Source organism: Syzygium oleosum, unplaced genomic scaffold, assembly GCF_021117445.2.
Source record: "Syzygium oleosum isolate NSW1041296 unplaced genomic scaffold, Sole_v2.1 Sole_v2.15, whole genome shotgun sequence".
Taxonomy (NCBI): Eukaryota; Viridiplantae; Streptophyta; class Magnoliopsida; order Myrtales; family Myrtaceae; genus Syzygium; species Syzygium oleosum.
This window is the reverse complement of record NW_026607499.1, coordinates 3,129,871-3,379,397: the sequence shown is the minus strand read 5'-3', so window position 1 is coordinate 3,379,397 and position 249,527 is coordinate 3,129,871. Positions and strand designations below refer to the sequence as shown.

Sequence of the window (249,527 nt, the reverse complement as noted above, 5' to 3'; positions counted from 1 at the left end):
GGAGCCGAAAGGTGATTCGATGCGAGGAAGTCAAACACCATCTGCGTTTCGACACTACTAAAATTTGAGGGAACCGAAAGGAAATAGATTTCGACCAAAACAAAGAGGAAATAGATAACTTAAAAAGAAAAAAGAAATATCGAGACCGAAGAAACTTATATATTCGTTCCAGTCGAATTACCCATCTCCAAAAAAATTAGACAAGAATACGGGTAATTGTACCTTTTTCTCTTTATTAAAAATGGCCTTTTTTCAGATATTAAAATAATTAATATCACTTCGACCAAAAAAATAAATAATTGATATCACAGATAATCCTTTCTCTAACAACAGCTGCCTTATTTCCTTTCCATAGATAAATATATATACATACATACATATATATATATGCCTAATTTAAAAAAAAAAGAATCAACTTTAGGTCGAGGGACAATTCTGGCCTGAACTTTTTTGTCCCGTAAAAAAACACCAACTTTAGGCCGAGTGGCAATTGTGGCCTTAACTTTTTTTTTGTCTTATAAAAAAGCACCAATTTTTACTTAAATCATAAATCTGGCCTCCATTGACTTAGAATCATTGATTATTCAATTTGACTGTTCCGCCTCAGCAATAAATCCACGTGGCTTGCTAACTAGATTTAAAGCACTATTCACTGTCTTATTCTCTGAGCCACAGTTTAAAGAATAACGGCGAAACTGTTCGTCTCATTCACTTTACTGACAAATAAAAAATATCTCCAAATTGGATTTCTCTGGGCGGACTTCGTTGTAATTTGAAGCTGTAGACCACCGCTCGTCGACAGATGCCATGGACAAGATCCGCCAAACTCACCACCATAACCTTTTTTCTTAAACAAGGGTGACTTCATATAGAAAGTCAACAAGGAGCTCGGGGTGAAAGTCGGCGATTTTTTATAAGACAAAAAAAAGTTGGGCCCAGAATTGTCACTCGACCTAAAGTTGGCGTTTTTTTACGAGACTAAAAAAAGTTCGGATCAGAATTGTCTCTCGACTTAAAGTTTATGTTTTTTTTTTTGGAATTAACCCTATATATATATAACGGATAGAGGCGAAAAAAAAAGAAAAAAAGGAAGACGAAGCCCTCCCCGCGGAGTCCCCCAACCCCCCAATGCCTTCCCCTCACGCGCCGCGTTCCGATTCAATCAATCTTATTTCCGCGCAGCGAAATAAGAAATAATAATGGCGGCTTCGTTTTCCCTCCCTTTTTGAAACCCTTAAATCTCCCCCCTCCCCCCTTCCCTCCTCCTCCTCCTCCTCCTTCCCCCAAAACCCTCCCCCAAATTCCTTCAGAAACCTTCCAAAAATTCCCCTCCTCGAAATCGCCGATCGATCCCTCGCCCTCGCCCGCCGCAATTCCGCCCCTCCCCGCCGCCGTCCCATGGCGGAGCTCCAGCCCCCCGAAACCCTAGACCGCCCCGCTCCCCCCGGCCCCCTCCTCCCCCGGCGGATCCCCGGCGGCCGCGGTCCCTCGCCACCCCCGGCGCCGGGCGGCGACGGGGAATCTCCGGACGAGATGGAGGCCGACGGCGGCGGCGGCGGCGGCGGCGGCGCGTTTAGCCCGCGCGCGCCGGACGACGGGGAGGGGGAGAAGGAGGTCTCGCCGGAGGAGAACCGGTACGGCTGCTACAGGCGGCCGGAGCTGAGCTGGTGGTCGCCGTGGTGCCCGCGGAGGCGCCTGATCTGCAGCCCGCTGCTTCTCCCGGCGCCGCCGGTCCGTGAGATCGTGCCTTCAGGAGTCGTACGTCGTTCGAATTCACTTTTGGAAATTTTCTCTTCCTGTGATCTTTGTTAGTAAGAGTTTATCAGGATTTAGGAGGCTCGTTCTGGAGTTTTGAGTTTAATGCTGCGATTTGGTCTTCTTCTTCCGTTTGTGTCGGAGTTGCTGCAGGGCGCAGGGCTTAACAATTTGGGGTTCACGTGCTTTTTGAATGCGGTACTGCAATGTCTCACTCATACCGTTCCGCTTGTCCAGGCGATTCGCGGCTTTGACCATGCCGATCCGTGCGATCGTAAGTTTTATGGTCTAGTTTCGTTGACTGTTCGATGTAGTGAATTTGTAATTTGTTCGAGCAGCCATTGAGTGATTGCAGTTTTGGAATATTCAGGAGGCAGAGAGGGCTTCTGTGTTCTATGCGTTCTGCGCGACCACATCGAACTTTGCATATCTTCTTCTGGCAGGATTATCTCTCCATTCAAATTAGCTCACAATCTGAACAGTATCCTTTCCCGCCCATTGCGTAGTTGCTGCTTCCGTGTTTCCTCTACTTTAGATAGTGCTGCTAATATGGAAGTGTGGTTTTGAGTAATGTTAGGGGTACAAGGGGTAAGAAATCTCATTTGAAAGGATATGTGGCCACATCAATTGAATATTTAAACAAGTGGACTTCCTTTTGCACCACTTTCACTAATCTCAACATTCAAATCCGATCTTGTCTCTTCTTTTTATAAACAGGATAGTAAAAACTCTCTGTACCCCTAGTATTTAGCATGTTTTGTCGCTGCAAAGCTGGAACTGAGTCACGGACAGCTACCACTTTCCACAGTGGGAAGCTTAGCATTAATAAAATTGTGGTACTGTGATTCTTGACTCGAGAACACCAGATATATCTTCTGATTTTCAGAGGTATCAACAGGAAGATGCTCATGAATTCCAACATGCCTTGTTGGATAGACTTGAAAGGTGTTGTTTGGATTCAAAAGCAGAGGATGAAATGTCTACAAGAAGCAATGTTGTGGATCAGGTTTTTGGCGGTCGTCTCGTAAGCAAAGTATGGATAGGAATTTGCTCATTATTTCATTTTTCCTTTTGATTTGAATGCTGCGATTTTGTTATAGTTTGGTTGGTGACTCTGTACAATACTGTCTACTACAGCTACAATGTTGCAGTTGTGGACACTGCTCCTACACCCACGAGCCCCTTATTGACCTGAGTCTGGAGATTGAACATGCGGACAACCTTTCAGCTGCTCTAGAATCTTTCACTAATGTAGAGAAGATCGAAGATCCTGAGACAAAGTTCAGATGTTCAAGCTGCAATCAAGAAGTATCGATGGAGAAGCAGCTTCTGTTGGATAAGGAACCTTCAGTTGCTGTATTCCATTTGAAGCGATTCAAAACTGATGGTTTTAATGTTGAGAAGATAGATAAGCACATGGATTTTCCTTTAGAGCTTGATTTGCAGCCTTACACTGGTGGCAGTCGGGATCACAATGTGAGTATTGATCGACTATTCTTGCTGACAAATTTTCTTAGCTAGACTTTTGGTTGTCGGTTCTACTTGGTCCTTTTCCATTAAAAAGTTCTGGTATTTTGGGCTTTACCTGAGGCGACGTCTTATGCGTGTCAGTTGAGTTTCATCATTTGGCCTAGTGGATGGTTATGTTTAATTAAGATGAGAGATCCTGATGGATGATACATTCATGTGCATGATTTTCTTTTGGGCGTTTTCTGATAAATATTTGTTATGCTATAGATAAGGCTTTCCAACTTCCAAGTATAAACCTTCTATTCTCTTGCTTGCCATCTTTCTCTGCAACAGGTGGAATTCAAGTATCAACTCTATGCTATTGTGGTGCATATTGGAATTTCACCCACTTCTGGGCATTATTTTAGCTTCGTTAGGTCTTCTCCAGGGACATGGCATAGGTTTGATGACGCTGAGGTACTTCATCATTTTCTTCATAAATTTAGTTTAGCTAACATTTGCTTCTTATATCCGTAATTTGTTTTTATTTTTGGCTTAAGTAGTGTTAACTGTGAACTTTGCCAATCAATCTCTCCACCATCTGCCGCATTCGCTATAACCCAACTAGGGACAAAAAAGCAGATGTGCCTATACATTGGTCAAAATTGACTTTTATTTTAACTGTTTGGAGGAAGTTGTACACTTCCTTAATTGGTTAAATGCGAAAAGGTCATGCATAGTTAATCTTTTGTAGGTCCAGAAGGTCCAGGAGGATCTTGTTTTAGCTCAGGACGCCTACCTTCTATTCTACACAAAGCAGGGGACACCTTGGTTTTCTAGTTTGATGGAGGCACAGAAACCACATTTAAATCCAGACTTGTCTGATGCATCACCCACATCGGTGTTGGATAATGTGGATGTACCTTGCACTTCATCCCCTGGCATGACTGATACTGACAAGCCCATATGTTGTGAACCTTCTCGTGTTTCTGATGAAGATACCGCCTCATATCCTGGTAATGGTTCTGGGAATAATGGCCTTGGTGAAGTTACAGGTGCTGCGGTGGCTACTTTTCCGTCGTTCGATCACGACTTGGGGAAAAATGAGGTGGTTTATGACTTTGGAGATGATATAGCCATGTTCGATGCTCCTTTGAGTTCTGATGAGCGTACTTGTCATGTTGAAACTTCATTTAGCGGTAGGGGAGAATCCACAACCTCATTTGGTGAGAAAGTCTGTGAGCCTGAAAGTCAGGGTCTGGTGAACAATGATGTTTTTCGTCCTCTGACGCCCTTGCGATCTCCATCTCGCAGTCCCGCATCTCCAGATACTTATGCCAGGAAATCATCAGGTAAGGGATGGCTGATTCTTCAACAAACTGTAGCAGATAAAGAATAATTTGCTATAATAAACTGCAGCGCATGATTATCTTATCAATTCATTGTTTTCAGGAGCAAGTGATGGAAACTCGCATCTTCTGAAACCAAATCGGTCAACTTGTAAACAGCAATTGAGTAAAGCTTTGGACGATCCAAAGCGAAGGGAAGCTATTCGGTACATAAGGAACATGCCTTCTTCAAGGGGTCTTAGATTTTACCATGCTGTGCTGGGTCCGCAAAGTCCTGGTGCTTCGAAAAAGAAGATAGACAGAAGAAGAATGAGAGCATCTCCTTGTAAGAGGACTAGCCCTCCGAGTGCTCGCCCCAGGTCTAGTCATGTGCACTCCGTTGCAGCTCGAAGTCGTTGATAGCTTGGGTTGGGGAATTTTGTCCGAGAGCTCTCTGACTTCTAAGGTGATGCCAAGTGGGCAAGGACCAACTTTTCTTATTGCTATTCGGTTATATGTTCTTTTTCTGTTATTGAGACAGTAGGCTGCTCTATGTGGCATCTTATGTATATGCTAACTGCTGCATTGGAAAACCAAAGTAGTTCAAAGTGTCAAACTGCGAAAGAGAACTTGCCTGTCCCTTTTCTTTAGTTGGATATCACAAAGAGTACTTGGTTCATAAAGTTGAGAATAACAAAAGCGTTAGATGCTGAATTTGATCGACTGCATTGATCGTGTGTGGATCCTAGAGTGGTACTGCTGGTGGATGAAGCTCGCGCCCTTTGTTTGTCCTGCCGAAAGCAACGTCAAGTGCTAAATTGCAGGCGTTGCCTCAATGCAAGCGCTGTTTCCATTTAGGATTGAATTGATGACGGAAACAAAGAATTGGGCTTGTGCCCACCTGGCAAAACTGCAAGTCGAATATCATTCTTTGGCTTTTTGATTTTTTGGATAGTTTTGGTTTCATGTTCCGTGCAAAGGTCCCAGGCATGCGAATGCTGCATACCTGTTGGGTGTAGCTTGTTGTACGAGTGAAAGAAAAAGGGGAACTAGGGGCGGCTAATAAGAAGAAATTTTAAGTTCCTCATTAACCGTAAACACGAAATGAGATTACACATCCATGATTAGCAGATACATCTCGTCTCCATACAATAGATTAATAAGTTGACCAACCCTCTTCTTCACCAAATTAATCTTGTTTTTGCGGTTATTTATTTGGCAAGAAAAGGCTTCCCTCTTAGCATGCGATAACGCTTGTGAAAGCATTCTCAAGGAATGTAGCCACCGCCATGGCCGCCACCTTCCCCGCTGCCAGCACCACTGCCATAAGCTGCTCCACCGCCACCATAGGCCCCTCCACCGCCTCCACCAGAGCCGCCGCCGCCGCCTCCGGCATGTCCACCAGCGGCAGCACCCCCACCAGCTCCTCCTCCACTGCCATATCCACTACCAGATGCTCCCCCAGCATAACCTGCTCCCCCTCCTCCACTCCCTCCACCACCTCCATATCCGCCAGCGCCGGCTCCTCCAGCACCATAGCCACCGCCGGCACCACCTCCTTCTCCGCCTCCAGAACCACTGCCTCCAGCGCCAGATCCTCCACCTCCTCCACCGCCACTTCCGCCGCCGCCTCCTCCAGCATAACCACCTGCACCATATCCGGCACCACCTCCTTCGCCACCCCCACTTCCATATCCTGCGCCATGTGCGCCTCCTGCACCGTAAGCAGCTCCACCACCGCTACCGCCACCGCCACCACCACCACCTCCTCCAGCAGCTCCTCCATAGCCCGCACTGCCACCCTCTCCACTGCCACCACCACTCGCATATCCCGTCACACCACCTACAGCACCATAACCGCCGCCTCTCCCGGCTCCACCTCCACCACCATAACCAACAACAACAGGAGCATGTCCCACTGTCTCAGGAAGAGTAAGAAGAGCTCTTTTGGCGGAACTTATGCCCAAAACAGACACTAGCACAAACAACGCAATGCAATAGAATTTGTAGGTAGCCATGGGAATGTGTATTGAAATCCCACAACCTTGAGTTCAAAATGCAAGAACAAGGGAGGTATTTATAAGCATATCGATGGGGTCCAAAAGCGCGTTTTCACTGTGTAGTGGTTGAAGCACATGGAAAAGAGAAGCCCCACAGAGCAATGGATGGTCCAATACAGGGAAAAAGTCTCAAGTATCATTTCACTCTTTGCACCCTCTGCCAACAGAGGACCTAATGCTTAGTGTGTTTTTGCTGTCTCCCACATTGGATCGTCATAATACATACCATGATGTACACGCATTGTTTTGTCCATCCAAATTAATGGGGCAAGCAAGTGTTAAATTACCTTATCCTTCATAAAGATTTATGAACCAGCTTTAGATAGGATGGATATCTGACAAGGAATAATCCCTTTTCACACCTGTGGCCGAGAACACACCACAATGCATGCTTGTATCAGAGTTTGTATATGTACGAAGGTTGATGGGGTGCAACGACACAATCAGCTAATTCTGACGAGTTGCTGAGCACTTCTTGCATGATTGAATCTACTGTGTGCGGTTTCTTAATGCATTATATGCTCTCTTAACGGTTTCACACATGAACTTCATGAGGAGATGATGATCAAGTGTAGTGTACTGTCCAGAGCAATAGCCTTCCAAACTATTCATATATTTTTCTTTTGTTCTAAAACCAAACTTGAATGAATCATGAAAAAGTTTATGTTTAAAAACCCATGTTTGTTAATGTTTCTGGAAGGAAGTTTTACCTTGCTTGTTAACTTTGTTCTCTTAAGCTGAATCGCCATCATCAGACCTACACTAATCGCGTAGAAGAAGACATAAGTTGCCTGCTTAGTTCAAATCACGTGAAGGATACTTGCGTTGTTTGAATGATTATTTATGCTCAGGATTTGTGGATTCTGAAGTGGACCACATTGGTTTTGTAACACTAATTAATGTACAGGATAAATATATGAATTTTGTGCTGATCGCAAACCAACTCAGATATCAGGATAGCTGATAATCAGAAGATGGTTTTCATATAAGAGTCCTTCGTTTGTTATTGTAGCACAAGATCTGTCTCTATCAGCTCATTTATTTACATGAATAATCGCTTGTGTTGTATTAGCTCAGTGCAATGATTTGAATTCAGCGTTCTTGCTGCTCCTCAGTAACAGAAGTCTGATGGCATAAACCTAGCTATATGAAAAGATGCAAAAATACATCCACCATTCCTTCAATCCTATAAGTTGTTTGGTTCAAAATAATGGATGATACTGAAAAATTAATCAGCGTAATGAAAAGTTGGCAACCGTTGTATATCTATGTCTATGAAAAGGATGCAAATTGCATGGCTGGATGAATCCAGTATGAAGCTGACCCGCTATTCCTGTAGTGCTATTGGGATTCGGGCAAAAACAGTTGATTATTTCAAACTAATGGATGATACCAAAAAATAAATCAGAAAAATGGAACAGGAACCATGACGATTCATCAAGGCAATAAGTTTAAACTCTCCAATGTGGTATTAGGTCAGCCTGCCATGTGATACAATCGATTGGTGTTCTCAAGTATGATTGTGCCATCCAACCAAGCATTTATCTGTGCAACAACGTTAGCTGATATAGATGTATAGCATACATAAGCAGTCGCAAAATGATATTATTCTCCACAGCAGCAGTGCATCCATGTAAGAGTACTAGCCCTCCTAGCGCTTGCCAAAGGTCTAGTCATGTGCACTCTGTTGCAGCTCAAACTCGTCGATAGCTTGGTTGGCGAATTTTGCCAAGTGGGCAAGGACCATCATCTCTTATTGTTCTTGGGGACTTAATTTCGGTATGGAGACATTAGGTTGCTCTAGTTGGCATCTTATGTATATGCTAACCGCTCCACTGGAAAACCAAAGTAATTCAAGTTTCAAAGCTGAGAGAAAGAACTTGTCTGTCCCTTTTCTTTAGTTTGATATCACGAAGAGTTCTTAGTTCATGATGGTGAGAATAACAAAAGCATTAGGTGCTGAATTTGATCGACTGCATTAATCGTGTGGATCCTGGAGAGGTACCGGGGCCGGATGAAACTCGTACCCTTGTTTATCCTGCTGAAAGCAACTTCAGGTATTAAATTGCAGGCATCGTCTCAATGCAAGTGCTGCGCAATCACTTGGGCCCGTGATTTGGAAACTTTCATTGAGGATTGAATTGATGACAGAAAACAAATATGAGTTTGTCCCCAACTGGCAACATTGCAATTTGAATACCATTCTATTGACTTTTAATATTTTGGATAGTCTCGGTTTCATTTGCCGCGCAAAGGTCTCAGGTTTGCGAATGCTGCATAAAGGTCCTGTCCTGATCATTCTTGAACTGAAGCGTTTTGGTGTAGCTTCTTGTGTAAGTGAGAGGAAAAGGCAAACTAGGGAAAGCTAATAAAAAGAAATTTAAATTCTTCATTAAACTTAAACACGAAATGAAATACACATCCATGATTGGCAGATACATCTTGCCTGGATACAATAGATTAATAACTTCACCAGCCTTTTCTTAACCAAATTAATCTTATTTTGGCAGTTATTTATATGGCAAGAAAAGGCTTCCCTCTTAGCATGCAATGACCTTGTGAAAGCATGCTCAAGGAATGTAGCCACCGCCATGGCCGCCACCTTCCCCGCTACCAGCACCACCGCCATAAGCTGCTCCACCGCCACCATAGGCCCCTCCACCGCCTCCGCCAGAGCCGCCACCACCCCCTCCGGCGTGTCCACCAGCAGCGGCACCCCCACCAGCTCCTCCTCCTTTGCCATATCCACTACCAGATGCTCCCCCAGCATAACCTGCTCCCCCTCCTCCTCCACTCCCTCCACCACCTCCATATCCACCAGCGCCGGCTCCTCCAGCACCATAGCCGCCGCCGGCACCACCTCCTTCTCCGCCTCCATAGCCAGCACCTCCAGCACCGGATCCACCACCTCCTCCACCGCCACTTCCACCGCCACCTCCTCCGGCAGAACCACCTCCACCATATCCGGCACCACCTCCTTCGCCACCCCCACTTCCATATCCTGCGCCATGTGTGCCTCCTGCACCGTAAGCAGCTCCGCCGCCGCTACCGCCGCCGCCGCCACCACCACTTCCTCCAGCAGCTCCTCCATAGCCTGCGCCACCACCCTCTCCACTGCCACCACTGCTTGCATATCCCGTCACACCGCCTACAGCTCCAGAACCGCCGCCTCCCCCAGCTCCGCCTCCACCACCATAACCAGCAACAACGGGAACATGTCCCACCATCTCAGGAAGAGTAAGAAGAGCTCTTCTGGCAGAACTTATGCCCAAACCAGACACTAGCACAAACAACGCAATGCAATAGAAATTGTAGGTAGCCATGGGAATGTGTGTTGAAATCCCACAACCTTGAGTTTGAAATGCAAGAACAAGGAGGGCATATATAAGCATATCCATGGGGTTCAATAGCGCGTTTCACTGTGTAAAAGCATGGTCGAAGCACATGGAAAAGAGAAGCCCCACAGAGCAATTGGTGGTCCAATACAGAGATAAAGACTCGAGTATCATTTCACTCTTTGCACACTCTGCTAGTAGAAGACCTAATGCTTAGTGTGTGTTTGCTGTCTCCCACATTGGATTGTCATAGTACATACCATGATGTACATGCATTGTTTTGTCTATCCAAATTTATGGTGTAAGCAAGTGTCAATTACCTTATCCTTCATAAAGATTTATGAACCAGCTTTAGATATGATGGATATCTGACAAGGAATAATCCCTTTTCACTCCTGTGGCTGAGAACAAACCACAATGCATGCATGTATCAGAGTTTTTATCTGTACGAAGGTTGTTGCAGTGCAATGACACAATCAGCTAATGCTCAAGAGCTGCTGAACACTTCTTCTATTATTAAATCTACTGTATGAGGTTCCATAATGCATCATATGCTCTCTTAACAAGTTCACACATGAACTTAAAGAGGAGATGATGATCGAGGTAGCCTATTGTCCACAGCAAAACTCTTTCAAACAATTCGTGTCTTTTTTCTTTTCTAAAATCAAACTTGAATGAATCATGAAAAAGTCTACGTTTCAAAACCTTCATTTGTTAATGATTCTGAAAGGAAGTTTTAAACCTTGTTTGTTTGTTCTCTTAAGCTGAATTGCAATCGTCACACCAACACTGATCGCATAGAAGAAGACATGAATTTCACATACACTCACTATTGTGATCGTTTCTTTAGTAATGTCAGCAATACATCAAGTTGACTGCTTAATGTTTTTTTCGAATCACATGATGGATACTCGCATGAAAAAAAATTGATTAAATGATTATTAATAAAGAGGATTTGTGGTTTCTGAAGTGGACCACATTGATTTTGTAACACTAATTAATGTAGAGGATAAATATGTGAATTTGTGCTCTCATTGCAAACCTTCTCAGATATCAGGATAGCTGAAATGATAATATGGTTTTCATGGAAGAGTCCTTTGCTTGTTATTGTAGCACAAGATCTGTCTCTTTTAGTCTCATTTATCAAATGAGTTATTGCTAGTTTCGTATTAGACCAGTGCAATGATTTGAGATTCAGCAGTTTTGCTGCTTCCCAATTACTTGTTTCCAGAAATACAATGAGATCAATAGAAGTCAAACAGCATAAACCTATCCATAGGAAATGATGCAAAATTGCATCCACCATGTGTTTGGGGAAAAGTTGTTTGGTTAAATTAGAAGAATGGACCATACTGAAAAATAAATCAGCATAATGAAAAGTTGGAAAGCATAGTTAATCTATGAATATGTAATGGATGCAAATTGCATGGCTTGATGATCCAGTATGAAGTTGATCCACTGTTCCTACAACGTTATTGTGATTGAGGCAAAAATAGTTGGTTAAATCAAACTAATCAATGATACTGAAAAATAAATCAGAATAATGGAAAGATAGGAACCATGAAGGGTATGCTTTGATTCATCAAGGCAATGAGTTCAAACCCTCCAATGTGGCTATTTGGTCAGCCTTCCACGTGATACAATCATTTAGTTTTCTCAAGTATGATTGTGCCATCCAACTAAGCATTTATCTGTGTAACAACTTTAGCTGATATAGAGGCATAGCATACATAAGCAGTTGCGAAATGATGTGATTCTCCATAGCAACAGTGCACGCATGCAGCAGCAACTTTTCACCTAATACAGGCAAAGCAAAGAAGAAAACGCCCATGTGGGAATGTGATCTCTTAAAACCAGTTCTCATGCCTAATCCCACAAGTTCACAAGACATATCTTATGTCGACTCCGTTATGGAAAAAGAAAACTACAAGCCACGCTAGAATGTGATCCTCAGTGGAAATGCAATACCTTCAGGAAAAATTATCAAGAAGAGCCTCAATGTAGAGCTCATTAACATATCCTGTCAGATCTAATCCCTCTATAAAAAAATTTGAGCCAGCGGTTCATGAACTTGTGAGATATCATTTATGACTTATCTATTGAATATCCTTGCTCACATCCTATAATGTCCAGTATAGATATGTCTTATTCTAAGTTCAATTACAACAAGATCTTGTTCAAGTTATGTCTTATAACTCGAGAACAGATATGCTTGCTAAGTACCAATGTCTACTACTCCATTGCCATTGATTAGAAACCTTAGCAAGATCCAATAAATAGGAGATGAATACAAATTACCCCTTTCTCAACTTTCTCACCGGGAGAAAGAAAGATTGAATAACGACATGGAATCTCTATACCACTTCTGATTTAATTTCATTGCTCCTTCTTTGGTTCTTTCTGTAATCAGCCCACTTCATTTTGGGTCCTTAGCTAACTAAAACGCACAAAATGCAGTTTCTCTTTTTCACACTAAATCCATAATTGGAAGCACAAATTTTATCCTTCTAGAAAACTTCGCTAGATTATTTCTTCATTTGGGAAATCAAATTATAATAACAATAGCTAGTGGAGGATCACATGCATGGTGGTCTTAAGAGTCTACACCACCCACATTTGTTCTCACGTGAGTGGGACCAAATCCTTCTCATCGTGTGCATTTAGTGGTCACTTTTTTCTTTCTTCACGCTCGGGAGGGAGGCCAAGAAGAACATTCTTTTCCCATTACGTCACCTGTGATGTCCACAAAATAATAATGTCGATGTCTACTTTATTTTTATTTTTTTTGGCCTCACCCAAATGTTTCCTCTTTGTGGAATCCAGATTTGATCTTGAAATGTAAGCATATGAATACGAAGAGAAAAAATATATATATATGTGAACTAGAATTCTTTTACACTCCAAAATCTCAGTTTTTGGCTTATGATCTTCGTGTTTACTTCTAACCACAGGCCTTATTGTCCTAAGTTTATCATTTGGTTTGTTTCGATAAGATATTGTCCTACGTTTATCATGATATCAGCTTTCTTGAAGTTAGTTGTGATATTTGTCACAGAACTTGAGAAATTACAATTCATTAATGAATCTGTCAAAATGAGGGGGAACAGATGGTAGGCAATGCCGGACCATTGAAACTAAACGAATGGCCAAAGTTTGTCTTGAAAGCCCAAAAAATAAAAAGAATCCCTTAAGTAAATGCCTTTATGCTCATTCTGAAGTTTAAACACTACTCACCTTTCCGTTAGTTCCCGACAAAATTCATGCTCATACTGATCTCTCCTCTGCAGTGAACAGCTGATTTGAAGCCTCGTCCAGTTTTTGCAGTTACATATTTGGTATCAGTCGATCCGGTTTTGCGCAATTCACAGTCATTAAACATCATTTTTTTGACTGGCAAGGGCTTTTCAATGTTTTCTGGTCAGCCATCGATGATTGTGGAGTTGATTCCTACCCCAAGGAACTCATATTTGAGCGGGAGGGGCTACGGTGGAGGGTGGTTGTGCTAGTTTACCTCCATGTAGTTGGCTAATTATAGTCATGCCCGTAGGTTACCAACAAAAAATGTAAAAGTTACTATTGCATCGTAGTTCCATGAATGAAAACCCTGAGAGTCGAATTGCCGCGTGTAGACTGAAGCCATTGGCTTGATCAATCTCATGATACATCCGATCCACGCCTGAATATTTTCTGGAACACCCACAGGTTCATGGTTCAGGTCGGAGACAGATTGGCGTTAGAGAAGTTGCACTTAGCCTCTGTACTCCTTTTGTCTTACCGCATAATCTGACAGACATGAGAAAGTGAACTTGCCAGTACAATCTAAGGTGCGTTACTACGTCAGGTGTGGGCTAGGATCGCAGAATCGTGGATTCAAGCTTCTCAAGTTTTGTTCTTCTCGTACCTCGATGAGAAACATAAAAGTGTCAGTAGTCCCCTCATGGACCCGATACAGTACATAGGGACAGGGTCAATGGTATGCCCCCACCAAAAGCGTCCTTCAACTTAGTGAGTCCCAAAGAGTGGAATTACGGACACCGAATGGCCCAGCACATATGGTAGCGGGTGTCAACCTTTATACACGGCACAAACGCCTCGTACTGCATCACCAGTTAAGTTTCACATAAAACTTATCGTTTGCAATTGGCGAAACGGCCAATATATGGGCCTTGCCAGAAAACACGGTATAGCATAGCAGTGGTGGTAGTAGTACCTATCTGATTGTAGTAGTAACTACCTCGATGTGTCGGTAATCTTGTCAATGTGCTATTATAACTGTGCTAGTATATTCCTAAGAAGAAGAACCAAAGGACACGGGACCATACAATTTAACTTGACAAGAAAGCCAATCTCAGTACAACAAACATGTAGGTCAACTAACAGGAGCTTAGATATTATCTTCTCGGTTTTACAAGCTTCACCTCTATCCACAGACATATTGTTGTTATCAGCTGTTTACTTACATTAAGTCATGAAGCAGGGCAATCAGTCCAGAGATGCATGCATTTGAATCAAAACAAACCGGAGAGCCTTAGAGTATGATTATTGCCTGCGGAATTGGAGGAAGAGAATAGAGGGGTTAGGGAGAGAATTAGCTAGTTGGGGGCGAGGCGATATCCCAACCTAAAAGAGAATAGAAAAGTTTTGAAAATGATGTGTTAAGCGCATTATCATGATAAACACAATCTCAATATGTTCAAAGAATCTTTACTGCATCATCATTTTCCAATTAGCTAACAGAATGCAATTCATATGAAAGAGAGAGAAAAGAATTGGCAGAATTGTTAAGTCTTTATGTTCTGTTACTTTGCATGAAGCTTCAGTTGTAATCAGGGAGAGTCTGAAACAGCTAAATCGCCACAATCTTCTCTTTTGGGCAAGACAAATAAGTTAGAAGGCTCTTGTTCCTTTCACATGTAGGCTGCCTTAAGTTTCTCAATTGATGCCCATGTCTCCGCCTGTAAATTGGTTCTTCAAGAAAGAGAATGGCAGAATCAGATATTATGACCGGAAGAGAAACACCACATAAATTGTTCACATCTGCCAATGGTCGAGGCAATGGCACTACTTGAATGGAGACACTTAGTCAAGATTTCAGACACAGAAGTACTTGCAACTAGAAAAGATGCAAAATGATGACTTTCTTTTCTGCTGCAGCATGAGAATCTGATGATACCCATAGCGAGTATGTTGATCAGTTAAAGGAAACAATTAGAATCAATATGAGTCAACTCTAACTGCATTGAGAAGGGAATCACACGTTAAATTTCTGCTATGGCAGCCAAAATCCTAGAGGTCTAGATGGATTCAAATGCCACAGGCCACAGGGTGTAACAAACAGATTCTGATGAAGGTTTAAGTCTTTTCTCGAGAAGTCGTCAGCGTGGACATTGAGTGATGCGATGGCAACAAAGATGAATGTTTCGTGCTTGGTGATATCGGACAAAGAGGCAGCACAAAAAAGGCTTTCCAGATTAAGCGCGCTTAATCTGGAATAAAGTGATAAAATGACAAGAGTAACGAGGCAAGGAAACTCCCCATGATTCCCTCCCAAATTCATTCTCCTCTCACTCCGTCTTGGTTTGCAAGGAAGGGAACAGCAAATGAACGCAATGTTAATTCATCTAGAGGAGAATAGACCTACATTCCATGGAAAATACTGCAAATCAAATGACATAACCAGCCACTATTGATCCAAAGAAGCTGCTTTTTTTCTTTTCTACTTCCGTTTTCAGTCAGACAATAATCTTGAATCTCTGCTATCACATTGCACCAGGAATGTCCATAAAGGAAATCCCATAGCATGATTTCGGTGCCCATGAGCTCAGAGCATCTGGGCTTGTCCCAGACCACTTTGAGGCTCTGTTTAAACTCACAGAAAGTTTTGACCCAAAAAAAAAAAAAAAATCACAGAAAGTAGTTGCTCTGCACTAAAAATCACCATTCTCAATTTGTCAGTTACTCAGCAATTTCTTCGCCTTACGACCTCATGATCAGAGAGTACCACAAGTTACAGAGTTCGACCTTGCAGGGCTCAATATGTTAAGCAGCAAACAAACTAACTAACATAAACCATTCCTAAGCACGTATTGCCAAGAGAACAAAGAAGGAAAAAGAATAAACAAAACACGATCACCTCAATCAGACCTCAATCAGGAGAAGAAGACACGAACTCTCTCACACTCTCCACAAAGCTCCAACCTTTCGGCCTCTCCGACCTCTTCACGTACTCGCCCGCGCACTCGCGCGTGTACTCGCTCAAACCCACCTCCCCTCTCCTCCGCCACAGCCCCTCCCCGAAGCTAGCGTGCGCGAAATACGCCTCCGCCTCCGCCGGGCCGCCGTCGCCCTCCACCTCTATCGGCAGCCGCTCGTAGTGGCCGCGCCCGATGCCCTCCAGCTCGTCGACCCGGGAGAGGCCGCGGGGCGAGACGGAGAAGAGCTCGCCCCGGACGCGGTGGCCCCGGCCGGGGAGGTTGACGAGGAAGGGGATGCCGAAGGGGCCGAGGACGAGGGGGTGGGGGAGGCGGGTGACGCGCGGGCCGAGGGGGACGGCGTCGCGGGAGCGGATGAGGTCTTCCATGAGCGGGTGGTTCGGGAAGCCCCGCTTCAGCGTGCCGTACGTGAAGATCAGCGAGTGGTGGTCGCACGCCATCGTCGCCATCGAAGCATGCACACGCAGCAGAGGGAGAGAGAGAGAGAGAGAGAAGGAGATGAAATGAGGGTTGACTGTTGACTATTTGTTGACTATTGAGTCGAGATCAGACGATTTTGGGCCGGAACATGGGCCGGATTTTGGGCCTAATGATATTTCTTTTTATATGATGGGCCTCATGATATTGAATTGTGAGGTCCAAGCTGCATGAAACAACATCATGACGCCTCCATGATTTAGGCGTTTTCGTTAGGGTTCGCGAGAAAACTGGTCTCTTCATGGCTAATCCGGTCAAAAGGGTTGGTCAGATTGAAAATAGTGCGACTCAAATTGACACGTATTGATCATTCTTTAGGCAATACGATTTTAGCGAGTCAAATCCGACTCGGACTCAAGCATAACCGACCCGGCCCATATTACTAAAATACAATCATATTTAACCAGACCAATTAAAACCCTTACCCACCACCCTCACGTTTTCAACCTGGACTTGTAGCGCAGCACAAAGGAGGACTCGGCCTTCTCTCGAAGAATCTGAAAATTGTTGTACACAATCTATCCGGGCCCAACGCAATTCTCGCCATTTGGAATTTGGAAAAGCACACCCATCAGAGGATCTCATGTTTATTTGGGTGTAGCCCTTTGAGTCGACAGTGTCATCTACGATGTTTACCACAGACATTGTGAGATTTTACGTGCTCCAACATTACCATGCCCAGATTGATGAGGATGACAAGATTCATGGTGAATCGAATTCGCTATGATGATTACAAAAAAACACCGGATTAGCGACGGAATTTGCGACGGAAAACGTGGAAAAATCCGTCGCAAATCGAATTTGCGACGGAAAATTCACAAGTTCGTCGCAAATTTGCGACGAAAAAGAATTCGTCGCAAAATTCGTCGCAAATTTGCGACGGCACATAGTCCGTCGCAAAATTCGTAGCGAATATTCCGTCGCAAATTTGCGATGAACTTTGTCCGTCGCAAATATCCGTCGCAAATTTCGTCGCAAAATTTGCGACGAACGTTTGTTCGTCGCAAAATTCGTCGCAAAAATCCGTCGCAATTTCGTCGCAAATTTCGTCGCAAAATTTGCGACGAACGTTTATCCGTCGCAAAATTCGTCACAAAATTTGCGACGAACGTTTGTCCGTCGCAAATTTCGTCGCAAAATTTGCGACGAACGTTTGTCCGTCGCAAAATTCATCGCAAAAATCCGTCGCAATTTCGTCGCAAAATTTGCGACGGACGTTTGTCCGTCGCAAAATTCGTCGCAAAATTTGCGACGAACATTTGTCCGTCGCAAATTTCGTCGCAAAATTTGCGACGAACGTTTGTCCGTCCGTCGCAAAATTCATCGCAAAAAATCCGTCGCAATTCATCGCAAATTTCGTCGCAAAATTTGCGACGAACGTTTGTCCGTCGCAAAATTTGCGACGAACGCTTGTCCGTCGCAAAATTTGGGCCGAACGGTTGTCCGTCGCAAAATTCGTCGCACAAATCCGTCGCAATTTCGTCGCAAAATTCGTCGCAATTTTCGTCATAAAATTCGTCGCGAATTTCGTTAGCAAATTCGTCGCGAATTTCGTCGCAAATTAGTGACAAACTTTAATGATAACAAAATTCGGCTTAAAATATTCGTCGCTATTTTTATATCATTTCGGCCATAAATTCTTGTCCATATCAATCAAAGGAGACAATGATATATAATTGAAACAGAAAAACGAACAAACCATAAATTCTGACAAACCAGCCACAATGACATATAATTGAAACAAATAACAGAAGGAAAGTTGTAGAGTCTTACATGATACTATTTGATATCCAATATTACAATACAGTCAAAACATGAACTAAGAGACGGGACAACCATAAAAGATGCAAAAAAATCATACAGAAGAAGACGCGGCTTTGGTACGATGGCAGGACACCAAAAGTAGTCACTTTTGTCAAGACCTGAGGAAATATCGATACATAAATCAGTCCAGAATATAAAAAAAGCGTTTATGCATGGATGTGGAACTAGGTGTAAAATAACAAAAGGGTTAACAAAAATACGTTTAGGGACGAACATAAATGTTCTTACATATGAATATGAGTGAAATTATGAAAAATCAATATTATGAAGCAAGCTTACCCCCGATTTTGAGAAATTTAACTAGAAAGACCGGAGAAAATCTTCATCATCATCAGCAGCATTCTCGGCATCAATGTGTTGGTCATCATTGTACCCATCACCTACTGGATTGGCTGGAGGTACAGGAGGATCGCCATAGCGATTGATGTTAAGGTGTTGCATAACGACTCTCATTTGTTCTTCCAAGTTTTGTATTTGTTCATCCTTCTTAACAAGTAAATTATTGAGACGATGCACTTCTTGGGTCAAATTCTCGTCTGGTCGTGACTTCCTTCGACCAGTCCCAGTGGATGATGAACTTCTAGGACCATTCGGCATGAACATCCTTGATAATGATCCCATCCCAAATATTTTCCCTTTTTTCGCCCCACCCGTTGCCTCCATCCATAATGCCATATTATCAACTGGTGGCCGGGACTCAGGACAATCATCACTACCACTAGCACTGCTCATTAAAAGTTCATCATATTTTTCCTACATTAACAATATAGATGAAAATAAAATCACTATATATATATCTACCGAAAATATTGAAAGCATTCACGGTTTTCATTATAGTTTACATATAAGCCAAAGTATAACCTTACATACCTTAATAGCTTTTGCTCGATCGCCAGTCCATGTCTTATCTTTCTTTTGAAATGTGCGTTCAAATATAGCTGTAAATGTCGGTTCCGTCCCCAATTCATGTGCCTACAAAATGTAAACATGAGTAATTGAATTAAATTAACTGATAACTCATTTAATAGACTTACCATTCGTTTGCGATGCTCCGCAATGTTGATAAAGCCCCCAGCATATGTGGCTGACCCATCACTAGAACTAGAAGATCGATTCTTCTTATTCCGCTCACAGAGTTGCCGACTCTGTTCAGATGCCCAAAATGTCTTAATTGCCTCCCAATTGTCAGCTGTAAAGAAAGACGGCTTCGTTTGCTTGCTCTTCGCTCTATTCATGACATTTCGCATAAAATCACTTATTTTCTTATCGAAAATTCTTCTCATTTCATTGTCTTCCGATTCCTCCCACTTGAACTTCCGCTGCAATGAATAAAAACACAAATTAAAAATTATTATGATGATTACATATCCATAACCATGCACCAAACAAATATAGACAGATTTTGTAAAGTTCATGTCAGGGAAAATATCTGGTCCTTTAGGTATCGAAAACTACGGAGTTGTTCTGGTCCCTTTACATCATTCTTGACCGTCAATATACTACACCACACTTAATTGGTGAGAAAATAAAATATGTAAAACTTACCTTGAACTCATTCCACCACATTTCTTTCACTTCTTGTGGAACATTTCTGTAAGTAATATACTCTCCCATCCAAAAGTTTCTTACTATTTTGTTCAATTCCCTTACAACAGACGGAGCATCCGTGAATCTGCATTCATATGAATATTGTGCAACATGGACAATTCAATTGACATCAATATCTAAAGCCATAAATATTACATATACTAAAATAAAAATGAAGTACTTACGAATCTCCAAATGGGCATATGAAGAATCGGTTATCTTCTTGACCTATGTTTCCGTCAAAATTCGATTGTTCCGCCGAATAATGGGGTGGAACGGAAGGAGATGGAGCTAAAGGAGATTGAACTGGAGAACGTTCAGTTCGCATGTGGCCAAGTCCCGTAACATGTTGTTGAGCGTTGGAGGAAGGGCCAACGTGTCCATATTGTGACGGACCATACTGTGGTTGAGGGTTAGATGCCGGGACAGGGGAAGAGGAAAGGGCCGGGGACGAGGACGAGGAAGAGCCTTATCTTCTAGGCATGTGACCTCCACGTTTAAACTGACAAGTAGGAAGGTTATGCGAATATGTACAAAACTATTGACACGTATTCCGAACACATAATGATGTACATGACGAAGCTTACCATTTTGATGGAAAGACTGAGAAAATGTTTCCTTGAAATGAGCCAATGTCGAGTGTTTATGACGTGCAATTTCCTACAAACAAATATACTATGAATCCCATTCATTTTGATATGAAACATCAATGTATGAGCACGACTTGGGTGGCTACAGGTATTAAACATCACTATATGAATCGCATTCATTTTGATTAAATTTTTTTTTACAACGTACAAAAATTTAAATTTCACTGAAAGTGGGTGGCCACAGGTATTCTGATTCATTCTGTACAGTTTTGTAAGAAAAAAATTATTATTATTGCAAAAAAAAATTCTGGGCCCTAAAAAAAGATTTCACTAACAGTTAGTGGCCACCGATATTCTAAGACATTTTGTAAAGTTTTGAAATTTTAAAATTATAAGCATTTTTATATTATTATTTTTTCATATAAATTTTTTTCGTGAAATAAAAAAATTTGTCCATACTAAAATTGGGTGGCCACAGGTAGTCTAAGCTATTAGGTAAAGTTTCCAACATTTTTGTCCTTATTTATTTTAATAGTTTTTAGGGCACGTTAAAAAAATTAAATATAACTAAAAGTGGGTGGCCACAAGTATTATAAGTCATTCCGTGAAGTTTTGAAAATTTTTAAATTCTAATTTTTGTTTGGCCATCTAAAGAAATTTACATTTCTAGGCAATTCTGTGCAGTATTGAAATTTTATATTTTTTTAATTTTTTTTTCACCCAAAAAAAATAAAAATTTCCTTCACAATGAGTGACCACATTTATGTTAAGCCATTTTATAATGTTATGGAAATTTTTCATTTTTTAATATATTTTTCCCCGGAACGTTAAAAAATCTAAATTTCATTGAAAATGGGTTGTCACTATTAATTTTTGCCATTTTGTGATATTCTGAAATTTTTGTTTTTTAAAAAGTTTAAAAAACTTTTACGGTCAAATTTCATATTTGTTGCCAACATATACCATTGTTGGCATTTTCCGTAATTTTCCTTGATTTTTTATAGAATTATTCAATTTTCAAGCATTTTCTGTGAAAACGCTTAATCAATCAACTTATCGTCATTTAACGCTTAATCATCCACATAATAGACAAATTAACCAGTCGACCATTGATCAATGCCACATGCAATCCTGAAATCGACCAGTCATTTAGCCAACGAAAAGTGACCCTAGATAATCCTTAAACAAGTCCGACTAATTACCTAATTATACTAACTAGGGTTTAGAGAGTTGCTTACTTGGTTCAAGGACAATAAAAATCGGCCGATAGAACAGTGGCGGTCCCGGCGCAAGCCTGAGCTCAAATGGTGACTAGTCGGCTAGGTGCTCGGCCACGACCGGGAGAACGACGGCGAAGCTCGGCGGCGACGGCGTCAGGGGCGGCGACGGTGTTGGCGGCGACAACGGCGTGGGGGGTGGCGACGGCGTCGGGCCGACCGGCCACAGCCTCGGCCGGCGACTAGGAGGCGGGTGGCGGGCCGGGTCGGCGGCGCACGGCTGCGCCGGCGGCCAGCCGGATTTGGCGACGGCGGCTTGCAGGCATTGGGACGCGACGGCGGGGGGCGGGGCGACGAGGCGGAGCTAAGGGGCGATCGGCGGGGGGCGGGCGACGGGCCTACAGTGGTGGCGGCGAGGCGGGGCGGGCGACGAGGCAGTGGTCGAGGGCGCGATGAGGCGGGGGGCGGTCGGCGAGGCGGGGGCGAGGCGCGACCGGCGGGGGGGGCGACCGACCGGGGGCCGCGGGCGGCGGGGGGCGACCGGGACGGGCAGTGGGGGCCTCGCGTGTCGATCGGGCGACGGCGGGGGCTCATGGGGCCGACCGGCGACGAGCGGCAACGGCTGGGCGGCGACGGCGACGGGCGGGGGGAATGCGCAGATCTGGCGGGGGCCGACGTCGGGAAGGGGTAATAACATGTAAATTTGCGATGGACGCCCACGTCCGTCGCAAATTTGCCACCGACAAAAATTCGCGACGGAAAAATTAATCCGTCGCAAATTTGCGACGGATTAATTTTTCCGTCGTAAATTTGAACGGTAACAATTCCCTCCTAAATTTTGCGACGGACAGCTGAGCCCGTCGCAAATTTGCGACAGACTCAACTGTCCGTCGCAAATTTGCGACCGACAGTTTGGTCCGTCGCAAATTTTGCGACGGAGTGATTTTTCCGTCGCAAATTTAAACGGCAAAGTTTTGACGGCAAATTTGCGACGGACTCAGCGGTCGGTCGCAAATGTTGCGACGGAAATCATAGTCCGTCGCAAAATTTGCGACGGACGGCTGAGTCCATCGCAAAATTTGCAACGGAAATCTTAGTCCGTCGCAAATTTACAATGCATTTTTTTACGCCGAAAATTTCGAGCGGTAAAAATCTCATCGCAAAATCAACTATCCGTCGCAAATTTGCAACGGACTTTCTATATTGGTCGCAAATTTTGCGATCGACAATAAATTTCCAGCAGAAATAAAAATTCGTCGCAAATTTGCGACATAAAAAAAATTCCGTTGCAAATTTGCGACGGATTAAATTATCCGTATACAATTTCGAACGGTACAAATTCTCTCGCAAAATTTGCGACGGATAGCTTGAGTCTGGCGCAAATATGCACATACTACATGAACGTTGTAAATTTGTGAATTTTTTTTTTCGGTCAAAAATTTAGCATCTCATTTATTTGGGTCCTAAATTTGCTACATCTTTTTTTCAATCAAAAATTTAGGCATCTCAAATGTTGCAATAGAAATTAGAATATCGGAAATGTTAGGGCACGTTAATAATGTTAGACTTGTCGGCATTTAGGGACAAAATTTCGGACGATCAATTAAAATAAAAAGAATAATCGACAATAACAATAATAACAAGAACAATAACGATAACAACCAAAATAGCACCTGTAACATTAATAATTACACATCTGTAGTGTTTTGTGACAAAAATTTTAATCTTCGTCCTCGTCTTCGTCCTCGTCCTCTTCCTCGTCCTCGTCTTCGTCATCTGTCTGAAAATCAGATTCTGAACATTCTTGTACATTTAACTCGCAAATTTCAGTTGGCTCCACATCTATCATTGCTCCACACGGATCTCGTAAAGTTGGTATGTTATATTCCTCAATTTCAACCGTGTTAGACACTTCCTCCTGTTGGTAGGCTCTATCCGTCCAGTGTTCCTCGATTTTTCTCCGTGCTTTGATTTTACATACAGCCCACCAATCAGCTTTGTCACGTTTCAAACTAGGATATGATGCATAACATATTTGAATTGCTTGTTGTGCCAAGACAAATGGTTCATACTTCATATACCTTATCTTGTGATTTATTTCAACCAAATTGAACTTCGTATACACCTTCATTCCTTTGACGGGGTCGAACCACGTGCATTTAAATAACACAACCCGCATCTTTAATGGTCCAGGGTACTCTATTTCTATGATTTCATCCAACAAGCCATAAAAATCATCTTTCGAACTGTCACCATTGGATGACCAAACAGACACACTACTATTCATTGTGGATTTTCCTATTCCATATTCTTGAGTATGAAAATTATATCCATTTATGAAATATGCTGGCCAACTTCGAACTCTTAACTGTGGACCCCATGACAGATAATGTAGCAATCCTTGCCCTCCAATTTCATCATAATTACTGTGAACCTAAGGTTATACATGCAAAGTTAATAATATATATTTAACTAAATGATGTATATAATTTTAATAACGTGATTTTGATCCATAGGCAACTTACATATGTCTTGAACCATGCTGCAAATTGTTCATCGCACAAACGGTCAAACTCATTTGGTTGTAGTCCAAACATTGAAGTTTGGAAAATCCTAATATTAAAAACCATATCATTATTAGCAAATATTTGACACGCAAAACATATATTTACAAATTTACAATTACTTGAAGTATGGCTCGACTTCTGGACAGTTCAGTAAAATATAAGTATGGGCTGCATGAAGTTCTTCGCCTGATAAGTAACGAAACTGACATCCGCCGCTTGGTCGACCCAGATAATTGAAAATAGAGAATGCTGTGCAATTGGGATCAATGGGGCCCTCATCATTTCTGCCTGCTCTCCGCCTCTTGCATTGAACGTGCGGCTCAAAATAGTATGATGCAAATGTCGTCACTTCTTCCACAATATATGCATTACAAATTGAAGCTTCAACATGTGCCTTATTCTTCACTTTTTTCTTCAAATGATATAAGAATCTAGTTGAAATAGAAAGAAGCTTATCGGGACATATTATATGATAAACTCATTTGAACTGTATTTTAAAGAAAACATTACCTCTCAAATGGATACATCCATCGAAATTGGACGGGATCTGCAACTTTGGCCTCATAAGGCAAGTGAACTAAGAGATGCTCCATCGAATCAAAAAACGCCGGAGGAAATATCCTTTCTAAGTTGCAAAGAATAATTGGAATATCTCTCTCTAGTTTTTCCATGTGCGATGCTTTTAACACTGTCGAGCAAATATCATGGAGGAAATTACTTAATTCTGTAATGGCGCCCCATACAAAGTTCGGTAAAACTTCCTTCAAAGCTATTGGAATTAGTCTTTCCATCAGGATGTGACAATCATGACTCTTCAAACCTGTCAACTTGCATTCCTTCAAATCAACACATCTCCCGAGGTTCGAAGCATATCCATCGTGAAACCGCATGATTTCAACCATTGACAAACAACTCGCCTCTGCTCCTTATCCAATGTATAAACTGCTTTCGGTTTTGGTCCCCTGCTGCTTGCATCCACAGCTAGTATTGGCCGATCGCAAATATCTCTCATATCTTTTCTTGCGTTCAAGTTGTCTTTTGTTTTTCCGGCGACATCCATCACAGTATTTATGATATTGTCGAAAACATTCTTTTCTATGTGCATGACGTCAAGATTATGATGAATAAGATGGGCCTTCCAATATGGTAGATCCCAAAATATACTGCGTTTTGTCCACTTATGTGTACTTCCGTACTCAAAAGTCGTGCCGTGCGGGTTTTCAACAACAGTTGGAAAGTCCTGCACACGCTCCCAAATTTGATTGCCAGTCAACCTCAATGGTGGACGCGTTCTTTCAGTCCTATTCTTGCTGAACTCTTTCTTATTCCTTCTGAAAGGATGACTTGGCGGTAAAAATTGTCTGTGACAGTCAAAATAGCTAGGCTTCTTTCCATGTTTTAATCTAAATGACTTTGTCCTCTCCAAACATATCGGACATCCTAAGATCCCAGCTGTACTCCATCCAGATAACATTCCGTAAGCTGGAAAGTCATTTATCGTCCAAAGAAGGGCAGCCTTCATAACAAATGTTTGATCGGTAGAAACGTCATACGTAGGGACACCTTCAACCCATAGCCGTTGTAACTCCTCAATCAATGGTTGCATATAAACATCTATCAACTTTTTCGGATTTTGCGGCCCTGTCACGATCAATGTCAAAAACATATAAGGTGTCTTCATGCACATACCAGGTGGAAGATTGTACGGCGTTAAGATAACTGGCTAGCATGAATAATTTTTTCCTGTTCTCCCAAATGGAGCAAATCCATCGGCACAGAGACCTAACCTGATGTTCCGAGGCTCCATTGCAAACTCAGGGTATGTTCTATCAAAATGTTGCCATGCCTCTGCATCTGAAGGATGACACATTAGACCCTCTTCTGTTTCATGATTTGCATGCCAAGTCATGTGTTCAGCAGTGGCTTTAGACGCATAAAGCCTTTGCAATCTGGGGATTAAGGACAGATAAAACATTTGCTTGCATTGTTTACGCTTCTGATTACGACCCGGCCTCCTGTTAATCTTGTACCTAGGTTGGCTACAGAATTTGCAATATTCTGCATTTTCATCATCTCTCCAATATATCATACAACCCCTACTACATACATCAATCCTTACAACCGGAAGACCTAAGTTGTCCACTAGCTTTTTCATATCATAAAAATCACTTGGCATGTTGTTATCACGAGGCAATGATTCCCGCATTACTTCAACAAAAGAGTTGAAGCAATCCGCAGACACATTATGCTCTGCCTTGATATTTAATAGTCGGGCTGTCACCGATAACTTAGTGTGGTCCTCACAACTTGTCCATAGAGGTTCATCTGCTGCTTTCAAGCATCCCAGAACTGATTAGATTGAAAAGTTTCATTATACACATTCTCCTCAAAACCCGTTACTCCTATATCTTCCAATTGTGAAGCATGACTAGTACCCACTTGTTCACGTGTAGGAGTAAAACTAGTACTTGCATGATTTGCTTTTGTGACAAAATTATAACTAGCTGCATCAATCACCATCCTCTCGTATGGGTTCAATTGCTCATAATAGCCACATTCTTCCCTAATTGAAAATTGGTCACTTCTTCCATATCCTTCATCAGATATAAATGGTTCACCATGGGAAGTCCAATTATAATAGTTCGGAGTAAACCCAAATCTAATAATGTGTTCTCTAACTTGATCACACACAAGAAATTTACCATTACCGCACTTTTTACACGGACACCTTAACTTATTTCCATCCATAAACTCATATTTACTACTAGCAAAGTCTAAAAATAGTTCCAATCCAGTACGAAACTCATCTGTCAATCCTTGACGTCCAGGTAAGTTCTTATTATACATCCAAGCCCTTTCTCTTTGCATTGTGTCTGTATTAAAATAAAAAATTCTGGTAAAATATTTAAAATATCATATCTATTGTTGTTAATTAAAACCATAAAATTTTGGAAATTATAATTTATGTTATTCACGCAACAATTAATATCAAATTGCAAAAATAGAAAAAACTACAATGTAAAGAAGACTTACCCAAATATTTGACTGAAATATTTGTAGGAGAAAGTGATCAATTTGATGAGAATTGCAACGTCCACTTGGATTGCGAGACCTTCAATTAGGCACATACCCAAAAAAGAATAATCACTTAAGAATCATTTTTTAATAATTTTTAATGTGCGATGGAAACGGAATGTATCCGTCGCAAATTTGCGACGGAATTAGTTTTGCGTCGCAAATTTCCGACGGATACTCAACTTCGTCGCAATTTGTGACGGAATTTTCATTTATTCATCGCAAATTTGCGACGGAAGACTATTTCCGTCGCAAATTTGCGACGGATACTAAGTTCCGTCGCAAATTTGCGACGGAATTTTCATTTATTCGTCACAAATTTGCGTCGGAAACTATTTCCGTCGCAAAAAGGCGTGGCCGTTCGGCCTCATCCAAAGGCCGGCGAGGTGGCCGGTCGTTAAACCGGTGATGCAGATACAAAAAAAAAACAAACATAAACATATATTAAAAAAACGGAAATTACAATGCAACGACGAATAGTCACGAAGCTAGCTACGGCACTTACCGGTACAAAAGCTTCACCGAGATTAATATGTGCGTGCGCGGATTTTGCTTATTTCAGACAAACGAAAGAGGGAGAAAAACGAGAGAGAGCGAGAGAGAGCGAGAGTGAGAGATAGGGTTGGAATATCACGGGCTGATAAACTACGAATTTGCGACGGACTTACAATGCCGTCGCAAATTTGCGACGGATTATATTTTCTGTCGCAAATTTCGACGAACAAATGTTCGTCGCAAATTTCCGTCGCAAATTTCGTGTTTTTTTGTAGTGATCATCCTCACCATGACAAAAATGTCAATACCTCGTTTGTATGTCAGCATAAGAGCGAAGGTGAAAAAACAAAAAAAACAGAGAGAGAAATAGATCAAAAGCCTTTTTGATGTCCAACTTTTTTATTCGATGCACCCCGCGTGCAGCATCGGAGATTCGCTATGACATCCATCGTGCAATGGGATATATGGAAGCATGTGGTTGCAGGTTTTCCGTTCTACATAGAACGATATAATCTGAAGATAAGATGCGATTTCGAGTGTCGTGTGAGGTGTGAAATGAAGAAGAATCTCACATTCTTGGTTACAGGAAAAATCGAGCGAGCGATAGTGAGTTCTGGGCTCCTTTTGGATCATTCTCCTGTTACGAAGATATCGAAGTTCTGCCATGCTAACTAAATAGTGGTATTTAGGGGAACGAGAATTTGCTTTTTAAAAGTCATTGAGAGAGAGAGAGAGAGACGGGGTTCCTACCAAATGTCGGAAGATGTGTATTGTTAAAAGGGAAGACAAAGCAAAGACAATTAGATCCGAATCTTAGCCTATTGTTATATCATCATGGTATTTTGTCCAAAGAAGGGCCTCAAAAACTGTGGATCGGAGACAGCACCATCCGAAGCCTTTGCAATAATCAAGACATTGGAAATCTTCGTATTCTTGGGGACCACCTGATCCATGCATGCAATGTATTCATCGTCCCTCCAAGCTAGTTTACAACTGAGGCAGGTAGGCTATAGATTAGATGCATTTCCGGCTTATTAAATTTTACCTATAACTATTTGGAATTCAAAGCTAAGTGGAATCTGCTTGATCTCCAATTGGCGTCTTGACATAGATTCGATAGAGATGTTGCGTCCTAGTCATTTGACTCGTTGGTGTGTGTGTATATATATTCATGAAGATCTGCCTTGTCATTTTCGTCCTGTAAATACTAACCTAGACCTAATTCCCTACTCTCGATATATTTTCTATAATATACCTAACTTGTCCAGGGCGTGGGGAGGAAGACATCAATGTGAGCTTTATATGAAATTCCATAACTCATAATGTATATCCGATTGGAAATCCTCCACGCATCAAGCAGCTGAGGGGCGGCGGCGACAACGAAGATGGAATGTATTTTACGTCGCGTTTGGTCTCTCAATGGCGACCAAACTCTTGTTCCACCCCCCGTTGCCCGGCTGATGGCAATGAACTCGGTTTCCATCGGGGGAGGGTATTTAATAGAGACGAAACTATTTTCGTCGACAGAAAAGTTCGTCGGCATGATCCTACTTTCTCGTGGCAACGCTGATTGCACTGTGCGGGACAAGATTTCTTGAGAATATAGACACCATACATTCGATTCTTTAGGGTTCGGAAACCGATGGCTGGCCTCGGGAACTTCATGAATCCTACGAGTTTCGCCCCTAGAAGCACTCAATCGTGCTCTGCCCCTGTCTCCCCTCTTTTGGGTCATCCCAAGATCGTAACTTCGATGCACCCAAAACCTCCCAGCATAGTCGGAGATGCTTTCGCTTGAATAATTGCACACATGCAATCCGTCTAAAGCACGTCGGGAGTGCTCTCGACTTGTTGGAAACCCTACGAATTTGTCGATTCAGTGAATGGCGGATCTTGAACTGTGCTCACTCTGGCCAGGTGAAACTAATGCAACTTGACATATAATTATTGATCCCCGTGTTCGGAAGATGCATTACTTGATTAGAGTGCTCGAACCTTTATGTGCAAGATACGCCAAATCTCTCAGGCCATAGAAGGTCGAGAAGATTGAAGAAAATCTCAAGGTACAGCTTAACATCATGTTAGGAACATGTCACGTCTCTATAATATAGAGGATTAAGTTCTAAGCAGAACTTTCTCATCACTTCAATGCAGAGTTACGATAGCTATTAGTCCCTATTATCTGTGAACTGTGATTGATTACGAGACGGCATAAAGGTTCAAACTCGTAAAGATTTAGTCTTATGTTATTTTGTTTTTCCTAGTCCTTGAAGTTCGATCTTTCAAGCAAGTAAACAACTTCTTTTTGGGGGGGTCTTTTCAACGAAAAGGAGAGGTCGAAATTAAAGCATCAGATATTAAAAGATTAAGGTGATATATAGGGGATTGGGACAAACAATGTTGACCGAGGATGTTGTCTCGTTGGATCTGTGCTGAGATATCAGCGTACTGATTTGCTTCTCGAGGACACCACACAAACTTCAAATCTGCAAAATCTTGGGACTGTATCTGAAGATAAGGTCCAGTACCATATGACATTTCTTTAAGGTTATTGCACGGCATATCTAGGGTCATAAACAATATTTCTCCTTTATCTGGGTTGAACTCTACGAGAGATGATGATAAAACCAGCAATGGATGATCGCCATCAACTTATCATGATGGCTTCTCATAGAGCTGCGCGGCATCAAATACAAAAAATTGAAGAGAAGGAGATCCAAATTCGCCAGTGCCTCAAACGCGATCTACGGATTATGACACACAAATTTTCACACTATTAGCCTAACAGAAGAAAACCCTGATCTCGAATCTGTCGCTCTCCCTCTTGCTCGTATTGTCAATGGAGTGTCGAGGCTGTGTGAGCACCATCATTCGTTGTCAATGAGTTAGCTGTTATCGGCGACGACGAGATCTATCTGTTTCAGGCACAGGATATGGAGGTTGATGCTCCTCTGTGGTCGATGAAGGTCAGCGTCATGACAAGCACCTTGATGTCATCGCGAACAAGCCAGACTGCATCCATGGTGCTTTGCGAGAGAGAGAGAGAGATTAGGACCTTTAATGAGGTGTTGCTTGCTTGTTAACGTGGTGTTGATGGAGACTTTTCGAAAGAGAAAAAAGGAAAAATTAGACCCCAATGGCTCACAAGAAGTGGCATGCATCGAGCCAAAAGAGAAGTCCGATCTCAAACGATTAGCTCATACCTACGTACACCTAATTCCTACTCCATACGCACTCATCCCTCTTCTTTTCGAAGGTACACAATGCTTTGAGTCAAGAACAAGCTACAACTTTACAACTTGACATGCTATGGAATGCACCACAAGAGTAAGATATATTCAGTTTCTTGTTGGGAGTATACATCAAAGATCCGATACCTTCACCAGGGAAATCGTCAAGAGGGAGACTGTCGGAGCTTGTCAACATATCCAGTTGGACCCACTTTCACTCAAAAGCTTAGGACTAACTATGATATATTAAATGCTTCGAAAACATCAATCTTTTGATGTGAGATTTTTCTTAAAGTGGTCTATTCTCCCTTAAGTGTTGCTACACTACAATGCCTACCTTCGTCCCTAGTCTTTTTCACCGGACCACGAGATTCCATTTTGAAGATATTCACCAAATATTGGAGCAGATTGGGGGCCCACCAATCCACTATCGGTTCTAACATCATCTGAGCCCCTACCCGCCTTCACTTAAAATCTTAAGGCAATATGAATTATAGATAAAATTAATATGTTAATTGCTCCAAACCACATATTTTCTTCAATGTTGGACTTTTTCTAACATAACTCACATGTACATTTCAACACTATTGCCTTGAGATACGTGATAGGTGCATCAGTTCGCGAGTGACAAGTCCATCAATCCAAGAATTCATTGCTCTTTTTCAGAAAAAAAGAACAGGATAGCATATGATAATTGAGATGTTGTACTTGTAGCTTCTTATAGGAAACATGATTTTACTGCAATGCGATCTCACCAAATCATTGTTGCGTCTGTCTCTCTATCATCTGACCAATTTCCATGGAACCAATTCTAGCAATGAGCTTCCAGTCCGATCCTAGCAATTCCGCTCCAAAATCGGAATTGTCGGTTCTATTACAATTGTTAAGCAAACAATTTAGTTCTTCCAAAGAGTCAATCTCCTAAGAAAAAACCGTTTTCTAACATGGTATCGGAACGCAACAATAGTTCAGATCCTTGCACTCCGAACATCCGCTCCCATTGTTATGTTACATGTATCCCCCCTTTCATATTCGTTTACTATCCTCGGCCGCCGTTCGATGAAATCGAGTTCATATTTTACATCTCACGAGTAAAACCTATCTTATTTGTTTTGGGGACTTTAGGAAAAACATAAACGTCGTAGATTTTTAGATGAACCGGTTGCACACTCTCCATCGAAGAATCCATCATTTTGCTCAGGGTCGGTTGAGAGAAGGGTGAAGCCAGTCGTTGCACAATTGAGAAGGCTTCCATCTATTGCAGTTTTCAGTGCGAAAGAAGGTAGTCAACTTTTCTTTTATTTATATTTTTTAAATAAGAGCGAGCAAAAGGAGTCATCCGGATCAGGAATCGCCCGGACCAGCAGAATACAATTATTATATTCCAATATTGAGGTGAAATGTACATAGATATAGATAGAAAGATGGATAAGTAAGTGAGAACTGAATTAATGGGATCCATTATGTGAAAGCTAAACCAGGTGATGAGGACCTGTCTTTGAACTTTCCAAAAGTATTCAGCTTCAAGTGCCGGTCCCCCTCCCCGGATCGTTTATCCACCGTCCACGTGTAGGGCGGGAAGAGCGACACGAGGTCTATCCGGAATTTGAGGTAGGGGCCCCACGCAGGGGGGGGAGGAACAGCTCATGTGCGGGGGTGGTGGGGCGGGGGGGAATGTCCCACCGTACACGTGAAGATGTCATCATCTCCATTTGGTCGCACCTTAAAAAGCTGTTTGCTTTTGGGAAAAAGTCTTTGTCGTCGTTGGATGTTTCGGACATCTCAACTCCTCCTCCTCTCCCACACGCTTTGTTTCGGGACACGCGATTTTTTTTAGCACCCGAAGACTGACGATATAAAAAAGGAATAATGATTGCAAATAATTTTTAAATTTTAATTTAATATATAATGTGATTTTTAAAATTTTAATTTATTCAATATAATTTTTGGAGTTTTAATATGTTCGATATGTTCAAGTAGTCCCTAAATTATATAAAAATATTTAGTATCGATATTGAACATTTTTTATATAGTTCAAGGAATAAATTGAACATGTACCAAAAGTCTAGTGACGATATTAAATAAATTAAAAATTCAAGGAGTACATTGTACATTAGGCTAAAGTTCTATAATTGTTTATGTCATTTTCCTATTGGAAAAAAAATGAGTTTGTGCTTTTATTGTGGAATTATGCTGGTGGGATGTATTCATTCTTTTGTGTGGTTCGATCATATGCACAGTACATTGCCAATTCTTCGAACCATTGAGTGCAAGTGATTCTATGTTTGAGATGGTCACTCGGGATTCGGCACGCGTCAATAGGATCAATGAGATATTTCATGGCCCGGAGTTTACCTATCTAGAATGAGTTTCTCGGTTGTGATGGCATATTATCTTTACCACTAGGTATGAATTTATATGTTTCATGTTTTTAATAAGTGAATTGATAGTTTGTTGTGGTTGAAAGTTGTCGAAACCATGAATCATCGGATGGCCCATTTTCATCGGTGCAAAATAGATCAACGGCGTGTCTTAATATCATGGCACATGCACTTTGACTGCTTTCTAACTCGAAATACTTGAAACTTTCGTGGCATATCATTATTGACACTTTTTTATTCGCATATTCTTTTTTCATAATTTTCCGAGGTTTACGTGATATTATATAATTCATGGTCTGATGGCGCAAAAGTACTTATTGCTTTTAATGTAGTGCGAACAAACACACCTTAAATGGTTGAACATTTTAATCACCAAAGGCACCTTATACTACGTATGCGAATTTCCATGTAACCTTCTATGTCTCGTGAATCTTGAATTGGGAAGGCGCAATTTTCTCTTGATTTCGTCTTCTTGAGCTAGATTTCGGCCACCGGAACCAGCATAAACAAGATTCAAATAGTGAATTATCCCAGTAATCATGCATGTCCGTTTTACTATCATTAGATGAAACTCGCTATGAATTCAATTGCCTATTTTATATCATTCAACATGACGCGGATGCATAATCCAAAACCGGTCACCATCTTTTCGGAGAACTTTTTGTTAGCCAAATGAAAACCAATACCAATCCAAGACGACTTTGATCTCTCGAGCTGATCATAAGTTACATGATGAGTGTGGGGAAATTTCTAAGAAGCTGCTACTATTCATGAACCGCCAAAAGAAAGTGACAAGGGAAAAAGAAAAGGAAAAAGAGGACAAAAGGACCGTCGACTTTCTGCAGCCAAGATTTCGCATTGATCTTTTGATTTATTGACTTTTGCAAGCGTTTGATCTAACAGCCACAACCCACACACATTGTATTTGTCGTCTCTTGAAAGGGAAAAACGTTGATATGTTTTCGTCATTATAATTTGATCTTCATTCGATACACCGGCAGCTCGAGAAATAGTTATTTCAAACAAGATTCAAGAGCTTACGTGAATATAATTTTTCATCGCGATAAACGAATTCGTTGCGTTTGTAGACGAGAGTTTAGTTGTATGACCATCTGCTTGAATGATACTTTACATGGCCGGTGTTCCGTGATTGATTGGCGGGGGGCAATTTCCTAGCAATTTCAAGAGCCTGGCAACTCAAATTCTAGAAGGGTTCTCGTTATAAGTGCACAACTTTTGGCTCAGCTTCTCATTTTTAACATCAATAGAAATCATATGGAATATACTTGATGAGATACATAAAAGTCAAGCTCTTCACAGATCATGTACGGGCAAATGTTTTTCGCTTCGATGAATACAAGGAAAAATTACACCATCAGTCTCAAACTTATGGTACGGACACCAAATCAGACATAAACTTCTTAATTTTGCGAAATTTAGTCTCGGACCTTTTTACGAAATTTCAATATAATCCTTCCAATCAATTTTCACCGGAAATCGCCGACGTAGTGATCTAGTCATCGCCGGTCGTCCTACGTGGCACACTGCCACGTCAGCGATTTCCGGTGAAATTTGATTTTCCACTTGAGGTCAGTCATTTGCTGGGAAAAATGTCAGAAAAGCCCAAAATATATTGCCAATTTAGTCCTAAACCTTTTTTTGTGCCAATTCAGTCCTAAACCTTTTGTCTTTGTGCCAATTCAGTCCTTTCGGCTAATTTTGATTTTATTTTGCTGACGTGGACGCCGTTCGGCTTATGCGGTACTGTCGGCAATGACATGGACAACTTTTAATAATATTTTTTGGATTTTTTATTTTCTTATTTTCTTTTTATTTTTTATTTTTTTTCCTTTCTTCTTCCTTCAGCCGGCTAGGTCCCTTGCCGGCCTCTGGCGAGCCCCGTTGGCCACTGCTGAGGCTTGTCCTTGCCAGATCCGGCGAGGGCGATCCCCGCCCCCCCAGCGCGAGGCCACCATCACGGCCATCCGGCGAGGTCAAATGGTCGCGAGGCCGATCTCGCGCTGGGCTGGCGAGGCTCGCCCTCGCCGGCCATGGATGAGACCCGACCTCGCCAGATGGCGAGGGCTCAAGCCTTCGCCAGTGGCCGTGAGGTCGCAGGTGAGCCTTGCCAGCGGCTAGGCAAGGCTCACCATCGTCATCGCTGGCGAGGGCGAGCCTCGCCAATGGCTGGCAGGGCTCGCCAATGGCCGGGGGGGCTCGTCACCTCGCCGGCCCTGGCCTCCAGCCGGTTGTCGGATTGGCGACAGGTTGGAGGAAGAAGAAAGGGAAAGAAAAGAAAAGAAATAAACAAAAAAGAAAAAAATTTGAAAAAAATTAAAATATTATCAAAAGTTGTCCACGTCATCGCCGGCGGTGCCACGTAAGTCGGACGGCCTCCACGTCAGCAAAATCCGGCTAAAATTAGCCGGAAGGACTGAATTGGCACAAAGATAAAAGGTTTAGAACTGAATTGACACTAAAAAAAAGTATAGGGCTAAATTGATACCAATGTAATAGGTTTAGAACTTTTCTGACACTTTTCCCGTCATTTGCTAGAAGGAATACATTGGAACTTTCCGCAGAGGTTTATGACTAAATCGGTAAAGTTGAAAAGTTTAGGATCAACGAAAGACTGTTTGGGCAATTTCTCCGAGTATCCAACGAAAACCATCGGCAAGGGAATAGATAACTTTACAAGTCGATTCAATCTGTCATTGCAATTTCAACTTCCTTTTTTAGGGTTTTTGGTACTGTGGCAGGGTTTGGTGGGTGTTCCCTAAAAGCAATTAGAGTTGTGAATCTAAGCCTAACCTACGCGGTAGATCACCTTTCGCTAGACACCAAGATTCCTGCTCGTGTGTTTTGGCTGCACGGGTCTCGTCCTTTTGGTCCCTGCCTTTCGTTTCTTAGGCCAGGGATGTATCTGGCCATGCATGTTTTTGTTCGTTAAGATCTAATTTGTCCGGTTGAAAGAATAGCCACAAGATCACATAAGTCCATGCACATGCAGCCTTTGGTCCCATGTCATGGACGGACTACTCTTCGAAAGATATTCAATCGCTTAAGAGGTCAGTCCAACTATACCTACCGAGACATCGATTCGTTCGGATCTAAACCCATCTTTCCTTGAATTAAGTTGTTTGGAGCGATCGGGTTTTCTAAAAGAGTTTTCCTATTTCTTGAAATTCACCTCCTGCGCGAGACGATCTCACCGGGTCGCTAATTTCTAGCACGTGCTTATACTGAAGAATCACCTCGCATCTTGCTTGGCTGTGATGGGCAGGCCTTTCACGTAACGTCGAGCTAAGGGGATTCCCGATCGGCGGCGGTTTCGTAATTATGACTCGAACCCAACACCCGATGGTGGGAACACTCCCCCTCGCCCGAGCAATTAGGCCACGTATCGGGTTTAATTAGACCCAAAAAACAAAATTGGAATTTTTCCAAGCAACATCATCAGCAACATTGACTAGCACACTGAAATCGCTAGCCATGTCCAAATATTCTTCTTTCCTCCCCTTTGATTTTTCCCCTGTTAGGGGTAGGGTTTGGTGGTGTCGTTTTGCGCCATGTCAGCCCCAACCATAACCGGAAAAGAGCTGTTAACCACGTTGGCGTCGTGATCAATTTACAAACTAAGACGAATTTGAAAACGAAGCGAGAGTGTCGTACATGTTATGGAAATAAAAATTGGATTTGACAGTTAAGATCGCCGAACCGTAGAGTCACGAATCCGATTAAACTAAACGAGGAAGAGATCCTCCGGCGATTATTCAGAGGCTTATCATCTTACGGTCGCCTGCTTACGATTTTAATACTGACCGAAAGAATAGAAGATTAGCCTCTCTGCATGTGCAAAGCCGTAACGTCGGAGCAGGTCTCCGGAATAAGATAGCGCTTTCAGACATTAAACAAAACACGGCGCTTACAGGTACGCAAGTGCTTAGATTCTGCCGAGGCTTTTCACGAAGTTTTAGACTTTAAAGTATGTTAATGGAATGGTATGGCTTTTTAGTCAAACTGGTGTTTGAAAACGCGCTGTCGTTTTCGGCTTTTCTTCGTATTCGTGGCAAATCCAGTTCTCGCATATTGGTCGGTAAAATATCACATGTTCTCTCGGGACCATCATTGGTCTCGTATTGCTCGATCAGAATGGAATGGATGTCCATCCTATCCAAAAGGCCAAAAAACGAAAAAAAATAAATAAATCGGAGAGACTAAATTTAATTAAATTGTATTTCCTCACGGGTCCTTACGGATTTCCTTTTTTTTTAGTAATTTCTTTTTTTTGGGGGGGAAAAGTCATAGATCTAGAAGCTTAAAGTCAAATTGCATTATTTGACCAATTGGTGATTGACTTCAAGCTATAAATTCAAAGTACAACTCTTACTAAAGAAAAGATTTTTACACTGCACATATTGAAATTGGTATTCCTTTTGACACTAATTGAAAGTTCCGCGGAAATAATTAAGCAGGACATGCTCCCAGGCAAGCTGCTTTACAAGTTGACGACTCCGACTCCCGATGCGACAGCAATATCTAAATCGAAAAGCTAATGCTCGCAACAAATCTTAATAATGTACGCATGTTCAAACGAAACAGATCGCTGTCGAAACGGCCCCTTAGGGTTGCAGGAGAAACCCCTCTTCTCCTGCTCGGTTGGAGGCTTGCAAATTTCAGGTCACACTCTCATCAATCATATCTTGATCATTAGTCCCATCCCACACACAGACACACGCAACCACTTCAGAACAAGGGATTGACAGGGAAAGGGAAAGGGAAAGGAATAGGAGATAAAAATCAATTATTATGTCCCATAGATAGATCTCAAGGTGGTGTTGATCCGAAGCTCATAAACCACATGATGGGCGCTTCAGTGCGTGCGCTTTGCTGCTTCTCTTTTCCGGGGGTGGGAACTGAAATCTGGGCCAAGATTTTCCACGGAAACTCAAGTGGGGGATGGACTGCTTTTTTGGAACCTCACGTCAATCGGGTGGGACATTCACACCATCATTTGCATCCGATTGTCAAACCATGAAGGGCCCCAACCACGTCAAAAAATAAATTAGAGATCGATGTACTTGTTAACAAAGACCCTTTAATGTTTAGCGGAATGATTGAGGCGTAAACCACTTTAATCACAGCCTCATGATGTGCACTAATAGCCGCCCAGCCGACTGCATTTATCTCCCCCGCCAATGTAGACTTTCAATGCGTGAATGCGCTGAACTTAACGCTGGACCACTGAAGAAAGCTGGACCACCCAAAGCGACCACCCCCGCCCCCCCTTCCTTTTCTCAAGTAAACTGCATAATTCAGCAATCAATGCGCCTTTCAAAACACCCATGGGGCTTAGGCATGTAGATTTGAAGTCTGGTGGAAGTGGGTACTTGGTTGGACGTGAATCTTCCATAAAAGGAAGCTAGGAGGAAATCCCATTTTGACTCTGATCGATATAGACCGCACATGGGATTCGCCAAATCCATAATCACATGTCGGGGACAATGGATCCATATCCATCCAACGAGGGATCCATGTTCTTGAACTCCAGTTTCAGAGAGAAAACATGCAAATTTCAAGCAACAGAATACGAGAAAGAAAGAGAGAGTCTGGGCATGACACGATTCCAATCAGCTGCCAAATTTCTGGACAAATATGACGTCGACCCTCGATGGATTCTATCAAGTACAGTAAATCCCATGAGGTTCTGATCTGATGATTCTGATCAGTGATCATCATCAATTGAAGAACTCTCGATCCACGGGCTCGTGAAGAGACGATGAAGAAATGAAATGGACGAAGTGAAATGAAAATGAAGATGTTATTGCCTTGCCTTTGGGGATTTCGATATCTATGTCTTTGTTAGCATCGCGGGTACAATACAGCAACGACCAGCATCGATCTTTGGAAAACTCGTATTATATATGTAGGAGTTTCATATGATTTGATCAACTTAATGTTGAACGAAGATTCAACCTCTGTACAACGGCGACCGCTCCTGGCCCACCACCTTCGTCATCTTCGACTGCCGGAACACCTTCATCGGGCTCGGGAAATGCCAGCTCCTCCCCTTCGCCGACGCGGCCCCGCCGCCGAGCGGGAGCGGGTTCGACATCACCGCCACCGACCTCGACTTCCTCATCATCGTCCTCCTCTCCTCCGCCGCCGCCGCCGCCGCCGCATCAGAAGATTCGCCCCCGCCCGGGCGCTCCGCAGCCTCAGCTCCGGGTCTCCTGCTCTTGTCTCTCCTGAACAGGCCGAAGAACGACGGCGTCCTGTGCGGCGACTCCGCGGGCCGCTGGTGTGGGCCGTACCCGTCGCCGACGCCAACGCCGACGCCGATGCCGATGTCGGCGTCCAAGTCCCTCACGAACTTCGACCTCGACCGGAAGAAGGAGACCGCGACGGAGCGGGACCGGCGGAACGAGGGCTCGGAGTCGATGAGGTTGGAGACCTTCCCGACGGCCCCACCCCCGCCCCCGCCCCCGCCCCCGCCCCCGCCGCCCGAGTCGCCGCCGAAGAAACGCGAGAAGGAGGAGGAGGAGGAGGAGGAGGAGGAGGTGGCGGAGGCGCAGCAGCTGCAGGGGCGGAGGCTGGCGCAGTCGGGGCAGAGGCCGTCGAGCCTCTCGCGGAGGCACTTGGGGCAGATGCCGCTGCGGCGGCGCCGCGTCGGGTGCTTCGCGCACTTCCACACCTCCTCCTCGTCCACGTACATCATCGCCATTCCCTCCACCTTCTCCATCTTCCCCTTCGGCCTTCTTGACTCGAGCTCCGTCGGCGGATCGTTAATGGCGGCTCGTTCCTCTCTCTCTCTCTCTCTCTCTCTCTGTTGCCTAATTCGGCCTTCGATCGGTGTGCGCGCTCGTGTGCTCGAAGTTTTTGTGTGCGATTTTTTTGCTTGTGTTTGTGTGGGTGGATCGTGCGAGGACGAGGTTTATAAGAGTGGGGGGATATGTTGACCAGGGTTGGGGACACGAGAGCCTCGCGAGTTAACCGTGGTTAGGTCGTTCTGCGTTGGTAGGCGTTGGATTTGGGTAATTCCCCGGGGGGGTGGATCGAACGACGCGTTTTGCGGAGCCCTTTTCTTTTTCTTTTTCTTTTTTCTTTATTTTTAATTCGGTTCTTCGGAGTCGTGGGAGTTCGTCGCGGACTAGTGAAGCGGAATTGACTGGGGATTTCGGGGGGGTTGGAATTCTACGGGATACGCCACGCGGGGGGGTTCGATCGGGTCGGCTAATTGGGTCGGGCGTTTCACACGTGCGGGAGAGCGAGGTGAGGTCTGAACAGGGGAGATGCTCGGGAAATGGCCGAGGGAATGGGACCCGTCGCGGGGTCACATCTCGGGCTCGTGCTGGGGTCTCCACGTTGTTTAGGGCACTCGAGTTTATTACGTGCCGTCCCGAACAAGTCACTTATCGCTGTCTTCGGGCTTAACTTCCAACTTAGTTCACCTAAGCTTCGGCCCAATCGTCTCTCGGGTCACATTCGCCTGGTCGAATCGACAAGGCTGCTTGTCCATTGGTTAAGATTCGACGCCATATAACTCGAGAATCGTTTAAGAAAGCATAACGTGATGCGGATGTTCCTCGTCGAAATTTATCAAGCATGTCATTATCCTAGGCACAATATTACTCGAGAGTATTAGAGATCGGTGTTGTCTCTACAGCAGTACATTATGGTGGCCCGATTTTGTCATTAATCAGGTTATCTAGTCAAAATAAAATTTAGGATATGATAAAAAAAAAAACTTCTATCCAATGTTTGATGCCTGGCCAATATAAGATAAAGTCGGATATATGAGAGATATAACCCGGATAAAATTTTCCTATACGAGAGATGCGATAAAAATGGATATGATTATTAATATCCATAATATAAAAAATATTTTTCTCGAATAAAAGAACTTCTTAAATTATTAATATTTTAAGTATATTGGTATAATTTACTATTTAATAAAATTTTATTAGAGAACGATGGAAGGGAAAAAGGAAAAAAAAAAAAGAAAAGAATTAAAAAAAGAGAGAGGGAAAACAACAAAAAAATAAACCACAAGTAGGCAAGAGTGTCGTGAGAAATTCTTGCCATCTCCGTTTGTGCAATATTTAGCTGTATTTACACTGATATACGATTCATACCAAACAATGGACAAGATAGGATGTGAAAATATTCGGTTTTCTTATTACGATTCATCGAACAGTGGATATGACATAGCAAAATCCCCAGATTTCATATCCAATCATATCCAGTTCTATCCTGTCTAGAAATCTAGACGACCCAACACGGCCAAATATGATATTGGCCTCTTAATATTTCCGAACGGGGCGAAGAACTAGTTCGTCATCATAATAGCAAATCGACCGATATTTAATTTTCCAAATCTTGGTCCACAGGAACGAATTTCCAGCTATCCAATTCGTTCCTCCTTTCGATTAAATTAAAACAAATGAGGGGAGATAGGAGCAGAGCGGAGTCAAAAAGGTGAGGAAGAAAAAACTCGTGAGGAAGGGGGGGAGGGGATTTTGGCCGTTCCCGTCAACCTGCTCGCGACAATTTCCTAGTTATTGAAGTGGTCCTTTTCACACGGAACGCACATCCTCAACCCTCGTGCATCGCACATAAATCTTTTGCTGAAATTAAAGAAGGGAGAATGCAATTCTTAAAGTCTCCGACCCTCAACTTTTCTAGAAACTTTGCTCCCCTTTTTGGTGGGGGGTCAAAGAGCGCACAAATTTGACGAGGTCGCTTTTGTAGCTTCGGCCGTGGATGCGCCGTGCGCTGCGCGTTCCCATCTCCGGTGAGATGAGAACGGACCAGTTAAAGCTCGAATGACCCGTTCATCGGTCCCCTTCTCCCTTTGCCTTTCTTGTCAAGCTAATCGAACCGTTCCTTTGCTCAGTTTTGCTTTTTTGGCTGAAATGCTGAGTTTTGGACGGGATCGAAAAAGCACGTGTCGCGTCGCGTCGCGTCCCGTCCTTACGGGTCCGGGATGATAACGTGCTCTGTAAAGTAAAGCTATCGTATCTACCGGAGAAAGGCTGACGAGATCGCATCGGATTTCGAGCATGTGTGTATACAGGAATTATCGAAGATTCGTGTGCCGTTTATCTAGAATGTGGGACTATTTTACGATTAAAAGGGTGAAGAAAGGTGGACCAACGTCGATGATCCCCTTGGCGTTGTCGGAATGGACAATTCAAACCGTAGCCACTGCTCGTTGTGACTGACCCCGTGACCGCTGCACCTTCGTGTGCAAATTGGTATGAAAGTCCGAATTAATCGTACATTCGGTAACAAGCCGAATCTACGCTGCGAATGTATCTTAATTTTCCAGAGTTTGAGGAGTGACCGAGGGATACGGAATGGTAACCGAGGAGGCTCCAGACCATCTAGGACTAAGCCTTATTCGACTCGGCTAACTACCTTAGCGGGGACATCGACTTGAGCAGAAGTTCAACCACGTATCCGTCTCTCTCCTACTTCGTGTAGCGATGGCATGCCGTGCTTATCCCTTAAGGTATATGCAATCCACGACTCCGCCCATTCTAACGGTCAAGGTGTATTAGATTCCCACCGATCGAGACTCATACCTATGCGGATTGAATGAAGAATTGCGTACATGTCGCCGACGTGTACGCAAACCACGATCACTATCCTAGTAGCCAGCAGAACAACATGTACTCCATTTAAATAACCAAATTTGTCGAGTATCAACATAATCAAGATTAGGGTTAATTTCATTCATAGCAATTAATACTTATATAGAGGACGACTGTTTCAAAGTCCAAACTCAGCCGAGCGTCCAACAAATACCGCCCCGCGTGCGTGCGTGCTTAATGGAGTCAAAATGGTGTGTGGTTTATGCATCAAGAGTGTCAAATAAAGTGTGCTCTTTTTCTCTCTCGGTACACAATGCTTCGGACCAAAAACTCATTTGGTCATTAAACCATGTGGACCGGCGGTCCGATTTCTGCGTTATAGTTACGTGTATAAACTAAATGAATTTATTAATGATGGAGTGGAAAATGTCAGTATAAACTGGTTGGCTGCAGCCAGAAAACAAATGGGTTGATAAATAAACAAAGAATTAATAAATTGGTTGGTCATCATCCTTCCCTGCCCCTTTGATTGATTCCATGTTTTGATAAAGAGCAGACTCTCCTTGATTCACGGGCCAAATAACCATTACGCAAGGGACTAATCTGCGCCAAAAAGTCAAGAGGAGAAAACGGTAAATTGACTAAACGAAAAATTTGACTCCTTTTTTTTTTTTTTTAAATATTTCCTTCGGGCTGAAAAAGGAATTCCACGGGCAACGGAATTTTGGATCATGCAAGCAATTGATTACAGTAAGTCGTCGTCGCTTGATAGATCGTAAGGACCGGGCGGATCGATTGGTACATATATATGGATGCGAGCGCGAATCTCATATGCAAAACTAAGGGACTGTTTAGTTTTGCGTCCACCAAATTATTCGTATTTTGTTTTGTTTTTTTTTACCAAAACAAGAGGAATTTTCGATATTTTATATAAACTTTGGAAAGATTTGAGGTGATTTGTGGTGGCATGAAGTTGTTTTTTTAAAGAAATTTAAGGTGTTTTTACGTTAAAATCCAATGTTATTGTGTCTTCTATGGTTTTATTAGGGGCATATTTGGGCCAGCACAGGGATCAAACAAGCCTAGAGGTTTGTTTTGGGCTCTGAAGTGGTCTTTTAGTTCATCATGCCGTGGGCTCGTGGGTTTTCTATCCGACCCGAAATAGGAAACAGGATTTGGGCCCATGGACACTTTGATTTTCCAGATTTAATGATTTTGTTCCACTGAAGCTAGCGATTTATGTCGACGTAACTGACCAACCACATTGTGCGATCGGCGAATACCCGAACACGGCGAAGCCCGCGACCGACGTAGGAAGGGGAGTCGAACATTGGTTTACGTCTGTCGCCGCACATCCTGTCACCCTGATGGCGCGACACGACGATACCTCCACCGTGCTCTTGCTTATGAAATACGCATGACCGAAATTCATCGTTATATGCATTATATTTAGAGAAAATGGTACAAATGATCTCTGAATTTTGGCCAAATGTGCAATACGGTCTCTAAACTTTTAATTTTTTTTAATGTGGTCCTTTACACTACATGAAAATGTTTAATGTTATGTAAGAACTTGAATTAGTGGAAGGATAACGTTAAACTTTCTTATGTAGTTCAGGTGCTAAGTTGAACATGTACTAAAAGTTCAGAGACCACATTGAACAAAATTAAAAGTTTAGAGATCACGTTGCGCATTTAGCTAAAGTTTGGGTATCATTTGTGTCATTATTCCCTTATATTTATAGGTCAGAATACATTGAGCAACCCCCATTTTCTTTCTTCCGAGACGAATCGACATTTTCAGCAGACAAATCTCCAAAAAAAGAAAGGAAATGAAAAAGAAAAAAGGGGGAAAATGGGTCGCCATGCTCCACTCGCCATCCCTTTCCGACGAGATGCACGCATCGAATTATTAACCATCGTATCGCAAAATTCCAAAACTTGCAATCGTATCGAAAGATCAGATGATGTCGGAGCACTTCCCCTCAGCGCAAGTTCATTTGTCGTCCATCAAATTTCCCGGCATTGAACCCAAATCCACTCCTCCTTTCCCCTTCTTTCTTGGTCAACTGTACGCGTCATGATGCAACGAGTGAACGTGGCCCTTTGCTTCGCCACAACTTCGTGGCAACTTACCATTGTCATACGTAAACGAAGTGCACGTCATCGGATTGGACCGGACGGGAAGAGAGAGTGAGAGAAAATTGTAAGCTCGATTCGCGCTAGAATAGCCTTTGCTAACTATGTAGAAGAAGAACATCGAGTTATACGTAGGATTAGGCGCACGAACACAACGAAATAAAGAGTAAATGCGAAAAAGAGAGATCGTGACACAAAATTTTATTATGGTTCGCTCTTAAATTAGGGTTACGTCCAATAGGAAATTCCACTATAATTAGCATCCCTTGCCTCTCTATTGTAACTCTCAATAATAAGAGAAAGAGATTTATATATGCAATAGCTATTCGTGGGCCCAAGCCCAAATTACCAATAAAATACGAGACTCCCGTGCATTCCTGTCGATGAGGAGTACGAACCGCACTCCAACACATAGTCCCGACAGATTCGACTCGATTAAGGAGTCCAAGTACCAAGGTCCCTCCGAAAGCGACACGACAGGAATTGTCTTGCGGCGATGATAGGTTTTAATTCGATTCGAGCGAGAAGAGAATAGTGCAGCCGAAAAACCATCTCAGTATCATCAATCGTTCTGGCATTAAAGTTAATTAGAAATTGGGTTTTGGGAGCTTTGAGAGTATCGTGGTCTTCGGGGGGGGAGGTGGCGACGGTGGTGGTCGTGGGCACGGGGCGGTACACGGTGGTCCTGTTGACTTGGAAACGCCGTGCTCGCGGGTGCGGGGGGGAGTCAACCTTGCAGTTTCCACGGGGGCCGCTTCCGCGCAACTTGCTGGTCATGCCTGGCGTGCGGTTGACCGCCCGCTTTTCGGAAGCTTCGCTGTTGACTCGAAAAGGGCGGGGGGGAAAGGACAAGGCAAAGGTAAAGACGACATGATTCACTTCCGAGCTTGGAACCCAAAGCTAAAGGACCGATTGAACGATATCGCCCCGTCGCAACTCTTAATCCATGTACAAATTGAAGAAACTCTAACAAGCTTCGCATGATCCGTGGCCTTCTTACATCCGGCGCGAATGCGAAAATCCCTTCGTGCGATCGATGCTCTTATCATTTTTCCCCTTTCTGTTTGCCGGAATTTTCTGCAGTGGGAAACAAAACTATGAATAGAGTCATTATGCAGTCCGATGTTATAATCTGCCTCCCACCCGTGTTGATTAACAAAGGGGAGTCAGAGATAAGTATGATTTCGAGCTTGATTAAGAGCACTTTTGGACCACCACGGCCTTTTGCTTTTTGAGAACGTTTGTTCAATCATACACGATAGTCATTGAAAGAAGTTGGTCATGTCTACGTGCACTTTATCCTCTTCCATTTTCTCCACGTACGAAATCCACATTTCGGGTCGCATTGTTTTCTCCTCCCCCCCGCACCCCCCCGCCCTACCCTACCCTAACGCATTATGCGGCCGCAGATTAGAAATGTCTAAATCGTGGGAAACAATAATTTCTCGGGCCTCATTTGAAATCACATTCATCCTTCTCTCGACGCGATCGACGGCTCTCGACACCGCAAAACATTCTCGAAATGAGGTGGGGAAGAAGTTATTAGTGTTGCGAAAGTATCGTGGCTTGATTTACATGAGCTTGTCCCTCGAGGAATGCTTCATGCCTACTTTGGGGAGGTGGGCTAGGAGATTGTCCGAAAAATCCTAAACTTATCGCACTTTTGCCAATTCAATCCTGGACCTTTTAATTATGTCAATGGGAAAATGACATAAATAGTCCCTGAACTTTGACCCAATGTGTAATTTGATCCCTGAATTTTTAATTTGTTCAATGTAGTCCCTGAGCTTTAACTTAATGTTCAATTTGGTCCCTGAACTTTTGATTTGTTCAATCTGGTCCCTGAACTTTTAATATGTGTTCAATTTAGTCCTTGAACTATTTGAAAATGTTCAATATAGTCCTTTCAGTAATTCAAGTGCAGGAACTATATTGACCATTTTCATATAGTTCATGGACTAAATTGAGCACATATTAAAAGTTCAGAGACTACATTGAACACATTAAAAGTTCAGGGACCAAATTGCAAATTAAGTCAAAGTTCAGGGGCTATTTGTGTCATTATCCCTATGTCAATTGAGTACTAAACTTTCACTTTTTGACAATTGAATTCATTCGGTCAATTTTGATTGGAAATCGCTGATGTGGATGCTGTCCGTCTAGCGTGACGCCGCCGTGAATACTTTTTAATAATATTTTAACATTTTGTTTCGAATTTTTATTTATTTTTTAATTTTTCTTTTCTTTGTCCTTTTCTTTCTGTTTCTTTTTTTTTTCTACCCTTCTTTCTCTAGCCGATCGCGACCTAGACGAGGGCCGGTGAGGTCGAGCATTGCCCACTCAAGGCGAGGCCAACCTCACTGTCGCTAGGTTCTCCTGCGCCTAGGGATGGCGAGCTTAAGGTTAACCTCGATGACCAGAGAAAGAAGGATAGAAAAGAGAGAGAAAGAAAAAAAAAATTAAAATATTAAAAAAAAATTTATTTACACTAGTGCTGGTCGTGTCACATAAAACGGCTGACGTTCACGTCAGTGATTTCTAGCCAAATTTGATCGAATTGATCAAATTGACAAAATGTGAAACGGTTTGGGACTCAATTGACGAAATTAAAAGATTTACGACCGAACCGGCGAGAGTGCAAATGGTTGAGGACGTTTTTTCCTTGAGGGACAATCCGCAAAGTGCTTGAAAATGTACAAGCACGCGCGAGAGAAGAATATGGGATCCGTGGGGGTGATGGAAGCCCAACCTGTAGTACTTCTTTTTAAATATCTGAATTTCTGAAAAAAGAAATTCCAGAAGCGACGATGCTGTAGTTTAGGAAAGAATCGTAGAATCTTTATTGAGGAGATTTATGATGCGGTCTCTCTCGAATATGTAAATTTATGCTGTCACCATATCTCGTCCCACTGATATTATTCTTGACCAATGCGGATTCGGCCATATCTCGCTCATTCGATTTGGATTAGTCTTTGCATTTCTGCATTTTTTATTATAAGAAAGAGTAGAATGAGACCACCCGCCTGGGTGGCGCTGCTGGAAAGGACACTCTTCCTCTCGTAAAAGGTTGAGTGTTCGAATTCCGGGCGCCGCAGGGTGACTTAACCGGTGCACGTGTGTGGTGGCTAGCACGTGTCGACCCCAGGGTTTACCTGTCGGCCGTGCGGGGTTCCCTGGGTTACCACAAAAAAAAAAAGTAGAATGATGGAAATAAAATGGTTGACGGGTACGATTGATTTGGCAAATGAACATTAAATTCGACATTTTGTGTTGGGGGGGGATCCCGATTCGAATTCGAAAAAAGGGTTTTGAGATTTCAGAAATCGAAATAGGGTTCGCTCGATTGCTTCCGAGATTACAATTTCGTGCGCCGTTCGATAGTGCGGGGGATGTCTCACGGCAACACGTACATGGTCGGCGAAAATTTGGTCGTTGTTTTGGATTTGGTTTATGTGCAATGGAGACGTGACTTGACCCGGACGTGCTGTGTAACGGGCCAGCTCTCGTCCTCCTGATCGAAGTCCACCTCCCGATCCGGTCACAGCCGGACCATCCGTGCTGGGCCAGAACTAGAACGGCGGAGGAGGGATTTGCGAGAAATTATTTTATAAAAAAAATGTAGGGACTTTTTTTTTTTTGTAATTAAATGATAGATTAGGGAGAAAAAAAAATCAGATATGTCGTGTGATTCTTGGGATCAATTGGATTCACAGGGAAGCAAAAAGGTGTTCAATTATATAATGTTGCCAAAAGCAGCTTGACCCCTTGCTGCCCAATTCAATTCCTGAAGTTTCAAAGAACTTTCTGGCTCGTAAGCTTCCTTTTCACTCGAATATCTTGATGTGCGTGGGCACACAAAAGGCCACATGCATTGCTTAGGTAGCAAGTAAATCCGACGACATCAATAATATCATCCCGAAATCCGCACACACTTCGAATTATTATTGAAGGACGGAGTCGATACGCGGTACAATGATTGCACGCCGAACTTGGTAAAAAGACGTCCGTAATCGCGTGCGAGGGTCGCGTGGACCGGAACTCTCTCCGCGACCTGGTTAATCTGGAGCGACGGCTCTCGCTCGCCTCAGGAGCTCCGTTCGACCGAAGGGGGATTCGTACCGGTTCGTCGGCATCACCGATCTCCGCTTGCCCTTGCGCTAGCCCGATGCTATCGAGTGTGATCTCGTACCGTCATGATCAATTGGTCAAAATATGCTAAGAACACGTGGTTTTGGATAACGTGTGCCTTGGCCCAGCTTGTTGTTTTGAGATGATTAGGATGTGTCGCCGGAGTTATTCCAAATGCGTAGTCACGAAAATTCTATGTTATCTTCTTGCCTAGCCGGCTAGGCACCAAAAGTCATCGGCACAATTACACGTGTCGGGCACACGACGGTCTCAACTTGCTAACCGATTACATCATCATGGACTGACAATAGTAGAGTCCAAAAGCAGGAATTTTGTCTGAGGTTGCCATCCCATTTTGTCCAAGAAGTTTTGATTAGAAGCGGGCATGTAGCTTGACCATATGCTAACCTTGTCGAAACTTTAGTTCAAATGGTTATAAGACAAGTTTTTGAATTTGCCCTTTTGGTTTAAATTCACCTCTCGTTGTGAATTGCCTTTTGTGTTTTGGTTCCCGAATCTTTCGAAGTCCGACACAGAAACTCGAGCCAACAAGTGAAGGAGACTATACGCATACAAAGAGCACGTAATTCCGATGGACGAGCGACACGGGATGCTTCGACACCGTCGTCTCTCACGGGCGAGTCGGACACGCGAAATTTGACGAGGGGGGGAGGGGGGGGGGCGCAACAGCAAAATAAACTGGACTACACACATGTATATAAAGAATATATAAATTCTACCGATTAAGCGACGCGGGATACTTTTAATACCGGTATAGCACGCCGAGGTTGTCGTTTTATGTACCCGTTCAAGAAACGCGGCGAGATTAAAACCAGACGAGTGAGGTCACAACACGAGCAGGACCCCGTTGGAAGGAAAGCTCGGGATCGAAGGCAGGATTAACAAGTCGCAAAACATGTGGGAGACATGGGGGAAGAAAATGAAGCCGGAGCTCGTCCGGCGAATCGAGGGCCGCCACGCGGGCGCGATGCCCCCGGCCGGCCCGGTCGCTGTCCTGAGAACCGACGGTTGAGCGTAATTAGAAAAAAGGGGGCTAATGGCCCAATAATGACAACATATGGTTAAAGAAATGGGGCGGGGGTTGGAATATCTGCATAATATACGGAGATTAAGACTCGGAAATTAAACCCCATCTTTACCATAGGAAAAAAAGCAGAGGAGGAAGGCGAGTTTGGAGTTCCTTGCACCAAACGCATCTCCTCCCAGGCTCGGGTTCGGGCTCTGGCTCGGTCTCAGGTTCGGTTGTAGACTTTGAGCAGATAAGAACGACCACTGCTTTCTCTCCCTCCTCTTCTACAAGAACCCATTCTCTCTCTCTCTCTCTCTGTGATACAGCCTCCCCACTTTGCTCTTTGAGTTCTCTCTCTCTCTCTCTCTCTCTGAGACAGAACACCCATTCTGCACCTCCAGACACGCCTCTCTCTCTCTCTCTCTCTTTCTGCAGTTGCAGTGAAGAACAGAGCGGCCTGATGCAGCATTTCAAGCTGGCGATCGAAAACCAGGATAGCGCTGTCTGGGAAATCAAGCCGAAGAACAGGCGAATCATGGTACGGGTTCGTGTCTCTTCTCTGCATTTCTCTCTTCTTTCGCGTTCTCGATGTGCCTGGTCGTGTTGGGTTGTGATAAAAAATCGAATCTTTTTTGTGGCTTAAAGGATGACGGCCGCCTCTCCTATCACCAAACCCCTGTTCTTCTCTGCTGTTGACTTGTCCTCTTGACCATTTCTCAATCGCTTTTTTCGCGTTACATTGAATGTTTGTCTGTTGCCGATTATTCGCTGGCGAATGGGGGCGGTTTTGATGAATTGAATTGGGTGTGACGATCGTGCTCTGTTTTGGTTGTGCCTGAAACAGGGAGGTGGAGGTCCCGAAGAAGAAGACAATAATAGGTGGCCGCCATGGTTGAAGCCTCTGCTCAAAGAGAGGTTCTTCGTGCAATGCAAGACGCACGCAGATTCTCACAAGAGCGAGTGCAACATGTATTGCTTGGATTGCATGAACGGCCCTCTCTGCTCTCTCTGCCTCGCTTCTCACAAGGATCATAACTCAATACAGGTACCACAAATCATCTCCTAAAACCGTTCTCGATTCCACTATTATAGATTCTACTCCTTTATTAATTTGAGCTGCACTATTTCATTCTTTCAAGTCAAACCTTCTTTATTTCAGTTTTTCTTTTTGGGAAGTGTGAATTTCCCCTGTTTTTGTCCTAGCCGTTTTCTCCATTTGGGTTCTGCAATGTGTTTTTAAGTTCAACTCTACCCAATTGTGTTTTTTTTTTTTTGAGAAAAAAACGAGTCAACAAAATCCTGTACGTCCTCAAAAAAGTAAACTTTCTGCTGTTAAATCTTCCTTGAGCATTGCATAGTCGATCTATCTAAAATTGTCAATGTGTAGCTGAGAATGCCAAACATTGAAGCCTTTCAAACCCATTGTCATAACCTTCAAGTTTCAGCCGAAATCGTAACAAACTTGTGATCTTTTTTGTGCAACATCAACAGATAAGGAGGTCGTCGTACCATGATGTGATCAGAGTCTCGGAGATTCAGAAGGTGTTGGACATCACAGGGGTTCAGACATACACCATAAACAGCGCGAGGGTCGTCTTCTTGAACGAGAGGCCTCAGCCCAGGCCTGGCAAAGGCGTCACCAACACTTGCGAGGTGTGCGAGCGAAGCCTCCTCGATTCCTTCCGGTTCTGCTCTCTGGGCTGCAAGGTAATCTCAAGTCCCCTGTTTCTCTTTTTCATTTTCTTTTCTTTTTCCCCATTTTTTCCCGATGATACCCAAGACAAATCTCAACAAAAATTGGGAAGCTCAGAGAGCGAAAGTGTGATCATTGCCCTGAATATTGAAGAAAACTTTGAGGAGTTTTTCTCCATTTTTCCAAATTTGTAAACTTTAACTACCACCAGTTGAACCTTCTGGACGAAAGAGAAGATTGATGATGGAAAAGAGCGTCTTTTTAAAATCGCAGGGGTACAATCTTCAAATATCAAGAACCGATTCTCTCAATGAGACCGATCGGTTGCGAGTCTTGTGACTAATCTGTGATTATTGTGATTTCCAACTATATTGATCGATGTAATTTTGCTCAAGAATTTTAGTTAGGCGTACACAAGTCCAGCAGTAGTCACCCAATTGGGTGTTTGGTTTAACTATAAAGTTTGACTCTTTCACCCCCATTGCCCAAGCTTTAGTCCCCGTCCTTATTCAAAGGTCATTTTCCAATTTACTTTTTCCGGACTCATTAATGAAATACGGCAATTGACGCGTCGAACCCCATGAACCGCAGATTGTGGGGACATCGAAGAATTTCGTGAAGGAGAAGAAGAAGCTCAAGAGGGCTTCCATGGTGTCCAACGACGACTCTGAAGATTCGTACAGCAGCAGCAGCCGCGCGGCCCACGGGCGGCGCAAGGTGAGCAAGAAAGTCCAGAGCTTCAGCCCGTCAACGCCCCCTCCAACAGCCCCGAATCACAGGATCGCCAAGCGGAGGAAGGGGATTCCCCACAGAGCCCCAATGGGGGGATTCATCATAGAATATTAGCCACACCCCCCCCGGGTGCTACTGATGATGATCATAGCCTTAGAAGAAAACACAGTCCCTCTTTTCTTTGGTCGTTTACCTTAGAGCTGTGTGTGTATAGAAGAAGCACGCCTGAAGATGGGAGTACAGTGAAGAAACGAGGCGAATAAGAAGAAATAAAACGCCGGCGGCTGTAATGGTGAACTGGGAAAATGTCGTCGGATAAGAAGAGTTGAGTGCAGGATGAAGCAGGAAACATCATATAAGATCGTATGGGTTGCTTTCTTTCTTTCGTTTCTGGTAATCTTTAGAGTGGGTAATGTAAGACATAAGTTTTGGCACAAATGTATATATTGAAGTGTTTCCTCCGGACGTGTAGGAGGAGAATGTGAATATACAGCTGCAGCAGCGAAGTGATTATGCGAGAAAAGAAAGCAAAAAGCTTGTGATCTCAGTGCTGCGAAATTGTAAATTCAGCAGTTTCCAACTTTCCATTTTTAGGATCTTGCTGTTTTATTTTTTTTCCGTTTTTACCCCAAAGGAACGTCGTTGTTAACTTCAATGTGGCCGGTGGCCGCACGGTGGTGAGAACCACCGGCTGTGGCGGGTCCCACGGCGGCGGAACGTGCGGAATGGGGGTTAGAAAAAGGGGTGGTTGTCGGCTTCCTCGGCGTCCTTGGGATGGGACATGGCCACTATAAAATGCTCTGACAGGGGTGACTTTTGTGGAGTCTTATGGCGTGTAAATGTTTTGCAGGTGGCAGCTGGTCAAGAGGAGGAATTTTAAGCAGCTTATTACTTTCTTGGGCAAATATTTTATCCTGTAAAAAAGATTTTATCCTGTAAAAAAAGAAGAAGAGGAAGAAGAAAATTCAGAGCCCATTTATTTTCAACTTCGTTGAAAATAAAAAGTCATCTGCTTCATTTCCTGTCAAATTTTAAGACATAATCCAACTTCTAAAGACTACCAAGTAGCAAAGATTGAGTTGACGTGTCAATATTTTTGCTTCATGAAAGGATCTCAATTTTGCATTAAATAAAACTTAAAAGATGCGAGTCAGCTATAGTAAGGTAGCAACCAAATAAGAAAAAGAAGTATGATATCGCAAATATCTAATAAGAATTTCGGCCTTCCAATCAAGTGCATAAACATTTTTCGTTTAATCAAGTACCTTAACTATTCAAATGTGGGTCACTACAATGTTATGTGATTTGCTGATGTGATTAGCAAAAATTAAGCCAGATATTGACTAACTTGTCTACCGAGCAGAAATTACGATTTAAGTATACTGGCCGATGAGCGGGGAGAGCATGCTGGCTTGGACGGTCTTGGCCATCCAATTCGACTCTGTTGACATGACACCATTCGAAAGAGGCCACATCAGGCGCCGATGTAGACAACCGACGTAGACAACCGACGGTTATTTACCGGTGTAATTGCCCGATTCGGCGTTTTCCATCTACATCGGAGGTCTGACACCGAAGCATTGGAAAAGTGGAGGTATTTTGATCGGTCATAAAAAAAAGAAGAAACATGGTAAAAAGGGGGCAAAAGTTAGGTACTTGCAGTTGCCATTACCCCCAAAAGAAGAGGAGTTATGTTCCTAGTAAAAACCGATTCCAAGTGGGTACGCATGGAAATTGCGGGTCTAACATCAATGCGTCCAAGTGTGGATCAGACATAAGTGAAGCATCTTCGTGGGCATTAACTGTAACCAAACCTGCATCTGTCGGTAAAAGAAGAAGATGGCCCAATGCCTACGGGGGTGACTCGAGAAGACGCACCTTTCTTGGCACGCCTCGTGAAGAAGATGCATCTTTCACTTCGGACATATCGCCGGGCCAAACACGTTTGTCGTGGTTTGGTTGTGGGAGCATCCGTCGCCCATATGAAACACGTGCTTTCCCACTGTTGCTGGACTTTCACATCATCGAGCGCTAGCAGTGGAAAGATTCTCTTTGGCTCTCCAAATTGGTACTTCTTCCAATCATTCCTCGTGGGAGTAAGAAATCGGGTCACTCTTGGGTCCGTTTCTATTTTCGGAAGATTATTTTCCGACTTTCCGATGTTTGGACGGCGAAAGATTGATCGATTTATGGAAAACGTTTTCCATGAACTGAAAATAACGAGGTTAGATCGAAGGAAAATAATTTTCCATTCTGACAAGAATGAAATCACTTTTTCCCGAACCGCAAAGTAAATGAAAAGTTAACAATTTTCCCTAAAAATGATTTCCATCAAAAATATTTTTTTTATCATGAATTTTCGGTGAAACGAACGCACCCTCTACTTAAAATGAAAATCCGTGGCTAGACAACTTGATCAGTCTATCGATAAGTTCTACTCAAGACTACTAATCGACATCAGTAGCTTTTTATCTCCCACTAATCTTAAAACATATTTGGCCTAAGCTGATCTAGATGGAACAGAAGAAAGAAGAAGAAGAGATTTTTGGTGGAATTTCTATATTGCTAACTATTTGACACGTTGTGTAAAGCCGGGTAATTTTTTTCAACGCAGGGAGCTATACATACTCGTACCTCCGCCCGTGACGAAAACTAACTGCAACAAAGAACGCAATACATATTTACCGGCAACTATCTAGATCGTTTCGGTTCGTGAAACGGACGGAACCGGAAGCACGCGCTCCGTTGCTTCGGAGAGCCATGACTTCTAACCAATCGCGTCGGAAGTTCTACACGTCGAGTTACACTCCCCCAGATTAGATTTCACGCAATACATATTTACCGGCAACTATCTAGATCGTTTCGGTTCGTGAAACGGACGGAACCGGAAGCACGCGCTCCGTTGCTTCGGAGAGCCATGACTTCTAACCAATCGCGTCGGAAGTTCTACACGTCGAGTTACACTCCCCCAGATTAGATTTCACGCCTCTTCTTTCCGATCGAAAACTGTACCGCCGCGGCACCTTGGCACACGAGGAATCGAATTGCAACCGCACATCACATGCTATTGACATAAGAAAAGTTAGTCGAGATACTCTGATATCAAATTCCGATGTTGCGTGACCAATTGTAGGATTCACTTTTCCTATGTGTAAGGTGGGCAAAGGAGGAGCACCCACTAGAAAAGGTTAGTGGGGTAGGATGTGGATCTCACTCTCCCATCCATCCCTCCCTGTATGCTTCTCAATTTGTGCTTATCGCCTTCTTCCCTTTCCCATCCAAAAAATGTCCTCATCTTCCACTCTTTTTCTTTTTCCTTAAATTTATTCCTAAATTTAAATAAAATAAAATAAATATATCGATTAAAAAAAGAAAGAAAGAGAAATTGGGTATTTTGCTCTGTGTTTTCTTGACCAACGCGTGTACTCCATCATGCCTCGTTCTCTTTGATTGCGCACCCTCCATCTGTCCCCCTCGCTCCAAATTAAAAACCAAATCAAAGGGGGGGCGAGGCAATCGCGGGTCACGCCACTCCGATCTTCAATCGACCTTTGCCTACGCCATGACGTCATATTGTGGTGATTGCATACTAAATTCTTTCGATTATGTGACGTCATGTGAACGGCCAAAAAATAATTAGGAGGAGGCACCTTTCGTGCCCACACCATGGTGATGGAGATGCCCTCCTTTTGTTTTAAGCGTTTTGTCAATGCCATGGGAAGGTCACCAACATTTACCTAACTTCCTATTTCCGCAGGGGCAGCATTAAATATGCGGTAACGCCACATGAGCCCTCCTAGAATTGCTCGGCTCGGCTTGACTTGACTTCGTCTTCCGCTCTCTCTCTCGACGGCGAAAGTCGAATCCGGAACGACCCCGCCCGCAAAGATTCGAAACCGGACGACGGGTAATCGCTCGGTGAATTTAGCAAACGCGTCGGAATGAATTTAAAATCTTGAAGTGACGGGTTTTTGCGCGGGTTTTGTTAGAGTCGATGGTCCGAACTCATTTCATCTCATCCATTCGATGCTCTATGTCGTGATCTTAGTCGAAGGACCTAACATTATACTAGTATATTCGTTCAACATAGGGCATGTTTTCCCACACGAAGATAAAGCATGATGTGAAGTAGAGATAAGTATGAACTAGAGGCACCAGCAACTTTAATAAGATAATTATGCCAAAGTGGACATAAAATCTTTTGGTGACGCCAAGCTCCTCTCTCTCTCTCTCTCTCCACCGTAGGCCGCCCTCCCCTCCATTAAAGACGAAACCATCAGTTGCTGTAACACCCCAACTTGGCGGGGCCTCCTCGGGCATGGTGTTTGCTTGCTTGGACTCTTGTATGAATAAGAAAGGGAAAAGAAAAGAGAAGGAAGTTAAGAAGAAGGAGAGGATCAGAACAGAGGGGATCGATCACGATTGTTTTTGGGGATCGCTTTCGCTTCTGTATTAGAATATCATCTGACCAGACCCAAAGAGATATTTCAAGGGGAGGCAATATCTCTGGCCTATAACTATCACTGTTTGCTCGACCCGCCTTTCGGTTTCGAGACATGGGATTGGTTCTTTCGCCATCGCTTGTCTCAATTTCCATTTCCTCGTGCGCCCCGGTCGAGAAACGGGTCGATGTTAACGCGATTCGGGAAGACGGACGCCGGAGGGTGGAGCTAGAGGATTCGCGAGGAGTCGTGTTCACGTGAAGTAACCGAGATGGTTATACGACCCGTGTGGTACTTCTCCTGCTTTGACATTGAACAAGCAAGCCAATAGGAGGTGTTGTGAATTGACTATGAAGAGCAACGAGAAGATGAATTTGGAACCCCCGGATGTTGCTTGCATTAGGAGGTCTCCCCCAATAAAATAATTTGTTCCTTCACGAATGTTTTTGGGGCCCCGTGGGCTACACGAGTTGGTCCGAAGCACAAAGCCCGTGGTTCCCTCTACAGAATTCCCCAAACAAGGTACCAAGGTCATGTCAAACCCTTTGTGGAAAGTCAAAATCATGAATTCAACATGAAAAAGAAAACCCTTAATTGTTATAGCAATGATGCATCATGCAGTCGTACATGATTAGTAGAACCTAAGAGACATCAAATCAAAGATTATGATCCCTAGAATGATACCAAACATGCCTTTTGGACCCGGAAATGGTCCCTCTGCCTAAGGGAAAGAAGCCTCGTGACCCTTGAGAAATCTCTTTTAGCGAGGCTATTCCAGGGCAATGCTCTCGAAAGGGGGCATCGTTTTCAGCCTTATTCATATAAGCAAGATAGCCCGGACCACCTGCACAATGAATGCAAGTATAAGGGGCAGTTATGCATAAGGGCATGGACACATGAGACTTTCAGGGACCTTGCGTGTTATGCTTAACCATAAAATGGAAGCACTTGGATAAACCGAAAAGCCAAATTGAGGAGCTCTACGTCGTTTCATTTTACTTAAGATGTGATGGACAAAATCAATCGACAAACTCAATTTGATTATAGATGACACTTGTCTTTCCTTGAACTATGATTAAGTTGTTTATGGTAAGATAAGTCGCAACCAAAGGGCATGTCGGCATGGGTGATTCGATTCGGAGTCCATCACTCGTACCTGTACTGATCCAATAGTCATATTTTGAGCTCATATACGTCTGAGGACGAAGCTTGGGCCACAGTCGCGGGTCGCTGTTCTCGTGGATGAAGGTCAGTTGATTGCTCCTCCCGGTTTTCTCTACAAGGGAGATGAATCTCCAACCTTCGCATGCTGCTGATGACGACGATTGAAGACCAACTTGGTTCGGTACCCATCAATTCTGGCACATCATTGACTCTTGAGTCCTTCATGTAAGAGAAGATATTTTGACATGCCAGGCACTGAATTCGAACTCAAGTCCTCTCTCTACTTGAGAGAATTTATTGCCCCTGCAAATTCTGAATATGATTTGGTGAGTCTTCTTTAGTTCTTGCCATGATGGCAACTTCTTATTACGGTGACTTGCGTTCGTTTCGGAATAAATTTACTATCGAAGATCATCTTCCACATTCTTCCGGCGTTTGAATTACAAGGACGGGTCGACCAAAATTCTTCTCATAGTCAACGGAAAATTTATGTTTAAACTTAAACTCTGTTCGTTCCATAAAAAAATGTGACGTTTTCTAGAAATTCATTTCATTTCTAGAAAAGTGACAATATTTTTTTGTATTTGGCTGAAATCTGAAAATGAATTAGAAAATATTTTCCGCCTTTGGGTATCTAATTTGATTTTCCTTGAGAAAATGACAAAAAAATTAAATTTTTTATTGTTAATTTTCTTTTTTCCTTTTCTTTCTTTTTCTTTTTCCTTCTTTCTTGGCCGGTCGACAAACGAGGGACGAGCTCACCCTAAGCTAGCAAGGCTCGACCTTGCCAGATTTCGGTGAGCTGGGCAAGGCTCTCAAGGTCACCAGAGCCTTGCCAACCTCGCCTTAAATGGCGAGGCTCGAGCTCTCTGGAATCTGGCAAGGTCGAACTTTGCCGACCTTAGGCAAGCTCGTCCCTCGCCTATGGCGGTTGCCGACGGTCGCAGTGGCCAGCAACCAATTGAAGAAGAAGCAAAAAGAAAGAAAAGAAATTAATTAAAAAATTATTTTATTAGAACAAATATTTTATTAACTAAGAACCCGAGCTCGAGCATTGAAGACTCGAACATTATCTTCGTGGACCCGGGTCTGAGTGTTGGGGACCATAGCTCGAGCATCGACGACCCGAGCACGACCATTATGCACCCACGCTCAAGTGCTGAGACATCGAGCATGAGCGCCAGGGCATCGGGCTCTGCTTGGATGGACCCCGGCATGGGCACTAGGGGCTGGCCCTCGATGGACCTAGGCCCGGGTGTCAGAGACCTAGTCCTGGACACTAATGTTGGGGTTTCCATGCTTAAAATAGAGTTTCGAGTCCAAGTGTCGATACCTAGTCATATTTTGGAAAATGTTTTTCGATTTTCAAAGAATAAATTATTTTCCTAAATTTAAACATAGATATTCCATTGACTCGGAAAATACTTTCCATTGACTCATTTTCCTAAGCAAACCAAATGCTAGAAAATGATGAAAGTATTTTTAGCCAAACAAACGGAACCTTGGAAAGATAACATCATTTTGAAAAAATTAGAGATATTTCCAAAGTAAAACTAGACTCCGATTGCTCGGGCTCAGGACCCCAATGGCTGGGGCTGAGACGCTTGCGGCAGACCTAAGTCCTCGACGCCTGAACCTAGGACAGTGGTTGTACTTGAGACACTTTCTCAAATGTGTGTCTTATAATTTTCTCATCACAAAATGACTTCCGTATTATTTACAAAATACAGCCATATGCGGGAAAAATAACTTTACTTGAAAATAAGCTCCTTTGAAAATATTTTTCAATACAATTCATTTTCCGTGAAACAAATGGAGCGTAGTTTTACCTATTATCGCCCTCTTCTGTTTCTTTAGCTTGTGTGCTCATTTCTTTGAGGATTTTCTCATTATTGGTTTCTAATTGGTGACTCCAATGTTCTGCAATTTTTTTACTAATCTTATGGGCCTTAAGAGACATCACTTATGTTGACTTTTGGCCCATATTTTCCCACGAGCTCATCAAAGGGAGTTTCAAATGTTCAATGGGCTTTTAGCATTTGTTTACGGTCTAAATTGTGGCCTTTTGGGTTTATGTATGAAGATTGAATTCACATTGGACTTGTTCTCTAAGCCATTTAGCCTGTCAATGTGCTCTTTGGGGAAATTGGATTCGGCCCAACATCACTGATTCTGAATTTGTGCATTTTGCTGGATTTTGAGCCCTTGACATACGAAGGTTCTTGAAGAAAGGCCTCGGAGGTCTCTTAACTATTACAAAATGTTCGATCAGGTCACTCGACTTTTTTTACGTGCAATGGAATCCTTAAATAATCTGTTTTTCGTTCGAGTTCATCCTCTATAAATGTTGATGTGGCCATTAATTGTCGACTTGTCATCTTACATACAATACCACATCAACAAAACATCTATCTTTAAGAAAAGAGAAAAAAATCAAATCTTAGAGTTTAGGCATGGGAAGCTGCAGCTGAGGAGCCGACGTCCCTCGCGGACTTGAGCGGGAGCTGCCGCCGCCTTTGCCCCGAATAAGAAAAGAGTGACAAGGTATGCGTGGGCGGAATTGCACTTCCCCTGTTGCATCAATTCAAAGATTAACAATTTTATCCGATCAATATGGAGAGAGAGAGGCCCTCGCTCAAGATTAACAACCGGTGAAGTCGCAAGGCCCGCGACCTCGTCGCCAATCGGAGTTGCGAGGGTCACGACCTCGGCTCTCTTTTTCTCTCTCTCATGACCCAATTGCCAACAAAAAACAATACTGAGAAGGCCCGGTTGAGCAATTTGCAACGTTTCAGGTAACATCCAATGTAAAATTACCTTCTGTTCAGGACCCGACCAGACTTAATAAAAAGGCGGATCCGGGTCATACACGCGCGTCTGATCGGGTTCGGATCGGAGCGACCGTCTGAAAACCGGGCCCGCCGTCGGGAGCCACCTGTGCTCCCCGGCGTCGCAGCCGCAGAAAGACACCGGCGAAAGGATCGAACCGTCGGCGACGACGACGGCTCAGCTGTGGCCCCGCAAATTTCTCTCAAACCCACTCCTTATCCTCTTTCGCTTCTCTCCGAACCGCTGGCAATGGCGACCCTCGAAACCGCGCTCTCCATCTTCTCGGGCCCGTCGTCATCTCCTCTCCACCCTCGCTCCCCTGCGCACGCCAAGCCGCCGGCCTCCGTCAAGCTTGGGTTCCCTCCGGCGACCCCGCCCTCACAGTCGTCGAGTTCGCCCCGCGCGCAGCTTCGCCATGCACCCCACAACAGGCGAACCGGGAGACCGTGCCTCGAGCTGTGCTTCGCGGTCCAAGAAGCGGCGGCGGAGACCGAGGCTGACGAGAAGACCCAGGAGCAGAACATCAAGAAGAAGCTTTACGTGGTCAACTTGCCCTGGTCACTCTCCGTCGACGACATCAAGAACCTGTTTGGCCAGTGTGGCACTGCCAAAGACGTCGAGGTTTTATGTTTTTTTTTTGTTCTTTTCATTTAGGCTGTCGTCTCTTTCTGTTTGTGAGCTTTGTTCTTTTCTCTTTTCAGTTTGAAACTGAACTGTAGTAGGTCTGCGTTGCAGATTATAAAGCAGAAGGATGGGAAAAGCAGAGGCTATGCTTTCGTGACAATGTCTTCAGGAGAAGAAGCTCAGGCTGTCGTTGACAAATTCGATTCATTTGTGAGTTGTTGCAACATATGTTGAAGCTTCTCTTTGAATATGCACTCATGCCCCTCTTAGTAATCTTGTCTGTAAAATCTGAAAAATGACTTTGAATTGAGAAGATCAGTGCGCCGTTGAGGATTTTTCCTTGAAGACAATGGATGCAGATCATGTTGTCATTATAATTTGCACTATTCTTGTTGTGTTGAGGTGACCCGATCATCACTATGAGCGTGTTTTCAGCTATAATTTGCATTGGTCTTGAAGTCAGATAGTTGCAAACTGAATAGTCACCTCGTTAAAAAATGTCGCCTCCTTTTAAATTTAGTTTCACACATCGTAAGTTCACTTCCTTATATTGGATGTGTCAATGCAGGAAGTCTCTGGGAGGATTATCAGAGTAGAGTTTGCAAAGAGATTTAGGAGACCTCCTCCTCCGCCTCCACCTAACGCTCCCTCCCCTAAGGAGACCCGTCACAAGCTTTATGTGTCTAATCTAGCTTGGAAAGTTAGATCGACACATCTTCGAGAATTGTTTTCGGAGAACTTTAAACCCGTGTCAAGTAGAGTGGTTTTTGAAAGCCCTTCTGGTAGATCTGCCGGCTACGGATTTGTGTCATTTGCCACCAGGGAGGAAGCTGAGGCAGCAATTTCTGCATTGGATGGAAAGGTAATGCCTGAGCAAAACTATATGAATAGTTTCAAGTGTCATTTTTGGTTTGCTAATTGTTGTCTATGTGTGAATAGTACATTACATGACAGCATCAACTGGTTCACTTGGGTATCATATTCATGGAAGCTACTTCATAGCAATCATTGTTCCATGAAATGTCATTTAAGTGCATTCTGTCAGTAATTAATTAGATATACGTAACTGCCTTGGTGGTAAATTATCTACTGATGACCAGAAAGATATGCTCCTCAAATTTATAGTTCGACTACGCCAGAAATGGAATATCAAGTAAATATATAAAGTCACCCTAGGAGAGTAGAGTAGATATAAAGACTATATCTTTCCTGAGGACATTCACCTGCTCTATTACATGTAAAACTACTCATAAGTATACCACCAGGTTTATAATGATTTTTTTTGTGTCTGTAATTAAGGGCAGTGAACTGATCTCTGAGACCATAGAAGGGTCTTGATATTGGAATGTGGATGATTTGTAACATTGAAGAGCATTTAACTGAGTAACTGAAAGACCAGTGTATCTGGAATTTGTGTCCTTCCAGTCCTTTCTGGAGATAGAAAAATAGATAAACGTGCCATTTTTTTGTCCCTTTCGTATTTTCTGTTTTATGAACTCTTTATATGATAGATCACGCCTGTTGCTTTAACCATTGTCCCGTCAGATTAGCTCGGTGCCTGCTCATATCTTCATAGGTGTATGAACAAGTGAATAGCATGTAAAGATTCAGGTGTACATAGATGATGTTATTCAGTTTACTTAGTAATGTTAGCTGTTCTTTTGATTGGGACTCATGATATGAACTTATCTCTCTGGCAGGAATTGATGGGTCGTCCACTTCGTCTAAAATTTAGCGAAAGGAATGCTGCCGAATCTGAAAGTGGAAATGAAGGGGAGGAAACTTCCGAGGGTCAGCCTGATAAATCATGACCTGCTTTGCTGATGTGAAGTTCAAAGATCATTAACCTGCAAGCATTATTTTATTTACATCTCTTGTGAATATAGCACGGAATTTCCTTGGTCTGTGCGTTTTATAGACTCATCACTTCTTGTATGGAAATGTTGCTTAGAGAAGTCGTGATTCTTTTGTGTTTCCTACTTTTTTTGCTTACTTTAACAACTTAAGCTGAGATCAGGGCAGTGCAGCTTCCCCTAGTCTAGACTGCACTTGTTTGTAAATCACACATGAATTTCGATATAAAAAGATCCCGTATGCCGAAACCTGGCTGTCTTTTTAGTTGGATTGTAGATTTGTCAGCATTTTTAACATTCTAATGGAATCATCTTTGCACGTTTGTTATAAACTTGCAATGATTACTCGCATGCAACTATTTTTCATTCAGAAAAATTGGAGAAGTGCTATAGGGAAATTTTGTTTTGTGAGGCAATTTGTCTCAGTGCTAAGGCATTCGCACCAAATAATCAAAGTTCCTTTCGGATCTTCTTCTTTAATCAGAGAATAAGATTAGATAGCCAATGAAATAGACAATATGTGGGGCAGAAGTTGAATGGTTGAGGTGTAGGACTGCAATATAGTACAGACGGATCCAAACCTGGCTTTCATTTCTCATCCATCCTCTTTGTTTTTTTTTTTACCCCACTTTTTGAGAATTTGGTTGAACTATTTTCCTGACTTATTGTTTCTGCTCCATGAGCTACATTAGAATAATATATTTCATGTCATCATTCTAATCAATACTGACTTTTAGTTATAGCCTTTAAATTTTATCGTGTGTTTATCCTCTCAGACAAACCTCTTATGTAGACATATTTTGTCGTCACGAACTTCCCCTTTCTTCATCTTCTCTCCTTTGTTTAGCCACTTTAATCCCATACTTGTTGATTGATGAGGTGGAAGCCTTATCTGTAACTGTAATTTACTAATTTCATGTACTTATTTGGCATCCGTTTAAGTTCGATCGTCTTATGCTATTAATGGTTGTTAATTGTTTGGTGAACACTGGTTTCTTGTTGCCAGATATAATTTTTGTGTGTGTAGAGACTTGAATTTACACACACAAATATGTCGGTTTGCTTTTAGGTTATGAACTGAGGGTAGATCTCGTGTCATCTTTGCAATCGCAATAAACCACAGCATCACCACTTAAATTGATACACAGATGTCTTCTTCTTTCACTGATCCTTGTGGTTGCGAAAAATTGTGCTCCGGTCTTATTTGTTCCAGGAAAAAAACAAGCATCGAGAATTTTCCAATTGTCTATGGGGTGTGGATTGCATGCCGTTGTGCAAATCCATAGACATCAGAGAATCAAAATGAATGTTCACTTCTTGAATTTACCTCTGAGCAGGAGCTTCTGTCAGGCATTGGGATTTGAATGTACTTCTGCAAAAGAATGAGCATAGTTGCGCTGCTTCTCAATCTTCAACTAGCATTCCCAGGAGGCACATAAAAGAGCACAATTTTTTAGGGTTTCAATTTCTTGGAGAACCGGAAAAGCAATGTTGGTGACTGCACCGATGACTTTAGCAAGCCTGCTGTTGACTGATTATTGAAGAGTTTTTCGGCTTTTTTTGACACCCCACTTTGATTTACTTTGACTAAAGCTTTTTCTTTGCTGGCCGAGATGTTGTCTGCTCTCTGGTGATTTTTCTTGTTAACTGGCTGTAGTTGGCCTTAATGGTCAAGACATGTTCTGCCTTTTTTCTGTGGCTTTTGTCAATTTCAAGTTTGATATTTGTCTGCAAATTCAGCTACCTGGATTCCACGGTTGTTTAGACCTGGTCCCCAAAGCCAAATCTTGGAGTTGGGGAACGAGGGTATCAATCATTGGGATGAGCATTTTTGCCTTTCACGAGTTCTCGTATGGACCCGGCGCATTGGAGCTGATTATATGCAAGCAACTTTGAATATGACGAGTCTCATGTGAGGTCATATGATTTAGCAGTTCGAATGTGCTGGGCGAGTGACATGACTTTCATGGGCCATTCCTCCCATTGTAAATCGTTTGTCCTTCTACCAACCTGAACATCCTTTGTCTGATGAAAATGAACGAAACTACAGTATAAATGCACAGAAATAGGAGATGCAATCTCTTGAGATTATAGTAGTTCCCATGATCTTTTAAATCAGATATTTATTTTCTAGAGAGCCCTAAGCAAGAATTCCGATGCTTGCTTGCACTCTCCTTTTGGCTGGTGCAACTACCTTGACGGCACTACTTATCAACTAGAGCAAGATGGTCTGTCAATCTTGGTACACGTTTAAGCCTATCAAATTCTGATTGATTCCCATTCTGTGCATGAAGAGATCGATTTCATAATTACATGTTGGTGTCAGCTGGCTTCGGACAAGCATATGGAAAAGCATTGATTGCTTCAATAAAATCTTAACCATCAACCCTCTCAGTCAACAACAACAGACCAATATGCTCAAGAAGAAAAGAGAAAACAAAAAAAAATTAAAGCTGCAGAAAAGAGAATGAGGTTGAACAAGAAAAGGAAAAGGGTGGAATGAAGTGAACCCTCCTCACTAGAGACCACTTCCCTCTTCAGCTTCACATCTCTCTTTTTTTTCACTGCTTTCCACGCCTCTCCCTATTTGTCTCCTTTTTCAACACCACCTTCTAACTTCTTTTTTTTGTCTCTTTGAACAAAGTTTCATTCCTCCACATATAATCTTGCCCTGTACTTGCCCATTCTTGCCAGCCTTAACCTACACAGCTTCTCTCACAAGCCAAATCAGCAATTTTTCTTTTTGCAGCTTCTATCTCATTTCTGATCAGGAACCCACCATCAGAAAGCCTTCCAATCCACACCCACTTCTCAGGTAAGCTTTTCTCCATCAACTTTTATCTTCATATCCCATTTAAATCTCAAATGTAAAAAACTTTCTTGTATTTGCAGTGTCCTTAACCTACAGACGCTCTCCTGATATTCCCAAGTCTTCTTTTTCAGGATTAGAAGTGTCATCTAGAGTTAACACATATTTCAGAATCTCTTTAGCTTCTTATGGGGTCTGTGGGAAACCCAAAAACTTGGGTACCATTCACATACACAAACACAAGAGACTGTTCACAGGGCTTTTGCAGTGTGTACTGTCCACAGTGGTGTTACATCGTCTTCCCGCCGCCGCCGCCGCCGCTCGATTTCTCGGATGGAAACTCAGGTCCTAGACTCTCCCCTCTTGTGATTGCGATAATTGGAATCATGGCAAGCGCTTTCCTACTCATGAGTTACTATGCCTTAATTTCAAAGTACTGCGGCAACACTGAGAATAGGAGGAGAGAGGACCAAGAGCCCAATGCACAATTAGAAGATGATCACAACCCGGCGGTCCACGAGCCATGGCAGATTGAGACAATTGGATTGGACGAGGCGGTGATCAAGTCAATCACGGTGTGCAAGTACAGGAAAGGTGTTGGGTTGATCGAAGGGACTTGCTCGGTTTGTCTCAGCGAGTTCGACGAGGACGAAAGCATAAGGCTTTTGCCCAAATGCACACACGCGTTTCACATCCCATGTATCGATACATGGCTCAGGTCCCACTCTTCTTGCCCCCTGTGTCGTTCCGACATAGTTTTTGTCAGTGCTTCACCAGTTCAATTACCTTCTTTGGTGGCTGAAAGTTATCTGGGTGATCGTAATTGTTCTTCGGAGGGAAGCCAACAGGTAAATGAAAGTTCAGCTGATGCACAAAATTCAGAAAGGCTTGAAAAGGAAGAGGAAATAGCAAGCGTAAATCCTGCATCTCGTAAGAGACCCTTTCGAGTTTTTAGTGATCTAGGGTGCTGGGAGAATAGGCACACTGTAATTGAGATAGGCGACGAAGGTGTCAGACGGATAACAAGATCTGTTTCGATGGATCATTCATGTCAGACCCTGGTTACGGTTGCTGATGTGATTCACCACCCAGAAGAAGAAGGCCTTCCTGTCGAAAAATTCTTCAGTGATGCAGGATCATCAGAGCCTTCATTAGGAGAGCTAAGCAGGTCTGGCCGCACTAGAAAGCTCTTGGATTGTCTAATGGGCCCGGCGTCGATGAAAAGATCGTTTTCAAGCGGGAGATTGCTGCTGAGCAGACAAGGAAATGTAAAATCTGCAACCATTCCTAGTTGATAATCATCTTAAGACAGAGTCTAAGTAAGTCGTCGATTAGATCTGCTCTGCCTGAAGTAAAATTTTAATGGTCATGGTACATTTTACCTGGTAAAGCATAAGTTTGGAGATCCGACCAAAGAAAGAAATTTTGCAAGAGAGGATGTGCCTCCATATGAAATCTACTTTGATGCTCTATTTATTTTACTTTCTGTCATGATCTTTCAGGTGATTCACATTTCTAGTGCTTGAATTAGTCCGTCGATGCACACAATTTCTTGACAACGAACTGCATTGGATAGTTTAGATTCAGCCAACTTTGTTGATGAACCAATGTACTTATGCAGATTAAAGATTCATGATCATTTTATTAGTTTGGTTTTTGAGAGAGGAAGGTTTAAGTCGTCTTTTTGTACCAGAGTCTGTTTATAGCCATTGCAACAGTTCTTATCATTTTGCCAAGAAAGAGACAGGCAGCAATGCAAAAAACCCCAGACATTCAGATAATTCAACCTCCATTACGTACACAATAGAGATAAGCAGCAACAGTAAATGTACATGTACAAGCACAGAATCCTACTCTTGTGAATTCTTCCTAGAATAAACTGTCGGTATGTTTTCCTTTTCCCATATCAACCTGATAAAAGTTGAACTGTCAAACAAGAACTATCGTGCTGAGCACGACCCATCTGCTGCCAACATTTTCCCATGAACGAGCTTCAGGTCGTGATCCAACATCGCCATTGCTTCATCCGAGGCTAAATTTAAAAAGAAAATATCTCCTCCCCATTGAAGAAGCTCTTCAGGATGATCTACTGCTATGTATTTCGGTTTCGCAACAAATATCTGTACTATCTTCCTATTCCTAATCAAAACGGGCAAGATGCCCGAGCAATCCGTGTTACTCGGCCTTCGATAATTCCACTAGGGAAATGAGGCAAGGAAAAACACTCTACAATTCGAAACCAGAAACTTTTCATTCTTGTTGCTGGCGCATCGAGCAGCCCGGCACGTGACCAAATCGACCGTTGCTCAACATGTCTTCGTGACCTGAGAATTCCCCGAAAGTTATGCAGCTTCCGGTGTGTCCCCTGTTAATTTGGACCTTTACGTGGTCTTGCAACTTCAACATGTATTTGTCGTCGTCTACTTTGTTCCTAGCTAACGAATGCCCGGTCGAGTGCGACCGCGAAAACTTCTCCGTCTTGCAATGCTCTTGTCCTGTAATAACGACAGGATCGCTACTCCCTCCTCTGCGTTCCTCTTCCTCGCCTTCCTTAATATCGATGCTAACCGCGCCCTGAAAAGAAGCCTCCTCATTTTCGCGGATGCTTCCCATGGTACTATCACGAGGAACCGCGACCACAGGACGCATTTCCGACAACTTGCTCAGGGGCAAGTCCAGGTTCCCCCGACAGACGGGGCACGTCTTGTGGGACGTGAGCCAAAGATCGATGCACTCTTGATGAAACACGTGGTAGCAAACCGTCAGGAGGCGGAGGACGCTCTCGTCCTCGAACTCCGCCAGGCAAATGGCGCACTCCAAGCCGTACTTCTCCTGCCGGAAGTCCTTGATGGCCGAGTACACGAAGGTAGGGAAGGCCTGTATGAGGGACGGGTCGAGGCCATCGCTGGCCCCGGCCGCGCCCCTCTGGTTCCCGGAGGGGCTCTGCCTCAGGTTCCAGGGGCTGAACAGGTTCTCGAAGAAGCACCTGCAGAAGAAGATGGAGAAGAAGCCGACGAAGAAGAAGACGAGGAGGACGACGGTGAGGATGATGGTGACGGGAGGGGATGCGTAGGAGGAGGTCTCTAGGGGAGGGGGCGGGCCCGACATTGCCTGGAAGGGCGGTGCTCGGCCGGAGATGGGTTCGTTCCGGCCTCGGCTCTTCGCATGGGACGAGAGGACGGGAAGGGAAGAGGGGGGGAAGACCACCGGCGTGTCCTCTTGTTTTGGAGGAGTTTCCACAGTGACTGTTGTTGTGGGGCAGCCGTTTAAGGGGAAGTTAGGACGAGAGAGAGAGAGAGAGAGAGAAATGAGGAGGAATGTCGAGGAGAGGGAGGAGGGAGATTAGCTTAATTTGGTGGAGGGGACGTGGCGAGGTTGGTTTGATGTCCATGGCAGGGAATGATCATAGCAATTGAGCGAGTCGCTTGTGTTGAGAGGTGGTTTTCTTGTGGAGTGCCTGCCAAGATTTTACTTAGCCACAACCACTTAGCCACAACCACAACGACAACCCCCCCATCGCCGGGGGGTGGAGTTGAATCGACAATCGATGCATGTCCATGTTGTTGTTGGTGTCGGATCATATAGAACTAAACTTGGGGGTGGTTTCTTGTGCCACGCAATGTTAGTGTCGGAGTACAAGGTAGATTGTCGGATCCGATTGAACCGACCCTGTTTCAAGGATGGATGGTGGGATGGTCGGGAAAGATTACAAAAAAAGTCATAAATTTATTGCATTATTGTCAATTCACTTTTAAATTTTTCAATTGGGCTCATTTAGTCATAAACCTATTGCATTTGTGCTAATAAAGTCCATCTGGCCAATTTTAATTGGAAATCGCTGACTTGGACACTAGTCATTTTACGTGGCACGACCGGCGCTAATGTTAATAATTTTTAATTATTTTTTTCTTTCGTTTTTATCCCTTCATTTTGGCCGAGGAGGGTCGTCGGCCGATGGCAAGGACCAAGGAGCCCTCGCTGGCCACTAGCGAGGGCCTTCGTGGCCCCATCGACTGCGGATGAGGCGACGCTTGCCCAGATTTGGTGAGGGCTTGTTGGCCCTCGTCAACCAAAATGAAGAAAAAGAAAGAAAAATAATTCAAAAGAAAAAATTCAAAAGAAAATTTCAAAAAATATTAAAAATTATCCATGTCAGTGCCAGTCGTGCCACGTCGGACGGCCGGCATCCATGTCAGCAATTTTTTTATCAAAATTAATTGGATGGAATCAATTGACACAAATGCAATAGGTTTAGGAATATATTGGCCAAATTAAAAGGTTCATGACTGAATTGACACAAATATAATAGGTTTATGACTTTTTTAGTGCTTTTTCCTAAGATGATCTCAATCAAAAATTATTATAATCTTGTCCAAAAACCTCGAAAGCGTCATATGGTAAGCAACTTGGAATTCAAAATAATCAATTTTTTTTCAGGGAAGCCTTCGCAATTCGTGCGTATCGACTACAATGTCTCGTGATGTCATTCTCATTGGAGAAGCGCTCGCGAAGGGAAAAAAAAAAGAAGAGAAACCAACGCGCTCGACTCAATAATTATCGATCGTGAATATATTAGATCTTAGAATTGAGAAACTTTTGATCACTTCACATGCGATTTCTTCCATCGGTTGAAATTTTCATGATACGTGCGTAAGAGATGATTCATCGGGTAATCGTGTTCGTTCTCATTTTGTTTCTCTCAGATTATTTCGAAAAGATGAACGGGTGTCCATTTGAAAGGAAAAAGAAGAGAAGACCCATTAAGCCCACAGTTGAAGCAGCCCGGCCTCAAAGTCTTCCTCTAATTCTCTCCCGTCTGAAGTTCATGCCCTTATTACGACCACCAAAAAAAAAAAAAAAAAAAAATTCATGCCCTTTAAAAAAAAGAAAAAAAGAAAATAATATAAATAGTTCATAAATTTTAACCCAACATGCAATGCGGTCCATGAACTTTTAATTTGTTGAATACGGTTCCTGAACTTCGCCACAATGTGTAATGTAGTCCATGAACTTTTAATTTGTTTAATGTGGTTCCCGAATTTTAGCTCAATATGAAATATGATCCATGAACTTTCAATTTGTTCAATGTAGTATATGGACTTTTGGTACGTATATGTGCAACTTAGTCCTCGAATTACATGAAGATGTTCAATATTATTCTTAATATTGTTCTTCCATTAATTCAAGTTCCAGGGTCAATATTGAACATTAAATTAAACATGAACCAAAATTTCAAAAATCATATCGAACAAATTGAAAATTCAAGAATGTCATTACACGTTGGGCTATAATTTAGGGATCAAATTGAACAAATTAAAAATTTAAGGATGATATTGCACGTTAGCTCAAAGTTCATTGGTCACTCGAATCATTTTCTCAAAAAAAAAAAAAAATTTCATGCCCTTCTCCTCCTTCGGCACTGCTCTCCCGGGTCTGCGATTCAAGTTGCGCCATCGTTGCAGTCGATCCCAGGTAATCAATCATCCTAGGCTTTCGATAGTCTCCGACGGCGACGATCTTGGCTTGAACGACGCTCAAAAGGCTTCAGGATAGCTCAATTTGTCATTCGTCCGACCGAGCAGGAGCTCTCACGTCATCTAAAGTTCAATCCCTCTTCTGTTCCTCTTTGGTCGAGAGTATACTTTGACGTTCGGTTGTTCTTCGCATGCCCTCGAACTTGTTGATCTTGTCTCTCTCTCTCTCTCTGCCAACGTCTAGATAACCATCTCACGTCGTATCGTCCGCCGATTCATCGAATGATCTTGTCTGCCGAACCTATCGCATTCCACGTTCACCACCTGTTCGATGTATTGCCTCAGAGACATTAGTATTGATTCGAGAGTGTGCTGTGTGTTATATGTACGTTACTGCTTGATATATTGAGCTGGCGACATAGCTGCCGATCCACCTCCGTCGGGCTCGCGGCGATTTACCCTCAATCCACAACCATGACCACCGCGTCCTCCGCCGCCGACCGGCCGAACCCGCCGCCGGGGCTGATCATCTCAGCCACCGAGCACGTCCGCCGTTTCCTCTCGTCAGCGTCCCACGACCCGGACCTCCCGGAACAGCTCCGGAACCTGGCCTCCGAACTTTCCTCGCTAACCAATTTGCCTTACAAGTCGCTCCGGGAGATATGGATCGCGTCTCGCCCGGAGGCCCGACCGGGTTGGCCCCGCCTGCTCTCCGGGTCCCACTTCGTCTTCACCAGCCCCAAGCCCAGAGAGAAGGTACCATAGCTTGATTTGAGCGCTCTTGATTCGTGTCAGATGATGTGAAAAATTGATGGTGTTTATGTTTTTCGCATGTTCAGGAGTGCGTGTTACTGTGAAGAAAGCTTGCATTTTGTTTATGGTTGTTTATGTTGGTGTTAGAATTTCGATCAAAATTAGCTGCTGAATTGGGGTGATTGTGTGAAGAGGTTGATCTTTCTTGTGATTGCATGCTAGGAGTTCCAAAAGGAGTGATTGGTTGAAGAATTGAGGGTGAAATCGGTAGTTACAATTATGCTTTAGCTGGTCGATGGCTCTGTATAGTGTATAGCATATTAATTGCAACCTTGATTAGATACTATTTAATGATATCTGTGATTGCTGATGCCGATAAAACCAGATATAGGAGAATCTGTGAAGAACTTTAGCATTTTTTGTTGGTTTATTATGTGGGTGTTGGCACTTGATTAAGTTTTAGCTGATAAATGGCTTTGTTTGATAGGGCATAGCTTGCTTTGTGATGATCTGTTTTTTGGTTGAATTATAGAGTGAAGAGTTGAAGGTGAGATTGAGGAAGCTTTCCGAGATGGCAGAAAAGAAAGAGTACGAGGAGCTTGTGAAAGACATCACCCCCAAGAAAGACACCAATGAGCCCTTCTCTTCCTACAAAGATCAACTCGGGTTTGGTAACGATCATCTCTGCATCTCTCTTGATTTGAATGAATGGGGGTCGGGGCAGAGGGATAGTAGATTAATCCTCGAACTCAAAGATATGGTGGCTGTTCAGTCCGGTGATGTAGCAATATAGCTACCCCGTTTCACTTGCTTCCTGTTGACTATGTTTGTTCTCTTTTCCATATGACACTTCTTGATTAGTAGCAACGTGTTTTTTCAATTCCTCCTTCGGAACGAATGTGCCTGTGTGTTGTAAAAAACCACAAGTGTTTATCCTTATGACCCAGTAATGCCACTTATGCAGGTTGCCAATATATTCGTGGGGAATATGGTTATTTGTTCCTGCGCACGTGTGTCATGGTTTGCATAGTTTTTTCCATACATCTGCATCACGATACTTACGTAACTTTCGGAAACATGGTAATTTGTCTCTGCGCAGGCTTACATGTTGTGCTTACAATGTTTACTGGATATTTGCTTGGATATGCTGCATTCAGAGCATTATTCGGCCACAGTCCTGTAATGGTATGTTAAAACCGACCATCATGGATTCTTATGCATCTTAGTTCTCAGTTTGCCTTGTCGCTTGTGTTTTCTCTAAAAAGCAATTTCTTCGTGTCCTATCCTACTTACGAGGGACTTGTAATGTCCAGAATGCTGCTGGTGGAATTCTTGGATTGGTATGTGGAATGCTCTTGGAGACCCTTCTTTTCATAATTAGGACTTCAAATCAGGATTTGAGACCTCCCTCTTCTGCTTCAAGGACAAAAAAGAATCAATAAGATTTGGTCCGACGAGCCAAAGAGGTTAGCCATCTAATCGATTCCTCTTGCTGATGTTTGTCTTGTTGAGGCGAAGCAAGTGCTCGTACCATTAGGGGTCCATATGGATCCTCATATGCAACTACACTGAGAGCTTGGTGGATCGCGGCTTCACGATTCGAGTGCTGTGTGGCACGTACGAAATTGGGTCCTCGGCTGAAGGCTCATCTTTGCTTCACGAGTCTCCAAAGCATCTGAAAGCCGCAGCCTCTTCGAGCATAAAGTGACAGTGATGTCCCTCATGCTTCCTTGTACTGAAGTCAGATCCCATGGTAAAGGTTGTCGCTTAGTAGTCTTTTGATCTTCAAATTAACTAGGAGCTAGATGAACTGTTGTTAGTTGCTGAATAACCCACTTGGAGTGAAATCTTTCCTTATACTCTTTGTCTATGCTAATGATCACGTCCTCCCACGCCGCGATCCATTCGTTTCTGGAAAGAAGCGAGGGATCTTTCTATGAAAAATGACAGGAAGTGCAGGCTCTAATGGGGTAAAATTAGGAGATTTGCTTGATGATGAAGAATGGATTTTACTAATTTCTCTTTTCTGTATTAAGTAAGGCAAAGACGAGTACGATGTAAGATTGTTTCTCTCTCTCTCGGTCGGTGATTAGCAACGTAAAGCTGAGAGGCCTTGGCATGCTTCGTGCTGCGATAATACCAGAAACTTAAACTCTAATTTAGGCTGGGATGAGGTTTTATCCATCCTACGGTCGGGCAAGTACAAGCCTCCTTTTGAAGCGTGGCATGGCATGACAAGCCTTTTTATTTTTCAAGAATATTAAATTAAAACAGAAGAAATTATTGCGATTTCATTTACGAGTTCATTTATTTCATGCAAATTATGGATTATCTCCACTTCGAAACGACAATGACTTAGAAATTTCCAATTCATTGTTACATAGTTGTCCGCTAACTGAGCATCAAGAGGTCTGTTCATGGGAAGGACTCTTTAGAATAGTAATTGCATTCAAAAGAAATCTCCTCGGCAAATACCGTTGAATAAAGCCTCGCTCGTTAAAATTAATATACGAATTTTATATATCAAAGGACGTGATAAATTTTGGAGCGTTGAATATGATTCACTTATTCCAATATCGACCCGTAGCTCGGCACATCAATCGAATTTGGACTCGTCTTAATGTCCTTAGCATTACTCAAAAGACCTTTTTTAAGGTGAGTCTTCATTGTTGAAGGCCAAATACTAGCCACTTCACCTTTAGATGCTATCACTCATGGTAGGGAGAGAAGGAACCTTAGCATTTGTGAACTCGATCAGAATGTCGTATTCGCCACGTCACTTCGTTTTGTTTCAGCTCCGTTTGTTTCACGAAAAATAAATAATTTGAATAAAAATAATCACTTGTATTGCTTAAAATAATTAGATAATGAAAAATATCAAAAATGATTAATGTCAATGTTACGATGCACGTGTGAATTGTCTTAAAGAAATCTCACATCGAATAAGAAGTGTGGTGTGAAGCAATTTATATACCATAGTTAGTCAATAACTCATTAGTTTAAGCTTTTGAGTAAATATGAGTCCAATATGATATGTCTTTTTTTGTCTTATCTCTAACTCTCCTCTCACTTTTTGACTTTTGCTCCAGCTTCTTGCAGAGCGCGGGAGTTGAACCTCACATTTATGATATTAGCGTCCCAGTCCCCTAGTCCCCTAGTCCCCCAATCCTTTTACTAGCAGAGCCGCATGCCTATTAGCTCAATAAGACATATTAACGGACTTATACTTGGACTCAATTACCTGTGCGCTCTTAATAATCTAAATATTTTCATAAAAAATGAAAATATATTTTTTTTATTAATTTTTATTGGCGATATAAATGATCATTTTTCAATTCAAGCAATGTCCGCCCAGTTCCCGAGTCAGAGGTCGGACTCTAGGAAAGGACACTTTCTGGTTTTTTCGGGTAGGGGGTATGCATGCACGGAAAAGGGATCATAACAAATATAAGAAAAAGAAAAAAGAAGAGGGAAAGAGGAGGAAGCACACGTGAACTCACATGTCCAGCACTGACGTGGAGTTCGGACATTGGAAGCTCGCAGGTTGCATCACATGCCGAAACAGACTTCCAGGTTCCCACCACGCCCCCAACATCTCCTTTGCAGTTGCAGTTGACGTCCCAGACAGACGAGACAGAGGGGGAATGCAGTGCAACCTTATCATTCGGTCGTCTATTGCTAATCTCTTCAATCTAGTTAAATTCCCGTCGCCCTGCCCTTTTCCTTCTTAATTACTCGCGACTGCTCTTCCTAAAACTTGTAAAGCTACACGAGAGTGCTTCAGTTTCCCACTTATGTCCGCTTAGACGGTTATCAAATTAGATGTGATTCTATATGCGACTCCAAAACTACGTCAAACTTAGGATAATATAAATTCAATCGCACTTTCTATGGGGACATGGTCTCTTACCTTGAATTTATAGAGATCCCATCTACATTAAGATTACTCGAGATGTAAAGAATCATTCCATGCATGAGTCCTTTCTTGTAGCACGAATTTCGTGATATTTTGAAACTAAAATAAGTTAGACATAAGAAAGCATCACATGGATCTATTACATAGTTAGTGCGTTGCGACCAATCAATTATTTATTTAATATGCATCCAGACCCATTTACATTTTAATATTAAAAGTAGTATCAAGTACGTTTTTTAAATACTAAGTAATAATAATACAATTGGCGGGATCTAGTGATTCGTTGTTTCCATGCACAATTACTTCCCAAGTTTAAAGCGCCCAAGCGCACGATTAGCGGACGGGGCCATTCTTTAGTTCTTGTCTTATGTTCCACGTATCCCAGACAAAAGTCGCCGCCTTCACGCGCGCGCCCACCTCCCCCTCGACACGTGTCGAGCTCCCGTTCGACCAGCTCCGACTCCTCCCCCGTTAAAATTAATTAAACGGAGTTCGCCGGCGCCGACTGCCCCGGGCACGGGCATGCTCAGCCAACTCCTCACGTGCACCCTCAACACGTGTCGCCATCTCCGCCCTCCGTCGGAGTCAACCCAGTCGCCCCATCGCACGGCTCTCCGTCACCTTTATATACCCATCCACCCCCCCCGAACACTGCAGTTCTTATACAAATCCAAAAGTTTCTCATCTCATCTCAGCAGTCAAAAAGCTCTCCCAGAAGATCACACTGAAAGAAGTGAAGCGGAGACGAAAAGCCATGGAAGCTGCACTGATAAGGACCGGCTCCATCACGTCGCCGGCGGCGATGCTCACGAGCTCGCCGCCGACCCTATCCTTGCTCCGCCAAGACTCGTTCTCCGTCGACAGGTTCGCCGCCCCCCCCGGCTCGCCGCCCAGGTTCTCGCTCCACCTGGAGATGAGCCGCCGCAGGGGACCCTCGGGCGGGAGCCGCATCCGCCGCGCCCTGTCCGAGAGCGACGTGGTCGGGCCGCGGGGCGGGCTGAGCGGCGCCGGGTCCCTCTCGTTCCCGGCGAGGATCCCGGAGGAGGAATGCGGATCGCTGACCCTCGGAGGCGCCGACCGCGTGGGGCGCTCCGGAGCGTGGCCCCGGATCGGGATCCCGCTGGAGGAGCTCGGGGCCTGCGGCGGCGGCGTCGGAGCCGGAAGCGACTTCGGCGGCGACGGTTACGGCGGCGGATACGGGGACCGGCGGGGGATCGGCGCTTACTACCGGGAGATGCTGAGGTCGAGCCCCGGAGATTCTCTGTTGCTGAGGAACTACGGCAAGTACTTGCACGAGGTACTCGAGAACCGAAGAATCTCGCCGATTCGCAATTCCCGCTGGCCCCTTTCGAGCTCCATCCTCAAAAATCTAACGGTCGCTAACCATTCTCTCTCTGTTTCTTTTTTTCTTCTTCTTCTTTCCTGTCAAAAGGTGGAGGGAGACGCAGCGAGAGCCGAGGAGTACTACGGGAGAGCGATACTCGCGAGCCCTGGAGACGGAGAAGTGCTGTCGCTGTACGGGAAGTTGATATGGGATACCCAGAGAGACGAGGACAGAGCCAAATCTTACTTCAACCAGGCTGTTCTCGCATCACCGGAAGACAGGTAATCCCCTACCGATAAATCCCGAATTTTTCTTCGAGCTTTCGTGATAACGAATCATTCACAGTGAAGTTTAGTGATCTGATCTTTGGTTGGTGCGCGCATGCAGCACGGTGTTGGGGTCGTACGCGCGGTTCTTGTGGGAATCGGAGGAGGAGGAGGAGGAAGACGACGAAGAAGACGATGCAGAGGAAGCTGCGAATTTGCCGGCAATGGTGGCTGCTTTTTAGCGGCGAATCCCAGAGACAGACGGCGGACGTTTTCCGGATTTTGAACGAAGACGCTGATGGATTTCAACATGGATTGCGGAGCAAGAACCTGACCCTCGAATGGTGGTAAACCCGAGATTTTGCGGAATTTTAATCTTCCATAATAAGTATTAGTACCTGACAAGAATAAAAAGCAAAACAGAGCCTGATTAAACCGATCATGATCTGTATATTGTATGACTATGATCTCCAGTCTGTAGCCTGTACGCTGTACAGCGAAAAGACAAAATCACTGCCGTCGTCTGTGGTTCGTGCCTTATCTGGTGGCGGTTTCCATGTCCTCAAAATGTAAATTTCAAACTAATAATAACATGGCTTGTTCGGATTTGATTTACGACGATAGGATATGAAGCTTTTTGCTTCGGTTGTCGCCGAATGAAATGAATTACTCTTGAGAGCACAGTGCTTCGCCCGAATCGATCTAAGTCATATTTTGGCACGCGGTGAAACTATGACGTGACCATGAGTTGTAAATCCCGCTTTTTTTTTAACTCATTTTTCGATGGGTCGGGTGGCATATGGATTCCTGAATTTTTCAAACATGGGTCTGAATGGATTACAAAAATGAAACCTATCTGGATTTGGGTTAAAGTGGGTCTAAGGAAGACCCCATTTAAGTAAAAAAAAAAAGCGAAACCAAGAGCTAAGGAGTTAAAAAAAAGTAAAATATCAGACCATTTCTTTCTTACAACGTTAGAATTTTCTTTGAAAATAATTCCTTTTTTACTAAAATATAACGCAAATGCAATTTCATTAACTGAGAAAAATTTCATTGAATTTAGTCTTACAAAACTTAAACATAAACACATGCCAATTGATTCTAGGGAAGGAGTTTTTTTTTTTTGGTTGGGAAAAGCTAATTTTATCGAATTAAGGAGTTCTTAACCATAAAAGTTCGACGAAGGAGCATCAAAACAAAGTAAATTCCAAAGGTCTCGAGGAGGGTTGGCTACCCACTCGAAAGAAAGAGAATTTTGTCTCTCGGCCACCCAGTCTGCAGCTTGGTTAGCACCTCTATAAATATGGGCTACAGAGACATTAGAAAGCCGGCCCAGTAAGATAATTGCGTTGACTTCCCGCGGAGGCTGATTTGAGCTGTTAATGGCATTGACTACTTCCAGACTGTCTAACTCAAACTCAAACACTTCACTTCTTCTCTCTCTTGCACGCGCTTTATGCCTTCTTGAAGAGCTAGGGCTTCCAACTGCAAAATGGACGACGTCCGAACAGATCTGGCCAATCCGTCGCAAAACACCCCCGATTCATCTCGGATAAGGCATGAAATGGCACCCATCGGCGACCGCGACGCGTACGAGCCATCGGTGTTGATCTTCAGCGCGTTTCACCTCGGTGGTTGCCAGACGAGCGATAGGTTCCTGTTCACCGACCCGCATTCAATCCGACTCATTAAATGGGATCGATTTGTTTTTCCGCATGACCCGAACTAGGCTCGATCCGCTCATTTGACGACTCTACTTATCACCAGTACTTTTGAAGCTACTTGGTTGTATAGAGTTACGTATTAACTAGAGAAGTTAATAAATTACAAGATAGCGATACTCGCGTGTCAACAAAATAGCGATACTTCATGTCCATGTCCATAACCCGACACCCAGACCCGTCCATGTGGGTGTTCATGTCCGTCAGCACGGTGCTCACCCATGTCTCCACGTTGCTGATGCATCATGCGAAAACCTAGCAATTGACGTGACCCGAGTACCCAAGGTTTTCTCACTGGCTCGGCGAGCCAATTCATTTAGTCACCCATTCTATAATTTAAGAAAGAACAAATTGCTAAGTATTGAGCCCCGATTGCTAACATTGTTTTGCATAAAATTGTATCAATATGGGTTAAATGGATCAATTTGAATCGAACCGACCCATTTGACGGCCCTATACGTGGACGATGCTTTCATGTGATGGCCATCATTTCAAGCGGAGCTTAACGTCAGCTAGTTAAAACGATTTGTTTTCTCGTGTTACATATAGCATTGTTTTTGTCTTCAAGAAATGGGAACGTTAATCATCGAGAAAGATTCGGGAGACAAACGTTGGATTTCATATTACATTGTCGGCAAAAGAAAAATATATCTTGCAACATGTTGCAACATGGTCTGCTAATCAAGACACGCGTCGTAATTAATTAGCATAGGCCAACCATTAGAATTCGGAACAAGACAAGTCAGCTTCAAAAACGATGTCAAATTGTTGCCGATCCGTTTTTTCATGTGCCTTTATGACTTTTCTTTCAATTGAATGTTCTGTATAATATGCTTTTCTTTCCTTTTTTTTCACAAGCTAACACGGAAATGCTAGTGCGGAAAAAAAGAAATATTAAGTTTTTAAATATTTGAATGATGGTAAGATGATTGTCATTTGCATCTAGTTTTTGGAAGATAAGCTGTTCATGAGATTAGTCGACAATTGCCTTAACTATTTAAATTACGAGTAGTTACAAATCATGGAACTACAATACATCTTTACATAAGACACGGACATGTATTATAATCTTCCTCAGGTTTGCTTCGTGTATAGTTGAAATTTGCAGAGTGCTCGATATCTGATTAATACTATCAAAACCTGCACATGTCGTTGTAGATATTTAGATTCAATTCTCTCTTATAAATTATAAAATTCTCACCAAAGAAAGTTATTGATGTCCAAGCACATTAGCGTGACGATCATCAATAGATCATCATAAGGGGACTGCATATTGCGGGTGTTTTTGCAACTTTTATCACGATGGAGATCTATTCATCATAATTTGAACGTAGAGAATGCATATATACCTTGATTTATTTTCACCTCAAAAATATAAAATATTTACCCACAAGTATATATAAAAGCATTCAATGTGTATTAAACACCATATGTAATTATATAGATAAACACCTATTATAATTTGTAAGATGTCAAAGAAAACAATCAAAAGCTTGAATAGCAAAATTAGGCACGAGCTATAGTCGAGACTTGGGCTTGGGCTTGGGCTTGGGCCTTGAGAGGCCCATTTGATGAGGTCGCCATCTTGGAATTAAATAAAAAAGGAAATAAAAACACTTTCTTCTTCGCCAAAACAGTCCTCAACTTTATCAAATTTCCAACGTTTGCCCCCGTCTTCTCCCTCCAAAATCGCACCTAGGGTTTCCAAAGATCCCTTCCTCGCGCCGGAGACGCAGCGCGTCCTGCGTCATTCCGACGCCGGCTCGAGAGCAATGGGGAAGAAGAAGCCCAAGGAACCGGAAAACCCTCTCCGGGAAGACGCCGTCTCGGCTCCGTCGGACGTTTTCAAATCGATTTTCGGAGAGATTCCCGAGCAAAACCTCGCCGGCTCCATCTTCTCCGCCGACAACCCCTTCAAGAGGAAGCACCAGGAATTGGGGCAGGCCTTTGGCGCTTCTGTTGTCGGTGATGAAGGCGGCGAGTCTGCGAGGGTCGAGGAGGAGGAGAAGAAGAAGAAGAAGAAGAGGAAGGTAGACGAAGAGCCAGGGCAAGAACAAGAACCCGAGAAGAGTTTGTCCGAGAACAAGAAACCGAAGGAATCGAGAAAGTCCAAGAAAGGGGCTTCTGAGGTGGGTTCTGGTTCAGATGTTGATTCCGAGACTGAGAAATCGAAGAAGTTGAGATTGAGCAGTCAAGCTCGTGGCTTGGCGAATGAAAACGAGGAAGGTGAGAAATCGAATGTGGAGGTAGAGGAGAAGAGGAAAAAGAGGAAGAGAGATGAGCTTGAGAGGGTTTATGAGTCTAGGAAGTATGGGGAAGCAGAAGAGGAAGAAGCAGATGGTCAGGTGGGAGAGAAGGTTGTGGGGAAGAAGAGGAAGAAAGCAGATGACCCGGCCGATGTGTTGGCTTCAAAAGATGGCTACGATGATGAGGGCAAGCTGCTGAGAACTGTATTTGTTGGGAATTTGCCTCTGAAAATTAAAAAGAAGGCTTTGGTGAAGGAGTTTAGCAAGTTTGGAGAGATAGAATCGGCAAGGATTCGGTCCGTTCCGATCCTGGATGTGAGTGTGCTCTTGTGGACACCTTATGCTTAACATGTTGCTTAGAATGTTTTCTTTGTCTGATGAATGCTGTTCTATGTTTTTCCAGACCAAAATACCAAGGAAGGGAGCTATATTAAAGAAGAAGATCAATGAAGCCATTGACTGGTATTATAGCATCATGAATATCTGCGAGTATTTTTGTTTGACTTTTCTTCTGTTTATGAGTATACTATAATCGTTCCAAAGTATGTATACCATATTGACTCCTCAACTTAATTTTATGTTAAGTATATTTTGTCATTTAATCTTATCTGTCAGTGTCCTTGATTATAAAGTGGCATCTTGTGAACATCTTTTATCTTGTTATTTATGACAAATCATCAACTGCCTTTCTCACTTATATCTTTACATCGGTGATGTGGAGAGCTTGGATGCCTATACTAGATGGCTCCTTGTCCTACGCATTGTTTGTTTGAAATTACAGCTAGTCCCTTATCAAATGGATGTCTTCTGTTTAATTTGGTGCATTGTTCTGTAAGCTTTTTATATTTATGGCAATGTACTTTTATTGCAGTGTTAATGCTTATGTTGTTTTCAAGACAGAAGAGTCGGCTCTTGCGTCTTTGGCCCATAACATGGCAGAGGTAAGTTTACCTTCAAACAAATTGGGGGGGAGGGGGGAGAGATGGAAAAACGGATCATCAGTATGATTGGGGTCAAAGGGTCAACTTGTTGGGAATATCTTGTTACATACCTGAAAAAGAGACTCTGCTTACATCATTGAAAATATTGTAGGTTGGAGGAAATCACATCCGAGTTGACAGAGCATGTCCTCCTCGTAAGAAATTGAAGGGAGAGACTTCTCCGAGTTATGACAACAAGAGGACAGTTTTTGTGGGTAATCTCCCATTTGATGTAAAGGTAATGATCTCATGCTTATGCCTGAATGTGGGAAGGTTCACAAATAGTGGTTGCTGTGGCTGTTTCTCTGTAGATATGTGAATGCGTTTTCCTATCTTCTGCAGGATGAAGAACTCTATCGGTTATTTTCTAACATCAACAATCTGGGGTCCAGCATTGAAGCTGTTCGGGTCATCAGAGATCCTCATACGAGTGTGGGGAAGGGTATTGCTTATGTCTTGTTTAAGACGAGGGTAAGTTTCTTGTGTTATTCCTTTCTGGCTGATATTGTCTCCCAATTTTTGCCTATTATCATATAGCTCTCATCTGGGAAAATGGGGTCCCATTTATTATTTCTTGTAGTTTTCTTCTATACCTTAAATGCACTGCGGTTTTATATCTAGTCTTTTCTAGCGTGATTTGTGGTCTTTTGCTTGAAATGTTTTGTGCTTAGATTAATGATGCTAATTATATCCAATGACTATCTTATAATGGTTTTTTCTGAAGAACATGCCGTCGTTTCAGTATCAACTTGTTTATTCCCCAGTATCCTGGAGTCCTAATAACCTACCAATTGTTGTTAGCTTAATGTGACAGCATCATTGATTTGGCAGGCTCTAAAGCTAGTAGAAATGCTGTATTGCATTGTCAATCGTTAATGTACATATGTAAGATATAACAAGGTTATGGCTGCTAAGAGAGTGTTTTGAGCTGACCCATATCTCCCTGCAAAGACCAAGCAGATAGTCTTTTGTCAACTGAAGTAGTGGAAACCATCTTATTGAGTTTGGATGCTGGAGAATGGAGAGTAGAAACCCAAATAGAATGTTGAAGATGCAAAAACCACCAAATTCTTCCCAGATTTCTCTTGTCATCTTTGTAGGAGTGCCACTCATTTAAAGTGTGCTTCTGCCTTAGAAATGCTGTATTGCACTGTCAATCGTTAATGTGCATATGTAAGATATAACAAGGTTATGGCCGCTAAGAGGGTGTTTTGAGCTGACCCATATCTCCCTGCAAAGACCATGCAGATAGTCTTTTGTCAACTGAAGTAGTGGAAACCATCTTATTGAGTTTGGATACTGGAGAATGGAGAGTAGAAACCCAAATAGAATGTTGAAGATGCAAAAACAACCAAGTTCTTCCCAGTTTTCTCTTGTCATCTTTGTAGGAGTGCCACTCATTTAAAGTGTGCTTCTGCCTTGTAGGATGCTGCAAATCTGGTTGCCAAGAAACGAAATATGAAGCTTCGAGATCGAGAATTAAGACTCTCCCATGCCAAGCCAAATGTGACCCCATCTAAGAGAATTGACCAGTCACCGGCAGTTGATGCGAATCACCCTGCAAAGAAGCTTGCTTTGGATTTGAGGACTCCAAATGGAGTTGACAGAGCAAATACGAAATTTTCAACCTCTTACCAGGGATTGCAGGCAAGCAAAGGTACCTCCCTGAAGAAATTTAAGGCAAAAGGGATAGGAACAGTGAGGCCCAAGAAGGAGAGCATGAAGAGAGAACTGGTCACAGAAGGAAGGCGGAAGAAAAGACCGGCAGTGGCTGCGAGGAAGGTGAGGCAAAATGCGAGGAATGAAATTGGTTCTTCTGACCAAACTGCTAAGAAACGGAAGATGGAGAGCAGGACTCCCGAGATCTCACATCAGAAGAACAAGAAGAAATTCAAGAAATCGCACTGATTTACTCCAAAATAATTAGTTTACTCGGGTCTTGGGTCCGGTATTTGGGAATTAATGCTGTCGTCACCGAAAAAAAAAACGAAAATGTTGTACCTTTCTCAGCTGTAAAACAGTTTGTATTCTTTCTTTCTTTGGCAAAATTATGTTTACAGTAGGTAGCACGGTCGTTTGGCTGGACTCACTCTTCTTACAGTTTCTGTTTTTGAACAAAGATCATCAGTATTTGCTTCATTGTCGGCAGGAGAATTAGAGGCGGATTATCGAATGAAAGTATAGATCGTTCGCATCTTACTGTTTAGATATCGATCTAGTGCATCTCAATTTAAAGGGGACCCATCTCAACCGATGGCCACTAACTTTACCAACTAGGTGTAACTATACCATTCTCACCACCAAAAACAGAGCGTTACCTCAAAACTGCACATACGCTTGATATTTGATCCTCCTAAACGAATGGTTGCCTTGTTTTAGAAGTAATTGCCCACCTAACAATCAGATCACATGATGTACCGCAGACTCACAATAGCACTTTAGAATCTATTCCTTCCAGATCACTACGTCGTTCAAGAGAAAGAAGAATCAATGCTGATTTAAATGAAAATGTTGCAGCACCTATTCGAGGTAACCAAGAGATCTTGGGCATCCTCATGACAATGCAGTAATAATGATATGTTGGCTACTTTTCAGGCCGCTAAATTAGCATTTGGTCATTGATAAGGGAAATGCCGATAAAATTAAACGCGGGATTGAGATTATCTAACGCACAAGCTACAAATCATCCACTTTAACATTAAATATACAACAGTAAGCCTTATCTCCCGGCATCAGTCTAGAACATTATAACGATCCTTACGGGATCAAGATGTCTTTACTTAAGGACACAAACAGTTTGGCCCCGAGCCGGAAATACCAAACCAGCTTTTAACCCCCTCCCCTCGAACATTAAAACGGACATCACTCTTTGCCTGTAGCTAAGTCGAAGATCGCATCATGCTTTTCCTGATTGTTTCAAGTGGCTGCAGATTTCAACCTTGTTAAGGTACAGAAACAGTAACAGCTGTACTTGGATTGTGGTTATATGTACAGTGGAGGCAGAACCGGACGGCTAGCCTTGGGAGCTTAAGCCAGCAATCACTATGATTCGCTCTCGCTCTTGCCCATCAGCGTGGGGGTGATTGAGATGACTCCAATGAAGAAGAGCGTAGCAATTGATTGGAAATCATAGAGATCCCCAACGGATCGCAGATCTCCCAGAGCAATCCCAGCCTGAGAAAAGAGGGAAACTATGAGTCTTGCAAAACATTCTTCTCTTTTTGACCAAAGTGAATATTTATCTTGAAGACAGCTGGTTATCTTGTTGTTGTTTTTCACTTGAAGCGTCTTGACTATATATATCCATGTGCATTTATTAATAGGCACTTATTATGCAGCTTATTTGTTGACAATTATAGTTTTTCCCTCAAACTGCAGGCCTTATCTTAAACTGTAAAGTGGAAGTTAATAAGCGTACCCGGACAGTAACATAAGCAGCAGGTATGAGTCCAATGACTGTTGCCAGAAAGAATGTGTGATAAGGTACATCAACTATTGGGGAAGCGAAATTTATGAATGTGTTGGGCAAGGTTGGTGTAACCCTCAAGAAGAGCATATAGTTCAAAAGCCGCTCTCTTCTCTTTGCCACCTGGAATTGAAAAGGAAACAAAATTGGTCGAATTTCCAAATAACTTTAATTGAAGACGCATGGACTTTGCAACTAACCTGAGCTTGGAAAAAATGCAGCTTATCAGGCCACAGAGAGAAGATAATGGGCCGTCCAATCAGTTTAGATAGGAAATAGCACGAAGAAGCTCCTGCAGTGGCAGCGAAAACGACAAGAGCTACACCTTTGAAAACACCAAACAGAGCTCCAGCAAGTAAAGACATGAAAACCGTTCCTGGAATCATGAAAGTCTGCATGAATATGTAGACCGTGCAGTAGCCGACAAGGACCTGCAGCGTATAGTCACTTGTGTAGCCCTCAAGATTGTCTCTGCAGAAATGAACGCCCAACACATAACACTTGAGACTCATTCCCGTTAACATTGCACTACTATTTTGGCAAAGGGAAAAATGGAAGGCAGAGTCGGATGGACATGGTCATGAAAAAGTACGGGCAAGGAGCAAATATGATACATAAAGAAGAGGTTTATTTACTGAAGAGCATGTTGTTTTTTTCTCCATAGCCAAACAAGTTAAGAATCAGAGGTTCACAATGATAATCTTTTTGCCAAAGCTCGTTCTCACACATTAGCAAACTCAAGATAATCTAGTCCAACTTAATGAGACCGACATCAAAATGGCAACACACTCACGACATGAGTCTCCTACCCGAAGAATTTGAGCCATGTATCTTTGTGCTTGTGAACTGAAGGTGGACATTCTCAAGTTGAATGAACTTCAAAGGGAACAAATAATACAAATCCAGCTACTTTATTCTAAAGCCTGAAAGGAACTTTCTGTGATTGGAAATTAGGCAAAATCACAAAAGTTCTAGAAAGCAAGCAGATTAAGAGACACGTCGATGAACTAATTGCTGGATGCAAAATTATTAACTCCACACATCCAATGATCAAAACAGGAGAAACTAACAGCCAAGCAAAATGCATTAAATTAAGATTACAGGCTCACTCCCACACTACACCCAATTACAAAAGCAAGAAGATGATATCAAACGGCAGGAAACCAAAGGAATGCCATTCCTATTTCATCGAACAATTCGGCAACTAACGTCTGAGGGTGTTAACGGAGCGAAAAACTCGATAAATTTGGTAGCAGAAAACTGGTTAAATTGTCTTTTGAGGTTACATCAATAAGTGAGAAAAGAACATTTAACCTAAATATCGACCAGATTCCACGAAACACCAAATAAAACACACCCTAATGGAGAATATACATAGCACCGCAAGAATCTCATCTCAGGAATCAAATCGCATTACTTCGATCTCGGCGCACGTAGCTCAAAGCACGATCTCACCGACCGTGCAAACTCAGATTAAGGACCTCCCATCAAAATCAAGAGATACGAATTTAACCTCTAAACGGGGGAAAGAATATCCCCAGATTGTCCCTAAAACACCCCCCCCCCCCCCACAGGAGATCTGCCAAGAAAATCGATCGAGAAACATTTTTACCGGAGAATCTGGAGATCTTCGAGGTTGCGGGGCAACCTGAGGAAGCTGTAGTCCGAGGCGGGCATGGTGAGATAGACGCCGGCGAGCCCCAGGACGAACCCCACGACGACCAGGGACGCCATTGCCAGCTCCCGGAAGCTCAACGGGAACTTCGAGCCGCCACCCACCTCCTTCGCGTCGCTCCTGTCCATGGCGGCCGCCTCCTCCCTCTCCCCCCTATCCCCCTCAAAGTTTCGAGCTTTCCTTCCCTTTCCTCCGTTTTCGCTCGGTTTTCCTCCGTTTTTCCGGGAAAGGAGGGGAGGGAGGGGAGGGGAGAGAAAATGGGAAAGCGCGAGAGCTGTTCCTCGTCCTTGCTTCCGGGACACCTCCTCCCTCTCTCTCTCTCTCGCTTTCGCGATCTAAATACGAGGAGAGAAAGAGAGAGAGAGAGAGAGAGAGAGAGGGAAGGAGGGAGGAAGAGAGAGAGACGAAGAATATTCGCTGGCGATGGCGCGGAAGAAAACAAAATAATCCGTTAATTACGTCACTATATGTTGCTTTGCTATTATCGTGTATTTTAGCATTTCTTAAGATTACTTATCATCGTAGTATTTCGTGCGATAAATTAATATATATTTTTTTAAAAAAATTTTGGTGCACAAGCAAAGCATTTTAGAGATGGAATATATAGATTACATGAATCTACTGCCCGTGGCGTAGCGTGGACGAGTTCTCGATGACTTCCCCTTTTGGCCGGCGTTTGTCCAACGATAATTGATAATAATAATAAGGCCAAAAGTGATATATAATCGGGTAGGTTAGTTACCACGTCGATAGAAAATTTATTGTGCTCCCAATTCGGTCATAAACTTTTTGATTTTGCCAATTTGGTCATAAGCCCTCGTGCGAAATTCCAATGTTCTTCTTCGGGCCAATTACTATCAAGAAAATTGCTGACACGGCGTCCGGTCATTATTGGTCGGCCACCCTAAATGACATGTCGAGCCATGTTTGCATTTTTTTTACTTCAATTAACCGGAAGGATTGTATTGGAAATTTCGCACGAGGGTATAGAACTGCATTGTCAAAATTAACAAAGTTTAGAGTCGGATTAGCATTTGTTCAATAAATTTATGATTGAATTTGCAATTCTTTTATAATCTAATCGAATTAATTCAGATACGGAAAGACACGGATCAACCGTAACAGAATATTAAATTAAGGGGGAGGAAAAAAAATTAGAAACCGAATATTTTAAAATATATATTTATTTATTTATTCGAAACAGCATCTTCGCAATAATCAGGGACAGCGACAGGTGCGGCCACGAATTGCACGTGACCGTATGAACGCATCGCCGCCGCATGTGGAGGAAAACATCAGACGATCGTGGCCGTGCGTCCGAGAACCATAAAACCGGGTCACGTGCACCTCACCGCTCCCCAGTTGTTTCCAACCTAAACGAACGCATCTCCGTCAGATGTTCTGTTGCGCCACGTCAATAATCTGTCTCCCCCTTTTTTTTTTTTCTAAATCTTTAATTTATTAAATTCGCTCCTGTCGTCTTCCTCGTGGAGGCCATTAGAAATATGTAAGGGATCTTTTTTCTTTTCCTTCCTTTTTTTAAAATTATTATTTAAATTCGTTCGCTTTCGGATATTCGGATTTTTTAAAGGGAATATGTCGTTGATCTTTGGGAGCAACAGCGCCCTTGTCCTGAACTCACGTAAGCTCCCGTAATCGCCAAATCGATTGCATCGCTTAGAAAGCAAGCTTCGGTGTTTTGTCAAACCGGAAGCTAATTAAAGATCACGAGATAAGTTGGTGTCTACCGTAATTTGGGACACAAAATCCTTATCTGGGGTCTGTGCATGATATGATTTGCAAGGGGAAATTGACAAGAACGGTCCTTAATTGTGGCTTTAATATGTAATGTCATCCACATACTTTTAATTTGTTTAACGCAGTCCTCGAATTATTGATAAATATTCAATCTAGGTCATTCCGTTTGCTCAAATGATCAATCATATATCATCTGATGATGTCAATTATTATATGCTCAGATAGATTTTTTAAATTGACGAGTCAATATATACATCTTTTTATTCGTCGACTTTAGAAAAGGAAAAAAAAAACTTGGGGAAGTCAAGTATATCACATGGAAATAATTTCTTTTTATTTTTTGATATGAGATGAACGTCCTATGCAAACGATTTGCGTGTAATTTTTTTTTATCCATAGGTCAAATTTAATAGATTAGAAGTCATATCAGTAATGAGAGATTAGATTGAATATTTACCAATAGTTTAAGGACCGTATTGGCCTGTTAGAAATTCAACACTACACATTGGACCGACACGAACTATTTGTGTCGATTGTCCCATTTGAGCCCTCTCTTTCAATGGGCTGGTGGGTGACAACTGGAGAACAGTACGTGAAAAGGAAAGAAAGGTGGAGTCTACTCATTTATGTTGAAATTGATCGGAGATAGAGAGAGAGAGGACGACTTGCCGTCTCGGAAACTCCAAAGCAATAGTGGAAAGCGACGAGTTTCGCCAGGCCCACGAAAGGACGGCCCACGGTAGGTTGGGATCTCGCGGCCCAATGGGCCCAAGGCCCCCAAGATCAGCCCATCTGTACAATGGCGGCGACAACAAAACCGCTGCTGCTACTCATCGTGGGGTGCCGAATAAAGTGAAGATGGCTTTCACGATGATGGCACTCTGCTGTGCAATTTGTCCTCAGGATTGATGGTGAGGCTTGTTTCTGGCCATAGTATCGGGTTATGCACAAGCCTGGCGTGAGGACGTTACGGAAATGATCCGGTGATGACCAGTCCGTGCGCTGGACCACGCGAAAGTCGGTACAGGATACCCGCCCGACAGATGCGCCGCGACCGGCGTCCGTGGGCTCTCTGCAGGGAAGACAATGCGGCGGATGGAATCAACTTTAAGTAACCCATCCGTGATTTGATGTGGATCTCACCGCTTCGAAATCATCGGCTCGAGTTCACGAGCTGAGCTCAGATAGCATGCGTACTTGAAAGATACAGGTCTCGTCGACCGACGTGCGTACCGAAGAATGAGAACGTTTTCTTCATGGAGATGCTCATCGTGGTTCCTACGAAGAAGCTGGCAGAGGCAACGCAACCCCACCACCATGTATGACCAAAAAGAAGGAGCATCTCTCGCCATCGCTCATCTATCCGGCCATTGCAGAATCACCTCAGAAACGAGAGAAGATTCCCACCATTTTCACATGGAAAGCTACCCCTCCACTTATACAGTACCGTCCCCATTCTGACTTCGCGTCAAGCTTGCCCACTCTTGGTGAAGCAACAACGATGGTAAATTATGGTAAGGTGACAGTAACTTCTCGGATCTGACTCGTGCAGACTTCTCAAGCGTATATAAATAGACACGACTGATTCCTCAAAATCTGTCTTTTTGCTGTTAATTCTGCTGTTGATGGTAATGATGCCTCCCATGAACAGCAGCTTCATTCATAGCCTTCTCTGACGAACATACGAGAGGGAGAGCCAAAGTGATGTTTGACTAAAAGTTGCAGAGGGAAGATGCAGAGAAAGCAAAAGATGATCCCAAGTGATTGTGATGTGACCTTTGTGGTTCGGGATGGGAAGACTTTGTGTCGACGAAGATGATGGCCTGTCATGGGAACTCCACCCAATTGCCAAACTGGGGAAAGTTGTTCCCAAATACAGAATCCCTTTCAACTATTGATACAGAACATAAGTTTTACAAAAAAAAATCGATGGGCTGAAAACATATTTATGACATACTCGATTTTTATCGGCCGGTACGTATAATTATGGAAAAATTGCTTTTTTCGGGCCGATACATACCTCGCCCTCGAAGCCCCACCGATTTCCACCGCACGATTAAGCGGAGGTCGTTCACAAGCATGTCGAGATCAGGCGCCAGCAAGACTTCGGCACGTTGATTTTGTACTCCGAAATTTGGTATCAAAGCAAAGATTCCCATTCCACCTTTTGCTACATTATACTCGTATTGTTCGCTTTTCCAGCCGAAATTACGCTACTCGATTTCTATTTTTCGATTCGTGCGATTCACTCGGGAGGAATTATTACACGAATATTCAGGTGACAATGCAATTCGCACAGTCCAATTTCGGGGGGACACGGATTTAACGTTTACCTTTTAATAGAATTAACAGGGAGAAAACCATCGAATTTCAAGAAGAATGTGCGAAAAATGCAAGAGGTCCCCATCAAGCCGCTGAAAGTGGACGACGACTCCTCGTCAACGCAATCACGACCGTCCAATTTTCAGATGCCCTTTTCCTTTTTGCGGCGCGAATCCGCACAATCGCCCTCGAGGATGTGCCACGTGTCCGCACCGTCCCACTAGCCCCTTCCCCCACTCCCACCACCGCGCGCGCGCTAACTAACCATGGTCAAAAGGCCACCCCCCCGACTTAACCCTGGTCCGATCCAACCTATAAATACCGTGCTCTTCTCGTTCATTTGACCGCTCTCTCTCTGTATCTCTGTTGCATGATTCGGTTTCGACTCCTTGGGGAAGTTCAAAACCTCGACGCCGAAGCTATCCGCCGCCGCCGCCGCCGCGAAGCCCTTAGCCGAACTCCGCCGTCATTACCAGGCGCGGGCCCCCTCGTCTCCTTGCGTTCCGATCGCGGGGCCTGGGGGGAGAAATTCCGCTGTATATGAGCTGCGGCGGGGAATCTGCGGTCGGTAGGATTGGCGCGTTGAGGAGGGACGGGCGCGGATTCGGCCATGGCGGAGAGCAGGTTTCGCGTGGGCTACGCGCTCCTGCCGAAGAAGCGGGAGAGCTTCATCCAGGATTCCCTCGTCGCGCTCGCCGCGTCCCGCGGGGTCGATCTCGTGAGGATCGACGCAGGGCGGCCGCTCGTCGACCAGGGGCCCTTCGACTGCGTCCTCCACAAGCTGTACGGCGAGGACTGGCGGCGCCAACTGGAGGAGTTCACGGCCGGGAACCCTAATGCGGTGGTCTTGGATTCGCCGGACGCGATCGAGCGCCTCCACAACCGCATTTCCATGCTCCAGGTCGTTTCGGAGCTCCGGGTGGAGAGCGAGGGCGAATCGTTCGGTATCCCGAACCAGATTGTGATTTACGACAAGGAGACGCTGTTCGATATGGATGCGTGGGCGTCGCTGAAGTTCCCGGTGATTGCGAAACCCTTGGTCGCCGACGGAAGCGCCAAATCGCACAAAATGGCGCTCGTGTTTAACCACGACGGGCTTAACAAGCTCAAACCGCCTATCGTGCTGCAGGAGTTTGTGAATCATGGTGGGGTCATATTCAAAGTTTATGTTGTGGGCGAGTATGTGAAATGCGTGAAGCGCAAGTCCTTGCCTGATGTTTCGGAGGAGAAGCTGGGGTCTCTCGAGGGGTGTTTGTCGTTCTCGCAGGTGTCCAATTTGACAACGCATGAAAAGAATGACGATAAGTATTATAGGTTGATGCATTTGGAGGACACCGAGATGCCTCCTCAGAGTTTTATGACGGAGATCGCAAAGGGTTTGAGGCGGGCCATGAAGTTGAACTTGTTTAACTTCGACGTGATAAGGGATGCCAGAAATGGACACCGATACTTGGTTATTGACATTAACTATTTCCCTGGATATGCGAAGATGCCCAATTACGAGCCCGTTTTGACTGATTTTTTCTGCGATTTAGCCGAAAAGTTGGGGAAGGATCTGGCGAAGTGCTCTGGCAAAGAGGATGGCTCTGAGAAGAGTGAGCTTTGATATTCGAACCGTGCAGAGTTGTGACAAGGAGGTGAGGAAAGCTGTGAGTAATACTAGCGGTAGTGATGGGGATGATGGTGGCCTTCCAGTTTTGCCTCATTCAAGCCTGGCACAGTGCGTAGAAAACCCCTGAACTGTGTACTCCTTGTTCGTTGCTTTGGTGGATTTGTGTTGCTCGATACAGGTCCACTTTGGGAAACCCTTTGCTGATTGGTGACTGAAGTTGTTCGTGGCCTTTTAGACGGCTTTTGGACAGCGGTGAATAAGTAGCCGTATCTTGACTTCTAGTTCAAGCTTCTTGACGATCAAAAGTGCGTTCTCTGTTAATCATGTATATTCCATCAATGTTTCTCTGCAGATAGGTAGTCTTAAGATACTTTGAGATTTTAGGGAAAAGTTCTATTTGGAGTTTTTTTTTGCACAGAACTGGTTGTGCTCTTTTCATCTTTTGGCTGACCAATGGATTTTGCTTTTCCGTCAATGATCTGTATTTCTAGTTTCATTGATATTCTTGAAGCAAAGTTGGTTACGTTTTGCTTCTCAACTTGGATAGCGTGCTTATTAATTCTTCTAATGGGTTTCGATATTTGTCGATGTTATAATTGCTGTGATGATAATTATGCCCCCAAGCAGTAAGAGCTAGCCGAGGATATCTCCTTTTGCGTCCTTTGCATCATTGAAAGGAAAGATTTAAATTACGCAGTGTAAAGTTGCTGGATTTTCTAAACCTCTTGCGTTTGACATGGCATTTTGTTAACTTTGTGCCTCGTATGCGTTATATCTGACTTGCCGTCTTCTTTAAATGCACTTTGTACTATCTGCTTCTTTTTGTCACTAAATATCCAATTAAGGACACTGGAGAATGCTATGACCACTGATTGCTTTAGCTATTGATTGGATATGGGGTATTTATCGATGGAATGGTGCAAGCGGTTGCATGATTTGGTCGTTGCTTCCATACTAAGAAAGCATAAGGTGGAATTATCTGTTGTACAGAAGCGGATTATCTCTCTTATTTTCAAATATCATTGACTGGTTTCCAAAATTGATATACTGTTGCCGTTTATGGAATTAGGATAGTTAAAATTGACAGAGCCATTGGGTTGTTCTGTATCTTCTGGAGTGACTACCATTATTTTCCTAGGATCGCTACCCAATAAATGCAGTAGAATGAATTTATGCTGCTGGAATGCTCATTCTGCATTAGATAAGATGGTACCATAGGCTAACTGCATCATATTGGATGATTGGATGGTATGATCACAACATGCCGCCTTAATTTCTCTCAACTCATATTGAGCATGAACAGGCAACTATGCTCAGTGTTAAGTCCAAAATGGTGGACTTGATCGTCCAATGATGCTTTAGGTATGAAAGTCGACACAGTTGACGTTACAGTTCACTGGATGTTTGTACACGTCATCTGATTGTTATTGTTCGGATGGCTGGGCATGGTTTGGTTAGAATCTAGCAGCATGTCCAGAGAAGTTTAGTTTCACGCTATAGAAGAGTTCACTTTATTAGGAATACTAGATTGTCGAGAAAAGAGCTTGAATATAGAGAAATACTATTCAAGCTCTTTGTCAAAAAGAATTAGAGTTTCTCAAAGGGAAAATATTGGGCAAAATAAGACTTCACACCATAGGAAATCGATTTAATGATATCTCAATTAGAGACTTTGTGAAAGCATGTATGAATGGTTAAGAATGACTGCTTGTTTAGTATCTGCTCATAACTCATGCTTTAAGTCAATCCTCGGAACACCTTTGTGCTTATGTCTTAGCCTTCGTGTTATTTTAGGGTTCCGACTAGAACTTTTCTGAGAGAGATACCAATGGAGGATGCACGTAAATGAATTTGACATTGATTCACATGGTAGATTGTTTTGTGGAAGCCCCACAAGATTCTTTGACTCACGACACATTTGTAATGTCTTTTCCTTGTATGGCTGAGTAAAGATGTGTTTTGGAATTCTGGTCATGATGTTACACTGAATGGTAGAGGAAACCGGCCACACCTGCGGGTGACAAACTTGACACTTGTCTCGAGTTTTCCAAGACGTACAGTAGTTTTTGTTTATGGTTTCAGCATTGTGTTCTGGTGGACAGACCTGTTCAACTTCCTAGTTGCTCAGGCTGATAATTTGGCAACACTTTACTCTTGCAGGTAAGCAGGTTTTGTTGATGCATGTTGACTCCATGGTGATGATTGTGGACACACGGATGATGGATAAGAATAATGCTAGTTGAAGTACCTCTTTTAACATTTTTCTAGGGATAATTGCACTATTTGTACTTTCTAGTGAGGTTCCAATGTTAGATATCTGTCATTTGTTGAGGAAATGAAAAGATTCGATGCAAGGTGGCGAGTCAATATGATATCTAGAGCTTCCTCACTAATGGGAGCTTCAGTCACGTCGAAGCTAGAGGTCCCTTTTACACAGCACAACTTGGATCGCTAGAAAGGAATCAATTGCAACCCTGCACAAATTGCCTATATTCTAGAACAGAGAATAGAATAATATTATAAGCATCTATGTCATCAGGAATACCTTGAGGCCACACCGGGCAAGACGTGTTAAGGCAGATTGCTTATCATCCGTCGCGGTATCTATCATGGTCGCTGTCATTGTTCTGTTCTCTTGAGGGTCTTTCAGACACCAAAAGATCCATTGGCGATGACTGCAGCTGACAGGAGATGAGGAGGAGGTAACGGCCGCATTGTCAACGAAACTTGACATTGCTACGGATTGGGAACAGTTCGGATGATAAGGAGAGAAGCCATCGAGTAGCTAACGGATTGTTCTAGGAATGCTGCCTCAATGCGGCTCAAGCTTAATCTCGATGTCGAGCGGCTATATGCATTACAGGTTATGGGTGTTAGGCGTGTTACTGGTAATTTACGGAATTCCCTCGTCTGAAAATTGCCTACATCTCACTGCGTGATCACCAATCACCGAATTTAATTGTAATTGACAGAACTAGGAAGGCAAAATTATATGGGATGGTGACCTAAAGCTGGTTACCATTTATTATTTGAGTCCTTCCGATAGCCACGTAGATGGAAAATTTATATGGCAGTTTTGTTGTCATTTTTCTTTTATTTCTGTTTTTTTGGTAAAAACGTGGCATTGACGTGGCTCCACAGGGATGGCACGACAGAAAAAAAAAAGTGAAAAGAAAAGATAGAGAGAGGGGTCGAGAGGAGGAGTGGTCCACGGCCTACGGGCGATGGCCGGCGACCCCTCTCAGAATACCTCAACTCACGATGTCAATATTTCAAATCAGGCCGAATAACTCAACTCAACCAGAATATTCCATAGCAAACCAAATTCCTTATATGCAAATCAGACAAAAAATACAGTGGATGTTGCACGAACTTGGACACACCCAATACCATGTGCAAGTCGCACCTTTAGCAGGGCCGGAACTAGGAAAGGATGTATCTTCTACTGTGATCCTTTCGCTCGTATAAACACTGGCCATCATTTTCAGCAACCACACATGAGCCTATCCTTGTGCCTCCACTCCTACCCAGAGAAGGGCGGAAATGAACAATTTAGTCCCAGGATGTGATGAACTGGCCCCTTTGAATCTAATGGATCAAAATGCAGGGCTAACTGCTTTTACTGAACAGACAGAAAAACCATGGTGTGAACAGATACCGATGTATAGCTTAATTAAATTTGCTTTGGAGAGGCATACGAATCATTGGTGATCTTCCTCTGGTTTTAATGTAGTCAGAGAAGCCCTACGCATCATCCCCATCGACCTCTGGTTTCACAAAGAACTCGACATAAGCGATTCGACTGGGTTGCTGATAACCAGAAGCGTTGTGTTGGTGCGTAGCAGAAGATCTTGCAACCGAAACTAAGTGCTGAACTTTCAACATTCCACCTCTCCCAATGGTCAACTTGCTTCCTCTGTTATCTTTAGTGACATTGCTTGGTAAATTTGAAGTCGTTGCACGGAGAAACTTGTACTTATACCTATACATGCATTTGTCATGATATATGGATGCTATTAGAAGCGAGAAAGTGAAGATAGCAAGAAATTCGTCTGAGTACTTAAAATGTTGTGCAGAATAAATATTAGACCTGTGGGACACTGCATGGTCGCAGTGGAATGCAATCAGGAGATCTGTATTTGCATAATACATGAACTCTATCTGCAGGACATGGTACTCGGTAAGAGTGTGTGCAAGCACTGTTAGTCATTCAAAACTAGCCTTCTCATACATTAACCCATACTGCACCTGCAAATCTCCATGTCCTTCGCCTTTGAACATAACAGAAGGAGGTGCTGGTTGTAAAGAGATTTTGACACTTGACCCTGGCCATTCGAGATCATCAATGGCTTCTTTCAATGCTGCAGACTGCAGATAGAAATCCTCTAATTTCAATATTTCAATTATTTTGACAGCAATGACATTCCAGAACTCACTATTGCCTATCGAGAAACTTCACATATTGTATTTAGATAACCATATCCTTGACACCACTAGGAAAACCTCGTCATTTCTCTCCAACGAATCGTTCATCAGAAAAACACGGAATGAAACCTACTGTTGAATGCTTAAAATAACAGGTTCCAAAATAGGCATTAGCAAAAATGTAATTCAGAGATGGAGCATGGTGAGGACATAAATGAATTACTTTGGAAGGAGGCAAGAGGGGGAGGGGGGCGGGTTGGTGGTGATAAACGCATAGGAGATGATACCTTAACGGTGAAACTGAGTGGTGAACTTCCTGCAGGTTCAAAGTCATAGTCCCATGAAACTGTGTCAGGTATCCTTGTCCTGATCTCAGCATAAATGCAAGCGTCGAGCGAATCAATAGACCTAACATTACATCAAAGATACAATAGGTGCCGGGGTTTTATCTCAATAATTAACTAATCAGATCCATAAAATCAGATGTTAAATCCAATTCTCATCCTTCTACTAGACCTGGAAAAGAATATGGCATGTAAAATGGCTGCAAGAGTGATAATATTGATGTGGGAACAAGAGAGTGATAAGAAAGGCACAGATGCATTCATATTGTCATCACTTCCTGCCTATCCATGCCTCTACTGGACAACCAATAAGGCTCTCATTTATCTAGAAAAAGAGAAGGGAAAAATGATCAGCTCCTGGACCTCATTTCTAAGCCCCTCCTCGCTCACTGACAAGCCTAGATAACTGAGTGTCTAGTAAAGCTCTGCCCTTGAATAGCACTAATCATCCATCCAAACTAAACCCCATTCAGGATAGGGAGATACAAAAAGTATTACATACTTGAGGAGAAGCTGCATGTCAGGCCCTGGATAACGGATCTCGATAGTGTTGGAATGCCCGGGAACCGAGAACGTGCTCAAGCAGTCGACAAAGAGGCCCAAACCCACACCGAACCGAGGCCGCCCTTGCGCGCTATAATCATAGCGGATAAACAGCTACGCACAGGAGGAGAGCGATGAAAGATATCAATCCATGCGGAAACGATAACCTTACCCATGTTTGGTGCAGAAGGAAACAGATGCATACAAAACCACGCCAAATATAAGATTCTGAACGCCATGCAATCGATGAAATGTTCTTCAGAAGCATCTAGCCATTCACTACCAAGCACGTCGGGCACACGTCAAGCTACTGCCATTTGCCGAGAATCGGTGCTTTTAAGAGGTCGGAAGCGAGCAAGAAACGGTAACTCACTCTTCACAGCAATAAGTGGACATGCCAAAAGGGGCGAAAAACAGGGCAATTTCGCATTTCCAAAGCAAATCAACTATAGCTTAGCAAGTGCTCGGCTTGTTTCAGAGATCAATTCCGAACTACGCATGATACTAAACAGCGAGCGTAGAGAGCAAAGATACCTCGCGCTGCAGGTAAACCTTGGCTTGTAGGCAACCGCTCTCCTCGACGATCAGAACAATGCCGTGCTCTGACACCTCGACGACCGCGTCCTGATCGGAACATCAAATCAAAAACACAAATCGTCAACAGGAACCCCCCAAAATTGCGCCAGACATACCGGCAAGTAACGGGGCGAAAGAGAAAACCCTAAGCTCGAGCTTTGTGGGGTTCGAAACGGTGAAGCGCCGGTTAGAAAGAAGGGGATGGCGTTGATCGGAGAGAGAAGTCGAGGAAAGAGAGACCTGGTGGCGCTTCCAGCGGACGGAGGAGAGGGCGTCGACGATGCCTTGGACGTTGTCGAGGTGGCAGAGGAGGTCCGCCGCCTCCTCCGCCGCCGCCGTCGCCGTCGAGCTCATCTCCCTCGCTCGCGCGCGCACTGATTTCGCGCCCAAATTCGCCGCCCCCCGAAAGCAACTGGGCGCGATACTTATATATGTGGGGAATTTTCAATTTTGCCCCCCGTAGTTTTAGCCTTTTCTCAATAGCGCCCCTGTGTTTCTAATAGTAATTGTCGAAGGCACGTTTGTTTTGGATATGTGCGCATTTTGAAATGTTTGAGAATCGCAAGATTTAAAAAAATATTAAAAATCATACTAAATAGAAAATCAATTACTTGTACGTCTACCTTTTCATTTGTAATTGATTTTTCATTTCATTAGAAGTTGTGATTCTTATTTTACTCACGGACTTTATTTATTTCGCGAAAAATAAATGATTTAGAAAATATTTTCCTAAAATTGAATGAACGAATAAAATTTTCGTCGTCTGCAAAAATGTGTAGATATAAATCAATATCGATAATGAAAAATAGTTATCATTGGTTAATTATTTCGAGCGATATGAGTGATCATTTTTTAGGCCAAGCGAAACCTCGATGTCGCCGTGCTTTGACTGGTACCCTATGTGGCTTTGATGACTTTGGACGGGTCCGTCGTCACCATTTAAACTAGGACAAGTCGAATTGGGGCGAATGGCTTGGGGTTTTCTTTTCTAGGGGTGAGTGGTTATAGGTTCCGTACGGGTTCTACTTTCATCATTTTTTGGAAGTTGGAACCTACCCTACATACCATAAAACTTGGAACTTACATTGTCACAGGTTTCAGGGTCAGTTCCAAGGTCTACCTAAGTTCTACCTATATTATTAATTGAACGATTGTAGTGAATCATTACCTTTAATGATCACCACTTGCCGCTATAATCCATTGACCATAACTTATATTTAGACACGCGAAGGATATGAAACATTAATAAAACAAAAATCTCAGTTATAAAATGAAAGTTCAAACTAGTTGTTTCAGATTATACACTCGTCAACGGATATCATGGGATACCATAAGATCACGCGAAGACATAGATTAAGAAAAATACAAAAACTTATTTCGGGTTCCACCTATCTAGAACTGGAACCTAACCGTTAAAATAAGTTTCCCAATTTTTTGAACCCGAAAACTCCTGCATGTCTTGGAACGCGGAACTCGGAACTAGACAGTTCCCATCGGTCTGGTTCTCCGGTTTCAAATTCTATCCTGGAACTATGCTCACCCCTAGTTTTTTTCCTCTCTGTGATGGAAATTTGGAAGTGGGACAGATTGCAAAAAAGTACAGAATGTTGGGGGCAAGTTGGAATTTACCAATAGATTTGGACGTTGGGCTGAAAGTAAAAATGCTTTTCCTTTTGTTCAGAAAAGTAAAAAATACTTTATCGTCCACCGTGGCCCTTTCCGTTCGCCGAGGTTCGACCGCTTCGTGCCTTTTCCAACGTCCTGGTTGGTTTCCTCCTCCTCGCGAACGAAATCGTTCCTCCTCTGCTTCTTCTTCTTCTTCTTCTTCGCCTTCTTCGCCTTCTTCTCTCGGCGATCAAAGTTCGGCCTTTGACTGCCACCCTCACATGTCCCCATCGCTGCCTCCCTCCCCTTGAGCACTAGACTCTGTGTGTGTGTGTGTGTGGAAATCGGCGCTGCTAACGACGGCGTCGGAGACGCTCAGCGGGGGAAGGGGCCGCCTCCGGCTCCGATGAATGATCTCCGCAACGGCGCGACACCGCCGTTCCTTAGCAAGACGTACGAGATTGTGGACGACCCGGCGACGGACCCGGTCGTGCCGAAGCTCTTTAAGCACAGCAACTTCTCCAGCTTCGTCAGGCAGCTCAACACTTATGTACGCACTTGCCTCGATTTCTTGTTCTGGGTTTTCGTGAAGTTTGCTTCTTTCCTTTCTTTCCCCCAAAATTTGGTTCTCGTAGGATGGGTTGGGTCTGGAGTGTTGAAAGAGGATCTTTTGTTTGGTTTTGTCTGCGTGTGTGGTTAGCTAAGAACTATGAACATTTCTCTGTGTTGTCCATTTTGCTTATTAAGCATTTCCTGGTGTGTCTTGGTGGTCATGTTTTTGTTGACAGCGGTGAGAGCAATCTAGGAGTATGGCATTTTTCTGTTTCTTGTGTTTGTAGACGCGGTCTTTGATGAATTGATGGGAGAAATTTGTAAGTGGGAAGTCGACGAACTGTATCGGGACATGCATATTTGCTAATTCTTCTCTCCGCTTTTCTCAGCAAACAAATGGAGCCGAAGGTTGATTAGTTGGAAAGTAAAGAGATCAAGAACTTGTTCCTTCAACCTAAGTTTAAGGTTGTTAAGTTAGGCTTCTTGATTCGTTACTAACCTACGTGCAGCATAAATCCTGGACATGCCTTTTGCTTTTCCCTTCTCGAGAGGGATATGTGATATTGCCGCTGTGAGCAAATCAGAAGTTCAATACGAGGATCTATTATTTCGGGTTATTTTCCGCGTATTTCGGCGTGATGCTTAAATGTTTCACAATCTCTTGTTGTGCGCTTAATCACTTGTTGTCTGTTTTCACCCCTTTTTCCCTCCAAGTATTGGTTCTATGGTGAGGTTGGTTCACTATGACCTGGAGGTTTCAGTTTTTGAGTCACAAAAATTGCTTTCCGAAAGCATACAAGTATGTACGGTGTGCACTCCCTAGAGTCCCCATAATTTTGGGCCTTGTGTACCACGACACTATATTGCCTCGGTATGTCTTTTGCATGCAACCTATTAATTCAGATATCGGTTTCCTTCATATTTTTGGAAATGCTTTTTTTTATCATTGCTTCATCCCCAACTAGTGCAGCTTTAGTACTCTGCTGCGTCTGTGAAACAGGGTTTCAGAAAAGTCAATCCAGATCGGTGGGAGTTTGCCAATGAGGCTTTCTGAGAGGTCAGAAACACCTGCTTAGGATTATAAATAGGCGAAAACCTGCTCATGGACACGGTCATCGGCTGACACAGCAATCACACAGTAAATCGGGCAGTGCTTGTGTGGAGGTTGGAAAATTCGGGCTTGAGGAAGAGGTTGAGAGGCTCAAAAGAGACAAGAATGTGTTTATGCAGGAGATTGTAAGGTTGAGGCAACAACAGCAGGCTACCGAGAAGCAATTACAAGCGATGGTCAAATGCCTTAATGGGATGGAGTTGCGGCAGCAGCAGATGATGTCCTTCCTGGCAAAGGCTGTTCAGAGCCCCTGATTTTTGGCTCAGTTTGTACAACAGCAGAATGAGAACAACAGACGAATAACCGAAGGCAACAAAAAGCGAAGGCTTAAGCAGGATGATGTGTCTGAGAATGAGGATACCGTTGCTTCAGATGGGCAGATTGTTAGATATCGCCCTCCGATGAACGAGGCAACTAAGGTTATGCTACGGCAGATCATGGGACTGGATGCTTCTCCTCATGTAAAATCTTGCAATAAACATCAGACAGTTTCCCAATCAGTGATGGTTTATCTTTATTGAACAGCGGGAGTTCTTTAAGTCACATATTTGGAGCAACTCTGCAGGAGGTACCACAGACTTCGGAGCATTTATCATACACGCCTATACCATCAGGTGTCTTCAGTGACAGGCCCCCCCCAGCTACCATATCTGAAGTGCAAATGTCCCCTGAAACTGCCCGATCTCAACGGGTGACTCTAGGTGAGATTCCTGCTGTGAGTTTGCCTGGTGGAATAGGAGATTGTCAGGCTCTCTTGATTGGTAAGGAAGATGTGATTTTCCCTGGGCTCTCTCCATTGCCAGATATGATGCAAGATAGGATTCCAGATACTGCTGGTGAGGGTAAAGCGGAAACTGATTCGGGAACCGGTGCTTTCATGGATCCGGTTTCATTGAATGCATCAATATCGGTAGATATTGATGATCTCTCTCCTGATCCTGACATTGATGCTTTGTTGGAGAATTCTTCCTTTTGGGACGATCTTCTCGTACAAAGCCCGGTGCTTGGGGAGATTGAATCAACTTTAACAGAAGGTAAATCGACAGATGATGTGCAGCCAATGGAGAATGGATGGGAAAAAGCTCAGCATATGGATCAGCTCACACGCTCACACGACAAATGGGCCTTCTGACATCTAATAACAAACGGGAATGATCTCAATCGGGATATTTAGAGTGGCTCTCACATTATCCAAGATTAGGTTCGAAAACAGAGCAAGAAGATAAGCATTCGTGTTTCTCTTTTTGGGCAGTTTTTAGCACTCGTTAAATCATCCCTTTCACATCTGTTATTGCTGGCCCTTTGTCAGCCATAATACTCAGTGCAGTTTCGGTGGCGGATATACACATACCTTGGCCTTCTTCCTGGCACCCTCTCGCTAGAGATGTGGTTTAAAGTGGCTCTGGGATTTCGAAGGATGCTGACCTTTTTTCATACGATAGTTACACATGATTAGAAAGTAACTGACTTGTGTTGGATTAGTTACTGGAAGTTTTTTCTTTGTGTTTTTTCTAATCATATTTTTTTGTTAGTTGATGAGCACTTTTTCTTCAATTAGAACCTACATAGTGTTGTCAAATTCTCAAGTGAATTCCAGTTTCCTGGGGAACCGAATCTCATTTAAATGTCTGTATAATGTATTTCTGTTGAATTGGAAACTTTCTTTCGATGGTATTGATTCTGAAGTCAAGCCATTGTGCTAAAGTAGCTTACAGTCTATGAACAAATGGATGAATAACTCGAGGGGGGCCACAGGCATTAACTGGATAAGAACAATATGTGCACTAAAACGTGTAATTTCTGCAGAAATCAGTCATAAACAACTTCTGTGTCTGCCTTAATCCTTTCTATGTAAGCTGCAGTCGGGTTAATCCTCAAACTTCATCGCCACTCCAGTTGCTCTTAGCTTTAGGACCTGTAGGCCCTTCCTCCCCTAACACCTCACTCGGCAGACTCTTCACTAAACTATCAAATGCCGATTTAAGCTTTCCAGGCAATACTTGCTCCACCTTCTTTAACTCCTCTGCAGTATCATAAGCAATCTTAGGACCCCATTCCCTTAGATAGTTGACCCATGGAGGTGAACTTATAGATGCGCTTGGATAATCAGCAGCAATTAGAGAATGCGCAACTCCTGTGTCCACGACCGTTTTGCTTTTGGCAGTATCATTCCTGATTCCGATTCCTCCACTGCCCTGTAAAACCAGCCCCGACTTTGGGTACGAAGCATGACCGTTCAAGGAAGAATAGGCCACAAATCTGTTCCCGCTCTGGAATTCCAGCTCGGAAGCATTGACCCAAGTTCCATTGCTGTGCTGTGAGAAATAGACCTCCCACAGCTCACCAGTGAAATTGCTGATCCTCAAGGTCACATGCTCCCAGTCACCGACATGTTCACCTATCTTCCCTAATGGGACAGTGATCAACTCAAGCTTTGCCCTAGCCGGGCCGTTGAAAGGGTAGAACAGCCATAGCACTATGTCTGTGAACGTCGCACCGTACATCGGTTTAACATGTGCATAAGCTTGGAAGCTCTGTAAGTCTCCTTTCTTTACTCTCTCTTTGGCTGGTTGGTCCTTTGGGAGGTCCAGCCAGTAGGCACCGTCGTTTGAGCCGCCTTGTGGGAGGTTTGAACCGTTGGGTTCAACAGCAACAGGGTTAGACTCGTCTCCCTTTTTGTATAACAGCGCCCCATTGCCGAAAAACCAGATGACTGAAGATGGCAAGTAGGTTTCGTCGGGATGGAAGTACACAAACGGAGCGTAAGCTTGAAATATTGCCTGGATTTGGCTAACGTTAGGCATGGAGGATGTATAATTGGGCTTATTGTTCTTCAAACATGATAGGGCAAGAGGGGAATCATCCGCACCATTTTGGGCAATGAAAGTACCAACAGATACGCCCAAAGCTTGTGTTCCTCTATTTTTTGGTCTCAAGCTGTACACATTGAAACCCTTTGTGTCGCTCGACTTGTCAGGCCACCAAATCCACGAATCTGTCTCGCACTGGTCGGTGAAGTCCAATCGAACGCATCGGATTTTGTCAAGGGGTGGCTTCTCTGGCGAGCTTGTAACCACATGTCCCACGGCTTTATAACCTTCGGGGGCCACGGGAAGCCAGATGTAGCCATTCCCGTCTTGCTTGATTTTCAAGGGCTCGCTACTCCAAACCAGAGTATAATCTATTGGCTTTTGAAGAGCCCCACCTGACCCATCCTTCCCAGCAAGAACCCATCCATTAAGAGGCTTGTTGTTAGCTTGTCCATAACAAGCAAGCATGACGAATCCCTGCGGTAGTTTTGATGGTTCGAAGAATGTCGCCCCGACATTGTCCGGTCCTCCCTCATGAGCAGCCCAAACTTTGTTCAGAGATGATACTCGGGACACCACTAGTCCTCCTAGGTCAATAGTACCAAGTGCAAAACCTGTGCCTGCTCAAGCAAGTATGAATTAACAAACCGTTTTATCTATATGTCCACGTTTACACTTATGTTGTGAGCAGAAAAATGTCTGATAGTAATAATGGAAGAAGAAAATTTACCAGGTGGCCAAGTGGGCAATGGCGAAGGAAGCTTGAAAGCGGTCTCGATGGGAGAAGCGCCTTTTCTCCTGGAATTCGCCGTCCACGAGAGAGTGATGCAGTTTCCCATCGTCGTGTCAAGAATGAACGACGATTGAGTCGAACTGTTTCAATGAGAAGTGATATATATGGTGGGCGCTGAACTGCTGAGAGGATAGTGCTTAGAGACAAGAAGCGTATTCTGTTTATGTATTAAATTAAAGACAAGGCAAAAGAAAAGGACACTTTAAGAGAACCTTCGGAGGATGTATCGTGCAAGGAAGAAGACGTTGGTCTCTGAAAAATGCTTTCGGAACCTCGTTCAACTTCTCTTCCACTTCAAGAAGTCGATTTGCCTGCTTAAAAGGGTCATTTCCTATACTTTATAAATTCCTTCAGCCTCCACTTGCTGCAGAATTTCGTAGCCTTCCTGCTTAAAGCTCTCTTCTGGGTCCTACAATCGGTCATCATTGATGGGCTTTTATGGTTGGGTGAGTCTTTCAATTCATTCCTTCCGCTTGATTATGGTCTACGAAACTCGACGTAACAAGGGAAAGTGAAGAAGTCGATGTCGAAAGCGACGGAGAAAAGCAAAATTGGGCTGAAGCAATGACTCCCGATCAAAGAAGGCTGACAAAAATGGTTGCAACTGAATTCCCAACCTGCGTGCACTCAACTGTTTAACCATTCGCGTGATGCGGGTCCGACAAACGATGCTTGCCAAATAGAAAGCTGCATTTGGACATAGCCAGCGATAGGTCTAGTTCGTTGTCTCTGTTGGTTCTCACGTATTAAAAATTTGCCTCTTCGCATGTGATGCAGATGGGCATTCACCATGCAAAAGACGTGCTTAGCACATGGTATGAACATATGAAAAACATGCAATATCTAGGAGTGGGCATCGGTTCAGAGTTGATCCTGGACCGACCCAACCCGACCGATCTTGGTTTGGTTTCCAAGAGGACTAGGTCAGTCTACGGTCCTAGGGCCACTAGATCTGTACCGTGCAGGTTAGTCATTGATCCTAAGGTTGGACCAACCTTGTAAATTTTAATTTTCCAAACCCTAGATATATAATCTAAAGTGCCAAGCCCCTCCTCTTCTTTCGCCCTCTTCCTCTCCCTCTCTCCGAGTCTCTCTCTCTCTCCCTCAATCTCATAATCTTCTCGACCTCTTAATGTCTCTCTCTCTCTATTGCAACAACTCTCTCCCTTTCTGTCCCTGCTTGCTTATCTTCACCGGTGCCAATCATCAGCAACGAGACTCCAAGATCTTAGCAAGTTAGATTAATTATTGTTCACAATCAACAATTGCATCTCAAAGGTAAGTACCTCCATACTCAGTTCTAAGAAAAACAAAGGCCGATAATCTTAACTTGAATGGCCACATTCATTCATTTTGCATTTTGTTGACAATCACAGTAACAATTTCTTTTTGTTAATGTTTAATACCTCAACATGAATACCAACAGACATCTTAATATTTAAAAAAACAATAACAAAAACTGTAATATCATAATCTCCCTTCTCATGCTTGAAACAAAGAAGATAAATTTGTGGATATAATCATATGACATTATAGGATCTTAATTCAACTCACACAAATGAATTTGACAATCTCAGCAGCTCTAACTCTAGCAGAGTTAAAAACTCATTCAAAAATGAAAAATGCCACATATTATTAATTGTTAAGTAGTAAAGTATAAGTGCTTTTTTTTTTTCTAATTTCATCAACTCAAAAATTTTAAAGAATACTTTTGTCATTTCAATAGATGCAAAAATTAAAATAAACTAAGGACCACAGAGTCGATCCAGTCCTCAGTCCTAAGGTCAACAAAGTAAGTACCTGGTTCTAAAAATTGAAGCCCAACTATGTGCAAGCTGGTCCCTGAGTTAGGTGCTGGCCCAATCCGTACCACGCTCACTCCTAGCAAAATCCTCGACTAGATTTTAGTTTACTTAAAGCATCATTAATTAGGTGAACGCGTAAATAACGTGCTTATCCGTAGCTTGTGTCGATTCTAATCGTTTCACTGTATCTTACAGCAATTCTATCAAATGCATGCCGATGCAGCGAAGAAGAGTGTCCGATCTCTGTTGCACAATACTCATACAGATGTACACAGGACCAGAAAGTCACAGGTAGAAAAAAGAAATATCGTAGAAACAACTCAGGTACGTATATTCCTTCTAGTTATCCCACTCACCATAAGACCGGAAAAGAATTAGTTACTCTCATTTTTTTTTTTTGAAAGGAAAGGACAAATTATACAACAAACCACGGCACGCAGAGTCCGAGACCCACATTCAAGACCCGAACAACGGAAGCAATACCCATGCACCCAACTCCGGGAAAGCCACAGGGAAGAAGAAAGGGAAAAATAACAAAAAAATGAGCCCAAGACAAAAGCTGATATTTATATACGGAAAATGAGACTGGAAGGGTGACGATCCATTCAACCATGGAGTCGCACAAAGGCCACAATTGAAGAGCCATGCAGGGAGACGACCACCTTGTCACTGCCTTCTGAAGCAGATCAGTAGGGTTTGCACAACATACCACCAGGATTGCTAAATCCTGATTAAGCTGCGAGTACTATGATCACAATGAGAAGCACAATCCCAAATATCACCAGAAGCAAACAAGCCTGCATGGCAATAGAATGGAAGTTAAGATGATATCGTGCATCTCAGCAGTAAACTTGGCAAGGATCACAAGATGGTTTTTGTCAGCACAAGCGGCTGCATGCGCTGACAGGAAAAATAAAGGTAAAAGATATGGAAGCAGGTGGTGAATGCAACAGCATCAATCATCGACAAAGATGAGATGAGCAAAACTTATACCAAATACGCTTTAGTATCAACTGGTATATGCACATGGTTTTCTAATATATGAGACAATTAGAGGACTGGAAACAGATGAAAGACCATGTCAGATGATGCCCCACCATAGTGCTTTAGTGCATCGAAATGTGCTTTTTCTTAAACTCTGATATGCAGAGCAAGATTGCTATCGTGAATTACCAGAGATGAATTTGACCGTTGAGTCTTCGCCGCTTTTGCAAGTAGGGTCTTTCCCTGAGAAGTTGCAGCCTGAGCATTATCAACGTGGGAGCTAATATCATCTGTCATGATCGATTGGTTAAAATTCATTAGTCAACCAGACCATAAAACTAAGAAATCGAAGATCCTAAGAAAAGACCATAGCTTACCAATCACGGTCCCTTGCTCATGAACCAAGACAGCAAGATCTTTAAAAATGTCATTCACCTCGCCAATTTGGTTCTGGATTTCTTGGATTCCCTGTTCTCTTTCCTCAATAATAGCCTCATTGAAGGCGATCTCATTATCCAAAAGCAGGACTTCTTGTCTGCAAGATAGGTCCACGACAATATTTCAAAACTTCGCCACACTGAAACGCATCCCAACTAATGTGCACTATAGCTAGTAGAAAAAGCAATAAACCACAAAAAATTGACCAGTTTTTTTTAAAAAAAAATCAATATGCAGTATTTCAATTTGATATCTTTCAACGTAGATCCACTTGCACTAGATGTTAACAAGAATATCTCAACATAACAAATTTTCTTATCAAATGACGATGTCATGTAGACGGACTGAACGAAAACTTGATGAAATTTAGTGAGATGAACAGGCAGGGTATAGATAAAGAGGGAAGAAGAGACAGTCCTGATGAGCCAACACAAAACTACCCCATAAAAGCATCATAAAGCATATGCAGTACTTACAAGTTACATCAGATCAAACCATCTATGTACCAAACAGTAAGGTTTTAAGCATTGACACAAGAAAGCAGAACATGAAAAATTTGCAGATATAACCTTCTGGATTCAACTAGAAGGGCCCGCTGTTCTGGACTGCTATCTGAACTGGCATCAATCTCGCTGGCAGTATAGCTGCATCCACAAACATGAAAAATTAATAGTGTGTGGCAGGTACAGGGAATATGCATTAGAAAAGTGGGAGTAAAAAGTCTACCACTTGTTCATGATCTGCAGCAGTTAGTCGAAACACACTTAGGATGGAATTAGAAAATTAAAAGGAAAAAAATGAAGAAACCAGAAGATCTTACAGACTGAACCATCCTGAAAAAATTACCTCGAAGGAAGTACTGCCTGGGGAACAAACGGCGCATATGCTGTTTCTCTCTCTGCTGCAAGCCGTTGAGCCTTCTGAAACTCTTTAAGAACTGCCTGAAAATCTTTTGCCAGTTTGGCATCTGCGATCTTCTTGCTGGGCTGCAAGCAATGAAAGATATTCAATTTTCCATGTTAATGTTTGAATTAAAACATTTATAGGCGCAAGTACCCAGAGTAAGAATGTCAATAACGACGACAACTAACTAGGAAAAAATGGCTATCCAATCACGCATCATCAATTCCTTCATTCCATTGGCAAAGTGTTGGAGGGAACTTACGCTTACTCCAGCATGATGATCTGTTTCACTCGCTTCTTTAAGCTTAGCTGATGTATCCTTCACCAATTGTCCAATATGTAGCCTCGTTTTGCGCCTGTAGATTCGGGAGGTAAAAAAAAAAAAAGAGCTTCTTAAAACTAAGGCGTACAACCCATAGCAACCCTTCATAAGTTTATGAGAATGCTGCGCAACAAAGCAACGAATGCTGAAATAGCTTCAAACAGACAGTGGTTTCAAAATCATCGAAGCACGGCTAAGGACTATCGGAACAACAAAATCGTGCGATACTCATACATATTCTGCGTGTACAGCATCCCTACTTCTCCCTTAATCCAAGTGGCCAACAAATTCAACCGAAACGTCATGCACAATCACGCTCACAAGACGATAAACCAAACCCCCCACTACAGCACATTTACAGAACTCGACACATTCAGCTCAAACGAAATGATCATATAGGACGGCGACCACTCCACCCTCGACGATCAATTCAGTCCATTTCTCGCCTCGGTAACACGGCGCCGTCAACCAACAGAATCGTTTCCAAAAATTCGAACGGAATTGAAGATTGGGGGGAGGGGGGAGGGGGACTCACAGCTTCTCGCGGAGCTCGGGGGTGTCCTTGGGGGTGCCGAGGGTGTTGACGAGGCGCTGGAAGGTGTTGACGGCGGTGTTGATCTGGAAGACGCCGGAGACGACGGCCTGCGTGGGGTCCTGCCGGCCGTTGACGACCTCCCGCCTCGATCCCGACCCGCGGCCGCCTTCGAGATCCTGAAAGCTCATCGCCGCTTCCCGCAAGCCCTAGGAGACCCGCCACCGCCACCACCACCGCCCCGCCGCCCACCCCCCCCCCACAGGAAATCCACAACCGGCGCAAAATCGGAGGACAAGGGGAGAGAGAGAGCGAGAGAGTGACGAAGGATTTCGGAGAAATTGTGGAAATTTCCGATCGGAACCGGACAACTTTAGGGGCTCATTACAAGCCGCGAATTCAGGGGGAGCGACAGACAGGTCTTTTGTCGATGCGAAATTTTGCCAATTGTTGGAGAGCGATGGCATGAACAAGCGAAGGTGAGGTGGAATTTCCCCATTTTCTCCCCTGTTTCTCCCCCTCCCTTTTTCTTTTTTTTCCCGAATTTCCTTTTCCGGTTTTGCGGTTTCCGGTGGACGGTCGAGTATTGATGAGGTCATCCTTTTCGCCGGCAAAAGTGACGGCGGGGGACAGGGTGGGGAGGGACACGTGTGTGGCGGAGATGGGCCAGGAGGGTTTGTCCTGGCTCTTCTTTCTTTGTTTGGGTACTCATTAAGGCAGCGCCCCGCCAGGTCGTTTCGGATTTTTTTCAGTCGCGGTCTTGAGTGGGGCCCGAGGCGGGAGAGGAACGACTTCCTTCGATCTCTAGGGGGGATTTGGAATGATTAGGAATTTGAATCGAACTAGACATGTTGTGTTGTGCCTACGCATGTGTCGCCTTGCAAAAACGTTGGGAATGGAATTCGGACGCGGAATTGAAAAGGACTTTTTTTAGGCTTTCACGCCGTACCGAGAAATTGCATAATTTGATTCTTTCTTGATTGCTGGGTTTTGATCACTTCAGTTATTTTAATAAAGGGATAATGGCACAAACGGTCCTTGAACTTTAGCCCAATATGTAATTTGATCCCTGGACTTTTAATCTGTTCAATGTAGTCTCTGAACTTTAAGCTAATGTTCAATATGGTCCCTGAACTTTTAATTTGTTCAATGTCATCCCTGAACTTTTGATACATATTCAATTCAGTCCCTGAACTATGTGAAAATGTTCAATGTAGTCCCTGAACTTGAATTAATGGAAATGACTATATTGAACATTTTCATATAGTTTAGGGACTGAATTAAACATGTACTAAAGTTCATGGATGACATTGAACAAATTAAAAGTTCAGGGTCCACATTGCACACTATATTAAAATTTAGGGATTACATTGAACAAATTAAAAGTTCATGGACCAAAATGCACACTGGGTTAAAGTTTAGGGACTGTTTGTGTCATTTCCCCTTTAATAAATGATGTGTCCAGAAAATACAACAGGCTCTCTGAGCAATCATCGCAACGAATTGGCCGGAATGACCATTTTTTGTATCTCTGACCCGAAGCTTCGAAAAAAAATCCAAGCGCGGTTTGTATTGAGGCTGCCCTTATTCCTTATTCACACAATAAAAGGTACCTCTTTTTCACATCGTTCCTTGTGGCTAACGGTGAGTGGTTTCCACTCAAGACCCACCTTCCGAATCAGTTCCCAAACTTTTTGAATTTGGAACTTACCCTGTTATAGGCAAGTTCCAACTATAACATTAATTGAATAATTATAGTGAATTATCAATTCTAATGACCGCCATTTGCTGCTACTACAATCCACTTATTACAACTCGTATTTAGACACGCGAACAATATAAAATATTAACAAAGTAAAAGTTTAAGTCATAAATATTGCCAGAAATGGAAGCTCGGACTAGTGATTTCAGATTACACGCTCATCATCGGACTACAGAATTGCGCGAAAACATAGAATAGTAAAAAAACACAAAGACTTGTTCCAAGTGATCTAGAACCTACTCGTCAGAATCAGTTCCCCAATATTCGAAACCTGTAACCTACTCTGTATACCTTAGAACCGAGAACCGAATTGGTGGGCATCCGAACATGAAAAATCCGTTCCATTCCGAATCTCAATTTTAAGCTCAATCTTTTTTAGCCCAATGTTTCCATCGGCACTATTGTGGCTCCAAATTGAAGCCAAGTCTATTAAGCCCAAGCCCAAGCCCATCTAAGTTTCTTTCATTTGTCAAAGACTCCTTTCTTTTTTCCCTTGTCGAATGATTCACCGTTCCTGGGCAAACAGTGTCAGAGCCGAATCGGGTCGACTTCATCTCTTTCGATCTCGTACTGGGGAACATCCTCCGGCACCGTCGTCGGCCGTTCAGCTGTTTCTTCGGGGGGTGCCGGGTAAGAGTTCTCTTCCTGTTACCCCAAAAAAAGATCATTTCTTTTGCCTGCGATTGCTTTTTGTGCGCGGCTATTGAGACCTTTGCAATTTCATCGAATCGGCAATACTTAGAAACTGAATGGAGGTTTTTCCGTAGAAATTTGCGTCTCGCGTTGAAAGAAAAGAATTACTTACGGAGGAGATGTGTTTGTTTTCGCTCTTGGTAGTTTTTGGTTTGCTGTGACTTTGATCTGCTGCGCAACTCGTCTCTCTCTCTCTCTCTCTCTCTCTCTTCATCTTGCTTTTCTTTTATCCAGCCTTAGATCTTGAACGCTAGTTTTTGATTGTGAGAAAGCGCATTTCTTTTTGGGTTGTCATACGTGTGTTAAAAAAAGAAGTTATCGGCAGCTAAATTGCTCGAGGAGGAGTCATGCTCTGCGTCTTTGCCCAGTAATGGTGTTCTGGTTATATTGGCCCCTTTTTAGCTGTACGTGGGTTTAGAGAAAGAGAAAGCAAACACTATACGTGATAGATTTTGTTGAAGCTCCGCAGCGTAGCCTGATCAGTAACTCAGGATGTAGAAGGTGATGCTTCCTGAAAGCTAGCTGCTCTCCTCGAGCAATGATCGAAGTTTGTAAGATTGTATTGGTTATGTAGAGATGGTATTGGATATTTTCGCTCGTCCTTGCAAAAGTTGATATACCCGGTTTTGCGATGATTTTTTCTTTTTCGGGGATTTCGACATTGCAGACGTTGATAACCCAATCAGGTTTCTTGAGAAAAAAGAATGAATTGATTTTACTTGGATGCGTTCAATTTTCTGTTTCTTCAGAGGTTAGTGAGCAGTTTCACAGGCTATCGATTAACAACTCGTTGTGCCCAAAATATATTTGCTCTATTTCTGCTCTTAATTGCGAAAATAATTTCCTGTGAGGAGGGAGTATATGCACTCACTATCGCATCTTCTTTTCTTTAGTAGCTCGAGGCTAGGGGCATGCGAAATGGAACTGGCGGATAGAGCGGTGGGGTTTCTGTTAACACTTGTTAGCTTATCCATCTTCACTTACTACACCTTTTGGGTCATCATACTGGTAAGTGCGTCTGACTTGTAATTTCTGGACTTGTTGATCTGCCTATGTTGTGGTTTGCAAATTCTTTCATGCTCACACACATCCCTCTGTTTCGTTTTGCAGCCTTTTGTGGATAGTGATCACTTCATCCACCAGTACTTTCTACCTCAGGAATACGCAATACTCATACCCATTTTCGCGGGCGTGGCACTCTTATGCTTCTTATGTGTATTCATTGGGTTTGTGAAGCTCAAATCGAAAAAGAAGAAAGCGTAATGACCAATTTTTGTTGTTCCCTTTCTGTTTGGCCTCACACTACCACATTCTGGACATAGATTCTGTAGTTAGTTATCTTTTTTCAGATGGATGTAATGAAGAACATGTGGGCTGATACTCCTTGTGATGGATCTTTAATTGGAAAAGGATCTTTTGCAGAGTAATTGGATTCCTATATTTTCAAAGACTTGTTTATCAATCCATATCTTCTCCGTTAGTATTAATGGGACCATCGCTGATCAAACATCTTTTTTTCAAGTTCTTTTGATGTGAAGAGACGGTCCTGTTCTTCATCCTTCAGAGCAAAACGGAAGGCCTGATGATTATTGTTAGGCACTACTGGACCAGGAACGACTACTTCTGTGACTTTGAGTGAAACTTGTACAGCTCGACTATGATCCTTGCAAGTCTGAATCAGTTGAAACCATGATGTACTATTTCTACCATAGAATGAACATTGGTCCGGCTCTCCATCTGTGCATAATTTCCTCTAGGAGGAAGTTAGCAAGTGCGTGCACAACATTCATACAACGTGTCTCTTCCTTCGAGTCTGTATGCAGTGGTCACTCAAATTTAATGTGAAATCGATCTGATTTTGCTACTTTTGAATGTTATTCCGAGTTAACACGTCACTGCTTAAGATTCTCGGCATGTTGAAATGTGTATTTATTGTCATGCAGTAGGCGGGCACGAGAGATCGAAATGACGCCTCATTTGCTGCATACTTAGTCTTAGTAAGCAGGAAAGGGAGAGTTCGTGATAGTAGGCGAATGTGACAGAAATATATGTTTCGCAGGCACAATACCAAGCTTTAACAATATTCGCCCCATTGGAAAGCTATTACCACTACTCTGAGACGCCAGCGCAAGAGATCTGGAAAAACCCAGTTCAACTTTAGACGATATCTTGTTCTTGAACATGGGAACCTTGTTAAAATGATTCCCAACACGGTGAAATTGAGTGCTAAAACTTTGAATTTCAATATATATCAGGGCAAGCAAAGTCGGCGTATCATCTGCCAAAATTTGGTCGGACTTTATCCCATCTATCGTAACCACAGCGGACTTGATTTCGACATACCAAAATCATACTCCATCCTACATTCTAAACTCACCTGCCACAGTAGTAGGATCATCTGTATGATCTCAAGAAAAGCAAAAGATACAACATAACTAGCATGAAATAGGAATCAACACACAATCCCATTGAGCCTGGAGGCAAAAGCATCCATGTTCCTAATTAAGCCCAGGAATTATCAAAGGCGGCTGATGTGATTGCTTGCGAGAACTCTTGGAAACTAATCCTGCCATCACCATCCGTGTCAGCCTCCCTGATCATTCCCGTCAGCTCCTCCGCAGTGAGCGCATGACCGAGCTTCGCCATCGAGTGAGCCAGCTCGGCTGCCGTGATGAACCCGTTCCCGTCCCTGTCAAACATCCGGAAGAGCTGCTTCAGTTGCTCCTCCGTGTACGGCGACTTGGCCGGCAGGAGCTCCGGCAACACGAGGGCCACGAACTCAGAGAACTCCACCAGGCCGTTGCTGTTGGTGTCGGCCTTCTGGATGAGCGCCTCGAGCTGCTCGGGGCTCGGTTTCAGGCCGAGCGACCGGAGGAGCGACCCGAGCTCGAGCTGCGTCAAGCTTCCGTCCTTGTTCCGATCGAAGGAGCGGAAGATCTCGCGCAGCTCGGCGATCTGCTCGTCGTCTAGCTTCACCGATTCCTTGTTGCTCATGCTGGAATGGGCGGGCAGTTCCAAGTTTCTCTCTTCAACTATACAACGCGTAGATATACGTATATATGTCAAGATTTCAACTAACAAACACGGAAAAGGACGTCGCAGATCAAGAAGAACCCTGTATCTCGAACTGAATGACGTTTCGCTTGATTTATTGGGATCCCATCTTCTGTCTCGAGAATCAAACCTGCATGGCGCCTCTTCTCATCTCTTCCTCCAGGACAGACGATCTTTCTTTCTCTTGGATCTTGGGATGTCTGCTGGAAGGAAACGGCGGGTGTTTCAATGGATGCTCCAAACTAGCATCGACCCACGAAACCAAATCATGGGATCATTCGAAACGAAGGATACAAACGGCAAAAGCGGGAGGTGGTGTCATCGAGTAAGCATGACCCCAGTGATTGCTTGCTGCTGCTGCTGCATTATAAATCGATGAACACGGCGTAGTATCGGATTGACCGAAGATCACTCCTGCGTCCAAGACTCGGCGGTGTTCTTGTTTTGAATGGATCAACAATGTTTACGATCAAAAAAACAAGAAAGAAAAAGAGAGAGAGAAAAGCAAAGTCAACAGCTAGGACAGAGAGAAAGTTCATAAGACGCGGCAAGAGAGGCGCCAACTCCGTGATTGGTGCACGTTAGCCTTTTGATGGGGTCATCCTTGGGATTCTGTCAACCACTTCTCATTAAATTTTGTGATTTTGTTCCTTTTTTACTGAAAATAAAATGAATACCCATACATATTCCAAATCTGAACCTTATGATGCATTTATCAGAAATTAATTTTCATCTCCAAATGGGTAAGTATGACACACTTATTTCAAATTAATTTTCATCTCACAAAAAATCACAAACCTGTACCTGTGTGACATATTAACCTCTAATCAATTTTCGTCTCATAATAAAACAGAAACCCTATCATTGACTCAAATCTACCCTTTTATTAGCACTGCCTCCAATACCTCGTTAAAATGCATACGTCTCAAAGACACGTGGCTGATGACTTGAAGATTGATCGGACGTAGAGAACTATGGATCGGATGTGATAAATCTATATGTGTTAGCATGTGTGCATTTTAAAGGATGGTAAAATTTGTGTAAGTGTGCCAATTTAGGATTTCTTTGCACGAAAATTAATTTGAGGTAATTACGTTGGTGGTATACCAGTTTAAGATTTTTTTATAAAATCAAAATTAGTTTAAGTAAAAATGTCATAACGTACCGGTTTGAAATTTTTAATGGTATTAATCTTTGGTGTCTTATTTTTCGTTCTTAATGTACTTTTTGTCGGTTTAACCACGGTTGGCCCATTCGCAATGGCTCCCAACAGCAAGCGAACCTGATAAAGTCGGCTTTTTTACCCTAATGAATACTTGCATACCATCTATTCCATAAAAAAAGTTTACCAATTCTACCAAGAATTTCTAGACACTTGGAAGACAAAAAGGAACAAGTTGTCTGGCTCAGTCCAATGAGAATTTAGTAGTTCAGATCTCGGTGCAAAGTTGGAGGCAAGACCTGTGACTATTTGTCCTACTCCTTAGCAGCATCACTTTCACCTACTTCCTAGGAATAACCACCGATGCTATGACAAATTTGGCTTCCACGTAAAAGGGATTGATGCCAAGTAGCATTCAAAGGTTCAACGCCGTCCAAGACTGCTTTTCCAAGTTGACTTGGAAGGGCATTTGAATCACTCATACATTCTCCCTCTTGACTTCCATTCAAATCTGCCAAAGAGAACACATCAGAAACTAGAAAGCCAAGACCGACTTCTAAGCAACAGATTTTAGGAGGGAAGGCGCTCGGAAATAATGGGCATTTCATCAGTGTTAATCGAACTATGTAGCTGTGGATCGTCGAGAACATCGTACACCATTTAGTTATAAATTGGCAAATGATCTTACTCTTAGCTCTGCATCCATCTCAATCTCTCAACAAGGGCAAGTCCCCGATTAATTTACAAGTCTGTGCACCAGTTTCAATCTCTGAATATCTATGTTGGTCGACGATACAACAAGCACGGGAAAATCTGCCAAATCCTTTTTCCTATACCCTGATGAATGGTGTCTGGTTACTAATTCAAAAGAGGACTCCCTTCTTTGACAAGCACAAAGAGACCCCCGTCCCCTCGTGATATCCTCATATCCTTGTCGAGGTATGTGATGAGAAGCCAAGAGCGGGTCCTCTCGCCTGGAATGGGAAGCTTAAGTGGTGGCTGACCGGAGATGGCACGCGAAACACTCGCCACGGCTTCCTGCAGAGGACTGATTGATTGCTGCACTGGCATTAGATTTATGTTCTGCCCAAAGACATTCACACTTTCTGGGAGATCGATGGTCGGCTTTATCTCAGGAGGTTGGAAGGTTCCTTCCTTGAATTCAACCTGCGCATAGATGAATCGTCTCTGAACTTTCAACAAACAGATATCAAGATGATAAGGAAGGGGAGAGAGAGAGAGAGAGAGAGAGAGAGAGAGAGAGAGAGAGAGAGAGAGATTGTTTCAAGTTAGGAACATTGATTCACTAACAAAGCATCTCCTTGATTCACTGCCTAGGCCCTAGACAAATAGTAACGTTTACAGATGCATTTGAAACGATTTCCTGGAAAATGGTAACTGTTCACCGATTTTTTATCGTAATTCTTGGCCTACAATTTCCTCCACCATTCAAATTCACCACGATAAATGTCTAGAGTCCAGCAACGGAGAATTCACGTACATGAAACAGGAATTACATGAGAAAGCTGGAGACATCACATCAGTTGGATCCTCAAAGTAATGCAACTCTAAATTTTCAGTTTCCATAGAAGCAAAAGCTTTGTAAAAGATTTCTATTTGTAGACTATGTCATTGAGCAGCAGACAAGAATTACCTGAATCCTTGAGGGACTTCTTATCTCAAAAGCCGCAGATGCACTGAATGAGAAAGTAGCAAAGGGGCTGGAAAGTGTGGTGGAGTTCACAATTGTGAGGCTACTGGTATCGATAGATTGGCTTATCTTTTGAACTTTCAGGAGCGGCGTTGCCCCCACAGCCAGAAGAGGCAGGAGCTCGGAGGAAGCCGTGTACCTGATGAAGTGGAAAAAATGCTGAGTATGGACTACTAATAACCATAACAGATAGATAATATTGAAACTAGAGGTTCTTTTCATCAATTTCTTCTGGCGGCGAGATCAACAATTTCACAGAACACATGAAACATGAAAACACAATGGAGTAAACTTGAAATATTATGTGAGGCTAGAGCTATATGAAACCAAAATCAATGATTCGGTGTAAAAAGAAAGACAAACAATTAGTTTCAAGAAGAAGAGTAGAAGCTTTATCAAAAAAACTCGGCATAAGGTGTCATCAAATTGCTATAAGGGAAACTATTTTCTCAGACAGGACAAGAGATTACATTCACCCATCATTGAATTCAGTTGCTTTCAAGACTATAATCAACGCTTGATCCTCGCACAACCTTTAGATGGGAATAACGCATTGCATAGGTGCTTCCAGTTAGAGTATTGACACAACAAGAAGAATGAACCCATTATCACCTTTAAAGTAAAAAGTCCACCAACAGAAGTTAATGTATAATCAGAAAATTCAGGACAGTAAAGTGCAAACAAACAAGCGTAAGAATAAAATACAGCTACTCTCTTTGACGAGGTAAAATTTCTAGCAAAGCAAGTACGAGGCACTTTACCATGGAAACATCAGCAGGTCATTACTGTTTCTTTTTTTCTATTTCTGTCACACTGGAATATGTTCCAACTTTAGTTAAACTAGAACGATGAGCACCCACTCTACACATGAACTCTGCTTGTTCGACTGGTCATGAAAACTCCTCCTCATGTAAGTTATACACCAACATCAATACCTTAAGAAACAATCAACTTGGCGACTACTCCAATTGATAGGATTGAAGGATATGACGCGAGAGGATTCTCTTTTCTACACCTTCTAATGACTAAAACCCATAAAACCACAACATGAAGGGGTTTCATTACATGAATACTCCGAGGTTCACTATGTACGAACCAATTAACTTCAAAGAGGCATCTACACAAGCTAACATCTCAATTCTCGGCTATAATGCATAATTTGTTCGATGGTTGCCTGTTCTTAAATCTTGGCAGACACTCAAGGCTCATCACCCCTATTAATACGCGACAGATTATTCTATCGAATGTTGAGTGCTAGGAGACGAGAAGCGTATGACATATACTATAAGCATTATGCATATAAGTGACAAGAGCAGCAAATTGAGGAAAGCCTGAAATGTGCACCGCGCCCAATAACATTGGCGAAACAGGAATGAAGATCCATCATAAGCCCTAATCCGATTGCGCAAGGGACACTAAAACCTTAAACCGATAAGAAAACAGCACGATATATTCACATCAGCGACACACTGATGACCAAAAAACACTAGATTTATCACAATTAAGCAAGTTTGCAAAACTTACACCAAGACCCAGTTGCCATCAAGCAGCCCCGTGGCGTCCACCGGAGCCGGCGTCGGGTTCGCCGCCTCCAGCTGGTTCACCAGCTCCAGCACCTCCGCCCTCACCTCCTGCCCGGCCCGGAACCCGAAGTCCGTCCCGTAGACCGTGTCCGCCAGGCACCGCTTCAAATCCCCAACCCTATCCTCCACCGCCCCCTCCTCCACCGCCGCCGCTTCCCCCTGAGCCGAAGGGGTCCCGTTGCCCGCCGCCACGTACCCCTCCACGCCGCCGCCGCCGCCGCCGCCCCACTCGTCGTCCTCCCTCGGGGGGTCCGAATCGGAGAGCCTCGAGTACGACGCCTCGGGCTCGGGGTCGGCCTTCTCGCCCCACTCGTCGGTGACGTTCGCGGGCGCCGCCGAGGAGTCCGGCTCGGGGGGGGCGTCGGGGGCGTCGGGGGAGCGAGCGAGGGTGAGGGGAGAGGGAGAGAGCCTCCTGGGACAGCGCGGGGGGAGGAGAGAGATGAGCGTGGGCTTGAGGAAGGCGGCGGGCGCGGCGGCCGAGAGCTCGCGGTTGCGGTTGCGGTTGCTGACGGAGGAGAACAGGGAGGAAGGTTGCGGTGCGAAGGAGAAGAGAGCCATCTTCGCCGCTTGCTTCGGTTGACACTCGTTCGTGCGCTCGAGTTTTTAGGTGCTGTGAAGTTCGTCCTCTTCTCCGTCTCTCGATCTCTGCACTACTGTTTGCTGAGATTTTTTTTTTGGTTGTTCCTCGGTTTAGCCGTGCCTCAATAAATAAAAACATTAGAAAAATAAAAAGGGGGGGAAAATTTCGTGTTCAGCTTTTTATGAGTTCTTTGATATTTTCACCCACGCGAATGAGGCGAAATTCCAACGTGCGATTGGCTTTGGAAATTAATTTTTTGTGTTCAATTGAATCATTCCTTTGTCGATTTTAAGATGGGCAAAAGCCACCAGAAAACCCAAAATTTATATCTGTGTGACACATTTATTACATAACTTTTTTTTATAACACTAAGAATCTCAAATTTGTATCTGTATAACACATTTATCCTCCGTCGAAGTTCTGTCAATGATAAACTGTTAAAAATCAGGGGGCTCACGTAGCTTAATTAAAATACAAATGACGTTATTTTTGCTGAAAAATCATCTAATGTAATATTGACGGAGGGTAAATGTGTCACATAGATACAACTTTAGGATTTTTTATATTACAAAAAAAATCTATATGATAAATGTGTCATGGTGAGCCTAATTTGAGGTTTTTTCTGGCTTTTTCCCCTTTAAGATTGATCATTTCACCATAATATTGAGCGCCAAATCACTCGAATTGCATAGTTTCAATAGGTTCCGATACTATAGGATACAACGGTGAGTAAGTGAAATGCGTTATACATACCAAACATGAATATGTGAGCATAGATGTTATTGTTGCCGAGTTAAATCGCACGGATGGAAGCGGAAAGTAAATCGGCATGCTCATGTCTTGATACCATACTCCTAAATTGAAACGACACCACTCTAAAAAGCCCGTGAGTGATTGAAATGGGCATGCAATCTGCAATTCGTATGTCATGAGATTAACAAAGTAATACCATCCCTAATTCAATTTACACCTTAATCAATTTTGTCCCTCTGAATCGACGAGATCTGATCCAGTCCTCATTTATTGGACTCATCATAGGCCCAATGAAAAGCCCAATTTCAAAACCTGAGTGAATGGGCCGCCGGCCCGACGCGGGATGGACACGTGGATCTGGCCATGGAGTGAATGAAAAAAATTCTTGTGCTAGACCTATGGACGGATCAACTTTCATTAGAAGGGCCATAATAACATCAACTTGGACTTTGGTATAAAGAAAATGGAAAATTCCAAATAAGGGCTTGAAGTGGACTCTGTGCCATGCCCTTATTTTTTCAAATAAGGGTTCGAAGTGGATTTTATTTCAAATAAGGACCTGAAGTGGCTATATCTGTTTCAAAAAAGGGCATAGCTTATTGGATGATCAGGGTATTTTCGGTTTTTTACTTTTTTGAATTTTTTTCCTTTTCCTTTTTTCTTTCTTTTCTGGTTTTCTTTTTGTTCTTCACCGGTGGCTCACAGCTGGCTGGCCACTGGCAAAGCCCGAGAAAGGCTGAGCGACCCTCGCCTAGCCCGATCTGGCGACCCTCACCTAGCCCGATCTGGCGACGGCCTCACCGGCCATGGGCGAGGCCACCCCTCGCCAGATCTGGGCGAGGGTCGCCTCACAGGCAACAAGCGAGGGATGGCCTCGCTGGCAGTTGGCGAGGCAATCCTTGCTCAGATCTGGCGAGGCCCATGGCCAATGAGGGTCGCCCTCACGTAGCCCTTCCCGGGCTTCATCGGTGGGCGGTCAGCCACCGGTGAAGAACAAAGAGAAAACTAGAAAAAGGAAAAAAAGAAAAGAAAAATAATTTAAAATTAAAATGGTTTTTTGACGAAAATACCCTTGATCAGCCGGAATATTTCGCCGATTGGCAACCGGCGAAGTCAAGTCCTTCTTTGGGACTCTCATGGCCACTTCAGGCCCTTATTTAAGACTCACATGCCACTTCAGATTCTTATTTGACACAAAGTTCACTTCGGATCCTTATTTGAGAAAATGAGAGCACTTTAAGCCCTTATTTTAAATTTTCTCCATGATACTATCACGTCCATCACCTCACCCATCACCATAAATCACAAAAAAAGTTAAAAAGAGGAAAGAACTTTTCGCCTATAAAACGAAATGGCGAGTTGGCAAAGGACAAAATGGAAAGAAGAGGCGGCCAGGACAAGAAAATGGAGAGGCCGGGTTATTCTGTGGTCTCCACAATGCACCGTGCCTCCTGGTGATTTTCGCCGTTGGATCGAAAAGCAATTCTAAACCGTCCAAGCCGAGATACATTCAACGGCTAAGATTTATTACATTTTGATCCAACGGTGTACTCTACCTCCTGAGGACCATGGGCTCATTCCATCAAAGCCCGTCAAGGCTCGAGTGGGCCTTTTGAGCAATATCCACATCGGTCGTACCACTCTGGTCGTCTTGTCCCTACATGTCGACATGTCTCCACGATCGTTCTCGATGCTAGTAAGGAGTGTTAAGTATTAGAAATAACTAAGAGAGATCGGTTCTAGGTAGAGTAGGTTTCAGCCCTAAAATCTGAAATCAACCCTGTTATAATTGGTTCTCAGTTTTTAGAATTTGGAACATACCTTGTTTGTCTTGAATGTAGTCCTGAAACCTATTATGTTTCTCCGGCCTAGTTCCAAGTCTACTTAAGAACCTGTTTTTCTTTTGTTCCTTTTTCTTGTTTCATTTTTTTACAACAAAATAATATTAGCAACAAAACGGTTCAAAGTAAAAGATGAACAATAGAAATCTCTTGTCCGCTAAAAGCAACAATCCATAATATGAACACGTAGTCATGTACAATTATAAACGATTAATTGTTCAAAACACGTAACATAAAACATATATCATAAAACTCCACTCCTCATTCATCCATAAAAATATTGCTCCAAAATTCTAATCACCTGAAAATAAAACAAACAACATAGTTAATCACTTAAGGATAGTTTAAGTGAGAGCGAGTCAAGAACGAGCGAGGGTTGCGAGACTCGAACGAGTGACGGCAAGCTGCGACCAAGCGAGGAGGAGGGTGAGTTACGAGCGAGAGAAAGAGAGTTGTGAATTGTTTGAGTGAGGGAGGGAGGAGTCCTGGAGAGAACAGAGAAAAAAAGAGATAGAGAAAAATATATCAAGAGAAAAACTAAGATTTTTAGACTTTATGAAACCGGTTTCAAAATCGGTCTAGTTTTTGGGTGGTTCTCTACTTGAAAGCGGGAACTGGATCGGTTCCAAAAGAAACTTGAAACAGGACTGACTTTTAGGACGATTTGATCCGATTCTTAAATAAAAATGGTCCGATTGCACAGCCCTAAAAGTAACACTCTAACCCATCTGTAGCTCGTGATCCTTGAGCAGGTAGTGTAAAATCCTGAATCCAGGGCCCTATAGTGACAAGTCGAAATTTGTTTGTTGCGCGCCATGTCCGCAGATGATACAGTTGAGGCGATGATCGGATGTTTCCAAAAAGTTTTTAGTAGGAAGAAACAACACAGGCTCTTGTAGAGGGTGTGTTGTCGCACAATGCAAGTTTCAAAGACGAATTTCCATGTGACTAACAAGTATAAACTTCGGATATCATACGAAACAATTAGGAAGCAGAGTTATGTTTCAAAATTCATATATATGGATCAACACATATCAATTGTAAATTATCAAAAGTCGTTCCCTAGATGGATGTTCAACAATCTCAGTTCCACATTTTTGTTACCTTCAAAATTCAAATGTTATTTATCGAAACAATCATTATTAGAATTCTTTTTAACATATTACTCATTGATTAAGACTTAAAACCAATTTGCGATTTCAGAAACATGGTTGTGGTTTGAGCCCCGCCAAAGGCATTTATCCTCGAAGCCATCTCCAGGAGTTTCATACTCGTACCTTGATTATTACTCGATCGCAATAGGACGAGGAGGCTGTATTATTGTTGTTCGATAAGATTCAGACGTCGCAATGGCATAGACTAATCTCGTTGTTCTTAAGCGGATGACATGTTTTCACACTAACTACTCAATATGTACCTGCCACTTTATAAATTAGGGCGACCAGAAAGAAGAAATGTCTTCCTCATAAAGTGTATGCGATAGTTACAGTCTTGCATTAAAGGAAATTCAAAGAGACAATTCAATTCTTAATATGGGTCTTGAGCTCTTAATTATTTGATCCGTTACGTAAAACCAAATTACATTACGAGTTTGTAACTCATTTTGACAAGTTCACTTGCCGCTTTACAAATTAGGGCTATTGCAATCTTACGTTAAAGGGTTATTCAACAGAAAGATGCATTACCCGATCCGGATCTTGAGCTCTTACCTTATTTGATCTGTTTGTTGGAATTTCGAAACACGACGCAATCCTTGACGAGATGTAGGAAGAGGATTTGGTACCACGTGATTAAATTAGCAAAGACGAAAAAATTCAAGAAAGCAAGTACAAGAAACAACACGAACGCACTGTAACCCTACCCACCAGACAAATCTACTGTACCAAGAGTTCTTTTCACGACGAAATTACTCATATCATCAGCACGTTCGCTGGCATGCCGTCGTTTTTCTATTGCACTGTAACTGGTGGTGCAAAATCTGGATTTGGGGGTCACGGATTCTTATGGTGAGCACGTATCTGGAGTGGTCCTTCGCCTCCAGTCCAGACGGCTCGAAGGAGATTTTGATTCCACTGTTTAGATGCTGAGGATGAGAAGATATATCACGCGATGGTTAGGTCATCTGACATGTTGAATTGAGTAATTTTTCTTTTTTTATGACAAAATAAGAAGTTTTCTCGCTTGTTACACACGATGATGTGAAAATTTTCATGGGACCACTGCCAATTGTTCTAAAAGCTTAAACTGTTAGATGAAGGTGTGATTTAATACTTAATTACTTTAACACTCCCCCTTACGTTTAGTCTGGTCTTCTTGCCTAATACTAAACGTGGACATATTTAATTGGGAAGGCAAATAGGGCCTAGAAAGATTCGAATTCAGAACCTCCAGTTCTGATACCATGAAAGATTTTATGGAACCACTGCCAACTGTTCTAAAAGTTTAAGCTATTAGATAAATGTGTGGTTTAATATTTAATTACTCTAACATGATGATGATTAAATAAATATATCGTAAAAGTGAAAAAGAGAGATATTATATCTGCATGTCATGTAATACGAGCTTCACATTTAGGCTGTCTTTAGTTGTTCGAATTCGGATTGGAATATGATAGGATAAATTGGGATTTGAAATTCTTCTTAATATCCTCCGAATTGTAGAAATTCCAATCGCATGTTTGGTACAATCCAAAATAGAACTGAAAAAAAAAATGAAAAAAATTTCACTTGCCCAACTCAATTTCCCGCGATATCTAGATATCATCCCTTGAGCACCCTCACTAGCGTCTTAAAACCCTCTCCCTTGAGCTCCCTCCGATTCATCTCCTTTGCCACCAGATTTGACAGATCCATCTCATCTCCACCTTCAGGCTGTAGTCCTTGCTCAACTTCACCGTGTCAAAGGCGATTCGAATGCCCATGAATACAAGCCTCGGGTCGCCAAGGGTGTAACGAAGTGACTAGGGGCCATGACCGATCTAGTAGACGAGGCAACAACAATCGATGCAGAGGTAAAGGGTGGTGACGGGGTAGTTAGACACTGCACGCAAAGCTCGGGCGCCACTTGACGTCAAAGGCGACTATTCAGGGGTAATGATTGGGGGAGAGAAGGTGGACAGATATCCACCAGTGGCGGTGGATGGCATTGGGGCAGCAAGTAACGAGGGCGTACACGCCTTTGTAGTGGATGACGACCTCGAAGAATCTGATGCACTTGTGAAAGGATTCAAGTTATTTGATGGCAATAGTCATGCGACGTATAATTTCTCTTTTTTGTCCTCATTTGTCGGAACATGATCAGCGATCACACGGTGGTCGGAAGTGACAAAGATTGGATTTTTTATCAAGGTATATCCGGTCCAGAGGACGTCGCTAAACATCATAAGAAGTCTTAGTTCGTACCTCAGAATTGAAAAGGAAGAAGGAAACTTTCCAAAAAGAAATAGTGCGACAAGAATTATTAAAAAAATTCATTCATTTAGTTCCTTAACCGTGACCATAAAATTTTTTATTTATTTATGAAATCTCCTATATATATATATATAGAGTTCGTCAACAATGCCCTAGGGCACTTGTTAAATAATCAAGATATAAAAAGTTTGATATCGTCAATGCACCGTCTATCTCGCATCTTGTATGATCGATCTTTTGAAGATTAAAACCATAATGAAATCTTACATAAATAGTACATTGACAATAAAAATCACTAGTTGATGCCTGGGGACAACCCAGTACTATTGGAATTTATATACCTGCTAAAACCCTAATTTATTTCCCTTTCCTTACGTTTTCAGTACGTTTTAAGGCAAGTTGGCAAGTTTCCTCCACTTGTGCCCATGAAATCGATTGCAACTGCCTAAGCTTTTGTCATAATCGACATGGAACGTCATGGTTGGGCCACTGAAAATCAGTTCATTGATTGGACGGAAAGGAGTCGGTCAAAGTTTTGTCAGAAGAGGAGAAGCTCTTCAGAAAAATAAAAGTCATTTCACATAACCCAAATCTAATTACTACCACTTCTCTCAATTGTGAAGCCTAGAAACATTGTTCGAAGCCGTTGTATTCCTAACAAAGGCCATCCCAATTCGCCAGTATGACTATACGAGACAGAGGGACCGAAATGTTTCAACTCATGCCGTCTCATCTCATTAACATGAGTCGAATCGATTCGACTAAGCAATTCTTTTGTAGTTTCCTACTTTTAAAATTTCTAACGTTGAGAGGTGAATGTGTCCATGGAGAGTAGATTGTAAAATTTTTCCTTCTCTTCTCTTCGATTTCACTTAAGTTTTTATCCCTCTTCCCCAAATTTGTTTTTGGCCACCTACCTACCTTCTTCCAAAATTGAATTTTTTTAGCTTTCGTGTCATTGTCAATGAATACGTGTCTCGTAAATGATGTGGGTCAAATCAAATGAATTATCTGAATCTATGCATTTCTATGAAACTTGCAAGTCCACGTTATAGTGATAAGTCTGTTTTGCTATGTTTTGGTAATATTTAATACATGATAGTAAAAATGCCAAATGTGCTGTCTATATGGTAACTGGAAAACTTTATAGTCGGTTGTGTATTGATAAGTACCAACTTAATTACATTTAAACCTTGTTAATTATTGTATTATTGTGACGAAGCTGTCGTGACTATTTGAAATTTACCAACTCATATCAAAATTATCAATGTCCATATTTACCAACTTATATTACAGTTGAATTCACTGTCGTTATCATAGTTTGGTGGCGTTTTCAATTTGCAGCAATTGTAAATATTTGAAAGTTCACCAATTCTTAATCGAAATTATCCATTATCAATGTCCACCTAAGTAATCGGAAAAATGTACTTCCAATCAAAGGAGAATCAATTACGTAACTTTTGTCATCTTTTAATTATTTTTATTCATAACGAATTGTAATATTTATGCACTTTCTAAATGCTATCGAGTGTATGGTTTAGGAAAGTAAACGTTGTCGATTTGCAATTAGGAACAAAGGCACCAGAGCGGTGAGGCACAGGCTTGTGCGGATTTCATCTAACAGGCCCAGATTTTGTTTTATTTCATGGCTTGCCATTGATAGATTGCCTACCTTGGAAAGAATTGGTAGATGGTCTGCACCTGGTGTCTCTTTGCCGTGCTTATTCTGTAAGTACTGTAGCGAAACTCGCTCTCACTTCTTCTTTGAATGTCGCTTTTCTGCTCAAGTATGGCGCAACGTCATGGAGATATGCTCTGTCGATAGGATTCCCGGGAAATTGGCGAGCTGATCATACTTGGCTTCAGCAAGTAGGGGAGGGCAAGAAGCTGCAGAAAGGATTGGTGAAGTTCCTTTGGAGTGCTGGCATTTACTTCATTTGGAGGCAAAGGAATCCTTTCCTTCATCATCGAGTTGCTGCATCTGTGGGTGGAGAGACCCTTCGCTTCGATTAGATTTCATTGGAAAACATCGTTTCTGAGGGTTGTTATTAGCATGAAGAGAAAGGGTTACATCAGATCTCCATAGGGGTCTGTTTTCTAATAGAAATGTTTGTCTCCGAATGTTCAAGCCTTACCTATGTGAATTGCTTGCTTGTTATTCAAGTCTTCATTTTAAGAAGCTGCAGCATGCTGCGTGCTTAAGATTTGTAACGGCGTCTTGTTGGATTACTATGTTGGGCTCGTTACTGGAGTAATCCATTCATACTTCAGGCGTCGATGCTATTCAACAACTTACTTATTCTAATGAACAAGTAGGCTATGATATCCATTTTTGAAAATGACTCGTAATACGAAAATACGATATTCTCAAATATCATTAGAATCGTCTCGTTTTTAAGTATATCCCACGCAATGGACAAGGTACCCTCCAGTGAATACGGGAAACCAGACCGGGCTAAACCGCGGGGTTAAAAAATGACTCGTAAAAATCAATTCACGCAGGTAAAAATAGAACGTAAAAATGAAAAATTACTCTCTTCTTGCACTTGTTCACGCGGCAAAGGACAGAGAGAGAGAATGGGGTTTGACTTTGAATTTTACTACCGGTCCATCGAAACGCTCTCCCCGGCCATAGAGGGCGCGCCACGTGTGACGAAACGGCGACCGGGGGGGAATTAATGGTGCGTTGATCGGTTTCGCTTCGTCAAAGCGCGGTTAAAGTCTCCTCCCACCACGGCCCTCTCTCTTCTCTCTCTCTCGCGTACGGTGCAACGAGAGAGAGAGAGAGAGAGTGAGAGAGAGAGAGACGAAGAATCATAAATGATGACTCAACCCCACCCATTCATTGCGTCAACACGAAGGCGAGCCCCACCCCCACCCCAACACCCTCTCCCCCTCTCTCGATCTCGACTGTTTCCTGCTAAATTTTAGTGCCAACACAGGAAAAAACCAAAGAAGGAGAAGCAGAAGAAGAGGAGGAGGAGGAAAGAAAGAGGGTAAATAAGTTGCTTTCGTACTCTTCAAGTTACAGTCTATCTATCTCTGTGTCTCTGTGTGTGTTTCAGAACGCATGCCGACACTTGTTGTGCCCGTGGTGCGCTTGTTTACTTACCTTGAAAAAGAAGGGAAATGGTCTTTTTCTCTGGTTTTTCTTTTTCCCTTTTCTCACCCTTCTCGTTTTCTTCCCTGTGAAGTGCACTTGACTTGAGAGGTATGGTGGTTTCGGGACTCAGCCATCCGACTTAAAGAGCTTTCGCGAGCTTTCATGTTCTGGGTTTTGACCAGAACGCGAAAACTCAGTCTTCCAGGTATGGCAATTAATTATGAGCTCAAGCCTCATCTTTCCAAAGGATTAATGCGGGACGAGAAAAATGCGTTTTCTTCTCCTTCTTTGCACCTTGCACTTTGCACCAGCTGTTTCAGCTCCCTAATTTTCTCCTCTTTTTCCTGGAAAATACTCGTGAACATGAATACCCATTTCTCAGTTTGACCTAACTCTACGGAAGCTTTCTTTCTTTTGGCCCTCCTTATCCTTGGCTCAGTGGGTGGGTTCTCTCTCTCTCTCTGCGTTTTTGTATACAGGAGGTGCCCGGTTGAAGAGAACGGAGAAAGAGGAATCCGAAGGGTTTTGAACACAGCTCTTCTCTGATCTTGTCGTGTATATACGTTTGGGAGGAAAGCAAAAAAAATTAAGAGAGAGAGAGAGCAAAGATGTTTGGAGATTGCCAGGTGATGTCATCCATGGGAGGGACTGGTATTTCCGCCGAGTCCCTCTTCTCGTCGCCGATCCGAAACCCTAACTTTGACTTCATGTCGAGCTTGCCCTACAACGCCTTCGCTCCGCTCATTCCTGTCAGTTTAAATCTCTCTCCCTCCGCCTCGGAACAACATGCAGCGGCTCTAAAAGCCGACTGGTCCTTTTTGTCGCTGACGCGTCACGCTTCTCATTTTCGATCTTTTGTAGAAAGAAGAAGAGATTAATGGATTTCTGGGAGGGAGCAGCAACAGCAAGGAGGAGATGGTGGACAGTGGAGGGTCGGGGAGCGAGCATTTCCTGGAAGAGAAGTCGTCGGCGAACGAGCTGTTAGATCAAGACGGCGGCGATCAAGATCAGCCTGCTAACAAGAAGAAGCGTTACCATCGACACACCGCTCGTCAGATCCAAGAAATGGAAGCGTACGGGTTTTTTCTTTTTTATTTTAAGACATACACACACTACACATTCCTCTCTCTCTCTCTCTCTCTCTCTCTCTCTCTCTCTCTCTCTCTCTCTCTCTCTCTCTCACATGCAAAAGGTCATATACTATTTTTCAAATCATTTTTTTGGTCCATTTTCCTACTCGTGTTTCCTCCTTAAAGTCAAAATTTTCATGCATGTAACTAGTTTTTTACAATTATATATGCTAGTCACCTCATCATTCTTCTTTCTTTCAAATATTCTAAGCACATTACTTGTGCTTATATAGTACCTGCACGTTTCGCCATCCCCTAAGGTTTCGGAGATCTTGAACATTTTTCTCTTCGTCTCACTTTTTGCATTTTTCTTGAAAGTAATTTTTTTCCTTTTTAAAATGTGTTACAGATTGTTTAAGGAATGTCCTCATCCAGACGACAAGCAGAGGATGAGGCTGAGCCAGGAGCTAGGGCTCAAGCCTCGCCAGGTCAAGTTCTGGTTCCAAAACCGGCGAACCCAAATGAAGGTTTGTGTGCGTGCGTGTGTTTCTGTCTGTGTCTGTGTGAGCTTCTCTGGCTAATATTTATGTGCTTTCTTTCTCTTCCCTCTTAAAGTTTCAAAACCCTAGTTGATAATGTTACCAGGTCATAATGAGCCATTATTGAGCTCCCTCTCACTATGTTGCGTAGCTCGTAGAAGAAAGGAAAAGAAATCCTTTTAACGACGGGGTCATTATTTGTAGTCCTCTTCCCTACCGACTGCAATGTATACTCCTCAATAAATGTTAGCTGCTGCACAAATAAAAACCCTACCTGTACAGAGTAAATGCTTTGTAAACTTCTAGTGTTCCTCGGAGGAAAAAATGCTGTCTAATGTGTGTTCATGTGAATTGCTAACATGGTATCACTAACCAATGGAGTGTTTTTAGCTTTGTACACTTGGTTGATGAATAATTACGGTTCTAAAACGCAACATTAGCTCGGTGATGCACAGCGCCTTAGTCTGTAACTGAACATTGCCACGAATTACATGATCATACACTGTCTCTCTCTGCTTAGTGACATTGTGTTGAAGTGCATTCACTTTGTATATGGATACTTCACTTCGCTTCGGTCGATTTACTGTTCCTTAGCAAGTTTTCTTTTTGGATAACAATATACGTAGGCACAACAAGACCGAGCTGATAATGTGATACTGAGGGCCGAGAACGACAATCTGAAGAACGAGAATTACAGGCTTCAAGCGGCCTTGCGCAACATAGTGTGTCCTAATTGTGGAGGCCCGGCGATGCTAGGAGAGATGGGCTTTGATGAGCAGCAGCTTCGCATTGAAAATGCTCGACTCAAGGAGGAGGTAAAATTGTTGCTTAGCTGGCAATTGGCACACTTATGAACATAAGAGTTGCCTCATGACTTCCACAAGCCTAAAGGGATAATATTTGTTAATGATGCCTTCCTTTTTCTTTTTGAAAATCAATTGCAACAGTTGGAACGGGTGTGCTGTTTAGCTTCACGGTACAGCGGCCAGCAAATACAATCAATTCCACCACTGCCACCACCGTCTTTTTTATCGCCGTCACTCGACTTGGAGATGACCATCTACCCACCGAGGCATTTCCCAGAACCCATGTCCTCTTGCTCGGACATCATGCCCATGCCTTTGTTGCCGCACGACACTCCACACCACTTGGCCGAAAGCGGCGGCCTCATACTAATGGAAGATGAAAAAACACTCGCCCTAGAGCTCGCCATGTCCTCCATGGAGGAACTCTCGAAAATGTGCCTCGCAACCGAGCCCCTTTGGGTCCGGAGCGGCGAGAGTGGAAAGGTAGCACTCAATTTCGAGGAGCATGCGCGGTTGTTCCCATGGCCGTTGAACCATAATCACAAGCAACACTCGGACGAGCTTAGGAAAGAAGCTAGTAGAGACAGTGCTGTTGTTATAATGAATAGCATCACTCTGGTTGATGCGTTCTTGGATGCTGTAAGTGTTATTTGCTGTAAAATATTTTTGAATTATACATGTATCTGGTATTTTGTTATGATTACATTTTAATGGATTAAGATGCTTTGTCTATTCACGCTATATCGCTGTTAACTTCTTAATCTTGACAGTTGACACAATAATGTATCTTTTTGGCAGAGCAAGTGGATGGAATTGTTTCCCACCATTGTTTCTAGGGCAAAAACTATTCAAGTCATAGCATCAGGCGTCCCAGGTCATGCAAGTGGCTCTCTTCACCTGGTAATTAACTATTTTAAGTAGCTTCTTTTCCCTTGGTTCAACTTTGCGCATTCCATCATTATTAGGTAATTTCACCAAGATTTATTTCCTTCCATTTCAGCATGTTTTAATTTGGACAAACTTGTTTTATTCGTTTGAACAATGACAATTTGTTCATATTGAAATATTTCAAGGAATCAAATTCCGAGTTGCAAAAATCATGTGTATTACTGCACCCTTCATTGACAAAATCTTAAATTTTGAATGTTCACGATTGATTTTGTCTGTGTATGAATCGTTTTTCTTATGTTACAAGAACGGCTTTTTTTTTTTTTTGGTCGATTAGATGTACGCGGAATTGCAAGTTCTTTCACCGATGGTACCGATACGAGAGACATACTTCATTCGCTATTGCCAACAAAATGCGGATGAGGGAAGTTGGGCAATCGTCGATTTTCCCATGGACAGCCTTCACGGCAATCTTGCTTCGCCACCTTCCTTCCCCAGATACATAAGACGGCCTTCCGGTTGCATCATTCAAGACATGCCCAATGGCTACTCAAGGGTAAGCCCAACCTAATAGCTAAACATTTGTACTTGTACTTATATCGATTATTATTATTACAACGACCGTCAATGCCAATATCGCACTCCCAAAAGTTTGCATCTAGATTATAATTACATAAGGATATGAAGATTGAGCAACATAAATTAATCGTGGTTTTATTTGCACTGGTTCGTTTTGTTCAGGTAACCTGGGTCGAGCATGCCGAGATAGAGGAGAAACCGGGGCACCCACTGTTTAGTCAGTTTGTGAAGAGCGGAGGGGCATTCGGAGCACATCGGTGGTTGGCGGTCTTGCAAAGACAGTGCGAGAGGGTGGCGAGCCTCATGGCCAGAAACATATCCGATCTCGGAGGTTCTTCAGATTTATGTCCATCTCTCGATAAATTAGAAGCATTTTGATCTTCCTACATATCAGTAGGATCTCGATAAGAGTATATTAAGTGTTCATCCTGGTTAAGTCCCAAAGGCAAGATCATTTTCCATGACACGCGATGAGACAGGAGTGTCGGTCCAGTGGTAGAGCCCACTCTTTTCCTAATTATAAAGGAAAAAGGAAAGAATCTGGATTCTTTAACCTAAGTTTTGCGGTAGGCCTGTTATGATTTTTGGGATGTGACTTGGCAAATCTCGGGTATTCGATCGATGACCTCTCTGCTAAGAGAATTTGATTAGCGAAGTTGAATGTGAATGTAGGTGGAAAAAACCGAGTTCGTAAGTTAACGATGCCGGCATTTTTGGATTGATGCAGTGATACCATCTCCGGAGGCGAGGAAGAACCTGATGAGGTTGGCTCAGAGGATGATAAGGACATTCAGCACCAACATCAGCACCTCCGGTGGCCAATCGTGGACGGCCCTATCGGACTCCTCGGACAACACCATCCGCATCACCACCAGGAAAATCACTGAGCCCGGTCAGCCCTACGGCGTCGTCCTCGCCGCCGTCTCCACCACCTGGCTCCCCTACCCTCACCTCCATGTCTTCGAACTCCTGAAGGACGAGCGCCGCCGGTCTCAGGTCCTTTATTTTGATTAGATCACTTATGCTTTCGTTTTCAAAGCATATTTGATATAACTTAAATTGCGGGAATACCATAATTGTGACTAATTCCTAATTGGCTTTGCGTGATTTCAGCTGGATGTGCTTTCAAATGGGAATTCTTTGCAAGAGGTGGCTCACATTGCGAATGGTTCTCACCCTGGAAACTGCATCTCTCTTCTTCGCATCAACGTAAGCAACAGTATCAATTGATCACAAGTTATACACTAGCATTCGGCTGTTGAATCTTTTACAACTAGCCTCTTTCTTAATACGTACATAAATATTAAGCTATGCGTTCATCCCACAGCTAATTTGAGTTCAAGATCATTTGAATTCACAATTTCATTTCATAAAGGGAAGTGATAGTCTCCTATTATGCCATGCAGGTGGCGAGCAACTCATCGCAACACGTGGAGCTAATGCTGCAGGAGAGCTGCACCGACGCCTCCGGCAGCCTCGTCGTCTACTCCACCATCGACATTGACTCCATCCAGCTTGCCATGAACGGCGAGGACCCTTCCCGCCTCCCTCTCCTCCCTATCGGCTTCTCCATTGTGCCCTTCGGATCAGGGTCACCCGGATCCGACTCCGGCACCGATGACAACCCAGGGCCTGACTCTTGTCCTCAAGGCAACGGGTGCCTCCTGACGGCGGGGCTCCAAGTCCTGGCCAGCACGATCCCGACGGCCAAGCTCAGCCTCTCCAGCGTCACCACCATCAATAACCACCTCTGCGCGGTGGTCCACCAAATCACCGCCGCCCTCGCTAGCAGCTCCGGTAACGGCAACTCTCCCCAAGCCCCCGGCAACAGCGCTGAGCTGGCGGTGGGTCCGTGCCCCGACCCTGCCGATTCTAAGTCAATCAGTGCTTAGCTAATTATTGTGGAATTACCCAAAACCTCCCCCTCAAGCATTGGATAGACCAAAAGGATTAATTTTTAGCATGAAGAGGGGGGCAGCTAAGGTACGTAAGAATAACGAGATTGAGAAGGGTTAAGTAGTGAAAGGGTTCATGTTCATTTTGTCGGTTTCTTTTTGGAGAGACTAATGTTGTTGAACTTAGGTGGGGGTTTGGTTGTTCATTTCATTTTGGTTCTTTTTGAGGGCAGATTTCATTAGGAACTTATGGTGTATAGCAGCAGCAGCAGCTGTTGTAGTAGGAGACAAGACTTTGAAAAGTGGGTGGTAAAGGAGGAGTCAAGAGCGCACCAGAGATTGACCCCATCGTTTTGCTCCGTGGTGAGAGGTTGTGTTGGGTGGGGGTGGGGGATTGAATGCGCCCCCCTCCCGCCCTTGCCCTTGGGCCTCCTCGCCAGTTGAGCAAATGGGGGTGGTTGGTTCGGGAATTGACTCTTGTCGGCCCATTCTGGCTTTCGTGCTTTGAATTCAATGCAAAATTCAATGCTTCTGAAAGCTTTGTGGTTTTCTTTTCTCCGTTCACTCACTCAATGCCGGGGGACCTCCTCCTCCTCCTCCTCCTCCTCCTTATAGTTCATTGTACGTGACCAGATGAATGCGCGTAAACCGCATCGGAACCGTCGGTTTCGATGGATTCCGGGTCGAGTCCCACATGGAGGATGGGGGGTCGGGCGGTGCGGGATGATACGCCCGGCGTGTACACTTTAGCATGGCCATGTGAGCTTCGAGTTTCCATTATTAGTAAATATGATTAAAGGTGCTTGGCATTTCGGGCCTGGACTTGTCAATTTTGCGGTGGATTCTCTTTCTTGTATATTTTTCAGGCCTGAGCCCACAGCTCTTTGTAATTTTCTTGATCGTCGGAGAATCAATGATCACAACGAGGGTCCCCACCGAACCGATTGGTGGACGACACGACGAGGGTTTCCAGCAAGTTCAGTGGAGAACCCGTGACAAAGTCTTGCGCGTTATGGAATCAAATCTATGGTCACTTCATGACCATTTCTGGTGCGATTTTGCCCTGTGATTTTCCCACGTTAAAAAATCTGCAGTACCCCTTGCTCCACGCAGTCAATAACGTCGAGCTAGTGCTTCTGCATCGGGGCCGGAAGGTCTCACGTCCCCTTCCGCCCGCAAGACGGTGCGAATCGAAACATGACCGCCTAAATGAAACAACTACATACTTGGTGATCAAACAACGTACGTATGTTAAGACCCGCAAATCTTGAATCTGCGATTAAGGGCGCAATCCGGGACTCGCCGGTTCGGGCTTCCATGTCGGCCAATCCGGTCTAGGAAATCATTCACGACTCGTCCCGCGTCAACCCGCGTCAACGACCCCAACAAAAGCCAAAAGAAAAACTAGTGCAATCCAATCAAATTTCAGAGCGCGTGCGCCCAATAGAATCTAGTTTTCACGGCAAATTGACCGGGTCCTAAAGAGGGGGCTAGAACGTCGCAATTTGGACTCGTTCAAAAAGGGGGGGAGAGAAGATGACGTCGAAATTCAACCGGTTTGAAGTCGCCGGTCTCCGCCTAACCCCCTCAGCACCGTCGCTATTCAATACGTCGGGTCAAAAAGCTGGACCAGAGCACGAAGAACTGCTTCGTCCTTTGGATCGATTGACGTTACTGCCGCATTAAGAATTGGTCTGGAAAAAATCCGCAGGGTAAACCAGGGGCAGGGGCGCCAATGGGATGACCCGGATGGGACCGAGAGGCCCGCGTTTTATATTTGAATTCTCCCTTAGAATACTCGTCCCAAATCTCAACCGCAAAATGCCAGACACCATGATGCATCTGGAGTTGGGAGTTTGGAGTTGCTCTCCAACTCAACTCCCCCGGCAACTACCAACTCGTTGTCTGATCTCATGGAAGCCGAGATTCAAAATTACCCCGGTTCTCGATGTTTCTCGTGGATAGACCTCTCGAAAGGAGTCGTAAACTCATTTCTAAACCCATATATGATAAGCCGAGTTGTTGTATGGATTAGTTATATTCGGTAAATGGGTCACAGATTGGTTTAAACATAATATGGGTGTTAAATGGGATCATAAATGAGTTTACAACAATCTTAAACCCAACCTACCACCACGACTCTCTTTTCATTATTTCTCGCTCTCGCTCATTCTGCACTCTCACATCGGTTTGGGCATGGGATTTTCCTTAGATTGAATTAAATGTGTATGTTGTTTACACCAAAAAATGGCCAACTTGTCGACATGGTTTAGTCGTGGTCGATGAGCGTTTGTACCAAAGATCATCAAGGGACACATGGCAAAGGCATGAGGCAACGTGGAAGCAAATATTATCAAGTTGCCAACATAAAAGACCCATGTCAGAGGCATGTGTCATGTGTATATGTTTACACCAAAAAATGACCCATTTTTTGTTATTGTCAACAAGATCGGGAAAAACGAGCAGAAATTTTAGTTCTGCGCTAGTTCGGGAAAATGATCATAAATGTATCGATACATATCGGATTGATCTGATTCTAAAGCCAAAAGAACTAAGACTCATGGATCTACAACTTTTATGTTTTGAGTTTTCTCAAAAAAGTACTGTAGAGTCGTCTATTTTGGAAGGAAGTGAACGGTCGTGATTGATCAGAATGCGGAAATTTCAGTTATATGCTAGTTCAGGAAAATGGTCATAACTATATCGATACATATCGGATTGACCTGATTCCAAAGTCAAAATAACGAAAACTCATGGATATACAACTTTTATGTTTTGAGTTTTCTCAGAAAATTACTGTAGAGCCATCTATTTTGGAAGAGAAATGAACTGTCGTGATTGGTCAGAGTGCGAAAATTTCAGTTCTGTGCTAGTTCGGGAAAATGGTTATAGCATTATCGATACATATCAGATTGACCTGATTCCAAAGCCAAAAGAACGAAGACTCATGGATCTACAACTTTTATATTTTGAGTTTTCTCAGAAAATACTGTAGATTCGTCTATTTTGAAAGGAAGTGAATGGTCGTGACTGATCAAAATGTGGAAATAGGATAGGAACTTCAATCAAGAATAGCCAACTTGAAGGAATCGACCATTGTGGAGTCAACAATCTCGGATACAACTGTCGAAGAAGTAATCATCAATACAGTGGAGTCGAAGCAACAGCCAACGTAGTGGAGTTTCATAAACCGTCAAAGTAGTAGATTCAACGCAACCGTTGGAAAACCTCTAAGGAGTACACATGTATATTTTGAGATAACAGTTACTTGGAAGCATGATCATAAGGTAATTATTACTTGTAGACAAGATCGTGAGACAGTTATCTTGAAAGCAAGAAGCATTACATGAACATGAAGACAAGATTTTTCGGAATGGAAGAACATGGGTACAATTGTTGGAAACCGCTAAGGAGCAGTTATCACGCGACCATTATAAATATCACCGGCCATCTACTGGAGAGCCCCCCAACAAATCAAACAATATGTTATCTTTCAATTATCTTTACTTTCCTGTACCATGGTTCAGTCGTGGTCAATGAGCGTTTGTACCAAAGATCATCAAGGGACACATGACAGAGGCATGAGGCAACGTGGAAGCAAATATTATCAAGTTGCCAACATAAAAGACCCATGTTAGAGGCATGTGTCATGTGTATATGTTTACATCAAAAAATGACCCGTTTTTTGTTATTGTCAACAAGATTGGGAAAAACGAGCAGAAATTTTAGTTCTGTGCTAGTTCGGGAAAATGGTCCTAAATGTATCGATACATATCGGGTTGATCTGATTCTAAAGCCAAAAGAACGAAGACTCATGGATCTACAACTTTTATGTTTTGAGTTTTCTCAAAAAAGTACTGTAGAGTCGTCTATTTTGGAAGGAAGTGGACGGTCGTGATTGATCAGAATGCGGAAATTTCAGTTCTACGCTAGTTCAGGAAAATGGTCATAACTGTATCGATACATATCGGATTGACCTGATTCCAAATTCAAAATAACGAAGACTCATGGATATACAACTTTTATGTTTTAAGTTCTCTCAGAAAAGTACTGTAGAGTCGTCTATTTTGGAAGAGAAATGGACTATCGTGATTGGTCAGAGTGCGGAAATTTCAGTTCTGTGTTAGTTCGGGAAAATGGTTATAGCATTATCGATACATATCGGATTGACCTGAATCCAAAGGAAAAAGAACGAAAACTCATGGATCTACAACTTTTATGTTTTGAGTTTTCTTAGAAAAGTACTGTAAAGTCGTCTATTTTGGAAGGAAGTGAATGGTCGTGACTGATCAAAATGTGGAAATAGGATAGGAACTTCAGTCAAGAATAGCCAACTTGAAGGAATCGACCATTGTGGAGTTGACAATCTCGGATACAACTGTCGAAGAAGTAACCGTCAATGCAGTGGAGTCGAAGCAACAGCCAACGTAGTGGAGTTTGATAAACCGTCAAGGTAGTGGATTCAACGCAACCATTGGAAAACCTCTAAGGAGTACACATGTATATTTTGAGACAACAGTTACTTGGAAGCATAATCACGAGGCAGTTATCACTTGTAGACAAGATCGTGAGATAGTTATCTTGAAAGCTGGAAGCATTACATGAACATGAAGACAAGATTTTCGGAATGGAAGAACATGAGCACAACTGTTGGAAACCGCTAAGGAGCAGTTATCACGCGACCATTATAAATATTACCGGCCATCTACTGGAGAGCCCCCCTACAAATCAAACAACATATTATCTTTACTTTCATGTATCACATTTTATATTTCCTTAGCCGTAGTTTTCCTTTCGATTCGCATTGTCGATTAAATTCCGGCGTGTATCTTTATCCCGGGTGTTGCGTCGTCGATTAAATTCCGACGTTACATATTTGTGTACGTGTGTGGCTATATTTTCAAGCTTTGTCGTCGATTAAATTCCGGCACGGTTTGTACGTACAGTCCGATTCAAAGTAAAAGTTCGCAGTTATTTCTTATTTGCCTAGATATTTCCTGTCCGGAGTCCCCACAGAACCCGGTCTCCTCTCATTAAGAACCGAAGAACGATTTTCGGTGAATTATATTTCGTTGCGGGAACATTTCCGGCGAAACATAAGCGTTTTAACAATAGGGGTCGGGCCGGATATGTGTTAAGTACGAGTTGGGCTAGTTATGGGTCATTTGATTGACATTGCATGAAAATGAGTCAGAACGGGTTAAGTGGGTCTACTTTTTTTTTTTTTTTGGGTCGAAGTATGGGTCTACTTGTTCGTTTGACGGGTCGACTCGCGAGATCGGGTTGGCAAGGAGGAAAATCGGCGGCTTGTCTTAATTCGAGCGGATCGGAGCGACCCGTAAGTCTTCATACATGGCGAACTTGTAGCGTCACAACCAGAAGAGCCTAGGACATTGCAATACCGAACATAGCAATGCGGGACGAGGGGTGAGCTCTTCGTTTTGCCAATTGGGTGGCGGGCACGTGGCTTCCGATCATTCGCGGGTCGGGTCAAAGATGGTCCGCGCTGACGTGTCGCGGAATCCCCCCGGAGATGCATTTCGCCCTTTCCCTTTCCCCCTTTCTCGCGGTATGAACATGGAGAGAAAAATTGAAAGATTGGAACAAGAGATTCGCGCGACGGACGAAAGGGACATATAAATTAAAAATGATACTAATCTTTTCCCGTGCGGTGTGTACGCACGCTCATGCTTAATGGGATTATTATTATTATCATCCTATTTTTTTTAATCGAATTATTTATTTGAGCACGACAACTGTTGGGGTGACCAGCTGGCTTCTAAATTACGAAAAAAATATATATTAAAATAAACGGAAAAGGCGATGACGAGGTATGAAAACGAGCCGCGCAACATACAAAATGTGGTGAATCTTATATTCAGAAATGGCACTGAATGATGCAGCGATTCCTTACCCCACTCAAGATTTGATTTGATTTCTTTTCCCTTTATTTTTCCCTATATTGGTTTCTTTTATTTTAGAGTTAATACCACGGAAAATCTCAAACCGGTACGTCCGTGACAAATTTACTCCGAATTAATTTTTTTATTATAAAAAACTCGAAACCGGTGCGCCCGTGACAAATTTACCCTCCGTCGGTTTCCGTTAAATCTTACTATCAAATGACCGAATTAAATGACACATGATAATTGACGTGTCTACAAATTTGGGGGGGTTTTATCTCTCTGTTTGTCACGGGTTTATCAATTCGTGATGTTTCGTGATATTAACCCAATTTAACGGTCGCGAATGCTTTTTATGGTCAAAAAAATTAGTTTTGAGTAAATTTGTTATACGTGCACCCGTTCGGAGTTTTCATGGTGGTATTACCTTTTTATTTTCAATTATATGACCAGGTGCCCTTTTATGTTTTGGCCCCGGCAAATTCGAGGGGACAAGTCGGCCGGGGGGGGGGGCGGGGGGAGAGGCCTTTGTCATTTGCTACTTTTGGTCACGCAAGCCTTGCCCTTACGTGGTGGCTTCCTCGGGCCGTGATTGAAAAGTGCTCCTCCCTTCCTCTCTCCTTCGTTCGCCTCCGGTTTCATTGGCTAATGCCGGGCCAAACGTAGAAAAGAGAAAGGAAGGAACGAGGGGGCAACGCCGTGCGGTTGGTTCGTAGATACGTTCGAACCTGGAGGAAGGGTAAGGGAAAGCGAAAGCGAAAGCGAATCGCCCCGCTTGCTTTCTTCTTTTTTCAAGTTTTTGTGAGGTGTGGACACGCGAACAAGAAAAAGGGTCAACTTGATGTGCATGGGGAACATTTCGAAATATTGAAGCGGCGAGAATTCAAAAGGATCTTGGGGGTATCGAGGCGGCCGACAAAACTCGAGCTGCTGGGCCCACTGATTGTTCCGTGTTCTTCTTTTTTTTGGGACGGGGGGCGGGGCGGAGAAAGTATATTGGAAAGTATATTGGAAGTCGTAAGATTTGTCGCGAAAATGTAATTGAGTCCTGAAACTTTAAAAAAGTGCAATTGGGTCCTCAAACCCGTCAAATTGGTCCGATCAAGTTATTTTCGAAATTTTTAGGATTTGATTATACTTTTTCGAAAATTTGAGGACTCAATTGCACTTACATAACAAAATTTTTTTGACTTTTCCCGTGCACTTAACCCTGTTCTTTTTTATCGTGGTGGAAAGGGGCGGCCGGCATCGACAATCCCTTTCGAGCATTGTTGCAGAAGCTTCACGCTCACGACGGATTGCCCTATTTGAGCCATTGTACTGCCCTGCTAAACAAAAGATCTCAAATGTACCGCGAAAGTCGTGCTCATTAATTGCCAAACTCAAACATGTCTGAATTGACTAGCTATCGAGCTTTCCCGATAGAGAGAAAAGAAGTTGTGTCCGCGAACTTTTTCCGCTCTAGAAGCTTATAAAACCTGGGAAGGGGTTTTGATCGATAAAATAATCGAAAGGAATCTACTTCAACCGATATGCCTTTATTCACGGCTGCACATACCACGGAAATCACACTTGTAAAGGGTGGATAGAGGGGGGGGTCCGGGGTATCCTCATCTCGTCACTATGCTAGAGACTTCCCGAGGCTGAAAAGCGACGTGCCGCGCGCGCTTTTTTTTTTTTCTTAATTATTATATGTATGCTTATATATTCGCCTTTTTAATTTGTGAAAGTTCGAGTAAAATGGCGCGCGGTCAGGTCAAAGTTAGACTAAATTTCCGGTAGGATCCTATCTTACGGCGTCGGCCTTTCTTGTTGGACGGTGTGCAATCAAAAGGAGTTCCCCCAATTTCTCGTTCCCCTTGGAATTTGGCCCCCACGCCAAGCCTTCCCTTTTCGAGCACGTGCCAATTGTTCCCCGTTACGTTATTGACTTTTTCAAAATACGTTTTCCCACGTGAAAATTATAAAATCAAAAAGGCGGCACGGGAACTTTCGCGGCCGCTCGCGTCCTTTTTTCAACGAGGCGACCGACGGAAAATGAGCCGAGGACGCGCAAAATTCAAACGAATCGGGTTCGCGCATCGCGGGTTTTGGAAAAAAACGGCATGGTTGTATTTTGCACTATTTTCCTTGGCTTGTTAGGCGCCTAATGATTGGATTACCAAAACGGAAGGGCAAAATAGGAGTGGGGGAAGCAGATGGGCATATACGCAAACCAATCATTAATGTCGTGTGAGCCCCATGTATTGAGTCAACGGGTCTATTCATTAGTCACGTGAATCCCCGGATTAATTAGAAAAAGACTCGGGACGTCTCGTTTAATTAGGGCGACGAGGTTGACTTACAAGACGCGATGCATCTCTCGTAGACTGTTGCATCATTTCAGTAGGAATCACGGGCTCATTTTATTTAGCGAGAAAAAAATGAATGATCCGAAAAATCGTTTTCCTGAAAACGATCGCTCGAAATAATTGTTCGTTCAAAAACATTTTCATCATCGTTGCTTCATTTTTTTTTAGCGGTATGAATAATCATTTTTAGAAAAAAAAAATTTCAAATTACCTATTTTTCGCGAAATGGAAGCACGACGAGGATCGGGGCGAAGGCAGCATCCAAAATCCTGTCAACGTGGTGTGCAAAGTCAACGAAGAGTGTGTCGTCATTGAAAATTTTTTTTTTTTTTTTTGGGTCATTGAATTTGAAAAGGCAGTAACTGTCTCCATACGGTCGAGCTTTGTTTTTCATTTTCTCTAGAAGATAATTAATTTTAGTCATTGACTTTATATTTGCATTCTAATGGCCTAAATAAATAAATGAGTAAATTTCGGAAATTTGCTTTGGGGCCACACCGTTCAAGGAGAACGGCAATACCATGTAGTTTGACAAAAAAAAAATGGAGGGTTATTCAAGTATTACATATCACTACTATTCCTACTGGGGCTAGGATACCAAGACATTGATGCGGAAGCCATTAGAACTTCTAAAAATTCACTTTTCCAAACAACTTGACTTAATGTTTAGTTTTAATTTTCTAATTTCGTGTTGAGTTTTAAATTGGAATAATGACACAAACAGTCCTTAAACTTATGCCAATATGAAATGTGGTCCCCGAACTTTTAATTTGTTCAATGTGGTCTATGAACTTTTAATTTGTTCAATGTGGTCCATGAACTTTGATCCAATGTGCAATGTGGTCTCTGAACTATATGAAAATGTTCAATATAATCACTGCTTTTAAATTAATGGAAGAATTACGTTGAATATTTTCATATAATTCAAGGACTAAATTAAATATATACCAAAAGTTCATGGATGATATAGAACAGATTAAAAGTTCAATTACCATATTACATATTAGACTAGAAAGTTCATGAGTTTTTTTGTGTCATTTTCCCGTTTAAATTCAATTTCAAGGGCCGAAACTACAATGTTCAGCTTGTATGGAATCTATGCTACCGAGCACCTGGCTGACTCTAATCAATTGGCGCCCACAGCACTGAAATCATCGCATGGAAAAAGAGAGTAATTGAACATGCGATTCTATTGAAAGCAATCATCAAAGTAAGAGGCGGAAGTTACCCTAGTTCTTGTCTAGAAAGACGCCCGAATCATTGTGTTCGTAAGCTAATTCCCTAGCCAGGAATCTGTCATCCTCGAGGATCAAATTGACAATAGGAGAAAATCTCAAAAGCGTCCTCGCTTTTTGGTTCCACGCATCCAACATCATCCCTAATTTCGAATTTGCTACCCTTTTCACTTTTGAGATTTCATTTCAAACTACATTTGACATCAGTCGCTATTTTTAGATCACCGTGAGATATATGTAGATTTGTGCTCCGTCGCGACATTCGACTCAAACCCCCCGGATCTTGTCGAGCTCGGCGCCCCCGTCCCTTGATCCGAGCTTGGTAAAGAAGCGGGCCGAGAGAGACGGGCGTGGTGGAGGGCGTCCGCAACGTCGATCGGAGAGGCAAAGCTGGCAATGCCAGTTTATTTTGGTCCTTTCGAGTCGGGGGTGTTGGTCTGAAAGTGCAAATTGCAGGGTTCCAAAAGTGATAAGCCTATTTAATAAGGGGCATCAAATTTGTAAAAAGGTCTCTTAATTATCTTACCAAGGATAACTTAATTATAGGAACTTGTCCCACATGTCCAGCACCTTTGGGGCACCAGCACACGTTTTTCTGATCAAGACTGCACTAAAAACCTGGACAGGAAATTCGTTTTCCGGATCACCAAACTCCTCCTCTTTCTTTAACTTACTTATAAAAACAGTAATCATCACCTGTCGCTTGGAGGGGGCCTCCCTAATTGGCGGATTATAACAAGTCGAGCTTAATTAATCCGTGAATGGAAATGATTATGTCGGGCGAAAGGGGCGTTGGACATATGTGCAGGATACCTACTCCTCAGCAGATTCTTCCAGGGATTAGTTTTCCTTTTTTTTTTATAGGGCGGTGGAGTATTTTATGTTGGACAGAAGGGCAGCATCCGGGGATAGGATAAGGGAGGGTTTGGCTTGCATGATTGAATTGTTAAAATAAAGCAAATGAGTAGGTCCAACTTGAGAAGGGTAACGTCGTGCTGCGAAATGGCGTGGCTTGTGTATTTCGGCAAAGCATGTTTGAGAGTCGGGCTACTTAAAGAACTGGGAGGGATTAGCAAGCTATAATCGGTAAAGCGATGGTAGCTGTGGAGGTGGTATTGCGAACGCAGCGCCTTTTTTTCATAGCTGAAACCGTCGAGAGAAAGTTGCCCCGACTGCAGAGAGATATGTTTTAGTTTTGGCAAGGTATCCTGGTCTGTATTTTCAAGAAAAAGGTCTTCTTGAATTGTAATTCCATCGTCTTGTCTATATGAGTATTGGTTAATGTGAACACCACTGACCTTTTCAAGGAGGAAAATATCAAAATAAATTAGACTTAACGAATTTTTTCGCCGTGATATATGTAATTATTATGTACGTAGCAAATTACCACCGAAAAATTTGATTGCCGGAAAAATGATTGCAAAGCGAATGGAAAAGTGGTAGTAGAGTAGGATGTAGTTAAGCAAATAAAGTTTTGAAAATTTATGAAGATCATATAATAATCTAATCACAGCATTTGATTGGCCAGCCAATGACCCATGCGAGTTGATTCTCATTTGTTTTTTTTTTAAAATTTATCCAATCAAATCAGACCCATATTATTATTATTATTTTTTCCTATTTTTGTCAAAATCATAGCCCTCATTTTCTTCAAGCCAATCCAAAAAGACAACCCGTGGCCTCCTCGCTGACCAGCCTTGCCCTACATGAGGGGCACCACCCGGTCAAACCCCATTCATGTGATCATCACCGTATGCCCCATTTGCCGGTCCATACATTTCCCAAAGTAGAAAAAAAAAACAAAAAAAAAACAATTTTCTTCGTGACGATATCGTCACATTAAGATTGACCTACGAGAACAATATGAGCAAATGTGTTTTTTTTTAACGCTGAACGTGACTTATTTAAATACTCGGTCGAGTCTGTCGAATCCTTAGAACAATGTGTCAAAATGCTCGTCGATTAGTCAAATAATTATATGCACTTTATACACCAAAAAGAAAATAAAAAGGGAAAAAGTCACAAAAACTCACAAATTATATTCATTGTGATATATTTACCAAAAACTCCAAATTATGCTCATTGTGACTAATTTATCATGAATTTTTTTGTGACATAAAAAATCCAAAATCACATCAATTGTAACACATTTACCCTAAATTTTTCTTATGTATGTGATTATTTACCTTCCGTCAAATTTCTATTAGATGATTTTTTAGCCATGTCAACACCGGTATTTTCATTTCACTTGCCATGTCAGTATCATTTACCTTTCGACGTCCATGTGCCTGATTATTAACTATGCTTATTGAAGGAACTTTAACATGATAAATTATATATGTACAAATTCGGGGTTTGTAGTGGCTTTGTTTTTAAAGAAAAAAAAAGGGTGAAAAGTTGTGGCAATTTGGGTAATGATTGTCTTGTTGAAGGACGGCAATAAAAAGGAACTTTGTCACATCAAATTACAGAGAACGAGTTGGACAGCAAAAGACCTACGCCATAGACGGGGGAGAGGGTCTAACCTGGCCCTCTTTTTCCGATGACACCCTGCTTTTTGGACTATAAAATAGTGGGAAAAAACAGAGAAGGGTCGTTCGTGCCCACCCACCACCGCTCGATTACTAGAGCTTCCTTCATTAACTTCCAAGCTTTGTAAAGCTGGGTTGGTGGCGTGCCTCGGAAATCTCCCGTCGTTGAAACCGGTTTTGACTAAAATTTACCTATTTCTTTTCTCTACGTTGGATCTTTTCTCTACGTTGGATCTGACCATATGATCTGTTGTTGCAAATGCGCGGCAGAAACTTAATACCTTCATCTTAAGAAATTGCTAAGAAAAAATTTAGGTCCAAGCTCGTCAACATATTTAGTTGGATCCACTTTCGCTCAAAAATTTAAATCAATGAGTTATAGATCAACTTGGATATATATTAATTGCTCCACATCATACAAATTCTCCGACGTGGAACTTCTCTAACACAGCTCACATGTCTATTCTAACAATCTTCCCCTCATGTGTAAGCTCGGTGTTAGATATGACTCCCCCTTAATTTAGGATTTCTTTGTTGATATATTCACCAGACCGGAATACCAATTCTCCGATGTGAGACTTCTTTAACACAGCTCACATGTGTATTCTAATAATCTCCCCCTCGCGTGTGAGCTCGGTGTGAGGTATGACTCCCCCTTAATTTAGGATTTCTTTGTTGAAATATTCACCAGACCGGAATAAATTGGAGACTCACCAATCAACCATTGGCTCTGATACCATTTGTTGGGAGTGCGCATCAGAAGCCCAATACCTTCACCTGGGGAGATCGCCAAAAAGAAGCTCAAGTCCGAGCCCGTCAATATATCCAGTTGAACTCACATTCACTCAAAAGTTTAAATCAATAAGTTATGAGCCAACTTGAATATATTAACTGCTCCACAATATACTAATTCTCCGATATGAAACTTTTCTAACATAACTCACATGTGTATTCTAACACCATCAATGCACTCCCATAACTCCACCACCTGCACCCCCCTCTCATCCCCACTTCTTCATTTCTTTTTGTTTATTCTTTTTCTTCTTCTCTTGTTTCTTTTTTTTTTTTTTTTTATATCTTCATAGATTTTGTATTTGGTTAAATGTCCTAAATGGTCCTTGACCTTTGGTTTGATGTGCAACGTGGTCTATGAATTTCGAATTTTTTCAATTTAGTCATTGAACTTTAACCTGATGTGCAACGTCGTCTTTGAACTTTTAATTTGTTCAACATAGTTTATGGACTTTTAATACATGTTCAATTTAGTCCCTGGACTGTATAAAAATATTTAATGTGATCCTTGAGTCTCTTGGGGACTTTTATCGAACATGTACTAAAATTTCAGGAACTACATTAAAACACATTAAAATTTTATGGATAACGTTACACATTAGGCTAAAATTTAGGGATCATATTGAATAAATTTAAAGTTCATAGACCACAAAGTTCAAGAACCATTTGTGTCGTTATCTTTTCAAATTTCCGATTAAATAACTGAATCAGAAAGTTTTCGATGCTTGGTGCCTGCTTAAGATGGGATAAATTTTATCATATCCCGTGTCTGGTGCCTGCTCAATATAGGATAAAATCGGATATAAGAGGGATATAGCCTGGATAAAATTATCCCATATTAGAGGTGGGATAAAGGTGGATATGATTTCTCATATTCACATAAAAGTTATTTTTCCCAAATAACAAACTTGTTAAATTAATAATTAAAATAATATTTGAATTTTAATATAAAAATTCAAAATAACAAAAAATAACAACAATTTCGTTTTTATTTATTCCTATTTTTATTTATATATTCGAATTTATTTCAATCTTATGATATAAATTTCATATATACATAAATTTAGTTTTTATATTTACTGCATATTTTAGGTATATTAGTATAATTTACTATTTAATAAAATTTTATTAGAGAACGATGGAAGACGAAAAAAGAAATAAAAAAAGAAAAGAATTAATAAAGAGAGGGAAAGTATTAAAATAAATAAGCAAATAAAAATGAAGTAGGTATGATTGTCGCGAGAAATTTTTATCGTGTCCGTTCATGCAAATTTTAGGTTTATTTACATCGATATGACGTTTATATCAATTAATAGACACGGTAATATATAAAAATATCCGATTTTATTACTGCGATTCACTAAATAATAGATAAGTTACGGTAAATTTTTTAGATTTCATATCTTATTTTATTCAATTTCATAATGGCTAGAAATTCATACGATCAAAACGCATTGAGAATGACCAGAACGCGACAAAAAGGCATTCAGGTGATTCCCTTGGCCAGGCATTTTCGTCAATTCCGGGGAACTTTCGTGGAGCCGAATCTCATTAGCCGTACTTTTTCCTCTCCTCTCCTCCGCGAAGCTGCTGCTACGCAGCTCGCCCGCCGTTTTCTAGGGGGGGCGCGGCACGTGGGTTGAGCCGAAATTACCCAAATGCCCCCCTGGAAGAGTCCAGTCCCGGAAAAGTAAAGCGCGCGCGCGCGAGTTTGACCCGGCGTCGGAAGCCGAGCCGCCATCCGGGCGTCGAAAGTTCCGCCGGGGGGCCGAGCTTCGCGTCCCGCTGACCCGTTCCACGGGCTAATCATTAGACCAACCTCCCGCGTAACAAAGGGCCACCTCGCGAGGGGGAACGCGTTGACCGGCGACCGGGTCCGCCGGTCGTTTCGGGCGCCCGCCTCGTGATGGCCGAAAAGGCGCTTGGGGGAGGGAGGGGGGCACGAGACCCGCTGGTAACCGCCAGCTATCGAACGAAAGCGCTCCCCCCCCCCACAACACACGCACACGCGCTCTCCCGAAACCACGGGTCCCCGCGGCCCGCCACGCGGTTCCCCCGACCCCCACCTTCTTCGAAGGGAGGGCCACGTGTCGGCAAGCGCAGGCCCTCCGCCAGTCACGCGCGGCCACGTTGCGGGTGGGGGGTTGGCGGGGGTCGGCCGTTCGCTGGCAATCGAAGAGAGAGAGAGAGAGAGAGGCTCGAATTGCCGAGACTGCCCTCGGCTGGCAATTTGTTTGAGAGTGGCAACACGGTTTGTATTTGGGAGCGTTTGATGAATATTCCCACTGCTTTAATTTAAAAGCACGCTAATGGTGGCCACATTTAGATTTTTTGTAACTTGAAAATAAAATTTGTTCTTTTCCGAGATATATAATGTTAACAAAATAACGGATAGTGGAGAGAGATATCTGACGTAATTTTAAGAATAACGAACTTTTTAATGACACGATAAGTTCAAAAGGGAGGGAGCGGAAGGCAGCTATTTAAGGATAAATGAGATTTTTCTTATCAATTTTTTTATTTGAATGATAATTAAATGAAAATGAGATTGAAAATTAGTGGAAGATACCAGAGACGAACTCGTGAGCCCGCGAAATGAATCGGAATAATATTTTCCGAATACTACAACCTCGCGAGCCCTGTAAATTCGCCGTATGCATGCAAGTGATCCAAACACAAAATAGTTTGTATACAGTTGATGAGATTCGAACAGGTAGTTGCATTGCAGCTCTAGGACCGAAAATTTCGTTACCCTCGACTGACTGCGCTGACTTTTGGAGCTAATGAATTAAATAATCATTTTCTTATTACACTTATTAAGTCAATATGTAACTATTGAATCATTTACGTCAAAAAAAAATTAACGATATTAAATAAGGTTAATTTTATCAATCGCTAAATCTTTAGATATTCAATCATTTAGTAATGCTATCAATTATGGTCTAATTGAAAAATTGACACTAATTGATGTGCTTTCATCTACAATGAGTAAAACTCACTCTATAGATAAATAAAATTGTGCCAGTAATACCATGACATGACATGGCGCTATAATATTAATATCGTGACAACCATTTATCAAAATATAAAAGGAATTTGCAAAACATATAATGTAGACATTTATTGAATATTCAAATAAGTAACTATCATGATTTGCAATGTATAGCATGTCCTCTGCTACTAGACTCATTTCTTAATCCATGTTTTAAGAGCCGAGTTGTTATACGGGTTAGTTATACATCGAAAATAGGTTATAAATGGGTTTCGAGTGGTAAAACCATAAATAATAGAGCGCTAAATTAGTTCACAGCTTATTTAAACCTAACCCATCTTTAGGACTCCTCTCCCTCACTCGATTTCACACCCCTTTATGCCGTGCTCTCGCTTCAGTTTGGGCATGTATTTTTCTAAATCGGGTTAAATGTGAAAGCGCTCAAGCAACATTGTTCGAGTTTGGTATGTGTTTGGTATGCGCCGGGTCTAATATGAGCTGCCAGATTTGTAATTTGGGTCGTACCATTTTCGACTACGACCTGTCCTGGCATAAACACAGTTAACATTTCCAAAAAAATCGAATCTTTCTTACTAAGCTTGCGCGACAGGAGTCTCAATCAAAGATCCATATAGAAAAGGGGGGGCCGTTTCGGGGGAGGAGGAGGATATCGCCGTTCCGGAAAGGGAGGGCTAACTAACTAGGAAGGTAAGCGAAAGGGAAGGGGGCCTCGCGTCGGTACAGATCAGCAGTTTTCCAACGACAAAGAAGGGAGAAGTACACACACCCTCCAAAGCGGTTATTATCATCGTCGTCATCAACGGAAGGGAGGCGGTCAATATCCTCGCTGCCCGTTGAACCGATCCGAGCCGTGGGAAAATGGACGGTCGGATACCCGTACCGTCGCGTTGTTACGCCGCGCGTGATTATTCCCCCCCCCCCCCCCCCTTCCAGCAACTTTCCTTCTCTCTGACCACAACAGGAATCCAACCCCCCCCCCGTTTACCCCTTCGATAACGCCGTCCACTCCGAATTACCAAAAACGCCCCTGCAGTTCCCCCGATTCCACGGCCGACCCCGCGCGCGGCACCGGGGTCCGCCCAGGGGCCGAACGGTCAATTCCGAAGGAAGGCGAGCGAAACGGGGTTTCCTTTTTTTTTTTTCCTGTGTTTTTTTGTCTGGGGTCGCGAAACGCGTTCTGGCCGGCGAAGCGTTTGGTTGAACCACCTAACAACCACCACTTTTCTTCACGCACTCCCACTCTTTATCTCATGAAATAAATAGATAAATAAATCGATTAAAAAAATAACGCCCTTTCTTTTTTCTTTTTTTATTGAGGAGACTTTTCTCGAGTGAAATGAATCTTCCTCACCAAAAAAAAAAGAAAGGAAACAAAAAATAATTTAATTTTAATTTTTTTTTTTGGCAGCAGAAAAAGCAATTCCATTGCGGAGTATATAAAACTATAAATTATGGCCTCAGCGCTCTTTTTCGGTTTTCCAAAGCCTCCCCTTTTCTCTGCTTTTAGTTTTCCTCCCACTGTTCTCTCCCTCCAATTTTATTTTCCCCCGCCCTTTATTCTAATTTTTTTTTTTCGCCAGTAATACCTCGCCGGCGAACCTCCCTCCCCTCGCCGGAAACCTCCGTCCCTCCGGCGTACGTACCCGCCCTCCGCCCGCGGGGCCGCTCGGTTCCTCCGCCATTGGCGGCGCCTCGGGCTCCCGGCGAATTCCTCGGCTCTCCGTGGTGGGGGGTGGAATGCCCCCTGGATCTCCGCGTCCGCGACGGTGAGCTCGCGTCTGGTGGCGGTTCGCCAGAATGTGGCGTGGCTGAGGCCGTTTGGAGGCCCGTGGTGGATCCGTTGAGGTCGGGATCGTGATCTAGGGTTTGTTTGCTGCGCGTTTGGTCTCGGTTTTTGCTCGTTTGGCTGTTTGTTCGGCGAGGCTCGTGAAGGACGGAGGCCCGCAGGTACCGTCTCCGTGATGAGATGGTAAGTCAATCATCTGTTTTTTTTTTTTGTTTTTTGTGTGGTTTGTTTCTCGTTTTTGTGGTTTGCATTACGAGATTTGTTCCTTCTTCTGGATGAAATTTTACGGGCTTTCGTTCTCCCATTCACGCTCCAGATCCTGGACTGATGCTTTTTTTCAACCGGAAGAAACGAATTTTCTCTTGAATTTCTGCATTTACTGTGGAATTTCTGGAAATTTCCGCTGACGTATTCCATTGCTAGTTAATTGTCTCGTAGCCCGTTTGATCCGTGGAGATATAAATGCGCCTTAGGCATATTTAGTAATTAATAATAATAAACCGCGAAATTGTAATTTCCTTGCGATTTCTGGAAACATGTCATTTTCTGTGAAATACTCTCTTTCTGAGAAAGTACCGTGTTAACCGCAAAAATGCATTTTGAAGATGTGAGTGCGTGATGCGGGTGTGGGTCGTTTGTTGCTCGAACGAGAGATAGAATATGAGTTGAATTTTACTCCTTTTTAGGGAGCCGTCGATGTAGAAAGTACGGCGATCGTTGTTAAGGGCGCATAACAGATGGATTTGACCAGCCCTGTATTTTAGACGGATAATGTTATAAAGATAGCGCAATTACACCTTTCCTGTTGTTTTATGACCAGCCAATTCCGTATCATTCGGCGAAAAAAAAAGTGGTGGTATCGGTCTCATTGATATCGGACGGTCATGCTTGGCTGAGTAGGAGTTTTCTTTTCATCCCCTGCCAATTAGTCTGTATAAACTGACGAATATTCTCTGGAGAAGTGAGTTTTGGGAGGAGTTTGGATTTTGGCTCGTTCGACATGTGAACGCACCTTCAGGGAAAGCGGGTGGGCATTGTTGAGGATTTGACTAGGTATTTAGTCACTGTGTAAGCAATGTGAAACATGCCTTTGGTTATTTGACTGGTTATGAAAACATTTTACGTCGAACTCCATGACTATGCTCTAAATGGCCATTTTAAGCTCGCATTAACTTTTCCTTGGAATTAACTGATGAGTATGCATTACTAGTAGAATTTTTGTGTCGGACATGATTCCTGTGCTACTTTCTTAACAGTACAAATTACATTGGTTTTTTTGTTATATGCTGAAGCTCATAACTTACGGTTAGAATGTGACAATTTTTTTCCCCATTCAATGTTTAGATTTTGATCTTGGTACTTCTGTCCTGTATAAAGCGGTGTGTGATTGGTCATCTCCTAACTATTCGATTGCACTTTCCTAGTTATTCTAGTTAGCATGGTGTTTTGATTCTCTGAATTGTTGCCTTTTTACTCTAACGGGTGCCAATAGATTGATTTTTTGAGCTTGGTTTTGATTTTCCAATTCGTTCGGTTTCTTCATGTACACTTACCTTTTCTTAATGCAGGTGGAAGGAAGGGTTTGTCTGTCTAGAGAAATTTCTAATGCTTTGGAGTTCCTGAAGCGTAAAAGGCTTCAGAGAATGAAAACTGAAAGTGTCATGGAGACTGATGGTCTGGTTAATGTAATAAATAGAAGTGGAGGAGATGCATTGAGAGCTTCAGCTTCGTGTGGTGTGAGAATACATGGTAATCCTGATTCACTTCATCCATCACACGGGGCTTCAACTGGGAAGGATGTCTTCCCAAAGCGGAAGGTAGAAAAGTTCTCTATGAATGATTTTCAATGGACCAACCAAATTCCAGAGTGTCCTGTTTACTATCCATCAAAGGATGAGTTTGAGGATCCTCTAGTTTACTTGCAAAAGATAGCTCCAGAGGCTTCAAGATATGGTAAATTGCTTGGACAACTTGGACTTCTTCTGAATTTTTCAAATTGGGTTTTTTTGCAATGTAGTTGTTCATGGAAGGGCACATTCCATCTACCTCATTACTGCATAGGTTTCAAATAATCAGAACGTAAACATATGAACGGACAATTTTTATGAAAAATCCTGTTGCGTGTTTGTAAAGATAACATGATTGAAGTGAGATGGTAACACAATTCAGCTTGCATTCCATGTGTGTAGTTATGGGTAGCTTGTTTCCATCATGAAGAAATGGCTCGTTGAACCTGATATATATTTGTCAAGTTGCGTGCAGAATGTATTGGGAATGTGAGTATTGCCAAATGTGTCGTGTGCTCGATATTTGTCTTATGCTTATCCAAAGATACCGAGACTTGAAACCCTTGTGACCTTTTTTGAGATCTCCTTGGAAGCAATAAATATTAAGGTGTGCAACTTAATAGTGTGATGGATGTACTTTATTTGTGTCGAGCGGTAACGTAGAAATTATGTTGTCACAAGCTGCTTGAACATGGAAGTTGTGGTGCCATATCGTTTGATATTTAAAGTCCTTTGTAACCCTGTTTTCTTTGCTAACAATTTTGGAATTCGTATTCTTTTGTTTTCTTACCACATCTGTGCTAATCTGTCAGGTATATGCAAAATTATTTGTCCTTTAAATGCTTCTGTCCCTGCTGGGGTTGTATTGACGAGGGAGAAAGCAGCATTCAAATTCACGACTAGAGTACAACCTCTTCGTTTGGCTGAGTGGGATTCTGATGACAGGGTCACCTTTTTCATGAGTGGAAGGTGATTTTTCTTGTAATGCTGAACAATGTTTACCTGATTGTCCCTCTGTCCGTGACTCTCTCTGCTGATGAGTACATATTTGCATTCCAGGAATTATTCTTTTCGGGAATTTGAGAAGATGGCAAACAAGGTTTTTTCTCGAAGATATCAAAGTGTTGGATGTCTTCCAGCCACATACATGGAAAAGGAATTTTGGCAAGAAATCGCTTGTGGAAAGACGGAAACTGTTGAATATGCTTGTGATGTTGATGGTAGTGCCTTCTCATCTTCTGACACCGATCCACTCGGAAGTAGTAAATGGAACTTGAAGGTGAGGATCTAATTTTTACTTGCTATCTCCTCATGTTTTTCTTTAATCCTTAATGCGGTGTTTTCTATTTAAAGCATATTCAGTGATGTTTGATAATTCCGGCTGGCGAGCCAGAAGTTATCATGTATATTGCAAGTCATCATACTCTTCTATCTATATTCCGACCCAGGATAATAAGCTCATGAGCTTGGTCGGACACTTTGCTTGCTTCTAGGCTTGGCCTATCTAGTTTTCCTCATAACTTTATTTCTGTTTTGACTTCAGAATCTCTCACGCCTGCCCAAGTCTGTTTTACGTCTGCTAGAAACTGCAATTCCGGTACCAATTTAACTTACCTTCTTCTGTCATCCTTATGTCTATTACCCTCTGGTCCTTATGCATAGTGATTATTCCAGGGAGTGACTGATCCCATGCTTTATATCGGAATGCTCTTTAGTATGTTTGCGTGGCACGTGGAAGATCACTACTTGTACAGGTATAAATAAAGGTTAATGCTCCAGCACTTTTAAATAACTTTTTCCTTAGATTCCGAGTATCTTCTTTTAATTTTTAGCCTTTCTACTGAGTATCTTCTTCACCTTTTGCTTGCAGTATCAATTATCACCATTGTGGAGCTTTTAAAACTTGGTATGGAGTTCCCGGTCATGCAGCTTTGGATTTCGAAAACGTAGTTAGGGAGCATGTTTATACCACTGATATTCTATCTGCCAATGGTGAGGATGGAGCTTTTGACTTACTTTTGGGAAAAACAACTCTATTTCCCCCAAATATTTTGTTAAAACACGACGTCCCAGTCTTCAAAGCAGTTCAGAAGCCTGGGGAGTTTGTTGTAACGTTCCCACGAGCATATCATGCAGGATTTAGCCATGGTAAGATTATGTAATAACTTTGCTTGATTTGATGCATAATTAGACAGTTGCGTCCCTGGCTCTCTCTCATGCACATGCGCATGCATGCACACATGGAAGTGCTCGTGCATGTGCATGTTTGCACGTACGTATTTGATGTGTACATCGAGCAGAGAAAAAGAACTCCCCGCTCAAACTTGTATGAGTTTTTTTTCCTTTTATTTTGCAAGTTTTACTAATAGGTCTCCAACTATTTAGGTTTCAATTGTGGCGAGGCAGTGAACTTTGCACTTGGTGATTGGTTTCCTCTTGGAGCCATAGCTAGCAAGCGCTATGCACTTCTAAACAGGGTTCCCTTGCTACCTCATGAAGAGCTCCTCTGTAGAGAAGCAATGCTTCTCAATGCAAGCCCAGAACTAGACTACTCATCTGCAGACTTGGCGTCCCACCGTAGTATACAGATTTCTTTTGTGAAGCTGATGCGCTTTCAGCATCGTGTTCGCTGGTGTCTAATGAAATCAAGGGCATGCGCTGGTGTATGCCAAGTTTCACATGGAACGGTTGTCTGTAGTCTATGCAAGCGCGACTGTTATGTAGCATATCTCAACTGTGCCTGTCATTCCCAACTCATTTGCCTACGTCATGGTACTCTTTGCTTCTACATCATTGCTTTTGGCTGACGACTTCCTCTTTCTTGTTTTCTGATTATTAATGGCTTATTGCAATTGTCAATGACTTCTTCAGATATTGAATCACTAAAATCTCCATGTGGAAGCAATTATACACTCTTCGTGAGGGATCACATATTAAAACTGGAGGCAGCAGCCAAGAAGTTTGAGCAGGACGAGCAGATATTGGAGGATATCCGTCGGGATAAAGGCAGCGATAAGGAATTGTTTTCTATTCCAAATATATTCAGTGACAGTTATGAGGATAGATACTTCCCTTATTGTGGCATTCATCCACTTCCTCTAGACACTCATAATGAGTCACCAGAGTTGGACGGTATTGAGAGAGAACCCAAACTTATCAATGGAAGAAGAGATTTGGAACCCGAAATGCATCAACCATACCTCTCCTCAGTTCATCCGACTCATTCAAATTGTATGCTGGCTCAAAGCTCATTAATTATTGATGATGTAAGATTCAGATATTAATTCCCGCCTTTTTTAATCTCGCATAATGTATAGTTTAGGAAGTCACAGATAAGCTTGCTTTGTGACTGCTGGTGGTACAACATGATTTTTTAACTATATTTAGGTGTCAGCTCTCTGATCTTTAGTCTGGTAATATCTTTGTGCAGAATGCGGGGGATCATGTTTTTGAGACGCCAATTATTAACTCTGACAAACTTTCTGAAAATCTGTCTCGCAATGCATATGAATCATCCGTCTCCTCTTTGTCATATGATGATTGCACGAGTGCCCATCAGGATAGACTCCATGATTCAGCGAGGAGGTCTGGTCAATATAGTGATGACTCTGATACAGAGATATTCAGGGTTAAGCGACGCTCGTCTGTGAAAGTGGAGAAGAGGAGTAGGCATGATTCCTTGCCCTCGCAGCATTCTGGACACCAGGTGTAGTTTCAGTCTCTAGTGCCACATTTTGTTGAAATTTTTTCCTGTTGTTTGTTGTCGTGTTGTTTTTACTGTCTTCAAGTTAGAATGTAAGAGTGGTTTTTTGACTGTTGAAAGTAAGGATAGGTCTTGATACATTTTATTTGGTTGATTAGTTTGCCTCAAATTGTGATAATTCATTAGTTGAGTGTAGCTTAGAAATAAACATTAGCCATACTAATCAGGAGATCAGTATTGAAGTTCTTGTGGAGCAACTGCTTGCCTTCAAGCTTTTTGGGGGTTTAGATGCTTTCTTTTAGAGCAACTTTTTGGTTTACATTTAATTTCTATCTAGATTGCTGGTATGTTCTATGTCCAACCTTCGAGTTTTAGTGAATAATGCTGGACATCAACATCTAACATTGAAATTTGCCTTCTGGCTTGTGCATGTAAATGCAGGGATTGAAGCGATTGAGAAAACAACAATCTGATCGTGGGCAGTTGATGCAGTCACATTGTCACAGGTCTGATGGAACAAGATATGGCGTTGGTGCATCTGCTCATCAAAGGGAAACTCCAGGAACCAGTTCCAGGGACAGGTTTGCTAAAGGATCTTCTGTAATATCTATTAAGTTTAAGAAATTGTCTAATGAGGAAGTCCAGAACAAGGCCGAATGCCAAGCAAAGGATAGGTTCCAATACGAGTTGGGAAAGGCCGTGAGGGAACCTCCCCCTTTAGAGATTGGTCCAAAGCGCCTTAAAGTCAGATGCCCATCGTCGTCAGGGTCAGAGCGAAGGTTGGATTAAAGTTTAGGTTTGGACTCAGAAAAGTTTAGGTCTTTGTAAAGCAAAGGAGAAATTTGGTCTTGCCTTACTCTGCAGCACATTCTAGAGCCTGAATCCGCTAACATTTATTTCTCCAATGGGGTTCTAACGACACGGAAGAAGATTGATTTGGGAGCAGCAAGAACACATTAACCTCAATTAGGATAAAAATTCAAATTCTTTGTGCAAGCCTCGTAAGTGGGAGGCGATGCACCGAATGACGATTCTTGGGTTTCTCGGGCCGGGGGTTGTTTTTGCTTCTTGGGCAGGGGAACCTTCCAGCAAAGCTCAAAGTTGGATTGGCGTTTTAATTTTTAGTTGATGTACATTTTGTTTCTAATCCAGATTTGTTTTTGGGTCGAGGGAAATTGGCCGCGGCCACTGTTCCCTACGATTAACATGCTGCTGCTTCCCCCCTGGTAGGTTCTTTGATTCTTTGTTTAACCTTTTTTATTTTCATGGCAATGGGTCGTTGTATGCTGAACTACATGAATAAGTAGTGAAGAAATGTCTTCTCTTTCTCCTCAATGTGAGATGATTCTCTTATTCTCGGTGCTCTGTCTTTGTATATTTTGCTTCTATAACTGGGGTAGTAGGTAAACTCTTCACCCTGGTGGTGTTTTTCCTTATATATTTTTGGAATAAGTTGTTCCAATCATGGAGAAACTCTAACCACACCGTTAACCAACGATACGATGAAAGCTTGGAGCGCGTCTTTCATATTCTGACTAAAAGAGAAAAGCCCTACTTCAAGCCATAGTGACCCGCTTAAGGCCCTTTTCCTTTCTGGGCCTCTGTCATCAGCTTTTATACGATCGCTCCACCCCACAGAATTCTTACCCAAAAGCCTTCAAGTCAACGGGAGCTTCGTTCTCTCTACTTTGAAAAATCGAGGATATGGCGACTTTCATGAATTGCTTATTCAGTGCTGAATGAATGGTCAGCTAACGTTCAATAACTTTACTGGGCGAAAAGGCCGATACTATGCAGGTTTACACGATCTCTCCAAAAGAGTGCTCAAACATTCTCAAGCTATGTCATGTTTGAGAGTTTATCATAACGAGCAATATGTGCCAACATTCTATTGTGTGCATCTTTGGCTGCAATCAAGCGGAGAGAGAAAGAGAGAGATCTTTTCTTACTTTAATCAGTAGGCGGGACCAGCAATCCAACTGTGAATCTTGACCTTCTTGACACAAGCACCCTATTCTGATGTGATTTCGATTTTCCTGTGCGTGAAAAGTTATTGTAGGGCCGACCCCTCCTCTCCTCCAATAATTCCCCAACCTTTGTGTTCCAAGAAGGGAATAAAAAAGATTAGTGTGGAATTGGAGGAAAAAGCGAAACGAACAAGGGAAATTAGAGAACAAGAGAAAAGGAACAAAAACCAAATCAATCATGTTAATGGGTTCTTGTCAAAATCTGCATCTCTCTCCCTCCCCTTTCCGGCATAATGATCTCTCCGGATTTGTAGGGCACTGACGGGTCACACTTATTCCGAGTCTCCAATGAAAGATCCTGTGTGTTTCTCCTCTTTTTCGTTCTTTGGTTCTTGTCCTTGAAATTAAGGATCTGATTACCCACTTTTAGCTCATGAGAGAGAATATGGAATACATGAAACTGGGCACTTAAACCGCTTTTCAAGTCTTGTTCGTGTGGGTTTCACTTTGGAAGCAATCATCTTTTCTTTGATTTCCAGCGTGTTTGATCACAAGTTCCCAAGCATATTTGTTTCACAAATGGAAAAGGGTCGCCTGACACTTTATTACCCTTTCAAGTTGATCAAAAAGGCTCATTAGATATGGGGGAATATCATTGAAGAGCCCTCCACTAATTATATGCTTCCATCCTTAAGTAACATGCCTTATCCTGTTTAGGTATTAAAAAAAATTGGACAGCTTGCCTCGATCGAGAAGCTTCTGTTTTTGCACTCATGTCATCCAGTCATCTCAATTTTGTTCTTTTTGATTAAGAGAACTTAGCTTCCCGCTCTAAGTTGTTTGCTAGGACGTATAATTAACATAAAGTATCGTGGCTCTATTTCCTCATCAGTCAAGCTCGATCGGTTGACATGGTGTCGAAACACACGTTATCAGGCTGAATTCCAACGTCTCCCCTCCCACATTTTGTTCTATTCAGATATAATGTCTCCAAATATACTAGAGGGAGAGTGTCGAGAGATGCTATTCACGTGGAACTAACGGATGTTTAACATAATCGACAGACTCTTCACCGAGCATCTCATGTTATCGAGTAGATATTACTCGACATGGTAGTTAACTCTGTATCTGATCGAGTTTTCAGGCGTCTACGAGCTTGAAAATTGTTGAATCAACAAGTCATTTGTTTTCCTTTGAAGCCTGCATATCGAAGAATATATTTGGGGATTCTGGACAATCAACTTTAGACCACCTCATTTGGTCATTAAAATTTATAACCATATGGCATTCCCGCACCACCTAATTCATTATCTAGGAAGATGCTCTGTTAGTATAAAGCACCTTCTCTACCTATGCCCGCTATCGGCTAATCGCTTCTATACATCGCCTGTGGGAAAACAAAGACCCAGATAGATGCTAAGGATGGGCAAATTAGCATGTTTTTAGATGCTTCCAGGCTAGTTATCATTTATCATGTCGTTGGCATTCTTAGAATACTGTAAATACCAAAACCCTAATTCCGATGTACGAGGAATGTGTCAAATTGTCATAAAAGTCTAGTGTTGGACGGAAGAAAAATTGCCAGGCTTATGCTTCTATAGATGGGGTATAACGATTCAGTACTTATAAAACACATGGACAAACCAACCCCGCACTGTTGGAACATTGACATTATCGGTTATTTTCGTTGCTTCCAATGCTGTCGGTAACCCTAGGAGAACACTATAGGACATTTCTCTCTCTAGCATTTAATACGGCCTTTCACCAAAAAGCCATTATGCTACGAAAACTTCTTGGAAATTGAATTATGCATGCTAAATTGTGTTCGGCATTTCACAGGTTCTTGTTCTTGAGCAATTCTAACTAATAGTAATGCGAAAATCTTTCCTCTCTCCCATGCAGATCCCTATGGCATCATCTAGTTTATCACACAAAGTCAGTAGTAGGCGAAATTCTGAAAAAGACAACCTAGTGGACCCCCAATTTCTTGTGTTTCCAAAGTTACAATAACAACATCCTAAACTTCTCATATATAGCTAACGATGGACAAAATTTTTTTTGCTTGATTGATTGACCCGAATAGAATACCACAAGCTTTCAATATGTGGGTGTTCTCTCTCATATTACTTAATGGAGTCCACTATTTTAAAAAGACGAGTGAGTATGAATCAACATGAATAAGGTACTTGTTTAAATGGTAAGAAAGTTTGCTCTGGTCCGTAGATTTTGGGTTTAGATTTTGTTGAGAGCACTTTGAAAGTAAAATCCTGAACGCAATGTGTCAATACGAGAGAGTGTACCTAAGATTGCCCAAGGAGGTGCACTAATTGAGCTGAGCAAAAGTTGGCCTGACCCCACTTGACTGCTAAACAAAGAAGAAAAAGGTGAGTGAATTGTGTGAGAGATTAAGACGTAGCTGTAGCACTTCAATACTCATACGATGCAACCTTTTCTTGGGCCAGACCACAAGAAGGTAATTCCATCGAATCCCTTAATCTCAACTTGGATGACCTATTTTTATCGGACCTTAGAAATGGGTTAACGTTAATCTGTTGGGGTGTGGTTCATACTTTCATCGACAGAAAAAGATAGGCTTGTATTCATGAATAGCTACTGTGTCGCCTATATGTATAATCTCTTTCTTGTAATTGAGAGTTGTAATTAGAGAGGTGATAGTTATAGCGAAATCCTCTGGTGGATGTAGCCCTAATCTCTACTGGATGTAGCCTTAATTTAAGGATGAACTAGGATTAACCTTGTTTCTCGATTTCTCTTTCTCGCCGTTACTCTCTATATCACTGTGTTTGTGCGTTATAACCTGATACATTGAAAAACTCAATTAGGAGATCATTTACCACCCGATGATTTGGAGACACACAACAAACACAACATTGATATGATAAATGATGGGGAGATGATATTTCCACGATTACAAAATCTTCTTCCACAACCACTTCAAATTTTACATCTTAATGGACAAATTTTTCCTTGAAAGCTTTATTCAAAATCTCCATGAAGATTCTTGAATAATAGAAAGGCAAGAATGTCATCCAAATAGAATAAATATAATCAGAGAATTGGGACTTACCTTTTTTGTTTCTTTTATTTCATTAAGATCTGACCCTGCTTTTCCTTTCCTTCTTACTCTTTCCATATACTGTTAGAAATTTGTCGTCTTTGACTTTGTCTTCTTGTGCTCTTTTTTCATATGTTATTCAATCCTATTCGAAGGTGAAGCTAAAGCCAGAGGTCATCTTTTATTCTAATCTTTTTAGAGTATGAAGATAATAAATAAAATTTGAATGATGATAAAAATAAGTTTAAAGATCATGAACTTGTTTCTTATGTATTTTTCAAAAGAAATTTAGTGTCAAGTTAAGTAGATATTCTAACAGTATCATTTTCATTGTTTTTCTCAATTAAGTGACTTTTTTTTTTTGTAAAATATACGTTATAATCTAGAAATAGTGAATTACTAAGGCAGGAAAAAATTAAGAATTGTAATTGTGCTATGCTTTAGGTTACAATTTTTTTTATGAGAGAATGAATTTCGAAAGAAAGAAATAATAAAGATATCGTATATTACATGTATAACTCATATTTAATTAAAATTCTTTTTTGTAATCTCAAAGTTACAATTATTTATTCATATTGATGTTATTACCTTAACTTTCTTAAAGGTAAACAACGCTACAGTCTTCAGTTTCTTTTAAATTTAATAAATAAATTATTCAAATAAACTATAAACATTAAACTCATATGAAATAGCTAGAATGAATTCTGTACCGGATGAAAGAAATAGGTAAGTTCAAGCTTCTTCGTTAATGTATATTCGTCGGAGGTTACATTTGCCTTCCTACTTTTGAAGAATTCACACTTAAAATTCTAAATGAGTTGGTTAAAGGCAAATTGGTCCAAGCAAACTATAGAGTTCCGAAATAGTCACGGAAGAGAATTTTCCAGATACGGGAAATATCATTTGCCTAAACGACGTGCCGAAGTGCATCCGCGAGTGACTATTTAGTATTTACACACGTGGGGTTATTGTTGACGCCCAATAATAGTTCGCCACCTCACTTAAAAATACCAGTTTATGAACTGGTCGAAATGGGACGAGCATTTCGAGACAGAGATGACGGGAGGCTTTTCGCCTTTTCCCATGCTTCGATTTTGGAAGGTGGGTCTAAATAGCACTTAGCATTGCTACCTTCACTGAATCCATGGAACAGACTCGTGAAAGTCATGGTTGCGTGCCGTTCCTTGAAGATGAGCTTTGTTAGTACAGTTTGGTGGGTGCACGACAGGATATTAGGGCAAAAGCTAATCCTCACCAATACTCCTCTAGACGTCGGCTAAGAGAGCTAGGAAAAGCCTTTTGTCCTTGCCTTCCCATCGAGCACAAGGACTTTTCATTCTGCTTTCGGGAAAAATAGCAAGATACGTAAATGAGATTGATAAATCCAATCGCAGTACAAGAAACATGTGAGGTCCATATCACATGTCAACTTCTTTGATGCTGTTAAATGAAGACTACATTGTTTGAACCATGTTAAGTCATCGTACGGAACAAAGTTTACGCGCTTTGACATGGTGCGGCGACATTATTGTTTCCTTTGACTTTTTGTAAGTTTCTCCCTCCCTTCTTTGCCTCATGCAATTCGAGCAATACCATTACTCCAAAACAAAACAGTTTAGCTCTCAAGCGTTTGGCTCAATTAGTTGGGGTGTTGGGAAATTTCTAGCTCAAGGGCTGAATGCCGGCCGTTCAAATTCCGTCAATTGCATGCAAATTGCTCTGGTCAAGGCACCTTGCAATAGGCCCGAGACTTAGACTTAATTGGTTCGTGGGCTTGTGGGGTGTTCCGCGAACTTTCAACTATTCAAGTTTCCGCGTTCCTGCCTCTTTTGAGTTATCCAAAGTGGAGGTACCAAAGTGAATCATGAGCCTTTGACAGACATAAGCACCAAACCGTTGATGAGTGATGACAAAATTTTGGGAACACTAACTCACTGAGTCATCTGACCTCCCTCCATGCAAGCCAAAAGAGCATGTGGATTAGCTCCTTTTCACTTTTTTAAAAATTTTTTTTTTTGCTTCTTCTTGAGTCCATTTGCCCAAAAAAATGGGCTCCCTTCACTTTAGGGCTGCTCGATTTTGCAATTTGTGGAACAATAATCCAAGAAGTGTGTCAGTGAAGTGGGCATGTCATCTTACGATGAGATGACTTGTGCATAGTGACCGAGACCCCTTTCTGGATCCCCTATTCTTATACTTTCAGAGTAAGTTGCTATGCATAATTGATTTTCTTACCAAAAGTATAGTTAATCACAACATGCTTTTCGACCTCTTTAATTATATGGGAAGTTCACTATGGGTGACCCGAATGAGAATATAATCCATCGAATCACAAAGATGGACCATGTACTATAGATTCCACTATTATATAAAGAGATTTCAACCTCTTATGAGAAGGAGTGAAAATTATGATAATATGGAAAGTATATCATTCAATCACTACTATGTTACGAAAAAAAGGAGGGACTCTATTCATAATTTTGAGTCTCAAACTTTGGTCTAACAAACTCAACAAGACTCCTATAGGCTACACATGAACAAGTTATATATCAAAATAAAAATGATATGTTGTATTTCTATTTCCTTTTTTTATGTGAAGATACATAACTCCAACAATATGGTGCTAGCTTCAAAAAATTGCAGGGTTCATTCCAATGTATTTTGTGAAATTGCAAAGAGACCTTGTTGGAATATATATGTTGAATCCATCAAATTGGTGAAAGGGCTATCTTATCTTGTAATCTGGATAAAACTTCCTCCAATCACTTTTCTGATTGATTATTTTTTCTGATAGATGATTTACAAGTTGTAAACATCACTCGTATGTAAAACCATATATATGTGTGTGTGGATGGTTATAACCCACAAATCAGATGGGGCTAGAGGCCATAATGAAATATGACTACATGAGTTTAGTATGCATTTTTGCCCAATCGAAGTGGACTACCAAAAATCTACTTGAAAGGTACAATTTCATGTATTTTGGGAGGATGATGTTGTCATTGATGCTTTCGAAGCCAACAAGGGGTGAGGCAAAAAAAAAAAAAACAAAACACACATTTGATAACAATTAGCTATTCAACTTGATTGGTTAATTTGTGTAAAAGTTCACTTAACCACTTATGTTTATAGAAAATTACCCAATATTCTCAATGCATGGTTGAAAATTGAAGTAATACATGAGAGATATAGAATTGGAGTGCAGGATGTTGAGCGGAACTGACTGTGAATTTGTGATGGCATGGTGAACTAGCGACAGTGGCAATGGTATTGGTAGTGATGGCAACGGTGGTTGAGGTAATGGTGAAGTGGTTCCCGTGTTTTGCAACTGGAGTGATGGCGAAAGAAGGCGGTGGCAGCCGTGGTGCTGCATATGGTTGTGGCAGTGGACATGGTGGTAATGGCGGCCTTCGGCTAGCTAATAATACATTTTTTTTCTGATGGTGATAGTATTCTTAAGGAGACGATGGTGATCATATACATATATATATCGGTGGCGATAGTGATGGCAATGTTGGTGGTAAAGATATCTCAAAATCTAATTTTTAATACATTAGTGTACGCAAAATTCAACACTAAGAGTTTAAGAATTTTTTTTCCCAGTTGTATCAAATAGACTAAAAGACGAATTGGTAACACAAAAAAACATGAAAAAGAACAATTAAGGAGTGAGAGAGATAGTATATGGGATAATTATCTGAAAAGTCCTAAATCTACTGTACGGTAGCCAATTTAATTCTAAACTTTTTAATTGTGCCAATTTAGTCATAAACTTTTTGACGATTTGTCAATTTAGTCCTAAACCTTTATTTGTATCAATTTAGTCCTAAATTTTTGAAGATTTGCCAATTTAGTCCTGAACCTATTATTTGGGTATTTTGGCTGGAAGTATTACATTGGCAAATCGTTAAAATGTTTAGAACTAAATTGACAAATCATCAAAAGGTTTAGGATTAAATTGACACAATTGAAAGGTTTAAGACTAAATGGGCAAATGGTTAAAAGATTTATGACTAAATTTGTACAATTGAAAGGTTTATGATTAAATTGGTTTCCATACACCCACATAAGGACCAATCCATGGTTTTCCAATTTCAAAGAATTAGAGAGCTTTTACCACAAACGCAAGTTGGAGCTGTTGAGGAGCAAATGCAACACTAAGGCTATATTTGCTTCGCGAAAAATGAATGATTTGAAAAGTATTTTCCTAAAACCGATCGCTTGTATTGCTTAAAATAATAAATCAATGAAAAATATTTTTATTATCGACGATAATTCTTGTCCAAATATATTTGTGGATGATGAAAATATTATTCGTTCATTTATTTTTGCAAGCGATATAAAAAATAATTTTTTTAGTAAATTTTTTTGTAAATCATTTACTTTTCGCGAAACAACGTAGCTTAAAAGGTAATTTGCACTAGGAATTTCCCTTTTCCCCCCAAAGAAAACAAGAGGGAAGGAGTTGAGTAGTGAAAAGCAATCAAACAAAGTCACTTGTTTTTAACTTTTTCTTCCTCAATCTTTTCATCCTTTGCTTAAATACCTCAGTACCATACTCCCACCTCCACACAGCAAAAACCTCCACACAGCAAAAACCTCTCTCTCTCTCTCTCTCTCTCTCTCTCTCTCTCTCTCTCTCTCTCTCTGTCTGCCTGTCTCTCTCTCTTGCCCCCTCAAGTGTCATTTTCTAACACATACTTCACACAAATCATCCAACCCTTCGCTTCATACCTTGTCATTGCTCTTCTCTCTCCCTCTCTCTCCCTCTCAATCGCTCTCATCTCTAATCTCTCTGCAACTTCTCCTCAGATTGATCAAAACACACACCCCCCCCCCCATCTCAACTCCCACAAGGAATTGAACTCGCCCAACATCTTCATCGCGTTCCAATTCAAAGAACCATACTCACAGGTCTGCATCTTTCTCATCCTAGAGCATCGGTAACAACAAAGAGGAAGAGGAAGAGGAAGAGGAAGAGAGAGGAAGGTAATTCCAAAGGACAGACTTTGGGCTCGTTTGGTTCACATGAACATGGAGCTCTTCCCGGCACAGCCTGACTTATCGCTGCAAATAAGCCCTCCCAACAGCAAACCCACCTCGACATGGAGGAGATCGACAGATCAAGAAGAGGCCAACTTGACCTTCTGGAAGAAGGCCTTGGACTCCAGAAGCTCTCTCTCCTCCGTGTCGAGACCCGACGCTCGACCCGAACTCTCTCCGTCGTCGAACACCCGGTTCGCTGGGTCTGGACCCGACGCTTATCCTCTCCTCCAGAGACGAAGCAGCAGCAACCACCTCGTCCATCGTTTTCAAGAAAAGAACCCCAAGCATGTTTATCAGCAGCATCTGCATCATCATCCGCTAGGCCAAGAGGTCGGCACATTGAGACCCATCGGCGGAATTCCACTATACCAGAACACTTCTTTTCCATTTTCTCACCATCAACAACTACAGTCTCTTGATGTTATTGCCAATTCTTCACTCTCTTCCCTGGCTAATAACACCGCCATGAGCTGCTCGAGTCCTAATAGATTCCACTCCCACGGTTTGATGCGGTCGAGGCTCACGTCGAGGTTCCCTGGGGCCAAACGCGGCACGAGGGCTCCTCGGATGCGGTGGACCACCACGCTCCATGCCCGGTTTGTCCGCGCCGTTGAGCTGTTAGGCGGCCATGAAAGTAGGTTAAATTTTCATGCTCTCTGCCTAATTTTTCTCAATTGAAAGGCTAAGTTCCTCATTTTTCGGGTTAATCTACAAAGCAAAGATGATTCTTTCTCATCCGTAAACACTCGAATCCCCGATAATCAACACGCACCATTAGTCTCGTTTCCTTTATAAAAACAAGCCATCCATTTGAGTGATGTCAAATTTCTTATATTGCTCCTGTTCCCATTGGAATTTGCTGCTAGCAACAATTTCAGAGATGTCACGAAAAAGACAAGCGACTACATATATATACTCACTATGTTTCGAATTTTTTTGGTTTCCTTTTTGTTGTGGGGTTTAGGAGCTACACCAAAGTCAGTTCTTGAGTTAATGGATGTGAAAGATCTCACCTTGGCGCATGTGAAATCTCATTTACAGGTAATACTTACTAAAGACACACCCCTTCTTTAATAATTAATTTCCCTCTAATATTTTTGTCTAATTTTTCTCCTCTCTCCTTCTCTTCACGTTTTTCGTTTGTCGCATTGTGGGAGTTAAAATCGCATATTACCCTTGCTTTGACTCGTGTTTGCCCTTTCGAGACATGCACTTGTTTTCAGTTCGTGGAAAGGTTGCTTCTAGCTTCTGAACTTGTTATTTACAGCCCTACATTGTTATGTACTGCAGAGGGAGGTGTTTAATGCATTTATCAAATTCCAATACTCTGCAACCTTTTTTGGCCGCTTCTTTTTCCCCTACATCTAATGGTCCTCCAAGCTCGTGCACAGCTTTTTTCTTTGGAAGAGTGAAACCACCACGTGAGGTAAACGTAAGGAAGAATTTAAGTCTTCCCGAGAGAGAGAGAGAGAGAGAGAGAGAGAGAGAGAGAGAGAGAGAGAGAGAGAGAGAGAGAGAGAGAGAACAGTAGGACAAAGCCGAGTAATTTGTGAAGGTGTTTGTGGAGTCCGCTGTCATAATTTTGTCCGAAACAATCCACCATGCGTATGTGTAATGGATTTTCTTCTTAATTTTCGAAATTAAGTAGTAGTGTTTCTGTGCAAATATTGGCTTGTGGGAACTAGACGTGCTCTAAAAATCCATGCACGAAGCCCGAGAATTGGGTGAGTCATTGCCATCAATGTTTCATCATTTCTCAATTATTTGTTCATCATTTGGATGGTCCTAACCACGGTGGTTCAACCATGGTTAGTCAGTACATGTTCAGTACGTACTGGAGCTTCAAAATCATATGATGTGTAGAACAGATGACTGTGCAGCCTTACTCGACTTGTCCCAGTGACTATATATGGCTTTTGCACTGGTCAAAAAGCAGAAACTATATACATGGCTCTTGCCTCTTTGCAATGAATTTGCCGACGACCTTTTCGGTTTCCCTTTTTTTGGGCCAGTGATTTGGCAATAACCCTTTCGTTCTTTGCATTGATTTAGCTCGATTATGCACCCATGGAGATGAAAATCTTGCGATGGCTGATTCTATTGATATATTGAAGAATAGAACTCATGCATGTTTTATCTACTTCCTGTTGATCCAATATGTCTATAGAATTATTGAAAGAACAACTACGAATACTGAATCTGTATTAGGTTTTTTTAATCATAAGACATAATTACTGCTCTCAAGAGATACTCGTTGACATTTTTGTGAAGAGAATGTGTTGCATTTTGATAATGAACTGTAATTTGTGGAGACAGATGTACAGAACCGTGAAGACGACTGATAAGACAGCTGGTTCTTCAGGTATCGACAGGTTTCTTTATGTATTGATTTTGATTTGAATGGAAGCGGAACTATTGATGAGCCATCTAGGAATCTTTGACATTTTGTAGGACAATCTGAAGTACTTGATAATGCATCATCTGGAGATACCTCAGAAGATTTAGTGTTCGAAATTGGTAACTCAAGAAGGCCCGAGACATCAATTCAACAAGGAGAACCGAATAATCAAGAAAAGGATTACAATGCCCTAAAGTGGAGCAAATCACCAAGGTGAACACTCATTAGGCAAATGGCATCATAATACCTTAATTACTCACTGCTAGGGGCCTCAGTTCCTGCATGACCAGCATTTGAGTCCATTCTAAAGAGAACTAAATAAACCAAAATATTTTGGTATAAATGTGTAATTAACCGGAGTTTCAGAGGATTATTTACAGCATCGGCATGCGATTGTTCCATTTTCTTATCTTTTAAGTAGGCAATAGTTGCATGGATGGAAGAGAATGAGCATCGCATATTTAAGAATTAGGACTTAGACTCAAACAGCAAACAAAAAGAGCAAAACCCATTTATCACTGGTATGTGCTTCAATGTCCAAACCATGAAGACAGGAACTTCAATGATGGCACAATGATATGTTTCTCATCATCATTTGCATGGGACATGGAAATGGAGTAAGATACACCATTAACTCTCCCACCATTCCAAGAAATGATTCCCACTTGACAAGATCTGCCTAAAGAATATAACGAAGACAGCTCTTTCTTTTGGATTTTGTGGGCACTCTCTTATGTAAGGGACACTCATAGGTGGCCCACACACTTGGTAGTCAAAAAGGATTGATCCATGGCTGGACCCATTCGTGGAAATTTGGGAGCTAAAACCATGCCCTAAATATGAACCCATCTGTAGAAAACTTTGGTGCTAGAGTTCATATCCTTGAAGCTTTGTGTCTTTGTGTCGTCATTAGTCAGCCGTTTGATTGGCAATTGGCAATTCGTCTATCACATGGGTGGGTTTCAACTTTAATTCTTCTTTTCTGAATCAAGACAATAATGTCTAAAAAGTGGAGTAGCTCGCAAGAAAGATCTGTTTTCTCAGTGATTCTTGCTTTTCTCTTGCATGGCCTCCACTGATTGGACAGTCTCTCCAGTCTCAACATGTTTGGTTGGTTTCTAGCAGGGAAGCTTGGAAGCAAGGAAAACTACAAGAAGATGATTTCATAAGAAATTGCGCGACATACATTGAGGTACCAAATTTTGGCACTTCCATTCCCTAAATGCCCTCTTTGCATACGAAGTTGCCTTTCTATTGTAATATAATGATATCTTCATCTTTAAGGGGTGACATCTTTGATTCTCTCTCTCTTTCTCTCTTCTTTTTACATTTTTTGCTGACAATCAAGAGTTGCTTCATCACATGAACTTGTCCCCAGGATTTCAAATGCTCTCTGCATTTTTTTTCTTTTGTTGCTGTTCCTCAATAAGTAGTCTTTTATTCCCTGAGACACAGTGTCCTTTTTATTCCTACCACACCTCCCTTTTGCCGATGAAGTTTTGCCTTTTTTTCCCCTCCTGCAGGAAGATGGTAATCCAAAGTGCCCAAGCAATGAGAGAATATCAGATGTGAGCTCATCAAATCTTTCAGGGACAAGCAATAACATGAAGCCCAATCTGGAGTTCACATTGGGAAGATCATCTTCACATTAATTGCTTTTTGCTTTTTTGTTTTTTTCTCTCCTGTGCACTACTCATTTTAAAATCATTATACCTCTTAAGGGGTACTGCTCTGTGTATAGAACCAGGTGCCCGCTCAGAAAATCAGAGAGAAAAAGAAAGGAGAGAGAGAGAGAGAGAGAGAGAGAGAGAGAGAGAGAGAGAGAGAGGGAGAGAGAAGAAAAGTGAAAAGGAGAGAGAGGAAAAGAGAAAAAAAGTGAGGTGAAAAAGAGAGGGAAGGAGACAAACGATGACAGAAAGCAGAAGAAAAGCAAGAAGCGATGGGAAAAGCAAGTCATGTCTTTCTAATTCATCTAGTATGAAACCCTCCTGTGTGAGCATCCGAATCAACGCATCATATTCCTACGTAGATATGAAACCTAATTGGTTTAGTTTGTCTCCCACTAAGAGAGAGAGAGATCTTACCATCAATAATGATGAGCATAGAAAGATCCTTTGTGGTAATTGTAGTATGTTCCTATGGACCATTGTCACACACACGGGAAAAACTTTCCAGGCTAAACTTTTTCACCGTGGATCGAGCAGTCTATTCGACCAATGTGGTGCCCACATATCTGGTATCACTCGATTCGCAGTGAACCAATCCAGGCAAGAATTCGCCCACCATGCTTTGATATATTTCCCATGAATATGAATAAAAGTTAGGCACTGGGAGAGCATTCCTTTGTGGTCTTAGTTTATCACTTGTGTATGGTTGATAAAACAAGTTATTATTATAAATAACATGAACTCATACACTTGCTGTCAAGAAACCCGAAACCAGAGTATGGGTCTTATTGCGTGATCAGCGATTTTTGAAAATCGGCTTAATTTAGACCCTAAAGGAAGAATAAGTAGTCGAAGAAGAACTTTGTGCTTCTGTTATCTAACATTTTGCTTGTACTCAGCATATTCTTTGCAAAATAAGTTTCCATTATCTAAGGAAGTAACTAACTATACAAATAACTTCTCCACTAGTTGTTAATGCAATAGCACCATCTGGTCTTCCATGATACAGTACTACCATATATATGCTAGGACATACTCAATCTCTACAATTGGAGCAACAAAAAGAAAGATGAGAATGGAATGAATCACATCAAAAGAAAAACAAGGAAAAGAGCAAAATATTATTACCTTTTTCCATTATGCTGATGCTATTTAGGGTTTGCACTTAGGGGCCAAAGAAAGACTAGAGAAATGCTCGAGTACAGGAAGATGAAGATCTTGTGCATTTGAGTAGGTCAAAAGATGGAAGCAACTTTTGCTTTCAGTATTTCTGATTTGGTTTTGGCAAGAGAGGACTCCAATATTAGCTGAATCAGAAGGGTAAAAAAAGCTGTCCCTTTTGAATACTAGTATTCACCCTCCAATATTTCACCTGCATGCTGTGCTTTAACGTAAGCGAATGACGCTGTCCTTTATTACCCACAAAAGAAGAATGCGAATTCCCACTTTGGACTTCAGTCATTTGAACACTTGTCTGAATTATACATTCCGAAGTCGTACTTGTGAAATTACCGAGCATACGATGTTTGACCAGAACTGACACATGATGGCTCCTTTTACAGTAGCGTGTTGACTGTGGCGTGAAGCTTTCACTTGAAACTCGACAATTCTCTCTCTCCACCGTCGGAGCAATTATTCCCAGTTGCCATAACAAAGTCTGTCCAAAGCATATGTATATATGATACCGAGGTTCTTGAATACAGGAAGAAAACCTATTTTATGTGAGTTTTAAGTAGGGTAAAATGGGGGATAACTTATTCTCGAAACACAGGTCAAGTCAATCCTATAAAAAAGTACAGGAATTTTACGAGAAAAACGCTTGCTTCTGGGAACATTTTTCTATATAGATGTGTGGGTGTGCACATCTATATATATTGTATATCTGTTATACATGACGATGGTTGTGCCACGTTTCAGTTAAGGACTTTCTGATGCATGGGTTTTGGTAGCTTTTTGCAATAATTGCTGTCATCATTACTACCACCTCTTCCCATCCTTCCTCAGTTCAGAGAGAGACAACCCTGAGTGAGATTTGGGGATATTGGGGGTTTGACTTTGACCTGCTGTCCAGCTCCATCTACCTTTTCATCAAATTCAATTTCATGCTGCATATATACTAATATTTATATTAAAACTTTATATACTAAATAAATAATGTGGTAAGTGATTTTGATATACCTAATGTTGCTCTCGCTCTGAAATGTCACTTAGCTATTAGATCACGATTGTGACGTACTCGAGACATTTCTATCGTGGCATCAAACTATTGAGATGCACTTGATCGAATTATATATATCGAACATCTACTAACCTTTTCTTTTCATGAACCCTTTTGTCGCCTTAACCCGGTTCAAAATACTCGATTGCGATCCTAGCTTCCACGAGGCACGCACGCAAATGAAAAGATCGAGAACGTTCGTGCTTCAACTTAGCATGAGAATCGAGATCAACGAGAGAACAATCTCAGAGGAGGGTTCTGATGGGATGATGGGCTTCTATATATACATATGTCTCGAGTCATATGTATGGAAATAACTTTCTTTCTAATGACAGTTGCATAATACGCGCTATCTTGATGGATGAGTGTGAATTCAGCCAGATGGAGAACTGCGGAATAAAAAGCATGGTGCGTCAATGCTCTTCCGGTTTTAGAGAGTCACCATCCACGAGGAAAAGGGCTGGAGGATAAGCTCGTACCAAGTCTTGAAACGATGAAACTTCCTTGAAGATCTACAAGGCCCTAACTAAGATCAGAAGACGCCTTCGTTCCTCAGTCGATCGTACACTCCAAGATCGGGTTCGAACGAAAGGAGGAACACGAAGGGGAGTAGAGTTAGGGGGACCTACGAGGTGTGGCCTCTAGCGGTGCGAAGGAGCGGTTTCTTTCAAAACGGGCGCTAGCAGACAATAATCTTGGTCGACAGAGAGAGAGAGAGGGTGGATGCGTACAAAGAGCAATTGAAGTCGCTCACCTACAACGTGATAATCAATGGAAAAAAAGGCGTTTTGCCCCCACGCCATCACTTCAAAAGGGCGCACAGGAACCGGGCCACGAGCTATGACCATGTTCACGGAAGCAAAGCCAGCGAAGGGAGTTAATGAAGACACTTGCTCGTCGCTGTCGTTCCGGGATTGACAAGACATGAGGCCCCGCAGGATTAATGGAGGCCGCGACCGAACACCCTTTCTTAATTTCCAGGATTACACGCTGCTTTGGTGCCGACTGCATATGCTCCAAGAAATGTTAGGTTTGACGTTCGATTTATGTTGAACATGTGCCCTTTCAAAGGCAAGTCACATTGGACATGTCCAGTTCCCCGAACAGACCGAAATGCCCTTACGTTTCGTGTGTATTCACGCGAAAAAGACCTCGTTCTCTCTCTTTCGTTGTGCTCGTGGAGGAGGCTGCCATCTCAGGCGACCTTAGATTGCGATTGGGGAGAGAGAAAGAGAGGGGTCAGCGAGGGACATCGTCGTGGTTGGTGGAGCTGGCCGCTTAACGACCGTGGTTACGGCCGACGGTGGTGGAGCGCCACGCATTTCTCTAATTTAAAAAACTTGTACATCATGTTCCTGCTTTTGACAAGACGGGAGCAGGTAGACTTAATCGACGAGCTTAATCAGGCAAAGCACAACTCGGGAAAACTTGCTGAGACGCTGTACTTTTCTACGGCCAATAACTGATCGTGCACTAATTCCCACTAATCATCTAAAACAGATTCCTAAACTCGAGACTGCAAATACGAAAACAAGGAATGTTTTGTATGGGATCGTGTTCAATCTATGATGGTGTAGTGTTAAATTATTACATGCATAATTCTTATGTCCATAAATAAATGATGGGGTCCAACTTCTAGCTTCATCTTCATATGTAGGGTTAGGTGGGGGTGATAGCGTGGCTACATGGACTATTGCTTGAATAGTTGTTATCATATCTACTAGATGCAATGCTAATGTTGCATCGAAATAATGCAAAGTATAGATATATATACGTTTCTTCGGTCCCTCGGTTATTAGCATAGAGTAGGTTGAATAAGAACTTCCTACCATGAGAGAAAAAAAAGGTTTGAATGAGCTCCACCTATTATTTTTTTTTTGGTCGAAGTAATTATTTCATTCATATCTCAAAATGATACATCAGAGGTTCAAAATAAAGCAAATACCAAATAGCAAAGCAGTACGACAAAGCACAGATTGATGTGATAAGCACACTTTCGTTCCATAAAAACGGATCTGTCGTTGTGACATCAAAACAAAACCGACGGCGATTGATTACCGAATTTTACATTGTCATCGGTGATGAGCGCATACCTTGGAAAAAAATAAGAACGACAAAATTTGTGGATATGCCGTTTCTGCAATCTCTCATGGAGTCATTTTTCGAAAGAATTGGGGGCCAATATCGAATCGCAAGAGGCGATATTTCAATTGTTGACCTATCACATTCGAGTATTACGATTAATAGTATTAAAATTACGACGAAATGTACATTTGCCACCACAACCCATGATAGTTAAAGACCTGTTTCTCAGCGAGTCATCCATAAGAAGGGCCAGCAAGAGTTGTAACAAAAGAATCCAATTAAGCCACACCCATCTTGTGTTAGTGTACAGTTGTTTTGGCTTTAACTCAGAATTGAGGCTGTTGGTTAGGACGCAGGGGATCTCCAGCTCAGGATTAAAAGTCATTCGCTCGAATCCCACAAATCTCGTGTTGCTTTGAGTCGAGGTCACTTGCAAGGGCCAAGAGTTTGGATTTAATCAATTTCATGGAACTGTCGGATGTTTTTTTCAGACATCTAACGGTAAAATTATCAAAAAAGTCCTAATCCTATTATAGTTGTGTCAATTCAGTCATAAACCATTTTTTTTTCCCATTTGAGTTCTGAACCTTTTGCGTTTGCGCCAATTCAGTCCATCCGGCTAATTTTGACTAGAGATTGCCGACATGGACGCCGGCCATCTTATGTGGCGCGACAAGCGTTGGCGTGGACATTTTTAAATTAAAAGTATAATATTTTTCGAATTTTATTTATTTATTTATCCCTTTTTTTTCTTCCCTTCTTCCTTTGGTCGGTGAGGGCGAGCCTCACCGTTGTGGGGCGGGGTTGGCCTCCCCATCAAATGCAGTAGATGAACGAACGATTTTGACAAAGTTCGATGATCAAATCGAAGCAGAATCAAGCAAATTCTACGGTTTTTGTTTTGTGCTTGAGAGTATCGAGCACAATGATTTTTTACAGTTTGATAACAAAAATTCGACGAGCATAGCCATGACGATGAGCCTCCCCCTCGCCAGCCATTAGCGAAGCTCGACCTCACCAGCCTGGCGATGGCGAGCCTCGCCCAATGACGGCAAGGTCGAGGTTCACCATCCCCAGTGGTGGTGAGGTCACCTTTGCCACTGGTTCGCCATTGGCCGGTTGCCGAGGTTTGGCGACTGACTAAAGGAAAAAAAAAAGAAAGGGAAAAAAATTAATAAAAAAATTAAAATATTATTTAAAAATGTCAATGTCAGCGCTGCTGGCGCCATGTAGGACGGCCGGCATTCATGTTAGTAATTTACAACTAAAATTGGCTAGATTTACCGAATTTTCACACACAAAATGTTCAGAAATCGATTGAAATTTTTTATTTATTTAAGATCGAATTGATATAATTATAATAAATTTAGAGTTTTTTTAATTCTCCCTACATCTAACTAGTCAGATTTCCACGTTCCTATCCCTAAATTATCGGAGATTTTTTTTATTTAAAAAAAGGGTTTATTTGGCTAGGGCACTAGTGAAAAAGACTCGTGCCAACATAAAAGGCCAATTTGAGCTGTATAGGCAATAGGCTGTAGGCCTCTCTCTCTCTCTCCACCGCTGTCGATTTTTGGGGAATGTCAAAGAAATTATTTGCCCATCATGACTCTTATCATTCATACCTTGGCCCCACCGTCCTTACACGTGTCCGAATCTCGTCGCGTCGATGTGGGCCGCACACCGGCCGTGTGGCCGTCCGATCTGCAGCGGCAGCATTACATGGAGAGATCAGGAAAAGAAGTGGGGGCTCGCAGTGGAGCCCAGGGCCGAAGTAACTTAAAATTAAAGTCACCCTCGGCTGCTTTGGGTGCACCGAGAGGGACCAACCTTTTATTATTATTATTTTTTTATGTCCTGTCTTCGATTCTCTTCTTTCTGATTTTTGCTCTGCTTTTACAAGAGCACGAGAGTCGAATATCGCACGTGTGGTATTAGCGTCTCTACTCGCCTAATTCCTTTATCAGCATTACTGCATTGCTATTGGCGATGACCAACATTTCACTCTGTAGTGGAGAACGAGTCAAAGGGCAAGAGAGTCAGTCAGGAGCTGCAAGCAAGAAATGATGATGATGATGATGATGATGATTTGGGGCAATCGATTGCTTCATGATTGGCGCTTCTCTTTCTCTCTCTCTCTCTGAAAGAAAGGTTGCACCGTGTGGGGTTTCGCTGTCCATCCGCGTCCTTTTCAAGACAACAGTGTTGTCTCGTGTATCTGTTTCGTTCATCTATTTATTAACGTTTACTTTCGACAAGATTGCTTGTCGATTCCGATTATAAAAAGACAAGCCCAAATCCACCAATTTCATGAGGAAAATCTTTTTGTCAGTCCAGGCCCGTCAAATGCGGCGTGCTCTTTCGCTTCTCATGCTCCCCATTCAATAGAATTTTTCTTGCGTTTTTTAAAACCAGCAATAGCCTTAAATACTCAGATTTTGTGCTTTCACTTGGTCTTTTACCCTCTTCATGATTGTATTGTTCATTCAACACATTTCGGTATTAGGACATGCGAGTATCGGAACAGGGAAGCTTCATCTCTCTTCTGACCAGCGAATACTGTCCAAAAACTCATGGCCAACATGAGATCCAATTCGTGCTCCTCTGTGATGGAGAGAGAGACGAAACGGTCCTTTGCTATTTTCTCGCTCGCTTCTAAACACGGAGCGGGTACGATGAGGCTCGTCTGCTTATGAGGAGGAGCTACGGCGAGTTACTTACGGCAGATTTCACACGGCGCAGAGCTATGGCCGCGTACTGGTAGCACCTGCGAAAGATATGCCATCTTCCCTTGGTTTTGTCCCCTATTAGGATCACAAGACCACTCTTCAGCTGTCAAACAAGGTAAACAGCAACAGGATAGGAAGCATGAGAAAAATACATTGCTACCTCAGCATAGTTCATGAGAAAATCCGGAGTTTAAAACACATTAAATCGGCATGGAGGCGGTAACTCAAAAAGTTGCGGCTCTCCAGTTTCAACGAACACTTTATCCAATCTAACAATCTACTAGTAAGATCTTAGGAAATTTATAAAACTAAGCTATACAAGTTTCCACATGCAAAACCAAGAATATTGCTACCAGAGGAGTAGAGGAAAAGACAAATTCACTTCATGTCGACGCATTCGCAGACCGCAGCACTCGTAATCCCATCGTCAAACATCTTGAAAGGATTGCAAACAGGCCTCCGCACCAAACAAGGACAATCAAAATCCACCAGGGCCTCCTGCTTTCTGGTCCACCTCACCCATCGAAGGACCCTGCAAACAGCCAATGACACAATCAAGTACTCATCGAGCGACGCCACTTCAAAGAAGAGACTAATAAGTGAAAAATAGAATCGGATCTGAAATGAGACCACAAAAGCAAATGACACAGTTAATCAATAGCCTGATGGGACATACTCTCCAATATACATGATATTTCGCCATACTGATGAATTTTCTCAGGTAATTAATGTTAAACAGTCGATAAAAATGGAGTGAAATTTCTAATGTTGTGAGCAGACGTACCTTGCACTGTAGACCAGTTATAGTAGATCTCAATAAATCATCACCAACTATAAGTCTCAACTTCTTGACAAAATCATCCCGCGTAATCTTCCTTGCCTGGTATTAAAAAGAATGTCAGTATAATTTGGCCAAAACAATACCCATAACATCAAAATAACAGAAGACATTGCTACAATTGTGAGCATACCCTGAACAGGTTATAGTGACTTTTCACCAAATCCATATCTTTACAAGTAACTTTGTCAGAAATAGCAGCAAACAGCATAGGAAAAGGCATCCAGGGGGACCTAGGCGTCTTAGGAGCGCTGGAACCTATTGTAGGAGCTTTACCCCGATGTTCCATAATGTCTGAAGGTGGATGGCTACTACTTTCCTGCAATTAACAGGAAGGAAAACAAAAAAATTGTATGCAATTAGAAAATGAAATGACAAAAGAGTCGCATCAGACCAGACATCATAACAGGAAGAGAAGACAATATCGTCATAAGAAAACAGTCATTGTAGAAAAATATCCAAAATGCTTTCATTCACATCTGAACTTCCTGATACCTCTTGTAGTATGATCTATATAATTTTTCTTTACTTTTCCAAATCACATTCAGCTTATGCAAATTCGCGCGTATGTCCTTTCTAACATCTTTAACAGTTAATCAAGGCATCTTAGGATTATACTCAATAATGGTCAACACAAGACGGCCACAAGTTCTCCATAGCCTGTACCATAAGCAGTGCCATGCTACTAAAGCACGAGGCATGAACTCTCCATCACCCCGTCCTATTGGGAAAAGGTATCTAAGTGCTAGCTATACGGGCCATATAATGTGATCGGCCAATCACGTTGTCTGTGTGCAATGCTTGTCATCCTGCGTAGTGCTTAGCGATAACTCATTTTTTATTTGCCTATTGCACCACGTGACACTGCCATCATGTAACAGTCACATGAAATGCCTTCTCGTCCTATTAGTGCTGACTAGAAGTAGCCATCATGCACATAGCAATGTACACTAACTGCCGTGGCAAATGAACAGGTAATTTCTAATATTTAGGTTTCCTTCACACCCAAATAAAGACTTTTAAAAGAATAAAAAAATGAAAGTTCACTATGTCAAATGCATCGCAGTGCATTGCCAATCAACTAGCAAACCATAGTATCCAAAGCAGAAAAAAGTGGCACATAAACAACATCTTTCAAACCCTTACTGAGTCAACTGCAGACGAGTCTGTTTGAGGCTCCTGGAAAGACCTTGTAACTCTCAATGCAGTACGGTTACTCCTAGTTCCAATAAGATCTCCTGCATAGACAACAATATTGGGGCTAAAGTGCAGCTAATACATACAGAAGCACTTAGAAAGACCTGACTAACTGGGTCATCCAATCAGTAGTTGAACTGAAGATCAATCTCCTGAATGAACAAGGCCCACTGAACAATTGACATCAACATATCAAAGGACAAGGCCTCGTTTCTAAAACATCAACTTCAAAACTCTCTTCATCCAAGATAGGTTGAAACTGTGAAGATGATATCCGGACATCAGGATCAACTTCTGATGTTCCATCCGACAGATGACCCATAACATAATTGGCACATTCCACACAATAAGCGTTAGCAAAATAGCTGACCAACGAATTAATAGAAAACTTTTAAGGAATAAGATATCACCTTCAGGTTTCAATGTGACCTTGAAGCTAATAACATATTCTGGATAAATGTGGGTGTTCATGTTCATAGTCCAGACTACATAACGTGTGGGGTTTTGAAGATCATCTACTCCATTATCAAAGCCCTCGCCACTTGGATAACACTGTGTAGATCCAGGATGTACGACCTCCATGTTTCCCATTATTACACGGCAAAGCACCATGTGTCGAACCCCATTTTCGTCAACATCACAATTATTTGCACTGAGAACAAACCAAAAGTTGAAACCTCTATATAGATCAGGAAAATAAACCTAAATGAAATCAACAACGAACAAAAAAGAACGTAAATAACAATTGGAAAGGTGCAGTATAAAGTGTCACGTGTGCACAACTAATTTGTTCTTTTTCCTGTTTTTCTTTCTTTTGTTGGGGCAGACGAGGGAAGAGGGACGGGTTTATGTTGGTTCATGGCATCGACAATGGTTCTTAAAAGGGCACTCGTGAAATTAAATATGTTTTCCTTGTAAGAACTGACTATTACAAAAAAAAATGCCTATCATGGTTAAAGCACAAGGATAATAGCAAAGCCAAGACTTGCATTTTGACTAAAGCTCATCAGGATTTTAAGTTTTAACTTTTCTTTACAGTGTGTTTTCCTCGAGTAAAGAAGTATATAATGTCGCTTGCCGTATAGGAACTTAATCGTGTAATGTTTGCACGAGTATGTAAGCATGTGTCTAGATGCATCCATATCAGCTGCTGCACTTTGATAACGTATTCGCTGCTGATAGCAAAATAAGATATCCACCTGATCTGAATACAGTTTGCAGCTGCAAGCTGCACACCAATGCCATAAGTGGGCTTAGTTATCAGTGCTCCACAATTTCCAAGGCCATATGCCATGAGAGTGGGCAACACCGCATTTGGCACAGCAAGCCAAGCATACTTAATATTTGCTGATCCCCGGCGTTTCTCGGTGATTTCAATTTGCTTCTGGAAAAGGTCTAATCGATCTCGTATTGGTTCACTTGAGCAGCAGTACATATTACGAATGTCCACAACATTAGGGCCCATGCCCGTGAGGAACATCTTCCGCACTGTTTCAGAATCCAGTTTCCCACCATCGAGTTTTATCCTAGAGTCCACTTCTACCTCCACCTGCTTGTTCTCACCGACGGTTTCAACCAATTTCACTTGATGTTTCCTGTCACAGCTATCTTCAACTTCTGTGAACATGCGGTCATTGACTGATTTCTGGATTTGTTTGATGGGAGTGGTCGACTCCCCACTACATTCCTTTAGCTTAAATTGATCTATGCCGCTTATATCAATCTCGAGTTGCAGCTTCAATTCGCAAGACCCATCCCCATGCATAGGCTCTGGTAGATCCAAGCATTTATGTCGACAGCACTCGTTGGCAAAGGTTTCTGGAAAAAAGAAGCTACCAGCTTCATCAATCCAAGCAATAGGTCGCTGTATATTACTTTCCAAGTCTAGTCGAAACATGTGCAAGAAATCTAGCAGAAAATGATCACCACCAAAATTCACCTCGATGGCGGCCTTCTTCTTGCTCAGATCCTCCTTGATCAAGTCAATTAAAGTCTGGGGGAAATCAGTCCAGTCACCATTTTGATAATACATCAAACGTTGCGGAATCCCACTCTTCATGAAATTATAATAGTATCTAGCAATAGATTTTCCAAAAGGAGGCGGACAGCTGGCAGCGCTTTTGAAGCTGTCAATTTTCCTTCGTTTTCCATGCTTATTAGTAGATGATATATCGCAGGAGCACGGAACTTTGCAAGCAACATCAGCAATGCCAACTGCTCGCTTTCGCTTCAATTGGAGCGAGATTCTTTGCTTACCATCACTATCCAATACCTTTCCGATTTCGGCCTGCATTTCTATCTGCTTGTACTAGATCAATCACTATTGACGAGTTCAAATTCGAATGCAAAATAAGCTTGTACGGCAAGTACGACAAATAGCCTGGCTCAGGTGCACCTCAGAGTAAACTGTGCAACTGAAGAATGCAGAAGAGGCCTGGAAAAGTCAAATGAGTCAGAGACTAACTTTTTCTACCAACAACAAAACGATGCCGTATCAGAAAACACTATATATATATATATATATATATATATATATATATATATATATATATATGCAAAGACGAACTCATCTTATTTGGATCTTTCGGAATACATCTGTCGAGCGTCACTTTGGCAGATAAAAATTTAAACCCAGGGAAAGGAAACAAACACTTTGCCGTATATATCACGAGATATAACCCGGCAAGAATATAAATCAAAAGATAAACATACCAAGTGTAGATATCAGAGTTCATTCTGCACATATTCACAGTCTCGATATCCGTAGCGATTATACTATCAGAAGAATTCATCATCCCCTTTGATCGCTGTAACGCCTAGCACAGGACAGCCCCTACAACACCTGCAACCAATAACTTCCATCAACATACCAAACCACAACTCAAATCCCAGCATGCATCCTATTCACATAACCTTACAAAAGTTATACATCAAAGGTACGGACACCAAACGAGAGCTTGAAAAGTCCACAAAATTCATAAAATTTACTCCGAAGGCTGCTAGCTTTCTGCAAAAAAATCTATCGCTTTCTAAATCACTCCAGTTTGTGCAAACAAGATCAGGCGGCCCCAAAAAGGGAAAAATAGATCCAAAAATTTGTCAATCACCCTACTGATGAAAAGGGTTCTCTTCAAAACATGCACAAAACTTCGCAGAACCACCGGATCTACGTCAGATCTTTCCCAAATGCCATCCAAAATTCCAAATAAACCTAAGCAGATGCACAAACCAAATTTAACCACAAGGCACGGATTTCGTTGGGGGGGAAAAGTTACTTACACGAAAATCGTAATACAAAAACAAAGCGAACGGCTCCGATCTGCTCCGATCAGCACGAACCACAAAAAACACAACAAGCGATAATTAATCAAATCGTCAAGCCCATCCGAGATCATTACAACCAACAAAATAAAAACACCAAACAAAAAAAAAAAACCTGCAACCCCGTGAAGATTTTTATCACCAAACCTTTCAATTTCCATGAAAGATCAGCACTAGAGGACAGGCGATCTAGCTTACCAGAAAACAAACAAACGAGATAACCGGCGTTAACCCGAGCGGGATACGCGAACCGCCGTCGGCGAAGGCCGGACGGACGGAGGCCGATCGATCGATCGAAAACCCTAGATCGGGGAGGGCGGCGGACGAGCGAGCGAGCGAGCGGAACAGTAGCAGCAAGGCGGCGCCGTTTAAGCGACGGGCGATGGTGCGATGGCGATGAAGGAGGAGCCAGTGGCTAAACGGCGTGAGCCCGAGCCGGCGTCCTGGCGAGCCATTTTTGATCCCTTCCCCCCTACCCCCCAAAAAAAAAAAAGCGTGTGGGAGGTCGGTCTTCTTTGCGTGAGTTGAAAGCAAAAGAAGACGTCGCTATCCCCAGCCCGAAGTTTTTGAATTATTCTCCACTGCAGGACGGGGGGGGTGGGTTTCGATATCGTTACGCGCACGGCAGGTCGCCCTCCCCTCACCGCTCGCTCCTGATTGGACGGCCCCCCATCGTTGACTTTTCAAAGCGCGCGACCTGTTGGGTTTTGATTGGCGGTTGGGTGGTGTGGTGTGGGGTGAGGTAACGCAGCATTTTCGGGTCACTAATCTGAGTAAATCTCGTCCTGATTAGGATGGCCGAATCGCAATTTTCCATTCCCGTGGGGTCACTTGTGGAAATAAAGAGATTTTCCCAATTTGGGGTGGGGCCCGCTCGGAAAGTTGGGGGGGGGGGGGGCGAAGATAGGATTGCCTTACGTGTCGTCATCAGCGCCTTCCTAATAAAGCTTCTTTTATTTTAAAAAATAAAAAAAATGAAAAAAAAAAATAAAAGCTTCTTTTACACAGAGAGAGAGAAGGAGAGAGCGTGCGTGGGCCCCACGAAGAGAGAGAGGGAGAGTGGGTGGGTGGGGCCCAAAAAATGAAAGCAAAAACAGAGAAACGTATGAAAGCCCAAGAGGGACGAAGAAGCGGTCGGTAAGACGAAAGATGTTGAAAGCCATGATGACAAAGTTGGGGTGAAACCCCATCAACAACGCTCGGCTGACTTTTTTTTGCACATTTGTTGACCGGTAAGGATCTCATGTATCCGGGCCTCAGTAATTTGATTTTGATTATAAGATTGTATCGCCATCACGGGTTTAGCTCTTTCTTCGCCGCCGGCTCGTCCCCCTCGTCGAACTTCCAGAAGCTCGCTCGACTCGAGAAAGGGCCTGGCCGGGTCGGGCCGGGCCGTGAATGGCAACGCGCCCGCGAGTCACGAGACCGAGGGGTTACTTGGGATACCCGGTTGTTGCTCATCCGTGTTGGTTCCGAGCGTGCGAAGACGAATCGCTAATTGAATTATTGAAATATGCTTTTAACTAATAAAGTCGATGTCATCTGCCGCTTTCGCATGATAAAGAAAGTATCGGGTTCCCATCTAGGCAACCCCAGTACTAGAATATTTTGAGACTTTGGCATTGACATATAGCGGGGGGGAGCGGACATAAGATAGTGCCTCCACCAGATAGCACGAAAAAAACGTTAGAGAGAAGACTTGGAACTTTTGGTCGAGTTCCAAACGTCACGAGCAAGGAAATTAACCGGTTCTTCAAAAATCAAAGTCTTCCCAGAGTCATTGAAAAAAAGCTGAGTAGTTTGATTCTTCCTATGGTCTGATTCTAGAGATTAGGGCCCCCCATTGATTAAGAAATTCGGAGAACTTTCTCTAGCGACCATTCGTATCGCCCTGTATGGTTCTTTCTCTGCATGCAGCAGTGGAAGATGAAAAAGCAGGGTGGATATTATGTAGCTGCAAGTATTGTGTCTGGGAAAAATACTTCAGTTCTAAGGAGCTTTTGTTGTGCTCACAAGCCTCCCTCAAATAGTCTTTCCAGCTTCATTTCTCATCAAGCAGTATGCTCCGATTGATGTTATTGCCGTTACCTGTTTTCTTAGCCTTCCCTTCTCGGCTTTTCGGGCGAGTTTCGCTGTGTAACACGAGCAATAGATTAGTTCAGAGATGAATTTCTAAGGACTCATCTACCGGTAGCATGCTTCAGAGACAAAACTACAGAAGTCCAGCTATTTTCTGTGCAAGGGACTGTTCTCAGTCCAATAATGATCTGCAACTGATGTCAATTTTTACTTCATTTGACATGGCCCGCGCACCAACTTTTGCTTGCTAGGGTGATGTGCCGTTTCGATTGGATACAAAAATATGGCGGTACCTGGTCAGTTGTCAAATATCAGATGATGGAATCTGGGAAAAGAAAGATGCATTGGCTTTCTATCATTTCGAGAAGAGATGCATCAACTTTGCTTAAACTTAAAGCTGTCCCTCTTCTTGTTGAAGAACAGCAATTATGGTTCAACAGGGCTCCGAACTGGAATCAATTGAACTGTACGTTTCTCGTTTTTGAGAGATAAACACACCCTAATACGAAAATCATGACCGAAAGAAGTTTCAAAACAGTTAGCTATTTTGTATTGATAACTGGGGCTGCAGAAGATACCAAAAGCTCTTGAATGCTCATTAACTTGATGTCCCTCTGCTAACAATGGATATCTCATGCATGAACGAGCAGATTATCGAGTTCATGACCATCATAACCAAACTTTTACGACGCATTCTGCCGGGGTCAAGAGCTTCAAACACTGGTAATATATAAAAGAACCAACTATGTTTGAACCTTTACCCAACTAACACGCATAGAAAAAAGGCGTCAAGAAAACCTGTGCCTGCATTGTAAATTTTATAGTAAATGAGTACACCAAACCCACCACAGAATGGCCTCCGTATTAGGCGATGCTTTGTCAATGGGACCTGCCTGTACTACATGTGACTTCACACTTTAACTTTTGCTGCAGCTTCCTTAATTTGTTCGATTGTGAAGATTCCAAAAACATCATCATCACTTACAGCATTGATTACCGCTAGCGCTACATCATCAACACTAACGGGTGGAGCCAACAGAATATCAGATGCTGGGAGAGAGCTTAGAGGTTTGGTGAAGTTCTCCACGGCCTGCAAAATTCTCTCCACTGGTTCACCAATAATGTCGAGAGGAATCTCGATACCATCTATCCTCCTTTTCCCGTATATGAAACCCGGTCTCAAGACAACACCTGGAGCGAAGAAAACATTCACATCAGTCCTGTTGCAACTGATAGCCATGATCAAATCAATAATTCTTCCTGAGGACTTTTCTCTAAACTTAGTAAACGACTGTAAACCATTAGCTTGCCCACAGATTTAATGAAAAGTTGCTGCAAGATTCTCCATAGTTGAATTTTATTTGGGGAAATGCATCATTGAAAAAAGGAGCTGTAGCCCAAGATTAGGGCAATGCCTACACATACATGCGGCTTGCTCTTCATTCCAAGGATATTGTTCACCAGACTAGTATGAATAATGTTGACTGGGCTGCTATCAAAGCTTATACTTGATTTTGTCATGGAAAATTTAGTTAGCAATACTCGTCCATCCACATGACAAATATCCCTGTAGAAGACACGTCTCAGATTACCTGCGTTCGGATACTTGGAGAGGACTTCTGATTCGGCTTTCCTCTTTCCGGTGAAGTATCCAGAAGAAAGAAAAAAAGATGGTAAGTTGTAGTCATGCACGGAGATAAGGACGAACTTCGGAACACCTGCAAGGAATAAAAGGAAAGAATATCATGTCGCATTTTATGTTAGAGGACGCGCTGCGGTACATCTAGGGTCCTTATCCATCATATTTCTTTCAGGAAACTAGATCCAGTTCCTAAAGCCAAGACTAGCACGATTAACCAATTAACTAAGTAGCCTCGGCTACAACTTCTCACCAAAATCCTTTGCAGCATTTACAGCAACAACGTTGGCCTCCCCGTTGATCCTCTGCATCTGCTCTTCACTACCAAAACCACCAAGGGTTGAAACCACAGCAGTTGCCCCAACTAAAACTTCATCCCAGTTGGCATAGAAAACATCTCCTACAAGGAGATACATTAAGTAATAATTAATTGAGTGTAAGCTACAGAGCATGTGACATGTCACTCCTCCCTGTGTGCACAAGTGCCATATAGTAAGTGCGCGAGTCTCCTTGGTAACAGCTCCATAGCCACTTAGAGAGCCAATCATCGACATCTAGTAGAAGCCTACACAGTCTATTCCAAGTTATTAGCCTTGGGCGTGCACAGAGTGCAAAAAAGCTCTGCATTGTTGCATCAACTTTGTAGCCAGTAGCAGCCTCAGAACTTGAGCACAGCCTGATTCTCAGAACTTTCAACTGTAATTTGCAGTAAATTTTCAGTTGAAGTATTACTATGTCCATAACATAATTCTGAGAATCAACTAGAAGACAAAAGTTAACATAGTTTCTTTTGGCCAAGAAGCTGAAACAATTGACAACATTTTAAGGAAACATTAGGACTAAAAACTGTAAAACAAAAAACCGGAAGTTTGTAAGATATGAACAATGCACAAGAATTTATGTCTTACTAGATAGACTAATGTGTTGCACAAAGTGGTATAGCTTTCAAATCGTGCTAGCCAAACAACTACAGCATATATCAAGATCTATCAGAAATTTCATTGCGACTTCCAAGATTTCAAGGGAAAAGGATGCAAAGAAATACATTTCCTTTGAAGCAAGGCCCAACAAGAAAAAAACAATGGCATAATCACTCAATAAAGCTAAATTTAAATGAAGAACTGTCCAAGCATTCTGCGACGAGTTACTGATAGGAGTTTGCCTTTACTGTGATAATGCATCTAAAATTCATACTTGAATGAAAGTTCAAACAAAGAAGTCCAAAAGACGTGCCTGAAGCCCATGTAACCTGATCCACCCAAGATCCTGGGTAGGTAGGTCGTCCGGACCTGCAAAGGTAGATATATGTACAGTTCAAACCAGGTTCTATTGGAAAAAATTCAGCTCTACCAATTTAAGACCACAAAATGTCTTGACGGGATAAATGACTCTCAATCCGTCATTGGCTGATTATTCGAATTGGGAACTGACCATCAGCAGATCCGTCTATAGGTTTCCCACTTTTATAGAATAGTTCTCTCACCTGCTCAAGCTAACAACCTCTATCCCCTTGGATACAGCAGCCTTACAAATTGCAGAGCCAACAAATCCGCTGCCTCCGAGGACTACAACCTACCAATAGAAGATTCACCGTGACAATGCCATTGTTATATGCAGGCAACAAGAGCTCAAGCTAATGACTTACGCCATGATGTAGGTGCAAGTCTAACAAGTTCATACCCGTTCAGTCTTCACATCAGCCACAACATCTATCGTAGCAGAATTTGAGTCGTCCCGTACACCAGCTTCTGCATAGCTGCAGTTGACTCTTAACCTGCAAATTCTACGGCCATCGTCAACATATACGTACGGTTACTTCGAGTGTTATCCAAGGAAGAAAATATCTGAGGGAATTTAATATGAGAAATGGAACAAGATGACACAGCAACAAAAGGCATAGCATGATGCATAGCGGAGGTAGACAAGCGGGTCTAGACTCTGGAGGCCGCACCAATTGGTGGCAAAAGTAGATATGGAGAATCATTCTACAGCACAACAAAAGGAAGTGGTCAACAAACAGAGGAAACGACGACGTCTGACCAGAAAAAAAACTGCACGGGCCATTAAAACTCCTTTCCGCAATGCTGTACCAGCTCGACACAGCTTACTGCCTCGGAAAAATTTGTCTTGAAACGTTGCAAACTCGGGACAAGGCACCGCGCCATTTCATAGCGCCGGTAGGAATTACAGCTAGGGATGGTCATAAAACGCTCTCTCGGCCATCCTCTCTCGAGTATCCTTGCTTGCATTCCTCGTTCGAATCGAAACTGTAAATAGGAGAAAAGCGCCCATTGCCTTCCCTATCACAAATTTGATTCGAACAGCACCTCATGCACTCAAAAGAGCTACAGCTCTTAACTGGTCCCCCAAACCCCTTCGAATTGCGTATTTCGGAACAGAGGGGAACAGTCTCTCTCTCTCTCTCTCTCTCTCGATCAAACGTGAAAACTATCATACAATCAATGCAACAAGACCGCGAAATGCTCTGTATCAGTACACCCGATCGCACTGGATAGAGTGCGAGAGCACTGCGCGGAAGATAATACGAGCGAAATTCGAGAGAATTCCGAAGCAAGAGAAAAGGAAAGGTTCGCGTAAACGGGAGAGCTGACCGGGGGGCGGGAACGGAGATGGAGCGAGCTGGAAAGGAAGCGCGGGCGAAGGAGGAGGACGACGGAGGCCTGGAGATGGCGGCTAGCGAAGAGAACGACGTCATTTCTCCTCTGCAACCGGCCGACGCGAGCACTCGACCCCGCCGGTGACGACGATGTCGGACAAGAAGGGAGGACGAGGTTCGGAAATGGCGGAGACTGGTGTCCGAATTTTCGTGGAAATCGAGGGGAAAACGTTCGGCCACTCGGGAGTTGGGGCTTTAGGATTCTCCGACGTTCGGTCGAATTTTTTTTATTTTTTATTTATCAGGGCCGGAACGGGTCTTCAATCCTTTATTTTTCTTAGCGATAATTATAAAAAATAAAATAATTTTCCTGTTCCTGCTTTTTCTTCCCAGGAGTACGTGCTACTCCCATTCTCGGAATAAGAATCTTTAAATTTTTATTTTTCACTACTGAAATTCGCGATCGCGAGAAATACGTGTGACTTTGGAAACGCGTTCGGACTCTATACTACTTTAGATGAACAAGACCTGTTCTCACACGATAAACAAGCAACGGAGAGCTACTTTCGTGAGAACAGGGGCACGAGGTCCCATCTATCTTTCCCGAGCTCCTGATGGCAAGGAAGAAGCAACTATACACCAAACAATCGTACGTCACCAGGAAACAGGCTATGTTCACGTCCGCTTGACGACGATCGCTTGAGTTAGTTGATGATATTCGAGCTATTCCCAAGAGATCGTCGTCGATGGACAGTCAGGGGGGGGGGGGCCTCTCCAACTGGTGCCTCCATGTCCAATGGGCTCATAACTTGTAGGCCCATGAAAAAAGCCATTGGATAATGTAAACATTCGTTATTTATTTTAATTATTTTTTAAGGGTAAAAGCCATAAAAAAAAACTCAAAATTATGTCCGTCGTGACATATTTGCCTCCCAACTTTTTTTTCGTTACCCCAAAAGCTTCAAACTTGTACCCATGTGACATATTCTCTCTAAACTTGTACATGTGTGACACATTTATTCCAAACTTTTTGTGTGACACAAGAAATCCCGGACTTGTATTCATGTCATGCATTTGCCCCAAATTTATTTTTTATGACACCAAATTTTCCCAAACTTACACTCGTGCCATACATTTATCCTCCGTCAAGATTTTTTTTTTCCTTTTTCTTTTTCCCTTCCTCCTTCATCTTCAGTGCCGCCTTCGCCGACACCACCATCCATTGCCATTGTCCTCACCGTTGCCAAACCAGGGAAGAAAACGAAGGAGCAAGTTAAACAAAAAAGGAAACAGAAAACAGGAAAAGAAAAAAGCATATAATGAATTGACATATTTTTGTCGGGTCAAAGACCGTTTGCTTTCCGTCTTCTTAAGGACGACGAGATAATTTATTACTAGATATCTCGAATGGTAAATGAGAACACGAAAAAACATAAGAATCTCAAGGTCTCGAGCGGCCTTAAACGACGAGCGTGCTTTCGCGTTTTGCTCTCTCGACTATATGTAATGCATATACGACTTGGAAGCAACAAGTCCAACGAACGACTTAACAGTTACAACTTCTTCGCCGCGAAAAGAAATCGCGGTGAATGAAGAAGAAGAAGAAGGAAGACGCAATCAATTCAACTCATGCTATACATCTTCATGAACGTCGGTTTTCGGATTTTGGTGACTGGAATATGTAATTGGAGGAACCACGTTTGATTCTGCTTTGTTTTGTTTCTGGAAAAAGTAATGGAGTTACACGCCTAGATCCCTGCAAGGAAAGTGATAGAGACGAATGAAGCTGATGTGGATGTTGTTCTTGTTGTTTCCTTTTTACCCTTTTTGATGTAGTGTTGTTGTGTCAATGCTTGTTAATCAGGGTACAATGAGCTTCGGTCCATCAAGACTAACATAGAACTACAAATTAGGATGGACGTGTACAGACCACTCGAGAATTTCGCCGGAAGCGCCTTTTGCTGTCAAAATTGCAAAGTTAGTCCATGGTTCACTCGACTGTATGCCGAGGAAAGGGTTGTTGGTATTGGTTCCGAAAGAATGTCGAGACTGGACTTTTCGATACGAGCGTGCAAACAACTTCGATAGCCATGGATTTTGGGCACGCACATGCCGAGTTATCCTGTCTTCTCTAAATGGAAGCCAACTGTTTGTGTTGATGTATCTAATGCGCTCCTTGAACTTTTTACACTGATCCTGTGTGGTAGATGAGGGCCTCTTGTTAGGGTCAAGTTGACAGGAATGAATTGAAGGAAATTAAGCTAACCAAGATCAGCAGAATCCGACTACAATGATCACTCAATTAGGGATCATCAGATTAACTTTTTCCTGGGATAGTGATTCATCTTTAATGCCACAAGCTTTTACAGGAAAGGAACAAAGATTTTTCTGGGACAACCATTAAATTATTGCATTGTGAATAAGTTGCAATTCAGTTCACATAACAAGCACGGAAAAGAGGAACGAGGATGCAGTTCAATTGACCGTAGCCAGGACAATTACACCGAGTGAGAACATGGGATTGCCGTTTAGATTCTTTGGATACTACGAATCTTACATTTCAGATTTCCGCCAGCTGGTCTTGTTGGTTTCGAGAAGTGAGTTGATGGAACGAGTTAGATTTAGGGAGATTGTCGCGGTTAGTTCTTAGACTTTCCATTTACGGAGTATCTGTTCATTTCCCGTTTCGCTTGTAGAACACTCCCCACTCCAAGTCTCGCGCGGCTCAAATCCCCTTACCGACTTACTTTGATGTTATATAAACAGGTAGTCTATATGGCCATGGTTGGATCATTCCCTTTCAACTCGTTCCTGTCCGGGGTGCTTTCTTGTTTCAGGACGGCGGTCCTTGCAGGTGAGTAGGGGCAGGCTTGTGAATATATATTTGATGTCCACTGGAATTTTTCTGCGTTAATTAGAAATGCGTCTAACTCTAATTGATTTCATTGTTGGTAGTTTGTCTCCGTATCCAAGTGAACAAGGAGAATAAGGAGTTCAAGGTAAGCCTGACCATTGCGAGAAACGGAGGAATTACGGCGTCGTAATTGTTGCTTGTACTTTGTTCTTTCGTTTTTCCCGGTTCTGCAGGATCTACCGCCCGAGCGTGCTTTTGCAGATTCTGTTCTCTGCAGATTGGTGCTTCCACTTGGTGATCATGAACTTCCTTGGCTGAATTACAGCCACGGGCTTTGCAGGAAGATTTCTACTGATAGCCGAATGTCTCTCCGTTGCTGATCCTTTCTTCGTTCATCGGATTGCAACTTACAAGTGGTGATACCGGCATATTCTTGTCGAACGACTTGGAAGCAGAAAATGGATGATGTCTTATGCTTTCCAACTTCACTTGTTCCATCTTTTAGTACATGTTCAAGCTCTATCGATAAAGAATTAGGATCATAGAATTTGTTGAAGGAATCTCATATTTCTCAGAGTGTCAAGACCTGAAAGATGAAGTAATTTGCAGAGTATCGAAGTGCACCGAAAAATTACAGCAAAAGCCGAAAGGGGCCACGAGTTCACCCCCGATCACCGGCCCTTCCTCCAAAACACTGGACCATGGCTCGGTGTCCCCGTTTCCAACACACGTCTCGAGTTTTCTCGTCATCAATGGTGGGAGATAAAAGACGGCGCACTTCCGAATCACCATGCATCACGTGATTAACGGAACTACTAAGATTATTACATAGCGTTATCTTACATCTGGTGAAAGCAAAGCTTTGCTCGGCGTCCTAGAAGTCAAATTAAAGCAAAGTACCATCCGATGCGTCTCCAGTGGAACGGATCCGATCGTCAACGCAACGGTTCTTTTTCCTCTTTTTCTTCTCAAAACGAACGAAAAACGCCAAAGACACATAAAAAGAGGCGCATGAAAAAGTCCCCAAAAGCTAACATTGAATAAGGCCGAAAGTTGCAATAAAAACATTAAATTCCTACACGAAATAAAAGTGAATAATAGTGTCTCTTTTTTTTTAATCATCGTCTCTCTCTCTCCCTCTCGCCGCCCTTCAAATTTCGAAATTCAAAAAAAGAAACTCCTCCAACGTTCGACATCCATCCTCTCTTCTTCGCTCGCTGTTAAAACGACCCCCCAGTTCCTCTCTCCGCTCGCCGCAGCTTCTTCACCTTCTTCTTGTTTCTCTCCTGCTCTCGATGTTGCCGAGCTCGAGCCCCGCGTAGCTCCGTCCCGGGGTCGTCGGCCCTCCGAGTTTCCCCGGCTGCCGCTTCACTCCGGCGGTGTCGCTTCGAGCTGAGGGGGTAAGCTTTTTCTTCATGCGCTCGTTCCGCCTTTTCATTTGGGCGTGTGGACCGAGGTTCTCGTGCTTAACTGCTTAGAGTCGGACGGTGCGCGCGAGCGCGATTCGGTGTGCGCGGCTCGTTCGTTGACGGCGCGTCGCTTCGTAATTCCTACTGTTTTAGCAATTCTTGTCGTAATTCAGTGAGATTATGAAAATGTGAGAAGCTTTAGGAATGGTTCGGATTCGAAGCCACGGCTCGATGCGATGCTGTCACTTTGAACTGGTTAAGGCTGAGGTTTTTTGTAATTTAGTCTCTGATAACTCAGTGATATTGTTCTCTGCACAAGATGCTCTGCTCACAAGGGGTCACTTACTAAATCAAATTACTATGAGATTATGGTCGCATGTCCCGGGGCTCTTTTAACAATTTCCTGATGAATTCCAGGCTCTCATAGGACAGAGATGGATACCGGAGTTCACCTGAGAAGAATGAGCACGCCCGGAATCCGGCAAGTCAATAACTCCAGAGACGACGCCGACAGCGTAGTCAGCAGCGCCGAGTTCGCTAGCTACACGGTCCACATACCCCCCACGCCGGAGTACCATCCGATGTACATGTCGATCGAGACTTCAAATGCCGAGAAAGTCGAAGACCTGTACGCGTCGAACTCGCTCTTCACGGGAGGGTACAACCGCGCCACGCGCTCCTTTTTGAAGGAGAAGATGACCGACTCCGTGTCGAACCATCCTCAGATGGCGGGTGCGAATGGATCAACCTGCGCGGTACCCGGGTGCGACGCGAAGATCATGAGGGACGAGCGAGGAGAGGACATTGTCCCGTGCGACTGCGATTTCAAGATATGCAGGGACTGTTTCAGGGACGCGGTGAGAGGGGGAGATGAGGTTTGTTTGGGATGTAAGGAGCCTTACAAGGGGCTGGACATAGCCGAGGCCGAGATGAATGATGGGCGGCGGGTGTCTTCCGGTGGAATGTCGAGGACCGAGCGAAGGATGTCCCTGATTAAATCAAGGATGTCGATGAAGAGGTCGGAAATGGATGATTTTGATCATAAAAATTGGCTCTTTGAAACGAAGGGGAGCTATGGCTATGGTAACGCGATGTGGCCTAAAGAGGACATCGATGGAGATTGCGACGGATTCGGTGACCCTCAAGTGCTTTATGACAAAAAGTGGAGGCCCCTTACTCGCAAACTAAATGTCTCGACTAAAATCCTTAGTCCCTACAGGTACATTCTATTGAACAACTTTGAAGCTCTCTTTTGTGCCTCTGTGCTTGATAAGTATAGTATGCTTCTTTGGCTGATACCAATACAGTTTTCCTTGGAGTTAAACATTGCATAATCGCAGTGTGCTGCTCAAGTTTGCTTCTCTTTTGAATCATGAACTGAAATTTTTCACTATGTGATGTTCCAAAATAGATGGTCATGACAAAATCCATTGTAGCACATACTGGTGAATCAATGAGATGCTTTCTCGATTGCATAATTTGCATGATGAACCTATTTATCTTCAATATTATCTCTGTGATTTTCTGTTAAGATTATCTTTCTGGCAGTGTGATTCTTAGTCTAGCGTGTTGCTGCTACTGAAGTTGTTAGTTGCATAAATTTGGATTAATTTTCTTGCATGATTACTGTGATAAGTATATTTCTGACTGGTTTTCACCATGGTTGACATGCCGTATCGCTCAAATGGACCATATTTTCTTCAGTTTAGAAGACCTTAATCTATGCTTTAGGGCATTCTTTATTGCGGCCGAGTTGGTGAACATTCTCATCAGCATATTGTAACATTTCTTCTTTCAGGCTCTTAATTTTCGTCCGAATTATTGCTCTGGCGCTACTTTTGGCATGGCGGATTAAGCATCCTAATGAAGATGCGATGTGGCTGTGGGGAATGTCTGTGGTTTGCGAGATATGGTTTGGAGTCTCATGGCTACTTGACCAACTTCCAAAACTCTGTCCTATTAATCGCGCTACCGACCTTGATGCTCTGAAAATGAAGTTTGAAACTCCTACTCCTACCAACCCTACTGGAAAATCTGATCTCCCGGGCATCGATATCTTTGTCTCCACCGCTGATCCGGAGAAGGAACCACCTCTTGTCACTGCAAACACCATTCTGTCTATATTAGCAGCTGACTATCCTGTCGAGAAGCTCGCATGTTACGTGTCTGATGATGGAGGTGCACTCTTAACCTTTGAGGCAATGGCAGAGGCTGCAAGTTTTGCCAATTTGTGGGTCCCATTTTGCCGTAAGCATGAAATTGAACCCAGGAATCCAGAATCTTACTTCAGCCTAAAGAGAGATCCCTACAAAAACAAGGTCCGACAGGATTTTGTTAGGGACCGTAGGCGGGTTAAGCGTGAGTATGATGAATTTAAGGTTCGGATCAATGGCCTTTCCAATTCGATACGACGACGTTCGGATGCTTACAATGCTTGCGAGGAGCTAAAAGCTGCGAAGCTGCAGAAAAAAAATGAATCTGGTGAAGGAGTGGAGATTTTGAAGATTCCTAAAGCTACTTGGATGGCTGATGGAACCCACTGGCCGGGCACCTGGACTGTTCCTGCAGCTGAACACTCGCGGGGTGATCATGCAAGCATCATACAGGTATGACTTTGACTAATAAAAGGATTCCGAGTGCTTAAGATTGATTTGTTCACAATCTTAACTGTATGAATTGCAGGTAATGCTGAAACCTCCAAGTGATGAACCATTGAGAGGTACTGAATCAACATCACCTGTTGATCTAACTGAAGTGGACATTCGTCTTCCCATGCTGGTGTATATATCTCGTGAAAAGCGTCCTGGTTATGATCACAACAAGAAAGCCGGTGCTATGAATGCACTTGTTCGAGCCTCGGCCATTATGTCTAATGGCCCCTTCATCCTAAACCTTGACTGCGACCATTATGTATACAATTCCCAAGCAATGAGAGAAGGCATGTGTTTTATGATGGACCGAGGCGGAGATCGCATCTGTTATGTCCAGTTCCCACAGAGGTTTGAAGGAATAGACCCATCCGATCGCTATGCCAATCACAACACCGTCTTTTTTGATGTCAACATGCGTGCTCTTGATGGTTTACAAGGCCCGGTTTATGTTGGAACCGGATGCCTCTTTCGTCGGACTGCTCTATATGGCTTTGACCCACCTCGAGTCAAAGAACGTGGTGGCTGCTTTAGACAGATCTTCAAGCGACATCAATCATCTGCTGCTGTTGCTTCTACTCCTGAAATTTCCCTTGTCGAAAATCACTTTCTTGGTATGGGAGATTCTGGCCAAGAAGAAGTGAATCTTCTCCCTAGTAAGTTCGGAAATTCAGTCCTCTTTGTTGAATCTATTCGCATAGCTGAATTTCAAGGTCGTCCGCTCGCTGATGACCCATCTGTGAAAAACGGGCGGCCGCCTGGTGCTCTTGCTATTCCTCGGCAGCTTCTCGATGCACCGACTGTTGCTGAGGCAATCAGTGTCATCTCATGCTGGTATGAAGATAAAACTGAATGGGGGCAACGAACTGGTTGGATATACGGGTCTGTCACGGAAGATGTGGTCACGGGATATAGAATGCATAACCGAGGATGGAGATCTGTTTATTGTGTTACCAAGAGGGATGCTTTCCGTGGGACCGCGCCTATTAATCTCACTGATCGGCTCCACCAGGTTCTTCGATGGGCCACCGGTTCTGTGGAAATATTCTTCTCTCGTAACAATGCGCTTCTAGCCAGCAGAAGGATGAAGTTTTTGCAAAGGATTGCTTATTTGAACGTTGGACTCTACCCATTCACTTCCATTTTCCTAGTTGTCTATTGCTTTCTTCCAGCATTATCCCTCTTCTCTGGTCAGTTCATTGTTCAGTCCCTTAATGTTACTTTTCTGACTTATCTCCTAGCAATCACTTTAACCCTATGCATCCTGGCAATGCTCGAGATCAAATGGTCCGGGATCGAATTGGAAGAATGGTGGAGAAACGAGCAATTCTGGCTGATCGGAGGGACGAGTGCTCACCTTGCTGCCGTAATACAAGGATTGTTGAAGGTGATAGCAGGGATTGAGATCTCCTTCACCCTGACATCGAAATCAGCCGGTGATGAGAACGACGACGAGTACGCGGAGCTCTACTTATTCAAATGGACGTCGCTGATGATACTTCCGATCACCATCATGCTGACCAACTTGATCGCGATCGCGGTGGGGGTCTGTCGGACGATATACAGCATTATACCTCAGTGGAGCCGACTGATGGGAGGTGTGTTCTTCAGCTTCTGGGTCCTCGCTCATCTCTATCCTTTCGCCAAGGGGCTCATGGGAAAGAGAGGGAGGACGCCGACGATCGTGTACGTTTGGTCAGGCCTCATAGCCATTACCATTTCTCTCCTTTGGGTGTCGATCAAACCTCCAGCAGGTAGCAATCAAATTGGAGGCCCCTTCCAGCTGTGGTAGTAGTTTAAGTCATCTTGGATGATTTGGCCTCATCAGACTTTATTTCTGCTTGTGGGACAACTTTCAATGTCCCTAGGTTGACGATGGTACATGCACGTTGCTTGGTGTAGTTATTCTTGTTGAGTTCGAACCTTAAGTCGTTCTTTAGAAAGGTTTCCAGCATTCGTATTAGCAACCATTTCCATTTGCACGCTTTCATGTTGCAATCTGTTGCACTTTGCTTGATTGAAAAATATAGGGAAACTTCCTTAGGGGAGAAAAAGCACAGAACCAACATCACCAGTAAAATCTATTACATGTCTCCCTGCAGACGCCTTAACTGTCGCCCCGACACTCTTTCTGCTGTCATCGAAGTCTACGAGAGATACCAAACCGAATTGTTAGGATCGAACACCGCAAGGAAAATATAGATTGGATCTTATGGGTCTCGCATAACAAATTCGGGATACGTGATCCGAGTGCAATTAATAATTTTCCTAAAAAAGAAAGAACAGGTAACCTCACAAAGAAGGTAATGATGCACAAATTAGCTAAAGAACAGCCGTAGTGGGACCTAACATCACTCAGCAACCTAAACTTGCATTACTCAGCTGGAATATATTCCCTTCGCAACTAGAGGCAAATCAAAATCTGTAGAGATTGTTTAATCAAGGCTACCTTACACATATCCACACAAAGAATGGAAAGAATATATTCACGGATCTCCAAACTATATCATCCCCTCAATTATTCCACAAAATTCTCAAAAAGAAAGGGAAGCCAATTTACATATATGATTCTATGACCCATCAGACAGACGCCTGATTATCCGAGACCGACCTGACCGGGATCCGCTCCCTCTGCCTCGGCCGGCGCTTGTGGCTGCCGCCAAACTTGAGCCTCCCTGTGTCCTTGAACCGCGCCTTCTCTGATGGGACGATCACGCACTCCGGCAGCGGGACAGGGTACCGCAGCGTGTCGTAACAGTAGGAGTAGTACATGTATCGCTCGCGGAACCGGCGCATGGAGCAGCGCTGGGCCGGCGTGATGGTGGCGAAGCTCCTGGCCTCGAGCTGGGCGTCCTTCTCGCGGTAGCCCTCATCCGGGAATTGCCGGATCGGGTCGGCCAGGCAGCCCTCAAGGACAAGGTCCTTGAACTCGGACACGAACGGCGCGTACTTGTAGTTGACTTTGTATCGGCCACCGGAGGTCGCCCAGTCGGAGGCGTCCCAAATGGTGGCATAGAGGGACATGGGCTTCAATGGGAAATCACTACCCATTGCCTCACTTTTCACTATCTCTCTAACAGGCACTTCATCCACATAAAATCTGTAAAAAAATGAGAAAAGTCACACCAAATTGTTTATCAAGAACGATTAGCCGAGATAATTACATGATAAGGGAAGATCATGTGTTATCTTCGGCACGAAAGCTAGGACGGTGAACATACACAAGCATGAAAATTTTCTAAACGTGTAGTTGGTTTGCAAGCTAGGGAATATCTGATTGTGGAAAAATTTAGGCATGGTGCAGAAAAGTTAGGTAGCAAGCTCTGTCAATGGAATTTATGGGAAAACTACGTGAGGGTCTTTCTCTAAAGTAGCCGAAGGTATGAGATTAATTACTACTCTTGGCCCAACTCTCCTTAATTGTCAAAATTCGATCTTTTCACTGCCATGAAAACTTGAGCCATGATGGTTCTTGAAAATACAGAGCTTTCCCCATTTTCGGACAGAACCTCAAACGTTAGAACAGCTTCGCTGTTGGCCCGATTTGAGCCGCCAAGAAAGAAAAGAATTCCTCGTTTCTTTCAAATGGGACGTAGTTGAGAGACTCACATGATCTTGTTGGTGGTCCAAAGGATGCTGTAGCGATGGTATTCCTTGGTGGGATCGAACCAGAGCGTGTATCTCTCTTCCCTCCCACGGTGCGTGCTTCCGTTCCCGTAGACGTTGGTCTGAAACCTCCACGGCTTGCCTCTTACGTTGCCCAGAAACTCTATGTCCAGCTCGTCGTGGGTCTTCTCGAACACGTCGCCGTTCGATGTCTGCACCCAGCCGCACGCGCACGCATAATCAGTCAACACGCAAAACCATCGCACGTCTTAATCAAGAAGGTGTAGCAGATTACGAGAACACCCCGGTGAGAACACCCCGGTATGATATCTTAGCCTGATTAATTTCTTTATTAATGCCTCGTTAATGGCGGAGATAATTCAAAGAAGAGAGAGTTTTGTTTCCGTTTCGAACGCGTCTCTGAATCTTCGTTCCTCCGTCCCCTCCGATTCCGGACTCATCCCCGAAAAATAGATGATTGAAGATTGAACGTAATCGAGCAAAACTCACATAAAAGGCGACGACGACGCCGGCGGTGTAGTCCGACGGCAGCTTGATCTTCGCGCTGAAGAATCCATGTCGATACATATCGGAAGAGATGAACCCGGACCCTGAAAACATCAAGAAGAAATAAGAACGCCATGAGAGAAAACGAGTAAGAAGACGATGGGATTGATTATTATTAGGCAAAGTCAACGAGATCATCGCATGATCATGCAAATAGTTTAACCCGTATGCCGATGCGCACACGTCGCATGCGCGTTTCGCAACTCCACACGCACACGCACATGCAGAGGCGGAGGCGGAGGAGGGATACGAACCGGTGAAGCGGTCGAGGAGGATGCGGACGCCGTCGCCGGCGGCGGAGCGGACGACGTTGCCGTCCCCGAAGAGTGGCCGGTAGCCCTCGTCGAAGGAGATGGGGGCGACGTCGAAGGCGGCGTTCGACGTCGAGACGACGAAGCAGAAGAAGGAGATGGAGATGAAGAGGAGGGGGGAGAGAGCAAGAGAAGAAGGTGGTGTGTAGAGAGAGAAACGACGACGGGAAGGAGGATGACGACGATGACGATCCATGGCTTTGTCTTCTTTGGCTTTCTTTCTCTCTCTCTCTCCTCCGTCCGCTGCCCTTGCTTTCCATTGAAGCATTTGGCTGGTTTTATATATTAAACACACATTGCCATGCCAGCACGTACAGCTGGAATTTTCCCAATTCAAAAGGGTCGCGGAATTGAATTGACATTTCTTTGGTAAATAGCAGGTAGGGTTTGAATTGAACGTCGTTGTGACGAAAATGCCCTTCTGTAGTTAGCACTAATCACGAGTTTTATACCACTAGTCACCGACTAATTAATCAAGTCCAATACTCTATGATGCGAAAGGTACCTGCTCTCGAATTAATATTATTATTATTATGAGCGACGATGACTTTAGTCGCGTTCAGTTCGCATTCGCATCAGGAGACTAAATTTTGCTCAGGAATCACATAAAAGTCCTTAATATTTGAGAATCGGAAATGATATCGATCTGGAATTGACATAAGGAATGATCGGATTCGGCGACATAAATGAGAAGATACCACGCGCGGATGAAGTCCGGGTTGATCGTTTTTTCCGGTACTTTACTTTTTTAATTACGGACGAACTCGGAAAGTATGAATTAACATGAGATTGACAAAAACGAGCATTGCGCGCGTAGATGAAAACCCGTTTCGGTGCGTGAAAACTTATCCGATACGGTATTTATTTTTAGTCCTAAGCTCTGTTTTTCCTCTTTCCGCTTCCTTTTTTTTTCAATCCTGCATGATGGGTTTGGTTCGTATCTACAGAAGATGCCAAGTTGGAAATACTATATAATTACCAGCAAAGAAAGGGGATTGGAGCTTGCCATGTCATGCACAGCCGCCAAACCAGCATGGCTGATGAGCTGAGCTAGGGTTTCCTGCTGCTGCGTTGACAACTGTGGAGGGACATATACACGGAAGGGAAGGTGAGACGACTAAAGAAAGACGGGTTTCGCGCCAAGGTTTCTGCCATGAACGTGAACAGCGACCGTGATATGTCATGTGGGGAATAGCAACTGGCATTTTACCAAGGCGACATACCCTCAACTCAATCATGCCTCGGTTTCTTTAATGGATTCTTGGTATCCGCAAAGGATGGCGACTTCTGCAGAAGCTTGCTGTACCAGTTCGGTTGCACCAGCTTCTTCGATCCCTTTGTTTAATCCGCATGCGATTAAAGAACTAGTTTCATCATCGTTCACGAGAGGACATAGGCCGGGATTGTTTAATGGACCGCAACTTGTCCTCACGCGAGCATGAACCATTCACCCTTTTAATTAAATTTCCCTGTTTGATCATCGCCCTTCCCCTGTCCATTTCGTTCCCACCGTATGTAATCGGAATCGTTTCTTGACTTGAGATAGGAACTGATGAGTCACAGTTCTCTTCGGTTCTTATCCATGTTTTGACCCGAAAGAGGGGGAAAAGAAAACAGAGGATCAGCTCGAATGAATACCCAAAACTCATTTTTGACAGGTAAGAATGGTTACAGCTCAATTTCCTTTTTTATCTCTCTAAGCTTACTCAGACATGGCTGCCCTTTTCTGTTGGTCAGAATTTGGACACTTGCCAATCCCAAGAAAGGAAGGAAAAAACAAAAGCAAAAGCAAAAACAAAAATAGATTTGAAGGAAAAGAACCGTGGAATCCTCCATCGAGCCGAAGTATTTTCCACACCGAAGAGCGCGAATCGGTGTGAATGTCATGCACGTATACTTTTTTGCTTAGCATTGCTTGCATGAAAAATGACGTCGCCGTCGATAAAACGTATGGCGATCAAGATTCGGGACTCGGTCGTCTTGGAAAAATTCGAGCTTTTGCGTTGCTCGGTCAATAATGTCCTCTGGATCTTGGAGCAAGAAGATATCGAGTAGATTCAGTGATGGGTATTGGCCAGTGGAGAAGGTGGGTCAAAGACACCAAATAATGGTCCGTATTTTAAAGCATCATCATTCATTAGCGTTCGGAAGAGGATATTTAGGGGTTTTCTAATCATTCGAGGAATCGTGTGAGGAACCAAGCCGAACCATGGCTTCGACTGTGCGACCATGGTTAGAGAGAGAGAGAGAGAGAGAGACAGAGGATGTGCCACATGACCCCTCCCTTTCTCTCTCTAGGTTGACCAAGATCAAACAACCATAATCATAATAGTAGCAATTATAATAATGATGATGAAATCGAAATTAAAGGGTGTATGAAATGAACTTCTCGTGAATGATGATGAGTTTGGTCTGGAATTAAAATCAAGAATTTGGTAAGAGACAGGTGGCGGTAGGTAGGCGCTTGCGTACGAAAGAGAACAATAAATAATTTTAGAATCAAAGGAGGAGGAGAGAGAGGCTACTAGACTCTAGAGAGAGAGAGAGAGAGAGAGAGAGAGGGGTTAGTAGAGGCCTGTTGCAACAAGTCTTGTAATTGCGAGGGGAATGCGAGGGCATTGAAGTAAATTCACGGTTGCTGAATATTCAGGGGGGTTTTTTTTTTTTGGGCATTAACAGATGGGGAAAGAGTTCGTTTTTTTCGCTTTTCCGCGCAAACTTAAATTGATATTGAATTTTCAGGAAATTATTTTTAGAAAAAAAGTTTTATGGTGGTCTATGTGTTGGTGTTTACGAGACGTGGAAGTTTCAGGTGTCTCGAAATAAAGAAGAATAAAAAAAATTGCGTGAAACTCGGAAGTTTCGTTGAGTGAAAAGTAAAAGTCAATTCAGACACGCTTCAATTTACTTGATTAGGAAAACAAATTTCATTCCAATACCTTTCTCCATGTAAAAAAGGAAAAAAAATAGGAACATTAATGAATGTGAGGTAATAAGATCAATAAATTATTAGAAAACCTATGAGGAATAAAAAAAAATCGAATAAATATTATGGGTAATTCAAATAAGAGCTGGTAACAATATCATTAGGTTATAATTGGAGAGATTTGATAACTCGATCAAATTGATGTGGGATCATAAGTATATTGAAAGTCCTAAAACTTATCGCGAAAATACAATTGAGTCCAAAAATTTGTAAAAAGTGCAATCCAATCTTAAAACTTGTCAGCTAACTGAAAATGCTCATGTGGCTTTTTTAAAAATTATTTTCTCTATCATATGCGACTAAAACGACGTCGTTTTGGTTAATTTCTGATTTTTAATACAAATTTTGTTCAAATTATATTAAGAGTTAACTAAATTAAAAAAAAAACATATAAAAAAACCTGGAGGCGATGACTCAAGCCCTTGCCAACCGTAGGTGAACGTCTGCGGGCCCTTAGTCAGATCTGGGCAAGGGTCACAGCCCTCACCTCTATCCTAGGTCTAGCTGAGGGCTAGTGTGGGTCACCAACCCCTAATCGAGGCTCGGTGACCCCACCGACCATTTCCCCACCTTCGCTAGGAAGTGCCAACGATGGTGGGCCATGGGCCTCGCCACCTGGTTTCTCACCGATATCTCTCTCTCTATATATGTATCTCAATTTAGCTTATTTTTTAAATATAATTTAAATAAATTTATATTAAAAATCAAATTTGGACCAAAATGACATCGATTGGCGTCTTGTTTCATGTTTTAGCCACGTCATTGCCACATAGGAGAAAGAGATATTAAAAAAAAAAACTACGTCGGCATTTTTTTGTTAGTCAAATTGGACGGAATTGACAGAAGGACTTGATTATACAAATTTGACAAGTTTTAGGATTTGATTGCACTATTTTGTAAATTTTAGTACTCAAATACACTTTCGTGACAAGTTTTGAGATTTCCAGTGTATTTATCTCTATTAAGATTGATTATGTGATTTAAGAGCGAGTAACCTTTGCAAGTCGATGGTTTACACAAATAAAAAAAATACCGAGTATTAAAAATGTTGGTAATTTACCCATAACTAAATAGACATTGGTAAGTTTCTTAAATAAGAGTCGTAACAAAGTTGAAGGAACATTAATAGGTCACTCGAATTAATGCTTGCAATATCATACAAGAGATGATATGGTTTTTTTTGTCAAAGTAAAATTTCATTCATTTCCATGAAAGTACAAGAGAAAAACAAAGCAGTCAAATCATAAAGTAAGACAAATTCCAAACAACTTTAAAGCAAAACGAATTTCAGATAACAAGATAAATCATCAGAAAAAAGTTAGAGATCACCTGTTCAAAAAAGCAAATATATGACTTTTTCAAACCAAAAACGAGCAGTCGATCATCGAATCCGTCTTCAATAATGAGCATAAATCGAAATCTCCATCTATTACTACAATCTTGCCTTTCGGCGGTGCGCGCCTAGTTTCGGTGTCTCTAATATCATCTCCGTTTAGAGTAACAAGGTTGAACAAGTATATATCTGATGTTTGTGAAAGTTAAACATTCGCAAAACTCCTCCAATCTCCTTATTATAAATTCACTACACCAAAGATAATATACGTAACATTATTAGGTTTAATGGAAATTATATTTAATGGGCTTTTTTAAGGGAAAATTTCAAATAAAGGGTCCGACGAGTCTTTATTTTCTCAAATAAGAACATGAAGTAGATATTGTTTCAAATGAGGACTTGAAGTGCCCTCATTTTTTCAAATAAAGACCTAAAGTGAACCTTATTTCAAATAAGGGTATGAAGTGACTATGTCAGTCTCAAAAAAGGCTCGACCTCATCAGGGTCAAGGGCATTTTCATCTTTTATTTTTTTTGATTTTTTTCCTTTTATGTTTTTTTTCCATAAAAAACTCAAAAAAGAAAAAAAAAAGACTAAAGTTAATAAAAAAACGGAACATACAACTCCGCCTGTGGCCACCGCCCATCGCTGGTGGGGCGGCAACAATGGCTGGCGAGGTTGTCATCCTCTCTCGATTTTGGCGAGCGTGCAAGCTAACCTCACCTCTAGTCGGCCGAGGCTGCCGCCTCTTCGAGGCGTTGGCAACCCCTCCGGCCATCACCGTTGCCCCACCGGCGACGGGCGAGTGGCCACTGGCAAGAGGGCTAACACTTTTATTTTTTCTTTCTTTTTTTTTAAAATTTTTTTTAGTTTAATTTAATTAAAATTTATGTAAAATTATTTTTGGACAAAAATACTCTTGATCGACAGGAAAATTTGGGCAATCGACAAGCTGGCAGGGTTTTGACCCTTATTTAAAACTGTTATAGTCACTTCATGTTCTTATACGAGAAAATATTGGTAATTGTCTCGTGTTAATTTTCTGTCGCTTTTCACAACGGCGATCCTTTTTGCATTGGGGTGGTGATTTTCATTTACTAAATGGTTATTCTGTTTTTTTTTATCAGATTGAACAAGCTAATTGGTGATTAGTCAATTTGAGTAGAAGTTCGTTACGCCCGGATTCAACTCCACGCTTCCGTCCAAGCTTTCTATTATTTGTCCAAGTTGATTCGCAAAGGTAAAATCCTCACATGTGGTTATCGCAGCGCGCTTTCTTGTGGTTATTCATGGTGGACAACTGTATTTGTTCAAGGTGCATTATATTGTGCAGATGCGCATAAGAAGACCATTAGGAGTATTAACATTCTAGTGTCTAGGCAAGCATATTGAATTTGCATTGCTGTTTGGGTGTACTTTTCAATAGTTGTCAGTGAGCAAGCTTGTTGTACCCGAATTATCTTTACAGTGAGTTATATGTTGACAATAACATCACGCCCGCTGAACATCCAAGCATATCACTAGTCAAGAAGCTGCATGTATTGTAAATGTTCTTTGGAGTCTGGATACCCTGCACCTTATCTTCTACTCGTCGTCTCGCATGTTTTGTCATCATCAAGAAGCCGTATGTATGGATCGCCGAGGTTTTATTCAAAACTGATTCCCGGGTGCATGTGTAACATCCGAAGAAGCACCATATAATAAATGATCTTGTTCGTGGTCATCTTCCATACCTTATAATCTCCCTTAGTTCTTGTGTCGAGTGGCGTCTCCGTCGCTCTTCCCCGGTCCCTTCCCCTCGCGTATTTTGCTTCTAGCGATCCGCTCGCTCGGGTCGTTCGAGTAATTTGTAAGCAAGTCGTGTTCCTATGGGTCCTTCGATGGAGGAAAAGCTTGAAAAGCTTTATTGATCAAAGATCCGACGAACCGTGGGAACATCATCCGACTAGTGATATGCTTGGATGTTCTCGCGGCGTGATTTTTTCTCTTCTTATTTTTACATGACTATGTTATTGATTTAATGCATGACTCATATGATTCTCAATCTATCAAGGTTACATGGCATCTCAAAAAGAGATATTCAATGCAAAGTGGATCGAGCCTTTAACCAACATGTTTGTAAGTTTGTTGGTTGAGGAGGTTAAAAAGGGAAATCGAACATCTTCTACTTACAATAAAGTTGGGTGAAATAATATACGGATCAATTCATTAAACAAAGATACTAATATACCCTAGTTCGCTTGAAGAACAAGGTGAACAAACCGAGGAAACAAGATGGTAGTTTTAAGAAGCTTCTTTCGCAATCCGGATTTGGCTGGGATAATGTGAATAAAACTCGTTATTGTCGACGATCCAAGTATTTGGGAATCTCACATCAAGGTATCTTTTAACTTTTGATTATTTTGATTTCATTGTACATGTAAGTTTGATTATTTTATCTTTTAACTTATTGTAATTGCGTGTTGTGCTCTCCATAATTACATTCGTGAGGAGGACAAGATGGACAAAAACTTTTCCCATTATGGAGATCCAAACTACCCATTTGGAGCTAGAGAAGTGGAGGTTGCGGATGATACACCACTTGAGCAAGCAAATGAGATAAACATGCTTAGGAAAAGTATTGCAAATAAAATGGCAAGGGATTACAATCTGCCCGAGATTCCATGATTTGTGTTTCCGACTTTTGTAATATTATTTTTAAATACTACATGACGATGGGAGAGGATCCTTACATGTACCTTTGTCATTTCCTTTTGTTTTATTACATGTACTTTACTGATGGTATGACATGAGTTGATCAACGAAAAATCTAGTAACTCAAGGCGCAATTTTAGTCCAGTCAAAATTGTTTATACAAGATTGCTTAGGTAGTTGCTTAGGGGGAAGTTGGGCTTACATAAGTTCCTGCCAGCACTTCTTTGTGATACCTAAAGTTTTAACTAATAAAACATCCACAAAAATTTTCTCCATAATGAAAAAAAGGAAAATGATTTAGATAAGATTCATCTTAAAGTCTTCAATACAAGCACTAACCTAATATTTGGATTTGGAGTAATGTTTCCATTCTAATTCCAGGTTCTTCGATAGGAGCAAAAATACGGTAAAGTCAAAATACGGTATACATCGCTAGGAGTGATAGAGGGAAGAGTTTGTACCAACTATATACCATGTTTATACATATCACCATGTTTCCTTCACTTACAAGAAAAGATAAAATTGGTAAGTGCTCCATGAGAATTAATACCAAGTTTTAAAAAGCACTTAAAAATTTAGAATAAATTTTCTCATAGCTTACCAAACGCATTCTGTTCTTTTTCTATTCTGGAATAAAATTTTCTCATAGCTACCAAACGCATTTATGTTCTTTTTCTATTCCAGAATAGAAATTTTGGACAGCTAACGAAACGCCTTCAAACGCTCGTAAATTTTCCCTACACGAATAAAAAATCATTTCTGTTCGTAAATAGCTTCCAAGACAGAATTGTCATGCGCCTTATTCAGAATTTTTCTATTTTTTTTATTAATTAACTTCACGAAATAAGTTGGGAAAAAGAAGAAAAAAACAAAAACAAAAGCAAACTGCTGTGCTGCTGGAACCCTGAAATGCAGAAGAAACCCTTCGGCTCCTCCTCCTCGTCGCTCTCAGCGTCCTCCGGCTGCTGCACACCCACGGGCACCGGCACCGGCACCGGAACCGAAATGGCGGATGAAGAATCGGACTCGAAGCGGGAAGCCCTGCTTCTCAAGGCGCTCGCGGAGACCAGGTTCAAGTCCTCTAACCTCAAGTCCGCCCTCAAGAACGCCCGGCGAGCCCACCGCCTCTGCCCTTCCCTCGACGGCCTCGCCGGCATGGTCACCACATTCGGCATCCTCGACTCCGCCGCCAAGTCCCCCCCGGAGTACTACAGGATCCTCCAGGTAGAGCCCTTTTCCCACATCAACGTCATTAAGAAACAGTACAAGAAGCTGGCCCTCGCGCTCCACCCGGACAAGAATCCCGGGTTGGGCTCCGAGGATGCGTTCAAGGTCGTGGGCGAGGCGTTCCAGTTCTTGTCCGATAGGGTCAAGAGGAAGGAGTACGATGTTGGGTTGAGGGTTAGGATGCAGGAGGAGGCCGCAGAGGGCCTGAATGCGGCGGAGACGTTCTGGACCGCGTGTTCGCGGTGTCGGCTGTTGCATCAGTTCGAGAGGAAGTACCTGGGGCATAGCTTAATCTGTCCTAGCTGTAAGAAGAGTTTTACGGCCATGGAGGTCGAGGGCGAAGGGGAAGATGGCGAGGGGTCGAAGGGTGGAGTTGGGTGTGAGGGATCGAAGCGAAAGGCGGGGGCTGTCCGTGTAGGTGTTAAGAGGAAGGTGAGTAGTGAGGACAGGACGAGGGATGTCAAGTTGAAGAAGAAAGTGGGTGGTCGTGGTGAAATTGAGGGTTCGAATGGCGATCATGGTGGCGGAAATGGCGAGTGGGGTGCGGGGAGAATCGGTGTCTACGTAGGTGTTAAGAAGAAGGTGAGTAGTGAGGACAGGATGAGGGATGTCAACTTGAAGGAGAAAGTGGGTGGTGGTGGTGGTGAAATAGAGGGTTCGAAGGGCGATCATGGTGGCAGAAGTGGCAAGAGGGGTGCAGGGAGAATCGGTGTCTATGTAGGTGTTAAGAAGAAGGCGAGTAGTAAGGACAGGATGCGGGATGTCAAGTTGAAGGAGAAAGTGGGTGGCGGAAGTGGCGAGTGGGGTGCAGGGAGAATCGGTGTCTATGTAGGTGTTAAGAAGAAGGTGAGTAGTGAGGACAGGACGAGGGATGCAAAGTTGAAGGAGAAAGTAGGTGGCGGAAGTGGCGAGTGGGGTGGAGGGAGATTGCGGAGTAGAGAATTGAGGGCAAGAACAAGTATGATTACAGAAGTGGCGAAACAGCCGGAGAAGAGGGGGGGAAAAGCTGAGGAAACGATGACATTGGCAGAAATACAGTTGGAAATGAATAGAAAGATCAACAAGGAGAAAATGATATTGCAAAAGAAGGAGAAAGAGAAGGAGAAAGAGAAAGAGAAAGAGAAGGAGAAGGAGAAGGAGAAAAAGAAGGAGAAGGAGAAACAGAAGGAGCAGGTAGAGAAGGATGATGAAGGAAAGAGGGCAGAGGATGATGGCGAGGATAGAAGAAAAGCTTCAAAGAAGGATGGTGCTTATGAAGTTGAATCAACTCATGGAATCTCAAAGAGAAGTGGAGTTTTGGCGATTGAGATAAGATACTCAAGGAGGAGTAGGACTCCGGGTATTAGGAGGCAAAGTAATTCGGAAAGAAGAGATGGTTCGGAAGTTGAGATGCAAATAACCGTACCGAAAAAGAGAGCAAACTTAGAGCATGAGAAATCAAGGGGTTCAAAGAGTAAGGATTTGAAGGCTATGGCGGTCGTGGATTCAGACTTCTATGATTTCGATAAGGACAGAGTAGAAAGGAGCTTTAAGAAAGGGCAAGTGTGGGCTGTCTACGACGACATTGACGGACAGCCGAGACATTATGGATTGGTGAACGAAGTTATATGCATTAATCCGTTTGCGGTTAGACTTAGTTGGTTAGATGTACAGTATAGCATAGTCCAGGATCTAGTTGGACAGGATAAAGTGGGTTTTCATCTATCCTGTGGGAGATTTAAGGTTGCTCAAGAAACGATTGTGAAGTCTGTGAATATATTCTCGCATGTGGTTGATTGTGAAAGGGCTGCCAGGGAAATCTACAGGATTTACCCGAAGAAGGGTTCAGTGTGGGCAGTCTTCAAGGAAGGGGTTTTGGATGCTGAAAGTAGAAATCTTTCAAACCGGGATAAATGCTGCTACGATGTTGTCATCTGTTTAACCACCTATAGCGAAATGCACGGTTTGAGCATGGCATACCTTGAGAAGGTGGATGGTTTTAAGACCGTATTCCAGAGACGAGAGATCGGACTGCATGCTATCAGGTGGCTTGAAAAGGATGGAGTCGACCTGTTTTCACATCAGATTCCTGCCCGGAGGCTTTCTGGGAGTGACGTGCCAGATGCTTTGAAAGAGTGCTGGGAGCTCGATCCTGCTTCACTTCCTTCCCATTTGCTGACCACACAGTCACAGAAGCTGCAAATAATGCCTTGTGCTTCTTGATATCTAGCTTTACTGTCACTGGTGTGGATTTTTTAGATATACATTGTGATGACATCTTGTTCTAAGGAACATTGTCCGCCCTTTCTTGTGATGCAGAGTCAATAATACAAGGAGAAAATCTGTAGATTACTCAGAGATTGTTTATGCTGTTTACATTGACGTGCATTCTAATTTGTAATTGCGGCCAAATTAATCGGCTACCTGTTAAAAGACATAGTAAAAGTGTACAAGCCTTTTGTTGTTTTGTGTATATAGCTGCATAAACGAGTTCATCATTCTCAAGCAATATGAATAGTACCATTCTGTAAGATCCATTGCCCCATGAATACACGATGCACTGTCGACCCTTGAGCTCATGTTTTCAGTACTTCATGGAACCTCCAATGAACAAGTTCATAAGCAACAAATGGAGCTCGAAAAAATTTCGAGCTTCTTCGGGAATTCCTTATCGAGGCACTGTGGGTTCCTGAAATGCGAACATTGTGTCGGAGTAAACGTCCGATCTCTGTCATCTTCCAGTTGCAAAGTGAACTAGGACTCCGTCTTCCCGCGCTATGCACATGCTCTTCTGGGGAGAAGAGTAGTCCTTCGTCACGCTCTCGCTATTAGTTCCTCTGGAATGGAACGAGCCAAGAACTCACCCTTTAATGGGTGATCTATCCTGCTGTATTCTAAGGATGATCACTTCGCGAAGAAGGCCATAATTCGAAACTGTATCATATCATATGATCAGAGAATGAGAAAATAGTCTGCAACTTTGAGCTGTTAGCATTTTGAAAATTTATATGACCTGCGATTGACGTCGTCGACAATGCTCAACGCCCCGCCCTGGTTCGAGGCTCATGTCTTGACTAAGGTAGTAGGACATTCGGCCATGGTCGTTTTATGGACGTTGGGTGTCCGGTTTGATTCTCCCGCCAAGACATCTTCGTACCCTCCAAGCCCCTGAGTCTGCGCTCTCGCGACCGCCATCGTCGTTAATCCCTACCCAAACTATGAAGAGAATAAGCTCGAGCTACCTGAAGGCGGAGCGAACCGTCCTGCGACTCCTCCACGGCCGCGAGACCCGGACCCAGCTCTCCCAGATCCACGCCTACTTCCTCCGCCACGGCCTCCACCAGTCCAACCAAGTCCTCGCCCACTTCGTCTCCGTCTGCGGCTCCCTCAACCGGATGCCCCACGCCGCTCGCGTCTTCGACCAGACACACTACCCGAACGTCATCCTCTTCAACGCCATGATCAAGGGCCACTCCCTCTGCGGACCCTTCGAGCGTTGTCTGGATCTGTTCTCCGCCATGAAGGGCCGCGGCATTTGGCCCGACGAGTACACTTTTGCTCCTCTGCTCAAGAGTTGTTCGAGCCTCGGGGACCTGAGGCTCGGGAGGGGAATGCACAGGGATGTGCTTGTTGCTGGGTTTGTGCGTTTTGCTTCAATTCAGATCGGTTTGGTGGAGCTTTATGCTGGATGTGCTGAAATGGGCGATGCACAGAAGGTGTTTGATGAGATGCTTCATAGGGAAGTGATTGTTTGGAACTTGATGGTTCGTGGGTTTTGCAGAGCTGGCGATGTCGAGATGGGATTGGGGGTGTTTAGGAGAATGAGCGAGCGGAATGTTGCTTCCTGGAATACGATAATTTCTTGCTTGGGGCAGAGTGGGAGGGACAGGGAAGCTCTGGAGCTTTTCGACGAGATGCGGAAGCAGGGTTTCGAGCCAGATGAGGTGACGGTTGTCAGTTTGTTGCCCTTGTGTGCTCGTTTGGGTGCAGTGGATGCCGGGCAACAGATTGAATCCTATGCCGAGTCGAGTAGGCTTCTGAAGGATTTCATCTCCGTTGGAAATGCAGTCATTGATTTCTATTGCAAGAGTGGAGATATGGAGGCTTCTATGCGGAAGTTCAGGGATATGCCAAGGAAGAATGTGGTATCATTTAATACCATGATCACGGGCATGGCATTTAATGGGAAGGATCGACTAGGAGTCGAGTTATTTGAGGAGATGGCGACAGAAGGCGTGATTCCGAATGATGCTACTTTTGTCGGTGTCCTGACGTGTTGTAGTCACGCTGGTATGGTGGACAGAGCGCGGGAACTGTTTGCTTCTATGAGCATGGATCACCAAATTGAGCCGAAGCTTGAGCATTATGGCTGTATGGTTGACCTTTTAGGACGTAGCGGATGTGTGAGAGAGGCTTTTGACTTGATCAGGAAAATGCCGATGAAGCCAAACGCTGCACTATGGGGCTCAGCGCTCAGCGCTTGCCGTACTCACGGTGATATGGAGCTCGCAGAACTCACTGTTAAAGAGCTGATCAACCTTGAACCTTGGAATTCGGGTAACTATGTGTTGCTATCAAACTTATACGCAGAAGCAGGGAGATGGAACGAGGTGGAGAAAGTAAGAGTCCAGATGAGAGGACGCTGTGTTCACAAGGTACCCGGCTACAGTGCTGTTGGATGATAAGGAGATCACATTCTTGGTGCTGATCCTCAATCAGTGAACTAGCGAAGCAGGACATTATGGGCGTCTAATGCGAAAGGCGCATGATGTGATGGAGACTTAGCCGGCCACCAAAGGATCGAGAACAGGGAACATCCTCATGGATAATATACTCGATCCGTTACTGGTCAACTTCAAATTACTGATTTCTGTATGATTACTATCAAATCACCAATCAGAGAATCAGCTCTCTCGAGTGGGGAGCGCAACTTTGATGATTCAGAGAACGCATTGCAGCAATTAAGAGGAACATTTTGGTGGAACTGAAGCTGACAGATTATGATAATCTGTGTTTACTTGCTAAGGAACTAGTCGTTTAATGAAACAGGGTCACAATATTTGTTGTACTGGAGCACTCATTCTTGCGAAATTGAGAAGCAAATTAGCCAAGAAATTAAATTCTACCACCGGCCCTAGCGTTCTGCGGAGTTGAAAGACTAAGCCAGGAATTCTACCACTGATCTGGCTCGGTCAATACCAGTTGCAAAGATACCACAGAAACTTCCACCATTTGGCACAGAGCGTAGGTCGTTTCTATTGAAAAATATCGGAAATACATCACCGGATCAAAATAGTATGCACATAAAAGAGTGTAGAGCTAAAGCAAATGACTTAAGAATGTAATTGTTACTCCATACATTCCACCACTTGATTCGTAGATGAATCCCCTGCTAATAAAGCTCCCGAAAATTGTTTTCCCCAGGTCGACCAAATCAAAAATTCAAACGAGAGCAAAAGCAGAACAAAGAATCAATGCAGTTGTGCTCCCATAGTTACTCCACCGAAAAAAAGAGTTTTCTTTCTCCACATCAGAACCAAACTTGGAGCTCAAGTTACAAAAGCACTAGGCCGAGCTCCATTGGCTTCAATGCATTTCTTAACCGATAATTGTAGAGATAGTAGTGCAGTTTCCCATCACCTGGCCCGAATTTTAGTTCCTTTAAAAAGGTTTCATTTTGCATGACATCCAAGGCATTGAACACATCGTAGTCCTTTTGCTTGGCCACAATAAGAGCATCATTCATCAGCTGAAGCAAAGGAGTCTTTGTGGCAACATTATAGAAAGAGTAAGCTGTCTTGAGAATTGAGTAGTTCTGATTGCCCAGAATAGACGAAGGAAGACTATAGAAGCTGCAGAAATCAGTGACCTTATGAGATTCAGCGCTTTCCACCACATAACTGTCAACAACATTCTCAGTAGGAAGAAGCCAATGCTCCACGTCATTTTCGTCCAAGTTGGGGGCAACTTCAAATTGGTTCAAGTAGTTCCTGAGGAGCCGTGTGACCGCGGGAACATCATGAAGCTCCATCTTTCTGAACCCTGGGGTGGATGTTGAATCTGGTAACTTGTACAGCTTGATCATTCGACTCATTGTCATCCTTGCACCAGGTCTAGAAAACCCAACATCAATCAGCTTCTTTGGGTTCAAAGATATGCCAGTATTGGCAGGTCGACATTGGCGTTGGAAGGACCACTCCGGCAGTATAAGCAGCTTGCCAGATGTTTTCAAGGTGAACCCTCCGGGTGACCTCTTTGATCATGACAGGAGCAAGTCTTTTAGATCTGAGCTTCTTATGAACACACAAGAAATTGATCTCGGCCATGGTGACAACATTGTCATGGACACGAATTCTCGCAGAGACGCCGGTAATTAAAGCAACCAATTTTTTCGAGCTCCTGACACGAACGCCAATGTGCCAGCTCTTGTAGTAACCAGGAGGGTGCAGCGCCCAGCGAAGAAACTCCTTCGAATAATTGAACCGGAACATATTCTCATCGTCCTCAATGTAGTTATGGGTTAGAAGATTATAAACCTCAGCGCACATCTCTTCTGAATCAATATCGAAAGTGATCCATTCATAAAGATTGGGGAGGTTGTAGGGTTCTTGCTTCACTTCAAATAACGGGGTAGGTGGTTCTATGGGGCCCTCGGGATCTCCGATATCCTTGAATTGCCCAACAGGTTGGGTTTCCCAAAACTTGTGCCTCTTCTCAAGCAAGAGAGACTCCTGAACCTTCTTGGCGAGTGTCTCGAGTGCAAGGTCGTTCTCCGAAGGAGCATTCCCATCAGGGTTGGGGTTCGGAGCCTCTTCAGGCGAATCAGAGGACGGATTGCTATCGACCATCTTAATCAACTCACGAGTGCTGTGTGAGGGAAAAGAGCCTTTTCAATCAGCTAAGAAACTTGCGTGCTTTTTTCACACTGTTCAGCAAAATGCAAGCAACGTGAAGACAAGTCAAGTTCTTGGGTTAAACTAAAGAACCTATCCCCTCCTTAATCTATACCCATTTCTTTAACCTCCAGATGATGCATCGGAATTTCTCATGCCATCAACCTGAAAACGCAGATGGTGCAAACAAGATTATAAAGAAACGCAAACCCAAACCCACCACCTCCAAACTACTCCCAAAGAACCCGATTGAAGCATCGAAAAATTTCGACCCCGAACACACGGTTCGACCCAAAAAGGCCAAAGACGAAAGGAGCCCGCGATGAACCGACGTCAAAGAATCACATGCAGAGGCAACCGACGCACGGAAGATGCAAATGAACGACGCACACGGGCCAGCAAGAACCGAGTGCTGATGGTGTACTAAAGGACAGGCAAAAGGGCGAGGGCGTTCGAAGAAGAAACCTTGCTTGTGGGTGGGGTGCGATGAATGCGAGCGAGAGCGAGAGAATTCGAGGAGCGAGAGCGAGAAAGAGCGCAGCAGATTCGCGGGCTGAACAGAGAGAGTCTTTCCGATGACTCCAGCGTTTCTTGATGAAAGTTGGACCTTCGCGCAGAGAGAGAGAGAGAGAGAGAGAGAGAGAGTCTTGAAATTTTTCGTCTTTTTTCATGTTGTTATTCCGTTTTGGGCCGCCCTACGGGCCTCGGCCCACCGCTTATCGGGTGGGCGTGGCCTCGAGACTTTTTCTAACTTAAAAAGATTGGAAAAAAATTACATTATAAATTCAAATTTAATGAAATTTCTTTTTACTTGCCTTGGTTGTACTTATACTGTGAATGCACTTTTATTTGATTTGCGTATTCACGAGAAATTGTTACGTGAATGTAGAATACTTATTAAGCCGAATCTGGCTACTGAAAATGTATATGACGGTCCGGATTCAGTTTAATGGATGTACTGCGTTCGCGGAATAATATTTCGTGTTTCACTAGAGCAACTGTGATTTGAAGATCCATCCGGAACGGTTATTTGTACTATTACGACGTAGATCGAAATCACCATTATCTTGTGTATGTGTTTGGAAAGGTGATTTTACCCACCTCGTCGGATATTCGTATTATTCTAGTTTACCTGGGACAGATAAAACCCACAATCAACAGGTTTTGTGTTGGAGACAGAGCGAATTTTCCTGAGGGGAGGGGATGGATACGGTCGGCCTTGCGCCACGATCTCGTCCGACCCTTTCTCGCGATCATATGTTTAAAGTTTTTAGTTTGTATGCAATAAATTATCCCTTTTCCTCGTCAATTTATGATGGAAATTTTCCAAACTAAACATTATGCCAATAGATTCAAGAATTCCCAACTCATATTGCTCCTAAATGATTCACCCAACTTGCAAAATCTTTCAAGGGATTATCACACAAATTAGATCATCTTTGTTGGATAATGTATTCAAGATTTCTAAACAATTGATGGTATTGCGGGGCTGGAAAGTTTGCATACCCACAAGGTTGCATGGTTTTCTCCCTCTTCAATTCAGTAGAAAGATCCATCATGCTCACAAAAACAATCAGCCTTACATCTGTCTTTGTGCCTAGTTTTTATAAACTTACTTAGGCTATACGTAGCAAATTTTTGTGGAGTCCTGGTTGTTCTAGGATCGATACATTTGCATTTGCACAGAGAATATGAAATTAATGTGGGTGACATCTTTTCATTTCAGTATCTATGGAAGTCCTAGATCGGTTTCGCGAAACCCGACTCCACCTCGTCGTTCGTGCAAGGCCGATGTAAACCGTAATCCCACATCGCTAAAGTGCGCGACCGTAATGCGCCTTATATACGCTTGGTCTCCTTCCGTCTAATAACTTACTAATTAAAAATAAAGTGGGGAACTAATTAAATGCATAATTAAACGTTATAGATTTTCTTCAATCTCCCTTATAAGTAAATCAATAATTCAAGTTGCATGCGTTAGTACCCGTGGCATTCCAAAAGATGGGTGTTGCTTTTCTTCTTGCCTTATTGGACAAGATGATGAAATAATGTCAAGCCTGCTGTGTTCTGTGCTATTGCCTTCTTCTTTTGTTAGGCTCCACTTCTTTGGTATGTCGAGCTTAAATCAGCAATTGCTTTCAATTCATTTGGCTCTGTCACTGCTATAAAGCCAGGCAACTCCTGTACCTCTCGTTGTGTGTCAATATAGTCTCGGTCCAAAACCAGGCATGTCTCCCCGGCCTGATGAGGCGGCCGCAGAAGCAGCTAATTCGATCGGATCGAGGTTTCAAGATGCCGATCTAGTACCTGCCGGTGTCAAAGTGTTGGTCATCGATGGAGATTCCGCGACTCTGGCCATTACTTCGAGGATGCTTCTTATGTTCGGATACAAAGGTTCTTGTTGGAAGATAGAGATATGCTTGTCCTTTCTCTCTCTCTTTCTCTTGTTTCAGTACTCTTTTAACGGCAATATGGCATGTTCTTAATGGCATGTGCTTCTTGAGGATGAAAGATCTAGTCAGTTTATTTTGTGTGTTCTTTTCACTTCCCATGGCGACGAGTTTTCTTTCTTCCCCGTTTTTTATCGTCTCGTTCGCTTCCAGTTTTGACTGCCAAAAGCACTGGCGACGCGTTATCCATCATCCAGGAAAGGCAGGACAACCTTGATCTCATCCTAACCGAACTTCACCTGCCCGACGCGGACAAGTTCGAGGTTATAGAGAAACTAGGAAGAGCGTCCAATTTGCCGGTTATTAGTAAGTGTACTTTCTAACCCCCTAAAATTGCTAGCTACATTCATGTGTAAAGATCGTTGCTGATTACTCTTTTGTTTGTTCGGGTGTAGTCATGACAGCCGATAATAACGAGGGCACAATGTTAGGCGCGCTTCTACACGGGGCTTCGCTTTATCTCCTGAAACCGATCAGCAAGTTTGACATCAGAGACCTTTGGCAATTTTCGTTCATGAGGAAAAGAGATCAAATGGCACAGGTCACAGGGGACAGTACCGATCAGGACTCGTCCGAGAAGGGGGGCGATGATGAGCCGGAGAGCCAGCTACCTTCGATCAGTGACAAGCGGGGTGAAGCGAGGCCGAGAAACCAGGAATTCAAAGAAGTGGATGGAGACAAAGAGGGCGACTCGCGGCTCCCCAAGAAGACTAAGTTAACTTGGACTAATGAGCTACACGAAAAATTCGTGCGAGCGATCCACGTTATAGGCATCGACAGTAAGGACTAAAGAGTCCCGCCGGATCTACCATCTAATTTAGTGTCATCTATCTTTCTGTTGCAGACACGATGCTTCCTCTTTACTCAACGGTAACCAAGGGCCTTTGATCCATTTCTTGTTCGCAGGAGCTCTGCCAAAGAAAATTCTTGAGCACATGAACGTCCCTGGTCTCAGGAAACAGAGCGTCTCAAGCCACTTACAGGTTACTACGTAGTTCAGACATTCGCGTCGCACGACCCTGACATATGAGGATCGTAATGTTAAAAACCGTTTTTTAAATATCCGACTTCATATCGCGCTCGTTACTTGATGACGTGATGTGTGACAATGCCGCCGCTTTTTGGTTGCCGGGAGCTTTTGAAATAGTTTCATGAGCATTAAATGAATTAGAGATTCACCTGCAGACTTGATGAATTTGATCACAGTCATTTGAATGCGCGGGATTATTCTTCTGCAGAAATACCGCCTTTCTGTGAAACGAGATCAAGATACCATCCTGAAGACGCTGAATCCCGAATCACCTCGCTTGTCATCCACAATGCATCCGCAAGGACTCCTTTCATTTTCAGAGTCGCATCTCCTAGCACCGGCGACAACTCGAGACTCTCGTCTCCCGAGCTTTTTTCAGCCAAATCCCGACATTTCCCCTGCGATGGTGTATGACCGAAATCGAGAACCAAGGAACTATAGCAATCAGACGTTAAATCCCATCGCCAACCCCTTATTCATGCCGAGCGACCAGCTATCTCGCAGCTCCTTTCGCACTGGAACCGAGATCAAAGGAAAAGAAGTCGTCGACGCGGCAAACGTCCAGTCCTCCGGGAATGACTCTTGTTTGATTGCGGAAACGCAGTCGTCAAGGACAGGAGATCCAACCAGCACCGAGAGTGGCAGCGCCGGCGCTGGCGCCGGAGCTTGAGGGACATGATGTTTGTCGCGGCGAAAGAAGATGATCGCCTCTCTTTCCAGGAGGAAGTGGCCGATACATGTAGATGATATCTGGCTGCGCTCTGTCACTGCTGCTATATGTTTCCATCAAGATAGGTTATCTACAATAACAAAATTTCCCAATTTAATGCCTCCTCCATAGGTTTTTGTCCGGTTTCCTTTGAAAATTTGTGGGATTTCTATTAACTACATCTCTGTTATAAAACATTTTTCACACTTACAGTCGCGAAAGAACAAAATTCGTCGTTTTCGTTGAATGAGCACGATCGTCGAAAATTAAATCTCGAATACATAATCTACACAACTTAAAAAGTGTCGATGAATTCTATTTGAGCCATGGCAATCCAAGTTAACTCGAAATTCAAAATCACACGATCGTCTTGTGACTAACCAAAACTAAAATAAGTAAACAAAATCGAGTATATTAGATACGTACCCACTGATGAAAAAAGTGAGATATTGACAAAAATATGCAGTGTGGTCCCTGAGCTTTTAATTTGTTAAATGTGATTCATGAACTTTAACTTAATGTGCAATATGATTCTTAAACTTTTAGTTTGTGTGATGTGATCCATGGACTTTTAATATATGTTCAATATAGTCTGTAAACTATATGAAAACGTTTTATATAGTCGTTCCATTAATTCAAGTTCAGAGATACTATTGAACATTTTCATATAATCTAGGGACTAAAATGAATATGTACGAAAAATTCAAGAACCGCATTAAATAAATTAAAAATTCGGGATTCACGTTGCACATTGAACTAAAGTTCAGGAATTACGTTAAACAAATTAAAAGTTCATGGATCACGTTACATATCGGACCAAAGTTCTAGAATCATTTGTGTGAGTTTCCAAAAAAAAAAAAATTTTTTACCCGCTGCTTGTTTCTTTTCGACAACCCCATTTTTTCATGATGCTAAAGTCAACTTTCAAATTTTTTCACTTGTTTGGGAATACTTTTGAAATCTCGTTTAAATAAGTTAATTTACAAGCGTGGCCGCTAAACGAGATATCTGCACGATTTTTATTACAAGCACCACAAAGGGCGCCTGTAATTTTACATCGTACAACGACCAGAGTCATTTCGTCGAACACTTGAAGCGCAATGGCCGCGACACCCACAGCCGTTGCGCACCTTCTTCCCTTTCAGCCATCCCTGCCACACCCTTCGTCTTCTTCGCCGCGGGACAGGACCGGAGCTGGGCATCGAAGGGAAGCGTCGTACATAGCTTGCGCCAAGGGGATTCGCGGAAGCCCCGACGACTACCACGCGACGCTCAAAGCTCTCAACTCCAAAGGTCGCACCCCGAGAAGATCCCTCGGCCAGGTGCGACGCGTTTCGAATCTTCTGGGTCTTTCGCTCTTCTTTTCATTAGGAGAATGTAGCTTTCACCACCTGGTGGGATGCGCGCTGCCTATGCCTCCATTTCGAAGCAGGAGTAAAGTATTTTGATCAACATAAGATGGGGGTGTGTTGGAAGCTAAGCGATTCATTCGAAACATGAAATTACGTATCTTTCTTCTAGATGGATTCTACTTGTACCACCATCCGGCAAATGGGTTTATGATAATAGTGTGAAATCTGTAGTTGTCTCAGTAATGGAGTTGGAGTTGTGACCGGTGGCTATATCTGGTTGCTCTATGTGTTGAGCAGTTCATTATCATGCGCGAGTGGCGTCTAATTGTCGCCTTAGATATACCCGAAATTTTTTTTTATGTGTTGACTTATGTTGCTTGTTGTTTTTTCAGCATTACATGTTGAACAATGACATCAATGAGCAGCTCGCGAATGCTGCCGGTGTTAAAGAAGGAGATGTGGTGCTGGAAATTGGTCCCGGAACTGGTTCGCTTACTAATGTTCTTATTGGTGCTGGTGCCACCGTTCTTGCAATTGAAAAGGTCATTGAACTGAGTAGTTGATGCTCTTACTGTAGTCATCCTAGTTCTACCTCGAATTAATTTTTCCTTTTGTTTTATTGTGATAAATTTGTCGCCCATAGCTATTTAAGTAGGCAAGCAAGTGCTTAATCTATTTTTCTTCTAGCGATCCAAGCAGACAACAGAATCACGTTTGTTGTGGTTCTGAGACTAGGTACCAGACATTGTGTCTTGGTTTCTTCCGAGCTTTTAACAGTTGTTTTGTGAACTTCCCACTCATCCATTGCCTGACTTTACTCAATCCATTGAATTGTTAAATACTTATCAGCAGTCTCTTCCATTTGATTTCAAGTATATCAACTGAGGCGGTTGCTTTGTTGCATTCTGTCAAGTAGACGTGGCTTCATTAACCTTTCTATGTTGCTGCTGCAAAATACTGAATCACCAATCAAAAAGCAACGTCGCACAGGAGGCCTTGCAAGCAAGCATATTCTTATTATCTGTTCTGGTTACAAGCATGATAAATATTCTTCTTACCCTACTTACAGTTTTTGTGTAGTCATGTTTTTGTCTTTGTTATGGAATTTTAGGACCCACATATGGCTTCTATTGTGACTGAAAGATTTGCAGAGACAAACCAGCTAAAGGTAAGGTATTCTGTTTAGAGAGAGTTGACTGTTCTTCATATAGATTGATATAGTATCCATGGGGCAATTACATAGAAAAGCATTTTATGCCCCAGCTCTTCCTCTTCTGATTAGTCCCTTGATTTTTCCGTGTATTATGTATAATCTTGATTGTATGTTTCTTGCTTCTATCTCGGTTTATGATGCTAATGTTGTTTGTCAAACATTTTATCTGTTCTAAGTTATTTACATTATCCTCGTGCAACTATGGTTCTGAGAAATCTTACATACTCACTCTTCCCATGCGCCTATCTGTATGTACATGCATAGAGAGTGTACAGTTATATGATATTTATGCTACTTATGTCCATTTTCCTTTAAATAAGTGAATCTTTATGATAAAAGGAATTATGTCACTCATTATTATTCATTGTTTTCTCTATGTTTGTGTATATATCTGTGCTTACCTAGCCATAGGAGACTTAGGAATAAATTATGACTTGAAATAACCAAATCCAAAACATGTAGGTCTTGCGAGAAGATTTTGTCAGATGTCACATTCATTCCCACATTTCGTCATTTTTGGCTAGCATAGAGTCAGACATGAAACCAAGATATGCAAAAGTAAGTCTTCTGACCCTTGTAGTTTCTGATGCTTGAATGTTGAACTCTCCTCTAAGTCTATATTTTCTGATTTGGCTGATCTGGCCTACGGTTTCACAATTGTGGTTAAAAAGCTTATTTTGAAATAAGAAGATCATTCACTGACTCTTCATGCTTAGGTTTATTGTTACAGACTTTCACTGAAGGGCGCTTTAGAGCCTTAGTGGAAGCACACACCACATGTTAGATACCTAAATTTTGCAGTACATATCAGAATTTCCTGAAGTTCTTGCTCGTGTTCCCATCCCATGGTAATACCTTTGTCATATTAGTCTCCTTTTTGCAGGTTGTCTCCAATATACCCTTTAACATAAGCACAGATGTCGTCAAGCAGATTCTTCCTATGGGTGACATTTTTTCTGAAGTTGTTCTCCTACTTCAGGTTATTGCGAAAAGATTGCTTGTATAACTTGTGATGGTTCTGTAGTTGTGGCATTCGATTAAATTGCAGTATATATCAGCTAAAACTAGTATTGTTTGCCGTTATCTCTCTTATATATGTTATTTTTTCGTTCACTGATTTCTAGCATTTCCTCTGGTCACCTCATGATCAATATATGTCCTTCGACCTTAATCATGAGCATGCACAGTCTAATCACATTTGTCGTATCCTGTGTTAAAAGCAAAATATGTCTTTAATTTTATGTACTCGGTCCGGTTCATCACCTGACCCGACATATTTTTTGTGCGACCCAAAAGTGAAAAAAAATTGAGATTTAGTTTGTGATGCGGAGGGTTGGGCCGATAGGCCCAACCCGAAGCAAGCGAACAAATCTCTATGGTGGTTCGCCCAAGCTGGAGCAAGCGAACAAATGTCTCGGGGGGTTCGGGGGCTACGCCCCTGAGGAAATTTTTGGGGAGCCCTATTTATACTGCGGCTAGGTTTTTTCCTTGATTAAGAGAGATTTTTGTTTTGGGAGATATCAGTGAGCCGTGAGGTTTTGTTAAGTCGTTTTCCGACTTCTGAAAACTGTAATCTCTTTGATTATAGTGGAATCTTGTTTTGCCTCGCCCGTGGACGTAGATCACCTTGTGATCGAATCACGTAAATCCTTGTGTTCTGAATTTGTTTTTCCGCATTTGTTTTGAACAAAATATAAGTGAAAAGGATAATGAGGTTAAGATGCAGGGTGCCCTTCTATTGTTATAAGAGAAGTATAAAAATTGAAGTCCAAACAATTGGCTGCAACGAACCTTAATGGAGCTCGAATTGCAATACCAAATATATTGAGAAAGCTTTCCAGAAGGTTAAGACTGCAATGCACATTGAAATGGTTCCATTTTATCGATCATTAAATCTATAGGTGATCTAATTAGTTATTAATGTTGAATTTTTATTTGCTATTTAGGAGGAGACAGCTGTCAGGCTGGTGGCTTCAGCTCTACGAACATCTGAATACCGACCCATTAATATCTTTGTCAATTTTTATTCAGGTATACCGTTTATCTGATTGGATTCCTTCTCTGTGGTTGCCCTGGCTTTCTTCCATCGTTCACTGATTAGGAATTATTTGGCACAGTATATCATGAGGAAACATTTTTTAATGAAGCTTTAATTCTGTTGATCCAATAAATATCAAGACCTCGCTTCAATTGGTTAATGTTGATAAAAATCAGTTAACACCAGTTTGTAATACGTGGAAAGCATTTTGGCTAGCACCTTACTTTTCTAGGCTGTCTTAAGTTCTTTCACAGCACATATAATTTTGTGGACACTTATGTTCTTTCTGTCCGTGATGTTACATTTCAGTTCCTGAATACAAATTTAACGTTCCAAGGACAAACTTCTTTCCTCAGCCTAACGTGAGTACCCTTCTCCTTGCAAAGGCAGATGTTACATTTCAATTCTTCATGTGTAACTTTTGCTCAAATGCACACCCCATTATAGGCTTGTAAGTTACCATTGCCTATCTCACAGCTAGAAGAGCTGTAGAGCTTCTTCATTTTCTCTTATATAAGATCTCGATTGGTTATATAAGAGAACAGATGCTAGAGCTAGTTTTGTGAGTTGTTTATTAGGTTTGAAAGATAGCCGTCATCTATAATTATGTTCTGAAGTTAACTCAACAGTAGAGCGCATCAGTATCTCTTTGTCGATTCACTTCACTTACAAAAGGATCGGCTTGAGACCTAAGTAATGCTTGTGTTAATGTTGTTCTATCCAAAGCGGTGTCTAAAAATGTTGTTATTGATTGACTATGAGCTTTCAACGGGTCATGCGTTATGTTTCTATCCATTGATTTGTGAACAGGTTACTCAAATCAAAGCAGTTCAAATAGGTTCCCAAGAATGGAAGTTCCTTGATTTGTATTATTCGGAATTAATTTAGGTGTAGGGCGGCCAACGTTACCCATCGTCCATCATCCTGATTGATTATGATGCCTCTATGTGTTATGTCCTATGCGTAGTAATTAGACTGGCCGCTTAAATTCGGCTTGACTTGCCTACAGGTCGATGCAGCAGTGGTGACGTTTAGATTGAAAAAAGCTGCTGACTATCCACCAGTTTCCTCCATTCGGAGTTTCTTCTCAATGGTAATTGCTATCGAGTAGATTAAGCAATAGCTTATGGATTATAAGTACGTAGCATCAGTCTTATGCGTCTTCAGAGGAGCTTTGCGAAGGCACATGTTAATTATTTCAGTAGATCGATCCTTTCTTCCTCTGTGGCCCTTCCTATTGTATGATGAGAATAAATCACGGTTCCTTTTCTTGTTTGTGATACTGTTGCCTGCTCTTTTGGCTAAACAATTCTAGTGGATAATGCAGGTGAACTCAGCATTCAACGGGAAGCGTAAGATGCTGCGGAAGTCTCTCCAGCATCTGTGCACAGCCGTTGAGATTGAAAAGGCTCTCGAAGAAGTTGGTCTTCCAGCAACAGTAAGTTTTATTGAATGACGTGAATGATTGGATATTCTCCCTATCTTTGCGAATCAATTACTGGGAACTCTCTTTATCTCTTGTGCATCCAGTCGAATGGTTGATTCCGCTTGCGAATGCTGTTTGATATTCCATGCAGTCAAGACCAGGGGAGCTTACACTGGATGATTTCGTGAAGTTGCATAACTTAATGGTGAAAGACTAGTACATCCAAGAATCTCCTCGAACGGGGCAGAGAGAAGTAGCTCATTACGTGCTTGAGCAATGGAGATGGAAACTTATAGAAAAATCTCAATCATATCCACGGGCATCATAGATGTTTTCAGTTGGGAATTCCTGCTTACGAGTTGCATCAGATAGAAAGACAGAAGTGAACTCCCACAATTGCACCGGTGCTGCGAAAATGTCCACGCTAGAGGTTGTCTGAATCATGAATTCATGATATAGGGCCATCAACCATGTATATGCCTCGTGAATGAAATTTGTGTACAGTTGTCTGTACAGAAAGTACATTACTTTGAGATTTTGTGAAAAGAAAAGGATCTTAGCAAAGAAATGAGTTCAGGAAATTGCTTCTTGTGCTTCACCTTCTCGTGTTTTCAATTCTTACGGTTCCACATACAACAATTATACTAAACAACATATGGCAGACAAAGGCGGCAAACATTTCCTAGAGTTTGTTTGAACTCTTAAAATTTCCAGTGATGCCGAGTTCGGTGACGCGAGCTCATAAGAAGCAAATGGGGCATCCAAGTGATTAAATGAAGATTAGGCCACCCACCATGGTTGGTCTTGCAATCTTACGTTTTCTTCTTCACACTGTTTTGCCAGTAACATTTCACAATCACCACAACTCAACTCAGTCCACACAGATTCACAACATCAGAAAATGAAAAACCAGTATCAAAACTGGCAAGAGACTGCTGTAAAATTTCTGTTTTTCCATTTTTCAAATGATACACATGAAAGTCGTGATGGATTCACAAAAAACCGCATGAACCTCATCAATTTTAACTCTCTCATCCATGAAACTGGTACACGAGATCCAGAGCCCTCAATCTAGTGCCGTGGGGATCGTAACCCGGAAACCCATCGCCCCCGCCAGCCCGCCCCTCCTCGGCGGCCACGGCGGAAGACGGCGAGAGCGGCCGCTTGGGCCTCTTGTTCTTGATGAAGCAGTTCCTCATCCTCTCCTCCACCCGGTCGATCGTGGCCTTGGAATTCTCCTCGGCCTCGCCGCCGCCGTCGTCGTCCCCCACTTGCATTGGCTCGGCGGCGCCGGTGGCGGAAGAGAAGGAGTTCTCGGCGGCGGAGGCGGGAGGGGCGGGTGGGGGAGGGGGAGGCGAGGGGAGGAGGTGGGCGGAGGAGGAGAGGAAGGAGGAGAGGAGGAGCTGGGACTGGTGGAGGGAGGAGTGGATGTGGAGGAGGTGGGCGGGGTCGGCGGCGGAGGCGAGTTGCTTGGCCATGAAGGTGGCTTGCTCTAGGGATTGTATCAGCTCCGCCACTGACACTGCTGCTGCTTCTTCTTCTTCTCCCATGTTCATGTTGTAGTCCATCCTCTGTATCTCTCTAACGGAGTCGTATGAAGATTGTTGGGGTTTTCTGTTGTGTCGGAAGCGGTGCTTTTATTTGGTCCATCAGAACGTCTAAAACATCCCTCAATTGATTTCTTCCCCTTTTTTTTTGAACTATTTGAAATAAGAATTTTGTTCACAAGCATTTTAAAAATATTTTGTTATACACCCAATTAAAAAATTATAATTTTGAATGCACTGTCTCTCTTATGTTAAGGCATAAAAGCTGCATTGCAAGTTGAGACTGTGCTTAGATCGTTGGAGCTCCAAATCAATCGTACAAAGAAACTGTTTAGAAAGAAGTCTTGGGAGAGAATGCTTTCTATTATTTAATTATTTGGATGGATACGATTTTGCGGAGAGTAACCTATTTATACAAGGACTCCTCTCGTTACGACCGTTGAGGGGCATTTGATTCGGCCGTGGAGATTACATATTCCCATCTCCCAACTACCGGCATTTATGCCGAGAATTCTCTAGAACTAGGTATATTTACCGTATCATCCATCCCTAAGAATGTTCCGGAAGCTCGAAGGGATTTGTATCGGTCTTCTTTGATCATGCATGATCCTTGATGCATGGAAATCTCGGAACCGTGACACAAGTCTGAAATATTTTGTTATCAAACTTACTTCAAAAGTACCCTAGAAATACTCGTTGACAAGATTTGTTTAAGCATACTTAATAGTGCTCTAGCTCCCCATGTTCGTCAAGCGGGTGCTTCTTCGATCTTGAAGGAACCTACTCTTCGAAAACGTGAGGAGAGGATGAGAGATTTGCTTCATGGAGAGGATCATATCCAATCCTTTTCTCGGGCTTCCAGTCACCAAGTCGAGTGCTTGGTGTGGTTATAAGTAGGGGTGTCAGAACCGAACCGAAAAACCGAATCGAGATACGAACCGAACCGAACCGAAAATTTTGTGCATTTCGGTTCGGTTCGGTTTTTGGTTCGGATACACAAAAGAAACCGTTATTTTTCTTTCAGTTCGGTTTATTTTGGTTTGGTTCGGATCAAACCGAAACCGAACTGAAAATAACCTACGGTTTTTACCCTAAAGCTAAAAGGGCTAAAACCACAAAGGGCTAAATCCTCTCTCTCGCTCCCTCGGCACTACTCAGCTCAGCCCCTCTCTCCGCCGTGCTGGCACCTAATCGCTGTGGCCGTGCGGCATTCTGCAATGGCGGCCACACGGCGAAGAGCCGGCGAAGATCTAGCAAAAGTGGCGCTCGAACAAGCGAGATTCTGCAGTTCCAGTGATCGACAAGGAGAACTCAGACGAAATGGCTCGGATTCAAGGCGGATGCCACGTGGGTTCACGAGCGCAGTTGGGAAAAGTTGTTGTTCTGGTCGATCCGTGCTCATATCTTACCTCGTTCGCATCGGAGTGTGCGTGCATCGGTTTCGATTTTGGCGACGACTACCACAGCGAATCTCGGACACCCATATGAAAAAATAGAGCACCCTAAAAACAGAAATACCCAATAAGATTTATCCTAGAACCAGCACGAGAAAGCAAGGGCAGGCAAAGGCCGGTGGAGGGATCAAGTGACGGAGAGACCCATCTTGAGAAGAATCAAGATTTGCCAAGCGCGAGAGCGTGCGAGCATGGGGAGACAGATGATGAAGAGGAGGAAACAGAGGAAGTGGTGGTGGTGCCTCTTCGGCTTCCCTTTTCTTGCTTTGCTTTCTCGCTTGCGTCACTAGGGGTACCGAAGAAAAAAGAAAAAAGAAAAAAGAGGAGGGGGCTGTGAGAGAGAGAAGTGGGCGAAAGCAACTGGGTCTGAATGCCCTCCTCCGCCTCTCCACACTTTCAGAAAAAATAATAGAAAACCGAAAATTGAACCGAACCGAACCAAACCAATTTTTTGGTTCGGTTCATATTCGGTTCGAGCAAAATTCGGTTCGGTTCAAGGTTGTACCCTTAACGGTTCGGTTCGGTTCGGTTTTTCAAAAAAACCGAACCGAACCGAACCATTTACACCCCTAGTTATAAGTGTGCTCTTCACGATGAAAATGGAAATTTTTTTTTTTTTTATGTTCTATCTCTCATACGATATAACTATTTATTTGAAACATTCACTTCTATTGAATCATAGCCGTCGGGTTATGTCTTGTGCCGTTATGCAATCAGTAATATCATTCATATAATTTGGGAGCCGAAAGAAATTGAAAGTTACAGCTTATGAATATTAGAAGAGAGAAGGAACTTCAATTTGCATCACTACACCAGCCTCGAGTTTGACTTCTCATAAGGGAGAGCACATGTAAACTAATTTATATCTACCCAAAAAACAAATTATTTCTCCCAATTATTTTTAGGTGGCTCAAATGGTAGAAGCAAATAAATTCTCGGAAAGCTCTAAAATCCATACAAAGAACTAAAACAATCCAGTGAGATGAATGCATTCCAAGTGAAATTTATGGGAAAACAATGTCAACGGATACAAGATCCCTCTTAGAACTCCCATGATAGACATAACCAATCACTTTGTAAGTCAGAGAACACAAAAAAGAGTGGCCATTAAGAGATATCCAGCAGCAATGCAGCTGCTCGAGAGCAAAACATCCATCATTCTTCGCCACCACGGATGACAGATTCCATTTCAAAGTTGAACTCAAACCACAAACTCAAACTCGTCACTCAGATGAATCATAGGGACATCATAAGAATACCGACGGAGCAACCGGATCATGAGTCGGAAGAACACTCCTCCAGTGCGGTCCGGACAGGAACGTGGATGTCCTTGTACAAACACACATAGGGCGCGTCGCAGCCGACGTAAGGCCCTGTCCAACTTGCATTATCGATGTAGCTCGCGTCCCAAATAGATGCATACAGGAACATTGGCTTATCCGGGAAATTCTCCCCCTCCTTTCTCTCAACTCTCCTCACCAACTTTCCGTCAATAACCCACTCAATATACTCTTTATCCCACTTGATCGCGTATTCGTGAAACCCATCAGAACAGTCAAATCCCAGATCATGTATCTCCTCCCTGTTGCCAGTACCTGTGTCATGGATCTCAAATTGCATCAACAATTCTTGACTTGACTGACTTCAGATAAATGATGAACTTTAGAGGCAGATACAGGAAGAGTAGACACTCTTAGTGCAGATCAATAGTCAGTAGACATAAGCATGACTTACTAGATATGCACAAGCATTTACTAATCTAGCTCCGGTGCAGACGTATATTAACCGCTTGAACAATATACATTCATTCCCATGTTACAGGATATTAGCAGTGCCTACAAATTTGCAAATCATGCTTATGTATCAAGTTTGGCTGTATGAGATGACCCGAGAATCTAACTCTGTTAAGTACAGATCCGACTTTGCAGAGCCGTGTACCTATTCTTTAGTATAATCAGGATGAAACTTCTCTGAAACATCGTACAGATAGCTAACATATCTTTTAGCAAACTCCGTTCAGCATCGATCGATTAGATTATTTTCAACATCTAAATGGATGATTCTTCCCTGTTTTTTCGAATGCAAGCTCAAAATTTTCAGTATTCGCGACGTGCACTTTCAACTTCTTTAACCCAAAAGCATGTCCAAATGCTTCGAGCCACCATGAATTGACAAATTGATCCAAGAAAGGAAAGTCGTGCTCACGTCAAAATGTGAACTTTCTCCACACCTATCCCCCTGAATGAGCAAGTAACGAATCCATTGCCAACCCTATCAGCACAAGCTCTGAATCCACAACCAGAAATATGGGAAATCGAAGAAATGTATACCGGCATTGAACCGTCACCAATGACACTCCCACAATTCAGAAACCACACAAGTAAAACAGCTAAAAGCTTTAAACAAAGCAAAACAGAAGGAAAGCTAAAGGTCTCTGCTTTAATGTCTCGAACCTGCGGTGAAATAATTGGTCTGAACAATGGTCATATCCTTGCCGAGGAACTCGAAGTCGATCTCGTCCTGCGACTTGTCGCCTTCGAGGGAGGAGAGGTAGAGGTTGAAGTTGAGGCCGCTGGTGTTGCCCCTGGGGCACTGGATGAGGGCGCTGAAGGTGCCGTACCGGAAGCGGGCGGTGGTGCGCCACCGGGCGCCGCCGCGGTGGTCGAAGGTGAGGGCGATGGAGTTGGAGGCGGGGCAGTGGTCGCAGGCCTCCGGGGTGTAGTCGACGGCGATCTGCTTCAGGGGCTGGGTCTCGTGGTGGAGCGATGGATCCGCCATGGGCGGTGGTTGACCTTTTCGCTTTGTCTTTTGCGGAGACTGAAAGACTGAAGAGAGAGAGAGAGAGAGAGAGAGAAAGGGGTTGAAGAAGATGGCGTTGTGATTCGCTGCCCGGAGGTGATGAAGGTTGGGATAGCGTCAAAATAGATGGATCGGGTCGGGTCGGATCGGGTTTGATTTGGATCGAAAACGATCCGATCCAGATTGACCTGATTAACCCATTTTTGATCCATTCATATGCAATATAAATTTAGTGGCACATACCCGATCATAATTAACTCAGCTTAAACTCTTCGTGTGCATTTTTTTTTTGTCGAAATGTGTATACGATATTTGCATAAACACTATAAGATGATAAAGAATTGGCTTTTAACATTGCACAAAGTTTTAATGTTTGTGTTGATTTACAACGAAGAATAAGAGGAAGTTAGTACTTAGTAGTAAGTTTTTAATATTAGAGCAACAAATAATGCAGTGAAATTGAAATTTTAGTGAAATGTAAGATATTGAAGAAGATGATTTATGCTAATCATGAATTGTAATGATAAGAACTAAGATTAGAATATTGCATAAAATAAACTCTAATAATTAACAATGAAACTTACAAGATTGATGAAAATAAAAAAAAAAAATTATTGAAATGCATAGCCGTTTTCATTTATCGACTTATTTTTCGAGTCAAGCCGTAAATTGAAAGAAAGATTTGATCCGGGCTTCTTTTGTAAGATGCAGGGCTAGAATTGCATGTAAACGATTACCCAAGCCCGAGAAGTCCACGAGGAGTCCAAGACCATCGACTGAGAAGTTGTAGTCCGTTTTACAAGGGCCCAATTCCCTAAAAAACCCTCAACTTTAGCCTTTATCCCAATTATATCCTAAACCTTTTTTTATCTCATAAAAAACCCCAAACTTTCGCTTTTGTCCCAAATCTACCCCATTAACTTTTCGTCCAATCTTTTAATATTATTTTTTATTTTTCGAATTTTTTTATTTTTTATTTTCTTTTCTTTTTCCTTTCCTTTTTGTTTTGTTTCACTTTCAACCTCTGGCCGGCGAGGTCGGCCGCTGGTGAGGCTCGGCCTCGCCGGCGTTGGGCGAGGCCGACCTCGCCAATAGCCGGTGGGGCCGAGCCTCGCCCGTGCGAGGCTCGGCCCGCCCGACAACCCGGCGAGCCGTGTCGGCCACGCCGAGTTGCTCGAGCCCGCCGACCTCGTGAGGTCGGCCCCGCGGCGGGCGACCGGCCTCGGCCTGAGATCCGGCGACGGGTTCGGCCAAGCCACGCCCGGCCCCGGCGAGGCTCGAGCCTCGCCCGGCCACGGCGAGGAGCGAGGCTCGGCCACGCCGGCCGCCGCCTGATTAGCGGGTCGGCCGAGGCTAAACCTCGCCGGCTTTGGTGAGGCCGAAGCCTTGCCGCCTCTGGCAGGCTCGTGAGCTACATACGGCGAGATGGCGGAGGCTCGGCCTTCGCCCGGCTAGCATTGCGAGGCTCAGCCTCGCCCGGTGTTGGCCGACGGCCGAGCCTCGCCCGGATTGCTGCGTGGCGAGGGCCCGAGCTAAGCGGCGGGCTCGGCCAAGCCTCGGGCGAGGGCTCGGCCTACGCCATGGCTTGGCGAGGCTCGGCTCTCAGGCGTTCTTGGGTGGTAGGCCGACCTCGCCGGTTGCTTGGGGTGGCAGAGCTACTCGCCAATGATGCGGCGAGGCTCGAGCCACGCCGGCCACGCGGCTAGGCTCGGCCCAGTCGGCTATTAGCGAGGCGGGCCTCGCCCGATTCCGGCGGGCCGAGCCTCGCGCATCCGGGCGAGGCCAGCCTCGCCGTGGTGCGGGTGAGGTCGGCCTCCGCCGCATTGCGAGGTCGGCCTCGCCCAGCGCGCCGACGGGCCGAGCCTCGCCGTGGCGGCGAGGCTCGGCCCCGCCGGCCATTGACGAGGTCGGCTCGCCCGCCCGGGCCGAGCCTCGGTTCGGCTCGCCCGCTGCCAGGCTCGGGCCGCGCCCGCCGTGGCCGGCGAGGCTCGGCCCGCCGCGGCTATTGGCGAGGTCGGCCTCGCCAACGCCGACTGGCCGGGCCTCGCCCGGCGGCGGCGGGGCCGACCTCGCCAACCCGAGGGTTGAAGGTGAAACAAAAAAAAAAAAAAGAAAAGGAAAAGAAAAGAAAAAAAAAAAAAAATTCGAAAAATAAAAAAAAAATAATATTAAAAAATTGGACGAAAAGTTAATGGGGTAGATTTGGGACAAAAGTGAAAGTTTGGGGTTTTTTATGAGATAAAAAAAATTGGGATATAATTGGGACAAAGGCAAAAGTTGAGGGTTTTTTAGGGAATTGGGCCTTTTACAAGACATAGAAGCTACAAAACAACTAGTTTTTCAAGGAAAACTGATCCAAAAAGTTCTAAATTTAGGGGGTCAATTTAATTATAAACCTTTCAATTGTATCAATTTAGTCCTAAATATTTTGACGATTTTGCCAATGTAATTATTCCGGTTAAATATCCAAATAATAGTTTTGGGACTAAATTGGCAAGTCTTCAAAATGTTTATGACTAAATTAAAAGTTTTATAACTCAATTGGTAAATCGTCAAAATGTTTATGATTAATTTGATACAATTGAAATGTTTAAAACTGAATTGACCGCTATGCAAAAGGTTTAGGACTTCTTGGATAATTATCCCAGTTTTGCAACTAAACTAAACATGTATGAAGATGTGATCAAGTGAGAGTATGACTATATCTAGGGAGACAAAGGCGTATCCGCCGAGTATTCGGATCATACGAGATGGGTTTTTCCAACTCGGAAGTTTTGACTTGCATGTATCGTCGATAATGTTGTTCGACATGTCCTAAAAATATCCATCGATACGAACGTGTCATATCAAAATTAACAAACTGCGCGTGTTTTACGATCTAAGGTTTTGCTTTACAAAATATATGACATATCGAGCATGCTCTTTGTGATAGGTTTCACTTGTTTAGAGGATGACAATTGAGCTAGATAATTCTCTAGTTCTCCCACTTTTTTACTATGTAAGCACTTGCCACTAGCTTTATTAGCTAAGCATGCATCTACACAAAATCTTTTTTTTTTTATGACGAAGCCGACCACGTTAGGTAGGTAAATCCAAAACCCGTGAAATACCCCCCACTAACCTCATAAGTCAGATAAAACCCGAGCTAAGGGTGTGTTTGTTTCGCAGAAAACTCAATGATAAAGGAAAATGCTTTCCGAGAAAGCATTTTCCAGAAATACAGTTAGTTTTCCTACGTTTGATGATATGTGATCGAAAATGTTTTCTGGCGTTTGCATATCATTTGGAAAATGATTTCAATCTCATGATTTTATCTCAGACAAAAAAAAAATTCAATTATTTAAATATTTTTTAAAAAAATCGATTTTTTAATTATTTTTTCTTTTTCCTTTTCTTTTTTGAAAAAACTCGAATATTTAATTATTTTTATTTTATTTTTTTCTCTTTTCTCTTTTCTTTTTTCTGTTCTTTCCTTTTCTTTTCCTCCTACCTTTGCCGTGACCGAGCGGTGACGGCCACAGGTGAGCTCGAGCTCGCTAGGATCGGCCGAGCTCAAGCTCGCTGGCCTCAAGCTTGCCGGGATCTGGCGAACCTTGAGCTCGCGCGAGGCTAGCGAGGTCTCACCGCAAAGTCGAGGCTTGCCGGCGCAAGGTCGGCGAGCTTGGGCTCGCCAAATCCCAGCCAGCCTCGACCTCGCGCCTGCGAGGCTAGTCGAGGCTCGCCGGCGCGAGGTCAGGGCTCGCACAAGGCTAGCGAGTCGCCGGCCCTACCCGTGGCCAGTCACCAGCAGTCGCCAAGGCCGGCGACCGGCGGAGGGAGGAAGAAGGAAAAAGGAAGAGAAAAGAAAAAAAGAAAGAAAAGAAAAGAAAAAAAAGAAGAGGAAAAGAAAAAACAAGAAAAAATAAAATATTAACAAAATCAATATAAGTAATTCCGGAAAGTGTTTTTACCTTCTTAGATTAGGAAATTCACTTTCCTAATTTTATATATGAAAGTTTTCCTTGACCGGAAAGTATTTTCGGTTGGCTAATCATTTTTCGTGAATCAAACGGGTGAAAGTCCGAAAACGGATTCCGAGAAAACACTTTTTCTCAAACAAACACACCCTAAATTCAGATAATCCAAACTTAAAATTGTCTGCACTTAGTGGCGTGGGAATCATACTTTTGTTGTGCGTCTATCCACACACTAACGAAAGTCCGCTCCTTAGTGATGTTATTTTGTAAGTCATTTGTTTAAATCAAAACCGTTTCCAGAAAATTGTTTTCCAACTTTTTGGTATTTGGACGGTGGAAAACTAATTGATCTACGGAAAATATTTTCTAATGAGCTGAAAACAACAAGCTTAGGTCGAGAGAAAACGACTTCTCCTTCTAGCAAGAAAGAAATCACCTTTCCCAAATCATCAAACAAATAAAAACTAATCATTTTTCTTAAAAAATAATTCTCATGAAAAACAATTTCATTTATCATGAAATTTTCAGTCAACTTATCATTATCGTACCCTAAATTATCATTGAATCCCAAAAACCGAAAAAGGGTTGGCCACTTCCTATACAAGCCGAAATCCAACATACAAGTCCCACCACGAACTCTCAACACCTAAGGACCAACAGGTCCAAGTCCAACCCAACCCTAGGCAAAAAAGTTTATCCAGGTCATCTCACATTTTCAAGAACGCTCAAGCCCAATGTCCCATATTACAACAAGTGCTCCCTCATCATCAGAAACGTCACGATCATGGCTTCAAATGCAGTCTTCACAGAGAGAGAAATTTCAGCAACGACCTTGCTACTAGCTTGAGGTGCGACTTGTTCATGAAGCAGTAGTCTGTTTTTTTCCCTCCAAATGTAATACGCTGTCGAATTCCAAGCAAGCTTCATTAGTTTAACCTTCAAGCTTGTGCCCTTCAATACAGAAAGAGCCCTGGAAAAATCAAGATTCCACCCTTCAGCTTGTCTGTGAGAATTGACTGGGCTGAGAGAACTCTCTCCCCATATCTGCCTTGGGAAAGAACGTTTAAAGAACCGATGCTCTTGTGGTTCGGCTTCCTAATCACACGAGTCGCATATCTCATCGACAGGACAGCGCATCTCTCTTCTGTCTTGAGTCTGCAACTTATTTAGTATAACAAGCCAAATAATGAAGCCATGCTTTAGAATGTTGGGCCTAAACCGAATAAGCTTATGCCATTGAACCTTGACATCCTGAGGTCTGAGCAACTCCCGTGCTTCTTTCTTATTGAACTTCCCATACTAAGATACAAGAAATCTTACCTCATCCTCCTCGACATCTCTAGGAAAGAACTCACCCCATAGAACCACCTGAACAGCAAGCAAATGATTAGCGGAGAGGGCCAACACCACTCATTGCCATCAATAACTGCAGAGACCTTGGCATTCTTATTGGTGTTAGAATCACAACTGATCCTAGAATAATATCTTTCCAGTAAAACCTCCCATAGGATGCTAGTTATCTAACCACAAAAATTTAGATTCACCATCCCCCACAATGTATTTAAATGTAGATTCTCCATTCCTCCAATCATAACTACCGCTGTTTTGCTTCCACCTGCCGAATACTGTTTCCTCTCAACAGACAACAATGCATCCAAGCCACCCACAATGATCTAGATTGAAGCAATACATTCCAAAGTTTCCTCAATATACAAGTGGAGTTCCCAGCCAAAGATTCTCAGTCCCGAGCCTCCCTCATATTTAGGTAAAGAAACATGCTTCCAGACAACCTTAGCTCCATGACTGTTACTAAGTGAACCTTTCTAAAGAAAACTCGCTTTCAATGGCTTTTATGATCTTCTCAGGAAGTATAAAGACCTGGCACCAAAAAATTACCGAGCTATACACTGCAGATATATTAATTTGCAGTCAAAATCAATGTGGAAGACGAGTTCAGCAAGATGGCGCGCATTAGTTAACTACACTCACCATAACTGAACTCCTGCCACTCGCAATATTGCAAGGATTCTCTCTCTCTCTCTCTCTCTTCTCTCTCTTCAAAAGTAGAGAGCGAGTCATGATCCTTCACTACTTTTCGCTTCTTTACCATTAAGCCAATCCCATGAGACCGAAGATTCTTTCCTAAAGATGCCTTAACACTATCAACCATACTAAATGGAGGAAATAATTAGGTCTCCTCACTCACTGTGTACCGTTTCCAAGTTCGTATTGGGATTCTCAACGAAATGTGACTCTACCTTTGAGATTCTTAACCTGGATAAAATCAGTAATGCCTGGTCAGCGGTATAAGACTATGTCATTTGATTGGTAACTATCTTGACCAGCCGCATATTATATTCATCGGCATATCGAACTTCAACTCACTTGCTCAACATAAAAGTTAAGCTCGAGACTCGGTCACCAACCAAACAATGTAATCATCGAGAGGTGAAAGATCAAGTTTAGCTAACCAACACTTAGTACTAGACAAGGATCTCTCTCAAACGGATGTGTTAACCACAGGGGAAACATGTCATTGTGCTTATCCAACATAACTATTACTCCCTCCATTTTCTTTCAACCCCCTTCTGTGTTCCTGTCAAGTATCATTAAATGTTCCTCAAAAGCTACTGATGAAACTGCCTCATTGCCACACCAGACAAGATATGCACGTGCGTCCCACCATCCCGCCCGTGCCGCCCAGGGCCAAGACCCCATTAAGCTAATGGTCAAACCCTTAAACTTCCCATTTCAAGAGGAATGTAGATTGTAGGAATCTAATCAAATGCTGCGGTTTGGATGCATGACTATCGTCATAATCCAAAGGGCAAAGGCTTGAATGTCAAGACAAAAAGCTCTTCTACTGGAAACAAAAGAGCTCCTAAAGGCTCCTTGTGCTGATACAAATCAATAATCCACGAGTAATGCCATAATTATGTTCAATTAGTTTAACAATGATTAAGGGCAATTTGCGATCGTAGAAATGAAGCCAACACAAAAGACACCGTACAAAGCTTTTGGAGCCCACAAATCATTCTATCACCAAGAACTACATTCCAACGGTCACCCACACGTCACACCCCCCCAATTAAACTTATCTCCGCTTGTCTTACTAAATTAAACTAATCACTTCAGCCGGATTTAAAATTTTCATATTCAACGTCCCCAATCTATTCTTCATTAACAAGCTGCCAAACCTCGACCGCCTTTTCTCCGTTGGCTTCTCCGTGTATTTTCCGGGGGCGAAGCGGTTTGGGCTCGGCTCCGGCAGGGCTACCGGCCCGAGCCGATGAAAGATCAAATCATTGCGGCATTTTCTCTTCGATTGGTTGGAAAGTGCATGTTTTGGAGGTTTGTGAACTGTATTATAATCGAGTTGATGAGAGAATTGGCAACTAGCGATGTTTGGATGGATGTGAATTAATATCGTATGACGAGGATGATTATCTGAACCAAGAGTTCTTGGAGATATGGTACCTTTCCACGCTCAATTGTGCTTTTAACTTTTCTTGAATATGATCACTAATTGGTAAAAAACAACTTGAGAATTCATATGGACGAGATTAATGTTGATTAATTATTGGGGTTATGCTTTGTAGACTCAGCTGGTTTTTGTGGTCCTAGCCTGATTATTTTGGTATCTAGCTACCTACTAATTAAATAAGGTTTGGCTTATATCATCATAAACTTACACACACAAGGGCAGAAAAATTGATGAATAGAAACACCATTTTGAATTTTGAAACAGTATTTTGAATTCTCTCTACTTCACTTCAACACGAGAGGCACAAAGATGATGTATGTCCTTATATGATTTTAAGACTTTCCATCATTCAACATACTTCTATTTATTGGAGGGGTAATTAAATTTATAACGGATCAATCCAAGTTTCTTGATAAGTACTTTTTCATATGATGGAGTTCAGTTCAGGTAAAAAGATGCACGTTCGGTCATAAAGAATCTCAAATCATCACGAACTACCGAATCAACAGAATTTAAAGCAATGCTACCAAATGTCTTATCGATATCCGTCAATGACGGAACCTGTGTCGCCCCAACTTGAAATATATAAAGCCATACTCTCTCCATCAATGACTTCTTTGTGCCATTCAGAAGTTATCTTGTAACAAATCTCAACGAATCATGTTGTTGTTTTCAACAAATTTTGATTGTGTTTAAAAAATCTTATATACATGTTATTTATATACGAGTTGTGGGTGCTCATAGAGGATGTGGTTGGTGGACTAATTAGCTAGCTCTTTGCTGATTGTATGCACGAAGTGTGAAAACAGACTCGATAACTTAAAGACTCTCATGAATCTCGTGGGAAGAAGTTATATGCAACCAATGGTTTGCAAGGCTACACATGCGCTCAATTATATGTTTACTGACAGATTCATCATTCCAAGATCTCAACCAGCCCCAACCGTACATATATATTTCATCAGATGCCATTAATCTTAAGCCACGTTTGCAGCTAGCTAGTATGATGTAGCTAGCAAGGATCACCTAGAGGGGGGTGAATAGGTGATCTTAAACAATTATTATCAATTTATGCGGAAATGAAATATCACAGTTGAGTCTGAATAAAATTCAGATTCAAAACAGATTATATAGACAGTGCTCTTGATGTGCAGTATGTAAAGTAAGAGATAAGGGATAGAAAAACTGCACACAGATTTATAGCGGTTCGGCTTATAGTAAGCCTACGTCCACTCTCCCACATTGACAGCCTACCGGCTGGATTTCACTATGTAATCAAGAGGAATTACAGATTCTGAATGACAGCACTCTTGTGTGTGATAGAACTTTCTATCTCACACAATCACTTTTACAAAGTGTCCCTCAAGATCTTAATGTTTTGGCTCAAGAAAGACAAGAGAAAGGATCGGAGTATGCTCAGACCTTGGACTTGTTGATTCTTGATTCTGTACTTCCTTCCGCTGCTCGTTGATCTCCTTAAATACTCCTCAACTTCCAAACTAGCCGTTGGACAGCTTTCAGAGGATCATCTTCCAATCTTTACCTTGGACAGATTTTTATAAAAAGGATTGAGTAGCTGTTGGATGACAGATTCTGAATCCCACTGATTCTGGTCGCTCATACAATCAGAATCTTGATTTCCATAAGTAGAGCTTTATCCGTTATAATGCATACTTGTCGTAATGTTTGATTGTCAATCAATTAGACTGAGATTGAGACAATCAAAACTTTCCTTTTGTGAAATCCATACCAGATCACTAGCTGTTATTTTTCGTTCTGAGTTCTGCGTCTGCGTCTACATCTGAATAACTTCTGCGTCTGCGTCTGCATAACTTCTGCGTCTGCGTCTGCATCTTAGAACTAAGATTATGTGGGTCTTCAATAAGATATGAACTTCTTATTTTGCCATCTTGTAAAGTCTGAAAAACTTCCTTCTGAGTTTTCAGAATATATATACATACCTGGAATAAAATAGTTCAGAATAAGTATCAGATTTACAATAACATGGAAGGTTTTGTCAACTTCAAAATCAATAGGAGTCCTCAACATAGTCAAAAGCTATTAATTCGTTTTTATTATATGGTGAGCTCTAAGTCTTACAATCCACAGACTACATTCTGCTGTATTATATTGTGAGCACATATTACTATAAGCATAACAACAGATAGACTCATATAGCTTGGCGTTTTCCTCCACAAGCCGAGAAATGATCCCTTATGTATTGTAGCTCCATTCCTAGCCGAGCTGCTTACGTCCCGCACTCTATGTCTATGCGACCATATTATATAGCAAAACAACAAACTAATAATGGAGACGCGTATATGCTTTACAACACTATTCATCACTTCTTGTAGCTTACCGCACCTCTATATATATACACTCTCGTACACAGACCCACTTAAACTGATCACTTCCCTTACTAAAGCTATAGCGGCCATCTGTCTAAAGGCCCACAAAAGAAAACCCTGACTGCTCTCACCATGGCAGGGTCCGAAACCACCACGAAGAACAACCAGCACCACCATGACAACGACAACAACAACAAAGTCTCCGCCTCCACTGCCACTGCCACCGCGGTTGTCGCGGTGGCCCCACCTTCGAAACCATCATTCAGGCGGTTTGTTGGTGTCAGGCAGAGGCCTTCCGGGAGATGGGTGGCCGAGATCAAGGACTCGTCGCAGCGTGTCCGCCTGTGGCTCGGGACTTATGACACGCCCGAGGAAGCCGCGCGGGCCTACGATGAGGCCGCAAGGGCGCTGCGCGGCGAGAACGCTCGCACCAACTTCGCGGCAGCCCCATCCTCAACGAATCCTAATAATTGCCACCAACCGGACCCGTTATTATCACCTTCTTGTGGGTACACTTCACAGAGTGACTACGCTAGGCATGGCCTGAGCTTCTCGTCGCTCAAGGCCAAGCTGAGCAAGAACCTACAAAGCATCATTGCAAGGAGCTCGGAGAGCAAGTCGTCGAAAAGCCGGGTCAGTGACCACTTCACTTTCGCCAGCATATTCCACTTCAGGGGATACAATCAATACCAAAACCCTAGCGACATCAAGAACATAGAGAAGGTGGTACAGCCAAGCATCGTGGTGCCGTCATCGCACGTTGTGGTCGACCCTGAGAGCCTCTCGTCGTGGGACAGCTCAAGCGTCTCAGACTGCAGCAGCGAATGGGTCGGGTTCCGGACCCCAGGACTCGACTCGGATGGTTCCGAAGTTGGGGAAGCGATCGGCGTGGTGGGCGACCAAGCGTTCTCGGGCTGGATCGATGGCCCAGAATGGAATAATTACAGTGACCCGGGATTGATAAGCGGCGGAGAGCTTTCAAGAAGTAAGAGATTTAAGGTTTCTTCTTCGGTATTGGTTCCTCCAACTTTCAGTGAACCTCCATATGACAACAATGGTGAGAAGTGAAGGGTCATGAATGATAAACATAAGAAGAGGGAGTTGGCACAACTCAAAACAACCTCTGAGCTTTCTCTTTGAATGATGAAGTTATCAGTTTTTCAACTCATGTACAGGAAGGAGAGAGAGAGAGAGGACTTAGAAGTTTTTATGCTCAAAACAAAGCCATGATATATCATATATATACCATAGTTGCAACATCAGAACAGATCAGAAACGAGAGAGCCAAAAAGAGAAATAAATATAAGGAACATCAGAACACTGCTGGTTATCGGTTTCCAGTTTTTTGTGGGAGAAAAGGAGTTGGCCATGTGTATCTCCTCAGAAAAAATGTTTCCAACTTTAGTCTCTCTCTCTTTTTTTTGTCATGTTTCCAACTTTAGTCTACACAGTTAAATATAATCATGCTATAAGTCTTCTATATTGTTGTGTATTTCACAAGCGCTCTAATTTGATTTTAAATTAAATCTTGCCAGATCGAGTATTATGAACTAAATTACTACCCACTATATAAAGCATAAGATGTAGCTGGGCCTTGTATATATAACTTTTCTAAAACTGATAATTTTGGTAAGTTGGGCTCCTGTAGAAAAAAGAAAGTGAGATTTAACATTACTAAGGTTCTTGCGGTTACAAGAAAGAGCATCATTACATCACTGGAAAAAAGTCTATCATTGCTGTAATAGATGTGCTTTGAGAATTGCAAATGATACTAAATTTTTTTTGTTAGCATCTGTTTATAATTAAATTGATTTAGTAAGAATATATTGCAAGCCAATAACTTATATGATTCGGCCACTTAAATATTCAATTTAATCTTGCGGAGTAATCACTAAGACACGAGTTTTTGAATAAATTTTAAGCATCCCTAGCGCTGCTCATATGCTTTCATTTAGAAATTTTGAATGGTTTCATGACTAAAAATCTATCATTCTGTAGATATATATGGAAACTTTCCTGAAATATGTCTTAATGAGTATGGAAGCATTAAAGCAATGCAGCCATTCTCCTATAAAAATGAACTGTATTTTCGTAGTTCATTTTCCATCGTCAGTGGAAAAATGTGATTTTAGGACGTTGGCAGAACTTTATTTTTCCGTTTCTAAAAATATGGCTTTTTCTTTGATGGTAAAATTCAATAAATGTTAATAAATATCGAAAAAACTATGCATAGAAAAAACAACCGGCACCTTTTTTTTTTCAGGTAAATCATTGGTAACTTACCAACGGTTTTATGAAGTTATGGACAGTTTATATTTTGCAAAGTAGCAATTTTTTCACTAACCAACCGACTTTTACTTACATTACTTATATTAATATTTCGAATTTATTAGCTATTATATGAAATTACCAACCTAAATTAAAATGAGTTACTAACTTTTGTCATATTTATACATACTATTTTTTGGGTTACCAACTCTCATTTGAGCTACTTAGTAATAATTAACCTATTAGCACGACTCATCAACTTTCCTCGCATTAAATTTTTCATCTAGTATTGGGTGACCGACTCTAATTAAGTTTCTTACCAATGCTTATTTGATTTTTTATTTTTTATTTTCCAACTTTACTTATTATTTTCAAACTTTTGTGTGCATTTCTTAGCAATGCCTTGAAATTTCCGACTTTTTTAGAAATAACTTGCCTTAACTTAAGTGACTTACTTACTTACCTTAACAAAAAAAAAAACTTAAGTTACTTACCAACTTTTCTCCAATTAAGATACTAACTAGTTTGGGATTACCAACTCATTTGAGTTACTTCGCAATTTTTTCTTTATTACCAATTGTTCTTATCAAGTACCACTTTTTATTTACCTTTTTTAAGAACACCTTACATTTACCAAACTTAAGTGATTCATCAACTTTCTCAGATTAAGTTATCAACAGTTCTGGATTATCAACTTTGAATTGAGTTAGTTACAGATGTTTTCTTTTTATGTTTACTGAATTTTCTATTCGGCTAGTTAATCGGCGAAAAAGTTGGTAAGTAACTCAAATAAAGGCTAATAATGCCATATAACAGTTGGTAAAATGTTTGTAAGAAAGATAAATAAATATTGGTTAATTAGATAAGAGAATGTTTTGTCTTGTTAGAGATAAGAGAAATTGGCAATTCTGAAAAATATATGAACTTGGTAATTAGCTCTTATAGGAGTTGGTAACGCAAAAATAGTTGGTAATTTAATCGTAAAAAGTTCGGTAGCAAATAGAAGTGGTAACTATATGGAAAAGTTGGAAAATATAGAAAAAGAATAAATGTTTGTGAGTAACTCAAATGAGAGTTGGTAACCTAAACTAGTCGGTAAGTTAATCGGAGAAAAATTTGTGAGCTACACCAAAAAGATCAGTAATTTCTCAAAAAAGTTGAAAACTTAAGGTGTTGATAAAAAAAAAAAGTCAATAAAAGTTCAATAAAAGTTCGTAAAAGATAAGAGAATTTTTTTGTCGAAGATAAGAGAAATTTGTAAGTAAAACAAAATAAACCAACTCAAATAAGAGTTGGTAACGTAAAATTAATTAGAAAAAAGGTTAATAAAGGTTGGTAAAAGATAAGAGAACTTTTTTTTATTAAAGATAAGAGAAGTTTGTAAGTATAAAGGATATGTTAACTCATATAAAAGTTGGTAACGCAAAATTAGTTAGTAACTTAATAAAAAAAATAGATAAGATTGATTTCTAGAGGGAAAATTACCATAACAGTCTTAAATTTATTGTAATTGTACCAATTCCGTCCTAAACCTTTTGCATTTGTGCCAATTCAGTCCATCCGGTCAATTTTGGCTGGTTAACGTTGACGTGGATGCCAGCCGATGCTGACGTGGCCATTTTATTTTTTTTTTAAATTTTTTCGAATTTTTTTTTTTTACTT

General features: G+C 42.7%; 33 protein-coding genes and 1 pseudogene across 49 annotated transcripts; 20 read left to right on the top strand and 14 right to left on the bottom strand.

The window, feature by feature from the left end:
• Window positions 1–1,364: 1,364 nt before the first annotated feature.
• LOC115678230 (ubiquitin carboxyl-terminal hydrolase 21-like) lies at window positions 1,365–5,255 on the top strand. Its single transcript, XM_030601570.2, has 8 exons — window positions 1,365–1,758; window positions 1,909–2,029; window positions 2,126–2,236; window positions 2,622–2,788; window positions 2,893–3,231; window positions 3,559–3,681; window positions 3,959–4,556; window positions 4,657–5,255. The coding sequence occupies exons 1-8, from the start codon at window positions 1,399–1,401 to the stop codon at window positions 4,950–4,952; spliced, it is 2,115 nt and encodes a 704-aa protein (XP_030457430.2). The 5' UTR covers window positions 1,365–1,398; the 3' UTR covers window positions 4,953–5,255.
• Window positions 5,256–13,101: 7,846 nt separating this feature from the next.
• Window positions 13,102–16,642, bottom strand: LOC115677991 (putative gamma-glutamylcyclotransferase At3g02910). 5 transcript variants are annotated; one of them, XM_056318554.1, is made up of 2 exons: window positions 16,061–16,642; window positions 13,102–14,895 (listed from the first exon to the last, which is right to left on the bottom strand). In XM_056318554.1, exon 1 carries the CDS (start codon window positions 16,586–16,588, stop codon window positions 16,073–16,075), a length of 516 nt encoding a protein of 171 aa, XP_056174529.1. In that variant the 5' UTR covers window positions 16,589–16,642; the 3' UTR covers window positions 13,102–14,895; window positions 16,061–16,072. The 5 variants fall into 5 exon arrangements, with proteins under 5 accessions (XP_056174529.1, XP_030457106.1, XP_030457101.1 ...); XM_030601246.2 differs by having other exon boundaries at window positions 13,102–14,882; XM_030601241.2 differs by having other exon boundaries at window positions 16,072–16,642.
• Window positions 16,643–39,384: 22,742 nt separating this feature from the next.
• Window positions 39,385–132,681, bottom strand: LOC130140093 (uncharacterized). The gene is made up of 2 exons (XM_056318552.1): window positions 132,648–132,681; window positions 39,385–40,386 (listed from the first exon to the last, which is right to left on the bottom strand). Exon 2 carries the CDS (start codon window positions 40,322–40,324, stop codon window positions 39,554–39,556), a length of 771 nt encoding a protein of 256 aa, XP_056174527.1. The 5' UTR covers window positions 40,325–40,386; window positions 132,648–132,681; the 3' UTR covers window positions 39,385–39,553.
• On the top strand, window positions 50,811–53,447 carry LOC115678148 (protein RGF1 INDUCIBLE TRANSCRIPTION FACTOR 1-like). 2 transcript variants are annotated; one of them, XM_030601465.2, is made up of 4 exons: window positions 50,811–51,019; window positions 51,320–51,520; window positions 51,967–52,182; window positions 52,760–53,447. In XM_030601465.2, the coding sequence occupies exons 1-4, from the start codon at window positions 50,936–50,938 to the stop codon at window positions 53,012–53,014; spliced, it is 756 nt and encodes a 251-aa protein (XP_030457325.2). In that variant the 5' UTR covers window positions 50,811–50,935; the 3' UTR covers window positions 53,015–53,447. The 2 variants fall into 2 exon arrangements, with proteins under 2 accessions (XP_030457325.2, XP_030457327.2); XM_030601467.2 differs by having other exon boundaries at window positions 50,812–51,013.
• LOC115678136 (28 kDa ribonucleoprotein, chloroplastic) lies at window positions 61,218–63,938 on the top strand. Its single transcript, XM_030601449.2, has 4 exons — window positions 61,218–61,956; window positions 62,071–62,169; window positions 62,528–62,821; window positions 63,660–63,938. The coding sequence occupies exons 1-4, from the start codon at window positions 61,585–61,587 to the stop codon at window positions 63,768–63,770; spliced, it is 876 nt and encodes a 291-aa protein (XP_030457309.1). The 5' UTR covers window positions 61,218–61,584; the 3' UTR covers window positions 63,771–63,938.
• Window positions 64,233–68,117, top strand: LOC115678134 (RING-H2 finger protein ATL51-like). Its single transcript, XM_056318548.1, has 2 exons — window positions 64,233–66,627; window positions 66,756–68,117. Exon 2 carries the CDS (start codon window positions 66,810–66,812, stop codon window positions 67,914–67,916), a length of 1,107 nt encoding a protein of 368 aa, XP_056174523.1. The 5' UTR covers window positions 64,233–66,627; window positions 66,756–66,809; the 3' UTR covers window positions 67,917–68,117.
• Window positions 68,376–70,035, bottom strand: LOC115678137 (RING-H2 finger protein ATL29-like). Its single transcript, XM_030601450.2, has one exon. The coding sequence runs from the start codon at window positions 69,727–69,729 to the stop codon at window positions 68,872–68,874; it is 858 nt and encodes a 285-aa protein (XP_030457310.1). The 5' UTR covers window positions 69,730–70,035; the 3' UTR covers window positions 68,376–68,871.
• Window positions 72,009–74,864, top strand: LOC115678208 (uncharacterized). Its single transcript, XM_030601550.2, has 4 exons — window positions 72,009–72,851; window positions 73,381–73,519; window positions 73,948–74,033; window positions 74,162–74,864. The coding sequence occupies exons 1-4, from the start codon at window positions 72,570–72,572 to the stop codon at window positions 74,288–74,290; spliced, it is 636 nt and encodes a 211-aa protein (XP_030457410.1). The 5' UTR covers window positions 72,009–72,569; the 3' UTR covers window positions 74,291–74,864.
• Window positions 77,441–78,963, top strand: LOC115678018 (uncharacterized). The gene is made up of 3 exons (XM_056318551.1): window positions 77,441–78,061; window positions 78,197–78,369; window positions 78,476–78,963. The coding sequence occupies exons 1-3, from the start codon at window positions 77,519–77,521 to the stop codon at window positions 78,594–78,596; spliced, it is 837 nt and encodes a 278-aa protein (XP_056174526.1). The 5' UTR covers window positions 77,441–77,518; the 3' UTR covers window positions 78,597–78,963.
• LOC115678072 (nucleolar protein 12) lies at window positions 81,716–85,363 on the top strand. The gene is made up of 6 exons (XM_030601377.2): window positions 81,716–82,636; window positions 82,725–82,783; window positions 83,193–83,262; window positions 83,414–83,539; window positions 83,644–83,772; window positions 84,727–85,363. Exons 1-6 carry the CDS (start codon window positions 81,848–81,850, stop codon window positions 85,207–85,209), a joined length of 1,656 nt encoding a protein of 551 aa, XP_030457237.1. The 5' UTR covers window positions 81,716–81,847; the 3' UTR covers window positions 85,210–85,363.
• On the bottom strand, window positions 85,939–88,745 carry LOC115678076 (uncharacterized membrane protein At4g09580-like). Its single transcript, XM_030601382.2, has 4 exons — window positions 88,380–88,745; window positions 86,968–87,238; window positions 86,720–86,890; window positions 85,939–86,475 (listed from the first exon to the last, which is right to left on the bottom strand). The coding sequence occupies exons 1-4, from the start codon at window positions 88,568–88,570 to the stop codon at window positions 86,344–86,346; spliced, it is 765 nt and encodes a 254-aa protein (XP_030457242.1). The 5' UTR covers window positions 88,571–88,745; the 3' UTR covers window positions 85,939–86,343.
• Window positions 92,592–97,219, top strand: LOC115678073 (inositol-tetrakisphosphate 1-kinase 1). Of its 2 annotated transcripts, none has more exons than XM_056318549.1 (2): window positions 92,592–94,439; window positions 96,674–97,219. In XM_056318549.1, the coding sequence occupies exon 1, from the start codon at window positions 93,133–93,135 to the stop codon at window positions 94,126–94,128; it is 996 nt and encodes a 331-aa protein (XP_056174524.1). In that variant the 5' UTR covers window positions 92,592–93,132; the 3' UTR covers window positions 94,129–94,439; window positions 96,674–97,219. The 2 variants fall into 2 exon arrangements, with proteins under 2 accessions (XP_056174524.1, XP_030457239.1); XM_030601379.2 differs by having other exon boundaries at window positions 96,295–97,219.
• Window positions 97,405–100,445, bottom strand: LOC115678074 (uncharacterized). Of its 2 annotated transcripts, none has more exons than XM_056318550.1 (7): window positions 100,263–100,445; window positions 99,981–100,070; window positions 99,406–99,560; window positions 98,847–98,925; window positions 98,383–98,502; window positions 98,225–98,295; window positions 97,405–98,116 (listed from the first exon to the last, which is right to left on the bottom strand). In XM_056318550.1, exons 1-7 carry the CDS (start codon window positions 100,374–100,376, stop codon window positions 97,879–97,881), a joined length of 867 nt encoding a protein of 288 aa, XP_056174525.1. In that variant the 5' UTR covers window positions 100,377–100,445; the 3' UTR covers window positions 97,405–97,878. The 2 variants fall into 2 exon arrangements, with proteins under 2 accessions (XP_056174525.1, XP_030457240.1); XM_030601380.2 differs by having other exon boundaries at window positions 98,847–98,967; window positions 100,263–100,442.
• On the top strand, window positions 101,786–104,986 carry LOC115678080 (heat shock factor protein HSF8-like; annotated as a pseudogene).
• On the bottom strand, window positions 105,049–107,079 carry LOC115678071 (hypothetical protein At1g04090). Its single transcript, XM_030601376.2, has 2 exons — window positions 106,831–107,079; window positions 105,049–106,720 (listed from the first exon to the last, which is right to left on the bottom strand). The coding sequence occupies exons 1-2, from the start codon at window positions 106,937–106,939 to the stop codon at window positions 105,165–105,167; spliced, it is 1,665 nt and encodes a 554-aa protein (XP_030457236.1). The 5' UTR covers window positions 106,940–107,079; the 3' UTR covers window positions 105,049–105,164.
• LOC115678075 (syntaxin-22-like) lies at window positions 108,959–112,326 on the bottom strand. Its single transcript, XM_030601381.2, has 7 exons — window positions 111,881–112,326; window positions 111,286–111,379; window positions 110,967–111,106; window positions 110,690–110,764; window positions 110,060–110,217; window positions 109,872–109,972; window positions 108,959–109,495 (listed from the first exon to the last, which is right to left on the bottom strand). The coding sequence occupies exons 1-7, from the start codon at window positions 112,066–112,068 to the stop codon at window positions 109,430–109,432; spliced, it is 822 nt and encodes a 273-aa protein (XP_030457241.1). The 5' UTR covers window positions 112,069–112,326; the 3' UTR covers window positions 108,959–109,429.
• Window positions 114,247–115,780, top strand: LOC115678078 (dolichol-phosphate mannose synthase subunit 2). Of its 2 annotated transcripts, none has more exons than XM_030601384.2 (3): window positions 114,247–114,269; window positions 115,226–115,340; window positions 115,443–115,780. In XM_030601384.2, exons 2-3 carry the CDS (start codon window positions 115,251–115,253, stop codon window positions 115,593–115,595), a joined length of 243 nt encoding a protein of 80 aa, XP_030457244.1. In that variant the 5' UTR covers window positions 114,247–114,269; window positions 115,226–115,250; the 3' UTR covers window positions 115,596–115,780. The 2 variants fall into 2 exon arrangements, with proteins under 2 accessions (XP_030457244.1, XP_056174533.1); XM_056318558.1 differs by lacking the exon at window positions 114,247–114,269 and adding an exon at window positions 114,887–115,083.
• On the bottom strand, window positions 116,552–117,937 carry LOC115678077 (probable calcium-binding protein CML17). Its single transcript, XM_030601383.2, has one exon. It carries the CDS (start codon window positions 117,324–117,326, stop codon window positions 116,835–116,837), a length of 492 nt encoding a protein of 163 aa, XP_030457243.2. The 5' UTR covers window positions 117,327–117,937; the 3' UTR covers window positions 116,552–116,834.
• On the bottom strand, window positions 119,208–122,513 carry LOC115678202 (plastoglobulin-1, chloroplastic). Its single transcript, XM_030601541.2, has 3 exons — window positions 121,784–122,513; window positions 120,203–120,398; window positions 119,208–119,715 (listed from the first exon to the last, which is right to left on the bottom strand). Exons 1-3 carry the CDS (start codon window positions 122,398–122,400, stop codon window positions 119,407–119,409), a joined length of 1,122 nt encoding a protein of 373 aa, XP_030457401.2. The 5' UTR covers window positions 122,401–122,513; the 3' UTR covers window positions 119,208–119,406.
• LOC115678244 (homeobox-leucine zipper protein ROC3) lies at window positions 131,274–137,843 on the top strand. Of its 2 annotated transcripts, none has more exons than XM_030601584.2 (13): window positions 131,274–131,422; window positions 131,621–131,734; window positions 132,009–132,278; window positions 132,391–132,602; window positions 133,009–133,126; window positions 133,765–133,953; window positions 134,086–134,583; window positions 134,743–134,844; window positions 135,170–135,388; window positions 135,574–135,742; window positions 136,139–136,407; window positions 136,525–136,620; window positions 136,818–137,843. In XM_030601584.2, exons 3-13 carry the CDS (start codon window positions 132,138–132,140, stop codon window positions 137,301–137,303), a joined length of 2,499 nt encoding a protein of 832 aa, XP_030457444.2. In that variant the 5' UTR covers window positions 131,274–131,422; window positions 131,621–131,734; window positions 132,009–132,137; the 3' UTR covers window positions 137,304–137,843. The 2 variants fall into 2 exon arrangements, with proteins under 2 accessions (XP_030457444.2, XP_056174517.1); XM_056318542.1 differs by having other exon boundaries at window positions 131,969–132,278.
• Window positions 137,844–154,586: 16,743 nt separating this feature from the next.
• LOC115678146 (lysine-specific demethylase JMJ13) lies at window positions 154,587–161,742 on the top strand. Of its 3 annotated transcripts, XM_030601462.2 has the most exons (11): window positions 154,588–155,100; window positions 156,486–156,870; window positions 157,517–157,673; window positions 157,764–157,983; window positions 158,248–158,301; window positions 158,379–158,458; window positions 158,575–158,852; window positions 159,090–159,476; window positions 159,576–159,970; window positions 160,135–160,410; window positions 160,849–161,742. In XM_030601462.2, the coding sequence occupies exons 1-11, from the start codon at window positions 155,098–155,100 to the stop codon at window positions 161,194–161,196; spliced, it is 2,583 nt and encodes an 860-aa protein (XP_030457322.1). In that variant the 5' UTR covers window positions 154,588–155,097; the 3' UTR covers window positions 161,197–161,742. The 3 variants fall into 3 exon arrangements, with proteins under 3 accessions (XP_056174515.1, XP_030457322.1, XP_030457321.1); XM_056318540.1 differs by lacking the exon at window positions 159,090–159,476 and having other exon boundaries at window positions 154,587–155,100; XM_030601461.2 differs by lacking the exon at window positions 154,588–155,100 and having other exon boundaries at window positions 156,480–156,870.
• Window positions 161,743–170,082: 8,340 nt separating this feature from the next.
• LOC115677999 (probable transcription factor KAN2) lies at window positions 170,083–174,637 on the top strand. Of its 3 annotated transcripts, none has more exons than XM_030601263.2 (6): window positions 170,083–171,130; window positions 171,461–171,537; window positions 172,813–172,858; window positions 172,948–173,107; window positions 174,020–174,086; window positions 174,418–174,637. In XM_030601263.2, the coding sequence occupies exons 1-6, from the start codon at window positions 170,479–170,481 to the stop codon at window positions 174,544–174,546; spliced, it is 1,131 nt and encodes a 376-aa protein (XP_030457123.1). In that variant the 5' UTR covers window positions 170,083–170,478; the 3' UTR covers window positions 174,547–174,637. The 3 variants fall into 3 exon arrangements, with proteins under 3 accessions (XP_030457123.1, XP_030457122.1, XP_056174521.1); XM_030601262.2 differs by having other exon boundaries at window positions 174,017–174,086; XM_056318546.1 differs by having other exon boundaries at window positions 173,982–174,086.
• A 7,096-nt stretch (window positions 174,638–181,733) lies between these two features.
• On the bottom strand, window positions 181,734–187,304 carry LOC115677996 (inactive poly [ADP-ribose] polymerase RCD1-like). 2 transcript variants are annotated; one of them, XM_056318543.1, is made up of 8 exons: window positions 187,148–187,303; window positions 186,341–186,470; window positions 184,828–186,062; window positions 184,039–184,280; window positions 183,578–183,669; window positions 182,565–182,750; window positions 182,378–182,473; window positions 181,734–182,125 (listed from the first exon to the last, which is right to left on the bottom strand). In XM_056318543.1, exons 3-8 carry the CDS (start codon window positions 185,919–185,921, stop codon window positions 182,072–182,074), a joined length of 1,764 nt encoding a protein of 587 aa, XP_056174518.1. In that variant the 5' UTR covers window positions 185,922–186,062; window positions 186,341–186,470; window positions 187,148–187,303; the 3' UTR covers window positions 181,734–182,071. The 2 variants fall into 2 exon arrangements, with proteins under 2 accessions (XP_056174518.1, XP_056174519.1); XM_056318544.1 differs by lacking the exons at window positions 181,734–182,125; window positions 182,378–182,473; window positions 182,565–182,750 and having other exon boundaries at window positions 183,580–183,922; window positions 187,148–187,304.
• Window positions 187,305–189,803: 2,499 nt separating this feature from the next.
• Window positions 189,804–193,583, bottom strand: LOC115678002 (uncharacterized protein At1g32220, chloroplastic). 2 transcript variants are annotated; one of them, XM_030601265.2, is made up of 7 exons: window positions 193,280–193,583; window positions 192,348–192,450; window positions 192,151–192,239; window positions 191,901–191,956; window positions 190,921–191,067; window positions 190,621–190,746; window positions 189,804–190,219 (listed from the first exon to the last, which is right to left on the bottom strand). In XM_030601265.2, the coding sequence occupies exons 1-7, from the start codon at window positions 193,381–193,383 to the stop codon at window positions 189,939–189,941; spliced, it is 906 nt and encodes a 301-aa protein (XP_030457125.1). In that variant the 5' UTR covers window positions 193,384–193,583; the 3' UTR covers window positions 189,804–189,938. The 2 variants fall into 2 exon arrangements, with proteins under 2 accessions (XP_030457125.1, XP_030457126.1); XM_030601266.2 differs by having other exon boundaries at window positions 192,348–192,441; window positions 193,280–193,582.
• Window positions 193,584–195,871: 2,288 nt separating this feature from the next.
• Window positions 195,872–196,456, top strand: LOC115678229 (dolichyl-diphosphooligosaccharide--protein glycosyltransferase subunit DAD1). Its single transcript, XM_056318559.1, is given in 4 exon segments — window positions 195,872–196,138; window positions 196,240–196,283; window positions 196,372–196,425; window positions 196,427–196,456. Coding segments are annotated over 4 exon segments (231 nt in total). The 5' UTR covers window positions 195,872–196,035.
• Window positions 196,457–197,339: 883 nt separating this feature from the next.
• On the top strand, window positions 197,340–202,165 carry LOC115677993 (cellulose synthase-like protein D3). Its single transcript, XM_056318539.1, has 4 exons — window positions 197,340–197,538; window positions 197,965–198,766; window positions 199,346–200,153; window positions 200,230–202,165. The coding sequence occupies exons 2-4, from the start codon at window positions 197,982–197,984 to the stop codon at window positions 201,985–201,987; spliced, it is 3,351 nt and encodes a 1,116-aa protein (XP_056174514.1). The 5' UTR covers window positions 197,340–197,538; window positions 197,965–197,981; the 3' UTR covers window positions 201,988–202,165.
• A 487-nt stretch (window positions 202,166–202,652) lies between these two features.
• On the bottom strand, window positions 202,653–204,948 carry LOC115678000 (probable xyloglucan endotransglucosylase/hydrolase protein 30). The gene is made up of 4 exons (XM_030601264.2): window positions 204,623–204,948; window positions 204,312–204,412; window positions 203,805–204,013; window positions 202,653–203,295 (listed from the first exon to the last, which is right to left on the bottom strand). The coding sequence occupies exons 1-4, from the start codon at window positions 204,945–204,947 to the stop codon at window positions 202,776–202,778; spliced, it is 1,155 nt and encodes a 384-aa protein (XP_030457124.2). The 5' UTR covers window position 204,948; the 3' UTR covers window positions 202,653–202,775.
• A 7,638-nt stretch (window positions 204,949–212,586) lies between these two features.
• On the top strand, window positions 212,587–215,371 carry LOC115677995 (uncharacterized). The gene has a single exon (XM_056318541.1). The coding sequence runs from the start codon at window positions 212,602–212,604 to the stop codon at window positions 215,119–215,121; it is 2,520 nt and encodes an 839-aa protein (XP_056174516.1). The 5' UTR covers window positions 212,587–212,601; the 3' UTR covers window positions 215,122–215,371.
• Window positions 215,372–215,902: 531 nt separating this feature from the next.
• Window positions 215,903–217,966, top strand: LOC115677997 (pentatricopeptide repeat-containing protein At1g09190). The gene has a single exon (XM_030601261.2). It carries the CDS (start codon window positions 216,117–216,119, stop codon window positions 217,578–217,580), a length of 1,464 nt encoding a protein of 487 aa, XP_030457121.2. The 5' UTR covers window positions 215,903–216,116; the 3' UTR covers window positions 217,581–217,966.
• Window positions 217,967–222,000: 4,034 nt separating this feature from the next.
• Window positions 222,001–224,085, top strand: LOC115678228 (two-component response regulator ARR14-like). Its single transcript, XM_030601569.2, has 5 exons — window positions 222,001–222,185; window positions 222,395–222,547; window positions 222,637–223,020; window positions 223,148–223,224; window positions 223,480–224,085. The coding sequence occupies exons 1-5, from the start codon at window positions 222,020–222,022 to the stop codon at window positions 223,939–223,941; spliced, it is 1,242 nt and encodes a 413-aa protein (XP_030457429.1). The 5' UTR covers window positions 222,001–222,019; the 3' UTR covers window positions 223,942–224,085.
• A 908-nt stretch (window positions 224,086–224,993) lies between these two features.
• On the top strand, window positions 224,994–230,590 carry LOC115678241 (ribosomal RNA small subunit methyltransferase, chloroplastic). 2 transcript variants are annotated; one of them, XM_030601580.2, is made up of 10 exons: window positions 224,996–225,302; window positions 225,725–225,874; window positions 226,444–226,500; window positions 227,008–227,103; window positions 227,429–227,524; window positions 228,492–228,576; window positions 228,893–228,945; window positions 229,593–229,676; window positions 229,911–230,021; window positions 230,161–230,590. In XM_030601580.2, the coding sequence occupies exons 1-10, from the start codon at window positions 225,081–225,083 to the stop codon at window positions 230,224–230,226; spliced, it is 1,020 nt and encodes a 339-aa protein (XP_030457440.2). In that variant the 5' UTR covers window positions 224,996–225,080; the 3' UTR covers window positions 230,227–230,590. The 2 variants fall into 2 exon arrangements, with proteins under 2 accessions (XP_030457441.2, XP_030457440.2); XM_030601581.2 differs by lacking the exon at window positions 227,429–227,524 and having other exon boundaries at window positions 224,994–225,302.
• Window positions 230,591–231,035: 445 nt separating this feature from the next.
• Window positions 231,036–231,606, bottom strand: LOC115678242 (uncharacterized). The gene has a single exon (XM_030601582.2). The coding sequence runs from the start codon at window positions 231,575–231,577 to the stop codon at window positions 231,041–231,043; it is 537 nt and encodes a 178-aa protein (XP_030457442.1). The 5' UTR covers window positions 231,578–231,606; the 3' UTR covers window positions 231,036–231,040.
• Window positions 231,607–233,975: 2,369 nt separating this feature from the next.
• On the bottom strand, window positions 233,976–235,896 carry LOC115678205 (uncharacterized). Its single transcript, XM_030601545.2, has 2 exons — window positions 235,464–235,896; window positions 233,976–234,605 (listed from the first exon to the last, which is right to left on the bottom strand). Exons 1-2 carry the CDS (start codon window positions 235,786–235,788, stop codon window positions 234,286–234,288), a joined length of 645 nt encoding a protein of 214 aa, XP_030457405.2. The 5' UTR covers window positions 235,789–235,896; the 3' UTR covers window positions 233,976–234,285.
• Window positions 235,897–245,729: 9,833 nt separating this feature from the next.
• LOC115678226 (ethylene-responsive transcription factor ERF086-like) lies at window positions 245,730–246,665 on the top strand. The gene has a single exon (XM_030601568.2). The coding sequence runs from the start codon at window positions 245,730–245,732 to the stop codon at window positions 246,663–246,665; it is 936 nt and encodes a 311-aa protein (XP_030457428.2).
• The last annotated feature ends 2,862 nt before the right edge of the window (window positions 246,666–249,527 follow it).

Bases quoted from the DNA above. Each gene is read 5' to 3' on its own strand.
- LOC115678230 (XM_030601570.2), top strand. From the start codon at position 1,399: ATGGCGGAGCTCCAGCCCCCCGAAACCCTAGACCGCCCCGCTCCCCCC. The intron at 1,759-1,908 runs GTACGTCGTTCG...GAGTTGCTGCAG, and splicing joins AGATCGTGCCTTCAGGAGTC to GGCGCAGGGCTTAACAATTT. The intron at 3,682-3,958 runs GTACTTCATCAT...AATCTTTTGTAG, and splicing joins ATAGGTTTGATGACGCTGAG to GTCCAGAAGGTCCAGGAGGA.
- LOC115678241 (XM_030601580.2), top strand. From the start codon at position 225,081: ATGGCCGCGACACCCACAGCCGTTGCGCACCTTCTTCCCTTTCAGCCA. The intron at 227,104-227,428 runs GTAAGTCTTCTG...TCCTTTTTGCAG, and splicing joins TGAAACCAAGATATGCAAAA to GTTGTCTCCAATATACCCTT. The intron at 227,525-228,491 runs GTTATTGCGAAA...TTTGCTATTTAG, and splicing joins AAGTTGTTCTCCTACTTCAG to GAGGAGACAGCTGTCAGGCT.
- LOC115677995 (XM_056318541.1), top strand. From the start codon at position 212,602: ATGCAGAAGAAACCCTTCGGCTCCTCCTCCTCGTCGCTCTCAGCGTCC.
- LOC115678018 (XM_056318551.1), top strand. From the start codon at position 77,519: ATGGAAGCTGCACTGATAAGGACCGGCTCCATCACGTCGCCGGCGGCG. The intron at 78,062-78,196 runs GTACTCGAGAAC...TCCTGTCAAAAG, and splicing joins ACGGCAAGTACTTGCACGAG to GTGGAGGGAGACGCAGCGAG. The intron at 78,370-78,475 runs GTAATCCCCTAC...GCGCGCATGCAG, and splicing joins CTCGCATCACCGGAAGACAG to CACGGTGTTGGGGTCGTACG.
- LOC115678078 (XM_030601384.2), top strand. From the start codon at position 115,251: ATGGAACTGGCGGATAGAGCGGTGGGGTTTCTGTTAACACTTGTTAGC. The intron at 115,341-115,442 runs GTAAGTGCGTCT...TTCGTTTTGCAG, and splicing joins CCTTTTGGGTCATCATACTG to CCTTTTGTGGATAGTGATCA.
- LOC115678205 (XM_030601545.2), bottom strand. From the start codon at position 235,788: ATGGCGGATCCATCGCTCCACCACGAGACCCAGCCCCTGAAGCAGATC. The intron at 234,606-235,463 runs GTTCGAGACATT...TCCATGACACAG, and splicing joins GACCAATTATTTCACCGCAG to GTACTGGCAACAGGGAGGAG.
- LOC115678072 (XM_030601377.2), top strand. From the start codon at position 81,848: ATGGGGAAGAAGAAGCCCAAGGAACCGGAAAACCCTCTCCGGGAAGAC. The intron at 83,263-83,413 runs GTAAGTTTACCT...AAAATATTGTAG, and splicing joins TGGCCCATAACATGGCAGAG to GTTGGAGGAAATCACATCCG. The intron at 83,773-84,726 runs GTAAGTTTCTTG...TCTGCCTTGTAG, and splicing joins ATGTCTTGTTTAAGACGAGG to GATGCTGCAAATCTGGTTGC.
- LOC115678136 (XM_030601449.2), top strand. From the start codon at position 61,585: ATGGCGACCCTCGAAACCGCGCTCTCCATCTTCTCGGGCCCGTCGTCA. The intron at 62,170-62,527 runs GTGAGTTGTTGC...GTGTCAATGCAG, and splicing joins TTGACAAATTCGATTCATTT to GAAGTCTCTGGGAGGATTAT. The intron at 62,822-63,659 runs GTAATGCCTGAG...TCTCTCTGGCAG, and splicing joins TTTCTGCATTGGATGGAAAG to GAATTGATGGGTCGTCCACT.
- LOC115677999 (XM_030601262.2), top strand. From the start codon at position 170,479: ATGAACATGGAGCTCTTCCCGGCACAGCCTGACTTATCGCTGCAAATA. The intron at 173,108-174,016 runs GTGAACACTCAT...GTTGGTTTCTAG, and splicing joins AAGTGGAGCAAATCACCAAG to CAGGGAAGCTTGGAAGCAAG. The intron at 174,087-174,417 runs GTACCAAATTTT...CCCCTCCTGCAG, and splicing joins ATTGCGCGACATACATTGAG to GAAGATGGTAATCCAAAGTG.
- LOC115678208 (XM_030601550.2), top strand. From the start codon at position 72,570: ATGACCACCGCGTCCTCCGCCGCCGACCGGCCGAACCCGCCGCCGGGG. The intron at 72,852-73,380 runs GTACCATAGCTT...GTTGAATTATAG, and splicing joins GCCCCAAGCCCAGAGAGAAG to AGTGAAGAGTTGAAGGTGAG. The intron at 74,034-74,161 runs GTATGTTAAAAC...TGTAATGTCCAG, and splicing joins TCGGCCACAGTCCTGTAATG to AATGCTGCTGGTGGAATTCT.
- LOC115677993 (XM_056318539.1), top strand. From the start codon at position 197,982: ATGGATACCGGAGTTCACCTGAGAAGAATGAGCACGCCCGGAATCCGG. The intron at 198,767-199,345 runs GTACATTCTATT...TTCTTCTTTCAG, and splicing joins AAAATCCTTAGTCCCTACAG to GCTCTTAATTTTCGTCCGAA. The intron at 200,154-200,229 runs GTATGACTTTGA...TATGAATTGCAG, and splicing joins ATCATGCAAGCATCATACAG to GTAATGCTGAAACCTCCAAG.
- LOC115678002 (XM_030601265.2), bottom strand. From the start codon at position 193,383: ATGACGTCGTTCTCTTCGCTAGCCGCCATCTCCAGGCCTCCGTCGTCC. The intron at 192,240-192,347 runs GTATGAACTTGT...TTCTATTGGTAG, and splicing joins CTGATGTGAAGACTGAACGG to GTTGTAGTCCTCGGAGGCAG. The intron at 190,747-190,920 runs GTGAGAAGTTGT...TATTCCTTGCAG, and splicing joins AAATGCTGCAAAGGATTTTG to GTGTTCCGAAGTTCGTCCTT.
- LOC115678075 (XM_030601381.2), bottom strand. From the start codon at position 112,068: ATGAGCTTTCAGGATCTCGAAGGCGGCCGCGGGTCGGGATCGAGGCGG. The intron at 111,380-111,880 runs GTGAGTCCCCCT...CCGAATCTACAG, and splicing joins CCCGAGCTCCGCGAGAAGCT to GCGCAAAACGAGGCTACATA. The intron at 109,973-110,059 runs GTAAGCTATGGT...CGATCATGACAG, and splicing joins TGAGCAAGGGACCGTGATTG to ATGATATTAGCTCCCACGTT.
- LOC115678000 (XM_030601264.2), bottom strand. From the start codon at position 204,947: ATGCTTCAATGGAAAGCAAGGGCAGCGGACGGAGGAGAGAGAGAGAGA. The intron at 204,413-204,622 runs GTTCGTATCCCT...TGATGTTTTCAG, and splicing joins CCTCCTCGACCGCTTCACCG to GGTCCGGGTTCATCTCTTCC. The intron at 203,296-203,804 runs GTGAGTCTCTCA...ATTTTTTTACAG, and splicing joins TGGACCACCAACAAGATCAT to ATTTTATGTGGATGAAGTGC.
- LOC115678148 (XM_030601465.2), top strand. From the start codon at position 50,936: ATGCAGCATTTCAAGCTGGCGATCGAAAACCAGGATAGCGCTGTCTGG. The intron at 51,020-51,319 runs GTTCGTGTCTCT...TGCCTGAAACAG, and splicing joins ACAGGCGAATCATGGTACGG to GGAGGTGGAGGTCCCGAAGA. The intron at 51,521-51,966 runs GTACCACAAATC...CAACATCAACAG, and splicing joins AGGATCATAACTCAATACAG to ATAAGGAGGTCGTCGTACCA.
- LOC130140093 (XM_056318552.1), bottom strand. From the start codon at position 40,324: ATGGAGAAGGTGGAGGGAATGGCGATGATGTACGTGGACGAGGAGGAG.
- LOC115678073 (XM_056318549.1), top strand. From the start codon at position 93,133: ATGGCGGAGAGCAGGTTTCGCGTGGGCTACGCGCTCCTGCCGAAGAAG.
- LOC115678076 (XM_030601382.2), bottom strand. From the start codon at position 88,570: ATGGACAGGAGCGACGCGAAGGAGGTGGGTGGCGGCTCGAAGTTCCCG. The intron at 87,239-88,379 runs GTAAAAATGTTT...TCATTTCTGCAG, and splicing joins GAAGATCTCCAGATTCTCCG to AGACAATCTTGAGGGCTACA. The intron at 86,891-86,967 runs GTTAGTTGCAAA...TTTCAATTCCAG, and splicing joins TGCATTTTTTCCAAGCTCAG to GTGGCAAAGAGAAGAGAGCG.
- LOC115678228 (XM_030601569.2), top strand. From the start codon at position 222,020: ATGTCTCCCCGGCCTGATGAGGCGGCCGCAGAAGCAGCTAATTCGATC. The intron at 222,186-222,394 runs GTTCTTGTTGGA...GTTCGCTTCCAG, and splicing joins TCTTATGTTCGGATACAAAG to TTTTGACTGCCAAAAGCACT. The intron at 222,548-222,636 runs GTAAGTGTACTT...GTTCGGGTGTAG, and splicing joins GTCCAATTTGCCGGTTATTA to TCATGACAGCCGATAATAAC.
- LOC115677997 (XM_030601261.2), top strand. From the start codon at position 216,117: ATGAAGAGAATAAGCTCGAGCTACCTGAAGGCGGAGCGAACCGTCCTG.
- LOC115678244 (XM_030601584.2), top strand. From the start codon at position 132,138: ATGTTTGGAGATTGCCAGGTGATGTCATCCATGGGAGGGACTGGTATT. The intron at 133,127-133,764 runs GTTTGTGTGCGT...CAATATACGTAG, and splicing joins ACCGGCGAACCCAAATGAAG to GCACAACAAGACCGAGCTGA. The intron at 133,954-134,085 runs GTAAAATTGTTG...CAATTGCAACAG, and splicing joins ATGCTCGACTCAAGGAGGAG to TTGGAACGGGTGTGCTGTTT.
- LOC115677991 (XM_056318554.1), bottom strand. From the start codon at position 16,588: ATGGCGACGATGGCGTGCGACCACCACTCGCTGATCTTCACGTACGGC.
- LOC115678137 (XM_030601450.2), bottom strand. From the start codon at position 69,729: ATGTCGGGCCCGCCCCCTCCCCTAGAGACCTCCTCCTACGCATCCCCT.
- LOC115677996 (XM_056318543.1), bottom strand. From the start codon at position 185,921: ATGCAGGCCGAAATCGGAAAGGTATTGGATAGTGATGGTAAGCAAAGA. The intron at 184,281-184,827 runs GTGGATATCTTA...GTTTGTTCTCAG, and splicing joins GCAAACTGTATTCAGATCAG to TGCAAATAATTGTGATGTTG. The intron at 182,474-182,564 runs GTATGCTCACAA...TTTTAATACCAG, and splicing joins GTCACTATAACCTGTTCAGG to GCAAGGAAGATTACGCGGGA.
- LOC115678226 (XM_030601568.2), top strand. From the start codon at position 245,730: ATGGCAGGGTCCGAAACCACCACGAAGAACAACCAGCACCACCATGAC.
- LOC115678134 (XM_056318548.1), top strand. From the start codon at position 66,810: ATGGGGTCTGTGGGAAACCCAAAAACTTGGGTACCATTCACATACACA.
- LOC115678146 (XM_030601461.2), top strand. From the start codon at position 156,480: ATGCAGGTGGAAGGAAGGGTTTGTCTGTCTAGAGAAATTTCTAATGCT. The intron at 158,459-158,574 runs GTATAAATAAAG...TTTTGCTTGCAG, and splicing joins GAAGATCACTACTTGTACAG to TATCAATTATCACCATTGTG. The intron at 159,477-159,575 runs GTACTCTTTGCT...TGACTTCTTCAG, and splicing joins ACTCATTTGCCTACGTCATG to ATATTGAATCACTAAAATCT.
- LOC115678077 (XM_030601383.2), bottom strand. From the start codon at position 117,326: ATGAGCAACAAGGAATCGGTGAAGCTAGACGACGAGCAGATCGCCGAG.
- LOC115678071 (XM_030601376.2), bottom strand. From the start codon at position 106,939: ATGGGAAACTGCATCACTCTCTCGTGGACGGCGAATTCCAGGAGAAAA. The intron at 106,721-106,830 runs GTAAATTTTCTT...TTGCTTGAGCAG, and splicing joins ATTGCCCACTTGGCCACCTG to GCACAGGTTTTGCACTTGGT.
- LOC115678242 (XM_030601582.2), bottom strand. From the start codon at position 231,577: ATGGACTACAACATGAACATGGGAGAAGAAGAAGAAGCAGCAGCAGTG.
- LOC115678074 (XM_030601380.2), bottom strand. From the start codon at position 100,376: ATGAGCTCGACGGCGACGGCGGCGGCGGAGGAGGCGGCGGACCTCCTC. The intron at 99,561-99,980 runs GTATCTTTGCTC...TCCTGTGCGTAG, and splicing joins AGGTTTACCTGCAGCGCGAG to CTGTTTATCCGCTATGATTA. The intron at 98,503-98,846 runs GTATCATCTCCT...TTCTATCTGCAG, and splicing joins CACTCAGTTTCACCGTTAAG to TCTGCAGCATTGAAAGAAGC.
- LOC115678202 (XM_030601541.2), bottom strand. From the start codon at position 122,400: ATGGCTCTCTTCTCCTTCGCACCGCAACCTTCCTCCCTGTTCTCCTCC. The intron at 120,399-121,783 runs GTAAGTTTTGCA...CCACTTCATCAG, and splicing joins GATGGCAACTGGGTCTTGGT to GTACACGGCTTCCTCCGAGC. The intron at 119,716-120,202 runs GTAATTCTTGTC...ATCTATGCGCAG, and splicing joins GAAGTCCCTCAAGGATTCAG to GTTGAATTCAAGGAAGGAAC.